The sequence below is a fragment of the Ursus americanus genome, chromosome 3 (assembly GCF_024610735.1).
Source record: "Ursus americanus isolate L20-20 chromosome 3, mUrsAme1.1.p, whole genome shotgun sequence".
Classification (NCBI taxonomy): domain Eukaryota; kingdom Metazoa; phylum Chordata; class Mammalia; order Carnivora; family Ursidae; genus Ursus; species Ursus americanus.
This window is the reverse complement of record NC_142129.1, coordinates 67966736-68255093: the sequence shown is the minus strand read 5'-3', so window position 1 is coordinate 68255093 and position 288358 is coordinate 67966736. Positions and strand designations below refer to the sequence as shown.

The 288358-nt window shown below is 36.0% G+C and overlaps 3 protein-coding genes and 1 pseudogene across 6 annotated transcripts; 2 read left to right on the top strand and 2 right to left on the bottom strand.

Moving 5' to 3' along the window:
* The first annotated feature begins 60855 nt into the window (after positions 1-60855).
* On the top strand, positions 60856-266586 carry GNGT1 (G protein subunit gamma transducin 1). Of its 2 annotated transcripts, XM_087861074.1 has the most exons (8): positions 60856-60941; positions 69572-69717; positions 148920-149019; positions 194821-194914; positions 241349-241392; positions 256969-257074; positions 261021-261230; positions 266471-266586. In XM_087861074.1, the coding sequence occupies exons 4-7, from the start codon at positions 194861-194863 to the stop codon at positions 261147-261149; spliced, it is 333 nt and encodes a 110-aa protein (XP_087717200.1). In that variant the 5' UTR covers positions 60856-60941; positions 69572-69717; positions 148920-149019; positions 194821-194860; the 3' UTR covers positions 261150-261230; positions 266471-266586. The 2 variants fall into 2 exon arrangements, with proteins under 2 accessions (XP_087717200.1, XP_045649200.1); XM_045793244.2 differs by lacking the exons at positions 60856-60941; positions 69572-69717; positions 148920-149019; positions 194821-194914; positions 241349-241392 and adding an exon at positions 244734-244828.
* On the bottom strand, positions 233817-234801 carry LOC123789280 (tubulin polyglutamylase complex subunit 2 pseudogene; annotated as a pseudogene).
* On the bottom strand, positions 241390-245662 carry TFPI2 (tissue factor pathway inhibitor 2). Of its 3 annotated transcripts, none has more exons than XM_045793239.2 (5): positions 245072-245662; positions 244584-244790; positions 243472-243651; positions 242081-242251; positions 241390-241734 (listed from the first exon to the last, which is right to left on the bottom strand). In XM_045793239.2, the coding sequence occupies exons 1-5, from the start codon at positions 245157-245159 to the stop codon at positions 241658-241660; spliced, it is 723 nt and encodes a 240-aa protein (XP_045649195.1). In that variant the 5' UTR covers positions 245160-245662; the 3' UTR covers positions 241390-241657. The 3 variants fall into 3 exon arrangements, with proteins under 3 accessions (XP_045649195.1, XP_045649196.1, XP_045649197.1); XM_045793240.2 differs by having other exon boundaries at positions 244584-244769; positions 245072-245647; XM_045793241.2 differs by lacking the exon at positions 243472-243651 and having other exon boundaries at positions 245072-245356.
* Positions 266587-267172: 586 nt separating the features above from the next.
* GNG11 (G protein subunit gamma 11) lies at positions 267173-271583 on the top strand. The gene is made up of 2 exons (XM_045793243.2): positions 267173-267686; positions 271159-271583. The coding sequence occupies exons 1-2, from the start codon at positions 267591-267593 to the stop codon at positions 271282-271284; spliced, it is 222 nt and encodes a 73-aa protein (XP_045649199.1). The 5' UTR covers positions 267173-267590; the 3' UTR covers positions 271285-271583.
* The last annotated feature ends 16775 nt before the right edge of the window (positions 271584-288358 follow it).

Sequence of the window (288358 nt, the reverse complement as noted above, 5' to 3'; positions counted from 1 at the left end):
AAGTAAAGCTTTTTAATTTCTGAGTAGGATTACATTGTGAGAATATACCACAATTCGTAAACCCATTCACCTGTTGATGGACATTTGAATTATTGACAGTTTGGGGCTATTATACAACCTGTTATGAACAATTGAGTCTTTGTGATGGCATGTATTTTCAATTTTCTTAGGTAAATACTAAAAGAGGAACTTCTGAATTTTATGTTAAGTGTATGTTAACTATTTTCCAAAGTGCCTGCACCATTTTACAATCCCACCAACAATATATGAGACTTCAAGTTCTTTCTTAAAGCTGGCACTTGGTATTGTCAGTCTTTTCAATTCTATTTTATTTTCTTCATGTCTAGTGGTATCTTATTGTGGTTTAATTTGCATTTCCAGGATGAGTAAAGATACTGAGAATCTTTTCCAGTGCTTATTGGCCATTTATATATCTTCTATACTGAATGCTTGTTTAGGGCTTTTTACCCTTTCCATTAGTTTGTTTGCCTTATCATTGAGTTTTAAGAGTTATTTATATATTTTGGATATAAATTGTGTGAGAAAGAATTAATCCAGCAGTGCTGAGTTGTTCAAATCTTACATGTTCCCATGAAGGGCCTATTTTCATAACTGGCCTTTGGCCAGCTCTCAATTGAGTTTAAGAAATGCTCTGACTGGTAAGGATATTTTGTACACTTAGGGCCTTGAGCCATACTATACCAGTTTGTCTACATAGCTTATACAAATAATACGATTTATGTTGCACACTTGCTTTTTGAGGGGGAATTAGATAGAAGTAATTCTTGTACTACATTATGAATATACTAAATGCCACTGAACTATACACTTTAAAATGGTTAATTTTATGTTGTGTGAGTTTTACCTCAATAAAAAAAAATAGCAGTTGTTAAAATGGGCAAAAGATTTAAACAGACATTTCTCCAAAGAAGACATATAAATGACTATTAAGCATATGAAAAAATTCTCAATAGCTACAATAAAAAAGAGATAATGATAACTCTTGGCAAGGGTATAAAGAACTTGTAATTCTCATACATTGCTGATGGGAATGTAAAATGGTACAGTTGCTGTGGAAATCAGTTTGGCAGGCCCTCAAAAAGTTAAAAATAGAGTTACCATATAGTACAGCAATTCTGCTCCTGGATATATACCCAAGAGAAAAACCCATGTCAGTTTGTACACAATGTTTATAATAGCATAATTCATAATAGTCAAAAGTGGAAACAACTGAAATATCAGTTAATTGATGAATGGGTAAATATAATGTATATTCAATGGAATATTATTCTGCAATAGAAAGAAACAAAGTATTGATACATGTGACAACAGATGAATATTTATTATTTTTAAAATTTCAGTATAATTAACAGTGTTATATTACTTTCATGCATACAATATAGTGATTCAACAATTCAACATAGATGAATCTTTACAACAATATTCTTTTTTTTTTTTTAAGATTTTATTTATTTATTTGACAGAGATAGAGACAGCCAGCGAGAGAGGGAACACAAGCAGGGGGAGTGGGAGAGGAAGAAGCAGGCTCATAGCAGAGGAGCCTGATGTGGGGCTCGATCCCATAATGCCGGGATCACGCCCTGAGCCGAAGGCAGACGCTTAACCGCTGTGCCACCCAGGCGCCCCTACAACAATATTCTTAGTAGAGAAAGGCAGTCACAAAAGACTGTGGATTATATATTTATATTTATATGAGATGGACAGGATAGGAAAATTTATAGAGACATAAAATAAAATAGTGTTTGCTCAGGGCTGGTGAAGGTGGGGGAGGGAGATTGGAGAGGAATGAGTATTTACTGTTAATGGGCATGGGATTCCTCTTAGGGAAGATAAAATATTTTAAAGTAGATTGAGATGACCATTGCATAACCTTATGACTATATTAAAAATGTTGAATTGTACACTTTAAATAGGTGAATTGTATGGTATATGAGTTACATCTCAAAGCTGTTTAAAAATCACTCACTATGATGGCTGGTATTGTTCAATTGAGTTATAAACCAAGTGACTAAGCCATGAATATATTTAGCTTATCTCTATTCATACACTGTCAGCACAGCTCACAAACTCTTTTCAAACAAATCTAAATACTTATTACATATACTGAAAAAATAGAAATGGAAATACTGCATTATTTGAACACTATAAGCACCTCTAGAAATTTTTGTGAACTATTCTGAAAATAATGAATAACGAAATAATGACGAATTTGCTTCCACATTCTCAGAAACTTTTCTTCTGAAAGACATTACATTAAACACATGAAATAATTTTCAGTATAATATATTTGATAAAATATGTAGCAGTACCAGTGAATGAGACCTGAAAGAAATAAACCATACTCATAGCTGTTACTACTTTTCTAAGTGTTACCTTCCTCTTTATAAAATGTGTACCATAAAAATACCTACTTCAAAAAATTGTGAAAATTAAATTAGGTAATGCATATAAGTCCTCAAGTATTAGATGTTATGACAATCACTATAATTGTTGCTTTTTAAAATTTTTATATTTTATATATTTAAAATAAAAATATTTAATTGTTATTTTGATGATCATATCTAGCATTGACAATCCCTGATCCTACAGGACTAGTTACTAGTCCATACTTCCTGGGACAGATTCTAAATGATTAGATACTTTCTCTTCTACATTCAGGGTTGGTAGATTGGTCAAGAGATGGGGGAGGTTTGGAAGGAAATAACAAATTATTCTCTATAATGTTCCTATGGTCATTGTGGTCACATTCTGTGAGAGTCACATTTTACCACTGGAATCTTAGAGCTCCACTTTATTTTCAGTGCCTTGAGTCCTAAGATAAGACCCCCAAAGTTCTGAGGTTACACAGAAGACTTTACAAATTAAACAGTGAGCTGGTATGGGGAAATTTGGAAGCTATTTGCTTTTTCCATAACACTTTTTATAATTGTATGCATTGATCAAAATATTGAGCAACTCAATTTTCCCTCACTACTGCAAAGTAAATTTCTCTCCAAATAGAGATTTCCTTATTGTGTGACATTCTTTCCCACAAGTTACTTCTCAATTACTCTTGAGGAGTAAATTGTTCATAGAGTAAAAATGTACAAAGGAACCTACTTAACTTGATAAACTGCTTTCTGTTTTTAAATGAAACTACATAAGAGATTGGATTTTCCTCCTGGTTAACTTCCAGTTACCTGGGAATGAGATAAAATGAAAAATGAGGGGAAAAGAGGCGGAAATATTTTATAGAGTGACTGTGAGATGCTCAAGCAATTCCTTTCTACTAGACTGGGAAGAAAAGAATATGCTCCCTGGATGAGAGTATATACTTACCAAATAGGAAAAGGAGCTATTCCATATTTGTGCCACTGTCAGCTCTGGTTTAAAAGATCATTGTCAGGGCGCCTGGGTGGCTCAGTCATTAAGCGTCTGTCTCCGGCTCAGGGCCTGATCCCAGGGTTCTGGGAATGAGCCCCGCATCGGGCTCCCTGCTCCCCTGGGAGCCTGCTTCTTCCTCTCCCACTCCCCCTGCTTGTGTTCCCTCTCTCGCTGGCTGTCTCTCTCTCTCTGTCAAATAAATAAATAAAATCTTTAAAAATAAAAAAAAATAAAAAAAAATAAAAGATCATTGTCTTTTTAAAAAAAATTTTTAAGTTTCTACTTAAATTCCAGTTAGTTAATATAATAGATAGGTGATGGAGATTAAGGCATGCACTTGTGATGAGCACTGGGTGTTGTATGGAAATGTTGAATGACTATATTGTACACCTGAAACTAATATTATAGTGTATATTAACTGGAATTTAAATTAAAACTTAAAAAAATAGAAAGTGATATAAAAAACCCAAAATGGTCATTGCCTTCTGCGCATTTACTTGTCATTATCTCAGAAGACTGAATATGAAGTGGGTGGCTTTACTGACCCTTATACTTACGGAAGAACACAAGAAAATTATTATCTTCTTTTTGCTGGGTTGTTTTCTTTGGTGCCTTTCTTTTTGCTTGTGCCCTGAGTACCAACTTTGACTCTTGCCCCACTCAGCCTTGCTTCCTGATTGATTGTTTCTTTCCTTCCTCCCTCCCTCCCTCCCTCCCTCCTTCTTTCCTTCCTCCCTCCTTCCTTCCTGCCTCCTTCCTTCCTCCCTTCCATCCTTCTTTCCTTCCTTCCATCCTTCTTTCCTTCCTTCCTTCCTTCCTTCCTTCCTTCCTTCCTTCCTTCCTTCTTCCCTTCCTTCCTTCCTTCCTTCCATCCTTCCTTCCTTCCTTCCTTTTACATGGTTTAATATTTTTTTTCCCTTTAGGGTTTCAACTAATATTAGTTCTGGCTCCTTGAAATACCCACAATTTTATTTTTTCCATATCACAAGTCTTTGAGAGTCTTGTTCTTATTTTCCTTTGTACATGTCTAACCAGTTAATAAGGAGAAAATATTGTCAAACAAAGGGAGTTGGAAGATTCTAGAACAAGGGATATTAGAGGTAAAAGGGACTTGGAAATCAGCTATCAGCTGCTTTAGACTTTTTGCTTTATAGATGAGTAAACTCAGGTCCAAAGGATGAAGTATGTTTTCCAAGATCACACATTACCTAAGTGACATTAAATCTTCTTTCTAAGTTATCACTTATGTCCATGTTAGGCTATCTTCCTTTTTTTGGTTGTCGATAGAGGACATTGATGGAGTTGTTCAAGTAAAAGATAGCAGCTGTGGGTTCAGGCCTTTTTTTCACTGACCGATTTTGTGCACATTTAACTTGCTATTGGGCTAACAGTACTGCTATACATCAGGCAAATTATCAGAGAATGTGCTGGCCTTGGTGGGAAATGTGGTTACTCTCATCTCTTTATACCAGAGTAGAAACAAAGAACACTTTTAAGTTTGCTATTGCTGATAATAGGATGCTTCAATTTTGGCTTTACTGGAATTGCCACCTACCTATGACACAGTGACATCACTCATTGTAGCCTCAGATATGTGTGTCAGGGGCTCCTCTTGGTATGTCTCTCCAGTAGACCTATTGAGTCCTGAATTTCAGTTAGTTTAACAAAATATATTCTGACTTATCTCAAGATAGAGCAATGACACATTATTTTAGAAAAGCACTAATTTTTAATAATATACATTCATGCTGTAAAAAATTAGATAAATTAACAAAGTTTGCTATTTTATTAATAAATCCATAGAAAAAAATGCTACTTTAGACTGATTCATCAAAAGTATGGCTACTTCTCTTTTGAAGCGCTAGTTTGGTTGTCATCTCTACTTAAGAACATATGTTTATTTCATTTTATTTAAGAAAAGACTCATACTGGCTACTAATTAATCCATAATTTATTATGTTAAACCTGTCAATTAAAGTTCCTGACAAATCCAATCAGAAATTGAAGTGTATCTAACAAATTCATATAAAGAGGAAGCACCAAAAGAGAAATTAGTGTTATTATGTTCATCAATATGACGTTTAGCTCTGTATTATCAACAAGAATAGGGACAATGAGACTTCCATATTGTTGTTAATGCTGTCATCACACCTGGAATGAGCAAGACAGGAGATAAAAGGATTTGCATATATTGTTTACTTGTTTTCTGAGAAGTTTTTCCTATTTCATTTGAAGTTTTTGAAAATGTATGACCGTAACGTGGGCACTGGGTAATACAGATTTTAAAGACATTGGTTAATGTGTGTATCAGTCAAGGTTCAAATAAGAAAACAGACACCTCTCCAGGTCTTTCAAAAGGGGAGATTTAAAGCAGGGAACAATTAGTGGAACCTGGTTATCTACTATTTTTTAATAGAGAGATAAACTGAGACACCAAAAAGCAGAAGGTGAAGCTATGTAGAGGTTAACAACAGTAGGATAGCATCATTATCCCCGAGCTGTAGACACAAGATGAAGAGGTGATATTGCCAGAGAAAGATCTAGCTTCTTTCTATAGGAGTTAAAATCATGAGGGCAGGTGGAAGGCTGCTCGAAGGAAGTTGTAGCCAGCAGGGTATGCGACCCCTGCTAGAGATGTCACCAGAAATAGAGAGAGAAGAAGAATAGAAATATTCTGGATTTTATTCTGGTTCTGCCCTCCAGTCTTTTGGTAAGCCTCTCAGTGGCCATACCTGCTTGGAAGTCAGAGTGCAAGGGAAAGACAAATAAATGTAGTTACCTGATATTGTGAACATTAGGAGTGGCAGGTGAAGAAAACTTACACACAATGAGTATTCACTGATATATAAAATTTGAGATATTCAGAAAGACAATATTTATCTTTTAAGCAAAGAAACAAAGGATGACTGGGAATTTCCACCCAACCAATTTGGCAAGAGCCAACTCTAATTACAACAAGAAACATTTGTCACTTGTTTTTGTTTTGTTTTGTTTTTTAATACAAGGAAGTATAATAAAACACCCCCAGCTTTAATTTTGTGTTAAAAGCTTTTTACCCAGATGATTTAGCCTTGCTTTCATTATAGCTCTAATGAATACCAAATATTTGTACAGATAGTAACTATGATCGTATATTCATGTTAATGTTTAAGATATTGACTTTAATCATTACCATGGTATAACCTATGCAGGATACGCCAGCCAAGTGATAGTATTGGCAGCAATTTAATTATAAGTCAACAAAACTCCCCTTATTTTAGCCATAATTATGATGGCTGTTTCCTTTATTTACTTAGGCAAAGATCTAGCCCCAGAGCCTTGGAGATAATAACTTCATTTTCAGTCCATCAGAAACAATTTCCCTAGTTGGCTGTGTGACTACAAATATGTTAAGTATTTTAGGAGAAGTCAGAGAAACAATAGCCCTGGTTTCTGTTCTTAAGTACAGCTACAACAACAAAAAAAGCCCCACTATATTCAAGTCTTACTTGTACTGACCAAAAGAAGGCACAAAATTGAGTGTAGTACAATAGGCTTAAGAACACAGTCTTCATAGTCAGACATTCTTGGCTCTGCTTCTTTCTTGTTGTGCAATATTTTGCAAATTGTTTTTGACCATTAGCTTACTCTATAGGGATGGGGATAATATTACATCTCTCATATTTGCTAGAAGTGACTAAATGGGAAACAGCACATGGTGCAGCATATAAAATGCTTAATAAGTGCTATTAGTAGTAGTTTTAACAATAGTAACAGAAAGAATAGATGGGCACAACTAGAGTTTTGAGGAATCAGAAGAATTTAGATAGGTCAAGGAGAACAGTATTCCAGAATGTACAAATAGCTTTAAGGAAAGCTTCTGTAGAGGGAAAATCATATTTGGGGAGGATATATAGAGCTAGTGGCTTGAAAGAAAGCTAAGCAGAGGAGGAATATTGGATCATAAAGATTTCAAAAGTAAGGCAAAGACAGAGTTCAATCTCTCTTCTAAACCAGGATGTAAGTAAGGAAGGTCTACCTTTTAGGTTTGGGTTTTTTTTTTTTTTTAATTGAGGTATAGCTAATAAGGCACAAAATGCACATCTTTTAACTGCTCAGTTTTAATAATCTATACTCCTGTGTAAACACCAAAGAAAACAAGATATAGGCCATTTCCTGCACACCAGAAATCTCTCATGTACCTTTTCAGTCACCCCCATAACTTTCTAATATGTCACCATTAATTTATCTGGTTTTGGAATTCATTTAAATGGAATTATTGGAGGGGCACCTGGGTGGTGCAGTCGGTTGAGCGTCTGTCTTTGGCTCAGGTCATGATCTCAGGGTCCTGGAATCGAGCCCTACATCGGGCTCCCCCCTGCTCAGCAGAGAGTCTGCTTCTCCCTCTGCCCCTCACCCCTCACCCCTGCTCGTGCTCTCTCTCTCTCTCTCTTGCTTGCTCACTCTACTGTCTCTCAAATAAATAAATGAATAAATACATAAAATCTTTAAAAAATTTTTAAAAAATGGAATTATTGGAAAATATTCTTCCATGCCTGTCTTTTTAAATTAACATGATGTTTTTGAAATACATCCATTTGCTGGATGCTGTGTCTTACTTATCTGCATTTTATTTTATTGTCCACAATGTCTTTATCATTTTAATCTTTTTATTCCTGATAGTAATTTGAATTTTCTCATATTTTTCTTAATCATTCTACCTAGATTAATCTTCTCAGAAAACCAAACTTTCACCTTCTTGATTTTCTCTATTTTTTGTTCATTTTCTATTTCAATGGTTTCCCATCATTTTTAATTTTTTCTCTTACTTTGCATATAATTTATTCTTCTTTTTCTAACTTCTTCAAGTGGAATATTAGCTTTTAGACCTTCATTCTTATTATTTTAAGTAATATGTTTCTTAAATTATATTTTATAGGTATTAAAATTTGTGTAATTTCTATATATTGTAAATATATTTCTAGATATATTTATTGAATTCTCATTTAAAGCTGTTGCAGTCTAAGAATACATCCTGTGAGATTACACTTACATATTTACTGCAGTTTGTTTAAGGCCCACTGTATGGTCTTAGTGAAAGTTCCAGATGCACTTGAATGTATAGTTTGCAGTTGGGAGTAGTAGTCTGTAATTGTCAAATCTGTGTCAGATTGTTTTACAGATTTTGGCAATCTTGTATATTTTAACTGACCTTTTTGTCTACTTATATTAATAGAAAGGGTTGCTGAAATTCTGAACTTTAATTATGGATATATCTATTTCTTCTATTAGTTTTGTCAAATGTGATTAATGTATTTTGGAGCTCTGCTATAATTTGGTGCAGATGTGTTTGGGATTTTATGTTTTCTTATAAATTATTTATTTGTTAAACTAAAATGGCCATTTAGTTTCTGGTAATTTTCTTGTCTTGAAGTCAGCTTTGTCTGAAATTATGAGCTTTCTTATGCCTAATGTTTGCATGAGAGTATTTTTCATACTTTTAGTTTCAACCTGTCTGTGCCGTTATACTTAAAGTTTATTTCTTGTAAACAGCATATAGTGGGGTCTTGTTTTTCTACTCAGTTTAGTAATGTCTGTCACTTAATTGGAATGGTGATTCCATTTACGTTTAATATTATTAGTGTGGTTGGGATAAGTATCCTGTTTGTCTCGTTTGTGCTTTATTTCTCTTTCTCCTTTCTTGCCTTCTTTTGGCAAATAACATTTTTTTACTCACTTTATCTGTCGTATTGACATTTTTAGCTATGTGTGTTTAATTTTTAGTGGTTGCTCTAGGAATTACAAAAAGAATCATCATTCAGTGTAACAGCCTACCTTTAAATAATAATAGTGTATCACATCAGAATATGAATAAGAACCTTATAAAAATTATAATAGTATGATTCCACTTATTTTCCCCATTTTTTTTCTTTTTTGGATAATTATAATTTACTTCGACATATACTGTAACCTCCAAAAATCTTTGTCACTATTTTTGAATAAACATCAAGTCTTTTAAAAATGCATAAATAGGGACACCTGAGTGGCTCAGTTGGTTAAACGTCCAACTCTTGATCTCAGCTCAGGTCTTAATCTCAGGGTCATGAGTTCAAGCTCCACATTGGGCTCCATGCTGGGTGTGGAACCTACTTAAAAAAATGTATAAATATAAAATAAATTTAAGAAAGGTAATTTAAAAAGTGTTTTATGTTTACTTAGCTATTCTTTTGGATACTTTTCATTCCTTCCTGAAGATCTTGCATTTCCTCTGGTATTCTTTTCAACCTAAATCACTTATTTAATTTTTTCTAATATATTTTTTTTCTGTAGAATATGGATTTGCTGGGGACAAATTCTCTTAGTTCTTGGATAACTTGATAACATCTTTACACTGTTTTCATAGTTAAAGCATATTTTAATAGAAGATAGAATTCTAGATTTGATAATTTTATCTTTTTATTTTTTTTCCTTTTAGTACTTTAAAGACATCATTCCATCGTTATCTGACCTTTATCATTTCTGATAAAATGGTAGCCATCATTTATATTCTTTTCTTTTTTTCATAATTGCATCGTTTATTCTCTGGCTACTTTCAAGAATTGTTCTTTATCTTTGATTTTTAGGAATTTTATCATGCTATCTTTCTTTGTATTTATCCTGTTTTCCTCACTGAGAATTTTGGATGAATGAATTGATGTGTGTCACCAGTTTTTGAAAGTTTTCACCATTATCTCAACTGTTTGTATTCTGCCTCATCCTTTCACTTATTTTGGGATCATAATCACACATAATTGTTTTGTTATGTTCCCTTTAAAAAAAGTCTTTTGAGTTTTAGTTGGGTTTCTTTTTATGTAACCTGTGTTCAAGTTTTCTGTTCTTTTCTGCTGTTAAGTCCATTAAATGTTTCATTTTAGACATGATAATTTTCACCGTATTTCCATTTAGTTCTGATTATACCTTTTATCTCTTTGATTAATTTATCCAGCTTTTTACATATCCTGTCCACATTTTTTACTAGATCCCATAGCGCTTTAATCAAAATTATTTTTAAAATCCCTGTCAATTAATTCTGTAATCTTGGAAATTCTGGGTCTGTATTTATTAACTATTTCTTCTCTTGAACATGGGTCTCATTTTCTTTCTTTTTCATGTGCCCTATACTTTTTTATTCTATACTGATAATTTGTGTAAAATATAAGTGGAGATTGAAGTAAGTATTATTTACCTCTAGAACAGGCAATCATTTCTATTGGGCTTCAAGAGATGGCTAAATAATTCAAATCTGTAGATGAGCTTTGTTCTGGCTTTGACTTATTTCAACATTGACTTTAAACATCTGAGGCTAAGATCAGGACATTCTTTTTAGTGAGGTCTGGGATACTAGCACTGGTGACATTCTGGAAATCTGCCTGTTTTACAGTTGAGCTACCAGTTTTTGTAAATGTGGGAAATTTTTCTGCTTTACATCCCAGCTGCTAGGGTTTAGAGCAGCTGTGGAGTTTTTGTTTTGTTTTAGCTTTCTAGTATCACCCCATTTGCTCTCTGGGCCTTGGTAGATCTTATTGAGCCCTGAGTTTTCACCATGGCATGCAGAGAGCAGCTGCTCTCAACACTGTGAAGACCTAGATTGCCCTGGATATATTTCTCTCTTTTCTACTGGTGTGTCCCCAGTCTTTGATACTTGAAAGTCTGAGGTGCCACTGATAATTTTTTTTTTTAAATCTTTCTTTTCCTGACCCCCCACCTGTGAATGTTGCTTCCTTGAATATGCAGGAAGCTCCTCACACCTTAGGGAGGATTTCCCTGAGCTCCCCTTCCCTGTTCCCAGGATTTGGTATTGCATTGGTGAAAATCTGAGGAAAATAATTGGCAGGTGGTAACAGATTCAATCCATTGCTGAGGTTCCTTAGGGTGTTAGTATGTCACATTAGCCTTTTAGCCTGTTAAAAGTTCAGCTGTTTCTCCTTGCCTTTTATATGGCATGTTCTTCTTCCTCTCACTACAATTATAAGAATATGAATGTTCTGTTGCTTTCTGTAGCTTAACTCATTTGTATTTCATTGTGTTTTGAGCTTAGAATGATTTTGAAACTTGTTCAGATTGCTTTGTTTTGGCTTTTCGGGTAAGCATGATGGCTTGTGACTTTGAAAAATCTGAATAAAAAGAAAAACCTAGGAAGCTCTATATTTAAAATTAAAAACATAAAATCTCACAGTAAACATAATGAGAATTAGTGAAATCAGGATGTAAGGATTCAAAAATATTTGTACATATTAAAAGGATTTATATGTACAAGGAAATCTGGAATTATTTTCTGACCTTTATGCAAACTATCCCAAAAGATCATGCTGCTGGATAGAATTGATCGGAAGGGAAGTCTACTGTATAGGATGAGAAATGTTATAATAGGCTTACTGAGTGGAGATAGAATATAGTAAGTTATTGAAATCAAAGAGGCATTAGGAAAAATAAGGCAAGTTGGAGAAAGAGAGAATGCTGTATTTTTAAACAATTTTAAGAATGGAATAAGTCAGAAACAAGGTGGTGTTTTCATCAATAGGAGTATTGATTTCTTCTTCAGGCAAAATGGTGGGCCAAGTGATTATATTGAATCTCTGCTTGAAAACTTCTCAAAATGTTGAATAAAATAAATATAACTATATGTCTTCAAATACATTGAGGGGTAGTAAAAAAATAACCTTTAATGCATATAGTATTAAAAAAAGAATAGCTGAATATTAAAGAACTAAAATCTTCCTCATGATGTTAGAATAATAACTAAAAATTAATAAAGGTAAGGAAATTAGGACAAATTAATAAAACAAATAAACCTGCAATTGAAAAGGTCAACAAGAACAGAAGTTTGATTCCTGGGAAACAAACAAACAAACAAACAAACAAAAAACCTGGGATAACTGATGAAATTCCAGTGACACTGGTAAAAAAGAAGCACAAATATCAGGAATAAAAAAGGTGACATCATTATAAATGATACTGACTTCAAAAAATTGTGACAGTGTTCTATGGAAATCGTTATGCTAATAAATTTATAATTTTAGACAGAGTAGATAAATTCCTAGAAAAATATAAGCTACCATAACCAACTAAGAGGAAATAAAGAACTTGAATTTGAATTAAATAATTGGACTTGCAATCAAAAATTGTTTCACAAAGGGAATCCAAGATTCAGTGATTTCTTGGATGAGTATTGCCAAATTTACAGGGAGGAAAGTATTCCAATTTACACAAAATCTGCCAGATTAATGCGAAAAAACTTCTCAAGTCATTTGTTGCATCTGGTATAATACTGACGCCACCATTACCTGAAAAGGATAGAATGATGATGGAATACTGCAGGCCAATTTCAGTCATGAATGAGGGATACAAAATCCTACACAAAATATTAGCAAAAATACTCCAGAAATATAAAAATAAAAAATTATAGTCACGTCGAATTTATCTAAGGAATCAAAGTTTGGTGTAATATTAGAAAATTTGTGTAATTCACCACATTAAAAGTTTAAAGGATAGTAATTATAGTTTCATTTCAATATTTGCAAAAAAAATCTGATATGAATATAAGATAGAAAACTTACAAACCAGAAAAAGAGCAGTTCCTTAATCTGGTAGAGGTTTTAATGTAAATAAAAATATCAACAGCAATATTATACTTAATAGTACAAAGTTTTGCTTTGAAATTGTCAACAAGACAAGGAAGCTTGCTTTTATTACTTCTATTAAGCATTGTATTAGAAGTTCTAATAAGATAAAAAATAAAAACAAACATAAGGAAAGCAAAGGAAGAAATAAAATCATCACTATTCACTTGATATGATTATACATATAGGCATTTCAAATATATTGATAGATAAATTATTAGAATTAGTAGGTGAGTTGTTCAAAATTGTTGGATATAAATTCAGTACTTAAAAATTTATTTATCAGAGTGATGTCAGCAGAAATGGCAGAGTAAAGGACCTCCAGAAATCCTCTTATCTATAAAAACAATAGAACACTGGCAAAAATTTTCATGATCCACTTTACCAGAAGAACTCTGGAAATTAACTGAAGGATTGCAACAACCTGGAGGGGCATGTATTCAAGAAAAACTGTTGAATCTCAGTAAGAACAATGAATTTTGTGACATTTTAACTTGCCCTATCCCCAATGTAGGTGGACTTCTCTTACTAGATATCAAAATTATTATTTTTAGGAAATAGAACAATGGGCAAAACAAGTAGCTCAGGAAAAAAGTCACACTTAAATGGACACTTGATCTTTGGGAGAGATGGCATAACAAATTAGTGGAAAAATACAGATTTTCAACAAAAGGTGTTGGTGCAATTGAAATCCATATGGAAAAATAAAATAAAATCTGACCACCACCACCTTATATCATATCCCCCCCAAATTCCAGGTGAATGAGTTTAAGATCTTCTTGTTAAAGGCAAAGTTGCTATTTTAAGGAAATTAATATAGAAGAATGTTTTTGTGATTTTTGAAGTAGTGAACAACTGCTTTAAAAAAGTAGAAAAAGCTTGGGGCACCAGGGTGGCTCAGTCAATGGCTGCCTTTGGCTCAGGCCATGATCTCATGGTCCTGGAATTGGTCTCACATTGGAATCGCTGCTCAGTGGGGAGTCTGCTTCTCTCTCTGCCTCTTCCCTCCCTATTTCCCCACTCATGCTCTTCTCTCTCTCTCTCTTAAATGAATAAATAAAATCTTTTTTAAAAAGTAGAAAAAGCATTCACCATAAGTGATAAATTCAATTAATAGAAATGTAATCTTTTAGTCTCCAAAGAATTAGAAGAAGGTGAAGAAAAGCCACTTTGGGAGATGCAAGAAAAGATATGCACAAAATATATAATGGACAATTGACTTGATTTGGGAATATATACATAATACTCCCACATATTTTTAAAAAATGAAGTACACTTGGCCCCCCAAAAAACTATTAAAATGTGTTTAATCGCTTTAATAATCAAGGAGAAGCAAAATAACACTATAATAGCATAACACTACTAATCTTAAAAATTTCCAAAAAATTTAAGTCAGAAAATACCAATTTTGTTAGTTTGAATTATTGGTTCCAATACTTTATTGCCTCATAATACAGTTGCACCTGTGCTTTCTTCCCATGGCTTCTTGATGTATAAAATGTCCCTGTGCCTTGACTCTGAGGTTGTTGTTTAGGATTTGCTTTGATTAATAGAATGTACGTATACAGGACATAAACAGTGGTTTAAATTGGGTTTATACTGTGGAGCTTGCTCCTTAACTCTTTGTAGTTCCCTATAAAATTCATTTACATATACATATAGCATATTGAATTCACAATAATCTATATTTTGATTGAGTTTGCTTTGTCAGTGAACAATCTGTGAATTATGAGGTGTTTCATAACCACAGTATTTTTTTTAAAGATTTTATTTAATTGAGAGAGAGTGAGTGAGCACAGGAACATGGCTTGGGGGAGGGGCAGAGGGAGAAGCAGACTCCCCGCTGAGCAGGGAGCCCCATTCCGGGCTCAATCTGGGACTCCAGGATCATGACCTGAGCCAAAGGCAGAAGCTTAACTGACTTAGCCACCCAGTCGCCTCCATAAACACATTATGTGAACACACACAAACACACACACACATCACACACTTTTTTTTTTTTTTTTCAGTGTTGGGTCTTGATCACTCAGTGGCTATTTTCATGGAAAAATGAAGTCCATTATGTTCATCCTGCCTTTCATCAACAGCCTTTCCTACCTCTTGCCTTTCAAAACACAACCAAATTGGCCCAGAGGCATTTGTTTTGTAGTCTAGAGAATTACTTTTAATCAGAAACTTCAGAAAAGGTGTAATGGCTTCTGCAACTGTCTGTTTGGGGTACAGTATCAGTCCAGTGTCTTTTGTGTGCAAAATACTGTACTCAGAGCTATTTTATTCTTTGCTTTTGTTTCCAATTGCCCTTATTGTAGGTTTGGCCAATTTTGATAAGGTGAAATTTATTCAACCACTATTTATTAAACACCTGCTGTGTTCTATGAATTGAGGATAGAGTGAATGACTAAGTCCCTGCTCTTCTGCAGCTTACATCCTATTGGGGAATATAAAATCTAAAGCTCTAATATCAAATTCTTCAGCTTGTAGGTTTCACTAAAACCTAAAATCATGGAACTCCTTTTTCTAAAGTTCTTGGCCTGCTAATGCTTCCTGCATCAGTCTGCTGCTTCCTGCATCAGTCTGCTTGGGCTGCCATAACAAAATACCACAGGCTGGGTGGCTTAAACAACAGAAATTTATTTTCTCACAATTCTGGAGACTAGAAGTCCAAGATCAATGTGCCAGCAGGGGTGGTGGCTGGTGTGTGCTTTCCTCTTAAGCTGGAGACAACCACCTTCTTGTGCGTGCACAAGTTAAGAGAGAGAGAGAGCGAATGCAAGCACGAATGAGTTCTCATGTCTCTTCTAATAAGAGATAAAACCCAATTGGATCAGTATCCTACCTTGTGACCCCATATAACCTTAATTACTTTCTTACCCCAATACAGCCACACTAGGGATTATGGCTTCGCATATGAATTTTGGGGGAAATATATATTTAGTTTGTAACACTTGCTGATATCCTAGTTCCTCTCTCCTGTCCCAGAGATTTCATTCTTAGAACCCTCACTACTAACTTCAATACTACCTGTAACAATTTTACCTTTGGCTTATTCTGTCTTCAAAGCCTATTATCATCAACTAACACTGATTAATTATCTACTTATTAAATTCCTGTATTTGGGTACCGTGAAGCTTGACCTTATCAGACTGACTGTTAATGAATGCCCAAAATCAAGCCTGTGACTTAATTCCTTCCTACTTCTCTATCTGGTCTTGCTGAGGCTTCTAATCATTTCTACCAATGAAATGATTGTTTTATACCTACAGCCTGATGCTGTTTAGTCCTAACTATACGACAAGTGCCCTGTCATTTCTAGGAATGCTTTGTACCACAGTTATTCCCTTACCAGGCTTTGTGGGGCCACCCATGACCTCACTGGAGCTTGCTCCAATCTCATGCCCTATATTGCAATACATTTGTTAGCGCTAAGGCCACTGGTTGTCTCAGGAATTTTACCAAACTCAGGAAATCAAGTAGATGAATTACTTGCTGTTTATATCTCAATTGTTTCTAAGAAACACACAATTGGGCAGGTTATTCATTTCAAAAAGAAAAAGGTGGGATATAAACCCATTTGGACAAAGAAAGTAAATCATGATGAAAGTGCCCTTATAAAATTGTGGATAATTGTGCCCTAAGGTGGGTCCTCTATTGACAGAGATGAATATTTTTAGAACTGAGTTCTTCAGAACTGGACAGTTGTGTCATAACTATGGCTTATGTTCCCATCACAAGATAAACAAGACCCCATGGGATCTTCTCTGCTTGAATGGAATAAATTATTCAATTGACAGGGGAGATTTAGAATGCTTCATTAGACAAACTAACAGAGACTCATTTTCCTCTCCAGAATAAACCTTTATTAAAAAGTTTTCATAGATAAAGAAAAGAGTCTTACAACAGTGGATACTACCAGAAAAATGTTCTGTTTTTTGAAAGATGGCTCAATATTTCAGTCATGGTATCAGTCATTTTCATAGGATCCTATGTTATTAGGGACATCCTGTATTTCAGTGAAAGTACCCCAGAAGGCACAGAGAAAATAAAAAAAGTAGGTTCTTTCTGTGAATTCATAAAATCATTAGCTTATTACCAGGTCAGTGCAGAGATACTATAGGGATTTGTCACTGATTCTCAGCTAGGGTAATGGAACATGTGTCTTTCAGAAATATATCATTCCATCCTTATATTATTCTAATTGCTCTGGGATCCAAGTGTATTTCTCTCCTAATCCCTAACTTCATGATACTGTGGTAACCAGGGAAGTGCTGAAGTGATCATTCATGCAATTATAATTAATATCGATCATTTACACTTTCTTTTCAAAAATACGTATGGTTGGTAAAGATAAATTTTTATTTACAAGCTCAATAGGGTAAACCTGGCTCCCATAAGATTTGTAAAGTAAAATTCTGGTAGAAAGAATTCATGTATTATAGAAAATCTCCAAGAAAAGTTTTAAAAGTTTAGACTTTAAATTCTCTTTATTTTATTCTTTGTGCTTCCATTGCAGGCTATATATCCCCCTATCATTTCAGCTGCACTAATTTATTACATTGATTAATGTTTCCATTTCTCTGACTTGAATATACTCAACTAAAGACAAGCCTTTTCGTTCTTTGTATAAACAAGCACCTAGTATAGAGCCTGGTACTTATTGTTCATGCCCCATAGTGAATAAGTGAATGACTTACACACAAATGTCCTTTTTCCTTTAAAAAGAATGCTTATATAGGTTTTTCTGTATTATCATGAGTTTAGCAAAAAAGAAATCTGAAACAAAATATTTGTAAACCTATCTTTCATAGATTTATTTAAAAAAAAAACAAAACTGATTTTCCTCTCTATGATACTGTGTAAAATTTTACCTTGTGGACTGAATGGGCCAAAAATTTTCACACAGGATGGTTAATGCTAACTTTGACTTGGCCTGAAGCTCCAGGTATCTGAATTTCTGTATTCTGAGATTAAGGCCAATATGTTAAGAAACATATCTTCATTTTCTTTGTTAGCTTCTACTTGTACCATCAAGTCAATCAAAAGTTTTGTATTCTAGTTATAAGAATTGTAGGAAACCTATGTTCTTGTTTTAGCTCTTCTAAAATATCTCCCAAGAAAATGACATTTTAGCTCTCTGTACCTTTCTATAAAATATGAATAGTAATGATAGTCTTGTCTCTCCAAAAAGGATGATAATGGTTATAAACAAAACGACAGTATGTGGAAGTATTTTGAAAAGTATAAAGTGCCCAACAGTTGGGGAAGTGTTGGTGCCCCAATAGATATGAGAAGGCTATGATGAAAATGCTGGAGTTGATTAATATTTTTCATCCTTGGCTCAGTTTTCAAGGCTCTTAAAAATGTGTCAGTTACGTGGATATTGAATTAGGATGGGTACTGTTTCCTTCCAGGTTTTGGAGCACAGTACTGTGGCTTCCACCTTGCCTGGCTGGTACTTGTATCTTCTGAGCTCTTTCCACTTTGGCCCCAGCCGGTTCATTCAAACTCAGCCACTTCCTACCATTGGGGAAGGTACCACTGCTATTCCTAATGTTTCCTTCCTGTAGATGGAACTCCATCAGTATGAACTAGATCTCTCTCTTCTGCTTTACTCACTCTTCCCTGAAGAAGTAGAAAAATTTATCTGAGTGGCAAAGTTGGGTAGGATAACTAGACAGGCTTGGCTCAGCTCCATATGTCTCTCTCTGGGACCAAGCCTACTTATTACAAGTTCTTCTACTTCTCCACACTGTGAGTACTACTTGGGCAAATCTCCACAATGCAGGGAGACTCTCAGTGACCTAGCATTGCTCACAACTGGGTACCTGTCTGCTAATTCAAGTGTCCAATATTGGCAGTCCTACTTCATTATCCCACCTAAAGATCCTCCTAGGAACTTAGCCACTGGTTAACACAAGTGATAATTTGCCCTCCAGAATTGGTTTATTTCTCAACTTGTTCAAAACCTGGATAGTGAAGAGATGCAATATTTACTGTTTTATCCCTTCCCTTTATCCTAGAGTTCTGCACACATATGATGGCAGTGTCTATCACATGCAATGACCTTCAAGCTCTAGAATTTGTTCACATTCCCTCTTCTTTTTCCACTTTAATATAGCATTCCTTTTTCCTATATTCCTAGTTCTCTTGCCCCCATTTTTGTCTATATCTTGGCATGTGGTAAGCTTTTCATGCCCCCTTTCCCATTATAACACAGCCCAACTGGTCTGGTAGCCCAACTCTGTGTATTTTAACTTTAGGAGAGAAAGTATCCAACCCAGGATTGGCCTTAAGGGATTCCAGATGGTCAGCACACTTGCCCTAATCAATCCGTCTTCCTATTAAGGGATAGTTGGCACATTCTTCAGCAAATGAAGGCTAATAGCCCAAGTTTTTTGCAGCCTTTTCTCTGTTAGCCAAGAGAGTTTCCCAACAATGTTGAGAGCTACTTGCATGCTAGAGGAAATGTTTTGTTTTTCTCCAATCCTGCAGTCTACTCCTTATACTTTCCCTGTGCATGAGGTTGAAATTGCCTGTGACAAGTTTGTGACTACCAAAACTTTTTATTTGGATTCTGAGTTGAATGCAGTGCAGGAGATTATTCAGTGGTGCTCTTCCTTTTTTAATTTACTGTTTTTTTCATTTGTTGGTATTTAGCTTAAATGTCTTGTTTCATGGTCCTGACAGTGCCGTGATATGATATTACTTTGCAACCAGCGTGGTGCCACTATTTCAAAGGTCACTGAGATACTCAGCTTGTGTTTATATTCCATTTCCTACTTGAAACTCTGTGTTTAAAGTCCTGATTGACTTCACCAAGTTTCTGAGGCTTTGGAAGACTTCTTTACTTGAGAAAGCAGAAATTTCAAAAAGAATTAAGAACTGTCTTAGAAATTTGAAATGTACAAGGTAGAAGCAAACTTAGAGGTTCTTTAAATTCTCAGTTAAAAAAAAACCTGATATGACAGAAATTAAGTGATTTACCCAAAAAAATTTATATTAAATATAAATGTGAGGATTGTAACAAAGTTGACATTATGCCCAATTTTAGGCTCTTCCCCACTTCACATCCTCTCTTCTCATTATCAGAAAAATGTGACTCACTTTTTTCTACATAATTGACCGTTGGAAAATTTCATCTTGTTTTGTGTACTTAGATACTGTCCACATAGAACAAAGGCAGTTATTTAATTTTTAAAATTCTTGCTTTTTGAATTGATATCTAAGACTAGTGATTTTGTTGGCTAAAGTCTCGTGGAGATTAAAGACTTCCTGAACCTCGAGGGTATATGCAGGATCTGTGATACTGGTAGCTTTGATCTAAGATTATGAACATGTAACCCGTAAAACCACTGTGGCCTCAGCAGTGACTGGCCCATGCTTTGAACCGTCATTTACTTTCATGAAGAGGTGAGGAAGTTCACTCTTCTCACCTTGAGTCCATGGCAACGGTACAGCTGTCCAATTCTATTGCAGAGAGATAAAGAATTGGGATCAATAAGGCCCATCCTTATTGGAACAGTAAGGCCCATCTCTGCATAAGGCTAGTGTATCCATCCAATGAGAGCAACCCACTTACAGAATTACATTCAAAAAGTCTTTTTCAGGGGGGGGCCTGGGTGGCTCAGTCCTTAAGCATCTGCCTTCGGCTCAGGGCGTGATCCTGGTGTTCTGGAATGAGCCCCGCATCAGGCTCCTCCCTGGGAGCCTGCTTCTTCCTCTCCCACTCCCCCTGTCTGTGTTCCCTCTCTCGCTGGCTGTCTCTCTCTCTGTCAAATAAATAAATAAAATCTTTAAAAAAAAAAAAAAAAGGTCTTTTTCAGGGGTCAGGCCTGGTATAAATTACTGCATCAGACTGGAAGTTAGCAGGGAAGATATAACAAAATCTTAAAGGTTTGTTGAGAATAGTTTAATAAACCAGTTTTTTACAAATATATTGCCAAGTTTAAACAAAACCAATAAAGAATGGCAAAAGACTGAAAAGCTAGCAAAAGCAGAAAGCTGCCATCACCTGTCAGCTTGAAAGGGCAAAGGGAGTATGGGTTTATTGGAAGAGACAACCAGATATAGTCCAGTCATGATTATTGATATTTGTTGAGTAAATGCATTGTTTCTTTACTGAAAAAAAATATCTGAGGCACCTGAGTGGCTCTGCTGGTTAAGCGTCTGCCTGCAGCTCAGGTCATGATCCCAGGGTCCTATGATCAAGCGCAACGTCGCCTCATCGTCTCGTTGAGCTCCCTGCTCAACAGGGAGCCTGCTTGTCCCTCTCCCTCTGCTCCTCCCTCCTGCTTGCTCTCTCTCTCTCTCAAATAAATAAATAAAATCTAAAAAAAAAAAAAAATGAGAGGCATGGAGAGGTTAAGTCAGCAAGGAGTCGGCTTCTCCCTCTCCCTCTGCCCCTCCCCCGGCTCGTGAACACATGTGTGCTCTCTCTCGCTCTCTCTCATGAAAAAATAAAATCTTAAAAAAAAAAAAAATCTCCAAATTTGACCACCCTACTTGCTTCAGAGAAACTTTCACTGGCTTATAATTATTTTCCAGTATTAATGCAGGTTTTCATACTTGTTTTTAATCACCATAAGAATTTTCTCTCTTCCATAACAATCTCAACTCCAAAATTCAGCTCTTAAATTTTCCAGTTAAGAGAGCCAATAAATTATCTTTTTTTTTAATACGAGCTTGAGTTTCTATCTCTCATAGCCAAGAGTCCTGATATGACCCTACTTGCTTTCTTCAGTCACACTTGTCTTCAGTTCCTTAAACATATTCCTATGAATGTTTCAGAAATTAACTGCAGAATAATAAATGGCTAAAATTGAAAGTGCCCTTCTCTAGGCACTTTATGAAAAATAGAGGAGACCAAATAAGCACAAAAGGCAAGGTGACATACTTGCTTGCAGTTTCCTTAACAGAAGGCCAAAGATTATCCTAAGACAGTGATTGCTTTATTTAACTGTTTAAAAACCAACATATTCAGAGTCCTGTCCGTTGTACCCAGAATTGTGGAAAAAAATGCCTAAGTTTTGCAGGACTAAAGAGGATGGTACATGTAGCTACAAAGATTCTTGACTTTAATAAATTTTATTGTAACTAAATCATAATTAGGCTCTGAAGACTTGCTAGGTGGTGGCACATTCCAATCTCTCTCAAGATTCGTTTCACTCACTTACTTAAGGACTCCAAAATAATGATTTTGATAATGCTACTACTAACAATAATAATCAGAGTTACTACTAAAAATAATAATCAGAGTTACTATTTTCGAGGACTTGATCCTGTCCTGTTACTGTAAGGGATTTGAATACATTTCATTTCATCTTCATAGCAATTACTATAAGGCAGATATCAATCCCACACTGTATCTGAAAAACCAGATCTCAGAAATTAAGTAGTTTGCTGCATTATCTCTCTTCTCTCATCATGAGTTTTTTCCATTATTACATTCACCGCACTTATATTTTAGCACATATCAGTATTTACATTAACAATGTAAACATGTTTGCTTAAGGAAGAAATTAAGAGATAAGAGGGAGAAGGAAGTCTTAGTTGTGTGTTTAAACATCTGAAAGCTAATCAATTACATAATCCATGTTAAAATTAGGATTAAGCAAGAAAGTAGGAAGAACAGTGAAAGAAAAATGTATACAATGATCTTTTCTCCATCTGGACATGAAATTAAGGGTGAAGGAATCAACAGACCAAAACAATTTGTAAGAGCTGGGGGTGGTAATAGAACTGATAATAGCTAATAATAAAGAGACCTCATAGTCTCTTTCCTGACATTTTAATGTTATGATGACAGATTTTTAGGGTATAGATAGCCATAATGAAATTGTAATAAGGAAGGAAATAGTAATTGTGGCTTCACATCTGAGGCTAAGGCAATTTTATTGTTGTTTCTCACCTAAAATTGATTACCTAAAAAAGGGTGAAGCTTTGTTATCCACTCGGTTGAGGACTTGATGAGTCAAATACAAAGCAAACCGTGAACCATACAGTATTTTCTTGCGTATTTATTTTTAAAATGCCATGAGGCCCCATACAAATCACTCACTGAGGTATGTATGAAAATAAAATAGAAGAAATACTGAATGAAGGAAATATAATTTAGTCTAAATATAAATGCAGACATTTTGCGTTTATGTAGGGCTTTTGCCCACAGGTGTTTAAAACCTACTAGGAATAGTATCTCACCAGACATTATGATATTGGGAAGCAAGAATGCTTTGCAGTGTTAGTTCTGAATAACTTCTCTAATGGCGTCAGGTAAACTGAGGCCGGCATTCAGGCTCCTGTTTTTGCTCTAGTTCTCAATATTGCCTCCCTAAGGACTGGAACTGAAGTGCAAGAAAGAAAACGACAAAAATTAGGATATTCATAGCAACAGTCAATTTTGATTAAAGTTCAAAAATCTCTAAAACTATCAAGTTTACTGTTAGTAAACTTTGAATATTGGTGGATCTCCTAACTGAAAATGCTAAGTATTGCAGTATAAGCAACTAACTTTTCCAAAGGAATCATGAATGTGCTTGTCCTTTTTAACTGTAAATATTGGATTCCTTTGTCTGCATTTTATTATCCCTATCTTTGACAAATGTACTGCTTGTAAAAGTCACTAAGATTTCTCTATCATAGGTAGTGTGGAATAAACATTTTCGTTTCCAGCAGTGCTTAGCTCCTTTATTGATGGTTCTTATCAATAGACAAGAAATGACACTGAAATGAGAATAAGGTGAACGCTTAAGACTGAGCCATTTTGCATAACTTGATCTCTCCATTGCAAGATTATGTAGATGCTGGAGGGAGGGGGTATAAATAGCTTTAGTACTGCTGGTTTTAACAAATGCATGTTAAATCCATGTCCTCCTGAATATTGCTCAGTGAAAAACCAAGAGACATTTTGTCTCCATTTGAGAACATAAGCACACACACACGCACACACACACTCTTTTATTGACTCTGAGATGATTTAATTTAGAAAAAAATTTTCCTCACTAAGGACTAACCTAAATGTAGAATTAGAGCAAAAGTCACTCTCACTAGAAATGAAACACTGGAAATTATGTATGTTTCTCCATGGTTCTCCACTCTGACTTAGTAACAACCATCTTTACTTTTTAAGACCGTGAATTGAGGGAGAAACATCTACAGTTTTGTGAAAGTATGAGCGTTTTCCCAAGTGAAATTTTATATGAATTAAACATCAATGAACTAGAATTACCCCAATTGCATTTTTGAAACTTTCATGTACATTTTAAATAAAAATAAGGAAAAATTGTCAGATTTTAATATTAATTATAAAATTAATATTAATTGTAAAATTGTGAAATATTAATAAGAATGACCACTTTTACTTAAGTTATGTATTTTTGATATATAACCAAGGTCTAGGAATGGACTGAGAACTGCGAAAGTGTATGGTGGCAGTATAGAATGTGCTACCCAGAAACAAGCTCTGAATGCATTTCCTGAATTCCTTGGGCTTACAATACCTACAGTATTGTAATGAATAATGGTACCCCAGATATGTCCGCAGCTTCATCCCTGGAACCTATGAATATTGCCTTACATAACAAAAGGGAATTTTGCAGATGCAATTAAGAATTTTGAGATTATCATGGATTTTCCAGGTGGACCCATGTAGTCATAAGGGTCCTCATTAGGAGGGTGTAGGAGAAACAGAGTCAGAGAGAAGGCCATGTAACATCAGAAAGGGTTGGATTGATGAACTCTGAAGATAGAGAAGGGGCCACAAGCCAAGGAAAGTAAGTGGCCTTCAGTAGCTGGAAAAAGCAAGGGAATAAATTCTCCCTTAGAGCCTCCAGAAGGAACATAGTCCTGTTGACACCTTTACTTTAGTGCAGTGAAATTGCTTTCAGACTTCTGGCCTCCAGAATTGTAAGAGAATAAATTTGTGTTGTTTTAAGCCACCAAGTTTTCGGTAATTTGTTGCAGTAGTCATGGGAAGCTTAATACAGTACCTTGTCTCTGTGTTTTTAAAATAAACTTTTTTTTTTTTTTTTTTTTTTTTGCTGTTTAACTTTTAAACTGAGCATTTTACCTCTTTGGTGGAAAGTCTGGGAGGAATGTAAGAAAATGGTGTTGGGGAAAGATGTGCTTTAAAATGAACGGAATTTAGGACACATCAACTTAGATGATATTAAACAAGAAGATTGAAATCAGAGCAGGAATCAGAGAATAGTACCTACCACCTATAGAAACCATGAAGTAGGAAAAACATATTAAGCCCAAATAAGCAAATGATCTGAATTTATCTGGTATTAACCATATGCTGTCACCAGCTTGACATTTCTCTATTGTAGAGCATGCACAGATCTTTTTCTAATTATTTTAAGCATAGCATTTATCTTTTTCCAATATAAGGGTTATTTCTTATTGTCTCTTCCCTCAGATTATGTGAACCCTCTTAGAACAGAAACTGTCTTTCTTCTTTGTGTATTGGTATCTAGGATTGGTATTTAGTAAGCGTTCAATAAATATGTTTTGAATGAATAAATTAAAATTCACAAATACAATAGCTGCTTCTCTTATTACCAATTCCACCCCACACTCCCACTCCCAGGTGCTGAGACTGAGAGGAGATTGCAGTCCCAGTTTCGTATGTGAATGCAGAAGTGTTGCCTGAACAATTTCTGGGAGCCATTATAAAGGAAGTAAACACAAAGTTCCTGTGGAGTCTGAAGGGAGCAAGCCCTCACTGGTAGTCACCACCTAATCAGAGACCCCAGCAGTGAAGAGGTGCTGAATTCTCTGAGGAAAGCAGCTCATTCATTGAAACAGATGTGATAAATGCTGGTGTAAAATACTTCAGTCTTTCTGGCATAAAAATTAGCAACCATCAGATTGCTTGTGGGGCTTAGTGGTTTATGAGGCTATAGCATCAGTAGCTTTGGCCCTATTATGCATATCAAAGAATGCAAGAAAGAGAGCTATGGGGGGTGGTGGTGCCTAGGCTTAGTATTTGATCAGATCTGAGCCCACCTGGAAATACATTTCAGAGGGAATTTGAGTGAAGGTGAGAAAATCCTCACATAACATCAGTTTTTACCTGGCATGCTGATGAGAAAGAGTTCTGAGTAAAATCCATGGGAAAGGAAAAAGCAAGGAAGAGCTTTCTGTTTTCATGATGCAACTAAGAACAAGGAACTAATCCACTTACTCTGTTCCTCTTGATCTGTCATGCCTTACACTAATTCAGGGCCACTCGCTCTCTGGAAAACACGAGAACCTTTTCCAGTTGAAAATAATTAGGAACTAGGAAGCGTGAGAAATCAGATTCTATGCAGCCTGTAAATAAAATTTCATATTCAGTTTCTGTGACAGACGTCAGTTACCCAATAGCAATCAGGTAGGCGACTTTATTCACCATATGAAATCTTATATAATGATTCAAAGTATTCCAGTTTAGCCTCCCATGAGTTATTTTTAAGTGAACAAACAAAGGTAATTAAGCTAAGTTCAATGGACTGGCCCAAGGACACATTAATAGCCCTAAAGTAGGGATTATTAGAATGTATTGTTTTCAGTACTTGCTTGTACATTCAACTCTGCTACCTTTCTGTCTAATCATTGCTAAGACCAATTGTTCTGCTGCTGGAGACATCCAGAAATTTAGCCCATGGGATGGTTAACTAAAGGGTTCCCATGTGGGTGAACTTCAAAGCCTGAAATCATTAATGGATTAGGCAGAGCCAAGTTTTCCATTAGGCACAGTGCCTAGGGCCCAAGAAAATATTTTACTTATATAAAGTAAGAAAAAAATGTAATAATGAATGTATAAAAATGAATCCAGCCTGGACTATATTCATCTTATATAACACACCCATAAAGATCATTTTTATTGATTATTACCTCTTTTAATGAAGGAAAGAGTCCATGATCTGAAACTAGGATAGATAGAAGCATTGCATCTGGAGATACGGAAGATAAAACTGAATATTTACTCAAAAATATCTGACTTGCATTTTGGAGAGCATAGCTTAAGATGATTTTGTTCACAGAGTGTTATATAGGAATAATCCAGAAGGAGTTGGCCACCATCTGAATGAAAAAAGAAGTGTTCTATTTAATGCTATCCAAATTTAATTGCACATTTAACTGCAATTGAACGTGGAAAGTATTTGAAGCTAAGAAGCTGGATAACCTTGAGACAGATAACCAGAACCTCCATTCTTCCTGCTATACCTTGGCACACAGGTATGCTGTAAATGGGTTATGACCAGGTTGAGATAATGATCTACTTAGCTTTTAAGTGTCCAGAGATGCTCCGGGCTGCTGTAGCTTCTAGGGAAGGAGATTCTTTGGAGCAGTCTCATTCAATTACCTTAGCATACTACACAAATGTTAATATTTTCAGTTTGTGCAATGATGTGGAAAAGGTGAAAAAATACTGCCTGCTCTAGGCTTGAGTTTCTTTATCTGTCGAATGTAAACATTGGATAAGATTCAACAAACATTTTGAGAGATAATAATAATAATAATAATTTGTTGAATTGAATAATAATTCAAACATTTTGAGAGATCACTAAACTAACTTCTAGGATTCAAAGATTAACAGAATGTGGTTTGTCCGAAGTCACATATTTCAAAGAGTTCATACCCTCACTGGAGAGACAGGCATGAAATCATCTTCCCATAATACAAATCACAGTGTGATAAATTTGAGAATGAATGTTAATCAAAGTCATATTAAAACTCAGAAGGAATGAGTAATTCTAATGGCAGAAAAAAACCATGGAGGACTTCAGAAATGAGGTGACACTTAGCCTGGATATGAATGTCATAGCTCCAGAAAAATTGATTAGGATTCAGTCTCCAAGGCAAGAGGAATAGGGTCAAAGAATTATGGCCTAATATTGGAGACAACTCAGATAAAGAGAAGTTAGATTACTACTTGTTCAAGATCTCACTATGTGTTATTGGTAGAACTGAGAGAGAAACCAGCCACTTCTTCATAGGAACTCCTAGTGTGGCATCAATTGTTCATAATTCCTTATGGAAAAAACTTATAAACTACTTTAAGGTACGATATAACTTCATAGGCAATTCTTAGTTAATGAGAGTAAGAAGGAAACTTGGAAGCAATATGAAAAACATCTTTGTTTCCATTCCCTTGGCATTGGCACAGTGTGTCCAACGACCAAGTCCTCAGTAATCTCGTAGTATATTGAATAAGATTGTTGAAATGTGGAAATGCGTGAAAATCAGGCATTTGGCTCATTTATAATTGAAGAGAGAAATTAAGTTGAAAGTGGCTCTCTGGACTTATTAAGAATGATAAATGACCGAAATAGGAAATATTAGGAAGTTTAAGTCAACATAGTTATTGGTTAAAAATGAACTTGGGCACTTAGGGGTAGGAATAGCATATGCTAATAACACATCAGTCAGAGTGTATAAAATAAGTTGCACAAGAGACCAAAATATTATCACTTACTCTTTTTTTACTTTTTAGTCTGAAAATTTTCAAACGTACAGAAAAGTAAAAGGAATAGTACAGTGGGCCCCCATTGCCCATCACCTATCACCAACAATTATAAATATTCTGCCAAGCCTATTTAAACCTCCTACTCCCAACCTTTGTGGGTTTTTGGCTTTAAAAAAAAAAACAATTTTATTAAAATATTATTTATATACCATAAAATTCACTCATTGTAATGATATAATTCAATATTTTTTAGTGAACTTACAGAGTTGTACACCCCTTACCATGATGCAATTTTAGAATATTTCTATCCCTCCAAAAAGTTTCCTCACGGCTATTTGTAGTTTATCACGGCTCCCACTCCTCACCCCAGGCAACTACTAATCTTTCTGTAGTTTTGCCTTTTCTAGACATTTCATATAAATGGAGTCATATGATGTGTAGTATTTTAAGTACACCTTCTTTCATTTGGTGTAATATTTTTGAGGTTTATCCATGTTGTATATATCAATAATTTGTTTTTACTGATGAATAGTATTCCACTGTAGGGATATACATTTTGTTTCTCCATTCACCAGTTAATGAACACTGGATTGCTTCTCGTTTGGGACTATTATGTATAATGCTGCTACGGGTATTTGTGTGCAAGTCTTTGTTTGGAAATATGCTTACATTTTTCCTGGATAGATACCTAGGAATGGAAATGCTGAATAATAGATGAGTTTATTTTTAACATTTAGAGAAACTTTCAAACTGCTTTTCAAAGAAACTTTTATTTTACATTCCTCCTAGCACTAAATGAAGTTTTTACTTTCTCCTCATCCTTGCCAGATTTTCAACATAGATGATCATGTCATCTGTAAATAAATACCATCTTACTTTTTCTTTTCCAGTCTGGATCCCCTTTATTTCTATTTCCTGGTTGTTGCACTGGCTATAATCTCCAGACAGTGTTGAAAAAAGTGGGAAGAGATAGGCATCCTTGTCTTATTCCTGATCTTGGGATAAAAAGCATCAAGTGTGATACTAGCTGCAAGGTTTTCTTAGGTACCTCTTACTGGATTGAGTAAGTTCCCTTCTATTCCTAGCTGCTGGAGGTTTTTATTATGACTATAAGGTAGATATTTTCCACTGGAATGATCTATGGTTTTTCTCTTTAAGTTAGTTAATATGAATTACATTAACTGATTTTTGAATGTTAAACCAACTCTGCATTCCACAGATAAATGACACTTGGTCTGATGTATTGTTATTTTCATAGGTTATACAACTCAGTTTACTTTTTGTTTAGATTTTGCATCTGTATTCATCAGGTTATTAGTTTATAGCTTTCTTACTTGTGTAATCTCTCTGCTCTCGATTATCAGGGTAAATTTGGCCTCTTAAAATGAGTAGGGAAATATTCTTCTTCCTTGATTTTATCCAAGAGTTTGTGTAGAATGAATATTATTTATTTTTTAAATCTTTGTTAGAATTCACCATCAAAGTCAACTGGGCCTGGATTTTCCTTTAAAAGAAGATTTTAAATTACAAATTCAATTTCTTTTATAGGTAGAGAGCTATTTAGGTTGTTTATTTATTTGTAAGTAAGCTTTGATAGTTTGTATTTTCAAAGTACTTGTCCATTTCATCCGATTTGGTGGATTTATTGACATAAAGTTGTTTTTAGTATTTCCTTTTTAAAAAAAAATCTACAGAATCTGTAAATATCACCTACTTCTTGTGTCTTTTCTATATTTTTCCTAATTAGACTTTATGGGCGTTTGTAAACTTCATTTATATTCTTAATCAGATTTCACTTCCATTTATTACTATAATTTTTATATTTTTATTTTATTGATTTTCATTTTTCTTTTTTTTTTCCTTTCTTTTACTAACTTTGTATTTTATTTGCTCATCTTTTTTCTAATTTTCTATAGTACAAGTTGTGGTCATTATTTTGAAACTTTTCTGTATATTCCCTAAGTACTGTTTTAGTGACATCCCATAAATTGTAATGTGTTTTGTTTTCATTCAGTTCAGAAATACCTTTAAATTTTGATTTCTTATTGACCCATGAGACATTTTTTCAGCTACAAGTATTTGGGGATTTTTCAGTGTTCTTTCTAGTACTAATTTCCAGTTTAATTTCATTGTAGTTATAGGCTAGAGATGAATCCCTAAAAATTTTTAGAACATGTTTTATGGCCCAGAACATGGCCTATTTGCAATATATTTCATGTGCTCTTGAAAATAATGTATCGTAAGCTGTTGTTGGGTGGGGTGTTCTATGTCAAGTAAGTCAAGTTGGGTGATAGAGTTTTTCAAGTCTTTTACATTGTACTGATTTTAGCCACCTCGTTCTACTAGTTATTAGGAAAGGGTTATTGATATCTATAACTGTAATTGTGGATTTGCCTATTTCTCCTTGTAGTTCTATTAGTTTTTGCCTTATTTTGATGCACTTTCATGAGGTGCATAAATGTTTGCAGTCATTATATTTTATTGAGTCAAATCCTTTATCATTATGAAATGACCTCCTCTTCTGTTCCTGGTAATATTCCTTGATCTGTACTTACTTTGCCTGATATTAATATAGCCACCCCTGTTTTGTTTTTATTAATGTTAATATTTTTCCATTGTTTTATTTTTCAACTATTTGTATAGTTGAGCTACTGGTAGGTTTATAATTTTCGTTTGTTGGAATGCCAGGCAATTTGAATTTTACCATGATAGATGCTAGATTCTTTTATATTCCTATCAATATTATTAACATATTTTTCTGGGATGCAATTAACTGATCATTCGGAGTCTTACTTTTAAGATCAAGTAGAAGGGTAGAACTCAGGATATCAGTTGATGTTTTTGAAATTCCTTTCTATCCCGAATCTACATTTTTTTCCTGTTCTGGCAGGTCACTGACAGCTTCGCATAGATAATTTTTGTATTTTATCTTTCTCCTCTAGATGTTTTTGGTAATATCATCACTTTGTCCTAAGCTACTTCATTTACATGTCATAAATGGTGGCAAAAATTAATTTAACGAAGCAGTAAATAATTTTTAAATTAAAATATACTTCCCTTTTATTCTTCAAAGCTTCTGAAGGGTAAATTATGACACAACAGATCTCTGGTCCAACTTCGGACTTCTGGATCTTTGAGTTTCTAAATTCTGGAAGAAGTCATGGTTTAATCAGAAGTGGGCTGGAGGAGAGATTTAAAGTTGACAATAGGTGGTCATCAGGGAAGCAGGAAGACAGATTACCTCAGAAGTGATGAATAATGACAGACAAATACACTGTGAGGTACTATGTTAAGTGCTGGGCATAATGAGTGATGAGCCATAATATTTCCTTAGTCACATTAAAGCAATTTTAGACCAAATTGGTGGTTCATTATAATGAATTAACATAGCACCTTTAGCCGGAAATAAGTAGTCTTCTTCTGTAGCAGATCCATTGGGGTAATAGAAATGAATCTTTTTCCTCCTATTATCCTTCCCCATATTTTTATTTCAAATTAATTGTTTTCCTCATGACACTATGTATAGTAACATGGAATATCTTTTTGTTATACCTTGTCGCAAATGTAATACTCTGAAGGTAGACAGTGTTTCCATTACATCTGGATTGTGGGTGGGTCCCACCTTCTAACTCTGATCAGTTGATATTTGGGTCTAACAGAAAAAAATATCATAATCAATAGGAAATCTGTGCCTTGAATGCAGAAGAGGCATTTATTCTACATATTTATCAATTCAATGTATGTGCTGTTAAATGTATAAAATTTAAATGCTAATACCTCCTGAGATACTATAGAAGAGTTTGTGTTTCAAATGTTAAGACATACTTCAGTATTCACAATTTTGACCAATTGGATAAAGATGAAGTTGAGATGGATACCAATTTTTAATTAGATGTTACAACAGAGTATTTGAAATTTCAAGTAGAACATGGAATTTCAAATAGGTTAGCACATAAAATATTCAGAGTGGAGAAAAGAAAGACAGCATCTGTCACAAAGAGGGTAGTCATTTTCAGTGTAATGGGTCATTAGAAGCCTGCATTTTGGAATGGGAGAAAGTAATACCTTTTTAATAACAAAGTTATAAAGTTTCTATACTGAAAAAGAGCTTGGAAGAAGTGTATAAGCAAAGATTAAAAATTTATTCTAGATGGTAATGATACCTGATAGGAAAAGACAATATCGTAGGACAGACTCAGTAGAGACAAGGAGGAGAATCAATACTGCCTACGTGGAAAGGAATCCTTATTTGCTCAGAAAAGTGACTATGCTCTTAGGTATACTGCTCAAGGGGTTTTACCAGTCCCTGGTGAGGAGAAATTGGAATTTGACATGAAAACATCACTTTATATAAAAATTATGCCTGTGTTGAATGTAGAGAACATTCAACTAGAGAACTAAATATAGTTCTCTCTTCAGAGTGTATGTTCAATGATGATGTGAACTATAAGAGTTCCAGTTAAAGAAATTCTCTAAATCTTATTGTGTAGAGAAATTTCTGACCTTAGAAGATGGACTTTGCCACTGCAGTCAAGATTCAGGTGTTTATATATAAATATATAAATACCAATGTTTAATGAAAGTTTGTATAGATAAACTACATAACAATACTCTAGTTTACAATCATTAACAAGAGCTCAATGTATACTATTCTCTTCTGTTACTATACAGCTAATATATACAGTGAAATTATACATTTGAAAATAATTTATATTTTAAAATGGGCATTGTGGAAAAATAACCTTCAAATCACCTTAAATGGTTATACCATTTAATAAAATAATGCAAAGAAAACATTACTTTACCAAGGAGAACTTACTGACAGGTTATATTACTTTTTCTTCCTAAGGGTGGCAGTGACCGTATTTCTCATCATTGCTACTAGATGTGAATTCATTGTCTTTGTTTCCAGTAACTTTCAAATGTGAACATTCAGAAAGAATAGAAATGGCTGCGTATTGTTGGTCTGTGAATGTGTGTTTGTACATGTGCTTATGTTTGTAGGTCTTTCCGTTTATTACAATGAAAATAGATAAGAAGTTCTTCACATACAAATAAAAATAAAATAAGAATCAGCCAATTCCCTGAAAGAAGTAGTGGGAAAATACAGAAACCTGTAAAAATAGGCATAAGAGTAAAACATGTTAAAAAAATATTGTTCTTCATATATTATGTCATTTTATTTTCTGAGAACTCTGGCAAGAGAAGTGTTATGAGATGAAAAAGGAAAGCTCTGAGAATTTCTAAGGTCAGGCAGCCCCATCCCCCACTATTTTCTCTGAAGATAGAAATTTAGGAAACATTTCTTTTTAACACTGGAGGTACAGGAGAGAAAGAATAAAAGAAAGGAAAAATGTCTTGAAAATAACCAGAATCCTCAAAATTAGAAAACTCAACAATCACGTAAGAGTAAAGTTGTGAAATTGATTATTACTCAAGTGATGGCATAATAGGTGAAAACGAATGTCAGAAACAGAGAAGTTAGAATGTATATCACTGTCCATCGTCACAAAGTCACACATTGTGCACCTGATTTTCTTCTTCTGTCATCAGTGTGAAGAAATCAACTCCCTCTGGATATTCCTCTTACAACCAAGTACCATCCAACACCTGTCACTAATGTGTGCTGAATGATGTGGTTTAGATAATACCAAAGTGCTCAGTGCCATTGGAAGGGGTCATTTGGCAAAGGCAAAAGGGATGGAGACCTCAATTTTCTGGAGCCTTTCCTATGGAGAAAGCCTAAGCAGGTCATGTGGGGTTCCATTTTCTCTGGCAGTTTTGATTTTATTGCCAATGTCCTGAAGCACTTTGGGCATTATAATTTCAGTCTTGTTTTATTGGTCCTCACTGATCCTTCACGAGTAACGTCACTTCCATTCCCTCTGCTTAGTGGGTGAGTGTGTTGGGTATCTTTCCTTGCCTCTCCATATTCATTCTTTGCCAATCTCCAACATGCTCTGCCCTTGTCTTCTAGACTCAGATTGAACACTGGATTTTGCCAGTCCGTAGCACCCGCAAGAGACTGGAAGGAAGGAGGAAAGGCATGGAAGAAAGTGAGGTCAGGATATTTATTTCCCTGGCTCTTTCCTATGGGATTTGGTGGGTCCCTCCATCTAAAGTCTCAGCTTCTGACAGGTGACTCATTTCCTAGCTCTGTCCTTCCAGTTTGAACAAGTGTTCCCTCTCTTCATCTGCCTTCAGGCTTAGGGTGGTAAATTCTTCTCCCCCGCTCAGCCTCAGGGTCCTGCATTATCCATTCTGGCTTCCCTATATCCTGACCATATTTTGTAAAAAAAACAAAAAAACAAACAAACAAACAAAAAACACAAACAAAAACCAAAAAAACTCTTATTAGACTCTCATCAAGTTATTCTAAGTTAGTATAATTCCATTATACCATTTGTTTTCTCTTGGATCCCTAACTGATAAAATGAGCCTAAAAAAATCAGGCAACCAATGCATATTTACCATCACTTACCCTCTTACCACAACTCTGATGCACAGTGCTATGAAGAGCATTAACCTATATGAAGAGTAATTGGTCCTGGCAGGTAGTGTAGTACCACACCTTCCTGAGTTTTCCAGGATAGAGCAGGAGGCTGCAGAGGGACAGACATGTGTGAAGCTGAAGAACATATCTTCTGATAAATTGGTCCAGAGCTCAGTAGTTCCACAAAGCAGACTCAGGACAAGAGTATGCTGGAGTCACATTCGGACCTTGCCCCGAGCCTACTTCAATATCATCTCGGGACAGAGAAAACAATCTAGAAATGATCTTTGGAGTTTTGAGTTTAAGATCTTTTGTTAGAGGAATGTCCCCATTGCCTTTTTAAGGTCCTGAATATCTTCCTAGGGAAGCGCTCTAGGTGCTGCCTCTGTGTGGTAGGTCTACCTGTCGGTCAGCTACCATTATGGCTCTCTCTGCCTTTGGGTCATCCACCACACATTGCCACTTCCAAGGCAGACATATGGACATCAAAATCTAAAACTCAGATCTATAAAGTTCCTTATAGGACTTTTAGCAGGTTTAGCAAAAGGAAAAGTTTGCAAATTGTAGGTGAAGTTTGGAGATTGCATGTGTATTTTGATTATCTTGGCAATTCCTAACTCATTGACAGATTTGGATGTGTAAGATGCCAAATGTCTGTACATTTGTATAAGACGTGGGCATTTGCTTTTCAAAGGGCCAATTATAGTGAAAGAAAGTGGAACTCCTCTTGTAATATTAGGAACAGGATTGTCAAAAAATGACCCCAGGTGCTTAATCTAGATTTCCTGAAAATGAGCTGGCTGGGTGCAGTAAAACATGGGATTTTTGCATTGCACTGGAAACTACAAAGTCCTGTAAAGGTGCTGGGCAGTTAGTATCCCCAGCTCCTGTAAATAGGTGGCATTCTAATCCACATAGCCAGAGCAGGTTGCTTTCATGCTTGCCCTGCAAGAAATGAGAGCAGTGTGCAGGAGACATTTTCTCTCTGCTCTATCTTGGACTTCTGTTGCCTTATACCTGGATCACTTCTCTTGTTTATGACACCTGCTGGGTCTCTGTAGGCCTTTGAGTTTTCAAATTGGAGACAATATAGAGAATAGAGAGAATGAAGAGTATACAACTCCTTAGGGATTGCACAGACCCACAGTTCAATATGAAGGCAAAAGTAACTTGTAAAAAACTTAAACAAAAAGATCTTTCCTTGGAAATCAAGTAGATAGAACTAACAAGTCAGGGTCTGAGTAACTGAACAAGCAGTCTCAAGGTGGGAAGGAAGTGAAGATTGAGCCATCAAGAACAAATGGGTATGTGGATTGGTGGGAGTTTTAGCTGACCAGAGATTGAAACCCAGAGCAAAGACAAATTAAGAGCCTAATTTAATGAGTTAAACTTCATCAGACTGAATGTAATAATGAGATACTGTTTATCAGTTAGATACCTAACTGATTTACTGAGAATACCCCACAATGTAGTAAAGTAGTTTATAAATACGCCATTTCGTTGTGTTAAATAGACGTTGAAGAAAGACCTACTCCAGAAGAAGGAAAAGGGGGCAAGTTTCTGTTACCAAGATCTCGGAGGTGAAAACTCTCATCCTTATTCCTCTGTATGAAAACAGTAGAAAAGTCCTTAGCATTGAAAATATTTGAGAACTTTCTTTTTAGCGGCTACACTGGGATTACTATATGAAAACCTATTATTCTTTTCCTTAAATTTCTGGCTATTTTTATTGCAGAAAATGAGTTGGTAATGAGATCACTGAAGGTTTTTCTAATTGAAACATACTGTGGTCAGTTATTTTGAGATGAGATAGGAAAAAGGACATAAGGGATTGGTGAAATCCAAGTCAGTGCAGTGGTGCTCATTAAGGCCAGTCCTGTGTTGGCATGGCAGCTACGAGGTAATGATGTGACTTCCAGCTTTCCTAAAATTAATGGGGTGATACTCTTCCACAGCTATGTTCAGGTGAATATTAATTTATCATCTTTCTTTCTCTCCATACAAAGAAATGTTCTAAGTTGCCTCCATAATATCTCTATTTCTAATCGAGTTTCAAAGGCTTATATCTTTTTTAACTCCAAAGGAAAATACTGTTTTATAAAAGCTGTCTGTATGAAGTAAAACTTCATATGGCCTTTGAGCTCAAGCTGTATTGCTTTAAGGAGGAAAACTTTATACCTGCTGACAGGGGAAGGCAGAGACACAGCACACTGTCCCCCTCTCTGCCAATTTGAAGAGGATTCAGATTCTCTATAATTTTAAAAGAGCACCTTGTGGAGGCCACAGAATGTTAGAACTCTCTGATTCTACTGATTTCCTAAGAGCACATTAGGAAATGAGTCTCCTGGTTATTTTATTTTTTAAAGGAGGAGAGGGTAGGATGCTATTATCTCTAGAGCACAAATATAGACTTAGATCATATTGGCCATAATGACCTCAAGCTGGTCATGTGAGGGAAATCTCACATTTGTACACTCTGCCTTTTCTGTAACCCCTGATTCTTGCTGCCACATCTGCCACCCTCTGTCCTGTTTTCCTCTCTTTCCCTCATCTCATGTTAAAGAAGTCACCTCTCCTTCTACCAATGACTAATATCGTCACTTGCCCTCTGACTTCCACACCTGCCCTTTCCTTCCCAGGAACCGTAAGCTCTCCAATACCTCTCCTTTCAACTCTACTTTCAGGTAGTCCTACTGTATAGGCTCTTTCTTATGAGTATGAATATGTTCAAGACTTTCTCATCTGAAAAAAAACAAAACAAAACAAAAACCAAACCAAGCCTCCCTGAATCTTCTTCGTCCCTACAATTCTCATCTTCTTGGTGCTCCCCTTTGCCAGTTCCTCACATATCACACAGTCTTCATCTACTCTAATTTAGTTTCCAAACCCAGTTAGCTCCCATTTAAGATTCCCAGTGACCTCTATGTTTATATCTAAACCTTCACCTTAACTTACCTCTTAACTTTTCTTTCTCTTCTGAAACACTGTCTTTTTTGGACCACCATGACACTGTATATTTCTGGTTTTCTTCTGAATTCTTTTTCTCTTCCTTAAATACTTCACCTCTTCTGTAGGCTTTTTCTATCCACCTGACCTGTAATTGTCAGGGATCTCAAGTCTGAATTTTAGGACAATTGCTGATTCTAGTTTCTACTTTCTCTTTGTATAATATCATTTGCACACATATAACTTGAATTACCACTATACATCACTGACTAACAGAGTTGTATCTCTTTGTCAGAGTTCTTCTTTGAGCTTCAGATGTAGGTCTTCTAACTGCATGCTTATTACCACTTGAACACCTCAAATGTATAGCCAACTACACATGCCCCAAACTAAATTCATCTTCCATCCAAGCCTAATCCTTGTGTAATGCTTCTTAACTCAGTGAATGACATCACATGCCCTTGATTCCATAAGCAAAAACCTAGGAAACACCCATAATCTTTCTTTTCTTCACCAATCCGTGTCACATATAATACCTGTTGATTTTCTCTCTTAAATATCTTTCATCTTCCTCCACTTCTTTCTATAATCTGTTTTTGTAATTTCTTACTTGGACTACTCTAATAGCCTCCCATTTGGAGTTCCTGATGCATCCTTACCCTACTTTAATCAGTCTACCAAATGGTGTTTTGGTGGTAATAATCTTTAAAAAAATCTTTTTAATTTTTAAATAATAATATTTAAAAATACAGATCTACTCATGCCATTCCCCTTTTTAACCCCTTCAATGCTTTCAACTTGTTGTTATGATGAAGTCAGAAATATTTAATGTACTCCCAGTGCCCTTAAATGATTTGGCCCTTGCCTGCCTGTCTAGCCATATCTCCCCACATCCTCAATCCATGGTTTTACCCCTGGCCTTGACAGTTCTCTAAATATACTGAGTTCTTCCTGTCCCTAAACCTGCACTCATACTGGCCTCTCTGCCTAGAATATTTTTACTTATTACTAACTCCTACTCCTGTTTAAGTCCTATACATCTTTCGCATCTCAGCATAAACATCACTATCCTAGGGAAGCCCTTTCTGACTCACTAGTTTTAGTCAGGACTCCTGTTAATAGACTTTTCCTTCATATCATTTTAAAAAATATTTTATTTATTTATTTGCCAGAGAGAGAGAGAGCGCACAAGCAGGGGGAGTAGCAGGCAAAGGGGGATCCTGCTGAGCAAGGAGCCCGATGCAGGACTCAATCCCAGGACCCTGGGATCGTGACCTGAGCCAGAGGCAGACACTTAACCAACTGAGCCACCCAGGCATCCCCTTTTCCTTCATAGCATTTAATTCAAATGTAATTTTAAAGTTTAAATATGATAGTTTAATATTTATGTAATGTACTAGACTGTAAATTCCATAAGGACTGTTATGATTTTCTAGGCAGCTCCTTGTAATATAGAAATTCAATAAGCAACATCTTGATATTAGCAGTGGACTGTAGATATGTAGGGTCAGTGGCAATCACTGGTAGACCCAAGACTTTGGCACGTAAAAATACAGACATGGAAGAGAAGAACTGAAAGGAATGGAAGGTATTGGAGGATCAGAGACACAGATAATGAGAGTTTAACTGTCTTTTAAATGAGGGATGCCAACCAGATTTTAGCTCATATATTATCTTTGATCTGTTCTTACCTTCTTTTTTTTTAAGATTTTATTTATTTATTCGACAGAGATAGAGACAGCCAGCAAGAGAGGGAACACAAGCAGGGGGAGTGGGAGAGGAAGAAGCAGACTTATAGCGGAGGAGCCTGATGTGGGGCTCGATCCTATAACGCCGGGATCACGCCCTGAGCGGAAGGCAGACGCTTAACCGCTGTGCCACCCAAGCGCCCCGATCTGTTCTTATCTTCTAGGGGTGATGTATTGAGAGGAATTTTGAGCTTGTCTTAGAACTCAGGAAGAAAAGAAGTGTTGTCATTGATTAATGATGTCTTTCCCAAAGTGGGAGAGTGAAGCGTGGGCATGGGTACTGTAGGTTCAACATGTCTATTAAAAGTAATGCCAAGTAATTATGGTCCAAGTCTCAGTCAACCAATGATACTGGGTAAAAAAAGCTCACTTTAAGAAAATCCACTGAGGAAACACAAATTTACTAAAAACAAGAAATCAAAATAAACAAAAATTTTAAATACCAAACACAAAAACCAAAACTCAAAAGCGGAAGAAAGCTTATGGGTATAACAACTGATTTTACCAAGGAACTTTTACTTGTGCTAAAACATCATAGTCCGTTTTCCCAGTGCAGGTAGCATAATACTATTAACATATTTTTTAGCATATACCATATTCAAGACAATGAGATACAGCTTTACATTTGTTACCTCATTTAATCCTCCCAGTACCCTATGAGATAAATACTATCAATATCCCCATTTTATAGACAAGAAACTAAAATTCAGAGAGATTAAATAACTCACGGAATCACTTAAAACACAATACAAGAATGAGGATTTTAATCTGGATTTCTAAGATTTAAAAAAAAGAGATGTATTCTTGACACATGTTACTAGAAGTTCTGTTTATTTTTTTAAAAGATTTTATTTATTTATTTGAGAGAGAGAGGGAGAGACACAAGAGGAAGGAAGGTCAGAGGGAGAAGCAGATTCCCTGCTGAGTGGGGAGCCTGATGCAGGGCTCAATCGTGGGGCTCTGGGATCATGACCTGAGCAGGAGGTAGACGCTTAACCAACTGAGCCACCCCAGCGCCCCTAGAAGTTCTGTTTATACACAACTTTTTAGAAAGACCTTAAGGCATATAAAAAGATACATTCGTAAATGAAGTAAATTCTGCCCAATAAAGAGCAAACATACTAATATTTTTGTTGAAATACTGAAAGACATAATTTTGCAGCTCTAGAAGTTTAGCTGAAAGGAATAGTTTATCACAAAACTATGAAAATTTTTAATCCAGAGAGTTATTTTTTAGGTAACTGCAAAATGATTAATTGATGGTTTGCTCAATTATTTTCTGAAACATCCAAGTAAAACTAATCAGTATGATATTTCCAGAGTCATCACTTTCCAGTTTTTGGTAAACAGTACCAAGTGTGACTTTTCCAATCTTAAAATCATCCTAGGCTTCGATATTAATTCTTGAAAATGGTAACTTATAGCCACAATAAAATATTTAAATTCTTGAAGTGCCCTTTTATTTGGATTGAGTCAAGATCTCTTAAGGAAATATTTGTGTAATGAGACCTGCCTTGAGAAGTGACTATAGTTGATAAAAGTGTGACATAGCCAGAAAAAGTAAATATTTTTTGAGTCTTTGTAAAAGAAAGCACGTTGATAATAAGAGCTCTATAGCCTCAGCCATGATCAGCTATTTTTCTAAAATAAAAATTGAGCAGCCTTTAGAACTTCCAGTCTTACCTATTCTAAAATGACAAGAGAAAACCACAGGCTTGGTATGATGTTTGTATCTGTCACCTTATTGTACATCAGTGGAAAGAATTTCTTTTTCTGTATCAAGAAGATATTCAGCCATTAACTCTTGTCAATTGTTTTCTGTCTCTCATTAATTTTTTAAAATAAAATAATCTATTACCTCAAGGTGCTTTGTCATGTTGCCTAAACCAATCCACTAAACCAAGGAATGAACTTGAAAGAGAGCAGAGATTCTTTTGTATAATTCTGTTAGTTGTAATTGTGAAACTCTCAGTTGATCATGTGAACTCTGGCTCTTTACACTAGGAGTTGTCAAAGTTTTTCTGTAAAAGATCAGGTAGTAAATATTTTAGACATTTTGGTCTACATCACAACATCTGATGTTGTAAAATGAAAGTGGTCATAGGCAATATAGAAATGAATAAATGTGACTGTGTTCCAATATAACTTTATTTGCAAAGCAGACAGAAGACCGTATATCATCTACAGGTTATAGTTTGCCAACTTCTGCCTTGTACCTTCACTCAGGTCAATACCCACCAGTTCTTCTACCCAAGATTAAGATTGTGCAGGTCGAAATACCACTTGAGCTGCATTTTCCAAACAAGATTAAGTTTTGCAGTGGCACTAAAAAAATTATCACCAGTCTTCTATTTGGGATCTGAAAAAGACCTTTGAAATATCAAACAATGGATGGAATTTTTTTCCTTTTTGCCTGTCCCCTGCCTTCCTTCCTTCCTTCTCCCCTACCCTGCCCACTCCAGTTTCTGTCTCACATCAGCAAATATTTTTTGAAGCCCAAGTGTATGTTAGGTGCTAAAAATACAATGGTGAATAAGACTTAACTTTCTGACTTAGAAATGCTTTCAGTCAATAGGAGAGGCAGCAGAATAAAGAGACCATTTCAATACATTGTTTTAGATATTATAATAGAATGATGAGAACAATATTATGTGAACAAACTGCTTTAGCTTTGGAGGGGCAGTGAAAGTTTAATTGGATGTAGCAGCTAAGCTTAGAGTTGAAAGATGAGTATTATCCAGACCAATGTCAGGGAAAGTTGGTCTGAAAAGTGTCTGTCCCTACAGGCAGGGTTTCACAACGGGTCTGGGGGTGTAAGAAACCATGCGGAGCTCATTAAAGTGCAGGAACAAACAGCACATAGAGTACAAGATGAAATTGATAAAGGATGAAGCTGGAAAGGCAGTAAGGACCAGACCAGGAAGGACCGTTTGGGCACCCTAGTTCAGGTCACCCTTTATCTTACCAGGACAGCTCAAAAGTCTTCCTAGTTTGTTTTCTGATCCCTAACATCACCGTCTTCAATATGTTCATACCATTGCCAGAATGACCGCAGTCTGACATAGTTCATTTTTCCTTACTTAAACTCCTTCCATGGATACTCATTGCTCTCAGAATTATTTCCAACTGCTAAGTAAGACCCCAAAACCATAAAGACAAAGACCTGGTTCTGACTGCATCCCTAGCCTCATCTTTTGTCAGCTCCAACTCCATGCTCTGGTTGCTCTTTTTTTTCTTCTTCTTCTTTTTTTTTTAGGTCTTGAATGTCTTCCAAACCTGTTTTTATAATATTTTTTGTTAGGTTTATTCCTAGGTACCATAGACACATTATTAGCAGACTTTGTTGCTATTGAAAATCATATATTTTGTTTTAATTACATTTTCTAATACCTTGCCATTGGCATAAAAATGTAATTGATTTTTACATATTGATCTTATGTCTAGTCCTCCTGGTAAACTCTACTATTAACTCTAATAGTTCATTTATATATTCTTTTAGGGGTTTCATGTAGGGAATTCATATCAACTACAAATAATTTAGCTTTACTTCCCTTCTATTCCTTATAGCTACCTGACTTCTCCTGTACTTTTGAGCCCTCTAGTAGTTCAGTACAATGTGGGAATGACGTGGAGTTGACTTAAATTATCTTGTTCTGATTTTGAAGGATTACTTTCACATTTATATTGACTATCCTGTTTGTTTTGGGGTTTTTGAAGATAGCCTTTGTTGGTTTAAGGAAATAGATCTTATTCCTACTTTGATAAGGATTTTTAACAGAAACAAATGTTTAACTGAATTAATATTTTCCCATGAATCTATTGAGATGATCAAATAATGTAATATGAGGAATAACATAGATTCTCTAAGGTTGGCTCAAATGTGCATTTCCAGAATAAACACACCTTTTTAAAAACATATTTATGGATTATATTTATTAATATTTTATTTAGATTTCAAATCTATGTTCATAATTGAGATTAGTCTGTAATTTTTTTTATTCTTATAAAGTTATCTGGTTTTGATGGTAAGGTAATGCTAACCTCATAAAATGAGTTGTGAAAAGTACCTTCTTTTACAATCTCGAGACTTTGTATAACAGTGGAAATAACTGCCTTGAATTTTGGTAGAATTTACCTTAAAATCATCTGAACCTAGTGTTTTATTTGTGGGTATATATAACTACTTATTCAATTTTTTAAAATGGTTTAAGGACTCTCCTTTTCTATGCTTTGTTTCAGTGAAGTTATTTTTTTTCCCTAGGAATATATTTTGATCTAAGATTTTAAATGTATTTTATTGTCTTTTGTAAATCTTTGATATAACAATTTATCCTCTTTTTCACTTTAAAAATTTGTACTTGTGGGGTTTTTTGTTTATTTTTCTTCATCAGTATTGCTTGAGATTTATAAATTTCACTGGGTTTTTCATTAACCAAATTTTAGCTTTCTTGATCTTATTCATTTTATGTTTTATTTCTCTATTTCATTAAGTTTTATTGGTTTTATTTATTTCTTCCTTCTACTTTCTTTTGGTTTATTTTGTTATGCTTTTCCTAACTTGTATTGGAAGCTTATTTCATTAACTTTTAGTTCTTTTTTTTTTTCTTGAGATGAACATTTGAGTCTGTAAAATTTCTTCCTTATATTTCTTTGGATGAAATCTTTAATAGTCAGAGAAACGGAATAACAGATGTTAGAAAAGAATTGGTTCACAGGATTATGGAGGTTGAAAAGTCAATCAGAGTTGTCATTCAGACCAAGTCTGAAACCTGAGAACGTTGTGTATATCTGTTGGGGAAGGGGCTGATGGTGTAAGTTCTAATGATCTTGAGTCTGAAAGCCCTAGAACCAGGAGCACCAGATGTCCAAGGGGAGGTTAAAATGGATGACTCAGATCAAGAGGAAATAGTAAATTTGCCTCTCCTCTGCCTTTTTTTTCTCAAGATTTATTTTTATCTTTGAGAGACAGACCATGTTGGAGGGAGGGGACAAGGGAGAGGTGGAGAGAGAATCTCAAGCAGACTCTCAGCTGAGTCTGGAGCTCAGTGAGGGGCTTAATCTCAAAATCCTGAGATCATGACCTAAGCCAAAATAAAAAGTTAGATGCTTAACCTACTGAGCCAGCCAGGTGCCCCTCTTGTCTGCCTTTTTGTTTTATTCAGGCCAGAAATAGATTAGACAATACCCATCCATAGTGGAGAGGGCTATTCAGTTTACCAATGCAAATTTTAATCTCTTCTGGAAAACACCTTCAGAGACACATCCAGATATAATGTTTTTCTAGCTATTTGAACATCCTTTAGCCCAATCAGGATGATATATAAAAGTAACCATCACATATTTTAGATGTGTGAAGATTGAGATTTTCCATTTTCCTCGTTATCTAGCTCTGAGTATTTTTCTAGTTTTTGTAATGAATTTTTTGTCTGTGAATTATCTCTGAAAGTATTAAAATATCCAAATATGTATAGTTTTTAAAGATATATCTGTTTTTTATTTCTATTTCAATTGTATTCTGATAAAAGAAAATAGTCTATTGGATTGAAATTTATTGAGACTTGACTAATGGCCTAAAACTGGGCCATTTTAGTAAATGTTCTAGGTTCAGTTAAAAATGTATATTTTTAAGGAGCATGTACTGGTTCGTTACACATATGGCACATGTTTATAATTTTTGTTAGCCCAAACTTCTAGTTCTGTTGTTTAGTTTTTGTCCTTACTGGGGCTAGTTTTCTTGAGCTATAAATTACTGAGTGTTAAATGGTGGAATTATTTATTTTCCTTATTCTGTTTATTTTTTGTTTGATATTTTTTTAAATTATTCTATTAAATATATACAAGTTTATAATTATATCTTTCTGTTGATCAAAACTTTTCATCAATATGCTAATGTTTCTGTCAGAAGTAGAATGTGGCCCTATTCTAACTGACTGACAAAAGAAAGTTAAATCCCCTTAGGGGGAAAACATCAACAAGCAGATAATCTACAATATTACATGCACAGTGTTCGGTATTCAAATAAAGATGTATGAGGCCAGCCAAGAGACAAAAATGATCAAAAACAAACAAACAAGAAAATCAGTTAATAGAAACAGACTCGAAGGTGAACTAGATTTTAGAAGTATCATAATTCCACATGAACTTTAAAATAATTGTGATTAGTATTCAAGAGAATAAATATCAAGATGGAGAATTCCACAAGAGAACTGGTTTCTCAGCTTTTAGATCTCTTATGAAACATAGGATTTGGAAAATTATCTAGAGAAAAAGCAATGTAGAATGTCAGTCTTATTCTTTATCATTTCTTAAACTCCAGGATCTTGGTCCCTCAAGTTCTTCTTGTCTTTGTAGCATTAAGCTCTATTTGTTTCCCCAGTCTTGTGAGAATGTTGAAGGTTCAAGCTGCTGCTTTCTGCTACATCTCTAGGTTGACAATTACTTTCTGGCAAATATTTCAAGGGGAAATGGAGCAGAAAATATCATGGTCACCTTAGCATGTCTCCGTTCTCTCTAATCTGGACTGCTCAAGCTCTGGGTATCTATGCTGCACGCTGATGTGTTAAAACAGTTGTTTATTCGTTTTTATTATAGCCAGCAATTATTCTCCATGGAAAGGTTGGCTTTTACAAACTAATCTGTCATAAACAAAAGTGAAAATCTGTAATATTTCCCTTTTAGCAGGATAAGTCAATTGATTTTTTATTAGTTTTTGTTACAAATATTCTTAGATGTATTGCTATAATCTTTTTCAGTCCCCTTTTCTCGGTTTACTCTCTTTTGGTTTTTGTCTTTTGCTTATTCAAAGTAGAATGCAGGATACATACACTATATCTAATATTTTTGTGGCTACCTAGAAAATTTTAGTATTCATGTTTTACTTTGTGTAGTCTAAAGTTAATATCTTGTCCCTCTTTTGACGCAAGTCAACAATTTCCCAAAGCAACCTTGAGGAAGAAAGACAAAGCTGGACGTGTCACAATTCTAGACTTCAAGTTACATTACAAAGCTGCAGTGATCAAGACAGTATGGTACTGGTACAAAAACAGGCACATAAATCAATAGAACAGAATAGAAAACCCAGAAATGAACCCTCAAGTATATGGTCAATTAATCTTTGAAAAAGCAGGAAAGAATATCCCATGGGAAAAAGTCTCTTCAACAAATGGTGTTGGGAAAACTGGACAGCGACATGCAGAAGAATGAAACTGGACCACTTTCTTAAGCCAAACATACAAATAAATTCAAAATGAATTAAAGACCTAAATGTGAGACTTGAAACCATAAAAATCCTAGAGGAGAACACAGGCTGTAACCTCTTTGACATTGGCTGTAGCAACTTCTTTCTAGATATGTCTCCTGAGGCAAGGGAAACAAAAGCAAAAATAAACTATTGGGACTACATCAAAATGAAAAGCTTCTGCACAGCAAAGGAAACAATCAACAAAACTAAAAGGCAACTATGGAATGGGAGAAGATATTTGCAAATGACATATTTGATAAAGGTTAGTATCCAAAATATATAAAGAACTTACAAAACTCAACACCCAAAAAACAAATAATCCAATTGAAAATGGGTAAAAGACATGAATAGACATTTTTCCAAAGAAGATATCCAGATGGCCAATAGACACATGAAAAGATGCTTCAACATCACTGATCATCAAAGAAATGCAAATCAAGGGGCGCCTGGGTGGCACAGCGGTTAAGCGTCTGCCTTCGGCTCAGGGCGTGATCCTGGCGTTGTGGGATCGAGCCCCACATCAGGCTTCTCTGCTGTGAGCCTGCTTCTTCCTCTCCCACTCCTCTTGCTTGTGTTCCCTCTCTCGCTGGCTGTCTCTATCTCTGTCAAATAAATAAATAAAGTCTTAAAAAAAAAAAGAAATGCAAATCAAAACTATAATGAGATATCCCCTCACACTGTCAGAATGGCTAAAATCAACAACACAGGAAACAACAGGTGTTGGTGAGGATGTGGAGAAAGGTGAACCCTCTCGCACTGTTGGTGGGAATGCAAACTGGTGCTGCCACACTAAAAAACTTTATGGAGGCTCCTCAAAAAGTTAAAAATAGAACTACTCTATGATCCAGTAATTGAACTACTAGGTGTTTATCCAAAGAATGCAAAAATACTGATTCAAAGGGATACAAGCACCCCGATGTTTATAGCAGCATTATCTACAATAACAAAATTATGGGAACAGGACAAGTGTCCATCAATTGATGAATGGATAAAAAAAAAGATGTGTATATATACACACAGTGGTATATTATTCAGCCATAAAAAAGAATGAAATCTTGCTATTTGCAAATGACATGGATGGATCTAAAGAGTATTATGCTAAATGAAATAAAACAGTCAGAGAAAGACAAATACCATATGATTTCAGTCGTGGAATTTAAGAAATAAAACAAATGAGCAAAGGGAAAAAAAGAAGAGAGAGTGAAACAAACCAAAAAACAGATTCTTAACTGTAGAGAACAGACCAATGATTACCAGAGGGGAGATGGATGGGAGAATGGGTAAAATCGGTGATGGGGATGAAGGGGGGCACTTGCTGTGATGAGCACTGGGTGAAGTATGGAAGTGTTGAATCACTGTATTGTACACCTGAAATGAATATTACACTCAAAAGTAAAATAAGAGAAAAAAAACCCAAATCAACAATTTCAAATATGTTATTTTCATTTGCCTTCTCTCCTGAGTTAAATACTTTTACTTTGCTATGTTGTTCCCTCTTGCTAATTTAATCCCTCAACATACACATGATTATTATTTCATGCTTATTATTTCATATTTATTTTAATTTAACACATGCTTATCATTTTCTTTTTTCATTATTCCTTCTTGCATCTTAAATTCTCCTTCTGATATCATCTGATGTCAGTATTTCCTTCTTTAGGCATAATTTTCTTTAGACTTTTGAGAGAGATGGTATATTGGCAATAAAATTTCTAGGTTTCTGTTTGTCTTAAACAGTGTTTCTCAAAGTATAGACTATAGAGTTCTGGGGATCCTGAGATACTTTCAGAGAAGTCATAAAACTATTTTGAAAAAAATACTATGATGTTACTTGCATTTCCCACCATGTTGACATTTGCATTGATGTTGAAAAGCAAGGTGGGTAAAACTGCCAGCTCCTTAGAAATGTTTTGATGAAGCAGTAAAAATTATTAATTTTGTTACATTTTGACACTGAGTACATATCTTTTTTGTTATTATGTTTCAAGAAAGGGGAAATATGCATAAAGCATATTGTGTACTAAAAAGTACATTGGTTATCCAGAAGAAAAGCATTTGTTTTTGTAAAATAAATGAATTGTAAATAGAATGAACTGCTTTTAAATATTGACTTTTAGACAACCTAACGTTATTCAAATTTAGAGTATTTGACAGAAATTTATCTTCAACAAAATGTAAACCTATCACTTCAAGGAAATAACCAGTGATGTCCTGATAAATATTTAACAACTAGCCCTCTGTGGAAGAAAGAAGATCCCAATTTTCTAGATTGGTAGCCAATTTCTGTGCTGTGAATACTCTCAGCATGGCTGATTTCAAGCTACCAACTTGATGTCACTAAACACAGAGTTGAGAATAGATAATTGGGTTTCACAAACTATTGCAAACTACAGCACAGACCGTAGCACACTGCTGAAATCAGTGCCAATGATAATATTAGAAATTCTAAGTGAGAATTAGAATTTTGGAAAATTTAGGTCTACCAACATGAACTTGACAGTTTCCCAATTCCTAACTATTTTGCTAAAAAGATTATTAGAGATATTAAGAATGTATTTCTTTATATTGTATGATGAAATGTTTCAATATTTAGAAGGTCTGCATAACTCAATGATTCAGTATTTTCCAAATGACAAATGTGTGCCGTTACCGAATCTTGCATGGAAGAGATGTGTGCAAAATTCAAGATAGACAAATCAATTTAATGTGACAGACTACATAATTTATTGATATAGTTTTAGATTCCATATTTTAATTAACCTTCAAGAAACTACCACTTACCAAGTTCTGGTGGGTATCAAATTATCTTTAAAAGACTGCTAAAAGGCTCATCTGGGTGGTGTAGTTAGTTAAGCATCCAACTCTTGGTTTCAGCTCAGGTCATGATCTCAGGATCCTGGGATTGAGCCCCACATCGGGCTCCATGCTCAGCATAGAGTCAGCTTGAGATTCTCTCTTTCTCTCTCTCTGCCCCTTCCACTTATGCTGTCTCTCTCTCTCTCTAAAATAAATATATAAAATCTTAAAAAAAAAAAAGGCTGCTAAAATACTCCTCCATTTTCCAATTACATATTTGTATGAGGCAGATTTTCCTTATTTTTTTTTTAGAATTCTATGTAATTTTTATTTTTATCTTACATTTGAATAAAAAAATATTGCTCTTAAATGTATTTGGTCATTGCATTTTTTTAATCGTTTTTATTTTGTTACATTAGTCACCATACAGTACATCCCCAGTTTTTGATGCAATGTTCCATGATTCATTATTTGCATATAACACCCAGTGCACCATGCAATATGTGCCCTCCTTAATACCCATCGCTGGCATATCCCAATCCCCTACCCCCCTCCCCTCTGAAGCTCTCAGTTTGTTTCCCAGAGTCCACAGTCTCTCATTGTTCATTCCCCCCTTCTGTTTGTCCCCCTTCATTCTTCCCTTCCTTCTCCTACCGATCTTCCTACTTCTTATGTTCCATAAATGAGTGAAGCCATATGATAATTGTCTTTCTCTGCTTGACTTATTTCACTTAGCATAATCTCCTCCAGGCCCATCCATGTTGCTGCAAATGTTATGTAATGGTTCTTTTTGATGGCTGAGTAATATTCCATTGTATATATGGACCACATCTTCTTAATCCAGTCATCTGTTGAAGGGCATCTCGACTCCTTCCACAGTTAAGCTATTGTGGACAATGCTGCTATGAACATTGGGGTGCATATGGCCCTTCTCTTCACTATGTCTGTATCTTTGGGGTAAATACCCAGTAGTGCAATTGCTGGATCATAGGGTAGCTCAATTTTTAACTTTTTAAGGGACCTCCACACTGTTTTCCAGAGTGGCTGTACCAACTTGCATTCCCACCAACAATGTAAGAGGGATCCCCTTTCTCCACATCCTCTCCAACATTTGTTGTTTCCTGCCTTGTCAATTTTTGCCATTGTAACTGGCATAAGGTGGTATCTCAAGGTGATTTTGATTTGAATTTCCCTGACGGCTAATGATTTTGAACATTTTTTCATGTGTCTGTTAGCCATTTGTATGTCTTCATTGGAAAAGTGTCTGTTCATATCTTCTGCCCATTTTTTGATTTGATTATTTGTTTCACGTGTATTGAGTTGGAGAAGTTCTTTGTAGATCTTGGATGCTAGTCTTTTATCTGTAGTGTCATTTGCAAATATCTTCTCCCATTCTGTGGGCTGCCGCTTAGTTTTTTTGTTTGTTTGTTTTGTTTTGTTTATTTATTTATTTATTCGACAGAGAGAGAGACAGCCAGCGAGAGAGGGAACACAAGCAGGGGGAGTGGGCAAGGAAGAAGCAGGCTCCCAGCGGAGGAGCCTGATGTGGGGCTCGATCCCAGAACGCCGGGACCACGCCCTGAGCCAAGGCAGACACTTAACCGCTGTGCTACCCAGGCGCCCCTGCCTCTTAGTTTTTTTGACTTAGTTTTTTTGACTTAGTTTTTTTGACTCCTTGGCTGTGCAGAAGCAAATCAAGTTGTTGCAATGGAAGGAATTCCTTATTTTCAAAATGGAAAATGAAATTCCAAGTCTGGAAGGACTATAGAGAATAGAGAGAGTATCAGAGCAGAGTTACACTCTCCTCACAGTTGCATTGTTGTGACTGGGAGTAGACCCTTGATATTCCTGATGCTCTAGATGCATAGAAAAGTCCTCCCCAATTTGGAATGTGGACAAACCTAAGTGCCTCAGGGAGAGCTACCGGTGTAGCCCTTCACTCTATTGCAAGGAGATGCATTGTACCCTTTCACAGTGCTTGGAGATTATTCTGAGAAGATCAGTTCTCATTTAATTCAGTTTATATTTTGCCTGATAAATACTTCTTATTTAGTTTACATGTTTCATGGACCTTTATGGCTTCATTAGGATAGCCTGTACTTGATTTTAAGTTCCCAAAAGAAAGGGACTAGCATAGACCACAGCCAAATTTGTATGTAATAAACAATTGATGGTGATTAATTTCTTTTTATCTAGAGCCTGGCTTATGGCACAAAGTAGATAACTCTATCTTCCTTACTAATCTAATACAAAGTTTATCCCTAGTGCCTAGAAATTCACAGTAATTAAGAAAACAACACAGATACAAATGTATTTACCTGAAGTTGCTACTAGAATAATGGGTAGGGTTCCAAAAGTTTGATTGTAAATTAGTTGTTCAGAAGTTAGAAGACATTTTTCTTTGGGGGAAAAATATCATACAGGGTATTTGTATCTCTTGGTGAGGCCAAGTCTAAAAATACCCAGATATAGTTTTATATAAATATAACAATAATACAGTGTTTGTATGGGAAACATATTCAAAGTTGTCTATCAAAGAAATGCCCCTCTCTAGTAGACAAATATTTGATCTTTTCCATTAACATACACCATCATAAACATGGAGCTGGATAGGGGATGGGACAAAGTTATACAGTGAGGAGAGGAGATAGTGACTTTGTGATAAGGAAGGGGCTGAGGAAGGAAGGTTGTGAACAGAAATTTCAGGAGTAGAGGGACAAAAGAATTGCAGGCTTGAGTTCTTTACTCAAGGTAGGTGACATTGGCACACTGGATTTTAGGTTGGCTATCCAATCTCCCCATTTTCCCTTAGGCCTAAAGGATACATCTGCTCTCCCATTCCATGGTCATTACCTCTTACGTTTCCCTCCCTTGTGATCCACACATTTTCTCTTCTTGAGCTCTGGATCCTAAACACTAACATTCATCATAAACAGGATTCTTAATACATTTGAGGCACTCCTCAGTGAATAAGGGAGAAGCAGAAAATGGCATGTTGTTCAACTTTTAATAAATCCTCATATTACTTCATCAAACTAAATTTAGAGTTCAACACTTAGGCACTCTGAAAATTACTCAAATTAGAAAATTTGTCATTATAATATTGTGTTTGTTTCTAGAGAAAATTTGCTAACGGAGAGTGGTCTGATGCAGAGTAAAGAAATTATGCACCTGTACATACACTTACATACAAAGTCTATGTTTTAAGTTTTGTTCTATCAGGTCCTCTTATCCCTCATATTTCTGTGACCACAATAACAATATAACCTGGGCTTTTGGGGAAAAAGAGCTGCAAAGGGTTGAGAACAGAATACTAACTGTAGGGAAACAGTTGAGTATGATTTTTATATGTCCACTTTGAAGATTTTTCTTTTGACTAAATTATTTTAGGTATATCTTTCAAGCTGGTTAAGTCTGTGATGGAGTTGCCTGTTTCATTAACACTGGCAACTTTGGGGAGGAATTAACAAAATCCATAACACACCTAAAAGGAAAATATTTCATTTTCTTCTACTGGACAAAAGAAATAGAAACAGATGGGGATAAAGTAGATAATGACCTAGGAAGGGAATCCCTGAGAAGTTTGAAGACTAACATTAGTTATATCAGATATTGTTTATGGGATTGAATCAATCTGACCCCACAATATTACAACCTCATTTCCTAGCCCCTCCAAAATACTCCATATATTATTTGTTAAAGTTCATTTTTTAATTGCCATGCTGATACAAATATGTTCCTGAGAACAATAACTTAGGGCTAGAGAAAATGAGTCACACAATGTATGTGTTTTGCTCCATTTATTCTTAAAGTCTATACTTTTTCACTGTTAATAAAGAAAGCAGCATTCTGTGTTTCATGCTCATTAATCAGCCAGCAGCTTCATTGATTGTTCCTGTTAGACAACTCTATTCAGAAAACTACCAAAATAGCAGATTCTCTTGCTTACAGAACGACCACACAAGTAGCAGCAAAGATTTATCAAAAAGCACATAATTTCTTCTTTTCTACCTCTATCCCTTTGACAGAGTATTTTAGCAACACTGCTATGTACATTGATGTTTTTATAATAGGAAGACAAGAATCCTATTATTTTTCTTTGGTAAGACGAAATGTTAGAATAATAACAAGGGTTAAAGATAGTGAATTTTTCATTCTCTTTTAAGAGGAAGCACTATGTATTAATATGTATTCAATTTTCTGACTCAAGAAGACATTTTCAGGGGGTATTGAAATTTATTTTGAATTTATAAACAAAAAAATTCTATATGTTGCATAGTTCTATGGGGTTTAACAACCTTATGGAGTCATGTAACCACTATCATAATCAAGATACAGAACAGTCTCAGCACAACCCCCCGCCCCTCCAAATGTCCTCGGGTTGCCACTTTATAGTCAGACCTACTTCTTTAACCCTCAGTATGACTGGTCTGTTCTCTATCCCTATAGTTTTACATTTTCCAGAATGTCAAATAAAAGGAACCATATAGTATGTAGACTTTTGAATCTAACTTTTTTCAGCCAGCATAATATATTTGAAATATATGCATGTTGATTTAGGTATCAGTACATCATACATTTTTATTCTTAAGCAGTATTCCTTTAAATAGACTTAACACAACTTGATTAACCGTTCTCCAGATGAGGGACGTGTGGGTAGCTTGTAGTTTTTGGCAAACGAAGTTGCTATATACATTTGTCAGCAGGTTTTTGTATGAACATGCTTTTATTTCATTTGCATAAATGCTCACAAATATATGAGTGGCATTTCTGGGTGCAAAGTAACTGTGTATTTAACTTTATAAGGAACTGCCAAGATATTTTCCTTGATGGCTCTACCATTTTGCGTTTCTACCAGTGATTTATGAGAAACCTAGTTGCTCTACATCCTTGCCAGCATTAGTATTGCCAGGTGTTTTGTTGTTGTTTGTGTTTTTTGGTCATTCTAATAGATGGGGAGTGGATTCTTATTGTGTGTTTAATTCGTATTTCCATAGAGAGTAATCTATGTTGATTATCTTTTCATGTGCTCATTTGCTATCTGTATATTTTCTTTGGTGAGGTAGGTACTTGTTCAAATCTCTTGCTCACTGTTATTGAGTTTTCTTATTGTTGAGTTTTGTGAGCTCTTCATATGTTCTGGATGAATATTTTGTCAGATACATAATTTGAAAGTATTTTCTGAATTTGTGGCTTGTTATTTCATTCCCTGAATGTCTTTCACAGACCAAACATTTAGTTTTAATAAACCAATTAATCATACTTTTCTCTTATGCATTATACATTTAATGTCATGTCTGAGAAATGATTGTCTAGCCCAAGATCTCAAAGATTTTCTTGTAGAGTTTTATATTTTACGTTTATATTGATGATCTATTTTAAGTCATTTTTTGATATAAGGGATGAGTATATGTTAAGGTTTATTCTTTTGAATATGGATGACCAAATGTCCCACTACCATTTGTGAAAGACACTATCCCTATCAAATTGACTTTGTTCTTTTCTCAAAAATTAGTTGTACTTTTGTGTATAGGTCTATATAGGGACTCTCTGTTGTGTTTTATTGATTTATATGTCCATTCTTTTGCCAAAACTACAGTGTTTCAATTACTGTATTTTTTTCTTTTTAAGATTTTATTTATACATTTGAGATGGAGAGATACAGAGAGACAGAGAGAGAGGCATTAGTAGGGGGAGAGTCAGAAGGAGAGGAAGAAGTGGACTCCCCGCTGAGCTGGGAGCCCGATATGGGGCTCAATCCCAGGACCCAGAGATCATGACCTGAGCCAAAGGCAGATGCTCAACCATCGGAGGCACTCAGGGGCCCCTCAATTACTGTAGTCCTACAGTGAATTTTAAATCAAGTACTATGAATCCTCCAACTTTATTTAAAAATTTTTGACCATTCTATTTCCTTTCATTTTCCATAAATATGGTATATATATTTTCATCCTTTTACTTTTAATCTCTATCATTTAAGTTATTTTTATAGGCAGTTTATCACTGAATCTTTTTAAAAATCCAGCCTCATAATCTTTGTCTCTTAATAAGTATGTTTAGACCATTTGTATTAATATAGTGATTTATGTGGTTGGGTTAAGTTGACCATTTTAGTACTTTTCTGTTTTTCTCCCCTGATATTTGTTTCTCTGTTCCCCCTTTCATACCTTCTTTTGGATACTTGAATTTTTTAAAACTATCACATTTTAATTTATGTATTGGAATTTGGATAATATCACTCTTTATTTTTAATGGTTTCTTTATTTTAAAAATATACATACCTAACTTTTCATAGTCTTCTTAGATTTAATCTTACCACTTAATATAAAAAATAGAGGTCTTACACAACTAGTCAGAAGATCAGTAAGGAAAGAAAGGATTTAAACAATACTATAAACCAATTGGACCTAACAGATATAAACAGAAGCACTTCATCTAACAACAGTAGAATACTTTCATTTATTGTTGGTGGGAATGCAAAAAGGTACAGCCACTTTGGAGGACAGTTTGGCAGCTACTTTCAAAATGAAACATATTCTTAGGATATGATCTAGCAATTGCACTCCTTGATATTTACCCAAAGGAGTTAAAAACTTAAGTTCACAAAAAAGGATATTTATAGCAGCTTTAGTCATAATTGCCAAACTTGGAAGAAACCAAGATGTCCTTTAGTAGATGAATGGATAAATAAACTGTGGCACATCCAGACAATGGAATATAATTCAGTGCTAAAAAGAGATAAGCTCTCAAGCCATGAAAAGACATGGAGGAACCTTAAATGCATATTACTAAGTGAACAAAACCAATTTGAGAAGGCTGTATACTGTATGATTCCAACCATGTGACCTTGTAGGAAAAGCAAGACTGTGGGGACAATAAAAAATCAGTAGTTGCCATGGGCAGTTAGCAGGGGAGTTGTGCAATGAAGTGAATAGGCAGAACACAGGATTTTTAGGGCAGTGAAAACACTCTGTATAAGGATGAATATATGTCATTATATATCTGTCCAAACCCACAGAATATACAACACCGAGAGTGAAACCTAAGGTAAACTGTAGACTTTGGGTGATTATGATATGTCCATGTAGATTCATCTTTGGTTAAAAAAAAAAAAAAGTACCATTCTAGCAAATGATGTTGATAATGGAGGAGCCTAGGTATATGTTGGGGCCAGGGGTATATGGGAAATTTCTGTACCTTTCCCTCAACTTGGTTGTAAACCTAAAATGGCTCTAAAAAAATAAAGTCTAAAAAAAAAAAACCCCACAATGAGGTATCACCTCACACCCACTAGGATTGCCACTTTCTTCTTTTTTTTTTTCCAAGATTTTTTTTTATTTATTAGAGAGAGAGAGCACACACAAACAGGGGAGGGGTAGAGGGAGAAGCAGATTCCCTGCTGAGCAGGGAGCCTGACCTGGGGCTCAATCCCAGGACCCCAGGATCATGACCTGAACTGAAGGCAGACCCTTAACCAACTGAGCCACCCAGACTCTCTGGCCACTTTCAAAAGAATAGAAAATAACAAGTGTTAGTGAGGATGCAGAAAAGTTGGAATGCTTGCAAAGTGTTGGTGGGAATTTAAAATGGTGCAGCTGCATGGAAAACAGCATGGAACTTCATCAAGAAATTTAAAGTAGAATTACTGTATGACCTAGCAGTCCCACTTCTGAGCATATATCCAATAGAATTAAAAGCAGGATCTTGAAGAGATATATGCACACCTGTGTTCATCACAGCATTATTCATAATAGCCAAGATATGGAAGCAACCCAAATATCCAGATGAATGGATTAAAAATGTGATACACACGCACACACACACACACACACACACACAGAGAAATATGATGCAGCCTTAAAAAAGAGGAAATCCTGTCACATGCTACTACATGGACAAAACTTTAGTATATTCTGTGAAGAGAAATCAGTCACAAAACACCCTACTCTATGATTCCACTCATATGAAATATCATATGAATGTAGTCAAAATCATAGAAACAGAAAATAGAATGGTAGTTATCAAAGGCAGGTGGGAGTAAGAATTAATGTTCAGTACGTATAGAGTGTTAGTGTTGAAAGATGAAAAAGTTCTATAGATCTGTTGCACAATAATGTGAATATACTTATTAACACATACTGAGCTGTATACTTAAAAATGGTTAAGATGGTAAATTTAATATTATGTGGTTTTTACCATATTTAAAAAATCTTAAGGAAAAAACACTAAAGGGCACCTGGGTAGCTCAGTCGGTTGCGTTTGCCTTCAGCTCAGGTCATGATCCCAGGGTCCTGGATAGAGCCCCAGGTCAGGCTCCCTGCTCAGCAGGGATTCTGCTTCTCCCTCTACCCCTTCCCCCTGCTTGTGTGCTCTCTCTCTCTCTAATAATAAAAAAAAACCTTTCAAAAATTTTAAGAATAAAAAATTTTAAAAAAGAAAGGAAGAAAAAATTAAAAAAATTTAAAAAGAAAGAAAAAACACTAAAGTGATGATAGTCACTCTCCCTTAATAATTAACAAGCAGAATTCTAATGAAATGTTATCCTTATTTTCCCTCTAAATGTAGTCCAATAATTTATAAGAACTGATATTTCAAAGGTTTCTCTTACCTGAATGAATAGTCATAAACTTGCATAATGCTTGATGCTGGAAGAGTGACTTGTAATAATAAAATTATCACAATACAACACACAAACAAACAAAAAATAGAGGGCTTACAACCTTGTAGGGCCCTTAACTCTTCTCCCTTATGTTTTAGCCTTCCAGTGTATTGTATCTACATACATTGAAACTCTCTTCCCAGATGATTTTATAATTTTTTATTATAACTTTGAAACATATTTTAAATAACTAAAGAAAATATGTAATCTATTACATTTTCCAAAATACTCACCATTTCTGTCATTCCTCTTTCATTTCTGAAGTTCCAAGTTCCCTCTGGTATCATCTGCTTCAACCTAAAAAAGTTTCTCTAGCGTTTCTTGTAGGGAAGATCAATGGAGACAAGTTCTCTTAATTATCTTCACCCAAAAAGTGTCTTTATTTGTAGTCATTTTTGATGGATTTTTTTTTTTTTTTGCTATGTATAAAATTCTGGGTTGATAGTTCTTTTTACTAAGCACTTTTTTTTTTTTTTAAATTTTAGTTATTTGTTTGTCACAAAGAGAGCACATAAGCAGGGGAAGCAGTAGGCAGAGGGAGAAGCAGGCTCCCCGCTGAGCAAAGAGCCCCTATGTGGGACTGGAGCTCTGACCTGAGCCAAAGGCAGACGCTTAACTGACTAAGCCACCCAGGCGTCCCTTAAGTACTTTAAAGATGTTATTTTTCTTCGTCTTTAATGATCTCTGATGTGAAATCTGCAGTCGTTCAGGTCATTATTCTACTATATAGAATGTGATGTATCCCCACCCATTCAGGTGCTTTCAAGGTTTTTTTTCTTTGTCTTTAGTTTTCAGCACTCTGAGTATAAAATGTCTAGGTGTGCTTTTCTTTGAATTATCGAGTTGGGTTTTGCCTTGTTTTTTAATCTGCAAACCAACTTATTCCTATAGAGGATTTTCTAGAAACTGTACATATATTAATTCCTTCTATAAGGTGAACTAATGGCTTATAGACTGATACCTGCTGACTGAACCCCCACCAGCTATCAGTAGTTAATCTCAAAACTCCTTTATATTAAGCTTCAGTGAAGCCTCAGAATTGTTTACACCACAGCCAATAACCAATCAGATATTGCACATGTATTCAAACAAATTGCCACCCCATAATCTAGGTATCCTGAAACTTCCCGTATATTAAGAAAGTCCACCAAGAGCTCTGGATGTGGATCATATCATTTTGATTCTATCTGATTCACTTATTTTAAGTGAAGTGAATTTTGATGCTATGTGATTACCTGCAATATAGAGCATTTAATTTAAGACCTTATAGCATTTGTTGCTGGAGCTTGAGTAAAGTTGTCTTCAAAGATGCTGTTTCTTACAGTGCAGGGCTTACTTTCAGTCCATCTGTGGGAGAAATTGATCTCTCTGGTTTCAAAAACTTTTTTAATACTAGGGAAACTGTTGAGCTCCCTCTTTGCTGTATTTTCTCCAGACTTAAACAGATTTGTGGATCCTCTTCAGTGAGTGTGCAGAAGCATTTGGAATGCATCTTGAGCAATGAGCTTCCTTGTAATTAGATCTTATATTTTGTTTTCTTCCTCTTGTCCTGTTTTCCTCATCCTCCTGTTGAAGGTTTTATAGTTTCTGAGTTGATATAATCTACCTAAAGTCTTTCTGGAACAAATAATGGATATAAATAAATAAAATATAGCTTGTTCTTTGATAAAACCACTGAATGGCCTGAAGGGATTGATTCTTCCCCAATAATTTATAGCTTTAATGGAATTATAATCAAAGTGCCATTTTGGAAATAGGCAACATAATTCCAAATTAACATTGTAAGAATAAAGTGATGAAAATACCTGAGGAAATGTTTAAGAGAAAGTTAACTCACCACTGATAATGAGTTAACTTGTCCTATGATATATTGAAACATTTTTAAAAACTATAATCATTAAGAGTTTGGGCTTTATATAATTCTGGCCAGAGAGATTAATAAAAAGACACATGTTAGTATATGGCAAAATAAGTATCACAACTCAATGTGGATGGGATAAATTGTCAAATGGTTTGAGGGAAAATTTTATTTCATATTATACCACAACATAAGTTCCAGATGCATTAAAGTATTAATATTTTTTAAGAATAAAATACAAATCTAAATCAGCTAATCTTTGGGAGAAATTTTTTACATATAAGCAGTGGGAAAACATGCACTCTGCCTGTTCCTGTCAGAAGACACAGAAAACAAAGAATAATAATCACACTAAAGATCTGTATTTATATTGATAACATTAATTTATTATATTAACAAAAGTTAAGTGAGAAGAGATGGTATTGCCAGGGACAGCAAGGAGGAATTGAGAGAATACTTGTAATTTAAAAAACGGTTGGGAATGAAGGACTAAGATGATAACACAAGAAGCTCCTGAAAAAGGGTAAATATGTGCGGTGATGGGTTTGTTAATTAACTCGATGGTGGGAATTCTTTAACAAGATATATGTATATCAAATCATCACATTTGCACTTAAATCTCTTACAATTTTATTTGCAAATTATATCTCAATAGGGGTGAAAAAAATTAAAAATGACGCCCAGGGAAAGTTTTGCTGAGATGGTGACATTTGTAGAAGAACTTTAAGGAGGTAAGAAAGCAATTTGCATAGCTCTCCTGGGGAAGAATACTCCAGGCAAACAGAGGAGCAAAAGCAAATCCTGTGGTGCACTTAGGAACAATAAAGAGGCCAGTGCAGGAGTGGGGGTGGGTGAGCCAGTGAGCAAGGAGAAGAATGGGGGAGTTAAAAGTGAACACAAAGAGCCAGATTACAGAGAGGACTTCGGCTCTTATTCTGGATCAAATGGAAGCAACTGGGAGGTTTTAACAAAATAATTGATTAAATAGTACTTACAAAGAATGTCTCTGGCTATTATGTTGAAAACAGACTGGACAGGCAAATCAGAAGCAGGAAGATCAGATGTGAAACAAACTTTTGAAATAATCCAGGTAAAAGATGATGGCACCTTAAACCAGGGAAGTGGTAAGAAAGTGGAGAGAAGTTGTAAAATTCTGGGTATATATTGACGTTGGAGCCGACAAGAATGCTAACAAAAGTAGTATGTATAATAGTTGCACAAACTCTGGGGCTGGACTCCCAAGCTCAGATTCCAGCTTTAGAATTTGCTGCCCTGGTGCCCTGAACAAGATATTTAGCTTCTGTCTTGGTGTCTACGTCACATAGTGATTTTGAGGATTTAAGGAGATAACCTATATAAAGTGCTTAGAATAGTGCAGACATATGATAATCATTAGATGAGGTATTATTTTCTTAAAAGATTGTATTTATTTATTTGAGAGAGAAGGAGAGCCTGAGAGAGAGCATGGGGGGATGGGGCAGGATGAGAAGCAGACTCCCCCTGAGCAGGGAGCCAGGACTAGGTAGGGCTCCATCCCAGGACCCTGGGATCCTGACCTGAGCTGAAGGCAGGCACTTAAACCTTAACCGACTGAGCCACACAGGCGCCCCTAGATAAAAAGTATTATTATTAGGCTTGGGGTATGAAATATAGAGTTGAATCCATGTTGATGTTGGTAAACAGGTAGGAAAAAAAGTATAAAGTGTTATATGAAAAGTATGAAGTGTTATGTGGTCACAAAAAAAAAATGTACAATCCAAATTATATTTTGAAAGTTATTTACATATATATACAAAAACAATGTAAAAGGAAATACCCTGAAATATTTCTAGTGATTGGTCTAGATTGTGGATAATTTATTTTATTATGTCCCAAACTTTCTACAATAAACATGCATGTCTTTGTATAATCAGAAGAAAGTTATTAAATGTTTTAGAAAACAATTATTTAAAAAGTGAAACAGTCACCCTATTTTATGTCATAAATAAAATGAGGGAAATGAAATAAAGGGTAGGGAGTGAGGAAGGAGAAAGCTCTTTTCTAAGGTAATTGGAAGAGAGTTGGAAGAAAAATGGAAAAGTATATGAATATGTGAGAAAAGTTTACACAAAGTAGAATCAACTGATTTCTAAGTAAAAACATTAAAAAAAAAAGAAGACTCTCTAGAGTGTCTGTAGTTCCCCTCAAGGTTTTGGAACTGGGAGATGGCTAGTGAGAGTTCTCCAGATAGCCACTAGGGGGTTCCTGTGGTCCAGGAAGCCTGGTAGCCCAGAAAAAACCCATGCCTCCTGGAGAGTGAAGGGGCTTGTCCAGAGGGAAGCCGAAGTCTTGTCCGTATTTGTGTGTATATTACTAAACCTTAGAACCAATAAATGTTAGATGGAAGGAACTTAATGGATTTTCCAGCCTAAGTCTCATTTTAAAATTAGGAAAATGAAGCACAGAGAAGTGAGAGGAACTTACTACACATTACGCAGCTGGTGAGACATACAAATTCATAATACTCCAATCTAATCAGTGCTTTCTCTACTAACATTGTTAGAAACTGAGGGATAGTCAGTACAGAAGTGACATCACCACATTGCAACCCCAAAGAGATCCAAGTGTTAAAAGTACTGATCTCCAGTATTATTTTCACAAGCTAATAATAATAGCATATGATCTTTGGAAATAGATCATAAGCCTATTATAGCTACTTTAGGTTTTTTATATAGTGTTTAGCTCAATTCTAATGCTCAGGAACTGTCAAATCAATGCCCATTACCCATAGTTTGATAGTTATCAATAGTTCCTTTTTCTTTCCTGGCTTAGACACCTCCAGGAATTAACTGTCACGCTCAGCTTTATACTGCTAACAAAAACCAAACAAGCAAAAATATCAAAATATGCCACTTTAAATAGACCACATCTTTCAAATTGGTGAAGCTGGGTGTAACTCTGGGTTCTGTTTTCTACCAGCACCTGGCTCTTAATATCCTCATCATTTTCAACTCCTCCTTCAAAGATTCAGTTCAGTTCAGTTATTCCCATGGTCCTCATTGCCCAGTGCCTTCCTCCCTTGTCAAGTATAGCCTCCTTCTTTTCATTCATTTTTTTCATTCATCCATTCAGAAATATTTATTGAATTCCTTCTGGAACAAGTTTTTGCACAAGAAGCTGTGGGGCAATACAAAGGAAAATGAATATTTGTCATGGATTTCAAGGAATCAGTGGTTTAGTAGGAAGGTAAAGATGCCCACAAATAGCTAAAATGCAAGCTGCCTATGGTTTCAGATGAGAGTGGTACAACCAAAACATCAAGGAAGTCTTAGAAATTGATATTGCTTCCAACTAGGAAAATTCGGTACGGTTTTACGGGAAGCTGATGTTTACTTAGGGCTTTGAAAGTGGTGTAGAATATGGCAATAGAGGACCTGGATCCTCTCTCCACCACAATCGAACTTTCCTATGTAAAAATGGATATTAATAAACATTTATCCAGCTTAAACACATCTCTGAATATGTAGTAGCTGCAGATTTATCCTCCCATGCAAGAAAGTTTTGTCAACTTACAAGAAGATGAAGCATTAGTCCTGGACAGTTCAGACAGCGTATCAGCTGGTCTTCCAGCTGAGGCACATTGTCAGAGATGTTCCTTCTCAGCACCAACTCAACTTTATACATCCAAAGGCAAGCTGTAACAACTAGAGATCACTTTGCAAAAGTTGGTCACACTGGAATAGTGGGTGATAATGACCAACAGTGACTCAGGATTGTTTGAATCTATTAGGCAAGGGGACCGGTTAATAGCACTGTTTTGTGTAATATAAACATCAATAAAAGTGGCAGCCAACTGGCAAGGCTAAGCAAGCAGTCCGACAGTGTCAGGCCAGAGAGAGAAAAGTGATCAGAATTTTAAAAGTCTTTGCAATCAGTGTCAATGGAGGTTGAGATGACTTTCTGAAGAGAATCTATTTGGTGAGGGATTAAAAAAATGGAAGAAATGCTTGGCATGCTGTTTCCATTGCAAGGCAAAGACAGAAAATATTAAATCCAAGGCCATATTCCTGAGCTGTTAGCAATGGTTTAGTAAGTTCCAGATAGCAGCTTTCTCTTTTAAGAAATAGCTGACAGCACCTCCTTCTTAGCATCCACTTACACAATCCTGAAGCACTCCCAACCCTCCAGTGCCCCCAGTAAGTCTTAGTGACAAATCAGAGTGGCATAGTACAAGAAGAGAGATAATCACCACTGGATAAGTTCTGCTAGTGTTAGGTTTTTTTTTTTTTAATTCAAGTATTATTACAAGTATTATTCAAGTATTATTACAGTGTTATATTAGTTTCAAATGTAATGATTCCACAATTCTATACATTTCTTCATGCTCATCAAGATAAGTATACTCTTAATTGTGCTAGTGTTAATTTTTAAAAGCACATCCCAAACCACAACGTATACAGCAATAAAATCAGGTAGAGCCAGGTATACCTGAGAGAGCTTGCAAAGTCCTTTAAACATAGGAGAGGAAAAAAGTGATTAAAAAATATGAAAATTCTGAAGAGTGGGGTCCCTGCATACTCATACAGTTGTATGCATTGGGCCCTTCTGTGAGCAGCTATTTCTTTTTCTGGGGACCCCCTCCCAACCACTGCATTTTCAGCCAGGGTAGAACAATTTCCTGCGCTTAGCAGGCCCGTCATGGCCAGTTTCCTGACTCTGAGGCAGTCTGGTGAAAGTTTGGTGCTAATGAGATTTGCATCAAATATACAGTCTTCCCGTGGCCTGTTCTTGTTGTGCCAAGAGTAATTCTGTTCCATAGCTCCAGGCTGAACAAAAGTTCACCTTCAGGCTGCCAATTGAAAGTGTTTGAGTGGGAGGAGGAGAGAAAACATAAAAAGTATAGGATTATTCAGAAGAAAAAAAATCCAAATGCATGAAATTCTGAATACACTAACCAGGAGTTAGTATTGCTATCTCTATGCACCAAGAACAGTAAATGAAAGGCAGCTCTCAGAAGAGAAGTGCTAAATGGGATGATGTTAGAATCCATTAGTCCATCAGACTGTTAATATGTAAAGCCTTACAATACTATCATCCTTGAATTGAGTCCCTTGGGGATTGTTTTAGTTCTCTATTGCTGTGTAACAAACCACTCCAAAGTTTAGTGGCTTAACACAACAAACATTCATTATCTCATAGTTTCTGTGCGTCAGGAATCTTCTGACATGCTTTAACTGGGTCTCTGGCTTTGTGTCTGTCACAAAGCTACAATCAAGGTATCAGCCAGGACTATAGTCATCTCACAGTCCAATTCAAGGAGGATCCATTTCTTCTTCTTCTTTCTTTTTTAGGTTTTTTTTTTTTTAAGATATTTATTTATTTATTTATTTATTTATTTATTTATTTATTTATTTATTTATTGAGAGAGAGAGAGAGAAAGCACAAGCAGACAGAGGGTCAGAGGAAGAGGGAGAAACAGACTCCCCCCTGAGCAGGGAGAGGGCTCGATCCAAGGACCCTGGAATCATGACCTGAGCCAAAGGCAGACACTTAACCTACTGAGCCACTCAGGCACCCCTCACAGAGGATCCACTTCCAAGCTCAGTCACGTGGCTGTTGGCAAACCTGATTCTTGCTGGCTGTTGTCTGAAGATGTCATTTCTTTGCCACATGGATTTCTCTATGGTTCATAACATAGCAAATGGCTTATCTCAGAGAGAGCAAGTCAGGAGAGAGGGCCCCAAACAAGCCACAGACTATTAAAAATCTAATCACAGAACTGATAACCCATTACTTCTGCCATACTTTATCCATCAGAAGTGAGTCAGCAAGTCCGGCTCAAACTCAAGAGTTGGGGATTACATAAGGTCAGTTACATACCAAGAGGTGGGATCATGATAAGTCATCTTAAAGGTTGCCTCCTGCAGAGATGATTGCTAATACTGTAAATATTTAGAGTATGTTGGCAAGTGGCATATGTTTTTCTGCTTTATTTACATCAAGTATATGCTAATAATGAGGCAGTGGGAAATAGTGTACTGTGCTTGAAAGACCAATGTGCTGCCAGAGGATCTGCAATTTTGTTCCAGCTTAATCACTTAAAATAATAGAAATGCAAGCTGCGGGTTGTAGGAAGAATCCCTAGTCCTTATAAATATTATGGTCTACTGAACTTCAAATTTTCTGCTCAAGATATCCTAAAGGAGGGTTAGCATATTTTTTGTCTCTGTACTGTGAGTTGGGGGTATGCATGCAATCTGTCTGCCACAAGGACACGTTTTTCTTTTTTGTAATATCAAGCTAAATCTTGAAAAGTTAGGTGAATTTTATGTTCTGCCTTACAATATACTGTATTTCTTATAATTAAGTATGTTACCATTAAATCAAATGATACTACAGGAAGATGGACCACGTTTATGTTATCACCTTGTTAATACCTTAGCACAGCACATGGTCCACTGTGAATGAGGACCCTTCCAATGGTATGCTGATAAACTGGCTGTCAAAAGACAGGATAGAGGGAAGGAGGGAATAAAAACTCTGGTTTGTAGTGTTTACTGATTTTCCTGGTGTAAATATTTCCATCATGTCCAGCTTAGTTTAGAAATGCTATTTATACTTGGCTCTTGAGAACAGGTTTGAGATGGCTCTTAGACCACTGTCTATCATTTTACCTCCTTGAACTTTTTTTACTCATCTGTAAAACGGGGATAGCATTTTTGGCCCTGCCATTTCAAAATATAACCAGCTAATCATTTTCAGCGAGAAAAATATTTTAGATAACCAAGTTACACAACTCATAACAAAATTAAACTGTAGCTGGGTTAAATATTAAAATGTAGAAAGTGAAAAAAATTAAAATACACAGGAATATGATATAATTGGGTAGGGAAGTATTTCTTAAGTATAATTATAAATTATAAGCTTAAGAGTCTTAAGCTTTATGAAAGCATAAACTCTAAAGGAAAGGATTGAGGCATTGTATGGAATAAAAATAAACTCCATTTTATGGCAAAAAATAGTATAAACATAAAGTACATAAGTATTTCTATGAAAAGTAAGGAAATAATATTAGTAATTATAAATACTATAACATTCCCCATGGTTTCCAGGGTTCTTTTACATGTATGCTTATTATTTAATCCACAAAATAAGTTTTGAGGTAAGCAGTCATCATGATCGTTAGATGTAAAATGCACAATCTGAGTCTCAGAATTGAGTTGCTCTGCTTCTAAGTATTATTTTTAGGAAAAATTATAAATAATTGGTATTTCTGGATTAATGACTCTGTCTAGGCCTATAATGATACACAGCAGTTGCTAAATTGGGCCAATTTCTTCTTTTTTTCTCAATTTGTGTTTTACCGAGAGATCCTAATAACTTGAAAGAGGTTCCATACTGAAGGAGAATTATACTGATGAGGACATTTGTTTGCTGGCCAGGAATCACTCATCAACAGCCAGCAAACATCATTTACAGTCATCACCTTGGTTATTTTATTTTCTGATGTTGAATTATTGTCTTAAATAATTTCACTGTCATGAATTGAATTGTCCAGTAAAGGTATGGAAAAAGGAATTATCAGTATGATACATTGCTGCTATATATTCAAAGGATCTGACATTTCAATATTTGCATTGTTTAGTAATGTTCCTTGCCACATACAGGCATCTAGGGATATTTAATTAATCTACATGTGATAGAATGGCACATTTCCCACAAATTGCAGTAAACAAGCAAGCAAGCAAATAAACAAATTATTCCCCTAATCAGGAAGATGCAATAAAAATGAACTTTATAATATACTTCCCCACTGGGACAAAACAAGAACAAACAAAATTAAAAAAAAAATTCTTTGAGCATAGTAAGGGATCTAACAATATGCAAACAGTGTAGGAGATTTATCCTTGAAATAAAGTTTATGTTTTCTTTTTTAAAGTAACTATCTGGAGTTTATCAGAAAAGAAAGAAAAAACAAGCTGCCAACAGACAGCTCAGTGACTTTTTATTTATTTATTTTTTTACGTCTTCCTCCAGAACTAAAGATTATCCTCTCCCCTCTCAGTAACAGAAATGGTAGAGAAAGAACAAATTCTCGGAAGGAAGCCCAGTTTCATAATGAGTAGGTGGGACATTTTTAGTGACAAGAAGAAATTAAGAGTGAGGCACCAAGGATGGCTAGATCTGCCGGGAACAGCCAGCAATCACTGTACCGACCGATGAAAGATATTCCAAACTTTGCTGTGAAAGAGAGGACAAGGCAAGGGGGTTAACGCTCAGAGACTCTTTGCTCTTCTTTGCTCCTGCTTTTGGTTCTTCGGGATAATCATAAATCTTTATCACTGTTTCGCAAGCAGTGACGTGTGACAGGGGTCTTACGGAACTAGGAGGAGCTGTTTACGGGAAAGATATGATATGCTAATCTGCATGTTCTACTGTCTGCTAAACATAGCCTAGGGGACAATGCATACATCTCTTAGATCCCAGGGCTGGTTGTTTGGGCTAAGAAAGCTTTGGGGAAGGCAACTCCCTGGGGCATTCCTATGGCAGAGTGATCACGCAGGCCTAGGCATTCCAAAGGCCCAGGTCCTTCTCCAAAACCTTCCCTCACCCCCAGGGGCCTCCGTGTTACATTTTAGCAAGCCAGTATTATGGATGATTTCATGCTCTACATTAATCCCAATATAGATCTGGGGAGAAAGGAATAGAGACTGGGCTTGGGCGGCCTATCGTAACCATCAAAGGAATTGATGCAGGAGAGCAAGGTTCTTGTCTCACAGAGTCAAAGAATGAATCTCGAGGACAAAGAAGAGTGAGTAAAGTGATAGAAGTTTATTAAGCAAAGATACAGAAAAGCTCTCAGGAATGAGAGGCGTCCTGATAGGGTTGCCACGGAGGGCTTTTAGGGATGGTCTTTTATAGAAAGCTAACTCGGGAACTTAAATCTTTTTAACATCTCTATTAAGAGTGCCATTGAATAAGGACTATTGATAACACCTTCAATGGCTTGCTTCTTTTTTAGGGTCCAGTAATTCTTGGTTGGTCACAGATAACTGTTGTAACAAGACCCCACCTCTGACGCCTAGGACAGGATGGTCTGAATTGTTCCCTTATCTCTGGTTTCATCTCCCACACTTTGAATTTTGTGAGCCTGATCGCATGGCACCCTACCTATCTCTCCCAACCTAGCCCCACCTGTCTCTTACTCAGAATTATCACATGGGTGTATAAAGAGATGGAGGCCCTGAGACTTCCTGCGAGTGGATGATGAGCCTGGAGGAGTTGTTGAATGTGGGTACCACAATTAACAGTGTGCAAACTTTCACCTTTGCTCTCTGTTTATTTGGATCTCTTACTATGAATTTTATTAATTCTTCCTCAGGGTTCCAGGTGTGGGAGAGAGACAAGTCTTTCGGTTACCTCCATTCACTCACCCATCTCTGATCACAAATTGGCTTCTAGGACCCCTTCAGTAAAAATGATGCGAAGACCAAAAAGCTGTGTTGGCCTCCCACGGCTCACTTTCCAGTAAGTCTGACCACCCTGGCAAGTTTCTCAGCGACAATGTGGTATATTTTATCTCTCAGTATAGCATCCAAATTTGGGAAATTGTTGTCTCTTTGGTTTTATGAAATTATAAATAGATTAGCATTTGGGTTCATTAAATCTTTCCTAAAGCAAACAGGCTCCTTTGGAAAAGTCAGAAGCTGAGATAGAGGGGCAAGAACTTCTAGTTCTGAGGGGAACTAGAAACTGGAGGTGTAGCTCAGTCATGGTGTTTCTCTGTAGTTGGACAATTTTAGCCCTCGACTTTGATTAAAGATTTTTTGGAAAGCAGTCATGTGAAGTGTTGCAAAGTGCCTTTCTCTGTTAGGGTTTGTTTTTTTCTTTTTCTTTCTTTCTCCAAATTTTATTTAAATTCCAGTTAGTTAACATACAATGTAATGCTAGTTTCAGGTGTAGAATTTAGTGGTTCATCACTCACATACAACACCCGGTCTTTGCTAGGGTTTAAAGTTTTTGCTTATGTTGTAGCTTTTCTGGAAATTTGGGGCAAATAAGATTATCTTGTTAAAACAGAAGACCATCACTTTCCTTCACTATATGATCCGTTGCGTGTGTATGTAGCTATTCCTTAGGTGTTCTTATTTACGTCCTGGGAATGAATGCCCCTTCAGCAGCTGAAAATATTGTCATTTACTATAGCAGCAGCTGCTTCTCGCCAGGTGTGAATTGGGCAGGTTAGATATTATTGTCCTGAACAATGCATAAATCAAAAACACTACAAAATACTTTTGAAGAGAGACCTAGAGTACAAATTTAAAAACTTAGCACCTGTTAAAGGAATGCAGATTTTGATTCGGCGAAGTGGAGTTTTTTGTTTCTTCTTCCAGATATTCTTTGAGAATACACTCTCTTCACCTTTGGCAAACATTTCTCTTTTATTAGTATCATATGTCTGACTCCTGGTTTATTCAGAAACACTAGGGACATGGCATAATAATGTTTATCAAATTTAAGCCAGCAACCCAGTCTTACTGCTTTTGAGTAAAATGAATAGTTGAATGGAATATATTGACTTATCTCTCACCAGAATTCAAGAGAAAAAAAAATGCACTTGTTTTGGTAGCAGATTGAGAACATATACGGAATTAGCGAAAATAAGTAACTGAGGAGATTCAAAGCTTGCCCACATTTGGGAAACTCATATTTTTCTAGCAGGGCAGATAAATAGCAGTCTTAGGGTTCCATTACAAGGAATTATGTTTTCAATTTCTGGCTCAGGTGCTGTATTGTGAACTATATTAGTTAGGGTTCTCTGGAGAAATAGTACCAATAGGATGCATATATTTCTATATGTATGTGTCTGTCTATCTATCTGTCTATCTGTCTTTCTATCAAGAGATTTATTTGAAAGAATTGGCCCACATGAGCAAGTCCAAAATCTGGAGGGAAAAGCTGGCAGTCTGGAGACCCAGGGAAGAGTTAATGTTTAGTCTTAAGCCAGAAGACAGTCTAGAGGCAGAATTCATTCTTCCTTAGGGGACTTTAAGGGAATGAAGCCCATCCATATTATAGAAGGTAACCTACTTTGCTCAAAGTCTACTTAATCACATCTAAAAATTACCTTCACAGTGATATCTAGATTGGTGTTTGGCTAAATAATTGCCTGTCATAATCTAGCCAAGTGTATATGTACTTTCAGTTTTGGTTTGTATTATTTTTATTTTTGCACCATTTGTTGAAAAGACTATCCTTTTTTTTTTTCATTGAATTGCCTTTGCACCTTTGTCAGAAATTAGTTGGCAGTATTTTGGAGTCTACTTATGGTCTTCCTTTTCTGTTCATTGATCTGTATATTACATTTTTAGTAATGCCACACTGTCTATGTTACTGTTGCTTACAGAAATCTTGAGATTAGTTAAAATAAGGCCTCCTATATTGTTCTTTTCAAAATTCTTTAGACTATTCTGGTGTCTTTGTTTACCACATAATTTTTAAAAATAGTTAATACCAACAAAAATGCTTGCAAGAATTTCATTGGGATTGTGTTGAATTGAGAAGAATTGACATCTTCACTATATTGACTTTTCAATATACATTTAATCTACATCTATTTTGACATTCTGTGATTTCTTTAATCAGCATCATAGTTCTGCTTGCAGAACTTGTGTATTCTTGGATAGATTTATACCTAATTCGTTTTTGATATTATTATTTTTTTTATTTTAAATTGCTAATATTAGTATCTAGGAAATCAACTGACTTTTGTATACTGATTTTGTTTCCTAAGCCCTTGCTTAACTCACTTATTAGTTCCAGGAAGTTTTTTTATAGATTCTTTGGGGTTTTCCACATAGGCAATCATGCTGTCTGTCAACAAAGTTAGTCTTGTGTCTTCCTCTGTGATAGGTATAACTTTTCTTTCTTTTTTCTACCTTATTGAACTAGCTAAGACTTCCAGTACAATGCTGAATATGAGTGGTAAGAAAGGATATTCATGTCTTGGGTCTGAAAGTGTGAGAGTAAAGCAGTTAGTCTGTTGGCATTAGGTGTGATGATAGGTTTTCTAGATATATATATATATATCCTTTGTTTCTATATATATCCTTTGTTAGGTTGAAGGAGCTGTACTCCAGTTTTTGGGGAGTTTTTATCATGAATGAGTTTTAAAGTTTGTCATATAATTTTTTAATTTATTGATATGATAATACCATTTTTCTTTTTCAGTCTGTTAATATGATGAATTATATTGGTTGATTTATGAATGTTAAACTAGCATTGCATTCCTAGGATGAACCCCATTTGGGCATGATGTATTTATCTATTTATATATTACTTTTATTTCATATATTTTGTTACAGATCATTGCTTCAATATTCATGAGTGATATTGGTCTTTAGTTTTCTTTTGTTGTAATGGTTTATTCTGTTTTGATGTTAGGGTAACTATGACCTCATGAAATAAATTGGAAAGTATTCCCTTTTTCCCTATTTTCTGAAAATTACTGTGTAGAATTGGCATTTTGTTTTCCTTAAATATTTGAACAAATTCACCAGTGAAACCATCTGGGCTTGGTGTTTCATCTTTCTCATTTGTTTTGGAATATTTTTAATTAGTAATTTAATTTCTTTAATAGATATAGGGCTCTTCAGGTTATCTGTTTTTCTTTCAGTGAATTTTGGTAGTTTGTATCTTTCAAAGAATTATTCCATTTCATCTAAATTTTTGAATTTATAATTATAGAATTGTTCTTAACATTTCTTTATTATCATTTTAATGTCTGTGGATAAGTAGTGATAGCCCCTCTTTCATTTTTCACATTGGTAATTTTTGTCTTCTTTTTCTTTTAGCCTAGCTAGAAGTCAGTTTTACTGTTCTTTGCTGATAATAATCAGATTTCAGTTTCATTGATTTTCTGTATTTTCCTGTTTTTAACTTAATTGATTTTTGTTCTCATTTTACTATTTCCTTTCTTCTGCTTGTGTTGTTTAGTTTGCACTTCTTTCTTTAACTTGCATTTTCTTTCCTAGTTGGAAACCTAGAACATTGATTTGTTGGTAGGTCTTTCTTCTTTTAAAATGTATTCATTTTGTGCTATAACTAGCCCTCTCAACACTGCTTTAGCTGCATCCTACAATTTTTGATAAGTGAATTTGCATTATAATTAAGTTCAAAATATTTTAAAAACTTTTCTTGATTTCCTTTTTAACCCATTGGTTGTTTGGAAATGTATTGTTTATCTTCCAAGTATTTGGGCACTTTTTTAGCTTTGTTAGTGATTTTTAGTTTAATTCTGTTATGTATCAGAACATATTTTACATAATTTATATTCTTTTATATTTGTTAAGGTTTATTTTATGTACCAGAATGTGGTCTAACTTGGTGAATATTTCATGTGCACTTGAAAAAAAGTGTGCATTTTGATATAGGTGTTTAGAATGTTTTATAAATATCAATTATACCAAGTTGGTTAATAGTGGTGTTTAAGAGTATATTTATTGTGACTAAATTTTTGCCTTCTTGTTTGTGGTGGTGAAGTCTCCAACTATAAAGATGGACTTACCAATTTCTCCTGTTAGTTCTATCAGTGTTTGTCTCATGCATCTTGATGCTGTACTGTTAGGTGCATACATGTTTAGGATTGTTATGTCCTCTTGGAGAATTGACCCCTCTGTTACAATGTAATGTTCCTTTTTATCCCTGAAAATATTCCTCGTTCTGAAGTTGGCCTAGTCTAAAATTAATAGAGGTATTTCAGCTTTCTTTGATTTGTGTTCTCATGGTATAACTTTTTCTTTCCCTATACTTTAACATATTTTATTGAACTAAATTTCATATAACATAAAATCTAGCATTTCAAAGTGTTCAATAGAGTGGTTTTCAATATATTCAGTGCTATGAGACTATCAGTATTATCTAATTCCAGAATATTTCCATTACCCCAAAATAACTTCCAAGCTGTTGACAGCCAATCCCAATTTTCCACTCCCTCCAATGACTGGCAATTCCTAACTTACTTTCAGTCTCTATCGTTTTGCCCATTCTGGATATTACACATGAATGGAATCGTATACTATGTGGCATTTTGTGTCTAGCTTCTTTCATTTAACATAATGTTTCCTGGGTTTTCCACTTGCAACATATTTCAGTACTCAGTTGCTTTTTATGACTGATAATTAAATATTTCATTATTTGGACATATCACATACTATTTATTCCATTCATCAGTTGCTGAGCGTTAGGATTGTTTCAGTTTTTAGGCTATTATGAATTTTGCTGTTATGAACATTTGTATACAAGTGTTTGGGTGAACATATGCTTTTAATTTTTTTGAATATATACCTATAAGGAATTTCTAGGTCATATAGTACTTCTGTGTTTAACTTTTTGAGGAGTTGCCACACTGTTTTCTATATAACAGCTCTACCCCTTTGCTTTAATCCATATAATTTTATATTTAAAGTGGGTTTCTCGTATGTGACATGGATTCAGGTCTTGCTTTTTTATCCAATCTGAAAATCTCTTTTAACAAAGTGCATCCAGACCATTCACATTTATAGTGATTATCGACTGTTGGATTAGAATCTGTAGTCTTGCTATTTACTGTTTGTTGCATTTGTCTTTCTTTTCTGACTTCTCTCATTTCACTTAAGCGTTGTTTTTGCAATTCCATTTTATCTCATCTATTGACTTATCATTCATACTTCATTTTAAAACTTTTAAATACTTTGGTTGTAAATATAAACCATATGGTTTACAATGTATATTTTCAATTAACCCAACTCTGCCTTCAGATAGTGCTGTACCTTTTCATATGTAGTAACTTAGAATATTTCCAAGTGGTCTCCATTTTCAGTAAAATTAAACTCTTTCAGTAAAAATAAACTCTTCCTACCATTTGGCAAGACAATCATTGATAGAACAACAATGGAGTGTAAGCTCATATAAAGTAGCCTACAAAACTGCTCCTTTAATTAAGTGGCTCATTTTATATAAGTTGCTATTCAGTTTGAAGATAGAGAAAATAGGTTATAAGTAATTATACCATATTTGAAAGCTCGTTTTCATGAGTGACCTCAATTAAGGAAAATATAGCCCAATTTTATCTAATAAATCATAGTGCAAAGAATCAAGATGATCCTATTTGTGTAGTGATGGCTCCTTAACTGTGCCCTACTTAGCTTTGTATTGCCAGTGTACATACAAGTGCCAGTCACCACTGAAATGGGATTTGTTTGTTTGTTTGTTTCTGGTATAAGGAATAAATGAGGTTCGTATCTAGAATTAAACCAAAACAATAAGCATAGGCTAAACCTATCAAAAGTGGTTGCAATATAAAATTGTTTAGTCATATTATAGGAGGGTTTAGCAGTATTCCTTAAAACTGAAAATATGTACACCCCTACAGCCCAGATCTACTACTGCTTCTATTTGTATACAAGGAGATATGTAGAATGATGTTTTGTTATTATAGTGGTATGAAATAAAAAATAGTCTAAGTGTCTATCATCAGACAAATGGGTATGGGTATACGTGATAATCAACATAGAATAGATAAAAGTAGCATGTTCTTATGACATGATACTATATGGCAGTTAAAAGGAATGAACTAGTTCTCTATGTATCAATAGAAATATATCTAAGTCTTTTTTATGAGACTAAGCAAGCTGCGCCTTACGCATCGAGAGAGAAGTAGACAAATGCTAAGAAGAAGACTCATAAAGTTACAACCATTGTTAAACGGTTCCAGAGACAGAGTGGAAGAAAACTGGAATTGTGTTTGATACTCAAATGAAACTTTAATTTTTATTGCAATGTTTTATTTTTTATAAGCTGTATCAGTAAGAAGAGTCTTAAAATATACTGTGACACACACACACACACACACACACACACATACACACACACACCCCAAATACCAGTGGTTTAAAGTAACAAATGTTTATTTCAGACCCATGTTGCTTGTTTATCATGGGTTGGCAGAGGTGACTATTCATTTAATTTTCTTAGGAACCTTGGCTGGTGGAACAGCCACTGTCTCAAAATCTAGAGGATAAAGGAAACTCTATTGGGTTTTGTACTGGCAAATACATGTTTAACCTAGAGGTAGTATCTATCAGTTCTACTCACAACTAATAGGCCAGAAATAATCTTATGGTGCCACTCACCCATAATTGGATGAGGGAATACCATAAGCCAAGGACATGAAGAATCAGAAATATTCAGAGTGGAAAAAAAAATTAATGGCCACCACACAACAGTGTATTATTTACCTATTTTTCCTACACTTGATTATTTAAAAATTGAATGAAATGATAATATAGTTAATGAAAAACAGATGGCAAGTGCAAATGCATAGGCTAATATGACAATTGTGTAAATTTATAGTATGAAAAACTTTTGAGTAATGGGTTAATGTAACTTTTGAAAGAGTGTTCTCACTGATGAAGTACAAAACTTTGTCCCTGGTCCTGAACTTTTCAGCATTTTTTTTTTTAAAGATTTTATTTATTTATATGACAGGGATAGAGACAGCCAGCGAGAGAGGGAACACAAGCAGGGGGAGTGGGAGAGGAAGAAGCAGGCTCATAGCGGAGGAGCCTGATGTGGGGCTCGATCCTGGAATGCCGGGATCACGCCCTGAGCCGAAGGCAGATGCTTAACCGCTGTGCCACCCAGGCGCCCCTTTTCAGCATTTTTATGAGTGAAGTAGGTGAAGATGAATTGTGCAAATGACATTCCCTTAATGGTGAACAATATTAACTTAGAGTCACTAGTAGCAAGAAAGGAGCATAGACCCTTCTGCTTCCAACCAAGATGGAATAACAGAGAACAGATTTAAAAAAAAAAAATTCGTTTGAATGTAGTTGACACACAATGTTACATTAGTTTCAGGAATATAATGTAGTGATTCAGTGTCTCTACATGTTATGCTATGCTCACCACAAATGTAGCTACCTTCCGTGACCATATAGTGCGGTGGCAGTATTAATTGATTAAATCCCCTATGCTGTACTTTTTACTCCTGTGACTTATTCATTCCGTAACTGGAAGCCTATGTCTTCCACTCCCATTCATCCATTTTTCCCAACCTCTCACAGTCTTCCCCTCTGGCAACTATCTGTTTGTTTTCCGTATTTATTGGTCTGATTCTGCTTTTTAGTTTGTTTATTAATTTGCTTTATTTTTTAAATTCCACATATGAATGAAATCATATGGTATTTGTGTTTCTCAATCTGACATATTTCACTTAGCATAATACCCTCTAGGTCCATCCATGTTGTCACAAATGTCAGGATCTCATTCTTTTTTATGGCTGAGTAATATTCCATTGTGTGTATACACACACACACACACACACACACACACACACACACACACACACATATACCTCATCGTATATATATACACACACATACATACCACATCTTCCTGATCCATTTTTCTATTGATGGATACTTAGATTGTTTCCATACCTTTGCTATTGCAAATAATGTTGTGATAAGCATACAGGTGCATATATCTTTTCAAATTAGTGGTTTGTTTTCTTTAGGTAGATACCCAGTAGTGGAATTATTGAATCATGTGGCATTTCTATTTTTAATTTTTTGAGGAACTTCCAACTGTTTTTCCATAGTGGCTGTACCAGTTTGCTTCCCCACCAACAGTGCACGGGGGTTCCTTTTTTCCACATCCTCTCTAACACCTGGTAGTTCTCATTTTCATTTTCACTGTTCTGACAGGTATAAGGTGATATCTCACTTTGGTTTTGATTTGCATTTCCCTGATGACTAGTGTTGTTGAGCATCTTTCCTGTGTCTGTTTGCCATCTGTATGTCTTCTTTGGAAAATTGTCTGTTCAAGTCCTCCTTTTTATAATTGGATTTTTTTTTTTTTTGTAGTGAGTTGTGGAAGTTCTTTATATATTTTGGATATTACCCCTTATCAGATATATCATTTGCAAATATCTACTCCCATTCCATAGGTTGCTTTTTTTGTTTTGTTGATGGTTGCTTTTGTGGTACAGAAGTTTTTATTTTGATGTACTTACAATAGTTTATTTTTGCTCTCATTTCCCTTTTCTTAGCAGACATATCTAAAAAAATGTTGCACAGCTGATATCAGGGTAATTACTGCCTGTGGTCTCTTCTAGGATTTTTATGATTCAGGCCTCACATTTAGGTCTTCAATACATTTTGAATTTATTTTTGTGTATGGTGTAAGAAAGTGGTCCAGTTTCATTATTTTGTATGTAGCTGTTTTCCCAACAACATTAATTGAAGAGACTCTTTTTCCCATTGCATATTTTTGACTGTTTTATCAAACACTAATTTGATTCTGAGCTTTCTGTTCCATTGATCTTTGTGTCTATTTTTGTGCTAGTACCATACTGTTTTGATTCCTACAGTTTTGTAGAATATCTTAGCATCTGGGATTGTGTTACCTCCAGCTTTGTTTTTCCTTCTCAAGATTGCTTTGGCTATTTGAAGTCTTTTGTGGTTCTGTACAATTTCTAGTATTATTTGTTTTATTTCCATAAAAAATGCTATTGTTATTTTGAAAGGAGTTGCACTGAATCTGTAGATTGCTTTGGTAGTATGAATATTTTAATAATATTCATTTGTCCAATCCATGAGCATGGAATATTTTTCCATTTTTGTTTTGTGTTGTCTTTAATTTCCTTCATCAGTGTTTCATAGTTTTCAGAGTATAGGTCTTTCACCTCCTTGGTTAAATTTATTCCTAGGTATTTTATTGGTTTTGGTGCAATTATAAAGGGAATTGTTTTCTTAATTTCTATTTTGTTCATATTGTATAGAAATGCTACTGACTCTAGGTATAAATTTTGTGTCTTGCAACTTTAGTGAGTTCATTTATTAACTGTGGTAGTTTTCGGTGGAGTCTTTTGGGTTTTCTTCCTTTCTTTTTTTTTTTTTTTAAGATTTTATTTATTTGACAGAGAAAGACACTGCGAGAGAGGGAACACAAGCAGAGGGAGTGGGAGATGGAGAAGCAGGCTTCTCACCGAGCAGGGAGCCTGATGTGGGGCTCGATCCCAGGACCCTGGGATCACAACCAGAGCCAAAGGCAGATGCTTAGTGACTGAGCCACCCAGGCACCCCTCTTTTGGGTTTTCTATATATATCATGTCATTTGCAAATAATGACAGTTAAACTTCTTACCGATATGGATGCCTCTTATTCTTTTTTCTTGTGTGATTGCTGTGGCTAGGACTTCCAGTACCATGTTGAATAAAAGTGGCAAGAGTGGACATCCTTGTCTTATTCCTGATCTTAGAGGAAAAGCATCAGTAAACAGATTTACCTTCATATATAAAACAAGTAAAAACCTGTATATAATGAAATAAACAATAATTTTCAAAAGTTTAGAGATATGACTATAAAGAATGATAGCACCTAAGACATGAGAAGTGAATAGGGTGAGTCCTATGATTACCCCAGTCTACCACCTTGAAAATTTACTAAGCTGTGGCTCAAGAAGAGGAAATCCAGGTGGGGCTTAGCAGTCTCATTGATTAAGGAAGAGAATCTCAGAATTTTCAGAGATCAAGGGAACTAGAGTTCATTGGGAAAATACTAGTGAGTAGAAAGTTGACTAGAGAGAGAGATCTGGATATTATTTAGAAGTTTACTGTTGGTAAATATATATAAGGACTCTTCCCAAGACTATGAAAGAACCACTAAAACTTATTAGAGGGAATAGTACCCAGTGACCACTGCAGACAGGAATGGTGCCTTTCTTCATCAGTTGGACTGAGGAGACTCATAAGTCATAGTTCACTGGCTAGAGTACTCAAAAAGATCTTGCGTTAGTAATGGAGAATAATTAGCCCTAAACTAATCTTGATTTCATTTTAAAAGCAATATCTAAAGTAACCAAACTATTTCTAAATAACTACATCCCAGAACAAAGCTCAAGAATAGAAATAGTAATATATTCAGCATCTAATAAGGTAAAATGCATAGTGTTTGACACCCAGTCAAAAACTACCAGGCAAGCCCACAGGCAGGAAAATTCATTCTACAATGAAGAGAAACTTCAATCAGTTGAAACCAACCCAGAACTGACAAATGTCAGATACAGCAGACGACATTAAAGCAGTTATTACAACTGTGTTCCATATGTTCAGAAAGCTAAAGAAAAGATTGAACGTATTAAATACGGACACGCTTTACATGCAAAGACCCAAATTAAACTTCTAGAGGTGAAAAGTACAAAGTCAGATGATAAGTATTGCAGATGAGTTTTAAAGGATGATTATATATTATAAAGGAAAGATTACTGACATAACAGACATTATTTGAAATAAAACATATGGGGGGGGGAATGTCAGAAGACTCAAAATAAATTAACAGAATACCTGTAAGCTACAGGATAACTTTAAGGAGCCTGATACTTATTTAATTAGAGTATCTGAAGAAATGTCAAGTGGAAGCAGGATAGAAAAACATTTTAGAGAAATAATGGTCAGATTTTTTTCAAATGTGATGAAAATTATATATCAACAGGTTGTAAAGACTTAAGAAATCCCAAGGCATATTGTGATTTCTTATCAGAAACAATACAAGCTAGAATACAGTGAAGCAGCACCTCTAAAGTAATGAAAGGGAAGAAAGTCAACCAAAAATTCTATATCCATCAAACACATCTTTTAAAAATAAAAGGAAAATAAGAGAGTTTCTTTTAAAAATAAAAGGAAAATAAGCAAAATAATTCCTCAGCAGCAGATCACACTAGGACAAAGGAGTTCTTTTAGTCAGATGGAAAATAATACCGGATGACCATACGGCTCTACAAAAAGGACCAAAGAACACTGTAAATGGTAACTGTGTGAATATACATAATATTTTTTTTATTATTTTAGTTTATATAAAAAACTATTGATTGTTTAAAGACGAATGATTAAAAATGTAGTGTGGGGTCTGTAACATACAGAAGAAAAGAAATCAGGCCTGATTTACATACAGAGTCTATATGGTAGAGTAGCACCACCTGGAAGTTAAGATTTGCAGCAGTGTAGTGCTCCATGGGTGGCCTAAGGGAGGGTAGGTAAGGGAAATTGCCATAGCTATGATCTTACATTGCCTTTTTCAGATATGACTTGAAGGAGCAAGATTTGAAAATATAAATCAGTTGATCAATAGGTGATAGATGGATAGATAATTATATCTAATAAATGAGTGGACTTCTCAGGATAAACAGAGTGAAGATATTTATATTTCATGTGCATGTACACAAGTCATCCAATTCAGAGGAGGTTCTAAATAATTAGGTGGACATAATGATATCGTTTCTCTGCCCTTCCAGAGGGCAGGTTGCAGGCTAGCTTGTTAGTGGTGACTTTGCTGACCTTTACTGTGCCATCCTTCCAATTTAATGTAAATCTACAATTCCCTTTATTATAATGATTTATACATGGAATGAAGAGAGTGGTTTCTGTTCTGGCGACTAAACTCTGACAGATACAACATACCATAGATAGTAAGCATGAAATATTACATTTAGAGACTTGACTCCAATTGCAGATTTATAGGATAAGAAAGATATGGCTTAGCAGCATGTTTGCGTAACATGACTTTTTCATTAATAAAACTTCAAGTTGCATGAATAGTGCAGTATGTCTATTGGAAATATTTTTACTCCCCTTTATACTTTTTGAGAGCAATACCTAAGGTAAACCATTCTGTTTTAGAGGCTATAATTGAATAGACACACAAGATGTAGGCTAAGAGAATGCAAGCTATGCCATGAACTGAGCTATTGAAAGTCTTTTGAGTTTTAGCCCGGGATAGAGAAGATCAGGTAGAGTGGAAAATGCAGTGGTATGTAGCACATAAGGCTATATATTTGTAGCACTTTCATATGGAAGAAGTTTGGATTTTTAATTACAGTATCATAAAGGCATAGGACTAACACCAACCAAAAATTTTATCATTTTTGAGGCAAGTAACACAAATCTAATATATGAATTTACAAATCAGTGGTGGTCTCAAATAATTTTCTTCCCTTTCATTCCTCCTTTCATTGAACAATCATGTATGTACTAAGTTCTGCATTTCTTCTTCCAAAATACAGCTTTGCTGTGTCTACTTCTTACCACCTCTACATCCTCCACTCTAGCCCAAACCACCATCCTGGAAAATGGCAACAGCCCCTGGCTGGCCTCCTCGTTTCCATTCCCAGTTTCTTATTTATTCTTAACAGAGCAACCAGAAAGATAGTTTAAAATATGAATTTTGGGACACCTGGCTGGCTTAGTTGGAAGAGCATGCAACTTTTGATCTCAGGGTCATGAGTTTGAGCTTGGCATTGAGTGTAGAGATTACTTAAAATAAATAAAATTTAAAAATTAAATAAATAAAAATTTTAAAAATATGAACTGCATCTTTTGATCTTACCACTTTCTCACTGAAAACTTACCAGTAGCTTCCCGTTTCTCCTAGGATAAATTCTACACTCCTTGACAATACATGCAAAAACCTTCTTTTAACCTGTTCTCTGCCTTTTTTTTCCCCTCCACTTTGCACTGATCTTTCCCTCATTCTATATATTCCTGACATGCTGGCCTCCTTTAGTTCTTTAAATGTTCTGAGCTCTCTTCTGCCCCTGTGAACTTCCCATGATGTTTCTTCTTCCTGGAGTAATGCTCTTCCGACCTTTTTTCTCCTTCCTACTTCTTACTTAATATATTTGGTCTCAATTAAAATTAGTGGCTCTCTCCAGCAGTGATTTGGCAGTACCTTGAGACATTTTTGGTTATTACTATGGGATGGTGCTTTTGGAATCTAATAGGTAGAGGCCAGGAAACTGCTAAACATTCTATAATGTAGAGGACAGCTCTCTACAACAAAGAATTGTCCTGTGAAAATGTCAATAATGCTGGACTTGAGAAACTCTGGCTTATTTGTGAATTCCTCAAAGTTTTCACTTAATATAAAATTAATTCACTTTCTTTGTCTCATCTCATGTTCTTTTGCTCAGCAACTCATCTAAATTTTGAATTATGTATTCAGTTCTTCATCTATTTGCTTAATGCCTATTTTTCCTACTGGACTGTGAATTCCATGAGAACAGGAAACCTATCTGTTTTGTTTCCCTATTGTGTAGTCAGTGTGTGGCACAAAATCTGGCATACAGAAGCAATCAATACTAATGCTTCAGTGAATTATTAAGTGAGGTTTATTACTGAATAGGGCAGTATTTTAGAAATTAGGTGTAAAATAGTCATTCAACACACAGTCACTCAAGTCCAGGAAAAATGTAGCAGAGGACTAAAACATACAAATAACCAATTACAGTGCAGAGAAGATTAAAATAACATCCTAAACAGAGTTTAAAATAATGTGCTGGATAAATTCAGAGGAAGAAATGAATAATCCCCATGAATTTGGGTTTAGGGAAGATATTATTATTGTCTTCACCATCATTTTTTGGGTGATAGCCAAGTGACTTCACAGAGTAGGGTTATCTTTTCTGATCTGTTAGGTGACACGTAGCTTAACACATCACACTACCAAATGGTAATTTCTTAGAGTATTAATTTCTTAGAGTAATTAATTAGAGAGTAATTTCTTGCAGCACTAATTTTCCCCACAATTGCAAATGGGAAACTTGAATTTCATGGGCTTAAAATAATAATTCTACCTTGCAATGATCATTTGACTACATTTCCAGAACTAATTATGGTGTTGTGAGAAACCCAAAACTCTATCTTTATCCTGGATCCCAATTCCTAGACACTGACAATCACAGATCATTCTAAATATGGTAAGATTTATAATTGGCTAGTTAATATCCCTTCCAACTTGGAAATTTAAGGTTATATGGGTCAAAATTGAGTTAGGGGTTTATTTTCTGTGTGTGTGTGTGTGTGAGAGAGAGAGAGAGAGAGAGAGATACACACATATGCAGTTGCACGTGCATACATATACACATGCACATAAATACACATGAACATCTCCAACCACAGATACGCACCAGGCCCTGTGTACCTGATGCTCAGTAAAACAGTTTTTTGGCTCTTCAGCATTTTGGGGCTCTGCACTTCTGTTTTCTTTAAGGTAGTAGCTGTTTTGATTTTTGATCCTCAATTTAAACTGGTCCCTTAATATTACCTGGCAATGCATTGTTTCTCTCACTATCTCCGACTCTCTGCACAAGACATTCAAACAACTTTTTACTCTCTTTAAAGCCCTGACAACATTTGTGTGTGTGTGTGTGTGTGTGTGTGTGTGTGTGTGTGTGTGTGTATGCTTTAACTCAGCCTGTATTTTGCAGAAAAAGCAGAAGCCATTGGTTGTGATCCCAGAACCACCCAATCACAATTTCTCACAGGCAAATCTACCAACCTACTTGCACCTTCCTTACGCCTTTCCATCCAACCCAGTAGAGGAATTATTTTTCCTTCTTCCTAAGCCAAATTTCCTGGTATGCTCAGAATCTCCTTCCTTCCCTGTTTGTCACTCTCCTGGTGTTCTTATGCTGCTTCTATATATTCAGAACCTCCCTCTGTACTAGATACTTTTCATCCTCTTTTAAATCTTTGGACCTCATATTCTTCTTTAGTTTGTTTCTCTCGTGCTCACTTCATAGTCAAATTTTTGGCATTCCTACATCTTCATCCCCCATTCACTCAAGTCAGTCCAGTATGACTGCTGCCTCAGACACACCTGTGGAAATGTCCTCCATGTCGCAGGATGTAATGGACACTCCTTCTGGCCTCTCAGTAGCCTTAGACATAGCTAAACACTTATTCTACTTTAAAAGACTTGATTCCCTTGATGCCACACCATTGCTATGGCTTTGTTTCTACCTCGCCACTTTTCTTTTATTAGACTTTTATCTGTATGTGTATTGAGGGTTTCACCCCAGTCCTTCTTTTCTTCTCTCTCTACCTGATCTTACTTAGTGATTTTTACCACTTTGGTGACTTCAATTCCATCTATGTAGTGATTATTCCCAACTTTATCTCTCCAGCTCAAATTTATCTTCTGAGCTCCAAAACAAAATACCAGGCGTTTTATTCTACATCTCCACCCTATGATCCACATGGGTCCTTTAAAACTACCATGCCCCAAGCTGAAGTTTTGATTTGTCCTACCTCCTATGCTCCTTATACTTCAAAATGGCACCCACAACCAACCAAACAGGAATCAATGAATCATTCATGAAGTTTTCTCTATATCAGCTTCCATATATAATCGCACATTGTATTATGAATTCCACCTCTTTAATATCTCCCAAATGCTTCCACTTCCCTTTATTACTTTTATTCTACCTAAATCTGAGCCACATTCATCTCTTGCCTCGACCAATGCATTCTCTTCCCATGACAGTCTTGTTTGCACTCTCATCACTTCTGGTCCATCCTCTGGAGCGGGGCATAGTATCTGGTGCAGGACTTCCTATGAATGGTGAATGGTGAAATGTGAATGGTGCCTCCCTGAGTTGCATACACCATGGCTCTGATCTTAAGTAATCTTCTAAAAATAAAAACCAACCATGATTCTCTTCCACTTATATTTTTCAGTGGCTTTCACTTTCTCTTAAATTTTAAAATACTTAACTTGCCTGTAGATTCCTTTATGATCTGACCCCACTTACTACGCTTCTGCCATACAGAGTTTTTTCAGTCCTTGAATGCCCTGAATTCCCCTTATTTCTAGCCAGAGCCTAGAATGTGCTATTCCTTCTTCCTGGGAATATCTTTCTCTGACTAGTCATCTGGCTACTTTCTACTGAGTTTTCATGTCTTTGCTTAAGGATCATTCTCTATGGAAGCATACCCTGACACCTCATATTAGTTAAGGTTTACTCAATAGAAACTCTGATAGACCCTATTTTTCCTTCTAACCTTTGTTGCAGTCGTGAGCTTCATAGGGTGGTGACTGTCTGCCTCATTTATCTATACATCTCCAGTGGCAAAGCAGTAGTTCTTCAATAAATACTTGTTTAAATGAATGAAATATTTGGACTCTCAATGAAAAATTATTTGTATAAAGCTAAATTATTTATATAAAGAATTTACTTTCTGTCATGAATTGATTTACTGGCTGCTTACATAATCAAAAGTAATCATTTAATCGCAAAACTGTGTTTTATCCTATGCCCTCTTAGCAAACACACTTATCTAAAGATGATTCTAAGTGATATATCAGATGGACTCGTATTAGTTTCAGAAAATGTGGCTGGACAACTTGTTGTATCTCTTAGGTCTTTGTTAAGTGACACCATGGTATAAAAGAATATAGTTAAGGAGATCTCCATAAGAGATTTGCAATTAATCCAACAAACACTTTTGAAATTTTATCTTTATTTTCGGAAAAGTGTATGGCTTAAAAAAATAACATCATCTAGATTGTACACCAGTGCAATTTGATATCCTCATAGTTAGAATTACTGAGTCTTTACCAACTGTGAAAACAAGTAAGACAGTGAGTAATGGGCAAGCAATAAATATATCAGAAGATCTTATTGAACACAGCCTTGGGATTCTGTTTTGCTGGAGGCACAGGAATTTCAGAAGCAGTGAAATGTTTTTGATTTAAGTAATTGTTCTATTGGATTTATCTCATTTATCTCAAAAGTGAAAATGCCAGTTTATAACTTCTCCAAAGAAGTTGCTTGAAGTTAAAAAACAAAACAAAATAAAACCATATAATATGATAGATTATAAATCAGGAATATTGAATTTTTATCCCAGCTCTGACAATTACAGTGATGATAACATAGAATAGCCTAATATCTCAGAGATTTTGTTTTCTGACACATGAAATGGACATATAAATGTAAACCTCACTTAATACACAGTGTTATTATTTTGACTAAATGAAAAACAAAAATTACTTAGCCTGGCATATAATGCTCTTTTCAGCTCTGCTGAAATAGGCTTCTTGCATGTCATCTGCTAGCCTTTTTACCCGCCTCCCTTCTCCCCTAACTGCCCACTGCAGTCACACACACAGATACATCAATCAATTGTACACATATAGCACCAAATTAATCACTACTTCCTGCATTTTGACACACTAAACCCTTTAATACTTATGGAGAAAATGAGAATAATATTTTTGAAATATGTGCATGTGCTTTTCCTTATTTACATTTCATTGTGTGTTACTTTCTCACTATTTTTCAAGAGGCATTAATTTGTCATAAATGGGGCTAGGACTGTTATGTCAAGAAGATAAAGAGAAGGAATTAATGTTGAGCCTCTGATATTCAAAGGAGAATTTTGGAAGTCCGTGGTAACATTAACATCAAGAGCCAGTTCTGGAAATCTTGAACATAGAATTTTACTCTATACCATACAAAGGTCTTAGGTTATGACATAGGGAAAAGGAAGATAAAAAGGAAGAATAGTCTATGCCTTCTGGCCCAGGGTCTTACAGGAAGAAAAGACAAATGTAGTAAGATCTGCCATGTGTTCTTACTTCATTTCTCTGAGGCAAAATCCCAAGAAGAAAGAGGGATTTATTTTCTAAAGATTTTATTCATGTATTTCAGAGAGAGAGAGAGAAAGCACGCACACGAGTCGGGGGGAAGGTGAGAAGGAGAGGGAGAAGGAGACTCCCTGCTGAGCAGGGAGCCCTATGTGGGGCTCCATCCCGGGACCCTGGGATCATGACCTGAGCCAAAGGCAGATGCTTAACTGACTGAGCCACCCAGGTGCCCAGATTCTTTTTTTTTTTTTTTTAAGTTGAAGAAAAAGATCATCTTAAAACCTCTGTGCCAGGTGACTGCATGCTAATATGATAGGGGCAATAGCTGTAGCAGAAAGATGCAGCTCAGTAGGTGACCTGAAGCAGTGTTCCTGGCTCCCAGTGCCATGCATACAACAAAGACAAGACCCTTAAGTTCCTACATGCCTCAAAGACGAATGAAGAACTAAAAACAACAGCAAACATGCATTGGCTTCGTAAATATGCCAGGCACCCTTCTCATCACGTTATATTTATTTACTTGTTTAATCTACACAACCACACACTTAGGAAGGCACTAACATTATCCCTGTATAACAAATGAGAAAGTTGAGGCACATCACATTTAAGTAATTTTACCAAAGAGATACAGTTATTGAATGTTAGAGCTTCTTTGCAAAAGGGCTCACTACAGTGGGGGTTAACTGGCACCATTTTAGCTGAGGGCTTTAGGGTAGGCTGCTTGGTTCAGCAATAGAAAACAGGGAAAGCCAAAATTTAAAGGGTATCCACACTGTCATGAGAAAAAAAAAAATTAGCAGCGAGGACCACTAGGTCCTGATAAAGCCAAGAGAACATACCACAGAGGAAGTGAACTGATGGCTTCTCCTGTCTCCGTTGATAGCAACCATGATGAGAATCCGCCCTGCTGCAGAAACCAGCATAAAGGCCATCCAAGTGTTTTTCCCCCAGTGCCATTCATTTGGACAGCTTCCCCTCTTGATCACCATCTTGTTGGGGAGAGGAGAAATGGTTCTGACATAGAGTTGAGCTTGGAACTGTTGATTATTTATCCATGAGAAGCTGTTTTAAATTTTAAAAAACCGCTTAGATTAGAGAACACTGATTGTATTAATTGGCAGTATTTTTTGGCAACTTCATTGTCCAGTGATGATGATTATCAGCTTTTTATAGAAAATAAAGAAGCTAGATGTTTTTGCATAGCTGTAATGTAGTGTGGGTGAAATTCTGCTCTTTTGGATTTGTTTATCTGTACCTGCTGTGATGTCTGCTGTTAAACTCTTTTCCTTTACCTGCAAAGTCTAACTCATACTTTAAGCCCTAATCCAAGTGTCATCTCCTTTGTGAAAAACCCCCAGGAGACCAGGGAGTTAGTGACTTGGTCCTTGTGCTTCTGAAGAGCATAGTTCATATACTTCCATTATATTGTATGGCACTCATCTATTGGTCTGTCTCTTCCTCTAGACTTTGAATATTTTCATATGGCAGGCCTCAATAACTGTTTATCAGATGAATGAGCAACCAAATGGGAATGTTTGTGGTAATCTCATGGAATTCCTGCAACCATAAAAAAAATATTTTTACACGGAATACATCAATGGCCACAGTGATCCATGAGGATGATAAAGTAGCAGCTGAAATAGGTACAGAATATTTAATTCAAGGCCTTTCCATGCATGAGTTATTTTTACAAGCATAAAGGATGAGTAAAAAAATCAGCAATTTCCTCAGCTCTGTTTCCCCAAACTAAAACTAAATCTGTAAGACCATTGCAAGCCTCTTTTACATTGTTTTGTTAATTTATTTTTATAACTAGTTGCCCTAATTTGGTCAGAACCATCTGAAACGTGGATCTCTCTCCTTAGACCCTGTTAGTCACACAGCTGAGAACACTCAGGAAATATGTGTAAAATAAGTAAATGGATGGATTTTTACTTGGGTCTTGACGTTTCTGCATTAGACAGTCAGTACTCAAATGTTAGAGTTCCTCCAAATCATCCAAAAAGTTTGATAAATGCCAGACTCCCAGGATACTTGCCCAGGGGTTCTGATTCACTAGGTGTGGGTTGAGAGTGAGGAGTCTGCATTTTAATGTGTCCCTTAGGTGACTCTGGTACAGGTCAGATTCAGACTCAGAAATGCTAGCCTAGAGAGTCAGTTTCTTTTTACTTCCTACACTGGCTACATTTCAAGCCATCAAATGAATTTATTCCTACTGTGTATAGAGAGGTAATTTGCCGTTAATGCTTACACAGGACCCAGTTCCATACAGGCATTATTCAGTACTGCTCTTATGAGGCTTTCACATACCATCTAGTTTAAAATTTGCAACGGCCCACCACCCTCCACCACCTTCTCTGCTTTATTTTCCTCTAGTTCATTTATCACACATACATAGATTATATAATTTACTCGTTTATTTTATTTCTTTTCTGTTTTCTTCCAATGAGAGTGTCAATGCCATGAGAAGAGGGAAATTTGTCTGTTTCCTTCACCCACATATCCCCAGTGCCTAGCACAGTGCTAGATTCTTATACAGTAGACAAAATGATTGTTGACTTGAAAAAAATGAATGGCCAATTACTGGAAGCTCTACCTGCAGACATGGAAATCACAGGGAGTACAGCTGGTTTGTGCTCCATTCAGTCTTCCCTTTCAGCTATGTACCAGTTGCTAAATAGAAACAGGAAGCTACCTTTTACTGCCATTTCTTTTAAAACCACTAGTAATACAATTTCTTTGAAAATTGCCTGTAACAACTTCAATAGATTGAGAGAATGCTGTCTCTTCCCAGCCATAATTTCATGAATAGCAGTGCTTCTAGCCAGTTGTCTTTCTGCATAAGTTTTATTGAAATCTGTTTAGTCTGGATCCCTCCTCAGCTCTGTCAAGTTAAAACTTTCACAACTGTGGTACTGCTCTTGAAATAGCCATTTCGCTTATAATGGAGGCCAGTGGCTGGCTATTGACTGAAGGGCAAGGTGGTCCTACTTCACATTCTCATAGAAAGCTGCACAGTGCAAGAGGTCTTTATAGACCGTGGTCCAGGCTGCATTCTAATAGAATTCGATGAGAATTTTTTTTTAATTCCATTTTTAAATGAATGGTGGTTGAAGTGGTATGCTTTTTACTGATTCATTGATGTTACAAATGAAAAAAATTGAGCTTATCTACTTGAGCATTTTAAAATTTATAATTGAGGTATAAACCTGTTTCAAAGGAGATATACCTAGACCTGTATATGATCACTTATTACTAAAAGTAGCTTTTATTTTCTGACTTTTTCCACTTCACGCATGAGTTTAGTATAGAATCCCATGCTGAAATCATCTTGGTACACAAACTTTGAGGCACATTCAGCCATAATGCCCGTAATTCTAAATACTTTGGATCTAACAGATATCGGGTACTAGGAAAAAAATACAAGATCGGATGTTAGGAGCAAAATTTGACATTTTAATGTCCATTCAACATAAAAACTGTCATCTGTTAGGCAGGTGGTAAAGTGCTTTGCAATTTCACATTCTTCTCATTTGTTACTAGTATAACCTACTTAGAGTGACCACAGCATAATGTCCAGGACTATTAATGGTGTTTACTTTAACTCTTTTTTTTTTTTTTTTTAAAGATTTTATTTATTTATTCAACAGATAGAGACAGCCAGTGAGAGAGGGAACACAGCAGGGGGAGTGGGAGAGGAAGAAGCAGGCTCATAGCGGAAGAGCCTGATGTGGGGCTCGATCCCATAACGCTGGGATCATGCCCTGAGCCGAAGGCAGACGCTTAACCACTGTGCCACCCAGGCGCCCCGTTTACTTTAACTCTTAAAAGTATCCCAGCTTGATGATGTATTATATGGTCAGTTTTCTTATAATAGAATCAAGGGAGATTTTATTATTATTTCTGTGTTACATATGAGAACTCAAACTCTCAGATTTTTTTAATTGTTTTTGCTTAATTAGTATTGTTTTCTTTAAATGCCATGGATAAAAATGAAACCAAAACTTTGGTTAAAAAAGGAAACCATGTTTAAAAGAAAAGTTGAAGGTCAAAAAATTAAGCAGAGGCCATGAACGCATTCCCTATTTGCATACAAACAGTCATGTTTTCATATACAAATGAGAAAATATCTGTGAACTATAAAAGTGTTGCTAATTCTGGAAAGTTTCACTTTGTTATTAGGGCATATCATAACATGTAGTTTTTAATCGTGATAACTTTATATACAGTGAAATGTTCAGATTCTAAGTATTTACTTTGATGAGTTTTGATAATACATTCACTCTTATAACCCACAATCCTATCAAGAGGATCTATCGGCCCTTGTACCTCTTTGTGGTCAGTCCTTGATGCCCAAGTCATCAACTCATGACTTTTATGACCACCGATTAATTTTCTCGTTTTGGAACTTAATAGAAATTAAATAATACAATGTGTACTTTTTTGCATGTGGATCTTTTAAATCAAGAAAATAGTTTTGAGAGTCAACAATATTGTTCTATCAGTTCATTCTTTCTTAAATGTGTATTTTATTAAAAAGAGTAAAAGGAAACTCATGGAGGAAAGTGACAAAAGAGAAGAATAAGAGAAAAGAAAGGGGAAGGAGGAATGAATACAACAATTAGATAGAAATCATTCTGGAACACTTGCTATATGCCAGACTCCTCAGTGTTCCATGGGCATCTTCTTTAAGTATCACCACAACTTACCTACTGGGGAGGTACTAGGATCATCATCATTTTGCAGGTGAGAACACTAAAGGAAAAATAGGCAAAATAATTCCCCTAGAATCACACATTTCCTGGCAGTCTGATCTACCATCACCCAATATCATCTCCCAGGAATTATATTCCCACGTGAAGTGAATTGAGTTCATTCTCCTTTAGATAACTTTGTAGATAATTTGTAATTTTCATTTTTATTTCCTTTTTGGTCTGGCCCAGTATTCAAAAAAGGCTGTTTATTTTTAAATTTTAATTATTAATTTTTAATTACTTTATTTATATAATTTTTCAGCTGAAAGAGCTTTCATTGCTTCTTTTTTTCTTTTCAGACCTCCCAAAGAGATACCGTTTGTATGGATTATATGTTTCAATATTTACCATATTAGAAATTAAAACTAATATTTTTAAAAATGAAAAATTATGTGTGCTGATGTTAAAAGAATGAAATAATCACATCTTATAGAGCCCCTGAAAAACTTCACTATATACCCATGAGACAGCATTTTTATGGAAATTGTTTTGTCATTGTAGGTTCTCTAAAGAGGTTCTCAGACCAACTTTTGAAAACTACAGTTACACTAGCTGCTTTGAGGTCCTTGACTAATAACTCTAACATGTGGGTTAACCTGTTTGATTGTATTTTCCCCTTAGAATAGGTCATGTTTTCCTGATCTTTCATATACCAGGTAATTTTGGTTAGCATCCAAGACATGGAAAATACTGTGTATGAAGACTCTGGATTCTGTTATTTTTCAGCTTAAAAATGTTGATGGTTTCATTTTAGTGGATCATAAACTTGATTCAATTGAAACTATAAAATAAAAATTAATTTTAATGACTTTTTTATCTTAGAATGTTTTAGATTTACAGAATAGTTACAAAATGATACAGAGAGTTTGCATATACCTCACCATATTTTTTCCTATTATTAACATCTTATGACTAGTATGGTACATTTGTTGCAATTAATGAACCAACATGATACATTGTTATTAACCAAAGTTCATACTTTATTCAAATTTCCTTAGTTTTTACCTAATGTTCTTTTCTGTTTCAGGATCACATTCAGGGCATCGTATTACATTTAGTCATGTCTTCTTAGGCTCCTCTGGACTGTGATCTTTGAGGGAGAACTTTTGTTTTTCCCATTCAGTATATTAGCTGTGGGCTTTTTACATATGGCTTTCATTATGTTAAGGTAATTTCCCTTTATATTTAGTTCATTGAGAGGTGTTTGTTTTGTTTTGTTTTTTCATCATGAAAACTTGTTGAATCTTGTCAGAAGTATTTTCTGCATCTATTGAGACAATCATGTGATTTGTCAGAAATTAAAATGACTACTCAAGCTTTCTGTCTTAACATGGTATATTCTTCTCCATCCATTTACTTTTGTGGTATATTAGTCTTTTTATGTAAAGTTGATTTTTGTGGAAAACATATAGACGGGTCTTGCCTTTTAACTACTGTGAAATCTGTCTTTTAATATGTGTATTTATGCTATTCACATTAAAAGTGGTTATTGATATAGTTGGATTAGTATCTACTGTGTATTTATCTCTTTTTCATAACATATGTTATGTTTCTTCTTTGTTGTTCCTTTTTTCTACCATCTCTGGGTTTGAGCATTTATATAATACCATTAGATCTGCTCCCTTAATGTATCAGTTATAATTCCTTTTTAGTGGTTGCCCCAGAGTTTATAATATACATTTTTAAATAATATATGCCCACCTTCAGATGACATAATAGTGCTTTGTGTGAAATGTACATGCATGTAAAAAGTGTGTTCTCAGTTTCTCCCTTCCATCCCTATATATTAATTATAGTCATTTTAGATCCCTTGTCTGATAACATCAACATCTGTGTCATCTCTGAATCTGGTTCTGATGATTAGTTTGTCTTTTCACACTGGTTTTCCTTGCTTTTTGGTATGCTTTGTAATTTTGTTTTGTGCAATAGAAATTGAGGTAAAGAGAGCCTTTACTGTGAGGATTTATTTTAATTTGGCTAGGAATTGGGCTCTGCTTAATGTTTGTTGTATATCTAGGTAGCAGATGCTTCTTTTGAATGCTTCAAATTCCTCTGGTTTTTATTTCTCCTTGACTGTAGGCTTCCTGAAGTACTCCTCAGATACAGTTTATATCTTCCAACAAATTCAGCTGTAATTCACTGTTATTGTAATGGAGTCCCAGTGGGGTGGTGCTATGGTATAATATAGGGAGAGTCCTCCAGAATCTGATTAAATTTCATTCTTTGATTGGGGTTGCACCTTGGGGTGTGACATCCATAAGTGTTTCTCCAGTGGTATAGCTTTCTTTCCCTATGCCTTCTATCTCCCTTGTAAATTTTGACATCAACACATGAAATGTGGAGGGGGAGAAGTAGAAGTATAAAGTTTTTGTATGAGACTGAAGTTAAGTTGTTATCAGCTTCAAATAAACTATTATAAGTTGTCTTATTTAAGCCCCATGGTAACCAGAAATAAAATACCTGTAGAAAATACACAAAAGTAAGTGAGAGAGGAATCAAAGTATACTAAAAGGGGGGGGGAATCAATGAAACACAGAGGAAGACAGCAGGAGAGGAAATGATGGACAAAAGAACAAAAGATAGAAAATGATGAATAGAATGACAGTACTGAGTCCTTCTATACGAGTAATTACTTTAAATATAAACTATCTGTCAAAATATAGCCATATTTTGGCTGAATTGATATACAAAATAATTTCCATCTATATGATGTCTGCAAAGGACTCAACTTTAGATTTAAGGACATATGGGCTAGAAGTGAAGTGATGGAAATGATATTCCATGCAAATGGTACCCAGATGAGGGCAGGGGTGGTCATATTTATATCAGAAAAAAAAATGGGCTTAATTCAAAACAGTCACAGGGACAAAAATAACATAAAATGATAAAAGATCAACTTACCAGAAAGCTATAACAATTTTAAATATGTATACACCAAACATTAGAGCATCTATATATATATAAAGCACCATTGGCAGAATTGATAGTAATCAGTAATAATAGGAGATTTTACTACCCCACTTACAATAATGAATAGACAATCCAGACAGAAAATCAATGAGGAAAGAATGAACTTGAACAACAGGCTAGACTAATAGACCTAACAGACATATACAGAATATTCAGCCCAACAACACAGAATACACATTCTTCTCAAGCACAAAGAGAACTTTCTCCAAAATAGATTGCAAGGTAGGTAAAAAACAACAACAACAATTTTTAACAAATTTAAGAAGAACGAGGATCTCCTGGGTGGCTCAGTCAGTTAAGCCTCTGCCTTTGGCTCAGGTCATGATCTCAAGGTCCTGGGATCAAGCCCCACGTTGGGCTTCCTGCTCAGTGGAGAGCTTGCTTCTTCCTCTCCCCCCTGCTCATGCTCTCTTTCATTCTCTCTCTGTCACTCTTTCTCTCTCAAATAAATAAGTAAAGTCTTTAAAAAAAACAAAAACAAATTTAAGAAGATTTAAATCAGACTGGGTGTCTTTTGTTACCACAGTGGAATGAAACTAGTAGGTAACAGCAGAAGAAAAACTGGAAAATTCATCAAATGTATGGAAATTTACAACACACTCCTGGCAACCAGTGGACCAGAAAGGAAATCAAAAGGGAAATTAGAAATTATCTTGACAAAAAATGGTAAATGAAAACATAGCATGTCAAAATTTATGGGAGGGATGCTTGGGTGGCTCAGTTGGTTAAGTTTTGATTTCAGCTCAGGTCATGATCTCAGGGTTGTGAGATCAAGCCCCACATCAAGCTCTGTGCTAGATATGGAGTCTGCTTGAGACTCTCTCCCTCTGCCCCTTCCCCCATGCTGCAGCCCCCCACCGCCTCACCCCCCACCCCCCACCCACACTCTCTATTTAAAAAAAAGTATGGGATACAGCAATGAAATACAGACAGGGATGTTTATAGCAAAAGTGTCCAGAACAGTGGCTGCCTATGAGGACAACAATTGAGCGAAAGGAGACATAAAGTAATTTGCTGCCATTATGGAAATATTTCATCTCTTAGAGTATTCATTGTACAGTATGCCCATTGAATTGTACCTGTAAGATTTGTACATTTCACTGTATGTAAATTTTAACTCAATGAATAAACCTTAGTGGTGGGCTAACTCAGCTCAGCAGAGAGGCTTTTATGCCTTGTCTTGCCTATTCTTCCTGGTAGCCATTATGTAACTTGAGAATGGAAGCCATGAGATAAGAATAGCAGAATAAAAAGGTAAAGCGTAAAAAGTAATAATAATACATAAAAATGGATAAAAAGAAGAAGGACATCAAGTCAACAACCTAACTCTACACCTCAACAATATTGACAAACCATTAGTTAGATTAAATGAGAAAAAGAAAGAAGGCTCAAATAACAAAACCATAAAGAGGAGATACTGCACATGATGCCATGGAAATAGAAGGGGTCATAAGGATCTCCTATGAACAATTATACAGCAACAAATTGATAGCCTACAAAAAAAATGCATTTCTAGAAATATGCAACCTACCAAGACTGAATCATGAAGAAATAGAAAATCTGAACAGACTTATAACTAGTAAGGTGATGGAATAAAAGAAAAGCTCAGGACTAGATGGCTCCGTCTGTGAGTTCTACCAAATATTTAAAGAACGAACACCAATCTTTCTCAAATTCTTCCAAAAAAGTGAAGAGGATGAAATAACTTCCAAACTCATTTTATGAGACTAGCATTGCCCTGATACCACAGCCAAAGAATCTACAAGAAAATTCTAGACCCATCCTTATGAACAGAGACGTAAAAATCCTAGACAAAATACTAGCAAACTGAATTCAACTGCACATTAAAAGGATTATACGCCATGATAAAGTAGGATTTATCCCTGGGATTCACAGATGATTCAGCATACAAAATCAGTAAACGTGATACACCACATTAAAAGAAAAAGGGATAAAAATTAGATGATCATCTCAATAGATGTAGACAAAATCCAATACCCTTTCGTAAGGTTTTAACAAACCAGGGAGGAAATTACCTGAACCCTATAAAGGCCATATGTGACAAGTGCACAGCTAACATCATACTCAATGGTGAAAAAGTGAAAGTTAAAGAATAAGGCAAGGATACCCATTTTCATCCCTTATATTTAACATAGTACTGTAAGTCCTAGTCTGAGCAAATAAATAAAAGGTATACAAATAAGGAAGTAAGAAGTAAAGTTATCTCTGCAGATAACATGATCTTATATGTAGAAGCCCTTAAAGATGCTAAAAATTTTAGAACTAGTAAAATTCAATAAAGTTGCAGTGTACAAAATCAACATACAAAAATCAGTTGTATTTCTATACAGTAACAATGAACTATCCTAAAAGGAAATTAAGAAAATGATAGCTTTTACTATAACAATACAAAGAATAAAATACTTGGGAGTAAACTTAACCAAGGAGGTGAAGGACTTGTACACTGAAAACTACAAAACATTGATGTAAGAAGTTAAAGAAGAAACAAATAAATGAAAAGACATCCCATTCCGTGTTCATGGGTTGAAAGACTTAATATTGTTAAAATGTTGATACTTCCCAAAGTGATCTACATACTCAATGCAATCCCTATCAAAATCCCAATATTTTTTACAGAAATAGAAAAAAAAAAATCCTGAAATTCACATGGAACCACAAAAAGTCATAAATAGCTAATCTTTAGAAATAAGAACAAAGTTGGAAGTATAACACTTCCTAACTTCAAAATTTATTAGAAAGCTATAACAGACCCCTGCATGGCTCAGTTGGTTAAGTGACTGCCTTCGGCTCAGGTTTTGATCCCAGGGTCCAGGGATTGAGTCCCACATTGGGCTCCTTGCTCAGCAGGGAGCCTGCTTCTCCCTCTGCTTGCCACTCCCCCTGCTTGTGTCCTGTCTCTCTCTCTGACAAATAAATGAAATCTTAAAAAAAAAAAAGAGGAAGCTCTAAAATTAGTGTGGTATTGTCATAAAAACAGACATATAGACCAATAGAACAAAATAGACAATGCAGAAATAAGCTCATACATATATGGTCAACTGGTCTTCAACGAAGATGCAATGAATTCACAATGGAGAAAGGATAGTCTCTTCAACAAATGGTACTGGGGAAACTGGAATATCAATCTGCAAAAGAATGAATTTGACCCTTATATTACACCACACCCAAAAATCTACTCAAAATGGATTAAAGGCTTAAATGTAAGACCTGAAACTATAAAACTCCTAAAAGGAAACATAGGGGAAAAGCTTCACAGCATTGATCTTGTCAATGGTTTCTTGGATATGGCACCAAAAGCACAGGAAACAAAAGCAAAAATTAAAACAAGTGGGACTAGATCAAACTAGAAAGCTTCTGCACAGCAAAGGAAACAATAACAGTGAAAAGGCAACCTATGGAATAGAAGAAAATATTTACAAGTCACATATCTACTAAGGGATTAATATTCAAAATATATGAGGAACTTACACAACTCGATAGCAAAAACAAAACAAAATCCTGCTTTAAAAATGGGAAAACAGGGGCGCCTGGGTGGCTCAGTCGTAAAGCATCTGCCTTCAGCTCAGGGTGTGATCCCGGAGTCCTGGGATCGAGCCCCACATCAGGCTCCTCCACTGGGAGCCTGCTTCTTCCTCCCCACTCCCCCTGCCTGTATTCCCTCTCTCACTGGCTGTCTCTCTCTCTGTCAAATAAATAAATAAAATCTTTTAAAAAAATAAAAAAAAATAGGAAAACAAATAGACCCTTCTCCAAAGAAGACATAAAAATAGCAAGCATATAAAAAGACACTCAATATTAGTAATCATCAGGAAAATGCAAATCAAAACCATAATGTATCGCCTCACAACTACTAGCATGGCCACAATAAAAAAAAAAAATCAGAAAATAAACACTGACAAGGATGTGAGTAATTGGAACCCTCATGCACTATTGATAGGAATGTAAAATGGTGTAGCCACTATGGAAAAGAAGATGTGGTACATATTCACAGTGGAATATTACTCAGTCGTCAGAAAGGATAAATACCATTTACATCGACATGGATGGAACTGTTGAAGGGTATTATGCTGAGTGAAATAAGTCAGTCAGAGAAAGACAATTATCATATGGTTTCACTCATGTGGAATATAAGAAACCGTGCAGAGGATCATAGGGGAAAGGAGGGAAAACTGAATGGGAAGATATCAGAGAGGGAGACAAACCATGAGAGACTCTTAACTCTGGGAAACAAACTGAGGGTTGCTGGAGGGGCGGTAGGTGGGGGGATGGGGTAACTGGGTGATGGGCATTAAGGAAGACGTGATGTGATGAGCTCTCTGTGTTAGATGCAACTGATGAATTATTGAACACTACATCTGAAACTAATAATGTACTATATGTTGGCTAATTGAATTTAAATAAGTAAATAAATAAACAACATACACACGAAAACAGTATGGAGATTCCTCAAAAAATAAAAATAGAGGTACCATATGATGAGCAATTCCACTTCTTGGTGTCTGTGTAGAATAATTGAAATCAGGATCTTGAAGAGATATTTGCACTTTCAGGTATGTTGCAACATTCACAGTAGCCAAGAGGGAGAAGCACCTTAATGTCAAGTGTTACATGAAGAGATGGATAAAGAAAACTTGGCTTATATACAATGGAATATTATTCAGCCTTAAAAAAAAGAAGGAAATCCTGCCATATGTGACAATATGAATGAAACTTGAGGACATCATGTTAAATGAAATAAATCACAGAGGGAGAAATACTGCATGATTCCACCTACATGGGGTATTTGAAATAGTCAAACTCAGAAGCGAAGAGTGGAATGATGGTTGGCAGGAGATAGGTGGCAGGAGAGGGAAATAGAAAGTTTGCTATTCAGTGGGTATAAAGTTTCAGTTATGCAAGGTGAATTAAGTTCTAGAGATCTCTTGTACAGCATCAAGTCTATAGTTAATACTGTATCATAAAATTAAAAAATTGAGGATAGATCAAAGACATCATCAAATTCATCCATCAGGCTTTGAAAATACGTGGTGACAGGCTATGAACAAAATATGGAACACACTGATTATTCTATGTCATGATGATTTTCAGTGTTTTAAGGGAAGAATTAACACAAAAAAATTTTTTACATCTTTCTCAGGAAACTAAATTTTTGCAGTAGTCAATGAGAGTATTACAGTTTAGGATCACTTTGCAAAAACTTACCAACAAGTATATTGCTCAGTTTGATGCTTATTGTTGATTAGAGGAAGGAGAAGAGTCAAGAATGGGAAAGATATCAGAGAGGGAACTTTGATGCCAAGTTTTTAAAGGAAAACTTAGGTGATGAATCCAAAGTAATTGTTGTTGCATAAGAGAACGATCACAACATGAACAGAAGCTTCACATTAAACAATGCAGTCTCATTATTAGGAGCTATATAATCATAAGGAGTCCAAACAAATCTTCTATTTTGAGTTTTCACTTGATTTTTAAATCCCATTGCTTCATTTATGCCTTTAGGCACTGTTTTAGAGCTTCCCATGTTTAGAGATTCTAATTGTCAAGAGAAGACTGTCCACCCAGTTGTTGAATTTGCCCATGGATAAATCTCAGGCATTAACTCTTCACTCACTCCTTCACCATCTCACCCTCACTCACTTCCTCCATCACTAAACAACAAAGACTTCCATTTTCTTCCTCTTGCCACCAAATCTCACTCAGGTAACTTTTTCGATATGAATAAACGTGTATTAAATGTTGCCTTGTTTGCTTATTTTATTTTTCAAAGTATATTTGCCTTTATTATGTATTTGATCATATTTTTCATTATTTATTTGCATTGTGATTATTTGTGAGAGAAAGGAGGAAAAGATAATTTGTATATAATGCTGTGCTTTTATCATTGGATATTGAACACAAACATACGTGTCAATCAATTTTTAGTATCAAGTAAGTAAATAATTGTTTTAGATACTTTTTCTTATGCAGGATGCTTGTAATATTGTCATACAATAGAAATATCTGGGGGAATTAGATGTGCTTTGTCAATGAGCTGTAGGTGCATCGTAGTTGTATCTATTTAAACAAACAAACAAGGAAAAACAGGAATCCTATAGGCATAAGCAAATGTTTTAGGACCTATTAGTATGAGAGGTCAGAAAAAATTTTTCACACTTACGATTTTTGTTATTCCTTATTTATGTTCCCAGAGTGATTATAAGTAAACTCTGTAAAATGAAAGGATGTGTGCCTTGCTCAAGGAGGGGAAGTACTTAGAGTAAAAGGGTAATATCACACAGGAACCAATGAATAATTTCTCATGAGAGTACTATGTGAATATAAATTATAAAATATAATTTTTTCTACTTAATTCTGACAATCCTCCAATTAATAGGAAATTTGAAATGAAGGAGAAACAGATTGACTTACTTTAAGTTAGAATTGTTTGTGATTAAAACATTGTCAATATAGGTCATGATTCTCTCTATAAGCCAGTTCACTGAGTTGGCAAACTACAACAAATGGACCAAATTAAGTCCACCAACATTTTTGGAAATAAAGTTTTATTGGAACACAGCCAAACTCATTCATTCAGGAATTATGTATGGCTTCTTCAGTACTCCATAAGCAGAGTTGATTGGTAGTCACAATAGAATCCTTATGACTCACAAACCTAAAATATTTACTATCTAGTTCTTTATAGAAAATGTTTGCCTAGACCTGACTTAGAGAATGGAGATGTTGTTGTATATTATTATTATTTTTTTTTTTTTTTAAAGATTTTATTTATTTATACGACAGAGATAGAGACAGCCAGCGAGGAGGGAACACAAGCAGGGGGAGTGGGAGAGGAAGAAGCAGGCTCATAGCAGAGGAGCCTGATGTGGGGCTCGATCCCATAACGCCGGGATCACGCCCTGAGCCGAAGGCAGACGCTTAACCGCTGTGCCACCCAGGCGCCCCTGTTGTTGTATATTAAATACTTTATCATACTTTAAACTCATCCCGAAATAGAGTAAATTATAAAACCATTATCAAAACTTATGAACTCAGTATATTCCAGACACAAGTTGAATAGCATGTTCAAATTTTAACATGGAGCAGTTTGCCATGCGTAAGTTCAAGAGTATGTAATTTATAAGTCTCTGTTATAGTACTGCTTTCTGTATAATAATGTTTTATGACTTAAAGCTGATGATGTATTGAGGAAAGTTTCAGTATATAGGCTGTTTTCTTTGCATATGCATAATACTTATAATTAACCTAAATTATTGATTATGAGCAAACATAAATCTGAACATGAAAACTCCAGTGATTCAGTAAACTTCTATTTCTACTTGGCTGTGTAAAACACTTTTCTTTTGGGAAGTGCCTCTCCTTTGCAACTCGTGATTCTCTTGGGGCAGTTAATCATATAGCCCTAACTCACTGATGACAAAAGTGAGTTCGTAGCTCAAGCAAGACCCCATCAAAGTTCTTCTCAGGAACTGATAGGGATGTTGGTGCAGACACAAGTGCCTCTTTTCTATGAGATCACAGGTTGTAAGGACATTATAAACCCGGGGATTCCTGTGATTAGTTTTGCCTGAGATTGAAGCTAACCACATAGCAAGCAGAGTAGAGAGGTGAAAGGGACAGAACCCTAATGCTGTCCCGTAAATCTCTGCATACAACCATGTCTAAAGTAACCTTGAACTTTCTACTCACATCACTCAGTCATTTCCATTATTTGAATTAATCTAATTTGACTTGGATTTCTGTCTTTGCAATTGAAAGATAGCTGATTAACTTAGAAACAATTACCAGAGTTCAAGGGAAATTTTCTCATTGTGTATTATTCTTCATAAGTATTATTTTGCAAAATATGACAAATCATACACCTTTACTTTTTCCTTCCAGTGATAAGCAATATCTTTCCATCAGAAAAAAAGAGAATAATTCAATGATATGATGCATATGAAAAGGTTTATCACAATATCTTACATAGCATAGGATCCCAAAACACAAATTTAGACAGATGATTTAAAGATGTGCTCATGACGATAGTTCTAAATGATTTATCTCAGAACTGGAAACATACCTGGAAATTTCAAATGATGTAACGAAAAGGGATGTGATTAGAGTTTCCTGATCTCCACAATATAGCAGAGAATGAGATCTGGATTTGAAGTTGTATTTATTCAATCATGTGGATAATAATTTCAAATACTATTATATTACAATATTTTGAATCTACTTTTACAAGTATGTGAGGGTATTCTTAGTTCTAGGCTTTGTTAAAGGCTCCAAAGAAGTATCTTCAAATATCCTCTGAGCTGAAGAAGTTTAAAATTTAGTTTTGGAGAAAAGATGTTTATATACAATAGGCATGTAAAGTAGGCAAAATGTGAAGTTGTCTACATGACATAATTTTAGTTGCACTTAAGAAAATTTCTGTTTATGGGATGGATAAGTCACAGGGATGAAAGGTACAGCATAGGGAATATAGTCATGGTAGCCACACTTGTGGTGAGCATAGAATAATGTATAGTTGTCAAATTGCTATGTTGTACACCTGAAGCTAATGTAACGTTGTGTATCAACTATACTTCAATTTTAAAAAAGAGGGAAAAAAAAAAAAAGAAAAGAAAATTCCTGCTCCAAACAAAATGCTCACAAACTTGGATACACTTTTTCTTAATAGTTTTATTTGTGCAGAGTTAAGGCTTTAAATGCCAAGTGACTTACGAGAAGGCATGTGGTGACTCACCTGCTCATTGATCACAAGTGATTAGTGAGAAATTCTTCCCTTAATAAAATTTGAAAGGGGCAAAAGCAAAACAAGAGTGATGCTGCAATTAGTTTAAATCACATTTTTTGTCCAAGGAAGACCTAATAACTAAGAATAACACAAGGCTACATGCCAGTCAGATTATAAAATCAGTACTCTACTAGCCATTTGTATTAGAAAAAGAGATCAGAGTATCTAATATATGATGGCAATTCAGGAAAATTTGGTGAAAAATGGACAATGAATAAAACTGCAATATTACTCATTAAGGGAAAAGTAAAAACAATAAAACCAGAAACTGTAACCTCTTTCCCCCAAATCTAATCTCTAAAAGGACCACATTTCTCTGAAAAATAATTAGAAGTCCTTGAAAAATATCCTGAAGATCTAAGGCTCATTGGAGGAATTACAGAGCAGGGTTTTATTGAAGGTTGAGTCTCACCAGTATGTTGATAATGGCAGCTTTGTGGGTTCAACAGGGCACCCTAGCCCAGCAGCGTAAAGCCGACAGCTCCCCTAAGTTCTCTGTCCTCAGAAAACTGCAGTTGCCTCCTTCTACAAGCCTGATAGCTCACTGTCATGTGCAGAGATTCACACTTCCCAGTTAAACTCTGAAAGTTTCACAGGATTCTCAAAAAAAAAATAAAATAAAATTTTAACATTAATTCCAGTGTACTTTTTTTTCTTTTAAAGATTTTATTTATTTGTCAGAGAGAGAGCACAAAGCAGGGAGAGTGGCAGGCAGAGAGGGAGAAGCAGACTCCCCACTGAGCAGGGAGCCCTATGTGACACATTCAATTCCAGGACCCTGGGATCATGACCTGAGCCACAGATGGACGCTTAACTGACTGAGCCACCCAGGCGTCCCGAGGATTCTCAAAATCTTTGATTGTTGGGGTTAGTGTAGAGCATGAAATCATCCATAATACCAGGCTTGCGAAAATGTAACACGGAGGCCACTGTGGGCAGGGAAGGTTCGGAGAAGGGAAGGTTCGGAGAAGGGCGTAGGCCTTTGGAATGCCTAGGCCTGCGTGACCACTCTGCCATAGGAATGCCCCAGGGAATTGCCTTCCCTGAAGCTTTCCTAGCCCAAACAACCAGCCCTGTGATCTAAGAGATGTATGCATTGTCCCCTAGGCTATGTTTAGCAGACAGTAGAACATGCAGATTAGCAAATCATATCTTTCCTATCTTTCCGGTAAACATCTCCTCCTAGTTCTGGTAAGACCCCTTGTCACACATCTCTGCTTGTGAAACAGTGATAAAAGATTTGTGATTATCCTGAAGGACCAATAAAGGCTGGAGCAAAGAAGAGCAAAGGGTCTTTGTCTCTGAGCATTGACCCCCTTGCCTTCTCTCTTTCACAGCAAAGTTTGGAGTAATCTTCCATCTGTTGGTACAGGGATTGGTGGCCATTCCTGTCATTTGATCCCTTTGAAATTCTGTAAGAAGCAAATATGTAACAAAAATATTAACTGCTAGTCTCACTTGGTGTGTATGGGAAAATCAAGGCTTGCCCAAGGTCACATGACAAAAGCTAAAAATACAAACAAACCACTATTAAAAATCTCCCCTGGGTCTCTATAAGAAAATACTCTTTAAATAGACCGTACTAAAAAATGCTTGTGTTTTGGTCTCAAAAGAACTTTCCATCAACTTATTTTCCTGTTTCTTGTAGTTACCATTATGTAGGAAGAGGTATATTTGTACCATGCTGGATTTTTAAGGGTTATATTCTAATAACTTCAAGAAAGAAAAATTGCCAGAAGAAAAATTCCCCAACATATATGTGTAGGTTGTTTTGACCTCTCGTTTTTGAAATGACTGGTGTGTAGTAGATACTAAAATATAAACATAATTTATTAATATATTCCCATCACGTGATATTTAGATGTATTTCTACAGAAATAGAATGTTAATAACAGAGCATTAAAGCTTTAGATAGGCATTGTTAGGGGTATATAAGGAATACTTTCTAGTTAATATTGGGTAATCAATCAAAGAGTGAAGAATAAGAAAGTAAAGAAATAAAATGAACATCAGACAAGTGTGCTAGAAAGTCATACACACACACACATGTCTATTTAGATGAATGTTATTAATTCCAACTATAAATATTCAGTATTAATGACTAATATGATCACTGGGAGAATTTCCACCTACAGATTTCTACTTCTCTGGAATCCATCTCATCTCTCACATTAAGAATTTTATAGTCACTGTTCAAAATTTACCATAAAAAACAAATTCCTGTGACTCCCTTTATAATCAGCCATACTGACTTTTCCATGTGACATTTTTTAATTGTTTGTTTTCTTTCATTACTGCTGAATTTGAAATTATATCTTTCTGATACTATGGAGAATTCCTTGAGCAATTTTAATTCCTTTTTTTTTCCACAATTGCAAAGACCAGATGCTTGTACCAAAAGTAGCTTTGCTTTACAACTGAAATTATTTCAACCAAATGTTAATGCAGAACAACCTTCTAAATGAGACAAGGAATAACTGAGCGATGATTCCCTCTCTTTCCTCATTTCATTCTTCAATGTTCATCAGATAGTCTACCTCACATTTACAAAGCTCATGCTATTATATTAACCCAATGTGATTAAGAACAAAATTACTGCTTGTTTTCCTACAGTAAGTCAAAGTAAACTTAATTCCTGTGGTTTTTTTGTTTACTCACTCATGGCCTCTGGCATATCTGAAATGAAGGTAAATGGCTCTTTTGGTAGGTATGTGTTAACTAGGATTTCTTGAACACTATGCCATGCATTGTGCTAAGAGTTGTTTTATGCAACTTATTTAATTTAAAATCCCAAATATATACCCTGTGTGTTAAGGTTTACTATTATCCCTATTTTACAGATGAAAAAGTCAAGGATTATCCAGAGTACTGGATTCATTTTGTATGTCACTGAGATCTGAGAATTTTCCTTGATCAGAATGGCCCTAAGAACATCTTGCACTATTCCTGCACTCACAAAGACTGGTCTCTTTGTAGTAGATTGTATTATTGGTCCTAATTCATCATTCAGCTGTAAAAGAATGCTTCTTCCACACCTTTGCCCACGACTTCATGATAGGTGGCACATACTTTCTCATTATTTCTATTTGGTTTTGAACATATGATTTGATTTGGCCAGTGGGATGTTAGCAGATACAGAGGTAAGTCTTATACTTTTGTGTTCTGGGGATCTCCCAAGAGAACATGTGCTAGATAGACTTTCTACTTAAGCGTAGGGCCAATTTATGACTCTGGAGCCTGGAGCCAAGTCCAGCTGACTGACATCCTCAAACAAAGGTCCCCAGTGGAGCCCTACCTATATAAGCTACATAGCTTATTGTTTTATTTCATTAGATTTGGAGTGATTTGTTTGGCAGCACTATTGTGACAATAGCTAACTGATACACTGCTGTTGCCATGGGCTGTCACTGCTACCACTATAGGCCAAGAGTTGACTAGAGTGGTTGTTTCACATCCATTCTATAGCTTATGGATACAACATGATAGTGCCTTGCCTCAAGCTCAGAGATTTTTTTATGCTCCCTGTCCTGAGTCTTCCCTTGGAAACTTGCCTTGGAAACTGCTGGGTCTCCCATCTATGCAACACTCCATGAAGATAAACCTTGACCAATGGCAAATACAAGTGTCAAGATAAGATCTGTCCCTTTCTCCTATGGATAGATTGTCTAGGATAGATTGTCTAGCTAGAGTATTAGTATAAGATAGGACTTTTCTGAGAATGTCCTAGGAAATCAATCTATCAACATGCCTGTGGACAGCTCAGTGATGCATTTTGTCTTTTTTTTTTTTTTTTCCCCTCTTAAGGATTCTGGGCTAAAAAAGAAAGATTAAGTTTGCCAGGTTCAGAGAATGTGAGCAAATGATAGTATTCAAAGTCAGGTTTTTTGATTCCAAAGTCCAGGACCTAGTCATTGTGGTATATTGCACTATTTTAAATTGTTTTAACAATTTAAAAAAATATATATTTTCAGGAAATTTGGTTAATTATTATCTAATGAGCAAGTATTGCGTTTAAGGAATTTGAAAGTAAGTCTAGGTAGACAGTTTTCTTCTTTTCATTTAGAATTCATTAGAATACTTCTTTTCATTTAGAATATTAGAGTAAGAGGATTTTGAAGTTAAACAGTAAGTTCAAAGGCTATCCACAGTAGTTACCCCTTATTCTTAAAAAAATAAAATAAATTATAGTTGAACAAATTTGGTACCTTCTTCTGTAGTTAGTAAAGTTCTGCTGTATTTGTTTTCTGAAATTCAGTTAACATACCAAATGACTTCAAAGGAATTCTCTTAGATATGTATTGTACGTGAATATTTGAAATATCGCAGATAATGTCACCACCCCAAGAAGTTCTTGTGGAATGAAATAGATATGAGAAGTAGGAATATGGTGGATGGAGGGAGTGGTAGGTATGTACTGGATGAAAATACTGCTCTTCTTCATGTAGTGGACTTGTTCCTTGGGAAGATACTATTGCAAAAAGGTTGAAGTGAAACCATTATTTTGATCTTGAAATGCAAAGACTAGAACAAGATTTCTTCCCAGAATCTGCTTGTGTGTTAGGGAGAGAAATGGGAAAGGAAGATTTCAATAAGTCACCATAGATCATTCCGTAGTGATTTTAGCCTAATTGATTTTATTCAGTGATTCCCAAGCCTGGCTACAAATCTGGACCATTTGAAAAGCTTTTTAAATACAGATTCCTTGGGCTTACTGCAAACTCTCTGAACTGTGGAAGATAGGATCACACTGAGAGCCTCTCTGTGGGGTGGGAAAATGGGGATTATGGGCTTTTAAAAAGTACCTTCCTGCTTTTATTGAAATTCAGAAAGCCAAAAAACCAATCTTTAGATAAGATGTTTTATGCATATAGTTGTATTTCCTTTCTGGTTCTGCCAAGTTTTGAGCAAATTTTATTTTGGTTTGTTTTTTTGTTTTTAGAGTGTCAACCTCTCAGCTCTACCGAGGGAAACAAGAAAAAGGATTTAGGTCCATAATTTTAAAGATAAATCAGCATATTCCTGGAGAACTAAGCTTGGTAGGATCCGGTCATATTTAATATTTCTTAGAATGAAAGTAAAACAATCTGATATGCATATTAATTGACAGGTACTGTGCTAAGCATTGTGTAAGTGTAAGCTTAACATAAATATTTTGTAGCTCTTTACAGATAAGAATGTTGAGGATCAGCCAGGCTAAGTAATTTACTAAAGATCAAACAACATCTAAGAAAGGAAACTGAGTCTAAACTTAGGTCAGTTTTACATCTCCCAGAAGCTCTTAAATACTAATTGTATTATTTCAGAATGAAAAGCACTCCAAAGGAGAAACATGACAAAACAAAAATATTGGGGATTCTTTCCAGAGTTCATGTATGGTCAAATCACAGCAAGATTTTTTTGTTTTAAACAGGAAAACCAGTGTGCCCTTCTTTAACTGTAAAAGCTATAGAACTGATCCTTGTAACTTAATTACTTTAAAAATAATCTATAATTACTTTATTTATTTATTTATTTATTTATTTATTTATTTATTTATTTATTTTTTAAAGATTTTATTTTATTTATTTGACAGAGACAGCCAGCAAGAGAGGGAACACAAGCAGGGGGAGTGGGAGAGGAAGAAGCAGGCTCCTAGCGGAGGAGCCTGATGTGGGGCTCCATCTCAGAATGCTGAGATCACACCTGAGCCGAAGGCAGAGGCTTAATGACTGCGCCACCCAGGCGCCCCCATAATTTATTTTTTTAAAGTGTTTTGTTACCTTTTTTTTTTTTTTTAAGATTTTATTTATTTATTTGAGAGAGAGAGCATGAGAGAGATGGGCAGGGAGGAGGACCAGAGGGAGAAGCAGGCTCTCCACCGAGCAGGGACTCGTCCCAGGACCCTGGGACCAGGACCCTGGGACCAGGAACCAAGCCGAAGGCAGATGCTTAACCGACTGAACCACCCAGGCACCCCTATAATTACATAATTTAATAATTGCACGATTCACTTATTGAAATATGCCTTCATATTTGCATAATCAAAAGAAACCCTTACATCTTATTTTACTTATAAATTAGTACTTTTTAGGAGTGTATTGCTAATAGTAGTGTAATAGTCCATTTTATTCTTGGACTTTTCATTAGAACATTTTCCGTTCTCTGTCACAGATTATTTGGTGTATGTTACACACAGTGTTCCATTTCACAGTGATTTTTTTGGGGGTGAATATATAAGCTACTTATTAGTTTTATATCACCTTTAGGAAAACAAATGAAAGCTACTCTTACATATATGGTGCCATTTCAGAATTAGATGACAAATGAATAAACTAAAACCTTCAAACCCATTTTCTGCAATAACATTGCATTGAGAGACATTTTGAAATATTGTACAGAATATTTACATAGAATATCAGCAAAAAGAATAGTTGTCTACATTTTGCATCAAATTTAGTCAATATTCTATGGCAGTCAAGAAATTTTCCAAATCACACACTGTCTCTTTCCTGTTCCCTACATAATAAAGCTTTTTTTCAAAGTTTAACTTAATATGATACTTTAATTTTAGTAACTTCATTTAGGAAAGTCACTGTTACTATTTTGAAGTGACATTGATTTCCCAGTGATACGCATATGATTACATTTTTATGAAATATGCCTTGCCATATGTTCTACATAATATTACCTAATTTTCTGATTCATACACTCAAAATGATACTTGTTTTCCTCATGAACCATATACTCAGCAAATTTTTATTGAAATGTACAATTTACAAGAAAAGTGTACAAAATTATATTAAATGTATAGCTTTGTGAATTCTCATCTGGTGAATACATACCATGTGACCAGTGTTCATAGCAAGAAAACAGAACATTACCCATGTCCCAGAAATTCATTTAAGCCATTATTGATCTCTCTGATAACCTTTATCCTGATTTCTAACACTTTAGATTATGTCTTACTGTTTTTGAAATTTATGAGTGGAATTATACATTAAGTACTCTTACTTCTGGCTTTTTTCATTCAACATTATATCTGTGAGTTTCATCCATGCTGCTGTTTGTAGTGATAGCTTTTTCATCTGCATTGTGTAATATTCCATTGGACAAATACATCATTATATTAATCCTTTAATTGATGGGCATTACATTCTTTCCAGTTTTTAGCTGCTATTTAAAATAATGCTATGAAAATTATTGTACATATCCTTTGGTTTACATATGTACTCATTTACATTGTGAATTTGCTGGGTCCCAGGTTTTACATAAATACAGCTGGAGTAGATAACTACCAATCCAATTTCCAAAGCCGTTTTTGTCAATTTCACGACCTTAAGCAGAAATGAGTGTTTCAGTTGTTCCTCATGTTGCCAGCACATGATACTGTCTGTCATTTTCAGGTTAACCATTTTGGTAAAAGTGTATAAATATAAAATTGTGGTTTTATGTTGCACTTCCTTGATAATTAATGACATTGAGTGCCTTGTCATGTGTACTGTAGCTGTTTGCATATTTTTTGTGATGTACCTATTTCGTCTTTTGTCCAATTTTTTACTGGTTTTCCTACCTTTTAAAAATTGTCTTGTAAGAGTTCTTTATATATTCTGGACATAAATTCTTTTTGTAAGTCTTCAAAACTCTTCTCCAGCCTGTGGCCTGCCATTACACTCTCTTAATGGGATCTTTGGATAAAGAGCAGTTTTTACTTTTAATGTAGTGCAGTTTGCCACGTTTTCTCTTTATGGTTACTGTTTTTTGTACTGAAGAAATCTTGGACTATTCCAAGGTTATAAACTCTATATCCATAGTTTTTTTTTTTTTTTAAGTCTTAACAGTTTTACTTTTCACATTTATGTCTAATCCATGTTGTTAATTTTATGTGTAACGTAAAGAATGGGTAATTTTAAAAATAGTTGATTTAGCATCATTTTTGAAAAGACCGTTCGTTCTCTTTCCATCGCACTGACAAGTCAGCTTTACCATATATTATAGGATTGTGAATCCTTTTCCATACTGGTATTTTCATTTTTCTACCTACCAGTTCAATGCCATCTTAAATACTGAAGCATTATAATAGTTCTTGTCTGCTTTTCCTGCTTTTCTATAAGTTTGCCTTGATTATTCTTGGCCTTTGAAATTAAATTTCGTAATTGGCTGTTGATCTTTAAAAAATATATCAGCTGAAATTTTGATTGGGATTACACTGTATCTGTAAACTAATTTAAAGAGACTTGACATGTATCCCTCCATGTAAAGGCCTCTTTAAATTTTGTACTTCTCAATATGAGTGTTATACATATTTTTCCATTGGATTTATTAGTAGGTGTTTGGTGTTTTTGTTTTAAAATTATGAAGGAATTTTAAAAATAAAGTATTAGTATTTTCTATATTAGATTTGCTATGTTCACTTATTATTTCTAATAATTATAGATTCCTTTAGACTTTCTACACACACATTCATGTCCTCTGAAAAGAATGGTAATTTATTTCTTCCATTCCAGTCCTAATGTCTTACAGCACTGGATAGAACTTCTTGTCTAATTTTGAATTAGACGTGATGACAGAGAACATCTTTGTGTTCCTGTCTCAGGGAAAAGTTGTCACCATTCTGTGTGATGTTTGCTGGATGTTCTTTGGCAGATGCTCTTTTTTCAGATTGAAGAAGTTCCTTCCAATTCCTAATTTTCTAAGAATTTCATTGTGAGTGTTAACTGTGTTCTCCACACTTTTCCCAACTCTCCAGCCGATCTTTGCCTTTTCAGCCCACTTGGAAAAAGTGTTCTCTTCAGATGCATTTTATTTTCTTCAAGTCTCACTGCTTCTATAGTTCTCCAATGTCTATGTAAACATGACATTTTAAATTTATCTCACTTTATCCAGTGCAGGAGGATCGTTGGGCAGCTGTAACCTAATCCATCCTGCCCAGAAATGGACTCCATCTTAATATTTCAAAACTTTTGTCATTTTGTTCAATTATTCTCTATTTTAAGTTCCACATGGGCAAATTTTTATTTCTTTACCTTTCACAGTAGCATTTATTCTCTTACTGGGGGAATTTTGAGACAAATACTTTCATGACATTTATTTTTTTATAAATTTTTTTTTTGCTTTCTCTTTTGATGCTGCTTTTTTACTTTTTTAAAAAAAGTCCTTTATTAAGTGAGTTATGTTTTCTTACCTAATACTGAAGGGCAATATAGAATACTGGCTTTCAACCTTTTTCGTCTGCTGTTACACATGTGAAGGATGACATTCATTTGTATATCACATTCCATTAGCATACCTGGAACATCATATAATTCTCATGCCAGAAGTATGAGTCTGGCTCTAATTTTGTATTTCTTATTTCTCTCCTGTTGACACTTCAATTAGTAGAAATTATGGTTAAATTATTGTTATTTCTAGGATTTTTCTGAATTATCATTTTTGTCAGTAGAAGTTATATTTTGATAGAAAGATGAGCTCTCTTGCCATGTCTTAGTGCAAAATTCCATCCCAAGCGCTTACTATACCAAATGAGCTGAAGTCACAGTTTTTCTTATCACAGAAATGAAAACACCAAAATATATTTATGTCAGATGGACTGTCATTATACTCCCAAATAGAAGTGGCTTATAGAAGCATCTGTTGCAAAGACCTTCTGTACTCACTGGAGTCAAGGTGAACAAATTAGAATGATTTATCCATCAAATATACTTATGATAAAATAAATGAAAATTCTATGCTAAATAAATGCATGCTGAATTAAAATGATTCTTACTGATATCTAGGACTTTAGAATATTCCTCAGGGTTTAGTCTATTTTTGCAAAAGTCACTGAAAATGTTAAATATTGGAGCTCAATTTTTCTCTGAGAGTTCTTTTTCAGAAGTTTAATTGTTAAAAAAAAAATGAATGGTATGCTTGATACTGATCTGACTTGAAATTGGCCACATCTCAAAATGATATTTTTCAGATTAATTTTTAAAGTAATGAATTATATAGCCCCGTATATGTAGTGAGGTAACTACAATGGTAATTTCCCTTTAAACTGTATTCTCATCTGTGGCAGGCACAGATGTCTCGTGATTCTTGTACTATTGAAAATGAGAATTTTTTTTGTTCTTGTTAGACCATAATCATATCAAATCATGCCCACAGTCCCTCTTCTAGAATTTTTTCTCTTAGTCATAAAGTATTTATTGAGGCTCTCCTATTTGCCATGTTACATCCTATGAGAATCATATCCAAAGTGTAATGTTTCACCTCTGAATTCAAGAAAATTACAATCTTGTTAAAGCTTGTATACTTATATAAAGTGCAAAATAGGCAATCTGATATAGTGTTTCTCAAAATATAGTTCTTGGAAGATATACATTTATTGGAAATATATATATGGAAAATCTACATATGTACATATATAGGATTATCTGGACAGCTTGCCAAAGATGTTGATTCTGAGGCCCTCTACAGAAAAAAAAAAAAAGATCAGAATATCTGAGTTAGTCCTAGGCATATGCACTTTGTACAGTTTATCATTTATTTTGCTGTATGTAGAAAACTTGAGGACCATTGGTAAGGCAGGAAAAGCTTGGAACCAGACACATCAAATTCAAGAATATCACATCTTAATTAAATGTCTGATCTTCAGAAAGTTATTTAGCCTTTCTCTAGCTCCTTTTCTTATATGTAGAATAGGGATAACACCTACAGATGGGATAATTAGATGTAAGGAATATATACTGACCAATATACACCATGTTAAATAGTAATTGCTCAGTAAATGCTATTACTAATATGCTTTAAAGAAAAATGCTTGAAACTCAGGAGTGGCCCATGGAAGCTTTCCATTGTTGACTAGGATAGTGTAGCTTGTAGCAAACATGTCCCCACCAAACAGCTAGAAAAATCACCAAAGGCATTAGAGAGCTACTGAAACCATTAAGACTAGAGAGTCAAAGATTCTAGAAAGAGAGGTATAGGGGTGAGGTGATTTTTGCAAGTAGTATTTCCAGGGGGACATTGCCAATTCTGAGTGAGGGAACTGGGACATTCATCTACAAACTTTTGCTTTGTCATTGATTAACAGATGAGAGTGTGGGAGCTAGGGGACTTAATTTCTTGACAGTTCTGGACTACCATGTGCAAGGGCAAATACAGCTTTGGAGAATGTCCTGGGACAAGGAGGTGCAGATACCAGCAATGAAAAGAACTAGAGGTCAGCTGGAGTCCACCAAAGTGATTAAGCCAGGGGGAGATGAACCAGATGAACAAGCCTGGTTAAACTCCACACTAATATTCTCATTTACCCATACCCTATGTTAAAATGATCCTGTCTTTTCATTATTTCTCTTAAGTAGTAACCAGTGACAATTTGTGGTGGGACTAATTGTTTCAGAACCCACAACTGATACTGATCATCTCCCTCCTCAACTACTCCTAGACTCCTTTCAACCTAAGCCAGTACTTTTGCTAGCCTGGTGGAGACCTACACCTTCATAACTCAAAGATCTGAGCTCCAGGGGTTATTATGCCCTTTTTAGGCTATGGTTGCTATAAATGCCCATTCCTAGCTATTACTGAACATGGAAGCAAAACAGTCACCCCAGTGAATCTCTCAAGTTTTAGACATACCTGCTTCCATTATGTAGCAGCCACTCTGTTTCCTCATGATAACCAGGGCCAATTAGAGTGGTTAGTACAGTAACTCCTTTCTTTGGTGCTTTCAAGCACATCATATGACTAGGTGATGATTCACAAGTTACTGGATCCTCGGGTGAAACAATCTTTTCTCATCCCAGGCCCCATGCTGACCAAAGAACAAGGACTTCTAGTAAAGCAGAGCCTAAACTTATGTGGATAGAAAAGCAACAAACAAAAAAACCCCAAATGTCTCAAGTTAATCACTTGGAATGATGGTGAGAGCAATCCCTTTTACTTCCATCCTTTGGGTGTGAGAACTCAGTATTCTGCCGACAACAGCACCATAAATATACCCTGACTGCATGTCATCCCCATGCTAGTGTTTGAGCTGGCCCTGTAAATGGCTATAAGAAGTGATACGTTATATGGAAAACCAGTGGATCTCTTGGTATGAAGCAATGCTAGGCAGTATTACACTATAATTAGTCAGACATTCTGTGAGTTCTGGGTCTCAGCTGGCCAAGGCTCTGAGGGTAGAAAAAATAAGCCCATAATTGGAATATGCATCAGTCTTAATAAGGACAAATTGCTGCCTCCTCTAGGGAAGAAGGGTCAGATGTATTCAACATGCCATCAAGAGCTGGGTGGGCTCATAAGGGGTGGTACCACATTGAAGATTTTGTGTCAGTGTTTGCTGCTATTCAGTTAGACACTCAGCAGAAAGGATAGATGATGGTCTTAGTGAAATAGACCGTATGTACTGTTAGGTGTGTGCACTGCCCCCATCCTGGCCACCATAACTATTCCGTTCATGTGCACATCGTGTAACCCTGGGATGACTGAAAAAAGGAGGCCGGCTAATCTCTACCAGATAAGTCATGTTATCCATCTGGCTGCTCATAGCCTCTGCTGTAGTGGGTGTTCTTGGGTGGGCATTGATATGAGATACCAAACATATACTTTTCTTACAGTTGTCTCTAGTAATTAGTTGTGAACTCTGTGAAATGGCAGTTCTGGTGCTTGAAAACTTGAGAAATGAAGTGATACGTAACTTTCAGAGCATACAGTATTAGCAAGGAAAGAAAAGGTAGAGCAAGTAAGAAAATCAAAGAAATTTAATAAACCCTAAAGAAAACCCTGAAGAAATTTAATAAACAGTTAGGTCCTCTCCAGTGCTTTCACAACAGGCACATGAATGGAACAGCCATGGTGGCAAGAATGGAGGCAGTGCATCCATCTAACAGGATGTGTTCTGTTTCACTGATCAGCCAGAGAAGGGCAGAAGACCCTGAGTTTGAGGAATCTTGTGCCAAGAGGTGGTAGAAAATTACAAAAGAAGACGTATGCCTTCACCTCTCTGACAACTTAGCACAGAACGGGGGCTCAATATGAGAAAACTGCGTTAATTCTTCTCACCTAGTCATCCTTCTAATACCATGAGGCCATTTAAGTAGCATGAATGGTACAACACTTTCCTCCATTAAATCAATACCCAAATCACTTAGTGCTTTGTTATGAAATGCCCTTTCAAATGTATTTCCACATATATTTATTTCCATGGCACTGAGGAAATTTGCAAGTTTTGGAGCCAGACAAACCAGGTCCAGATTTTATCTCTGTAATTTGACAAGGTTTTTAAAATTATCTTAGACAACTAATACAGAGCCAGTCACACACCTAAATACTAATGAATATAATTATCAATGTTATTATTTATCAGAGCCTTGAAGAAATTTAATAAATAATTAATTCCAAAATTGCCACTGTATACTCTAGAAAGAAAAAAAAATCCTTCAACATTTACAAGATAAATTTTATTTTATTTTTTTAAAGAAATAGATTAAATGTCACTATTTACATGTTTTGTACTGACATTTCCAAAGGAGGCATATTTGGCCTGAAGGTTCTGAGAAAACAAGACCTTTACATTATTTATTTTATAGTTTTCTATTCCTTCGGTCAAATCAGGTACGTGTATCAGTTGCTGCTACTTCCTCAAGGGTGGTTTATTTATCAGGCCAGCTGGACGGAGCTCAATACTGACTTTTAAAATGAAGAAGGAAAGTTAATGTTCTTTCCAGAGTAATACCTACATCAATATTTCAGTCATTCACCCAGGTCATGTAAAGCTGCAGTTTAAAATTCCCAACACAGCATGGCTTAGACATTTTATGACCCCAAGCATTCAGGGCAGTTGACTTATTAACCAGAAGATAGTGTTTAACCTCTTGTGGTTCTCACCAGGCAAATGCATTCCAGCTTGTCAAATTCAGCTCTTTATGCATTCTTAGAGGCTGAGAAATTATTGAAAAATAAAGTAATTTTCCCAGGCTTTATTATAACTGCTCCACCATTCTGTCAAGGTGAGGCTTGCTTTAGTATTTATACATACATATGAATAATTTCTGCTGAATGCAAACAAAAGCAGCAACAGTTGTTCTTTATGTCATTTGACTGTAATGCTTTTAAGATCATGAAACATAATATATTACATAGTCAAGGCATAAAATATTAGTTAAAATTCTTTGGTCAGGGCTCATTTACAGAGACTATAATGCTCTGGAGCAGGTTTGAACAGAGACAGATTTATAACTGGGTATTTGAAGGCTTATAGAATCTTTGGAGTAGCTGAAGAAATAGTGTTAGTGTAAAATCAATACTTGAGGCTAACTTTTCTGCCATGGACTGTGGACAAGCAGACCAACTGGAAAGATTTCTTTCATTTCTGTCATTCAGGGCCAGCCCTGAGGAACTCTGTTGTGTAGTGGTTATCAACTTTTTGCTGGTGCCAGAATATCATGCAGAAAAAACACTTCTCTTCCTCTGCTAACTATAAAACAGAGCACATTTTTTTCCTCTTTGGTTAACTGGCCATAGGGAACTTTCTGTAAGACCAAATATGTAGTTAAAGCCAAGTAGAAAGAACAGGGACCCTGAGGACTCTTTTTATATAAGTTATTATGCTTTTTGATCTGCTAAGACCCATCCCATGTTCAGTCTTCATTGAATGATGACGTGCTCCATCACATGATTCAGTGGATCAAACAATACTCCATCCATCATGAGCAGTTTGAGTGCTATAATCCCTTGTATTCTGTGGCCCAATATTCAGTCTTTACTGAGGTTCAGTAGTGAGCAAGAAGCTGACTTCAAACCAAAACTGGTCATCATCAGAAGAAGACACGGTCTTACTCCAAACCCTAAAGACATTCTGCACCATGGTTCTTCTCTGGGATTGGCAAGAGGCACCATATGATACTTTTACATGTCACATGCTCATTACCACTGGGACTGCTTTGTTATAAGGCTCAAGTGGTAGGAAAGCTTATGCCATAATTTGGACCTGCTGCAGACCCTTTTTTCTTTGGGCATGACTTATATCTGGCAATCTTTTTTGTTTCCCAGTAAATGGGTAAAATGGTGAACGCAGGTGTGATCTGCATTGCTTCTAAAATCTAAAGAACAGTATGTGCTGCTTTCTTGTACAGTGTAATGTGCAGCAACTTTTCTCTCACTTTAGAGGGAATATTTGACATGCTTCAGACCAATGGACTACTAGATATTTCACTGATGTGCAAGATCCTGAATATTGATGGGATTTATTGTCTGTCCTTTCTCATGCTATGTTTTAGGCATTTGTGATTTCTCCCATTTTATGCTCATCTGATCCATCTAACATAATATCAATATAATGAATGGTGTGATGTTCTGTAGGATATCAAAACTATCTCTTTGGACTCTAAACTAGAGCAAAAGAATTGACATAGCCCTCCTTGCACAATAATCAAAAGATTATTTTTAATTACTGGAGTAAGGAAAAAGCATATTTTAAGTCAATAGCTACATATCAGGTACCAAGAATATATTCATTTGCTACTGGAAAGATAGTTATACTAAGAATTTGAGTACTCCAAAGTATGTGAAATTACTTTGAATTTCTGCATGTGCTATTTTTCTATCAAATTAATCTATTGCCTGATCATTATAAGCCCATGTTAACTGGTAGGTGACATTAGTGTTCTGGAATTCTGGGGGTTAGTGTTAGGTCAGATCTAGTATCTAATTATCTTCAGATTTCTCTTTTCATAGTGCAAATATTGATAGGTACCACTGGGTAAGACTTAGAAAAAGACTCTTGTTGTGGGGTCCCTTTCAGTCAATGAATTCCAAGTCTAGCAACTGGCTTATGTTTTGAGTTTCTGTCCATAGGTCTGGAATTGTTTGCCTTTTATATGTTATTCAACAATAACCATTTATTTTATTCCTACAAACTACATGATTAATTAGATTTCACTGCAACTGTATGTGTGTGTGTAAACCCTGATTACTACTCAGTTTCAGGCTTATTATGGAAACTGACTCACCTATCTCTGACAGTTAAATACTCTCACCTGGTCCCTTGCTTCTCATTCAGGAGAATCCATCTATTTTGATTATGAATAATAGAAAAGAATTTTGGTCATCCTCATCCAAAGACAATAAAGAAATAAAGGAAAAACCAATATAACATTCTGGCAGATGACAAAAACTCACCAGAAATATTGTCAACACTAAACTATATTCTACTAAAATTATTGAAATGTAATTATAAAAGAAGTACTCCTTAAACATTCAGACAAATATACTGAATCTCTTGGAGGCAAAAGAAAACAGTTTCATGTTAGATATCTTCTTATGACAAAATTCTGCATCAGGAAAAAGGTATTCAGGATACATAGGGGGAAGTGTGTGAACCAAAGATATTTTACACCCCTAACCCAGCTGTCTAGTGTAGAGACTATTGATCATTTTGAGTATATAGAAAATTAGGGAATATTGTGTTCATAAGCCCTTCCTGAAGAATCTACTAGAGCACAGTTTTCATCCATACAAACACTTATAAAAAAAATCAGTAAAGAGGGTGGTAATGAATAATGAATATCTTTAATGGTAAAATTTTGACTAAAAAAAAAAAAAACTTGAAATAAAAGTAGTAGAATGGTTTGTAAATGTTAAATGTCCTGACAACATAGAAATGACAGCTAACAAAACTGGCATAATAAGGGGAGAAAAGGTGGAAAGTCAAAGTATATCCTTTAAAGCTGACAAGTAATAGGTTAACCATACATATAAGAGTACAAAGATAAAGAGGTACAAAAGTACAGAGAAAAATAATGTTACTGTGTTACTAAATAAGGTTGCTAGGTAGAAGATATGGAGAAAACAAGTTGCATAGCACATGGTTTTCCATTTCATATGAAGGTAAAAGTATACAGTTAAACCCTTGTTTTATAAATACAAACTAATTACCAGAAAAGCAACAATAAAAAAGGGACAGAAAATAGTCCATATAACATTAGATAAATGTTAGAACAGGAACCAAACTTACTGTCATACCAATAAACATTCTTTTTTTTCTAATTTTTTCTAATTCAATTAGAAGAAAAATATTTTAAGTTGTTTTTCAAGGCAAAATCGAGTTCTATGTTGTATGAAAGAAATGTATCTTAACTGAATTAGAGATATTGAAAAATATAAACATACCAAAGTAAACTAGAAAAAGGGAGATGAAAAATAGCAGATACCTTCCACTCTTCCACAGGATGATGGAAGTTGCTAAAATTTTAATGTATCCACACATCCTTTAACAAAGCACACAAGAAACAAGAAAATAAAATACGTGTCACTCATCTACCATACGTAGAGGATAGCTAGGATAACTAGATGACCAAAATCTACAGTGTTCATGAAAATGAACAATAAATAGCCAAGACCAGAAGAATTCTCCCTAGAACCCACTCCACAGCCAGAGTCAGGTGGGCACTCTACAGAGAAGAGGAGACTGTGCCTGGGACTGCACTGGTGGAAAACAGGTTATGTCAACTGTTGCCACTCTAATTGGGAAATACTGAGCATGAACTTTAAAACTTGTGGCTACTGGGAGTCAAAAGAAGGGGTTTAGAAGTGAATGGGACTAAATATGATAGTCATCTCTGGAGAAGGAGACACCCTACCGAGAGAGGGAGATGTCCTTTGGAGACTGGATGATGATGAAAAAGATGGATGAAGATAAGAAAGGGCCATACTAAAACAAAATATATACCAAAAAATTAGGAGACAGAAAAAAGTACTGTTTATTTAAGACACTCATCTCACTGTCTTAATAGTAGATGGCACAAAGGTATACAATGTGAAAACAAAAATAATGAAGGAATTGTTACCTTGAGAACTGACCAGGCAGAATTTAGACTTTTAGAATAAAAGTACTAAATGAAAAGTAATAGTAATGCTAAAGTTTACTGTTCACAAGAATTATATATAATTATGCATACCTATATTCCAAATAGTATAGCATAACCTTAATAAAGCAGAAAGTATATTTGTAAAGCCCAGCAGACATCAATACACTGGTCATGGAAGGTTTTATTTATTTATTTATTTTATTTTTATTTTTTAAAGATTTTATTTATTTATTCGACAGAGATAGAGACAGCCAGCGAGAGAGGGAACACAAGTAGGGGGAGTGGGAGAGGAAGAAGCAGGCTCATAGCGGAGGAGCCTGATGTGGGGCTCGATCCCAGATCGCCGGGATCACGCCCTGAGCCAAAGGCAGACGCTTAACTGCTGTGCCACCCAGGCGCCCCGGAAGGTTTTAATATATACTTCTCAGTCTAAAGAAAAGTGGATACAAAAATAAATTAGGATATAAAAGACTTAAACAACTTCAAAAATGCTTATCTTATGACTATATAGCAATCTATCATAGGGAATGATATTCTTTTTCATTGAACATTCACAAGTTGATCATATATATAAACATAAAGAGATACAAAATTTAAAAACTAGAAATAAGGGTATTATGCTCTGATCGCAACTTAATGGAAGCAATAATTATTGACAAAACTAAATTAATCAAGCCATATACTTTGATTAATGCAATGTACTGTGGAGTATATTTTGCTTCAAAAAATGTTTTCTAAAAGCTTAAAAAATAGTAAATTCAAAGGGACAAAGGGGAATGTTTGAAGATACTTTCGCTGGCAAAGGTTGGTAGAATTTGATAATTTTTAAAAGTAATAATAATCAGGGCACCTGGGTGGCACAGTTAGTTAAGTCACGGACTCTTTGTTTCGGCTCAGTTCATGATCTCAGGGTCCTGAGCCCCACTTGGGCCAGCAGATGAGGGGGCGTGTCCCTTTCCCTCCCCCACGGCCCCTCCCCTCACTTGTGCTGGCCCTCATGCTTTCTCTCTAAAATAAATAAATAAAAATATTTAAATAAAAAATAAAAGTAATAATAATGAGGGATCTCCACTTCCAGTCATGACAAACTAACTAGTTCTAAACCTATGCTTCTAATGTAAATAATGAGAATATTGAACAGAATATATGAAACAACTGTTTTCAGATATTGGACAACAGGCAGTACAGGACTATTATCCCCAAGAAAAGGTAACAAATGGAGTGATCCCTACAATTGCTCTGACTTTTTACTGGAAGCATAATAGAAAAAGAAGGAACCCAAAAAGAACATGGAAGACCTGCTGATTTGAGAAGATAGAGATGGTCTGACTTTTAGAAACTTGCCCAAAGACATACCACAAGAAAGTGGTGGATTCAACTCTAGGAAGTATTCAGCCCTAGGTGCTCCAGCTTTAGAGTTATGCCCTTTACTGCTACTATATCCTGCATATATTGCACTCTGGTATATAGGATATAATGCTATCAATTACAATCCAAAATTCAAAGCTTTGTTGAATTTTCTCTTGAAACCTGAATAAGATAGTAAATTTAAGACAAGAAAAAAAAATAATGACTTGCTTTGGCAAATTACAATGTTTGCTAACTTTCTCATGGTTATAGACACATTGTTGTCATTAGAAGCCAATTTTGTCCTACTGAACCAGAGTATGCCCTATAGCTGCATCAATAGCATAATTAAAGAGCTTTTATTGAAAGATGGTTTCATGTGTCATGAAGAATTTAGTTAAGCTTCCACAATCTGAGAATAGCATGTTGATCAATCAAGTTTATAGCACAATGGGCTGACAGACCATATAGAGTCGACTAATGCACTTCAGATAGCTTATTTGGAAAGTCAGCTGTGCACTTGTATGCAAGTATTCATGCACTTCTGCTTTCTCAGGAAAAGTTCTAACATCAAACTTGGACAGGGTTCTGATACTGAAGTCGACAAAATGTACAGCAAAATAAAGTGAAACCTGCAATAACAAGCAAGTAAGACATCAGTGAAAATAGTGGAGCAAGGACCTTCAGAAATCCTCTCATCCACGAAAGCAACAAAAACAATGGCAAAACTTACTAGAGTCAATTTTATAAGAACTCTGAGAATTGAACAAAGGCTCGTAGCAATCCGGGGAACATTTATTCAAGAAAAATAGCTGAATCTCCGTAAGAACAGTGATTTTGTGATATTTTAGGTTGCTCTGTTTCCATCTTCTATTCCTTAACTCCACAATAGCCTTAAAAGAGATCAACTTGAGTCACTGTAGAGGGTAGAATGGAGTTGGAGTTTCTCAAAAATCCCAATCCCAGAGAACTGTCATTATTTGACAAGTCTGGTTGGTTCAAAGGAAGATCCCATTTTCAAGCCTTTTTCTTTTTCTTTCTTTCTTTCTTTCTTTCTTTCTTTCTTTCTTTCTTTCTTTCTTTCTTTCTTTCTTCCTTCCTTCCTTCCTTCCTTCCTTCCTTCCTTCCTTCCTTCCTTTCCTTCCTTCCTTCCTTCCTTCCTTCCTTCCTTCCTTCCTTCCTTCCTTCCTTCTTTCTTTCTTTCTTTCTTTCTTTCTTTCTTTCTTTCTTTCTTTCTTTCTTTCTTTCTTTCTTTCTTTTTCCTTCCTTCCTTCCTTCCTTCCTTCCTTCCTTCCTTCCTTCCTTCCTTCCTTCCTTCCTTTCCTTCTTTCCTTCTTTCCTTCTTTCCTTCTTTCTTTCCTGATTCAGAATTGGCCTAGTGCTAAAAGCCTTTTACCTGGGGCTGTTTGTAAAAAATATCAGAGGCAATTAATTAACATCATGAATGCCTGAGGCAGTGGAAAACAGTTGGGGAAACGACAGACTAATAATCAAGGAACTTTAAATGAAAAGCAGGGGGTTTTGAAAAGGTCCTAACACTGTGCGCCTGCCAACAGCTGTATATAGCTTAGTAAAGTACTGAGAAGACCCTAAATTCTCACCTCAGACTTTCACCTCAGGCTCTGTACAAAAAGGAAATAAAGGGTAAAGCAGCATTGTCAGGTGCCTGGCTGAGTGTGAAAGGTGTGCCCAAATACACACAGTCCCTTGGCAAACTGGTAGATCTAGTCATTGTAGGCATTTAAGGAAATTTCTGTCCAGTCTCTAGCAAGTAGAGATTTTAGTGGTCATACATGGCAAAGAATACAGATTTCACAGGATTATTTCAGTAACATCATGAGATAACAACAACATCAAAAACAATAAACCCTCTGGAGGGAGAAGATCTAAGTTCCACTGTCATCATATTAATTATTTAAAATGTCCAGGTTTCAACCGAAAATTATGAAACACGGGAAGTAACAAGAAAGAAAAACCCAAGCACAAGCTAAAAAAAAAAAAAAGGCAATCAATGGAAACTGTCTCCGAGGAAGTCCAGACATTGGGCTTACTAGACAAAGACATCAAATCAGCTGTTTAAAATATCAGAGAACTAAGGAAACCATGTAAAAAGAACTAAGTGATAGAATAAGAACATTATATCACCAAATAGATAATATCAGTAAAGAGAAAAAAAAATATATAAAATAGAACCAAAAAGAATTGTGCAATTGAAAAATATAATGACCAAAATGAAAAATTCACTCAATGCTTAGCAGCAGAATTGAGGCAGAAGAAAGAAGAGTTCAATTGAGATGACCCATTCTGAGGGGCAGAAGGAAAAAAATATAAAAATCAACAGAATTTCAGAGACTTGATGAGATTCTGAGCCAAGAGGCATGAAAAGAGGCTGATGAATCAATTTGAGAGAATTTTTGGAATGAGATGCATTTGGAAAGGAGCTCATGGCCTCACCAGTTTCTACCCAGAAGCCAACCATACTCTAGCATTCTGAGAATCAGCAACCTTGGCATTAATACTGACATCATAGTGAGAAACTATATTGTGGCTACCCTTCCCAAGTGGCTTTACAAGCTGCAGAAAACTAGAGCAACTGGGAGCTTGAGCAGGAGATGCTGACATGTTTTGTAAAGTACCCATGTCTGGGAACCATCAAAAATCATTGTTTATTTATTTATTTATTTATTTATTTATTTATTTATTTATTTATTTCTGGAAATCAATCTGATACGATCTCATGCTGCTGTAATGTACTTAAGAAAGAATTGCCTGTTTAGGACTCACACACCTAGTATGATCTAAAACATGTGGGTTACATTTAGAGAGAATACTTGCACAGAAACTATTTTTAATATCAAGTAAATATTAATCCTGACATTTCAGGGGGAAAAAACTCTATTCAGCCTTTAGTGTTTTCATTATAGCAATTGATTAAGAAGGGAATAGAAATATTTCATGTTTCACAGGTATCTGCTACCTTCTGAATAAAACTTATTTTTCTAGGCAACGTAAAGGAGTACTGGTTTTCTTTAAAGTAATATGTCAGGAGACTTGTCCCTTGTATATATGTGTATGCATGTATATTATGTTTCTTGGAAATCCTTCAGCCATTCACTCTAGTTTTGTTACTACCAGGAACTTTTAAGGAATTTTAGCTTTCATTATTTTTTTTATTACTGGAAATATTCTGCCGAAAAGAATACTTTGCAAACTGCTGCAAAATACTGCCAATTATAGCCCAGAACAACAATGTGTTGTTGTTTTCCATGTTCCACTTGAAACCTGAACTTTAAAATATAGCAGTTACAGGAAACATAGATGGAACCACATTATTTTATGATGTGACTTTAGATGACCCAAGACATCAAGTTACCAAGGGTGATTTCGTGCCTAGATGCTTTATAGCACACATAACAATGTTGAAACTGTTCCCTTGATGGAATAGATTATAGTACTACTACTAACAACAGTAGCAACAAAATGACAGTAGTACTTAACCATTCATCAAGCATGTGCTCTGTGACAAGTTCTTGGCTAAGCACTTTTCCTGAATATTCACATTTAATCCTAATAACAATCCTATAAGGTAGGGATTTATTGTTGCCGTCTTATAAATGTTTTAACCTAGTTATTTAGAAAGCAAAATGGAAACAAATGCTTATATTAACTAACACTCTACTGGGCAATTCAAGCAGGAAAGCAAGAGTCAGTGAAAAGAATAGGGAGGAAAACAGGGAGAATAAATATGAGAGAGTATATGAGTGAATTGGTCATAGTTTCATGACAAAAGTCCTACAGTTCATCTTCAGAGAGGCTGTATGAAGCTGCTCTATCTCTAAACAGTACAAAAGAGAAGAATGTGGGAAGAAATTACATGCCTGATCTTATCTTCCATTGGTCAAAGTTTGGAGCATTAACTCTCCCACACATCTAGGTTTTGCATACTTGGGCACCAGCTAGATTCTGTGATATCTCACATGTAAGAGTCCACTGGAAAGTCCCCACTGGGAAACAAGAGGCATGTGGCATTGGTATAAGGTGAAGCATTGTTGTACATGCCCACAAGTGAAGTTCCCTTGTCTTCAAATGCATACTAGGGATAGATACACTTAGCCACTATTCAAACTCTCACATTAATTCTCTGAAATGTGGTGTAAGGGTGAGTGATAGGAAGGACCAAGTAGAAGATTCTGAAACTGCCTCTCTGCCAGTCAAGATAGCAAATCAGAAGCAATACCAGAGTTAATGGCACCATCAGAGAGCTGAAGGGTGAAAGATGGTTCCCTGTTGTATTCCATTCAATTCATTAGACTGGCCACAGCGGGAAATAAGAATCATGATAGACGACAGTGAACTATAATAACCAGGTGGTAGTCCAATCACAAATACCTTGATATATTTACCAAGATGATCTACATAGACTCTGGCATGTGGTTTGTAGCTATTAATATATTTCTCTTGATTCATATCTATAGGAAAGTTCAAAATCAATTCATTTTTTTGTGGTATCTTTTATTTGTCTTAGATATTCTGAAAACTCATGTAGCTCCCTGATTAACAGTAAACCAATGGTATGGTGTATCAGGGCCCATAGTTATTGGGTGTCCCATATTCCTCTGAATGCCCATGCTGGAAGCAGAGATCTCAGCCAGTGCACTGGCACCTCCTAATCACCACACTCCACACTGAAGGTCAGGAGGGTGAAAATAGACCAAATCATTTTTTCCTCCAGCTGGGCTTAAGCATTCTTACCCCTACTTCCAGCCGAAGAGGCTAGGTGTATTGAGCAAAATGCCTTGAGCAACACAGGATTGCTCTAAAGTTCAAGGGTAGCTGAGGGAGGTATGTCTATCCACTTTACATTGTGATCCTGAGGGAGCACAGGTCTTGATGTGTTGGTATCTTTCCACCATTCTACTCTCATCATATGACATAGAGTCTATAGGAAAGCCATTTGTCTTCCCTTTCCTCCCAATCCCTGCCAAGGGTCATAGGAGCTTTCCCTTCTCTTCCAATGTGCTTCTTCACAACAAAAACCTCATTTTTGCTCCTTAGAAAGATGTGATATCATAGGAGTGAAGAAGGTAATTGTTTTGTGGAGGGAGTAATGAGTAAGCCAAATATTTCTTAGAGGTCAAGTAAGATAAGGGCAAAAAAAAAGTTCTTTTTTTATTTCCAAAAATTTTTTCTTAATATTTATCATAAACTGTGTAGCCATGTCCTTGGTAAGAGCAATTTTAGGGAAGTTTTAGAAAGAGAAGACAGGTGGGAGTGAACTGAGAAGTGATGGTGAAGAAGTAAATACTAAGATCAGCTGTGAAGCAGAGGAAAGAGTTAGGAATTAATGAATTTGGGTCAAAGGAGTATTTTATTTACTAGCAAAAGACTTCAGCACTTTTAAATATTTATGTAATTGTAATAAAAGCAGAGGGGGTGACAAATGCATGAAAGATGAGGGCCCATCAATAGAGTGAATTATTTGCATCCTTCAAATCATCTTTCCAGACTCTGGAGTAGCAAATGATTGCTAGAAGTAAAACTTGGGTCTCACGTTTTAGAAGTTATTCTTTCAAACACATTCTTTGGATATCAATTCATAAAAGAAATCTCCTTCAAATTAATGTTTATAGAAGGTATTTTTTAATGTGTCTATCAAAATCAGGCATTTTATTTGGACCATTCATATATGGATTATCCCCTCAGCAGCTCTGCTTCTACTGCAGTACCCCTTCCCTCTGCCATAGGCGATTGGTCCAGAATGGGCAAATAACTGGAGCTAAACTAATCAGGTTGTCTGTCCTGGAGATTTGGAATTGTGATTCAGAACAGTACAGTATAGGTTGACCTTTGAAGATAGGGAAGTACAAACAGTTCCTATTTATTTATTTATTTATTTGATCAGAGACTTTAACTCATTAACTTAATCCACTAACTGAACCATTACTTGGCCATATGTCACGTCAGGTACTGCAAGTATACGGAGATAAATGGAGAAACTTTGGCCTACAGGGAACTCACATTCCAATGTTGGAGATAAAAAAAGGAAATAAGGCATTTCAAAGATGATAAAATAGGCAAACAACAATAGCAAGCAAACAAGTATATGTAGAGTATAGTGGGAATAATAAGGAGCAATTAACTTTTTTGAAGGACTTCATGTCTGAGTTGATTTTCAAAGGAACAACAAAAAATTTCAGACAGAAAAGCAGATATAGACACTCCTAGCAGAGGAAGTTCTGTGTATGTGGAAAATCACAGGCCAGTGAAGCAACATGATATTTTTGGAGAACCACAGATAGTTTAGCATAAACTAGCATAAGGTGTTGAGGAAGAAGAATGAAAAATGGCTGGATATGTAGACAAAGTCCAAGAAATAAGGACCTTTTCTGTTCCAGAGATTTCTATACAACCAAGTGTCCTTCAATAGGTAAAGGAATGAACAAACTAGTATATCCAAACAATGGAGTATTATACAGCAATAAAAAGAAATGAGCTATTATCAAGCCATGAAAAGACACAGAGAAACCTAAAATGCATATTTCTAAGTGAAAAAAAAGCCAGTCTAAAAAGTCTACATACTATGTGATTCCAATGATCCAAGTAAGATGAGGGAGAAGAGACAAATCTCCCATCTTAAGAATTCCAAGTAATTTATATAGATACTCTGCCCTGATGGGGTTGGAATACAACTCCCTTCAATGTGCATTACTCAGTTACTTCCTTCCAAAGATTACAGTATGGAAAGGGGAGAAAAAGTAATTTTACAGTAGAGAAACGTAATAAAAGCTACCTCAGCCCAGTGATCAAGTTTCACGTCAATCTTAATAAGTAGTGGATACTTTTATCAGTATACCATTGACGTAATGTGGTAAAATGACATTGTACTTCTATGGTCTTCCTCCCCAAAACCCACAACTTCAGTCTAGGCATGAGAAAACATCAGACAAATCCCAACTGAGGAATATTCTACAAAACACCTGACTAGTACTCCTCAAAAGTGTCTGGGTTATCAAAGACATAAACCAGAATTTCTGGCTCATTCTTTACTGCATTACTGTACTTCCAAGAGACCATTTGTTTTCTAAATGAAGAACTGCTCTTAGTCATTCTTCTAGTGTCCATTTACTGACAATGAATCTTTTCATTTTTGCTTTACATAAAAATATTTATTTTTCCTTCATTTTTGAAAGATGTTTTGCTGGGCAGTTCTTTAATCTTCTGTCTTTTATCATGTTGAATATTGGGCTAATCAGTCTCATTTCTAAAATACTGTGTCATTTCCTCTGGCTGCTTCCATGATGTTCTCCTCTTTTTTTCTAACAGTTTTATGATGCATGCCCAAATGAGTTTTTTTTTTTAATTTGTCCTTCCTTAGGTTTATACCAATGTGTGCATCTGTAGTTTGATTTTTTTATTAGTTTAGGAAAATTCTCTGTTAAGTTTTATAATGTTGCTTCTGTTCTATTTTCTCATCCCTCTCCTTCTGGAATTCCAGTAATATATGTTAAACTTATTCACCATGTCCCATGTGTCTATGCTCTTTTCAGTGTTTCCTATATATTTTTCATTTTAATTTTAACTGGCTTAACTTCCAGTTTATTAGTCCTCTTTTTTGCAGTCTAAGATGTTTCAAAACTCCTGTACTGAGTTATTTTTTTCAATTCTTAAATTTTTACTATTTTTCATGTTTCTGTTTTCCAGTGAGATATTCTATGCTTTCTTTTCTTTCCTTTTTAAAAAACATTTTAATCAAGTATCTGTTTATATTATCTGTTTTTTCCCAGGTTTTTATTGACCCTGTTTCTTGTCATGTCTACTAATTTTTTATTGAATCCCAGACACCATGTTTGAAAAATATTGTTGACATTCTCATTAGTGCTATTTTCCTCCAGAGAGGATATAATTTTCTTCTTGTAGGCAAGAGTACAGGCAGATGAACTTGATTCATTCAAAGCTAGCCTATTTCAAGTTTGCCTTAATTCAAAGGACTTACCCTCTCTGGTATCTCAAATAAATCTAAAGAGTCCCTGCTTTTTATGTATATTGATTTCAGTGTTTGTTTTCTCGGGACATTGAGATAAATGAAAACACTACTTCTCTTTTTAGCTCCTTTAAATAAAAAACTGCATGATGATTTTTGTTTGTAGGGATGTCACGTTTCATACACTTGGCCTGGAATTTAGCAAATACTTTAATAGGAGATTATATACAGGATGCTACGTTTAATTGCCTGTAGTTTCCTTTACTCTTGAACATTGGCCTCCCAAGTTACAACTATCTTGGTAACCCTGAAATTCAATTTTGCCTCTTTAGTCCAGTGAGACTTCTCCAGATTCAAGGCTGCTGCTTTCTGTTCAGGCTCCATGGCCTGCAATATGAAATAGTAAATATCCTGAGGAGAAAATAGCTGCAAATATAGGGCCAATTCACTGAGCTTTCTTTCTCTTTGGACTATTAGCCCCTCATGTCCTGGTTGCCTTTATTGCTCACATATTTTTTCAAACATTCATTCTTTTGAATTTTATCTACCTTTTGTAGTTCTTTTCGGTGGGTTATTTAATTTGATACCTGCTTCCCCATCATAGCCAAAAGGTTGACAACAATACTTAACAGAAAGGCAGATGTATTAGTTATTTATATAAAAATTACCAACTTAAATTGAAAAATAAATATTAATAGCCTCAAATTGTTTCTGTGTGTTAGGGATATAGAAGGGGGTTAACTGGATGTTTCTCGTAAGGGTATCATGTGAGTTTATAGTTAAGAGGTCAGATGGGGCTTCAGTAATCTGCAGGCTTGATGATAGCTAAAGGATATATTTCTAAGTGACTCACATGTATGACAAATTGGGGACTGACTATGGACAGGATACTTCACTGCCTTGTCAACTAGTAGTCCACAAAGGGCTTTTTTAGTGTCCTCAAAACATGGCAGCTAGCTTCCCCAAGGCAAGCAAGCAACCCTAGAGAGTAAGGTGGAAACTACAATGTCATAAAAGAGACTTAGTTTCAGGAGTCACACACAACCATTTGTGCAGTAACCCATTGAGTTGACTAAATAGGTCAACCCTACTAAGTGTGGAAGGTACAGCACAATACAAACACCAGAAATCAAGGACCACTGATGACCATCTTAGAGACAGTATGACATAGCGGAAGGAAAGGAGTCATCAAAAGAGGAAGAAGGAGGAAGAGACAGGAATTTAGGGAAAAGCTAAGAAATTAGTACTTCAGAAATAAAAAGGAGGTATTTTTAAAAGAAAAAAAACAGTGTTATAAGCATCAAATGTACAAATAAAACAAGAACTAAGAAGTATGCATTAGATTAGACATTTAGTGCTCAATGGTGAATTTTGCTAGCATAATAATTTCAAGGAAGTGTGAAGAAAGGAGATATATATGGTCCAGGTAATTATAGCATGCTTTGGAACCTGAGAAGAGCAGAGTTCTAGAACTAAAGCTGTGGCATTTACAGATGTTGATGACGTCCAGACTTTGATTAGTGCAAGAAATTAAATAGGAGTAATAGAAGAGAATATTTGATAATCTGATTGAGTAGCTATTACTGGGAGATATTAATGAGAAGTCGCATTAAAGCCAGGCTGAACTAATATGAAATGAATCTCAAAAATAGATCAAAACCTACGTGATATGTAGCATTACCAACAAAAATTTTGGCTCAAGAAAGTCTAATGTGTTAGCAAGTTTCTAATTGCCAAACTAGAACACTAAGGTAGACCTAATATGTTTGGTGTTGTAAGAGAAAAACATAATAAAGGCAAGGATGAATAAGAGCTTGGCAGAATGGTAACAAAGATAAGTAAGTCAACAACCCAGGCACAGGGTACAAAAACAAAGCCTATTTACTAAAATTGTTTTAGTGATACCAGGATTGAAGTCCCAAAAAAATATCATTAGAGAAATGTGTTGGTCAAGAGACATTTCATCCTTATGACTTATAGGCTTATAAGGAGGTTTTCAAGTTGCCCTAGCTGTCTTTCAGGTATGATAATGGATTTTGATCAGGAATGATATTTACTTATATTTCAGTATAAAGTTTTTAAAATTTCACTTGTCAGCAGGTGTTTATTTTTATATATACTCATTCATTTGTACATACATATACACATATGAAGGGGCCAAACAAAAATAGTTGAACTTAATGAAGTTCATTAAGTCAAAAACTTAAAACTTCATTCAAGTCACTACTACAAATAAAGATGCAAAAACATTGTACCATACCCATAAGTCCCAACCCATAAGAGATAGAGGACAACAGAAATAAGTGTATTAATTGTCAACTTTATTCAGTTCCCCCTAAATTTTGACCATTCTGAAACTTCAGCTCTATATTTCTTTTATCCACTATCAGTGTCCATAATCATCTTCTCATCTCCTTTATTGAACTTGCTCCCAGCTATTTTTGCATATATTTGCCCTGTTTTGCATATATTCTCTTTGCACCTCCAAATCCACTCCGCATTCTTTTCTATCCTACATTGTGCCCCAGGAATCTGACCAGTATGGTTTCAATGGTTCTCTTACCTGCTGGCTTCCATTTAAATTTGGCCAAAGGAAATTAACAACAAGAGATCAATGAGTGGGAGGGGAGTGCTTTAGGGTATTTACTCTACTAATACCCTCTCTATTCTATGTCACCGCACATTAAAAGTCACAGTTCCTGTCAGTCAGCCCTCATCAGGTTTTAGAAACTCCTTATTCCCTTTACCATCTCAAGCTCAGAGGGTGGGAACAGCTCATAGTTGGTGCTGGTATGGGAAATTTAATTATCCAGTATAGTTTCTTAAGCCTTCATTCAATTCTGTAAATAAAACTTTATTACATCACCTGGTTTGATCATGCCAACCTTTTCCTTCCAGGATCCTGAAACAGAGTCTATGTTTGTTCGTTCTTCCAGGATATAAATTTATCATCTTTGATTTCTTTAAAAAATCCATATTAAAAATAATGTCCATGACTTTGCTTATGCTGTTGCTTCTGTCTGACCCTCACCATATTTCTATTTCTTCAGCTCCTAGCCATTTTTCAATTCTTAGATGAAATGCTATCTCTTCCTAAGACCCTCCCTCCAAGGTGACTCAAATGCACAATCCTGGTTAATAGCTGTTTTTCTGGTGTAATTTTCCATTGCTTCCACTTTCATTCTTAAAAATGTGTAAGTTCAGATGATAAATTATATAGTCACTGTATCTATGAATCCTTCAACCAGAAGTAATTTCTTCCAATTCTGATCTCTATGTAATTTTATTTGCATTCTTTATACAGAGCATTCTTTTTATTGTTATCATGGTCATTTATGTTTATCTCCAATCCTTTCATGACCTGTATACTCCTTGAGAACAACAACCATGTGTCTCACTGCCCTGCTCCTCTTAGTCCCTAACATACTGGAAACTACATACATAGAATATATAATATACATTTAAATTACATATATGTATATATAAACTATATATTTATTTATATTGCATACATTTAAACTATATGTAGAAGCTATGTATGTGTATGTGTACACATATATACATGTGTGTATATATACAGAGAGAGAAAAAGAATGAATAGCATGGTTCTGCCATGTATCTCCTTCGCAATATAAAACATTTCAATTTAATCATTGTCTTTGAATTAAAGTTAGATGAGATTGAAATTCTAAGAAGGAAAAAAGTGATCAGGCAAATATTTACTTGACTTTGAGTACTGTCACCCTTCTCAGAGAAACCATGACTAGCTGAGTGCTAGGCTCAGGAAGGTAACCAGTAGCATGACAAAACAAATAGGTGAGAACAGTATAAACTGAGGGGTTTTCTCCAAAACAAATGTGTAGCTTGGAAACTCTCCAAAAATTGGGGTACATTGAGGGGGCTAATTTCATACAAATCAGTCACAGTAATCTTTACAAAAATTTAAGCTCTTTTTAGGCTCAGTATTGCAAGGCTGGGAACATATAGGTTACTTTTCTTTAATCTTTCCAATAACATGGCATACTTCTTGATGACAAGGAACATACCTCATTCATCTTTGTTCTTCTAATATCATTTACTCCACTAACAATATATTGCTGAACTAATAATGGTGGCTTCGGATGTAGATCTTTTATCTCAGACTAAAAGTGTAATTGTGTGTGTTTGTGTGTGTATATATATATATATATATATATATATATATATATATACACACACACACATCAATTTAAAATTTGGGTACCCATTCAATTGTAGGAAACACAGTTTAGTGCCAAATTATTATTATAGAAAAGAATGCTATTAAAATATCCATATACTTCACACTATGCTACAGATAATACAAAGCAATTCAAATCAAGCTTGTTCTCTGGCTTTTATGCTTAGGCTGACAACACCCAGCATGAAACTGAAATTTGGAAAATGTTGAAAGAGCCCATCTTTTTCGTCAGTGGCTTGATTTGCTCACCATGCATCTTCAAACATTCACTATACTGAACTGTCCCCCACTTTAAACCAATTTCACATATTATTAAGAAATTAAACATGTACTTGAGGTTTTGTCCAACTCAATTTTAATAATATCCACCAATCTTAGAATTATAAGAGATCAATGCGTTCATCAAGTTCTTCTCTCCACATTGATGGCTCTCAGTGTGGTGACATGAGAGAAACAACTATGGAGCTTTTGATTATGGAGCTTGCCCAGGCTCTACTCCTGAGCTATTATCAACATTTATAGCTTGAACACACTCAAGAATGTATGACTGAAGAGGAACTAAACCAAGAGGATAAACAGCTTTGTTGCTCAATGCCAGGAGGGTGGGGATGTTTTGCTGCATTGGACTGATCTTCCAGCCCTCCTGTTTTATATCATCTCTCCTCTTTTCACTACTTCTTACTATTGGCAGAAAATGTTAGGTTAACCAAAATGACCCCACAATCCTCTCCTCCTCCATACTCTTCACTCTAGGGTGACATATCTTGGAAGGTAGCTATTATTTTAACATATACGTATTCCTATATATGGAGAGATGGGAGGGGGAGTCAGAAAATAAGTAAAAGTAGTATTACAGTAATCTATAGTTACTAATAACAGTTCAGAAATCTGAACAATTCTGTAAACCATGATCCAACAATGCATGTTAGGGATGAAAAGATACAGAATATAATTTCATTTGTCGATACTGGCTGTGGAACTAAGAACATTTTCCCTGATTCACTGTGGAGCTTCCAACTTCAGTTTAAGAGGCATATTTTTCCTGAATAAGTCTGAAAACCACATCATTGCTTAGTACTCTCAATAGTTCTTTTATTTGAAATACCCATGATTTTTTAGACTAGGCAACCTCACAAACACTACAGATTTACAATATAATAAAATATCAAAATCTTTTCTGCCTTGCCAAGTTTTCAGCAATTCTATAGAGAACATAAGATTATATTAAAGCATAGAATCCTGGAGAGAGTGAGCAGTAGGTTCCACTTTACTATTTAAAAAATAAATTCTAACTGTTCTTTTGTAACTGCAATAGCGCAATTTGCTGGCTTATGGATTGAAATGTCATATTTTACATTAGAAGGAATGTTAGGCATCATTTCAAAGAGTGTTCTTCACTGACAACTCATGAACCAAACGATCTGTTTTGGAGGAAAGGTCTGCAATAACTCTACCCTTTAGGTTATCTTTGGCATTAGTAATATATACATATGCATTTTTTCTTTACTTCCTCAAATTCTTTTTAGAAGACTTTAGAATATAAACTATTCAAAGAAATATCATATCCTCTTCTCTCAGAAACAATTATTTCATCATCATGGAAGATTTCAACTGGTCAGCTTTATTAAAATGCTTCTTTTAGCTTCATTCAGGAATATTTGCTTCAAATCTACACCTCTAGTGTGACCAACTTGGGATAGATTTGTTATCTTCTACATGGTCATTTTGAGTAGCAAAATTTGTAATTCAACTACCATTAGGAGCTACTAAAAGCAATGGGATCTAATCTGATTGTATAAGTATGTTTTAGGGAAGTTGTCCCATAAACAGAGATATAGAGGAACACCCTGCTGTGATTGGCATGTAATTAGACCTTCAAATTTGGAAGCTATTAGTAAGAGTTGCTCTTGAAGGATCAAGTCTAACATGAGATTAGCTATTGCAGGTTCAAATGGAAAATGGAAAATAGTTTTGAATTTCACCTCAAGAAGTGTTCAGTCAAGTACTTAATACTGTTTTCTTATGTGCTTGATTTTAGAAACCATCACACCGTGAAGATGCTTGAAAACATCAAAAGCCTCAAGTGATTTAATATTCCTTAGGAATTAATATAAATAATAATATATTAAGTACTTAATATGAACTATGAACTTTACATGGATTATTTCATCCATATTAAGATATTCTTATAAAGAAAAGTAGTACACCATCCCATTTTATGGAAGAATACCAGAGGTTCTTTAAACTCTCTAGGTTCTATAACTTGCTCATGGTCACAGCTACAGTGTGGTAGAGTGAGGATTTGCCTGAGCAGTTTGACTCTATCACCTTACATTCTTACCATAAAACTTTTATCCCAGTACTGTGGTACTGTAATTAAGAACTGTAGAGTTAAATATGGGTTTAACCCTGATTCTTTCGATTTCTAAGGCAGTGATTGAAGGGAAGCTAACCTTTGAGAGTTTCCTCATCTGCAAAATGAGGTAATAATATCTATTTCATAGACTTATTGTAAAGGTTAAAAAAAAAAACATAAAGGGAGCTAGTAAAAGACTTTCTTTTCCATTTGTAGAAAGGTGAGGGGGGAGCTACTTAAATTTCACACATCTCCAGACATCTTTTATTCATTTTTTCCCACACATCTTTTAAAATAAAACTATAGAAATCAAAACAGGGAGCAAATAAAACTATCTATAGCTATTCCTACAGCACAATTGGGAGATATGCGATAATACAATCTTGAAGTTACCTTTAGGTAGGGAAATAAACATCTGAAACTAGCAGAGTTGTCTCAAGATCACATAAAAGCAAAGGGTCAGGTGTAAAATGTATGGAAGACAGAGCAACAGGAGTGATGGGATACAGACAGCGCACTAAGGTTCAAGCCCAGAGGAAGTGATTTCCATCCTGACTCAAGAAATGCTAAAAACAGGTGATCAAAACACTTGGCTACTAGACAGTGATCACTAAGAGGTTGGAAAGTGTGCAGTCCAGTTAGCAACAGTCTTGAGAAGGCATGGTTCTGATGAAGAAAGAGCACCTAGAAAAGAGAGGTATCCCCTGGAGGCATGACGGTAAGAAGAAAAGAAAGAAATGGCAGAAAGAGAGCTCTAAGGAAATAAAATATTTTCAAAAACATTAGCTAAAAACAGGAAAAAAAAAAAACCCATACACCCTTTATTATAGAAAATGCATTTTACTGTGGAACTAGATGAAGCTAGTGAAGTTAGAATTTGGTAAATTTCAGGAGGAAATTTAATAAACCTTGCAAATATCCCTCCATCCCCTTAGGATCACCTGCTATTGTTGTTCAAATTCATCAGACATGCTCATGAATAGAATAAAGAATCCAGAAGCCACTCAAAGACATCATGAGAAGAAAACAGGAAATGAGTGTCAACACTTTTCCTCAAATGAAACACACATACACAGATACTTGAGGCAGAAAATACAATGTAGCACAACATTCCACTATGAATTAAATAATCTAGTTGGAGGTAGGAAGGAACACCATGAATTAAAAATGTTAAACTGAATAGAAATCTTAATAGGGACTTCTAGTTTGGGCCCCCATGTAAGAACTTGGAAGTCATCCCTCCTGTCCTTACAACAAGTAAAAGCTGAACAAACCAAAAATTGGTGATAGTTCTTGGTCTCATTAGAGAACTGTGGTTACAAGGCACACAGCCTCCCCAAAACCTAGGGGGACAGGTGAATCCAGAGTCAGAAATGAGATGAGGAAAGCTAGTCCCTCCAAATATTAAAATACTCTCTACATTAAAACAATACGAATATCCTATTTCTTTTTTTTAAATAAAGATTATTTATTTATTTATTTATTTATTTATTTATTTATTTATTTATGGAAAAGAAAGATCATTGCGAGGGGGTAGAGAGAGGGGGAGAATCTTAAGCAGACTCCACGCTAAGCTCGGAGTCTGGCATGGAGCTCAATCCTATGACCCTGAGATCATGACTGAGCTGAAACCAAGAGCAAATACCAACACTCCTTGGAGCAATGTAACTGAATAGGGGCTCCACAATTAACATTCACAATGTTTTAGATACAATCCAAGTTTATAATCCTTGACATATATGCTAAAAGGAAAAGACGATCAATAGAATGCAAATCTGAGATTACCTCGGTATAGGAATTTTCAGTCGAGAACTTTAAAGTTGCTGTTAATAGCCATGCTCAATGAGGTAAAAGAAAATATTCTTAATGAGTGAGAATATAGGACATTTCAGCAGAAAAATAGAAAGTATAAAAGAGACAAAGGGATATTTTATAAATGTAGCATATATGCTTGAGGTAAGCAATTCATAAAATAAGTTTATTTGGAAGATGGAGATTAAAAAGGCACACTCTTCAAATTTGAATATAGACCAATAAATATTATCCAATCTGAAGTAGAGAGCAAAAATATGGGAAAAAATTAACAGTACTGAGGGACCTATGCAAAAAATCTGTCACACAAATTTGGTGAGTGACATAAATTTACAGATTTAAGAAACTTAGCAAACCCTAAACAGAAAAAAAATAATACAAAGAAAATCATGCCTAACTTCTCAAATTACTGCAAATCAAAGAAAAAGAGACAAAAATGAAAACAGAAGACATGATACAGGGATTTAAGTGACTGCAGATTTCTCGGTAGAAAGTACTGAAGGCAGAAGACAGTGGAACAACATCTTTAAAGTGCTGAGAGAGAAAAAAATGATCATACCAAATTTTGTACCCTTCAACAATGAAGGTGAGGTAGACTTTTCCAGACGAAGGCAACTGAGAAGATTTATTGCAAGTATACCTTCAAGGAAATGATAAAGTAAAATTTTCAGTTTAAAAAGAAATGATATATGCAAAGTCAGATCTTCCAGACATAATGAAGAACATGTGACATGGTAAATATCAAGTAAAATATAGAAGACTTTGTGTTCCTCTTAATTTAAAAAAAATATATATATGTGACTACATAAAACAAAAAACATTTTCAAGTGAGGTTTATAATATATGTAGATACAATGTGGAAACTATCATAAAGGATGATGACAAGGAGGAAGAGGATAAATGAATGAATACATTTACAAAGGTTTTAAATTTTGTATTAAATGCTAACATATTAACTCTGTGTAGATTGTGAAAAGTTAAATATGTGTACTATAATCTGTGCAACTACTAAAAATATCACAGAAATGTGTAGCTAAAAAAAAATAAAGTGGAATTCTAAGAAGTATTTCATAATACAAAAGTGAACAAGATAGGAGAAACCGAGGAAACAACAAAGCAGAGGTGACAAACTGAAAAAATGAACAAAACGGTCATTCTATATCCAACCATATAAATACATTAAAAATTAGTGGATTAAACATTTCAATTAAAGTTATTAGAGTAAAGAAAGATAATTTGGACAATACTAAAAACCACCACGACTTATTCATATTTATAGAGTCGTCTTCTATTCAATAGCAAAATACATCTTCAAGTACATGTAGACAATATGCTGGGCTTTGAAACAAGCCTCAATAAATTTAGAAAGATTAAAATCATAGAGTATGTTCTCTGAAAACATTGGAATTAAATTAGAACTCAATAACAATATGATACCTAAGAAAGCTACAAGTGTTTGAAATTAACAACATATCTTAATAATCTGTGGATAATACCAAGTGACGCTAGAAAATATTTTTAACTGAATGGTAATGAAAATGCAACATACCAAATTGCATAGGATGCAGCTAAAATAGCAAATATATTTGCCAAACATATTTTTAATTTCTGAGAACTGGAAATGTTCAGTTTATAAAATACCAGCAATAGAAGAATAAAGGATAACTCTTGGATTTCATAATAATAGATATTGACTTCTAAATCTATTGTTAAGATATAGGCAGTTACAGGGGCTCCTGGGTGGTTCAGTCGTTAAGCGTCTGCCTTCGGCTCACGTCATGATCCCAGCATTCTGGGATCCAGCCCCGCACATCGAGCTCCCTGCTCAGCGGGAAGCCTGCTTCTCTCTCTCCCACTCCCCCTGCTTGTGTTCCCTTTCTCGCTGCCTTTCTCTCTGTCAAATAAATAAAATCTTTAAAAAAAAAGATATAGGCAGTTACACTGCCAACATTTGAATGAAGACCTCATATAAAGTTTTCTAGCGTTCACACTCCATAAATTTGCTTTTTCCATGTACCCAGGGTCTTTGATCCCCAAAGACTGCTTAAAAAGTAACTGTCATAAATGAGATCCATAGCTACAAAAGATCCTGTGATCAATGAACATGCTTACTCTGCTTTCTGAAGTCTTTAAACAGGCAAATTAAGGAAAAGAGGTTGATATAAATAGAGATGCCACTTTGTTCAATCACTAACAGCCTCCCTGCATTCCTGGTTCTTTTGAACCCTGTGCAAACCATATCATAGTCTGAGTTTTTGTCGTTCTGTTTCCATGGTTGTGGTAATATTCACCTTCTCAATTGAAATACTTCTAGCTTTTTAAATTATCACTCCAAATCTTAACTGCCTCTAATTCTTAAAAATAAACTAGTCATGACCAACTTGGTTAATGACATTACTCCCACTCCATTTTAATACGTGCTATACTAACATGCTATTTTGATACATGCCTTGGGAAAAACTCCTCAAGATTGCAGGAGAAAAGGGATGCTTACTTTCCAATTTAGTAGATCCAAGGGCAATAAGCAGTGAGACAGATGTTTTAATATCAATAGAAAGCAATAAACACTTTCTATTTGACACTTGAAATGAAGGAAAAATTAGGCAGACAGTATTTATATTCTTGCAGAGTTCACTGATCTTCCTCAGTGAAGGAACCCAATGTGAATTCTTCCATGACTTCAGTGGTCTGAATCAAACTTTATTTATGCCACTGAAAAATTATCTTAACCTTTCTTAGCCTTTCTCTATATACTTGATCACAGAACCCAGGGCCTTGCTTACCTATCCATGCTGTTTCTTAATCCCCCTGGACAATTTTTCACTGTGTTCCAGACTTATTTAATAGTTCTCCCTCAACTTAATTTTAATAACTCTTACTTATCCTTCAGATCTGAGCTTAAAGATCACATCTAGGAAACCTTTTCTTCTGTCTCTCATGTGAGCCTGTATGACCATCTACATTGACCATCATAACATATCATTTTTGCTTACTGATTTGTTTGTATCCTGCAACTGTATACCTGTTATGTGTGCAATCTTAATTTTTTCACTTGGCTCCTAGATAGGATGATTGAATGAATAACTGCCTATACCAGAAGACTCTCCTGATTGGTCTTTGCCTCTGACTGTGCTTTTGCCTCCAGAGTATTTCACAAAAGGATAATGATTAGTCAGAATATCCTAGATCAGTACTTCTCAAACCTTTATGTGAACACAAATCTCCTTGGGATTCAGTAGCTCCAGGATGAGGCCTGAGAGTCTGCATTTCTAACAAACCCCTGGGTGATATAAATACTTTGAGTCTGTGGACTCATTTTGAATAATAAAATTCTAGACTGCAGGATTAACAACAACACAACTACACAATGAAATCTTAGTAGTTTAACACAACAAAATTTTCTTCTTATGTGAAGCTTTGGATGTTCTCTAGGACAGTTCTTTATTCAGTAACTCAGGGATCCAGATTGCTTCCATTTTGCGTCTCTTCTATCTCAGTGGAGTTTTCAATATTACCATAACAAAATGAGACAGTCAAGCAGGAGCTTTTTGCTAAGGAAACTCAGAAGTGTCCCGTTTACTATCACTTACAGTCCATAGACCCAAGCTTGTGACTTGAACCCACTTAATACAAGGGAATGGGGAATGCCAAGAAATGAGAATAGAACTGGTATGAGTGAATGTCCCACTAGTGTCACCTAAAGCAGTGGTTCCCATTCCTGGATCTACAAGAGAATTACTCAAGGAGTTATTAAAAACTATCATTCTCCAGGCTCTAACTCTAACCAAATTCTGATTTAATTAGCTTGAGATGGAATCCAAGAATTGCTGTTTTATAAACATTTCCCCGGTGAGTGATTCTAATGTGTAGCCAGGGATTGAAAGCCACTGATTTAGCAGCCTAAGTTCTTCTTCTATAGAATTTCTGCCTGACAAGTACAAACAGAACAAAGGCACAAAATGGGGCAGGAAATTTGGGGTATCTTTCTGAAGAGCCAGGGGTGACTGCAGATATCTACACTTCCTTCAGAACTGGAGCAAGTAGGATATATGCTCTTTCTATTTAATATATGTTCATCCTATTTAAACTTTAGGGTAGCCAGGTCTGGTCAAATTTTTTCATTTAAAAGTAATCCAAAGCATCTTCACGCTTTCAGTTTTTGTGACCTGTATCAGTTGATTAGAGAAACCCACCCTCCTGATATTTTAGGGACAGAAGAAAAATGTTTCTGAATGGATACTTGGTTTTTAGGGAAAAAATCATTACATTTCTTGATTTTTCAGGTATATATATTTTGAGATATTTCTATCAAAGATTCAACATATGTATTATTAGAAATGGAATCAAATTATGTCCTTTTAATGGGAAGTTATAATATTTTCCCAAATAGAGAAAAGCAGAGATATCTACCTAACATTTCTATATAGACATGAGATCAGTTTACATTACTTTGGAGAAGAAATATCAAGAAACTATGAATATCTCACTAACAGAATTGGCATATTATCAGGGACTGCAAATCTCTCTATTAGGAAAATGTTAAATTAATCTAGTCCAAGAGAAAGTTTAGTAATCTAATTCATGGAGCTATGGTATGTCCTTGGTAATTACAATGTTTAGAGCAAATGAATTGCTTTGTTGCCAATTAATTTCCAATTAATAGCCAATTCCTGGCATTATTCTATAATTTCCTGTGAGGGAAGAAATCAAAAAATTAAAAAGTAAGCTCTAATTATGATCTTGGAAATTTTCCAGATCACAGTTAGATTAATCCCTTCAGTGGAGCTGACTAACACTGACCTGAACAGACAGATTTACATGTATTTTGGAGTTCTCCCCCCTTATCAACTTATCAATGCATACAAAATGTATTGGTAAGGACTTACAAAATTCTATTGTTGTAATCCTAAGTGTCCATCAAGAGATAAATGGGGGGAAAATGTGAAAAAAAAACAAACCCATAATGGAATATTATTTAGTCTTAAAAAAAGAATTCTTTGCCATTTGTGACAAAGTGGATGAACCCAGGGGACAGTATGCTAAATGAAATAAGTCAGACTCATAAAGGAAAGTACTGTATGATCTCACTTATATGTGGAACATAAAAAAGTAGAACTCAAAAAGAGAGGACAGTGATGGTTGCCAGAGACTGGAGGGTGGGAAAATGGGAAGATGTTGGTCAAAGCATAAAATTTTAGTTGTGAAGGACGAGTGAGTTCTCAAGATCTAATGGTGATGATAGTTAATAATACTTCATTATATACTTGAAATTTGCTGAGAGTAAATCTTGTGTTCTCACTACACACACACACAAAGGTAACCATGTGAGGAGATGCATATGTTAATTAGCTTGATTGTAGTGATCATTTCACAACGTACAAGTATATCAAAACATACTATACACCTTAAATATATACAATTATTTGGTCAGTTATACCTCATAAAGCTGGAAAACAATTCAATTCTTATATCACTGGCTTCCTATATTTTCTTGAGTAAATATAGGATAATAAATAAAAAATAAAAATAGGATAAAAAATAAAAAACCCCAGCTTTTTAAAAGTGCAATTTATTTAGTAGATCAACCCTTAAAAAGAACGTTTTTAAAGTTAGTTTTGAAGGGCAAGGTGGATTTCACTCAGATATAAATGTATGTTACTTAAACATGCTTATTCTAGAACTTTGAACAGAAAAAGTTCTTCTAAAATCTAATAATTGTTATTGTGTCAACTGATAAAACAAAGACTTGCCTCCAACACTGAACCAGATACAGCATAAAATAGACCCTTAATCCTCTATTGGTGACAGGTCTGACTCTAAAAGACATTCTCCAAGCTTTCTAATTTAAGGGTTTAAAAATTCTCATCTGAAAATATGCCTACAGCTGGAAATTTCATCTAAAATGAGAAGCTAACTTTTTTCTAATTTCATCTTTCCAACCATTGTCTACTGAGAACCTACCATATGTTGGGCTTATGGTGATAGATGCTTAAAACAACAAAACAACAACAACAACAAAAAACAGATGTGGTCTCTGATATCGTATATATGCTATCACAAATTGTTATTAGTATATGAATTTTCAAAACGCAACTGAAGTGCACTTTTTTTTGTATACTTCCCATATTATAGCACAATATGACAAACACATACTTTGCCTCTGACAACTATTCCTTAGAGTATTTTATATAAACTTAGAAGCAATGCTTTCCTAAAGGTTTTAGGTTGTCAGTACTAACAACTTCATGCTGCCACGTATAATAAAGTTGGATTATTGAAGTATAGTAATAATCTCAGATTGAATTTAGGATTTTGCATGTCCACCACTGGGCTCAGGCATTTCTAAGCCTATCTGAAGAAATGGTACAACACCCCAATAGTCAGTGATGTTTATTTGCTTTGGAAAGGTTATCCTGCAGGAAAGAAGTTACCACTGAGGGAGAAGATGATTATGAATGTTGCATAGTGTCTATCACTCAGACTTGTCTTTCGGCCCAGCTTCCTAGTACCTCCATGTATGAGTCTTATGAAGAATAAGGAAGCTATAAATATGACATGAACAGATTCTCCCCCCGACCCAGTTCTGTAAAACATTTAGGGCACAAGCAGAATTCTCCTACCTTGATGAGTTTGATAAAACTACAGCAGAGAGCATGGTACCAATGGTGGCAAGGGGTGGCAATGTGAGAAGTCATGATACCTGAGAAGGATAATATGTCAGAGTACTGTCATAGCCCAGAAATACCCCTCGTGCAGCAATGATCAAGAACAGAGACGAGTGCCTGGAAGAGTAAAACAACCCTTAGTAGAACTATGGAGCCCAGCAAAGCACTGATGATGCATCTTCATAAGCACACATGAGACGTTCTCAGCCAATCATATAAATACAGGGGAACTGGGAGGGAGGCTTTGCAAGAGGCCAAAGTCATTTTATGAATGTGAAAGTAGCCAAACCCAGACTTCCTAAACTCTTTTCTGGTACAAGTTTCCACTCTAGGGCTTATAGGATATGTCATGCATATGAGAAAAGCAAGAAAGTGACATTTGGGTTATCACTTTAAATTTGGATCCATTCTTAGTCACCACCTATCAGAATCCAGGAAATTTTTAGGGCTCTATGCAAAGTTTTCTGCTTTTATAAAAAAAAGGTAAATCTGAAACATATTTAATCACACATAATCATTATTTTGCTACATAATTAAAAATAAATGGTAAGTAGTTCACAGAAATGACAGTAATTAGCATTAATTTTATGCAGACAAACCAATTTTTAGAAAAAATTTCTTTAGTTCATTTTGCCACTTTTCCTGTATGCATAATCAGTATTGACATCAAAACTTTTAATCACTATCATATACTTTGATAGGCAGGCACACATTTACACTGATGCCAGACAAGTTTCTAAACCTTACTGTCAACATCAGCAAGGGTTGTACGCTGTATACTTAGTTGCCAAAGAGTGCTGGTTAGGTAGTCTAACAGTAATCCCAAATGTGACTTTCGTGTGAAGAGTCAGGCACAGGTAATAGGAGAAATTGAGGTGTGTGTTGGCAAGTGGAAGAGAGAGAACAAGATGCAAATGTATCTCTCAACACCTCTGAGATGTAAATAAGGAGGAATGTTAGAACTGAGGGAAAAGAAGAATATATCCAAGACACCTGGTCAAGACTAGACTTCTTGTTATTCTTCAAATCTCCACTAGATACCCTAAAGTAATTCAGTCAGTTGTGAGAGGTTTGAAAAGTTCTTCCATGTGTGAAGATATCTTACGCTTTATTTGCGTAATTAAAATGAAGTCTTTTTGAGTAACAACCTATCAGTATAGATAAGAGTCTACTATCAAGTAATAATTGTGATTTTATTCACAATTATTTCTATGAGTTTGTGCCAGAACCCTGAAATTATATGTGCTAGAAGATCAAATAAATGTGGTTCTACTTGTGGCAATGGCAGATTTTGTCATTTGTAACCAATCCTTCCTGAGGACTGGTCAAATTATTAAAAAGCATCCTATTTGAAGATCTAAAAACGAATAATTAACGGAGCAAATATCAGGGCAAAGAAGGAAATCCCGAGAGGTAAACTTAGCATTGGGAGACACTCTTTCCAAAGGAGCATCAGTTGATTGAAGTAGAAATACAAAGGAGTCAGAGAAGCTGATCAGTACTTTCAATAGGACTTACTAAGGTAGGAAAAATATATGGATTCCAGGGATCACTAAGGAGGAATACTAAACCTCCAGTTTTGGATGGGGACCTTGAATCCTCTAGCCTGGAAATAAGAGTGAAAGCAAATAAAACCTTTCTCTTCAGGTCTAAAACCTAGCTACAAATCATCTCATGTGTAATTGAATTAGGGAATCCCAGGATAGCTAATGTTGGTAAATATCTGCCAAAAACTAACGTATCCGGGAGGAATGTAACATCAAGTTTCAAATTATCTTCAGATTTTTTTCATTTTCATTTTCTGGCACCCAATAAAAACTAACCAACCACATAAGAATGTAATTTTTTAAAAATAAGATAAATAAAGACAAGAGAAACAAAATCAGAAGCGATCCAGATAAGAGTTATTAGACACCATCTAAAGTAACTATGTTTAATATATTAAAGAAATAAAACACAAAATTGAGAATTTATGTATAAAATTGGAAACTAGAAAAGAACCGAATGGCCATCCTAAAACTGAAAAATTGTAAAATTTCACATATAAAATTAAGAACTTGATGGAAATTTAATAGTATATTAGACATAGCTAAGGAGACCATAAAGAAATTATATGGGCAAAGAGAACATCATGTGTAATTGTGTAATTGATTAAAATCTACATTTTTACTAATACTCCTTTACCTGTTTAATCAATAGTCCAGCAATGGTCCCCTCCTCAGTTGAGCAGTGTTGTTCTCAGGGTTACCCTCAAGTGCCTCAGTAATTTTGCATTAGCTTGCATCAGTATTCTGCAGCCATTTCTTCAACCTCTCCTCCTTCAACAATCATTCCTAGAACATTCTTCCTCACTGCCACAGCCACTGTGTCAATACATCTCTAGCCTGCTTTAGTCACTCAGTTACTAGTTCAGTTGTAACTCAAAAAAACAAAATTTGGGGCTGGTGATAATGCTCTAGGTGACATGTAACTTCTCTTTTTGACCCTAAGAATTAACATCAACAACAAAAACAAGTATCTGTTATATGTTCCAGACACTCTTGTAGGTGCTGGGAGATGGATGCAGCAGTGAAAACAAAAGGGAAGCAAGCAAACAAACACCAAAAAGTTAAAAATCTCTGTTCTCTAAGAGAGGTAAGTGTACCATAAGCAAGATATAGATATAATAAGTAAGTAAATATAAGTATTCTAGAATGTGAAATACATGATGGTGAGTACATACTTTTGTTTTTCTTACTGATACTGTAATTGAGCTAAGGTTGAAAAAAACATATATTTTTATTATTTTAGTACTTGAAATCTGTTCAGACTAACCTTATGACACAGCATATGTTGAATTTTTTAAATGCTCTTTTATACTGGGAAAGAATGAGTGTTCTGTGAGGTATTCTTTACATTTGGGTTAGGTGAGTTTTGCTGATGACAATGTTGAAAATTTTTGCTTTTATTAATTTTTTGTTTGCTCAATCCATTACTGACAAAAGTGTGCAAATTTAGACCATAATAGTATGCATTTGTCCATCTTTCTTTTTACTTTTGGTAAATTTTGTTTTATAATTAATAAGGATATGTAAGTTAGGTTCTTGAAAAGTTGGAGTTACTTTATTCCTTGTGAATTAAACCTTTATTTTATTATGACAGGCCTCTCTTTATCTCTGGTTATACTTTATGCCTTAAAGTATTTTTTTTTTTTTTTTGCTTGATGTTTGATGTTTGATATGGAAGCACAAACTTTCTTTGGTTATGTTTGTATTAACTAGTTTCTCTGGAGCATTTCTTAGCGCCAGGTCTCCCATAAGGCTGGGGCTCTTCACAAGGTTCTACTAGGGGAGTAAGCTTCTAAGAGTCCTTATATGGCTTCACAGACTACTGGCCAGAAACATTAGTTCCTTGCCATATGGGTTTTTCCATTAGGGCAGCTTGAAATATGGCATCTGAGCTGTCCTCTTGTGCTCTCTTGCTTGATTGTTCTGAGGAAAGTCACCTGCTATGCTGTGAGCTTTCCCAGAGGACTGAAGCTTTCTAACTGCCACTTGAGTGAGCTTGGAAATTAGCCTTATGATGACTGTCTCCCTGGCCAGCAGCTTGATTGCAGCGTTCTGAGAACCCTGAGCCAGAGGCACCCAGCCAAGCTGTGCCAGGATTCCTGACATAATAATGGTTGTTTGTTTTTTTTTAAAATATTTTTTTCATTATATTATGATAGTCACCATACAGTACATCCCTGGTTTTTGATGTAAAGTTCGATGATTCATTAGTTGCGTATAACACCCAGTGCACAATGCAATACGTGCCCTCCTTACTACCCATCACCGGCCTATCCCATTCCCCCACCCCCCTCCCCTCTGAAGCCCGCAGTTTGTTTCTCAGAGTCCATAATAATGGTTGTTTTTTTTAAGCTGCTAAATTTTAGGGGTAATATGTACCATGCAGAAATAGATAACTAATAAAACTACCAAACGTTAAGAAGATATTCTGGCCTGTAGAAACCACATAAGTTCATTTCTTGTAGGAACAATTTTATTTAAATCAATAACATTTGCTTCCCCCACCCCCAATCTTACTGATACATAACTGGCATTCAATATTGCATAAGTTTAAGGTATACAGCATAGTGACTTGACATATATATATATATTTTGAAATGATTACCACAGTAACTTTAGTTAACATCTGTCACCTCATATAGTTAATTTGTTTTTCTTTGTGGTGATAACTTTTAGGATTTGCTCTCTCTTTTCAAATATACCATAGAACATTGTTGACTATAGTCATATTGTACATTACGTCCTCAGTACTTATTTATCTTTTAACTCTAAGTTTGTACCTTTTCATCACCTTCACCAAATTCCCCCAACCCTGTTTTTTTTTAACTGATTAAAATCAATATGGAAATTTATTATTTGGCTACATGGATATCATACAGATCTCAAGGGCTATACCTGGGGCTAATAAGTGCCTGGAGCAAAAACTAGACTCTTTTATTCGTCAAGATCACCCTTTACATTTTTATGTCATAGTTTTTCTGCTTCTCCCTCTACACAGGTACAGATACTTTTCAGCCTCTCTTGCATTAATATGTGTTTATTTTAGTGTGTATTTGTAGTTCTATGCCAGTTCTAATTTTTGGTATATTTGTAGTTCTATGCCAATACATTTATTAACTTATATTTAAAAGCTAATCCATTTCAGCTGGAATTGTCCTATTTGGCTTGGTTTAAATTTCACATCCAAGTGCTAAGAAAAGACAGTTAGACTTCCTGTGTCCCAGTACAAATTCCCTGGAGGTGGAATCTGTCTGATTGAGTGTGATTATCATTCACCTCTTCTCCCATTTGGAGTTCAACTCAACTGAGAAATAGGGATAAAAGTCAGTATGGGGTAACCGGGTGACAGGTATGAAGGAGGGTATGTGTTGTGATGAGCGCTGGTGTTATACGCAACTGATGAATCATTGAACACTACATCAAAAACTAATGAGGTACTATATGTTGGCTAACTGAACATAATAATTTAAAAAAGCACAATCAAAATGCCCATTTTATTTTTGGTAAAACTAATTTTCATGAGGAGGAACAGCATTTCCTTTTAAGACAGCTGATCCCCCAAGCTTTCCAGTGATATCTAAAGCTGTTAACTGATAGTGACTGTATATGAAATATGAAGTAATTGGAAGTTGCCAAAAACCTATCATTTGCACTGACCAGTAGGAAGCATAGTGGAATGGGAATGTCTACCCTAAAGGCCTTTTGAGAGTTGAAGAATTATCAGTTAGTCTGGCATGGGACTTAAAGATCTGTGTTTTTACAAGTACTGGGTGATTTTGAGGTGGTCCAGGAATCACACTTTAAGAAACAGCCAAAAAAGAAGAGCAACTAAAGAGAAGCAGCAAGGAAATTGCACAGAGGAAGAAAAAGGAAAATAAAATACACAATGTGGGTGTCAGGTAAATTTCTATAGGTGCCAAGAAGTTTGTGTACATTTGATCTCATTTTGAGATATATAACTCTTATGTCTTTCCGGAATTAGTCAAATATTTCAAAATGCTTTCTTATAAAATTGCACAATGTTTTCATGATCAGCAAACTTTCTCTGTTAAGGGCCTGCCTGATAGTAAATATTTTAGACTTTGTGGGCTATACAGTGTCTTTCACAACCACTCAGTCCTGCCATTATGGCACAAAAATAGACATTGATGATATGTAAATGAATTGCATGATTATGTTTCAATAAAACTTTATTTACAAAAACTGGCAATGGGTGGTATTTGGTCCATGAGCCATAGTTTGCCAATCTCTGATGCAGTTGATTAACAAGTATTGTCAGCTATTTGAGGAAGACATAAAAGTTAATTGGATTTCTAAAGATTACATAGAAATTCAACAGGAACATTAAAATCTTGGTTAAATTATAATACAGCTTTTTAAAAAATTACAAATTATAAAGGAAATTTATAAATAAAAATTCTGAATTGGAGTCTGTTTGGTAAGCTATGGAGATCTAATGCACAATAATGTGATTACAGTTAACAGTACCGAATTGTATATTTGAAATTTGCTGAGAGGATAGATCTGAAGTATTTTCACCATAAAGAAAGAGGGAAAAAAAATGGCAACTATATGAGGCGATGAATATGCTAAATAGTTTTATTTTTTAAAGATTTTCTTTCTTTCTTTCTTTCTTTATTAGAGAGAGAGAGTGACCATGCAGAGGGTGGGGGAATATGAGGGAAAGAATCTCAAGCAGGTTAAACGCTAAGCCCAGAGCTCAATGTGGGGGCTCAACCCCATGACCCTGAGATCATGACCTAAGCTGAAACCAGGAGTCAGACGCTGAACCAACTGAGCCACCCAGGTGCCCCTAAATAGTTTGTTTTATAATGTGTATGTATATCAAATCATCAAGTTTTATACCTTAATATATATAATTTTTAATTACCAATTATACCTCAATAAAGCTGGGGGAAAAATCTACTTGACAAGTAGACTCTGCTGAGCAAAGAACAGTTAAAAATAATAAACTACTTATGGTTCTTGAAAGAAAAGATATTTCTTCTGAACAGCTTTATAGTAGTTACTGAGGTTACAACATATGCTAAGGAAATCATAGAAGGAAAATCATATTTTTAACTTGCATCTAAAGAATATTAATAGGAAATCTTAGCATATGGAAAGTGTCTTATTAAAATATGGGGAAGACATCTCCATCCCTTTCATTGACTCTAAAACATAGCTGATGTCTAAGGAAAGGATTTCTGATATTGCAGGTTCAAATACATCATCAGTGCCCAAATGTCAAGGGTTAAGAGATGTTCAATGAAATGTGGTTAGTGAAATGTCATGTGGCAGAATTCCAATCATGAAATGCCACAAAATGAGGGGTCACGGCAACCTGTGGTGTGAAAGAAAATGTCAGTAGTAGAATGGAACAGTAAAAAACACTATTCTGCTTGTTATCTAAATGGACACTTAGCAATTCATTTCATCTTCACTTGATCACTTTGCTTCCTCTGTATGATCTGTGCACATGTGAGTGCCCCCTTTTGCTCGCTCTCTCTCTTCCCAACATACATTTTAAACAGGCACTGTTTAAATACTTTTAAAAGATAAACAAAAATGATATAAAATAGAAAACCCCATTGAGCTCAAAGGTAGCTATTATTTCTCACAATATACTCAAACAAAATATAGTGAGGTTAAGATATTATACTATGATAGAAATGAGTTCCTGAGCCAGTTAGATTTTAGGAAATTACTCATAGTTTTTCAATCTGATAGTCTTATCGAGAGAAAGGCAATCTGAGCTCTGCCTTCCTGTTCTCTATGATTTGTAGCCATTATTTTCATGTTTTCTAGCACATTTTATTTGCAGTGCTATGTAGTATCTCCCACTATGGAATTGTGTAGCACACAAATACTGCAGCCAAAATACAATCAATTTGCCAGGAATTAGGCCAGTTTGTGTGAAGTTAGTAGTAGGTTTGGAAATAGATATTACTCTCGAAGTTGGTAGACTATTACTTTGGTTACCAGCCAACTAACCAGCCACTCTGTACCCTCATTCTTGTGTAGTCTCCCCTATAAATCTGGCTGGCCCTGAAATATGCTTTAACCAATAAAATGCAGCAGGAGTGACATTGTGCCAGTTCTTGGCTGAAGCCTTAGGAAAACCCAGAGGTTTTGCTTTTGTACTTTACATTTTTGCATTTTGGGAAGAGCCAGCTGCCATGTAAGAAGTCCAGCTACCTTGAGAACACTACGTACATGGCCAAGTTGACCTTAGGAAGACCACACATGGTTGAGAAATGAGGTGTCCAGGCAATGGCAAAAACAGAGGCCCTAAGCATATGACCCCAGTGGAACTGATATCACCAGTGCCCCATCACTTGAGCCACACCAGGTGTACTATGTGCTACAAAGATGAGCTGAGCCAACCCACCATCCTCTGTCCAAAGTCCTGTCCCACAGAATTGTAAGCAAATAAAAGGTGGTGTTTTTAAGCCACTGAGCTTTGGGATAGTTATGCAGAACCAATGCGTAACTGAAGTTGAAGAAGAGGGGCAATCACAGGCAAAGCCAGGAAAAAGTAAAGACCCTGGTAACCTAACAATGTTCTTGAGGGAAATCCAGGGAATGTCATTATATACAACCAAACACACTCTGCCATAGGTGCCCTCAGACAAATCATGTACCATGACACCAGGTAGTCTTTTAATAATGAGAGGAGATGATATGGTCTCATCAAACAACAGAGGGACATATATATATACTGTTTAGCTTTTGGGACATAGGTCCTGTCTGGGGGGCAGAGAACAGAAACGTTCCTTCTGCAGGTTACTTTTAATAGAAGGGTCAAGAAAGAGTAGAAGTTGTCAAGGTTTGTATTTCTATATTTGCATCGGTAAACAAAAATTTTTATATAGGCAAGGTGTTTTGACCACCCTGTAGAAACAAAACGGACAGCCATTCAAAATTTGGTTTGGATGTTGAGACTAAAGACACCACAGGTTTTCTGGGGAGAGCAGGTCAAGATTCTCAAGCTGGTTAAAAAATGGCTTGAAAGAGTATAGAAAGGAAGCTTGCTTGGGGTTTTCATGGTGGAGAGGTGGAGTGGGGTAGGAATTAGGGTTACCTTACAGAAAAGGGCATACCTGGTTTGAATTTCTTATCAGTGCTAAAGAAGGGAGAATCTAGGCTGAGACAAAGAAGAAGCAGTGGTGAGGCTCAAAAGCTTTCAGCAATCAGACATCTGAAAATGGAGTCAAACTCTTTGTTACGATCCATCCCTTAATGTTTGCTGACTAAAATGTGCCATGTTCATTTAAATGAATTTGAACTTATTAAAATATGCCATTATGCATTCCATGAAGCCATTGCATGAGACTTGCAAGGGTAAAAACAGGTCCTTGAATGTCTTCCTCAAGAGCCCAGTGTTATAGACTCTGAAAAGTAAAATGAGTGCCTCGGTCACTATCAGTAACATCTGGAACTCTGAAGAGGATAAGAAGTGTCTTGATGAGGCCATGGATTTTAGCTTTAGTGTGTATAGAGACATGTGTGACCTTGATATATATTTTGGTTGTCTATGAGGCAAGAAATTACCAGAGTTCTTAGGGTAGATAACTAAAGGGGCAATAGTGGTTAAGGAATTGTTGTTGCTGCCACTGAGTAGATCAGACATCCAGACCATTTGCAATGGTTCAGGAGACTAAAATTGTGCAGATAGAGCTGATTTTTGGCCAAGGCATCCAGTGCTAAGACACCTGACATCCAGAGTTTCAGTGCCTGAAGTGTGACCAATTGTGCTGATCCTTGTGTCCTGTCCTATATCAGAGACATCCTGGTTAAAGGATAGAAAGCAGCTGCTCTCCAGGGAGTTCCATCATTTGTGATGGTGATAAATAATTTCATCCATAAAGTTCACAAACTCCTTTTGTTGTTCATTCAGTTGATCCCAAGGGGCTTAGGTAGCCAGACAATTGGAGATGGGTTATCTTCTTTCATACTCTGGCATATAGCAGGAGACTAAGGACAGAGGAGGCAACCCCTCCTGCAGGAAGGACATGTCAGAGGGCCCAGGCTTGTTTCTGTCCTGTAGCAAGGCACCTCGGCAGTCGTGCTGAGTTTGAGGGTTGCTACTTCCATGACCCAAGATAGGCAGCTGGGTATGGAATGTCACATGTCCAGTGTGTGGCCAAAAATTGCCAGTATAATGGCATACAGCATTGGGTCAAGGGGGGCAGTTTTTGCATCAGAAGCCTGTAGGCAATTTATGATCATTATAGGTGGTCAGGAGACTCCAAAAGACATGAAAAGAGGTTGCAAAAGCCTCTATGACAAACAAGTCTTTGGAGATACTGATGGGAATGCATATTGTACAAAATCTGAACAGATTCCAGGGAATTTTGTTGTAATCTACAGTAGGAAAATATGTTTGTATGAAGTCGGAAATTTCAAGAATATTGATATGGAAACCTAAATACATGAGACCAAGGTGTCAAGTTTGCAGTTATTTACTGTGTGGTCCTATTTATTCTTTACAGATGCAAGAAGAGGGCAGATTAGACCATTAAATGGAGAAGTGGGAATAATTACCTCTTCTCTAAATAGGACTTTTACAATATAGTTCAGTCCTTGAAGGCCCCAATTCTAATTTAAGCTTTATTAACTATTTTAACTAGAGAGATGGTCCATGTAGTCCTGTTTTGTCAAGCTAATTTGTAAGTGCAGACTTAATTTAATTTTTAATTTACTTTTCATTAGGTCAGGGCAATTATGCTCATTTCATAGGACATTTTTGGGCAATAGGTGCTGTGAATAAGGGGGATTTAGACAAGACGGTAGTTTCGATAGCTAAAATGAGGCATGTGTTCTTTATGTTCAGTAACTCCCCTAAATTATGGGGGGGAGGTACTTTGTTTGAATTTAGTGGGATTTCCCAGTGTAACTGTAATTTGAACCCCCATGTTGATTAAGGCCATAAAGATTTGCCAATTGGTGCATTCCTCTACTTTATGTTCAATAACTGCCCTAAGATTATGGGGGGGGTGTTACTTTGTTTCAATTTTGTGGGATTCCCAAGTATAACTGTAATTTGAGCCCCCATGTTGATTAAGGCCAGAAAGTTTTGCCAATTGGTGCATTGATATGAAAGTTAATTAAGAACCTATACTGTAGAGGCCCCAAAACTAATCAGCACCTTTTTCTTTCCCCTTTTCTCTGTACATTACTATAGTAACTTTTGGATTTCCAATTGGATCAAATTGTGGACCTCTTTTTTCATTTGTTTATTTTGTTTGTTTCCTTCCTCTCTCCCTCCCTCTTTCCTTTCTTTCTTCCTGCTTTCTTGCTTGCTTTGTGTGCTTGTGTGCGTGTGCATGTGTGTGTGTGTGTGTGGCTACTGGATATACTTCAGTGGGTTCCTCTCTACTCTGCTCATATATATTATGTGCTTCTTCCTCCAGAGAGCCTCAAATCAGTATCATCAGGGTTAGGGACCTCACCTTTGGCAATGGTTGAATTAATCCTTGATTGTGCTATAGGAATGCCATGGGTGTTTTTCCCTATATCTCTGATGATAAGTATCTTTTTTGGCAACAGAGATAAAAGTGCAACAGCAGCAGCACCAGCAAAGGCATTTTATAGTGTCCCAGTGAGCCCTCTGTCTTTAATAGGGTAGAATTCAGCAGTTCACACTTTCAAGTAATGACTGCTATTCAGGATAAATAACTGTTCTTCTTCCATTGAGTTACCATCCAATGTGCCCATGTATATTACACAGAATGTAATCTTCCCCTTGAACTCTCTGTGAATGAGGGCATACAGCTGAATGAAACACACCAGGTCACAGTTGATCACAAGGCAAGAGTCATTCTCTGAACCTAGTGTCAGTCACAGTTTTTGCAGGAATCAGGACACCTAATTTAATCTAAGACATACAGATGGGTCCGGGCTGAGACACGTGACTCAGGGCTGTTTTAATAAGGGCCTGAATTATATACTTCTTTCCCTAAAAGCCAATTAATTATTTAAACTTCTAACTTAGGTTGGTTAAACCTATAACAGAGGTTCAGTAGAACTTAGAAGATAGAGCACAAAGCAGCACACCTCAAAATGCAGGCTAGCCAGCAGGCAGCAGCCCAAAGTACGTGCTGCTGTCAGACAGCAGAATCTGTTAGTAAGCCAGAGAAAGAGAAGAAAGACCCCCATGATGGTGGTCATTGTCTAGGGATTCCACTCTCAGAGTCAGCTGTAGCATTCTGCAGAGAGAAGAATCATACACAAACAGAATGGACCTCCACCAAAATTTGTTTTGGCTGTCAAGTCTGCAGACTCCAGGCACACACCAAGAGGGTATGAAAAAGGTTTATTATTTATGTAATGAGGCTTTCAGGGGAGAGGAGAGCGGACTTCCAAACATGGCTTGAGAGAGCAGAGAAAAAAGACTGGTTTGGGTTTTTGTGATTAAGGGATGGTAGGAAGGGGCTTTTGTGGCTTGACCTCCCTTTCAAAGAAAGAAGCACCTAGGCTTTCTTAATCAGCATGCCAAGATGTGGGCAGAAAGGAAAGAAGAGAGGTGAGGTTGTAAAAGCTCTCAGCAGTCAAACATCAAAAATAGAGTCAGACTCTATCACCAAGGAATTTCTGGATATAACCAACCGTTCATAGTGGAGTGAATTGCCAATGACAATTATAGACTGTATGAGATGAGGGGAGTTTAGATGACATGCTGTGGAAGATAGTGGATCACTAGATCACCCCAGAGGACACCTGGGCATTTAGAATACTTTCCAAAGGGAAACAGAAGGATGAGAGCTTTAAAATGACAACTCCCCTGAAAAGCAAGCCTTTTATTTTTCTGATATTGTACAGTTTTAACAAGTCAACTTTAAAAGGTAATAGCTTACATAATCAACATTCACCACTGTATTCCATATGGAGAAGCATGTGTAGCACCTAATACTGCTTATGGCATGGTTGGGGGGGAGGGACTGTGCAAACATTGGCTAAATAAATATATGAATGTTCTGGAGTTTCAGACTTTAAAAACTACTTTCTTACAGTTTATCTTATTTGATATTTAAATGCCTCCTCTGAGAAAGACACTATTATCTACATTTTACAGGCAAGGAAACGGAGGTTCAGAAAAGATAATACCTTTGCTCAAATTCAGGCAGCAAAAGAGCCAAGGTTCAAGCCCAGTTATTTCTAAAGACTTATGTGTTTCTTACCAAAGCACACTGTCCCTTCTAGGGATAGAGATAGGAGATCTCTATTTGGAGATAAATGAGTTTCTCTTTTAAAGTACTTTTTGGTTCTTTCATCTTTCTGATCTTCAAAACTCGACTTCATAGTCTAAAGGCTGTTTCAATGAATGTTGAAAAAAAAATCCATTAGACACATTTCATTCTAATAGCACTTAATTCCAGTGATGCGCAAACTGTTGTTCAAACACTTTGTCTGGAATAATTCTCATTTCTATCACTAACACATACTAAAAGTCTAGATTGAGGTATTCTAAGTGATTCATTTATTATACTTGATATCCTGAAATATTTTGAATTTTTTTTGAAGATCTGAAGAAAAAGAAATAATCAGATCTCACTCCAAAGCAGTACTTCATTTCCTCCTAAATTAATGTAAAATTATGTCCAGGAGATGAGTTCTAATTGACTATAACCCTAAGTGGAATTTGTTTAAAAGTCCTTATCACTCTCATTGTTCAGTCTGTAATCAACTTTCAAGTTCAAAAGCTATATGAGATATGTTCCTTAAATGGGCGGGTCACATGAAAACTCTCACAGCATAACAATTTTTTTTTTTTAAGGGACAAAGCTTATCACAAGTGGTAGAAAGCTGAATTATATTTTGTTGTCAATTTACTCCTCTCAAGGAGACCCTTTTCAAAATAATGCAGTGTAAAATTCCATCTCTACTTTGATTCCTGAAGAATCTAACAATTGAATCCCTGCCATTGTTATTCCATCTATTAATGTCCTAGATATCTAGCTCAGATAACATTCCCAGATGTCTTAAAAGCATTCCTCTCTTGGATGGAAAGCACTGTCATTGACCAAATTTGTTTCTCCTGGTGCCTCTCTTTCCTTAGATTCCTGATAGACTTGTCCATCAGACCACAGTTCATATAAGGGCAGAACTATCTGAATCCTAAGGTAAAAATTATTTAGATTCTCACCCTGAAACCCTGCAAAAAGTCTTGGTGATGAGCTTCCAAATAACATTTAACTTCAAAGAAATACGATTTACCTATTACAAAGGCGTTGCTTTTTGTAGTTACTTGCATGCCTCCTGCTAATTCCTAGAAGGTACATTTCTGAGATCGAAGGAGATGTAATGACATCACCATCTGTGAACCCCCTCTGTTAGTATGTGGTAACAAACACAGGGCATTACCTTTACTTGTTTCTTTGTGTGTGGGGGATAGGGGCGTGATTTTCACAGTACTTACTGTACTTTATCATGGCAATATAATTCCCTGTCTTCTTCCTCAACAAAATAGGATTCATGCATACACTTTAGTTCTTACAGTTCTAGCACTGGACTTCAGTGAATGTTTGTTGAACTAAATTCTAAAATAAAAGTGACTTTTTTCCTCTATTGTATCTTCTCTGTGGAACCTTGAGCAATTCAAAATATACTGGTAGGTATTTTTCCTGTATCAATACCTTCCATTTGAAGGAGGATGGATTTGTGTGGTGGTAAATTGTACTGCGAATTTTTGATCCATATGTTGTTTCTGTAACTGAGTTAATATTAATGTTTCAAAGGAAAAAAATTATTTTTAGACTCACTATTATAGTGTCATTACAACCTGTTTCAGATGCTGAGTGCTTCTATTTAGTACCAGTCCAGTACTCAAATAATGGTTTTTTTTTTGTTTTGTTTTAAGATTTTATTTATTTATTTGAGAGAGAGAGAAAGAGAGCAGAAGTGGGGGGTGAGAAAGGATGAGGGAGAGTGAGAAGCAGACTCCCCACTGAGCAAGGAGCCTGACTCAGGGTTTGATCCCAGGACCCTGGGTTCATGACCTGAGCAGAAGGTAGACACATAACCAACTGAGCTACCCACGCGCCCCTCAAATAATTGTTTAATCATTTTTATTCTTTCTGTTCTATGAGATGGTACTTTGGGAAATAAAATAAACACTCTCAGGTGGGAGTGATAAATACATCGCATATATGGCACAACTAGTTCCTACACCTGCATCATAAGCCTCTCTCTTCTCAGAATTCTGGAACTTTCCCCTAGACATAAATAAGCAGTCTTGTTCTCAAATGATGCTTAAGTCACATTTTGTAAAATCCATTATGAGTTTGGGCAAGTTTTGGTCCTGTAATCCCTCAAGAAAGATTAAGTTTAGCTGAAATCACCCCAGGACTATGATGAGTTCCTAAGTCATTGTAGATCCTCAGTGCTAGCCCCTGTTGCTGGAACAGATTCAGCCGCTCTGTGTCAGTAAGAACAACCTTGTTTCTCACATGAACCAGTGCATCCCTGTGGTTAGTTAGCAAGAGACATGCATTTCTGTATTGGTAGAAATGGAATGTGATTTTCCCAGTTCTTTAAATTCCCTGATGAGTAGGACTTGCTCACACTTTTATCTTTTCTCACCTGGAATTTATTCATTAGCATCCTAAGAGAATCCTTGCTATCATTCCCAACTCTACTCTCCTAAATATTTTAATCACTGAGCATGAATAATATATATAAGAATGTCATTCCTAAGCTTTCAGCTTTCAGCCATTTCCTACAAAGTAAATCAAATCTTTTTAGTAAATAGATGAATTCTATGGCTTTACCCCCTTTCACCACTTACCACCTAACCCTTTAAATGCTAATAATGCCAAAATGCTTCCAGTAACCCTAAGGAATTCCACAATTCAAAGAGCACTATCTTGTGTGCACTTCCCACCTTGCTTCACCTGTCTTTTAGTCCTTCATCTCTGCCAGTATTTCCTTTAGGAAGCCCAGTGTGCAATAGGAACCTTTCCATTTTGTTTCCTGAAAACCTCAACATACTTCTAATCTATCAATCAAAATGTGTGTGTCTATTATAATCCAATTAGGCATTATGATATACTATAGTTCTAAACAGTATCTTTTCTGCAGCTGTTGCCTGGAAATTCGAAGACAGGAGTCATATCTAATGTGCCTTTGGCCTCCCCTATCCATAGTACAAATGGTTCATATAGAGGCTAAGTAATTTTTGGTTAAACTGAAGTGAACCAGAAATTAAAAGAGAAGTCTAAAATTATTTTCCTGAATACCTTATTTAAGAAGGACAAAGTTAATAGTTGTGATTGACATATGGCTCTCTTAGGGGAGGTGGGGAGAGCAAATCAAATAGTCATTGCTAGATTCCTTTAAAAACTCAAAACCAATCCTTGACACAATCAGTGGAGATTGACTCTAATATAAATTTGTATACAACATTATTGAAAGTGATTTTTATTTGGACTTGAGTAACTTTATAGTATACCTTAATTAGAATAAAATTTGGGAGTAGCAATTTCTTACCACAGGTGATTTTCATTAGCAGAACATTAAAAAATAGATCTGTCTTCAGTGTCCTCTTGTTACAATATTTATCAGAGTTAAGTGATACATATTCAGTAAGGTATACAGTCATATATCTTCCTCCAAGTTTCACAGATTATAATTTCCATGCTGGATTCTTTTGAACAACGTGGACCAGAATAAGCCAGAGGTAGAACAAAATTGGCTAAATTAGCAGACCACAGCTAAGCCTGGAGGAAAAAATTAAGGGTCAATTTTGAGGGAGAAGCATTAGATACAAATTTTATTCAGAGTCATGGTGAGCTACAGATACCATCAAAAAGCTCCTTGGACCACTCATTCATACAGAAATGATCCAACACTTTGTAGACACTAAAAGAGTTTTTCTGACAAAGTTGCATGTTGACAGTGAGGTTTTTTGTTTATTTCTTTCTTTTATCCATAACCCTAGGGTTGCCTGTTTGATTCCATTAGATGAAACACTGATTATTAATATAAAGTCATGCATTTAGTAAGCTGAGAAATCAGTCTGGGCTCTCAGTGTCTGTTTTATGTGAGAGCATCACATTTTTTTTTTAATTGACCTGGAAAGCTGGGTATCAACTTTGTCAATATGGTCAAATAAGGAGTGCTCAGACTTGGATTCTTTTAACCAAATTTCACCCAGCCATATCATTGGGTTAACTAATGTCTCTGTAAAATGATCAGATTGATCTTACTGCACTCTGAATTTATAGCTAGTAGGTTATTCTCCCCTAAGTATAAACACATCTGTTCACACCAGGTAAACTGGATGCTTACCAAGAGTCAGGTGTTTTTGCCTCTAAATCTGTTTATGCCAGTTTTCTTTGCCATGGTAGTTTCCAAAGTTAGCTGTCAACATTTTTCCCCTCCCTGCATGAACATGTGGCTCCTCACTCCCAGAAGTGGAGTCTATTTCTGCTCCCCTTGAATCTGGGCTGGCTCTCTGACTTACTTTGACCAATAAAATGTGGCAGATGTGTTGCTGTGGTAGTTCCAGGTTTGAGCTTTTTAAGGGAACTAGCAGCACCTGCTTCCTCTCTCTTTAAAACCAGCTACCCCATAAGAAGTCTGATTACTCCACCACGCCATAAGGAAACCCAAGATAAATAAATAAAACCTTAAAAAAAAAAAATAAAGGAAACCCAAGATAGCCCTGTGGAGAAGCCACATGGAGAGAGATGCCTAGTCACCCCCTAGCTATTTCAGCAATCCTAGCTGTGGCATTAGACATGCCAGTCCTAGAAAATACCACATAAGATGGAAGAACCACCCACCTGAGCCCTGTTCAGACTGCAAAATTATTTTTTAAAAAGTTGAATTGTTGTGTTAAGCCTCTAAGTTTTTTGTTAGACAGCAATAGATAGCTTAAGCACTTGCTATATAGTAATCATATAATCAAGTAAGTAAACCCATGAGGCTTGAATGTGGGATGAATGAGAATTGTTTCTATAAAAAACAAAATGAAAGCTTTGGGAAGTCTCAAAAAAGCTTTCAAAAAATACCTTAGAGAATAGAAATGTTGCTATCAAAATAGGGATTGGGGAAGAAAACAAAATGTTGTAATATTCTACATTCAGATTGCTTTAAAATATCTTGAAGTACATTTTTTTTTATAGTTCTCATTTATTTTGCTTTGTTCTTGCTTATCCTTGAGTGTGAAATGTTCTAGCCAGAATTATCTACAACCACAGTGGGTATGTTAATTGAATCAGCCCCCACCGTCCACTTCACTGCAGTAGAATTATCTTTCTCTGATCCTGATAGCTAAGGAGCAGGTTTAAGAATACAACATACTAACCACTTTTGCACACTTACTAGCTATCCAACTAATAAAACTCCAATGCAGTGTGATGAAATTTGCATCTTTGCTGCCAACCTGTATTTTGTACAGAAGAGAGTATCCGAGGCAATCTCTACTACTTTATCCAGAAGAACACACATAAATGACACATTCTCAAGAGGACATCTGAAAACAAGGCTCCCACCTGTCTGTTTATGGGTTAGCTGAGTTTAAGACTAGTAACCATAACAAAAAGACTTGTAACCGTAAAGAAAATAGAGAGGGAAAGTAGGACATAATTATGACCACCTAATGAAATAATACCTATAAAATAATGAAAAAACTTCTGGTTAGTGAAATCTCATCATCCTTGAGCTGGGGATATATGTGGAAGTTGAGCAAGTATTCCCTCCCAGACCCCTCTGCTGACAAAGAACCTAGGAATACAAAGACTAGTACTTCGCTGCCAAAACCTGTTGATTTTTTTAGTGTTACAAATTTCTTCCAATCTCTAACATATAGCTAAATATTATTCTTAGCCACTAAGTGCCATTGTGTAGTTTTTAGTGTTATAGACATTAAACAGGAAGTTGGAAAGGCACATTCATTTTTATTTGAAAGTCATTTGAATGTGAAAGAATTGTTTCCCAGACACAGCAATGTGATTCTTCTCTTTCTCAACTCTATAGGCATTTTATACCAGCTATTGAATTCAGGCATCTTCTCACTTGGAAAGTGGTAGAGAAATGTGATTATATTATTTATCAACATTATATTTCCCATGTCTGAACATTGTATTTTCCATTATGAAAATATTATCTTCAACTATGTGACAGAAACAGTAATGCTCACCAAGTATCCCATTTGTTCCTCCATATTTCCCAGCCCTCCACAGTTATGGACCCATATAATTAGTTCCAGCCAATGAAAATAAAATATGAGTTAAAGTGTGATAGGTCATTTCTAGGCTGAAGAATTAAAGAGCCATGTATTGGGGCGCCTGGGTGTCTTAGTTGGTTGAGCATCTGACTCTTGATTTCAGCTCAGGTCATGATCTCAGGTCCCGGGATCAAGCCCTGTGTCTGGTTCTGTGCTTGGTCAGGAGTCTGATGGAGATTCTCTCTCTCCCTCTGCCCCTTGCTCTCTCTCTATCTCTCAAATATTAAAAAAGAAAAAAGCCATCTGTGATTGTCTGGTTTCTTACTCATCTGGCAGGGTAACTGAAAAGGCTTTGAGTTACAGATGATTCACCTGTAAGACAGAACCTTAGATCAGCCTAGGTCCCTAATTTAGTAGATGAAACAGAGCTCCTTTCCCACCCATGTAGAATATATACCATGAGCAATTCATAAACTTTTGCTGAACTTACAGAAAATTTTGGAGCTCTTTTGTTACTGCAGCATAACCTAGCCTATCATAATAATGCAATATGGTACAATCACAAAAATAATTAATCAATTAATAAATTCATCCAACATATAGTGGGCATCCACAGGTGCCAAGTACCATTACAAGACACTAGGGTTAGGTTTGTACAAAAAGACAGTCTATGTCCTCAGTGAGCTTATAGTCTAATGAGGAAAATGGAAAAATAAACCTTCAACAAGGAGCATTGGCAAGTACCCAGCATGTGCTACAACTATACCATATGCTGCACTTGGCAGAAATATGTAAGGAATTTTCAGTGTAATACAGTGTAATTCAGTGTAATATACACATGGTAATAGATTATTATAATATGGTAAGTATTTCAAGAAAGTCTGTACAAAATATTTGGACAGTAAAGATAAAAAAGCAAGTAATTACCTGGAGATGTCATGGAAGGCTTCTCAGAGGAGATGACATCTGTTTAGATCTTGAAAAGTGAGTAAGACTTCACCTACTGGAAAGGTTCATGTAGTAGTCATTAGCACTGCTCAACAAAATTACCTCACTTTCATTCTTCCATGATAGGATTACATGTCTAATCCCCTTTCAACTTAGAAATAGCCATGTGTTTTTCTTTGGCCAATAAAATGTGAATAGAATGAGTGATTGACACTTTCAAGCAAAAGATTTAAGAGCCAATGCATTATTTTCCATGGTCCTTTCTCATTTCTGATCATGGAAGCGCAATTGGAGAATAAGTTTCAATTAGCCTTGTGACGGAGTGACTATGATGAGATGAGCCTCAGCAATCCCTATTACATGAGTGAAAATAAATTTTTATGATAAGTGAAGAGTCATTTGTTACTACAGCATTACTAATTCTGACCAATACAGTATATTCCAGGCTAAGAGAATAGCTAGTGCAAAAAGACCTGGAAATGTGAAAGCTTACTGTGCATTTCTGAAGCAGTGCATTCAATGGGGCTTAAGTTCAAGGTATGTGGTGAAAAAAGGGTAAAATAAGATGAGGTAAGACAGGACAAGGTGTGAGTGATCTCCTATTGCTGTTAAAGGACTAGTTTATTCTTGAAGTAAGAAAAAATAATTCTGGAATGGTGATGGTCAAGGTATGAGCACATGTATACCTTCGTGTCCACCTGACCCTCTGCTAAGGAGAATCCTTTGTAAAGAGCCCTCAGAGAAAGATTTTTAGATAAACAGTTGTCCTGTTGAGGCCATTATTAGATATGTTGATGAAGTCACACTGACAACTTTTTGTTTTGTCTCATCTAAAGCAGGATGTTGTGAAAGCCTTGAATCTATTGTCTGTCATTGCCACCATATTTTGTTTGGAGAATGTTAATATCTCCTAAAACGTAAAACTGAAAAAAGAATTTTTTTAGATTTGTTTGAGAGATGGAGTAACATGCCGATTATCTGTGGCAGTGGGGAAATGAAACTGTCACATCAATTACAAAAGCTGCTAAGTTGCCAGCAGGAAAAGCATTGATTCTCCAGTGGGTTCAGATCTGTAATTTCAGATACCTTTGTCATCTTACTGAATGGTAAACTTTGAAAAGAAAATCACTTCTTCCATTCATAACAATACCTATCATTGGAGTCTTTGAAAGGAACTGATAAGATGAAAATTTATTTTTGGTATGCCCTCAGTTGTTAATTTTTATTTCTAATTCAATTTTCATTTTTCCTTTCTTTGAGGTATCAGTTTATCAGCTCACTAGATTCCTAGCAGGACTCAATATGACCATACAGTGGTTTGCAAGTTTATTTAAATATGCGGCTAAATAAGAGTGATTCAGAATTATGTGCTTCCGAATCTCAACAAAAAAGCATTTATTTCTATTAACAGTTTAAATTCTGGGCATAGTTTGTTTCTTCTTTCCTGTTTCCGCTTCTAAATCCATCTGGTCTCTTCAGGAAGTAGAAATCAGGGTATTTAGAAAATTTGGAAAGTCTTTGCTCTCTATGGACTGGATCAAATTGTTCTAAAGTCAGTCCACGGGGACTTTTGGGAGGAATGCCAGGCAGGGATTGACAGCTCTTATTTATCAAACATCTTTATATGCCCTACTTGGTACACTTATCTATCCCCAACATCTCCCCCTCCTACCACCAATAACCAGGTTTGAAGGGTTCTGATGATAGTCTGAAAAGTTTAAGAGTTGCAAATTTTTTGTTTAGGGATTGTGACAGAATCCTCCTCCCCCCCCCCCCCCCCCCCGAACACAGAAGAAGACTGTATTTCTGAGTCTCCCTTGAGGTTAGATTATGGCCACATGACTGGATTCTGGCTAATGAGTTATAGGTATAATTAATCTATTCATTTTGAAGCCTGCCCTAAAAATCTCCTATGTGCTTGCCCACACTCTTCCTTCTGTGGTTACCATGGAGGCCATGTTTTTAAGATGCCATGTTATATGATGGAAGGAGCCTAGATTCCCGAGACATTCTTGAAAGAGAAATAGCTAACTTGTAGCTAATAGCAGTGTGAGAAAGAAATTTTTATCAAGCCACTGAGATTTGGTAGTTGCTTTTCACAATGGTTGGTATTTCTTATTCTAATACAGGATACCTTTGGAAATTAGAAAAGGTAACCTAATATGTTCAAAGTTTATAATAATATGGGAGAAACAAGTAGGTCTTCTAGACTCCAAAATGATACTTAAAAAATATTAATACTGACACCATGACTTACATAAACTATAACTCCCACTTGGGTTGAACCAGTATTTAAGATTACTTCCTAGAGGACTATGGTCATATCACTTTCTTTTTTTTTTTTTTTTTAAGATTTTATTTATTTATTCGACAGAGATAGAGACAGCCAGTGAGAGAGGGAACACAAGCAGGGGGAGTGGGAGAGGAAGAAGCAGGCTCATAGCAGAGGAGCCTGATGTGGGGCTCGATCCCGTAACGCCGGGATCACGCCCTGAGCCGAAGGCAGACGCTTAACCGCTGTGCCACTCAGGCGCCCCTCATATCACTTTCCATCTTAGCTTAGGAACAGTGACAAAGTTGTAACATGTTTATTGTATAAGAGTAGTATACAAATCTAACAAGTAAAAGAATAAGTTATAACAAGTGAAAGGAAAAGTCTGTAAAAGGAATTGTGACTTTTACTGACTTGTACTAAAGAAATATTTTGCAGAGTTGACTTATACAAGCAATGAAATGAAGAAATCAGTTCTGCTTTCAATTTCATTATAACCAAGCAGTGATTTTGCATCACTAAATGTACACTCGTTGAAACAGAAATGGTTTGTAGTATTTTCACTTCTCAGTTTCAAGAGAGATTTTCACGCATTCCCCACATTTCATATATTTACTCACCTAGAAAATCTGTCTTTCAGCCTTTTGTGTATAATTTAGGTGCTCAGGGCTTGACAATTGATTTGAGTAGCATGTTAGTATGACACATTCACAATCTTCAACTGGTGGTATTGGTTTGTTTGTAGCCTTTAGATAGAAAGAAAAACAACCTCCTCATAATGCTATATAGGTTCAATAAGAAATCCCATTAAGCTGCTAAACATCGCTTTTTGACCTTTTTGCTTCTGTAAGCTGTAATTAGAGTTTAAAAAATTTTTTCCTTAAAAGCCAAGTTTTAGCACGCAGACAAATGGTTAGTGATTCATTATTGGAAAATGTAGTATTTTTGGCATTTCATCTCCTAAACTATTTCAAGTCTGGCCCACATGACAGACATATTTTAAAAGCCGTGGGTCTACATATTGGCAAATTGAGTCACTCTTATAGAATGGAAATGAACAGTTTTTAAAATTAAGTTACAAAACTAAGAAAACATCCCTTGTGCCTCATGCATCTTTCAGGCTCAGGTACTCGTAAGTAAGGGTTGTGCAATAGAAAAGGCGTGAGTCTACAAAACTGAAACCTGGATTTTCTTCTGGCTCTCCACTTTGTGTGACCTTGACAAGGTCTTTCATAATAATAAGTAGCATTTGGATGATACCTGAAAAGCCTCAAGTATTTTTGCATATGTCTCATCCCGTATATGAATCAGTTAGAATCACAATTTTAGTTTACTACAGATTCATCAGAACCATCTAATTTTAGAGGAGAGCAGGTGCTATTCCTGTTCATGTAAAATGTCACCGTGAAATTATGTGATAGATCATGTTCCTAAGCTACAATATCTGCCAATAAACAGGACAATAACACCCATAATATAAGGAATATCACCTAGTTATAAAGTCAAAGAATGCTTTTATTAAATTGTGCTACATTCAGTTGTTACGTTAAATGAAAAACATGGCTAATTTCATAATTTCTTCCATCAGGGTTTTTTTTTTTTAATTAATGAATAATTTATTAAGCCAAGCTATGAAACCCAAGCTTGTCTCACAAAAATCTATGGTGATAAATTCAACCCTTGGAAATCTTTGATTACCAAAGAGATGAAATCTGGTCACACCTTTCCTAAAGTTCAGTTTCACAAATAAACTCTAGAGAAATCCACCTCAGATCATTCAGACTTGATTGCCTTATGGTCTTTAGAATGTAATTTCCATAAGAATAAAGACCTTTCTGAGGATGAATACCTACCATTTACATGGACATGGATGGAACTGGAGGGTATTCTGCTGAGTGAAATTAGTCAATCAGAGAAAAACAGTTATATGGTTTCATTCATGTGGAATTTAAGAAACAGCACAGAGGATCATAGGGGAAGGGAAGGAAAACTGGATGGGAAGTCATTCCATGGATGGAACTAAAGCGAAATAAGTCAATCAAGTTATCGTATAATCTCACTCTGTGGAATTTAAGAAACAAAACAGAGGATCATAGGGGAAGAGAGGAAAAAATAAAACAAGACGAAAGCAGAGAGAGAGACATACCATAAAAGACTTTTAATCATAGCAAACAAACTGAGGGTTGCTAGAGGGGAGGAGGTGGGGGGATTGGGGTAACTGGGTGATGGGCATTAAGGAGGGTACATGATATAATGAGCATTGGGTATTATATAAGACTGATGAATCACTGACCTCCACCTCTGAAATCAATAATACATTATATGTTAATTAATTGAATTTAAATTAAAAAAATAAGTAAAATGAAAAAAAAATAAAGACCTTCCTTCCTTTTTTTTTTTTACTACTATATCCCTAGTGCCTAAAATATTATAGATGCTCAATAAATATTTGTCAAGTGAAACAAATAACCTTTCTTCTGTTAGCTTCCAGGAGAAAAAAATCTTTCACTTCTATCACTGATTTCAAAGAAATAGAAAATTGGATGAGTATAGGATGTGAAGGGAAATGAATAAGGAAAATAATTATATTATAGTGCAACATGGAAGAGGAGGGGAACAAGTGACCATGTATCCATGTCTTTCCTCCAGTATTTTGCTTTTAAATGCCTGTCAGTGAAGATGTTAATAGATGAAGCTTAATCTTTCTCACCACGACTTTGATGTAAGTAAAGAACAATTGCAAATCTGAACTATTTACATCCCAATGAAGTGAAGCCGCACTAATAGGATGGGTGGACATTCTGATCCAGTTTTACTGGTTTGCAAAAGAGAAAATTTATTCGAAAATAAACAAAATATCAAAACCTGGAACATTTTGCTTGTCACTATAATGTTATTTCTTTCCTATGATTGGAAGAGGAATTCATTTGAATTTCCTCTCCCTTCTCCCATTGCCTTCTTTCTAGTGAAACCTCTAATCCATAGCATGAAACAACTGATGAAGAAATAATAGAAGGGGTGATTAGGAAGAATTTGAGTTTAGAGATTAAGGGAACAGGCTCAGGAACTCTAGATTTGAATGTTGCCTTTGCCTTATAAGAGCTATAAGATCCGGGGCACCTGGGTGGCTCAGTCCATTAAGCATCTGCCTTCGGCTCAGGTCGTGATCCAAGCCCTGGGATCAAGCCCTGGATCAGCTCCCTGCATCAGCTTCCTGCTCAGCGGGACACCTGCTCCTCCCTCTCCCTCTGTCTGCCACTCCTCCTGCTTGTGCTCTCTCTCTCTCTCTCTCTGTACAATAAATAAATAAAATCTTAAAAAAAAAAAAAAGTTGTAAGATTCTGGGGAAATGAATTCATTTCTGTAAGCCTGAATTTCATCATCTGTAAAAAGTAGATAATAGTGGCCCACAACTCACAGGATTAAATGACATAGGAAAAGAAATGGTTTTAGCACAGCAAGTATAAATAATAGATATCAGTATTTTAACAATAAGCAAAATTCTCAAATCTTGAATTATAAGAGAAGGCTTTAGATTAATTGCAAGGGCTAACTTACTAAAATGCACTCAATACTATCTGTAGTTGAGATGAATCCACTTGGGGTCTGTTTTATACAAATACTCAAGTATCAGCAGAGTAATTAATGTACCTAAAGTAGAAGGATTTAGACCTCTGCACAAACTGTAAAATGATAGGCCAGGAGGTGATGCAACAGTGTGAGGAAGAAGAGCAAGAGTATCTTCACAACCAGTTGAGCAATTAATGTATCGTATGAATGTCAATCTGAGAGCAAATGTTCATGCTGTTGTCCTAGCTGGAGAACAAGAGCAACAGCAGGACATTGAACTAGCAATAGGATGTAGTTCTCATTTAAGTTCAGATGACACATAACAGTTTATTGATTGGCAAAAGCAGATTCCTTTTATCCAAAATACAGTGAGAAATTGAGCCAAAATGGCAATATGTAACTTTTTGAGACTCATAATCCATCTAATCAACTCCAGCTCATAAAGAAGGGACCGAATTCTTCTGTGTGTCTTTATCTTATTATGTCCAAAGAGTAAAATTTCTTCTCTAGAAAATAGTTATATCTTCTTTTGCTGTTATCATCAATACTCCATAAATGCTTTAATATACCTCTACCCTTCACAAATTGTGCTAATTTATTTCTTTAATACTTCAAATAATACCTAAATATCTAAAAAAACAATCCCAAGTGGAGAAATAAGTTTGCAGATAATTTTTAGAAGTCATATGATTCCAATTCTAATTCAGTTTTCATTTTGGCATTGGCTACATCTGTGTTGATTTGGACATTTGTTTTTTCTTTTTGTTTCTTTTTTACTTTTTGCTTTCCAACATCTGATCTCCCTTCATGGATTTGCAAACTCCTCAAATGAAAATTCTCATTATCTACTTTCTCAGAATCTCAGCAGCTGGTAACCTCAACCCACGCCATTGAGGTTGATAATGAGGTAGAAAATAAAATTATCTTCTAAGAACATGCAAGAGAATTGATACAATCTAGACATTTCCTTAACAAGATAGTATGTAAAATATAAATATTATTTGACATGTGTCTACCTATATGTCTCTATTACTTTGAGTCAAATTGAAAATATCATGGTGAAATAATTTATAGGGATTGAATTGGTAATTTTAAAACTTCACTCAAAGAAAAGCCTGGGTGTGCAAGACCTTACTGGTGAATTCTGTTGAACAGTTAAAGAAGAATTTAATACCATTCTTTCATAACTATTCAGAAAAAAATGGGAGAGAAAGGAAAATTTACCAACTCATTCTATGAGGCCAGTATTACCCTGTTACCAAAACCAGATAAGTCAGTATGAAAAGAAAAACTATGAACTAATATCTCCTGTGAGTCTTGATGTAAAAATCATCAACAAATTCAACACATATAAAGGATTATACACCATGTCCAAGTGGGATTTACATATGAAAATCAGTTAATGTAATACACCACATTAATAGAATAAAGGACAGAAACCACATGCTAATAATCTGCAGAAAAATCATGCAGAGAAAGTATTTGGTAAAACTGTCTCATGGTAAAATCACTCAACACACTAGGAATAGAAAGGGTAAGAGAGGGACTGTTCATGAGCATTGGGCTTCTTTTTGGGGTGATGAAAATGTTCTAAAATTAGTCTGTGGTGATGGTTTCACAATTTTGAGACTGTACTGAATTGAGACTGTACAAATTTGAGACTGTATTGAATTATGTACTTAAATGAGTGAATTTTATGGTATATAATATTTCGGTAAAGCTGTTAAAAAATGCATACCTTTCCTGTCTAACTAGCAATCATTAAATAAATATAATGTAATACAAAGATTTCCATGTATGAAAGATGTAAAAATAAGCTGTAGCAAAAATGGACAAAATTTGGGGCGCCTGGGTGGCTCAGTCGGTTAAGTGTCTGTCTTCGGCTCAAGCCCCACATTGGGCTCCCTGCTCAGCAGAGAGGCTGTTTCTCTCTCTCCCTCTGCTGCTCCCCCTGCTTGTGTGCTCTGTCAAATAAATGAATAAAATCTCTAAAAAAAAAAATGGACAAAATTTATATGAAGAAATATTTAAATGGCTACAGAGAGACACAAAAAAGATAATCCTTTTGTGTAATAAAATGCAGTGTTATGAATTTGTTATTTTGCCCAAATTAATCATATTTGAGGCTACCTATAGAAAATGCTAATGTCATATGTAGGGAAGAAGTTAAGTTGATTCTCAAATATATTTTAAAATTAAAAATGTGGTCAAAATATCAGAAAAAAAGTAATGAAACAGAATCAGCCTATCAGAACTCAACTGATATCATAGAACTGTAACAGTTAAAATTACTTATATGGAACATATTAGAGTCCAAATAGCCTCAAAAAGCCTCAAAAGTGTATGGAACTTTGGTTTCTATATTGGTTTACTAAACAAGCTGTAATCAGAATGACAAAGTAGGAGGGAAATTTATTTTTATCCTACTACTGTCTTTAGCTCATTCCATCAGATTTTTTCTTCCACTCCTGAATTAACTCATTCAGCATTTTATAAATATATTTTGAGTCTCTACCATGAGCCAAGCACATTCTTAAGTTCTGGGTTGTAGCACTCAACAAAACAGGCAAAATCTCTCCCCTCCTGGGATTTATATTCTACTTTGGGGAGATAGACACTAAACAAAACAAATAAGAAAATATATATAAGGTTAAATGTGATAAGTATAGTGGAGCAATATAAATGATATGAGTAGGATAGTGAGAGCTAAAATAGAAAGGTTTTAAATACGTGGTCCAAAAAAGGATTTTTTAAAAAGATTTTATTTATTTATTTATTTATTTATTTGAGAGAGAGAGAGCACGATAGAGACACACAAGTGGGGTAGAAGGGCAGAGGGAGAAGCAGACTCCCCACTGAACAGGGAGCCAGACTGAGCCACCCAGGTGCCCTCCCACAAAAGGATATTTAAGCAGAGACTTGAAGAAAACATAAAGATAAGCCCTTTGGGTATCTGGGGAAGGTTTTCCAGGCACAGCAACTAGCAAGTGCAAAGAGCCTGGGTTGAATGTTTGCCTGATGCATTTGAAACCAGAACAAATGGGAGGAAAAAGGAAGTGGTAGGAGATGAGGTCAGAGAAGTAACAATAATTCGCAGAGACATGATAATGGCTCCAGCTCACACAACCCCCCCCCCATCTCCTATATCCTACCATGTACACCACATAGCTGCTGTCTATTTGGGTCACCTGACCCTGACAAATAGATGTTTTTCAAAAGAGCTCTGGCCCAGCTACCTTCTATGGCATTTGCTTGGTTCATGAGAAAACTCGGCACCTTTGCCCCATCAAACTCAGGCAACACAGGCAGCACCTACCATAACTATGTCTCCTACTCTCTCGTCACCACCAGCTGCAGCCAGCTTCTCACATGTAATGTGTTCAAGGCAAGAGTCAAGCACCATTACCTTTCCTCATACTCTCCATAGACTTAGGTCAAAATCTCCTAAGAACCATCTCACCATACTTCATTCTGCTCTCCTCACAGCACAAAGGCCCATGAAATTCTGTAACAGCAAGTAACCAAATAGGTGTAAGGTTTCCATTTCCCTTGATGGCTGACACTCTGCTCTTTATGAGTGGCTCTCTTGCACAAAGAGGGCACTAGAAACACAAATAGTTTTGACAATTCTGTTCAAAGGAACCCTTGTTCAAGAAAGTCCTTGATCAGTCATTACCTTACTCTTATGATCTCAACATAGGTGATGAGCTAAGGGTTGCAGAGCTGGTCTGAGAACAAGTCTTCCAAAGACCTGCATAGATGGCCTAACATAGGTGGCCTTTATTTGAATATGGAGATATGTGTTCTGTACCATTTATGGTTATGATGTCTCAGCTGAGACTAGGTGGAATTTTAGGTAACATCCTATTAACAATTAGAAAAGGCAGCAAATTAAAGCAGTGGTCAAAAGATAGATTATTTGATAAATGGTATAAGGACATACAGCTAGTTATTTCTCTCTCTCTCTCTTTTTAAAGATTGTATTTATTTATTCGAAATAGAGCATGAGCAGGGGAGAGGAGGCAGAGGGAGAAAGAGAAGCAGACCACCCACTGAGCAGGGAGCCCAATGCAGGACTTGATCCCAGGACCCTGAGATCATGACCTGAACCGAAGGCAGATACTTAACTGACTGAGCCACCCTGGTGCCCCTATTTCCCTCTTTTTTCCTCTTCTCTTCCCCACCCCCGACACATACCCGCCCACACACACAGAGTTCTAAGATATCCAAAGATTTACATGTTAAAAAATGAAACAATAAAAGTACTAGAAAATGAATACCTGTTACAACATGGAGGAACCTCAAAAACAGTGTAGTAAGTAAAAGAAACCAACTACAAAATCCCACATACTGCATGATTCCATTTATGTGAAAAATCCAGACAAGGAAAATCTGTGGAGATAGAAAGTTGAGTAGTGGTTTGCAAAACTATAGGGAGTAGTGTCTACAAATAGGCATACGGTTCTTTTTCAGGGTGATACAAGTGTTCCAGAATTAGTTTGTAGCGATAGCTGTACAACTCTGTAAATTTATCAGAAGTCATTGAATTATATACATAAAACAGAGATTTTTTGGCATGTAAACTACAATAAAGCAGCTTTTAAAAAGTATTAGAAAAAACTTGAAGTGTGCCACAAGCACCAGAAGTTATTTTTGAAAGTTATACATTTAACTACACAATAATCTAAATTTTTTTTCTTTGACAAAAATTACTGTCAACTGTCAAAAGATAAATGACAAACTGGGAAAGAGATTGTGCAGCATTGTCTCAATCAGGATTCAGGGCAAGAAACAGACACTATTTGACGAATATTAAGAAGAAAGCAATTTGATGAAGTAAAGGATGTGTTTACAATGCCATGAGAAGGTGGAGGAATGAGCGGAAGGCTGGAATCTCCAGCAATTACCCCAAAACACTGTTGCATTGTCCCACCAGAAGTAGTTTTACCTCCAAAACTGCCACTTGGAACTACCAAGAATGCACAACTGTAGCTGGAACTCAGGCACCAGGGAGATAGAGTCAGGAAGCTGCAAAACTGTCTTTTAAATAGACAGAGCCAGCATATTGACCCTGGAACAAGAAGTTTACCTGTGAATCCCAGCACAAATTCCTCTCACCACCACAGAATTAAGAAACAGGCCTGGGAATATGGAATCCTAGTGCCTCCACCACCAAAACAGCCTCTTTTCATCAAGAAGATGAGGAATAGCCAATGCTGTGCATAAACCTCACATTTCCAAAATTGTACTTAAGAGCAAAAAGCCAGTCAAGATGTCAGGAAAATGAACACAGATTCACTGTTACTGCCTTCACCCAAATCTCATCAAACACACTAACTGTAATACCAATTTATCAGAGAAGCACAGCTATAAGGTAGTCTGGAAACATAGTTATTAGTTTTCTATAGTTGCAGAAGAGAAGGCATCGAGGTAAGTAAACCAGTCCACATTATCAACCATAAACACATACACCAAGCAATGGCTCATCCTGTAGTGTATGAAGAGATCTTATAAATCAATAAGCAAAAGATGGACATAGATAGAAAGTTCTCAAGAAAGCAGTTAAAGATATTTTATAAACATGTAAAACAACACTTAATATCACTCATAATAAATAAGTGCAAATTGAAAATACAGTACTCTACCTTTCAGATTTTAAAATATCAGCATAATTGAATTGAGGAGAGTTTATAGAAAAAGAACAGTATCTCTGGAGGGCAATTTTACAATATCTATTAGAATTCAAAGTGCACTTATACTGTGGTTATCAATTCTAGGAATTTATACTGGATACATATAAGTGCATTTACAAAGAAGTATGTACAAGGCTATTTACTGAAGTACTCTTTGTAATACCAAATACTGAAAACAAACCTAACATCCATAAAATGAGATACAATAAGTACCTAACATGGAATGCCTGCAAAATATATTGTTAAATAAAACAAGAAGCAGAATGGTGTGTAAAGCTGGTCATCATTCACACAGCATACAAAATAGACATAATTTTATATATGCTTTTATATGTATAAAGTATTTTTTAATAACAGTGATTGCCTCTATGTAAAGCAACTGCAAGCTTGTATATCAGGGTTGGGACAGAACTTATTGTATCATCATATTTGAATTTTTCCATGTGAATTTATTATCTTTGTAAAAATACAGAAAATTTAAAATATAAGACACAGGTACTCACAAAATTAGTGCAAAAAAGAAAAGATATAGTACATTATAAATTTCTCATTATATGTTTTCTTAGTGAAGTTCTGTCAGCCAAGCTGGTATAAGACTTGGCAGTTACTTATGCTTACGCCTCCTGGTACTGAAAAGCAGTTTGTAGAGGTATTGTCTGTTAAATAAAGCATTAAGATAAAAGCTTATGTTCTTAGGGCCATTTGGGATCACTTAACAATTTTTTTAAACTACAAAGATAATTTATAGGCTCATTGACTAAAAATTCTAGAGGTAGAGCTAGATTCACCTGAGTCTGATCAGAGTTTTTGTTTCCTTTCTCTGTTGTTTTCTTGGCTCTTCTCTATTCTTCTGTTACCTTCTTTATTATCTTTATTCTCAGTCCCTATTCCTTAAATTAGCTAACAGCCTGCAGCTCCAGGAAATACCATCCAGAAGACAAAAGAATTTGCCTTCCTCAGCTTATAGGCACAAGTCCTGGACTTTAAGATGAGTGGGCTAACATAAGTCATACATCCCTTCTTGAGCCAATTAGCAAAAATATGACATACTACTGATTAACTTTAGCCAATCAATGCTCACCCATAGATTTTCAAAATGGTTTCAACCTAACCAAAGACATGTATCTGTTTTACAATCCAAATCCACAATGGGATTTTTTTTTCTTTTTTCTTTTTTCTTTTTCTTCTTTTTTTGAGGGAAGGCTAGGAAAGGAACCACAATATTCACTAATGTGTTATTTATTGATTAATTTTTATTTTTATTTTTTTATTTTTTTTATTAAAAGATTTTATTTATTTATTTATTTGACAGAGACAGCCAGCGAGAGAGGGAACACAAGCAGGGGGAGTGGGAGAGGAAGAAGCAGGCTCCCAGCAGAGGAGCCCGATGTGGGACTCGATCCCGAAACGCCGGGATCACGCCCTGAGCCGAAGGCAGACGCTTTAACGACTGCGCTACCCAGGCGCCCCCATATTGATTAATTTTTAACATTGCTTCCAATGAAACACTTTTTTTTAATGTAAGATTTTAATACAAATGATGCTCTTATTTTCCATTCTTGGCAATTTATGTAGTTACCTTCTTTATTTCCAACCTAGACCACAACACCAAGTCAAAGACTGAGAGTTAGAGGGGAGAAGGTCTTCTCACCTGGACAATGGTAATGGTAATAATACCTACTTTGTAGAGCTGCTCTAGGAATAAACCAATACATATAAAGTGTTAGACTTGTTCCTAGTATATTACAATTACTGAAAAATAGCTATCAGTATCTTTTTAAACATGATTATGCATCCACAAACATGGCAGAAATGTTAGACTTGTCTGACTTATCTAACAAAGATTTTAAAGGATCCCTGACAAAGATGCTTCAACGAGCAATTACAAACACACTTGAAACAAATGTAAGAAATAGAAAATTTCAGGGGGAAGAAAAGCCTGTAAGATATAAAAAAGACCCAAATAAAAATTTTAGAACTAAAAAAAATACAAAAATTGATGTAAAAAATTAAATGGATGGGCTTAACAGCAGAATGGGTAGGGACAAAAGGAAGAATCAGTTAACTGGAAGACAAAACAATACAAATTAATCAGTCTTAACAACAGACAGACAGTAAATTAAAAAATAAAAGTGAACAGAGCCTCGGGGACCTGTGGGATTATAAGAAAAACTAACATGTCATTAGAGTGGAGGAAGGAGAGAAGAAAGAGGTCAGGATTAAAAGAATACTAGGTGAAATAATGGCTGAAAATTTCCCAAATTCAGCAAGAGAACTAAATCTACGGAATTAAGAATCTGAGAATATTCACAATGAGATAAACTCAAAGAAGTCCATGCCAAGATACATTATAATTATACTTCTGAAAACTAATTAGATAAAGAAAAAATGTTGAAAGCAGCAAGAAAAAGAAACATTTCCTATAGGAGAAAAACAATTTGAGTGGCAGCAAATTTCTCACCAGAAAATCAAAGCTAGAAGAAAGTGGCACAGCATTTTTCAAGTGCTAAAAGAAAAGAACAATCAATTTATAATCCTGTATCCAGTGAAAATATCCTTCAGAAGGGAAGGGAAATCAGGACATCTTTAGATGATTAAAGTAAGAGAATTTGTTCCAAGTAAGTCTATCCTAAATTAATGGCTAAACGAAGTGATCTAAATGGAAAAAGAATAATAAATGGAGGAAGCTTATAAAATCTGAAAGGATGAAAGAAATGATAAGCAATATGAGTAAATGCAGTAGGCTTTTCCTCTCTTGAATTTCTTAAAGTATGTTTGACATGAACCACAATTATAACATTATATGATGTGATTCTAAATGTATGTAAAAGAAAATTTTAAGATCATTATATTATAAATGGGTGAAGGTAAAAGTACAAAAGGTAAGGTTTCTATATTTCAATTAAACTGATAAAATGATAACACCAGTATACTGTGATAAATGATGAATACATAATATAATATCCAGAGCAACCACTAGAATGCCATACAAAGAGATAATTCAAAAACACTATAATCAAAAGGGAATTCTAAAAAATGTTAAAGTAACTCTTAGAAAAGCATTAAAAAGCAGAAAAAATAGAACAAACAGAAGACAAAAATTTAAATGGCAGACTTAAGTCCTAATATGTAAATAAATGCATGGCATTTTAGAAGTCTAAATATAACAGTTAAAAGACAAATTATCAGAGTGGATATATACATTGCTGGTTGGATAGCAAATGGCACTCTGCCAAAATAGTTTGACAGTTTCTTTAAAAACTAAGTATGTAATTTTCAGAAGACCCAGAAAATTCCTGCACATTTATCTCAGAAAATGAAAATCTCTGTTCATACACACACAAATCTGTACGTAAATGCTTATAATAGCTTTATAACACCTCAGAATTGGAAACCATACTAGAAACCATCCAGATGTCCTTCAGTGGGTGAATGGTTAAACAAACTGTGGTACATCCATAATAATGGAATACTGCTCAGCAATTAAAAGGGGAAAAGCTGTTGATACATGCAAAAACTTGGATGAATCTTCAGGAAAAAAAAGGTACATATGGCATGATTTTATACATATAACATTCTTTTTAAAAATTTTTTATTATTAACATATGATGTATTATTTGTTTCAGGGATATAGGTCTGTGATTCATCAGTACAATACACAGCGCTCACCACAGCATATACCCTCCCCAGTGTCCATCACCCAGCCACCCCATCTCTCCCACCCACCTTCTCACCAGCAACCTTCAGTTTGTTTCCTGAGATTAAGAGTCTCTTATGGTTTGTCTCCCTCTCTGGTTTCATCTTGTTTCATTTTTTCCTCTTCCCCTATGATCCTCTGTTTTTTTTTTTTTTAATTCCACATATCAGTGAGATCATATCATAATTGTCTTTCTCTGGTTGACTTATTTTGCTTAGCATAATACCCTCTAGTTCCATCCACATCGTTGCAAATGGCAATATTTCATTTTTATTGACAGCTGCATAATATTCCATTGTATATATATATCACCTCTTCTTTATCCATTTATCTGGGCTCTTTCCATAATTTAGCTTTTGTGGACATTGCTGCTATCAACATTGGGGTGCAAGTGCCGCTTCAGATTCCTACATTTGCATCTTTGGGGTAAATACCCAGTAGTGCAATTGCTGGGTCATAGGGTAGCTCTATTTTCAACTTTTTGAGGAACCTCCATACTGTTTTCCAGAGTGGCTACACCAGCTTGCAGCAGTGTAAGAGGGTTCCCCTTTCTCCGTATCCTCGCCAACATCTGTCATTTCCTGACTTGTGAATTTTAGCCATTCTGACTGGTGTGCGGTGGTATCTCAATGTGGTTTTGATTTGTATTTTCCTGATGACGAGTGATGTTGAGCATATTTTCATGTGTCTGTTGGCCATTTGGATGTCTTCTTTGCAGAAATGTCTATTCATGTCTTCTGCCCATTTCTTGATTGGATTATTTGTTCCTTGGGTGTTGAGTTTGATAAGTTCTTTATAGATTTTGGATACTAGCCCTTTATCTGGTATGTCATTTGCAAATATCTTCTCCCATTCTGTAAGTTGTCTTTTGGTTTTGTTGACTGTTTCCTTGGCTGGGCAAAAGCTTTTATCTTGATGAAGTCCCAATAGTTTATTTTTGCCCTTGCTTCCCTTGCCTTTGGTGATGTGTCTAGGAAGAAGTTGCTGAGGCCGAGGTCAAAGAGGTTGCTACCTGTATTCTCCTCAAGGAAATTGATGGATTTCTGTCTCACATTTTGGTCTTTCATCCATTTTGGGTCTATTTTTGTGTATGGTGAAGGAAATGGTCCAGTTTCATTCTTCTGCATGTGGCTGTCCAATTTTCCCAACACCATTTGTTGAAGAGACTGTCTTTTTTCCATTGGATATTCTTTCCTGCTTTGTCAAAGATTACTTGAGAGTCTATTTCTGAGTTCTCTATTCTGTTCCATTGATCAATGAGTCTGTTTTGGTACCAGTACCATATTGTCTTGATGATTACAGCCTTGTAATAGAGCTTGAAGTCTGGAATTGTAATGCCACCAGCTTTGGTTTTCTTTTTCAATGTTCCTCTGGCTATTTGGGGTCTTTTCTGGTTTCATACAAATTTTAGGATTATTTGTTCTATTTCTGTGAAAAAAGTTGATGGTATTTTGATAGGGATTTCATTGAATGTGTAGATTGCTCTAGGTAGCATAGACATTTTAACAATATTTGTTCTTCCAGTCCATGAATATGGGACATTTTTCCATTTCTTTGTGTCTTCTTCAATTTTTTTCATGAGTATTCTATATTTTTCAGAGTACAGATCCCTTGCCTCTTTGGTTAGATTTATTCCTAGGTATGTTATGGTTTTTGGTGCAATTGTAAAGGGGATTGACTCCTTAATTTCTCTTTCTTCTCTCCTATTGTTGGTGTATAGAAATGTGACTGATTTCTGTGCATTGATTTAATATCCTGCCACTTCACTGAATTTCTGTATGAGTTCTAGCTGTTTTGGGGTGGAGTCTTTTGGGTTTTCCACTTAAAGTATCATATCATCTGCAAAGAGTGAGAGTTTGACTTCTTCTTTGTCGATTGGAATGCCTTTTATTTCTTTTTGTTGTCTGATTGCTGAGGCTAAGACTTCTAGTACTATGTTGAACAGCAGTGGTGATAGTGGACATCCCTGCCATGTTCCTGACCTTAGGGGAAAAGCTCTCAGTTTTTCCCCATTGAGAATAATATTCACTGTGGGTTTTTTGTAGATGGTTTTTATGATATTGAGATATATAACCTCTATCCCTATGCTGTCGAGGGTTTTATTCAAGACAGGATGCTGTACTTTGTCAAATGCTTTTTCTGCATTTATGGAGAGGATCATATGGTTCTTGTCCTTTCTTTTATTAATGTAGTGTATCACATTGATTGATTTGTGGATGTTGAACCAACCTTGCACCCCAGGAATGAATCCCACTTGGTCTTGGTGGATAATCCTTTTAATGTACTGTTGGATCCTATTGGCTAGTATTTTGGTGAGAATTTTTCCATCCATGTTCATCAGGGATATTGGTCTATAATTCTCCTTTTTGGTGGGGTCTGTGTCTGGTTGTGGGATCAAGGTAATCCTGGCCTCATAAAATGAGTTTGGAAGTTTTCCTTACATTTCTACTTTTTGGAGCAGTTTCAGAAGAATAGGTATTAATTCTTCTTTAAATGTTGGGTAGAATTCTCCTGGGAAGCCACCTGGCCATGGACTCTTGTTTGTTGGGAGATTTTTGATGACTGCTTCAACTTCCTTGCTGATTATGGGTTTGTTCAGATTTTCTGTTTCTTCCTGGTTTTGGTAGTTTATATGTCTCTAGGAATGCATCCATCTCTTCCAGATTGTCTCATTTGTTGGCATATAGTTGCTCATAGTATGTTCTTGTAATTGTTTGTACTTCTTTGGTGTTGATCTCTCCTCTTTTATTCATGATTTTATTTATTTGGGTCCTTTCTCTTTTCTTTTTGATAAGTCCGGCCAGGGGTTTATCAATCTTATTAATTCTTTCAGAGAACCAGCTCCTAGTTTCATTGATCTGTTCTACTGTTCTTTTGGTTTCTATTTCATTGATTTCTGCTCTGATCTTTATTATTTTGCTTCTCCTGTGTGCTTTAGGCTTTATTTGCTGTTCTTTCTCCAGCTCCTTTAGGTGTGGGGTTAGGTTGTGTATTTGAGACCTTTCTTTTTTCTTGAGAAAGGCTTGTATCACTATATACTTTCCTCTTAGGACTGCCTTTGCTGCATCTCAAAGATTTTGATCAGTTGTGTTTTCATTTTCATTTGTTTCCATGAATTTCTTAAATTCTTCTTTAATTTCCTGGTTGACCCATTCATTCTTTAGTAGGATGTTCTTTAGCCTCCATGTATCTGAGTTCTTTCCAACTTTCTTCTTGTGGTTAAGTTGGAGTTTCAAAGCATTGTGGTCTGAAAATATGCAGGGAATAATCCCAATTTTTGCTACCAGTTGAGACCTGATTTGTGACCCAGTATGTGATCTATTCTGGGAAATGTTCCATGTGCACTAGAGAAGAATATGTATTCTGCTGCTTTGGGGTGATGGAATGTTCTGAATATATCTGTGAAGTCCATCTGGTCCAATGTGTCATTTAAAGCCCTTATTTCTTTGTTGATCTTTTGCCTAGATGATCTGTCCATTTCAGTGAGGAGGATGTTAATATCCCCTACTATTATTTTATTGTTGTCAGTGTATTTCTTTGATTATGTTATTAACTGACTTATATAATTGGCTGCTCCCATTATAGGGGCATAAATATTTACAATTGTTAAATCTTCTTGTTGAATAGACCCTTTAAGTATGATATAGTGTCCTTCCTCGTCTCTTATAATAGTGTTTGGTTTAAAATCTAATTTGTCTGATATAAGGATTGCCACCTCAGCTTTCTTTTGATGTTCATTAGCATGGTAAATTGTTTTCCACCTTCTCACTTTAAATCTGGAGGAGTCTTTGGGTCTAAAATGACAGTATATCAGTATATCATTGCAGACAGTGTATCAATGGGTCTTTTTTTTTTTTTTTTTTTTTTATCCAATCTGATACCCTGTGTCTCTTGATTGGGGCATTTAGCCCATTTACATTCAGGGTAACTATTGAAAGATATGAATTTAGTGCCATTGTATTGCCTGTAAGGTGACTGTTACTGTATATTGTCTCTGTTCCTTTCTGGTCTAGGTTACTTTTAGGCTCTCTCTTGGCTTAGAGGACCCCTTTCAATATTTCTTGTAGGGCTGGTTTGGTGATCTCAGGTACTTTTTGTTTCTGTTTGTCCTGGAAGCTTTTTATCTCTCCTATTTTTGAATGACTTCCTAGCTGGATAAGGTATTCTAGGCTTCATATTTTTCTCATTTAGTGCCCTGAATATATTATGCCAGTCCTTTCTGGCCTGCCAGGTCTCTGTGTATAGGTATGCTGCCAATCTAATGTTTCTACCATTATAGGTTATAGACCTCTTGTCCTGAGCTGCTCTCAGGATTTTCTCTTTGTCTCTGAGATTTGTAAGTTTTACTATTAGATGTCAAGATGTTGACCTATTTTTATTGATGTTGAGGGGGATTCTCTGTGCCTCCTGGATTTTAATGCCTGTTTCCTTCCCCAAATTAGGGAAGTTCTCCACTATAATTTGCTCCAGTATACCTTCTGCCCTCTCTCTCTTTCTTCTTCTTCTGGGATCCCAATTATTCTAATATTGTTTCCCTTTGTGGTATCACTTATCTCTCAAATTCTCCCCTCGTGATCCAGTAGTTGTTTATCTCTCTTTTTCTCAGCTTCTTTATTCTCCATCATTTGGTCTTCTATATCACTAATTCTCTCTTCTGCCTCATTTATCCTAGCAGTTAGAGTCTCCATTTTTTATTTCACCTCATTAATAGCCTTTTTGATTTCAGCTTGGTTAGATTTTATTTCTCCAGAAAGGGGTTCTCTAGTGTCTTCTATGCTTTTTTCAAGCCCAGCTAGTATCTTCATAATGGTTATTCTGAACTCTAGTTCTGACATCTTACTAACGTCCATATTGATTAGGTCCCTGGCAGTCAGTACTGCCTCTTGTTCTTTTTTTTTTTTTTTTTGAGGTGAGTTTTTTTGTTTGTCATTTTTTCCAGAGAATAGATGAACGAGAGAACAAATGCTAAAAGTGTAATAACAACCCCAGAGAAATATACACTAAGCAAATCAGAAGAATTCAAAATGGCGGGGGGGAGGGGAGAAAAGAAAAAAAAAAAGAATATGGTCAGGCGGGTGAATAGAACAGAGCCATACACTAGATTTTCGGTATATTTTGGTCTGTTAGAAGAAACTGCATCCCAAAATTTTAAAGAAAGAAAAACTTACATATATACAAAAAATAAGGTTGAATACAATGGAGGGATAGAATATGACTTGCAGAAAGTGGTCGCTTTTCTGTTCATAGAGTTGCTGCTGTTCTTTTCTTCAATCTCCTGTTGAGTTCGTAGTTGTTCAGAATGGTTTGATAGCTATCTAGCTGAATTCCTGGGACCAGATGAAATTTAGGTCTCCTACTCCTCTGCCGTCTTGGACCTGTCTCTATACATAAAACATTCTTCAAATGAATAAGATAGAGCAGATTAGTGGTTGCCCATGGTTAAAGGATTAGGGATGGTTCTATAAAAAGACAACATGTAAGATCTTTGTGATGATGGAAATGTCATGTATCTTGATTATGTCAGTATTAGTACCCTGGTTGTGATATAGAATTACAGTTTTATAAGATTTACCACTTCTGGATTTTGCAAATCTGATAGATGAGAAGTAGTATTTCAGAACAGTTTAAATTCATATTTCTCTTATTACATGTGGAGCTGGGAAGTTTATAATATGCCTGACAATTTTGAAAAAAATATTTCTTCTTGAATGCTCTATTCATATTCTTTGCCCATTTTCTTAGAGAGGTGCTGGTCTTTTTCTCCTTTGATTTGTAGACACTTGTGATATATAATATAAACGGAAACATCTTTTTAAAAATTTTTAATTTGTCCTTTGATTTTGCTTTCTTTTTTTGTTATTTTTCACAATGAGAAAATTTTTAATGTAGTCAGAGTTCATAATCATTTCTCATTATATATAGTGAGTAATTATTAGAAAATATTTCTATACTCAAGTTACAAAAGAATTAATCTATACTTCTAGCTTATGTGTGGTTTTCATTTTATTATGTTTAGGACTCTGATCTATGGTGACATTCATCCCAATGTGAAAGGGAGGTCCAAATATGATTTTATCTTTTCTTAAATGGCTAACCAGTTAGACCAACAGCAATTGTAGGCAATCTCAGTTTTCATGGTTCAAATATGCATGGATTTCAGTTACCACAGTTCAGTTAAATAACACAGTTCAAATTTCACTTTATCACATTAGATTAGCTGTGAATAATTACATACAGTACAAACTTTGCTGCTAACTCTTCAGTTTGCAAATGACTACATAAACAACAGATGTACATCATGATCGGTGACAAATCATGCTCCTTCTTTCAAGGGCTGTTGGTAATAAGGTCACTGTACATCTGTTATTCTGTTTATGCACAGACAGTAAAGCATGTAGTTGTGTTACCTTCTTATTTCCCAGTGATAAATCCATGTGGCACTTTACCAAAATAGACAATGGGGAGAGAATTATTTAACAAAGATAAAAGTGTGGTAAAGAAATAAAAATGATAATGCTACAAGTAAGTTTGAATCAAACATAAATGGAATTATAGAAAAGACAGCTGACTGGGAGTGGTGACACTTCTGCTCTCTGAGAGAACGTATATGCAGCCAAACATTCTTGGTTACATAAATGAGGAACGGGGCTGTGATGAAAAAATGAAGATGTCTCTGAGGGAGTCATGCCCGCAAATGGAAAAAAAAATCACATTAGAATTTCAGGGATATCTCATAACATAGAAAGACAAAGGAAAAAATTTTGGAAGCTGATCCAAGCTTAGAAAGGAGTAGGTCAATAATCCAAGGCCTACAAAAGACACAATCTCTGTTTCATAAGTTATATGACAATAAGAAGAAGCTAAACACTGTTAAAACTACTCTTGATAAATTTTTGTAAAGAAATAAGATACTTTCATTCTCAATGTTTCTAATGTTTTAGAGTATGCTAATAAACATTATTTTTATTGTTCTTAAATCTTCCTATACATTTATAATCCACATCAAAGGAAGTTCTGGTGCTTTGACAAAAATGTTAAAAGATCGTAGAACAATTACAGTTACTAATAAGATTGCTTTACATGATGTCAGCTTGCATAGTCATTTTGTTGTTGTTGTTCCTGTAATACCATGCAAAGTGAGAACTGCCTGTAATAAAAAGGGTCCATCTATTCCCCAGCGATTTGGGAACTCCCCTTATATCATACACTACATTTCTGCATGTACTTGGGTCTATTATTGGAATTCCTATGCTATTCCATTTGATCTGTTTCTTCACACATCAACACACATTTTAAATTATAGAAGCAAGCTCACCAGCATTGTTACTTCTTTCTGAAGGTTTTTTTGGCTTTCTTTTATAAACAATCTTGCTTCAGAATATAGAAACATTTTTTTAAAAGAATACAGAAACACTTTTACTTATTGCTTTCAGTCTGCATGTCTTTTAATTCCTCTCCTGGCCTTATTATAATGTCTAGGACTTTCAGTACAATGTTACACCAAATTGTTGAGAGTAAGCATCCTTGTCTTATTTTCAGTATTAGGGGGAAGACATTCCAGTTTATAAAAAGATAGCAAATATCTCAAAGGCAAGTGTAAGAAATAAACCTCCAAAAAATACTAAGGTTAGCGGGAATAAGAGATTGGAGGAGAAATACATTTGTTTTCAGAACAAAAGTGGTTTATGTTCAGATCAGAGATTTGATCTCATAATTCCTACTGAGTTAATAAACCCTAAAAGCCAAGGTCTTGGATAACAATAAAAGTTTATTTTGGCTTCAGTAACCACCCAAGTCATCCTGAGATTCCAGCTGCACCAAATCTCACCCAAGCAGGTTGCCATTCATCCACTTCGATGAAAGGATGTAGAAAAACATATCTCTTCTACATCACATGATAGCAAATGTATAGCAAATACCTTCTGTATTTACCTAAGGTTGCATTATAGTTCCTGTTAACCTGCTGGTGTTCAATTAATTCTTTATAATTTTCAGGTAAGTTTTAGAAATGCTGATTTTGAGAATTGAATTTTTCCCTTATTTTTATGTATGGGCATGGTATTGATTCAACCATAAAATTAATTGCTTTACTTGAGGAAAATAGTATAAGTCTACAAAGTCCTCATAGCCATTTCAGCATGATGGCTTTTGCTCTAAATATTGTACAGCCCAGTTTATCAAATGTGAAAAGAATACTTAAGAACTGAGATATATGGTTATCTTTATGGCCTGGATACTAAAGTCTCTGCCAATTAGAATGAAGATTGATTGGGATGTGACTACTAGATATTTGGAGAGGTCCAAAGAAGTATGCAGGGAAACTCCATTTTGACTTGCTAAGCCATGCAAACCAGGGGAATAGCCCCTCCCAGAGCTGTCATTTCAGGGACCACTTTGCAAATGCAAGAGAGTTTGCCAGACAGCTGTTCCTGAAAGCTAAGTTTTTATTTTACTGTTTCCTATTTTTGTTTTGTGGAAGTATCTCCTAGACAATCAAATATTTGTGCTGGAATTTTTTCTTGTTCTGCCCATGCCAGACACAAAAGCCAAGAAAACATTCTATTTGTTTGCTCCACAGAAGCCATATGTAGATGGCTAAATGGCAGCACTGAACTATATGAAAAAACAAAAAGCAAAAAGTACAATTAGTTTATGAGATAAAGAAAGGAGAGAAAGAAAATGAGAAAGAAAAATAAAATCTATGTCTTATGTAGTTTGACATTATTTAACTTGAAGACAGTATTAAATATTCAAAATTTTATGTATGTATGTATTTATATTTTTTAAAGCTTTTTTTAAATTCCAGGTAGATAACATACAGTGTTATATTAGTTTCAGGTGTACAACATAGTGATTGAAAATTCCGGGGCGCCTGGGTGGCACAGCGGTTAAGCGTCTGCCTTCAGCTCAGGGCGTGATCCTGGCGTTACGGGATCGAGCCCCACATCAGGCTCCTCTGCTATGAGCCTGTTTCTTCCTCTCCCACTCCCCCTGCTTGTGTTCCTCCTCTCGCTGGCTGTCTCTATCTCTGTCAGATAAATAAATAAAATCTTTAAAAAAAAAAAAAAAAGAAAATTCCATCCATCACCCAGTGCTCACCACAAGTGCCCTCCTTAATTCCCATCACCTATTTCACCCATCCCCCTATCCACCTCCCCTCTATATCCATCAGTTTGTTCTCTATAATTAAGACTCTGTTTCTTGATTTGTCTATTTCTCTCTTTTTTCCCTTTGCTTGTTTATTTTGTTTCTTTTTTTTTTCAAACTTTTATTTAAATTCCAGTTAGTTAATGTACAGTGTAATATTAGTTTCAGGAGTAGAATTTAGTGATTCGTCACTTACATACAACACCCAGTGCTTATCACAAGTGCCCTCCTTAATACCTATCACCCATTTAACCTATTCCCCCAACAATCCCCTTCAGCATCCCTCAGTTTGTTCTCTATAGTGAAGAGTCTGTTTTCTGGTTTGCTTCTCTTTTTCCCCCCTATGTTCATCTGTTTTGTTTCTTAAATTCTACATATGAATGAAATCATATGGTATTTGTCTTTCTCTGACTGACTTATTTCGCTTAGCATAACACTCTCTACTTCCATCCATGTCATTGCAAATGGCAAGATTGCATTTTTTTAAATGGCTGAACACTATTAATACTATTCCATTGTGTGTGTGTGTGTGTGTGTGTGTGTGTGTGTGTGTGTGTATACCACATCTTCTTCATCTAGTGATGGACACTTGGCCTGCTCCCATAATTTGGCTATTGTAAATAATGTTGCTATAAACACAGGGGTGCATGTATCCCTTTGAAATAGTGTTTTTATCGACATAGATGGAACTGGAGGATATCATGCTAAGTGAAAGAAGTCTATCAGAGAAAGACAATTATCATACAGTTTCACTCCTATGTGGAATATAAGAAATAGCACAGAAGATCATAGGGGAAGGGAGGGGAAAACTGGGAAAAAATCAGAGAGGGAGACACACCATGAGAGACTCTTGACTCCAGGAAATAAACAGGGTTGTGGAAAGGGAGGTGGGGGTGGAATGGGGTAACTGGGTGATGGGCATTAAGAAGGGCATGTGATGTGATGAGCACTGGGTGTTATATGCAGCTAATGAATCATTGAACACAACATCAAAAACTAATGATGTACAATATGTACTATAGGTTGGCTATTGAATTTAAATTTTAAAAAAAGGAAATAGTGTTTTTGTATTCTTTGGGTAAATACCCAGTGGTGCAATTACTGGATCATAGGGTAGATCTATTTTTACCTTTTTGAGGAACCTCCATACTGTTCTCCAGAGTGGCTGCACCAGTTTGCATTTCTACCAACAGTGCATGAGGGTTCCTTTTTCTCCTCATCCTTGCCAACACCTGTTGTTTCTTGTGTTGTTGATTTTAGTTATTCTGACAGGTGTGAGGAGATATGCCATTGTAGTTTTGATTTGTATTTCCCTGATGATAAGTGAAAATGAACATCTTTTCATGTGTCTGTTGGCCATCTGTATGTCGTCTTTGGAGAAATGGTCTGCTCATGTCTCCTGCCCATTCTTAAATTGGATTGTTTGTTTTTTAGGTGTTGAGTTTTATAAGTTCCTTATATGTTTTAGATACTAACCCTTTATTGGATATCTCATTTGCCAATATCTTCTTCCATTCCTTAGGTTGCCTTTTATTTTTGTTGATTGTTTCCTTCACTGTGCAGAAGCTTTTTATTTTGTTGTAGTGCCAATAGTTTATTTTTGCTTTTGTTTCAGTTGCCTCAGGGGACCTATCTAGAAAGAAGTTGCTATAGCCGAGAGCAAAGAAGTTACTGCCTGTGTTCTCTTCTAGAATTTTTATGGTTTCGGGTCTCACATTTGGATCTTTAATCCATTTTGAATTTTTTTTTGTGTATGGTGTAAGAAAGTGGTCCAGTTTCATTATTTTTGCATGTTGCTTTCCAGTTTTCCCAAGAGAAAGAAATCCAAATATATAACTAAAGAATATCAGTAAACCATGAAAGAAAGGCAAGAAAGGATCAGGGAGAATCTTCAGAAACAACCACAAAACGAATAATAAAATGACAATAAATATATATCTATCGATAATTACTTTGAATGTAAATCGATTAAATGCTCCAATCAAAAGACATGGGGTGTCAGAATGGGTAAAAAATCAAGACCCATCCATGCTTACAGAGTGACTCATTTTAGACCTAAAGATACCTGCAGATTGCAAGTGAGGGGATGGAGAAGCATCTACCTTGCAAATGGATGTCAAAAGAAAGCTGAAGCAGCAATACTTATATCAGACAAAGTAGACTTATTACAAAGACTACAACAAGAGACAAAGAAGGACATTATATAATAATAAAGGGGAAATCCAACAAGAAGATATAACAATTGTAAATATTTTTGCACCCAACACAGGAGCACCCAAATACATAAAACAGTTAATGACAAACATAAAGGAACTTATCAATAATAATACAGTAGTAGAGGACTTAATTTTTTAAAGATTTATTTATTTATATGAGAGAGAATATGAGCAGGAGGAGAGGGGGTACGGAGAGGGATAAGCAGACTCCCCACTGAGTGAGGAGCCCAATGTGGGACTCGATCCCAGGACCCTGAGATCATCACCTGAGCTGAAGTCAGACGCTTAGCCTACTGAGCCACCCAGGCACCCTAGTAGGGGACTTTAATACCCCACTTACATCAGTGGACATATCAGCTAAACAGAAAATCAAGAAGGAAACAATAGCTTTGAACAACACACTGGAACAGATGGATTTAACAGATATTTTCAGAGCATTCCATCCTAAAACAGCATAATACACATTCTTTTCAAGACAGAAAATTCTTCGGTATAAATCACAAAACAAGTCTCAACAAATTCAAGATTGAAGTGATACCATGCCTCTTCTCTGACCAGAACACAATGAAACTAGAAGTAAATCGCAAGAAAAAATCTGGAAAGACTTACAAGTACATGGAGGTTAAATAACATGCTACTGAACAATGAACAAGCCAACCAGGAAATAAAAGAAGAAATAAAAAAGTACATAGAAACAAATATTCAAAATTTTAAAATCTTAATAGGTGGCCACCTTTGCAACAAATATTTTTTTCCTAGTTGTGCTCTTCCTTTTTTCGCATTTTTAAAAATTTTATTTTAGTTCCAGTATGGTTAACATATATTGTGCCCTTCTATAATAAATTAGAAAATATAACTATGTGTTGGTAAAACATATACACACACGCAACAGCAGCAACAAAGAAACAGTCTCTCATATACATAATGCTCAATACTGTTAGATAAATGTTCCAATCTGGGGCTCTAAATATATGGATGCTGTTACCAGCTGGTTTGGATAATTAATGTTTTTCTAAATTATATTATTTCAAGAAGAATACAATTTTGTGTCTACATCATTCTACACTGTTTGGTAGGAAGAAGAATAGTTTGTGTTAGGATTTTTAAAATCTGTATGTCAACTTTGGAGCCTCTCTTCTGAAAGTATCCCTTTAAATAAAATAGAAACCCCTGAGGTCTGGGGAATGACTTATGTGGGCATGAGGAAAGGAGGGTCCTGGGAGTTGCTGATGTGTATTGCTCATCAAGACTATACTCCTAATTTGAAAATTGCCAAAAAGAAATCTGTTGGAAGGACGTCACCCACATGCACAGAATTTTAAAAAAATTTTTTTAAAGATTTATTCATTTGAGAGAGAGAGTGGGCACCTATGAATAGAGGGAGGGGCAGAGGGAAATAATCCAAGCAGACACCCCGCTAAGTGGGGAGCCCCATGCGGGGTTTGATCTCATAACCCATGAGATCATGACCTGAGCTGAAACCAGTCAGAGGCTTAACCCACTGAATCACCCAGGTGCCCCATGTGCTCAGAATTTTAACAGAGGGTTAATGCGAGGAAATGTGAAAGGGGTCATCCAGATGAAATAGAAAATAGAGGAACTCCTTAGGAAAAGGTACCACATATCCTGGAAAGTTCAACAAAAGATGGAACATAAGAGAAATCTCTTCCTTTCTCTACACACCTGTAGGATGACAAAGGAGTTCCATGTAGGATTTCATTTGAGAAAAAGGAATTTCAGCAACTATGATTGGGAAGCCATCAGATTAGATAGCATTCATGGTCTCTTTCAACTATAAAATATGTAAGAGCAGAATGTTTATGGTGTTATTATTTGTTGTAGTGAAAAATATTGTGCCCTGGGCAAAACTTCATGATTATCAGATTAGTGGAAACATATCCATGCTCATCTAGGCTTTTCAAAAAAGTTAGATATACATGTCCTCTTCAGCCGTTCTTGTCAAGCTTCAGTTTCTCTTCCTGGGAAGTGTCTGGTTTTGTCAATGGCCCAGCAGTTTGCCAATGGGAAATTACCCTTTGGGATGAGCTGTTCCTTTATTCATATTATCAAGGCTCTATCAGATCTTGTAGGAACATTGTTTCAGTGGCAAAGAATCTGCAGGAAGATGAGAAATTAGGCAAACAAAGAGTAATAATATTATAATTTTTAAAGCCCACAGAAAAAGAAAAAGACGAACCAAGAAAATATCGTGATGTTTTTCTTCAAGACTAAAGGGAAGTCTGATGTCCTGATCCTCTTAACTCAGGTAAGGCAACAAGTAGTTAATAGTTGTTAATATGAACGGAAAAACTCAGCGACAGTGTTATCTGTTTTAATGGACACCTTCCATTTCCTTTTTTCTCCCAGGCATGGTTCTGTCTCTTGTAGGAACAAAGTTGGTCATCCACAGACTGATACATTATGAAATTCTGCCTGTCAGACTTTCTGTGGAAACAGGGTCTGCCAATCATGCTTCTGGTTTTATGCTTACATAGAACCTTCTGCAGAAACCCACTCTTCTCTCTATTAATGACAAATTCTAACACGTGTTATTTTCCTGTCAAACTTTTTATTCCCCTCATCACTGTTCAACAGATACCTCTAAACTCAAATTTGAAGATTTAAAGTTTATCCTCTATTTTTTCCACCTTCTTGTATCCCTCCTCCATAAGTATTAGATTTCTTTATAAGGTGGGTATTCTGATCCTAGATTTCCATTCTATTGATCCATCTTCTCCTAGACATTTTAAAGTTTCTGTGCTTTCTATCTCCGTGTTCAAAATCTCTTGTTATCCTTTTCTTTTACAACTCTGAATATGATGTCCTAAGTTACATCCTTCTAGTAGTAGTTAATTCTTTATTAAGTATTAATGTCTTCATCTTCCCAGACTCCTTTTGTCCTAGAATATTGACTCTAATTATGTGAGTGATGGGCTCAGAGCATTCAGATGGGAAAATATTTTTAACATATATAACTTTTTAGGGTACCTGGGTGGGTAAGTCAGTTAAATATCTGCCTTCAGCTCAGGTCATGATCTTGGGGTCCTGGGATCGAGCCCTGTGTCAGGCTCCCTGCTGAACAGGGAGTCTGCCTTGCCCTCTCCCTCTGCCCCTTCCCCCTGCTTGTACTCTCTCTCTGTCTCTCTGTCTCTCTCTCCCCCCACAAATAAATAAATAAAATCTTAAAAATAAATAAAATATACAACTCTCAAAAAGTCACTTATTCACCAAAAGCTGTAATGGATCTTACTAAGATTATATTTGAGTTTTATTTACCTATTGGAATCTGTCATGGTGGATTAATCTTTCTTCTAAATTATCTCTAATCATTTGTAGAGTGTCTCTGCAAAAATAAATTAAAGGAGTTATTTGGCAAATATCCAACTTATATAATGACTATAAAATATTGATTTGGGTGAATTCCTTCCCCAAATGGACTCTTGTCCAAAATTATCCAGTTTGGTTGTTCTCATAAATTTTTCATACAAAATACAAGAGTTTTCTTTACCTTAGTATTATAAAAATCTAGTTTTTGTAGTTTTGTTCTATTTTCTCTGGAACTTAGGTGACTATATATTTGGCAAGATTCCATTACAGGAATGACGTCACGAAAAGTAATAAGCCAAGTGAAAGATTTCCAGGTTTCCATAGATAAGATATATTACCTGTGTTTATACACAGGCAGATGGGCTTGGCCTCATCTCCCCAAATCCACGCTAGAAAGGGGTTATTGCATTACTTAGTCTTTATCAATTCTCATTAAAGACTCACTGGTAACAATTGTTGGCATAAAAATCACCCGAAGCAAAAAGTCCACTCTACAAGTGTGACTTCATCAGGGATTTACATATATAACAAAGTCAAAATTTATTTCTTATTATTTACTCACATCCATTAGTTAATTTCATCCAAGTAGTTCAAAGTGATTAAACAGTTAAAAACTTGCCAGAAGTCAAATCTCCTTTAAGAAATTAAGTAGAAATGTAAGTTTGTTGTGTTTGCCAGGGAACTAATTTATAGTATTTACAAGTTAATTCATCTTAAATGTGTTGTGTATGCTATCACTTCAAAGGTAAATTGAGAATAAATAAAACCAAATACCTAACTACTTCAACTATTCATCTTTGGGTAATTTCTTCTCTAGTCTCTGGCTGAAGCATAATTAATTTGCATATTTCCTCTCAGTCTGTTGATTAAGGGACCTAATACTCTCACAAAGTAATTTACTTAACATGAGCAATTATGTACATCTCAAGCATCCCCATTCACAATACATGTTCTGGGACTTCAGAAAAGATGACTTCATTTCATGTTAATTAGATTGAAATTAAAAATCCCACCAGAAACATAAGGTCATGTTCCCAAGACTCACCTCATTTCCTTTCTCAGAGTAAATATATGAGAAGATTTACCGTGCTTCTACATGCAGCAATGAAACTTTTAAACAAACTAATCTTAGTATCTAGTATTTTGTCTGGAAAAATATTAGACTGTTTTGGTGGACTCAGTAAAGTTTTAATCATCTTGGGAGGCCTAATGTGGATATAACAGTTGTGTGTATGTGTGTGTATATGTGTGTGTCTTCGTGTCTTTGTGTCTGTGTGTATACCCAAGGTTATTTCTTCATCAAAAAATACCAAAGATCATTATGTTCCTTTGTAGGAGGTTAGATGGGAAGCAGCTCTGCCAGCATCCTGTGGAGAATAGTGATCTCTTCGGAGGTTTTTATAGTGGACGCCCTTCTGATATTATGTAACAATTTATGTCTCTTATCTTTGGTACCACCATGTCATTTATACTGTAATTATGATTTACAGATTATTTACTGTTTTGGATTGTGTACAATGAGGTTTTTCTATGGTTTTGTTTTGGAGGGGTTTTTTGGTAATTTTTTTTAGGATTTGTAGATGTTGATCTAAGTTGACTCCTATCCTTATCAAAATTCCTTAGGATAGCATAATGACCTCCTTACTGCATTTTGCATTCCTCTTATTTAATTTGGTCAGTGGCCCTTGAGAATAAATGAACACAATGCTTTTAGGTTTTCTCCATTTCTTTGTATTATCCTTAGCCTTGAGTTCATCCCAAATTTTGCATTTGACTTTGTCTTATTTTTTTAAAAAGATTTCTTTATTAATTTGAGAGAGAGAGAGAATGGAGGAGGAGCAGAGGGAGAGGAAGAGAAAGAATCCCAAGCAGACTCCTGCTGAGCATGGAGCCTGATGTGGGGCTTGATCTCATGACCCCGAGATCATGACCTGAGCTGAAACCAAGAGTTGGACGCTTAACCAACTGTGCCACCCAGGTGCCCCGTTGACTTGGTCTTTAAAATATTTTGCGTTTTTGGGTTAGGAACGCTGTGAGGGCTGGATGAGGACCCACTTCTTATATCCCAGGTCACAGAATTCCAGCTGACCTGCACTTTGGTGCACAAAAGGTACATAGCAGGAAGATTTCTAGATCTCCAGATATTTCTTTAAACTCTGAATTAACTCACCATAGCCATCTATAATGAACGCAGCTTAGAATTTTAATTAGCATGCCAAAGCCAATTCTAGTTACTGGATTAAGCACAGAGCCTTTTGGGGGTATGATATAAAGGCGTAACTCTTCGGGTATATCTTAGGGTCATGTTGTAAGCTTACCCGATTTGTCATTATGACCATCACAAAAATCCCAAAGTAAGATCTCTGTGATGAGTTGCCTGTACTCTGAGTGTATTCAAAGGAAAATTATTTACTCTTTTGGGATGTTTCTGGAGACTTGTTTGCACTTTACCATAAGGTAACCACAATAATTATTACAGTTTTGTTGTTTCTTTTCTGCGGCTGCCATACTTTGCTTTTCCAATACTTCCAGAAACAGCGGTTGGACTTTCATTTCTTACCTTTATGAGCTTGGCTTTAAAGCAGATTCAGGGAAGGAAATACAGGAAAAATTTCCTCCTGCCCAGTAAGTCTTTCTCATCCAAGGGGGGGGGGGGGGAAGCTGCTATTATCTCCTTGACACACTGTGTAAATCAACTTTAGGAAATTATATTTTCATCTTACACATGAAGTTATGAAGCAAAAACTGGACCTCTTTTAAGGAAAAGGAACCAATTATATGCAAGGATATGCTTGAAAATAAGCAGCAATCATGGCAAGTTTTTTGTTTGCATGTTGCAATCTCATCCTTCTTGCTTCCAATAAACTTAGAGAGTTTATTGGCATCCACATAATTTACTCTGGAGATAATGATATAACAAGCAAACCATTTTATTTTCTCTAGCTTAGCCAAGAGAATATATTCAACAAAAAGATTTTATGTAACTGTGGAGTCTGAGGATAAGATTTCTTTTTTTTTCCCCAAAGATGTTCAAAATCCAGGGTGTCAAAAGAGAAAACTCCATTACTTCAAATTAGTTATTTCCCCAAAGTTAAATAAGTGGTGATGGTTGATCTAGGAATATACAAGATAGTGTATTCCAAAGATTAATCAATTTTGTCAGCTTTGCTATTTTTAGGTTGGTTTAAATGACGATATCAATATGTTTGTTAGAAATGACTGGCACAATATTAAAAGACCAGTTAATTTTATTAAATCTTATTATAATAATTCTTAATTTCACTAGAGACTTCCAATGGACTTATTAAGAAATTATCTCAAATGTATTATTAAACACCATACTTACTCATCATAAAGTCTCTAAACTTAGGTGTAAATCTACTTTTACTTCCTGTAATATTGGAAGCTTGATTGTATTAACAAGTGAAAAATATACATATTTTATTTCTGAAAAGTAGTCTCTCCTTTGGTATTTCTTTCTTAGTTTCTAGTCAGACTTTTTTTTTTTTTTTTTTTGAGTGAGAGAGAGAAAGAAAGAGGTGGCAAGAAGGAGAGGGAGACAGAGAATCTTAAGCAGACTCCACACCCAGTGTGGAGCCCAACACAGGGCTCTAACTCATAACCCTGAGATCATGACATGAGCTGAAATCAGGAGTCGGACACTTAACCAACTGAGCCACCCAGGTGCCCCTTCTAAGTCAGATGAAATTTGCAGTCAAATGAATTCAAATATTTGAAAATGCTTAAGCATTATATAAGCAAAGCATAATAAAGATAGTATATATACAATAGGCACATGATGTGTTTGTCAGTGGAACCTCTTTAAAGGCTATTAGAAAATATGAATTTTAAAATTGTTAGGAATAAAGGAAAGACTTTCTTTTCTGAGTTTACATGAATTTATATACTGTAGAAGCAGATATGGTGGCCTGATTTTAAAGTCAAACTTACCCTTTACTTACATCTGGGACTGGAACTTTCTAATACTTAACAGCTGCTGTAGCTGTACACTGGCTTCAGTGACTAAAACAGTTTGAATCAATACAGTTAAGTACTATTCACTTTTTCATTTGCTTACCTATCCATATGCTCCTTAATTCATTTAACATACACTTACTGAACATGCACCATATACCATGCACTGTATTAGGCACTGGAGATAGAAAGAAGTCACAGAACTTGCCCTTCTGTAGCTCATAGAGTCACAGAAAAAAGTGACATGTTAATAGTAAAATAAAATCAGTAATGGAAGCTTATATGTAAATCAGTGATTTTATAGGATAGGGGTTGATTTGCTCTATATAGAAAAACCAGTGAATAATTCCTGGAGGAAGCAATACTTGAGTTGGATTTTGAAGCATCATTAAGGGGCATTGAGACCCAACTGGGTCTAAGCAAGATGACCTATTATGAAAAAATACACAGAGTCATGGAAATAAATTGGTTTATTCAGGGAGAGAGGAAAAAAATAAGAAGGAAACAGTGGTAAGAATAAATGCCAGTAAACACGACTATCTCAGGAAAGAGGACACAGCTAAACAGATGGAGAAAGAGAAGTCAGATAGTAGGAAAGCTGGATGGAGCCGTGTTTCCAAATTCATGGGAAGAGAACATTTCAGAAGGAAGTAGACAGCCTGTTGATACTGAGGAAATGGTAAGTAAGATAAAAGCTTAAAAATTGTGTACAGCAATTAGATCAGCGGCGCCTTACCAAGAGCAGTTTCAGGAGAGTGAGAGGGTAAAATTTCTAAGTCTGTTTCCTGTTCTTGAGGAAAACTGAAGATAAAGATAAAACTTGTGCCATTAGAAAGCTCACATCCTACTTAGGGGACATAAAATATACATGTATTTGTAATATGAGTTAGCCCTGTGCTACTGTAGAGTGAGCATGATATGGTAATCATGGAAAGGGTAGGTTTGATGGAGGCTGGAAGAGGAATAAGAAAAGAAATCAAGCATGGGGTTTTCTACAGATAAGGGACCACAAGACTGGGGGAAGTGGGTGGTATCTGAAAACCCACAGGGACTCTGTGGGAATTGTATGACGGAGTAAAGATATAAACTTTATAATTTCACTCAACAGGAATAGAGTATAAGTTCAAGCTTTATAAATGCAAGTACTTGGGACTTACATATTTAGAGAGGGACATCCTCTTACCTCTAAACAGAATCATTTCCTATGAAGGCAGATCCATGAGAGCTGAAACAGCTCACATGACAGGAAGGGGAAAATTTGGGGAAACAACAATGTTGAGGATATTTAGATGCATTTAAATAATCAATATTCTGTGAGATTTACTTTTACCTTAATACCTTAAAAATTAAAAAATTAAATACATTAAACAAAATGTTACCATACAATAATATTTGTGACTCTGTCATGCAATCAATTTTCTTTTCTAGGTATCAGTAGGAATTAGTGACCTTGTTAGTGATATGTCTTTACTTAAACTTCTAAAAACTTTTCTGAGAAGATAGATGTTGTTCTCAAGGAAGCTCGATATTCTCGTATTCTTGTATTCTAATTCTTTTACTTATTGCATCCCCGTTGAGGCGCCTGCATTTTTTGACTTACCCATAAGAAATAAATGTGTGCTTACATGTTATTTTCCATGATTTAAAAGTCCTAACAAAAATTATATATTTATCTTTTGTAAGGCAACACAAGCTATTGTATATCAAATGTGATCTTTGAATTCAAAATGTTTTTTAAAACACAAGTTCATAGGAAGAAAAATAATGGGGGAAAGGGTGCTTCCTTGGTGGGAAGTTTAGGAACAACAGCATTAGGTGCTGTTTAAAATTCATGCCAACAAAAACAAATCAATAGCTAAACAGACTCAAAAGTTCAAACCAACAGGAGAGATGATTTAAGCCACATCTATCTAGAGTTAGGACATTTGGCAATTTAGCATCTGTGTTCCCAATAAAGGTCAATAAAATCCCATTTCCAAACTGAAAAGCAAGATAAGAAAAGAGAATCTTAACTAAACTATGGTCTCAAGCTCATGTTTCCAAGGTATAGGGAATTATGATGATTAAAATTCCTTAAAATCAAATGAAATATATTCGATGGGGGAAAATGCACTGGCTCAAGACTTAACCAGTCTCTTTTCCTGAAATCCGCACATGGAAATGAAATAATATGGTGTATATACAGCAAGAAAAAGTAGGCTGAAATACTTTAAAAAGGTCATAGATTTAACTGCCTTAAGTGTAAAATTTCTCACATTGTTCATCATTATTCCTTGTTCTCCTTCCACTAGCAAATGGGACAGGGAGATACAAATATAACGATATATTAATATGTTCCAACCATTATCAGTGCAAGTAACTAATAAATATCTGTCCTTGGACAAAAATGAGTCTGGTTATACATCAAAGATAAGATTTTTCCAAGAGTGAGTCACTCAATCATTTGTATTCCACCCCACAACGAAGAGTGAGAAATTGTTAAACAGAAATAACTTTGTACAAGCTGAATTGGCTTATTCTTTTGTTCTTCCTTTAACATATTCTGCAAGTTAGGTCACTCACCACTGGAGTGGCATAAGAAGCTGCAAATCAAGCTGAAATGCAAATGAAAACAAAATCGATAGTCAGAAATGGATGTAAGCTGCTCTACTTCCACTTTGTAATACTAGTCATCGTTTCCACCTTTCCCTCATATCATTGGGTCTTCCATCTTGGCTTCAACTCTTCAGCCACTTCCTATAAGAAGGTGAGATAATTTAAAACTGTTTACCTTGCCTCTTATGATACATTCCTTGGAGACACTGCATTGGCTCCTTGCTTGTGGACAATGGGCACCTCAATACTCAAGGACTCAGATGTGAAATTTCCAGCACAAAGAAGACGGTTGACTAGTTGAATTACAGTCCTGTGAGTACCAACCCAGAATAAAGATGGGTTTCATTTATACGAAGCAAATATCAGACTGGCTATAACTCTTCCTTATTCAGTTTCAGGGGCTCACAGGCATCAATCTAAGCCAACTTTGGTCATTTGATAACTAGTTTAGCATGAGCTGCTCAATCTTAAAAGTCTAAAATATTAATATAGCCTCAGAGACCTTTGGGCATATCAAGCAGTCTAGCAGTCAGAGAAGAATGCACATTATATACTGGAAAACAACAATGCAAAAGATGGCTGACTTTTCGTTAGACACAATGTAACTCAGAAAATAAGTAACCACATCTTTAAATTGCCAAAAGAAATCTGTACGCACAGAATTCTGCTCTTCTAAAATGGAAATGAAAAAAGATATTCTCAGAGAGCCAAGAACTGAGGGAATTCATCACCAAAACATTCGCAGTATAATTTAAGTAAAAAGCAGTTCTCTAGGGGTGCCTGGGTGGCACAGCAGTTAAGCGTCTGCCTTCGGCTCAGGGCGTGATCCCGGCGTTATGGGATCGGGCCCCACATCAGGCTCCTCTGCTATGAGCCTGCTTCTTCCTCTCCCACTCCCCCTGCTTGTGTTCCCTCTCTCGCTGGCTGTCTCTATCTCTGTCGAATAAATAAATAAAATCTTAAAAAAAAAAAAAAAACAGTTCTCTAGGCGGAAGGGATCTGTCATCAGATGGAAAAATCAGTTTAACAGAAATGATTGAAGAGAAATTCAGAAATTATAAATACGTGGGTTAGTATAAAAGAGATTTTTTCTTCTCATTTAAAAAATATATAAATTATTGTACAGTTCAGAATATAAATAGATGCAATATATGACAAGAGCATAAAGAATATGAGTTGCATATATGAAAAATATTTTTGCAAGATTCTTATATTTTATATGAAGTAGTACAAAATTAATCCCGAGAAAGCAATAATAAAGTAAGGATACATAAATGTACCCCCTAAAGCAACCACTAGAAAAATAACCTAAGAATAATAGCTATACAAGCTAACAGAAGAATAAAGTGAAATGCTAATGTATTTAGTTAACCCAAAAATAAGCAAGAAAGGAAAAGAAAAAAAATAAAAATAGGCGACAGAAAAATAGCAGAAAGTAGACTTCAGGCCAATCACATCAATAATTGTGTTAAGGTGGAGATTTTAGATTGGATAAAATAGCAAAACCCTATTATATGGATTCTGCAAAAGATGCACATTAAACAAAAAGACACAGATAGATAGAAATAAAAGAATGGGAAAAGATAACTAAAGCAGTCAGTACACATAAGAAAGCTGGAGTGGTTATATTAGTATCAGGCAAAAAATTCAAGGTAAGAGATACTTTTTTACAACAAGAAAGGATTAATTGATCAAGAAGGCAGAGCAATCGGATATTTATATGCATCTAATAGGGGAGTCTCAAAATGGATGAAGCAAAAACAGACAAAGAGAGAAATAGGCAAATCCACAACCATAGTTTTTAGGGGCCTGTCCCACAGTGAAAAACTTCAGTGCCTGTCGTCTCCAGTCATGCTGGCACTATAGCCCTTTACCTGTGATAGATGTGCAATGGAAAGGGATCCGCAGATTACCTGGGTCTAAGTTATTCTTCGAAGACTCATCCCTTCCCCATTTCTGGTCCATTCTGTCTTCCTCCTGGCCAGCAGTGATGTTGAGCATGTTTTATATGTAAGTCCCTATGGATTGTGGACCTGTCAGAGAAAGCTCTGGATCAAGAGGTATGCATCACCCCAGTGGTCAGTCTGAACTGAGAAAAGCATGTCCTCCTCCTCCACCTTGAGGCTCACAAGGGGTCGTTCCTGATAGCCATATCCCTCACACTCACCACTGCTCCCAGGATGATTTTCTATTTGGCATTAGCCTGCTTTGTGTTACAATATACTATTCTATATAAATACCTAAAACTCTCTCACCACTGGGTAACTGTTTTTACCGCTCTCCCACCACACTACTGCTGCATCCAACCAAAAGTGGGACCTGCATCTGTCCTTTGCCTCTGGAGAAGCAGGAGGAAGCTGGCGGGGGGGGGGGGGGGGGGGAGGCTTTCCATTCTCCCTTGCATAGGAAGCATTTGATGATTCCTGTGCTGTCTATGGTTGACTCTCACCCAGGTAGTGGAGCAAAGATTAAAGGCATTTGCTTCCCCTTACATGAGGACACAAGTTGATCCCTTCGCCAGGAACTGGCTGAGAGAAATTAATTCATGTTTATTTACACCCACATGTCATCAGCTTTAGTTGTCCCTGACTCTCAGCCATCACATCTCAAGAAAGCTTCTTCATTTATTTCTAAAGTACGGTCTTTAACAGGAGGACAGCTACCCATACCTATGAAAGTGTTCAATCAACCAACCCAGGACACTGGTGAGTCTTATCTCCAGGGCTTCTTTAACCAGAACTGCTCACTCTGCCTTAAAATGCTCCTTGCTGTGCCCTCTTTTTGTCCTCCTCCCCAGGAGGATGGTACATGGGCCCCCTACCTTCAGCCCTGCCCATCTCAGATTACTGTTTTGCAGCAGAGTAAAGCTACTGCTTCATGATCCTCTTGGCCTTGTAAGCTGAGCAAACTGACCCAAGGTGGTTGGTTATGCCAGCACACCTCGCTTAAATAGTGCACAACTCATTCTCTACAAGATGTGATTTATGGACTAGGGAGTATGAGTCTTAGCACTGAGCAATCCAGATCTCTCTCTCTCTAATTATGCTTCTCATTCCAAAAAAGAAAAAGTTACTTTTTTCCTCCTCTTTTTAACATAAGAAGAAATGTGAAATTATTCTGAGGGAACAAGGTTGATTTTTTTCCCATAACAAATGTAGGTTTGCAATTTCTATAGAAAATCAAAGTATCTATTTGTAATCACCTACTATTCATAGACTAGGAAAAGCTTTAATAAGAAAAGGCAAAAAGTAACCACTATTGCATGCTAATTTGTACTTCTTAACTTCCTCTCTTCTTTACACCTTCATTCTAAAGTAATAGACCTGAAGCCCCATAAAATTTAGACTGATCTGTTCTTTCATTCTATGTGGTTGAAAGGCATGTTGCTTTTCCATGAAGTTAGCATTTCCTGCTCCTGACTTCTCTAAGGAAGAAAAAAATGTTTGCAGTATTTGATTTATAAGTTCCACAGGGAACAAGTGCTGTCTGTACAAGCCTCTGTGATCCAAGTAGTGATTAATCTCCATGTAAGAATGGAAACATGACAGGTAGAGGAAGCCACACTAGTTACTTCTTGCTCAAAATAGATAACTATGGCTATTAAGCAAGAAGCAACACAGTCTGACACAAATTAACTTTTGCTTTTTATTACCAGGGAAGGAACAATTGGCCATTTATATCATCAGATAACTGCCCCCCACCCCCAGTGTGGTTTTAAAGTCCTTTTCAGCGATTCCAACCTGAGGTAGCGGGGACTATAATACAAGCATATGATGAAGCTTTGAAATGTGATTGTTCCCTGGAAATTCATTTATTCATTCATTCAAAGAATAGTTATTGATTGCCAATAATTTACAAGGCATTATGATAAACATTTAAATCTACAGGGGAGAAAAGTGAAACAATAAAAAAGCTTTCACTGAATACATCTGAAATTACTAAAACCCTCAGAAAGGATGGCTGGGCTGTAGAGAATAAAACCTGGGCACTACTGGCCTGACCTTAATGGATTATTTAAGGTCATTCCCATCATTTCTTTCATCATGAAATAGTTAAATGATTTATTTAAGAAAGACCTTCTAGGAATCCATTTTAAAAAAATAGTTTACAGGGGCGCCTGGGTAGCGCAGTCGTTAAGCGTCTGCCTTCAGCTCAGGGCGTGATCCCGGCGTTCCGGGATCGAGTCCCACATCAGGCTCCTCCGCTGGGAGCCTGCTTCTTCCTCTCCCTCTCCTCTGCTGTGTTCCCTCTCTGGCTGGCTGTCTCTCTGTCACATAAATAAATAAAATCTTAAAAAAAAAATAGTTTACAGATTGGTAATCTGTTTAGTGAAGTGACTTGCAGAATATCAAGTATGGACAAAACCGCTGAGCACCTGGACCTGCTGTACTGCTAATGCACATGCAATTTGTTACCAGCTCTTAGAAAACAAATTGCAATTCTCTTGCAAAATTGAACATAAACACACTTTACAACCTAGCTGTAGCAGAACTTAATAACAGAACCACTACAGATTTATGGTCCCTTTCCACAGTGTAGAGTTGTTGTGAAGTTGCTGCCAGCCTGGGACAGGGAGTAGAAGTTCCTAGATTCCTGGTATCTAGTGTAGTCTGTATGCTTAGTTCTGGCCAATAAAATGCGAACAGAATCTGTAAGTGACATTCCCAAACCAAAATGGTGACCCGTTGTCTTCCCCGTAGTCCTTTCTGAGGCCACCATAGGGCCAAGTGTAGAGGATGGCAACAGTACCACTTGCAATCTGCCCAGAAGTAACCAACAATATTCATATGTAACTTGGAGTGAGTGAGAAGTAATGTTTATAGTGTTCAGTTATTAAGATTTTGGAATAGTTTATATCAGCAGCTGATCTACCCTAATGAATATCAAGCAATTCCATTCTTAGATTTGCTTTTGGGAACATCTTACATATGTGCATGAGGAGATATGTCAAGAAAGTTCATAGTAATATCATTTGTAATGGCCAAAATCTGAAAATGATCCAAATACTCTCTGGAAAGAAAATGGATGAGTAATTGCCATATATTCATAAAATAGAATACTATCCAGCAGTGACAATGAATTCAAGTGCATCACCTCAGATGAAACTCAGGAACATAAATGTTGAATGAAAAACTTTACTGAAGAATAGATACAGTATGATTACATTTATGTAAAATTCAAAAACACGAAAAACTAAAAATTTATTTAGGGACACATGTATATGTGGTAAGTTAAAAAGGAAAACAGTAGAATAATGAATTTTGAAGTATTTTGAAAGTAGTTACATCTGAGGGAAGAGGCACACAGGAGACTTCAAAGTTAATGGTAACATTTTCTTATAACTTTCTTTCCAAACAGGTCATAAAAACATAATCCCAGCAAATGAAAATTCACCTAAGCTTTCCCTGGGGTTGTATCTAAGATGCTAGGGGCTCATGTAGTTCCAGAGCATTAAAAGGGGCACTCCTGACTCCCATGTTTATCAACAACTGTGTATGCTCCTTCTGAGACTTCCTTATTCTAATCTAGTCCCCAACCGTCAGCTACACAAATCCCTTTGAATCATCCTTCAGTCCTATCTGTAAGGTGTTGCCAGATTTTGCTCTGTTCCTGACATCTCAGTCCCATTCTTAGATGTACTAGAATCACCATACTGCTCCCATGATATATGAGGCTATCTAAAGCCTTGCATTTCTTCTAAAAGTAGGAAGTCTAACTCTGCTTTACCACATTCTTTTTCTATGTTCTGAGTTATCTCAAGACCAGGCTTTTAATATTACAAAACCTTTTCCTGATTTTCTGTTGTAAACTCCCATTCCTGAGGATGCCACACAATCTAGTTTCTGAGTGGGGAGAAAGGTCAAGATAAAAGAATAGCTTAATATTTCCAAATAGTATCCTATAGAGTTTCTGGATATAGTGCATTATTTTGGTAGTGTGATATATTAATGAGGCCTTTCTCTTTGTGAGGGACAAACACTTACCGAAGCCACATTCTGGAGACAGAGGGTACAGACTATGGGTGTTTATTCTATGAAGACATATCAGTGGTAACTGGAAAGAAAAGATATTCAGGTTTCTAGGGAATTCTGCAGATGGGCTTTTCCCAATCTCTCTCTCTCTCTCTCCCCTGCTCCCTTCCTCCCTCCCTTCCTTCCTCCCTCCTTCCCTCTCTCTCCTCATGATCTTCTTCACTGACTTTTCTTACTGCTGTTTGTAGTTTTGTACAGATAAATCATTCAAAATTTTTGGATAGAGCTAATCTGACTGATTTAGGAAATTTCTTTCACTGAGCAATACCCTTTCTTTTTGAGCAATAAATAGTCATTCAATAGCATATAACTAGACTACTTTTTCTTACATAATATGCCTTGGTCTAACCAGTGCCTACTTCTACACAAAGAATAGCCTAGCACTGCACATTTTCTAAATAAATACTGTAGTTTCAACTACACTAAGGACTGATTATGTCAGATACCATGTCAAGGGAAGTTTGTCAAGAAATGAAGAATAGGGGCACCTGGTGGCTCAGTCCATTAAGTGTCTATCTTCGACTCAGGTCATGATCCCAGGGTCCCACATTGGGATCCCTGCTCAAAGGGGAGTCAGCTTCTCTCTCTTCCTCTGCCTCTTCCCCTGGCTTGTGCGCTCTCTCTCTCTCTCTCTCAGATAAATAAATAAAATCTTTTAAAAAAAGAAAAAAATCAAGAATAGATTAATGAGATTCATAAAATGGCATAGACTCATTTCTCTCTGCTCCTCTCTGGTGAAGGACAAATACAATCCCTGGACTTAACATAAGAGTCAACCAAATGAAAACTCTGAAAGGTGGTGAGAAGGCAAACTGATTTGGGAAGCTAGCACTAGAGGCATGACACAGCAACAAGAAGTCTTATGTCCTTTCCATCAAACAAAAAAAGACAAAGTAGCCTCATTATTCTCTGACCTCTGATCTAGCAAAGAAGGCAGCCCACATAGGCTCATTTCTCTGTGGAATTTAATGGAAATCCCTTTGATATCAGGTGAGCCTGACACCATCAACGAGGAGATTGATCAGTCAATTTTAAGTGGCTTTAGGGAAATTATAGAACTGAAAAATACAATAACACAAAAAGTTCACTGAATGGACTCAGTAGTACAGTGGAAATGATACAATCAGTGAATTTGAGAGAGATTAATAGAATCCACCCAATCTGAAAAACAGAAAATAGAAGAAAGAAAGAAAGAAAGAAAGAAAGAAAGAAAGAGAAAGAAAGAAAGAAAGAATGAACAGAGCCTGAGACCTGTAGGTGTATACCAAAGGATAACAACATTCATCCCAGAAAGACAGGAGGAAGAATGAGGCTGAAAAAGTATTTGAAGAAATAGTAGATGGAAACTTCCCAAATTTGGAAAAAGCACAAAGCTACAAATTCAAAAAGCAAGCCTCAAACAGGATAAATGAAAGAAATCCACACAACCATAATTAAACTTTTGAAAAATAAAGACAAAAAAAATCTTCAATGCAACCAGAAAAAAAAGGACATATTGCCCACAGGGAATATCAATTTGCACGACAAAGGGTTTCTTGTCTGAAATCACGGAGACCAGAAGGTATTGGGATATTTTTCAAGTGCTGAAATAAAATAACTGTCAGCTGCAAATTCTATATCCAGTGAAATTATCATGTAGGAATTAAAGAGAAATAAAGACATGTCAGATGAACACTAAAAGATTTCACTTTTTTTATTTTGTTTTTGTTTGTGTTAGTTTGTTTTTGTTAGCACACCTACCTTTAAAGGCTGGCTAAAGCAAGTTCTTCAGACAGAAAGAAAGTTATAAAAGAATCATAGGTACTGGGAAAAAAGAAGGAATAGTGGAAAGAGAAGAAACAAGAGTACATATAATAGCCTATTCTTTCTTTCATCAGTTTTGTAACTAATATTTGATGATTGAAATAAAAACTATAGTAGTACTACCTGATACTCAAGACAATTACATTTTACAATGGAGAAAGTCAGGTGACTTATTTGGAAATGAACTTTCCACACTTTGTTTGGAGTGGTAAAATGATACCAGTAGACTGCGTATGTTGTAATACTGAAAGCAATCACTATGAAAACTACGCAAAAAGAGATACTAAAAAATACCTTAAGTAAATCAGTGTGGAATCCTAAAAAAATACTGAACTATCCCACAGGAAGGCAAGAAAAGAGAAATAGAGAAAGAAAAATGAGAAACAAAACAGAAAACAAATGATGAATGGCAGATCAGTTATATAGCGTGTTAATAATTATGTTAAATGTCAATGGTGTAAATACACTGAGTAAAAGATAGAGTGGCTTTAAAAAATGACCCAACTGTATACTGTTTACAAGAAATACCAATGATATTGGTAGGTTGATAGTAGAAAATGGAAAAAATATACTACTTAAACATTAATTTTATTTTTAATTTTTTATTTTTTTATTGAAGGGTAGTTGATACACAATGTTACATTAGTTTCCGGTATACAACACAGTGTTTCAACAAGTCTAAATGTTATGCTATGCTCATCACAATTTAGCTCCCATTTGTCACTATAAACATTATTTTTTTTAAGTGTCTGATCACATAGATTTCAGAGAAAAGAACATTGGTAGAAAGAAAGAGGGACATTACATAGTGATAAAAGGATCAATCTACCAGAAACATTTAATGATGCTAAATATGGCACCAAACAAATGAGTCTGAAAATAAATGAAGCAAAAACTGATGGAGTTGAAAAAAGGAAATAGAAAAATTGACAGCCATAGATGGGGAACATTTACCAAGATACCATAACCTGACCCATGAAATGAACATCAATCAACTTAAAATAATTAAAATCATATGTAATTAATTTTAATATAGAAATTCTGGTTCAAAATTGAGTTGGCTTAATGAGTTCTATTATATGTTTTACCAAATGGTCACAAAATATCTATGAAGATATAGGTAAATAAACTCATAATGGTGCTGAAAACTAAAATTGCTAAAAAAAAAAAAAAACCTGTTACCAGGGTCTGAAAGAGATTTGCACTAACTGCAAAACTAAAGGAATTACATTAAAAATGAACTGCTGCCCATTTGTGCAGCCATACCAGAAAAGAGGAAATTTTCCTTTTCTGAATGGAAGATCCTTCATTCTTCCCTTACTCTCTGTTTCTTAGTTTAGAAAAAAAACATTTTTTGGCTAAACCACCACAAAATTCATCAACAATCCATATACTTTGTGAGTGCTAATTTTTGAGACAGGCCAAAATATTTTCCTTCATTCCTATATTAGTTACCTATAGCTTCATAACAAAGTATTTCAAAATTGAGCAGCTTAAAACAACAACTGTTTCTTATCTGTGTAGTTTTTGAGTGTCAAGAATCTAAAAGCAGTTATCTGGGTGATGTTGGCTCAGTATCTCTCATAAGATTACAGTCAAGGTGTCAGCCATGGAACCAGTCATCTCAGTGCTTGACTGGTTCTGGAGAATTCTATTCCTCACCAAATGATTCTCTCCATGGGCAACCTCAGGGTCTGCAAGATGGGAAACTGGCCTCATCCAGAAGTAACCCAGAAAAGAGAAAGAATGCTCAAGATGGAAGCTTTTGGAATCCTAGAAGTTACATCCCATCACTTCTGCTGTATGTTGTTGGTATCCACAAGTCAATCCTGATCCAGTGTAGGAAGGAGCTGCACAAGGGGGAGAATACCAGGAAGCAGGGGAGTCTTAGGGCTATCTTGGAAGCAGGATATCACAATCTCTCATCAGTAACACTCTTTTTACATGTAGCCAATTAGAGATTGTGACTCCCAGAAGGAAATGGAGAAGGGAGGAGAAAAAGGATGACCACAGAACATTGGATCATAGGAATTATGGTTTTCCAAATAAATGCTGTTGGCAAGCCTGGAAGGAGAAGAGCCACAGTATGAGGTTTTCTATTTTGTCTTTATTTCTTCATTCCAGTTCAGAATATCAGGAAGCATCTTGCAATGAGAACATAAGAACACCTTAAATCAATCTAGCAAATCTTTATCGTTTATTATCTGCTAAACTCTGATCACTGCTCTCTGCATTTAGATCCATCTCCAGCTGCTGCTCTGAGGTGGAATCTGGACACGAAGCAGAGTGTCAGTGAATAAAACCAAGGGAAGCCTGTACACACTATTTTAATGGGCTTAAGTGATTTCTTCTCATACCAAACAGCACAAAATGTACAACCAGTGTAGGATCTATGAAACCACACTATAAACTCATGTTAAAGGAACATAGTTTTAAATACTCAAAGAAAACTGCTAAAAATGATTTATGACAGGAAAAATATTTTAGAAAATACAGCTTTTATGAAAAAGAAGAAATCCAAATAGATTGAACAGACTGTGGTAAGTAGAACCTAATTAGAAGAGAAAGGTAAAAGGCAAGATAAGTTAAGATTTAATAAAACTACACAATGGATGTCAGAATTCCAGTGAAAATGGAAGGAGGAAAAGAAAGGGTGGAATTGAAACTGAGAAAAGTAAAATGAATAAAGAAGAGGAAGAACTATGTAAGCTTTTCCTGAGTGCAAAAGAAGAGAAAGAGAGTGGTAAATAGACAAAGCAAGAAGAAAATCGCCATCTTGGAATTATAAGCATGCTTATGACCAAAAGCTTTCCTAAGTACGTGGATGGGAAAGGGTCATAGATTGCTAAAATATGATAGAACCAAGTTACATGTACGCAGAATTCTCTTCTGAGACACTAAATGACAAAAGCATATGCACCCAAGAATACTTTATCCAGCAAGGCTGTCATTCAGAACAGAAAGAGAGATAAGGAGTTTCCCAGACGCACAGAAACTAAAAGAGTTCATGACCAGTAAACCAACCCTGCAAGAAATATTAAACGGGACTCTTTAAGTGGGGGAAAAAGACCAAAATCATCAAAGACTAGAAAGGAACAGAGAACATCAACAGAAATGCCAACTTTACAGATAATACAATGGCACTAGGTTCAGTATCTTTCAGTAATCACTCTGAAGTAAATGGACTAAATGCTCCAATCAAGCATTTAAAGTTCCTCCATGTCTCTTAGTGGTTTGATAGCTCATTTCTTTTTATTACTAATAATATTCCATTCTGCAGAAAGGAACCATAGCTTGTTTATCCATTCCCTTATTGAAGGACATCTTGGTAGCTTCTAATTTTTAGCAAATATAAATAAACCTGCTATAAAGATTTGTGTGTAGGTTTTTGTTTTGACATAAGTTTTAACTCATTGGGTAAACTTCTAGGAGAATGATTGCTGGATCATATTGTAAAACTGCATTTAACTTTGTAGGGCTGGGCCCCCAGGAGTTTTTAACTTCACAAACTAGCTCATGCTCAGTCTTCAGCAATTAGGCAATTTACATTTATGCGTTCCTACCAGTTCCTGGCGTCTGTTGTGAGCTTCTGCTCCTGGGCCTCTGTGCTCCTGGTAAGCTGATTCTCTGTATTCACCTTTCTGTTTATTTTTCGGGGTGGCAGTTTGTTTACCCTGTGACATCAATTACCTAATTGATCTAAGAAGAGTTGTTGGTCTTGGTTTGGTTTTGGTGTTGGGAGGACAGAATGACCACTTTCAAGCTCTTTATAAAAGACTGAAAAGCAGAAGTCTCTTCTATTTTTAAAATATGTATCTTTCACTAGGTGTTCTGTTTTCTTTGCTTTTTATTCCAGTTGTCTGATATTTCTTTGTATTTCTTTTCTACTGGGTACTTTAATAAAATGCCCTCCGTTCCCTCCTTATTTTGTCCTTAACTATCTGTTCCCTACTATGAGCTACAAGAAAATTAACTCATATCTTCTGCCTTCCACTGGTAATTTAATTGCATAATTTTACTCAACAGTATGATCTTAGTCATGTTTATATTTGTGAATATGTTACTATTCCAACTACTTGATTTCTCAGCTGTAAGTGGTATCCTTTGAGTTTTGCTATCCCAGCTGATTCCATTTTCCACCTTCTCTTTCCTTTGTCTCCTGATTTTTGTTAGTTGTTTCATTTCTACATTGATGGAGCGTATAACAAAAGTCATTCCATTCTGTTACCTTTATTCTCGCTTTTCAGTCTTAAATTCTCAGTTAATAACATTCAGAGCTCCAATCAATCCTTTTGCTTATGTTTCTCTTTTATTACTTGCATGGTTGAAGATTCTCCTCTAGGATCAATTTAAGATTTCCGATACATTGGAATAAAAATGGTAGCAAAAGGCTCTTATTATCCTTATAAACTGTATTCATATCTGTACTTATGTCTTGTGACAGTGATTGTTTTTGTCTTGTTTTTTTGTTTTTATTTTTGTTAATCTTGCTAGAAGTTTATCAATTTTATTGATATTTTCAATTAACCAGGGTCTGTTTGGCATTATTTTGTCCATTTACCTTTGTTTCTACACCATTAATCCTTCCCTGGTTTTCCACTTTTTGAGTTTTGGAGATTTGGTTTTGTTTTTAACCTTATTGCATTATTCTGACGGGTGTCTTGGGAGATAAATGATTAAAACAGCAGGTCTGCAATGCATTTGCTCTCCTGGCCAGAGGAGGAGATGTCCTAGAAAAGAAAGAAGGCAAACGCCTTAGTTTAATCTCCTAGTAAACGTTACCAGTGACAGAATTCATAGCGAACAGACAAAATGGTTTTGTAGAAGGAGAGGCCTTTTAGCACAGTGTGCCTGGCCATTTAGAAATTGTTAAAAGAACCTCGAATCTATAGATTTATAGGATATGATTGCCTGAAAAATATCATGTAAGCTATAACTATCTGAGTATAAAGCAGAGATGGTTTATGACCTAAGAAGCTCCTTCAGTATGGGTGTCTGGGTCAGAGAATTTCCAATATAGTTTTTAAAAAAGACCTGAGAATGCCCAGCTAGAAGTGCTAGATTTCTCCACAGATTGACTATGCTTTTTGATTATTTGCACCCTTGATATTATTAATAAAGCTTGATCTCTCATTTGTGTCAGTCTTATTTGATAATCCAAACCTTTTTTTTTAATTATTTTTTATAGAAGTATGGTTTACAATGCTATATTAGTATCAGGTGCGTAACATAGTGATTTGACAACTCCATACATTAAATTATGCTCACCATGATAAGTGCAATCAACATCTGTCACCATACAAAACCATTGGAATATTATTGACTCTGTCTCTTATACTACACCTTTATCCCCATGACTTATCCATTCTATAACTGAAAGCTTGCTTGTCTTAATCCCTTTCATCTATTTCGCCCATCTCCTTAGCTGCCTCCTCTCTGGCAAACACCAGTTCTCTGTGTTTTGTGATCTGTTTCTGTTTTTGTTTGTTCATTTAACTTGCTTTTTAGATTCCACATGTAAGTGAAATCAGATGGCATTTGTCTTTCTCATCTGACTTATTTTGCTTATTAGCACAATACTTCCTAGGTCCCTCTGTATTGTGGCAAATGGCAAGATCTCATTCTTTTTATGGTTGAGTAATATTACATTGTATATGTATACCACATCTTCTTTATCCATTCATCTATTGGTGGACCCTTACATGGCTTTCATATGTTGGATATTATAAATAATGCTGCAATAAACATGGGGGTGCATATATCTTTGTCAAATTAGTGTTTTTATTTTCTTTGGGTAAATATGCAGTAGTGGAATTGTTGGGTCATATGGTATTTTATTTTAATTTTTTGAGGATCCTCTGTACTATTTTTTACAGTGGTTGCACCAGTTTATATTCCCACCAACAGTGTATGAGTGTTCCTTTTTTTCCCACATTCTCATCAACACTTGGTTTTGTTTTTTGTTTTTTGTTTTTTTTTATTTTAGCTGTTCTGACAGGTATGAGGTGATATCTTATTGTGGTTTTGATTTGTATTTCCTGGATGATGAGTGAGTTGAGCATCTTTTCATGTGTTTGTTGGCCATCTGCATTTTTTTCTTTAGAAAAAAGTCTATTCAGGTCCTTTGCCTATTTTTAATTGGATTGTTTCTTTGGCATTGAGTTGTAGAAGTTCTTCATATATTTTGGATATTAGCCCCTTATCACATACATTATTTGCAAATATCTTCTTTCACGCAATAGATTGCCTTTTTGTTTTGTTGATGGTTTCCTTCTCTGTTCAAAAGCTTTTTATTTTGGTATAGTCCCAATAGTTTATTTTTGCTTTTGTTTCCCTTGCCTGAGAAGACATACACAGAAGAATGTTTTTAAGGCTAATGTCCAAGAGATTACTGCCTATGCTTTCTTCAAGGAGTTTTATGGTTTCAAGTCTTACATTTAGGTCCTTAACCCATTTTGAGTTTATTTTTGTGTATAGTTTAAGAAAGAGGTCCAGTTTCATTCTTTTGCATGTGGCTGTCCAGTTTTCCCAGCACCATTTATTGAAGATTGTCTTTTCTGTAGTGTATATTCTTAGTAGATTAATTAACCACATAAGTATGGATTTCTTCTGTGCTCTCTGTCCTGCTCCATTGATCCTGATCCATTGTGCTAGTACCATGCTATTTTGATTACTGTGTCTTTGTAGTATATCTTGAAATCTGGGATTGTGATACCTCCAGCTTTGTTTTTCTTTCTCAAGATTACTTTGACACCAATCCTCAATTCTTAACTTGGATGGTGAACTTATTAAGTTAACCCTTCCATATTTTCTAATATATGCATTCAATACTAACTTTCTTTCCCTAAGTACTTCTTAGTTGCCTTCTACACGTTTTGATAGGTAATATTTTCATCATTATTCATTTCAAAATATTTTCTCATTTACAATGATTTCTTTCTGACCCATGAGTGTTTTTCTAAATTTCCAAACAAAAGTGATATTTTGGTTAACTTTTTATTGTTGACAACGAAGTGAACTGTATGTTTTTCAAAGAATGTTGTTTATATGATATCAATACTTAAAATTGGTTGAGTCGTGCTTTGATTAGGTGGTAATATTCATTGATGTTCCATGTATACTTTAGAACAGGGATCAGTAAACTCTTGCCCATAGGCTGAATCCAGCCGGCCATTTTTCTGTAAATCAAGTTTTATTGGAATACAACCAAGCTCATATATTTATATGTTGTCTATGGTTGTTTTTATAATACAATGGTAGAGTTGAGCAGTTGTGGTAGAAACTGTACATCCTGCAAAACCTAAAATATTTACCATCTGGCCCTTTGTAGAGAAAGTTTGGTGACCCCTATTTTAAAGGGATGTGTATTCTGCAGTTTGGGGGCAGTGTTCCTTATGTCCATCGGATACAAATTGTATTAACTTTGAGTTGTTTACTGCATAGCCTTAGTGATTTCTTTTTTCTGTCTTGATCTAGCAATTATTGAGAGAAGTGTATCAAGATTTCCCCTATGGTGTTGTATTTGTTCATTTATTCTTATAACTCTGTTAAGTTTTTCAGTTTTGCTATAAATAGATATAGATAATCTGTTCTTAGGTGCTCAGAAGTTTAGAATAGTTACATTTTCCTCCTAAATTTATTTTAAAAATTTGAATATTAGATGGAATTCTGGCCTTACATACTAAAAAGATATACTAACTAAAGATATACCTTGTTTGATTGGTATCTGCTTGGCATGTATTTCAGTTCTTTTATAGTCAGTCTTTCTATTTATTTATGTTTAGATTTGTCTCTGCTGAACATCAAAGAGCTAGAATCTATTATTTATTTCAGGAAGATAATCTTTGTCTTTAAAATGTTTTCCAGGTGCATTTAATGTAATCATCATTAAATTTATTTTTATAAGCTTTTATGCTTTTTATTTATCCTGGATTTTGTATCTTTTGACTCTTTTTTTTGCTCTTTTTTTGCCCTCCTTTGAATTATGTTTCTAATTTCATTTTTTTCTCTTTGATAATTTGGAAACCACACACTATATCTTTATTTTTAAGTAATCTTATTTTAACCTGATAAAATCAAGTGTCAGTAAATTACTTTCCTCGAATACTGTCATTGCAGTCAGCTTCTTTTCTACTTATATAAAAATTTTCAATTTAATTCTATTTTAACCCCTCGTATTGGTTTTTTTGCATGAGTTTCTTTGAACTAACCACAGATTTCTGCTTTTTTTCAAATCTTCCATATGAAGCCATTTCAACTAAGAAAAAAAACCTACGTACTTATAAAAACAAGGTGTTGAAATAAATGTGAACCAAAAATTAATTTATTTGGATAGTACAGTGTAATCATTTTTAATTGAAAGTTTGTTCATTTAAAAGTCTATCTAATAAAGTAGGCAAAGCCATAATTAAAGAAAAAATAATGAAATTTACTCTTAAAAATAGATGATATAAAATTTTATGTTAAAAATTTTGAGGGGTGCCTGGGTGGCACAGCGGTTAAGCATCTGCCTTCGGCTCAGGGCGTGATCCCGGCGTTCTGGGATCGAGCCCACATCAGGCTCTTCCGCTATGAGCCTGCTTCTTCCTCTCCCACTCCCCCTGCTTGTGTTCCCTCTCTCGCTGGCTGTCTCTATCTCTGTTGAATAAATAAATAGAATCTTTAAAAAAAATTTTTTTTTTTGAAAGCCTCCATCAATTACTTTACAGGACATTTTGATTACCAAAATCAACCCAAGAAGATACAGAAAGCCTGAATAAATTAAAAGTCATAAATAAAATAGAAAAAGTTAAAGAATTTCCTATGACAGAGTGCTAGGCTCAGACAATTTAAGGTATGAGTTATCAAAATCCTCCAAAAACCAAATAAATAAACCTTATAAAATGATTTAAAAAACCATAACATAGAAAAATGATAGAATATTTTAGAATTTGTGTGTGTGTGTGTGTGTGTGTGTGACATAACATTAATGCCAAAATATGCAGAGCATTAGAGAAAAACAGGATTTAGACTATATTTTATAAAAATTATCAAATTGGGGTGGGTGGGTGGCTCAGTCAATTAAGCGTTTGCCTTAAGCTCAGGTCATGATCCCAGGGTCCTGGGATGGAGCCCCCACGTCGGGCTCCCTGCTCAGTGGGGAGCCTGCTTCCCTCTCTCTTTTTGCCATTCCCCTGCTTGTTCTCTGTCTCTCTTTCTGCCAAATAAATAAATAAAATCTTTTTTAAAAATTATCAAATTGAATTCAGCACTACATTAAAGTTTTAGAATTTATAAATAAGCCTATACTGATATATCTATTAGATAATTTGTCATATCAGAATGTCAAAGGAGAAAAATAATCATATTTACATGCTGAATATCTGCATAACTAGTTCCATGATGTATTAATGTAAGGAAAACCTAGTAAATTAGGAAGATGATTATACTTCATTAATCCAATAAATAATATTAATTTCAAACCTGTAGTAAATGGCATCATTAACCATAAAACACAAAAGGTATATTGATAAAAGTCAGAAATGAACAAAAGTACTTTCCTATTATGTATCACTATTTCAGAAAATTTCAGCCAATGTGACAAGGCAAGTAAAAGAATAAGTTGTTTAGATATTGGCAACAGGAGATATAATTATTATTTGCAAATTTTGTGATTCACTCTGTGGCAAAACTTTAAAACTCATCTGTTATTTCAGTTAAGAAAGATTTAGTATTTTATTAATTGGAAAATAACTAGTCCCCAAATCATAGCTTTTCTATTTGACAGTAACTACCAGTTAGAGTATATGATTTATAAAACATTTCCATGAATACAAACAACAAAACTTTAAAAAATGAAAAATTTTAATTGAAAAGATTTAAATGAATCATGATGTGCTAAGGAATGTTTTTTTCTTTGTTATTCTACTATAATGCCCAACAAGAGAGATCCGTGTATGTTTCACCCCTTTCTTCTTCTTTGAGCTAGTCAAGGTAGCGCTCATCTTTGAAAGAAACAGGACAATATTTAGGATTGTCTTCCCTAAAAGGAAGTGAGATACATGAATTTATAGTAGCTGTCCTTGGAATGTTAGATTACATTGCAGGAAGGAGAGTTTTTTCAGCCTTTTATTTCCATAGAGTGTAGTAAATTATGGAATCCTGAGGTGTTACTGGCACAGGCAAAAGGGCAAGGTTTATACACATACCAATTGAAACATGTCTGATTCCTTTCAGATAACACCTCTAGGGAACACCTTCCAAAGAAGGTGACTGTGAGTGAATCAGTAAGGCCTGGGTGTGGCTGACTGAGGACTATTCCTGACTCCGACATTAGTAAGCAGGATATGGATTCAATGTGTGCCTACTTCCTTTGTAGGACCAGTTGATTTGGGCAAGTGGCTAAGCAGAACAACCCCTTACAGCACAAAGAAGCAAAGCAGAGTGCAAATATTTGCTAACAGTGCATCCTGTTCCGTAAAAGGATAAATAGGCACCATGGACAGAGAGGCAACTTCTCCCTGACTCTAAAGTTGAATGTCTAGAGCTATCATTTGCGGCTGAAGAAGCTTGTCAGCTCCCAATAATCTTAAATTATCCCAAGTTAAGGGAAAGAATTTTCATAGATTGGTACTGGACCTTCCACCTGTCTTGATGGTAGGATCTAGGAAAACATCATAATACAATTTGATAAAATAAACAAGATGGAAATATGATCCTAACTGTATACTTTGTTATATACATATATGCATTATATATATACACATTATATATACTTTATATATACATTTTATATCTATGTAATGTATACATTGTATATATTTACACATATATAATGCAAATCCACTTAGTGGTATGGGTTTATTTTTAAAATGAAAAATTAACAAATGTATCCAAAGAGTGAAGAAATTACTTTTAAAAAGAAATAAAATACTGTGATATTATTATAAAAATTTATACAAATCCTTAGAAAAGAAAGTCAAGAAATAACCATCTGTCTGTTTTTTAAGAAGGCAAATACCTGGCCTTTAGTAGTTTAATGCTTTAATATGTCTTGGGACTATTGACTCAACTTAGAAGTATCCTGATTTTAAAGATAATTGTCTCTTTGCAGTCTAACAGTTAATACTAAGCTAGCCTTGATTATTAGTTATGAGAAGTGACATTTACACACAAAAGGTTGATTTTAAAAAATAACATTTTACCACATTTTATTATAGACAGCAATATTTGTTGAAAAGTAAATAGCTTTGGTTGTTCACTTAAAATTGTAGACTATATTTGAAACAAAAGTTTGTTTTTAGCAGGTAATAATTAAACTGGTGATATACCATCATTCATCTAGCTCTGATAAATTCAAGGAATATAAAAGGACTAGGAATATATTAAAAATGACAGCTGAACAACTCCACTGTTTTTTTATTCTTGTAAAAAAATGTGTTTTACAAGTAAAAGTTATCTAAAAAGATTAACTTTAAAACACAATGCAGAATATCAATTTGTCATGAGAATTATAGTGCTGTGATTCAGATGAAAAATTTCCAGGAGAGGACAGCTAAGAACAAAGGGCAGACCTCTTCAATATCAAGTATCAAAAGAATTCTCTAAGCAAAACATGTAAGATTAATAGAAGATTAACCTCCATTTTAGTCTCAGAGGGGAACTGCTGGCCTCTAATGTGAAACTCTAGTCTAGGACTACATCAATTTATGTCTTTGCTGAAGAGTCTATTAGCATCAAATGCTAAATAAGCTAAAGTTACAATGCATTTGTGGGTTAAGGATCTTAGGCTCTGAAGGTAGTGTCAACATATAATTTATATTCTGTAAGCATTAAGAGATAGGAATATAAAAATCAAAGTAGGTTTAAAAAGAGAATAGGAAAATCTATGGTTTTTAAAACTTAAAATACTATTTTAGTTTTAGCATAATGTTTTGGACTTCAGATTTCCCTAGGATAATTCTGGTTACTTAAATAGTAGTCTATCCACACATCCTCCAAAGACTGTACAAATCCACAAAGAGATCTAGTAAAACCACCTACAACTCACATGCAGAGCAAAACTAAGAGAAAGGGAACACACAAATGTTCATTTACATGTAACTGGGAAAAGACTGTGAAGATGATGCAGGAAAACAGAGTGTAGTAGGGTCCTGTAGTTGGTGAAATATTATAAGGTTACCCCCCCCCAAAAAAAGAGGGCTTTACCTCCATGGGAGTCTGAGGCCCCATAGATCAAAGCCACAGCCCAGCCATCGAAGGAGTTGGGAGAGAGAGGAGATAGGAAGTTGCAGAACCAGAGGTGGCGATCTTGGGAAGGTGGTGCTCAGGGTGGCAGTGTGACAGCCCAAATTAACTCACCTTTGAAGATCTGACAGTGAGTGGAGGAAGGAAGAAAAAGGTGGAAAGCAAGAATCTCATAGAAAGTAAAAGAGTCACAGAAAGTAGAAGGCACACCATCATGCAAAAAGGGCCTCATTTACTGAAGACTTTATACTTCTGAGTACCAACAGAAGAGTATGTTCTTGAACTAAGAAATCTAGTAAGCACCCAAACCCCTCGTAGTTCTCCATAGTGGTGCGGGTTGTTGCTGACTTAGGAAAATCCAAGACATTTAAAAAGAGGTCAGAAAGTCAGACAACATCCTCATTAAGCTATAATAAAAAGAAAGGAAGACCCAATTTTTTCATTTGATGAAAATATTCCTAAAAATGTAGCAGAGGAAAATTATAACCCAGCACTCAAATATAAAGTCCATAATACTAAACTAGGAATGGCAAATAAGAGAACACACCGTAAAAACAAAGACTGAGAAATAAAGAATAAGAAATGACTTGAATAAGAATAAGAAAGAATAGAAATGACAAAATGTAGATAGTTGGAAAAAATAGAATTAGCCAAACTCAGGAAAGAAATGGAAAAAAAATCATTTTAGAAATAAAGACAGTTACAAACTTTTCAACAGAAAATAGCTCCAGGAATAAAATAAGGAACATTTGAATAAGGAATGAAAAGAGCGAAGAGAACATATACAAAATAGGAGAGAGGGAGAAAGAGAAAGGTATTCAAAAGAAAAATTCTAGATAAAATAAGCAAAGCAAGTAACGTGTGTGTATAAATATATGTTGCAAGAAGAAAAACAACTATGAAATTTAAATTTTGGTCAATTATGATACATTATCTGGTAAAATTAATAGGCTCTGAAAAAAAAACCCTCTGGGGCTTCAGGCAAAAAGACTGTCAGAGAGGGGAAAATAATAGCAATATATTTCTTTTTTTTTTTAAGCTTTTACTTTAATTCCAGTTAACTTACAGTGTTATATTAGTTTCAGGTGTACAATACAGTGATTCAACACTTCCATATATCACCCTGTGCTGTGCTCATCACAAGTACACTCCTTAATCCCCATCACCTCTGTAACCCATCCGCCCACCCACCTTTCCTCCATCAGTTTTGTTCTCTGTAATTAAGTCAGTTTTTTTATTTGTCTCTCCCTCTCTCTCTTTTCCCCTTTGTTCATTGTTTTGTTTCTGAAATTCCGCATATTAGTGAAATCGTGTGGTATTTGTCTTTCTCTGACTTACTTTGCTTAGCATTATACTCTCTAGCTCCATCCATGTAGTTGCAAATGGCAAGATTTCATTCTTTTTGATGACTTAATATTATCCCATTGTGTGTGTGTGTGTGTATACAGTGGAATTATATATAGTATATATATAATTATATATATAAATTATAATATATAAATCATATATATATATATATATAAATCTTCTTTATCATCCATTCATCTAGTGATGAACACGGGCTGCTTCCATAATTTGGCTGTTGTAAATAATGCTGCTATAGACATTGAGTGCATATATCCCTTTGAATTAGTTTTCTTGTATTCTTTTGGTAAATACCCAGTGATGCAATTGCTGCATCATAAGGTAGATCTATTTTTACTTTTTTGAGGAATCGCCATACTGTTTTCCAGAGTGGCTGCACCAGTTTGCATTCCCACCAACAGTGCATGAAGGTTCCTTTCTCTCCACATCTTTGCCAACACCTGTTGTTTTTTGTGTTATTGATTTTAGTCATTCTGACAGGTGTGTGGGGGGGTATCTCATTGTAGTTTTGATTTGCATTTCCCTGATGATAAGTGATGATGAATATCTTTTCATGTGTCTGTTGGTCATCCGTGTGTCTCCTTTGGGGAAATGTCTGTTCTGCCCATTTTTAATTGGATTATTTTGGTTTTTGTTGAGGTTTATAAGTTCCTTATGTATTTTAGATACTAACCCTTTATTGGATATGTCATTTGCAAATATCTTCTCCATTCCTTAGGTTGCCTTTTAGTTTTGTTGATTGTTTCCTTCACTGTGCAGAAGCTTTTTATTTTGATGAAGTCCCAATAGTTCATTTTTTATTTTGTTCCCCTTGCCTCAGGAGACCAATCTAGAAGGAAATTCCTACAGCTGCTGTCAAAGAAGTTACTGCCCATGTACTCTTCTAGAATTTTTATGTTTCGTTCTCACATTTAGGTCTTTAATCCATCTTGAATTTTTTTAAAAATTATTTTTGTGTATGGTTTAAGAAAGCGATCTGGTTTCATTCTTTTTGCATGTTGCTGTCCAGTTTTCCCAACACCATTTATTGAAGAGACTATCTTTTTCCCATTGCATATCCTTTCCTGCTTTGCCAAAGATTAATTGACCATGTAATTGTGGGTTTATTTCTGGATTTTCTATTCTGTTCTGTTGATCTGTGTGCCTCTTTTTGTGCTAGTACATACTGTTTTGATAGCTTCATCTTGGTAATATAACTTGAAGTCCAGAATCATGATTCCTCCAGTTTTGCTTTTCTTTTTCAGGGTTTCTTTGGCAATTTGGGGTCTTTCATGGTTCCATGCAAATTTTAGAATTTTTTGTTCTCTGAAAAATGCTGTTGGTATTTTGATGGGGATTGCATTAAATGTGTAGATTGCTTTGGGTAGCATAGACCTTTTAACAATAGTTGTTCTTCTAATCCATCTTCTAATTCCATTTTTCTGAGTTGTCTTCAATTTCTTTCATTAGTGTTCTATAGTTTCAGAATACTGTCTTTCACCTCTTTGGTTAAGTTTATTCCTAGGTATCTTGTTATTTTGGGTGCAGTTGTAAATAGGATTATTTTCTTAATTTCTCTTTCTGCTGTTTCAATATTGGTGTACAGAAATGCAATGGATTTCTGTACATTGATTTTGTATCCTGTGACTTTACTAAATTGGTTTACCTAAAGTTTTAGCAGCTTTTTGATGGAGTCTTTCGGGTTTTCTGTATACAGTATGATGTCATTTGCAAATAGTGAAAGTTTTACTTCTTTCTTACTGATTCGAATGCCTTTTATTTCTTTTTGTTGTTTGATTGCTGTGGCTAGGTCTTCCAGTACCATGTGGAATAAAAGTGGTGAGAGTAGACATCCCTGTCTTTTTCTTGACCTTATGGGAAAATTTCTGAGTTCATTAAGGATGATTTTAGCTTGGGGGGCTGGGGGGGAGGTGTCCACAGATGGTCTTTATTGTGTTGATGTATGTTCCCTCTTAACCTACTTTATTGTGAGTTTTTATCATTAATGGATGTTATGCTTTGTCAAATGCTTTTTCTGCATCTAATTGAAATGATCATATGGTTCTTAACCTTTCTCTTATTAATGTGATATATCACATTGATTGATTTGCAGATAATGAACCACCCTGGCAACCTAGGAATAAATCCCACTTGATTGTGGTGAATGATTTTTTTAATATATTGTTGAATTCGGTTTGCTAGTATTTTGTTGAGAATTTTTGCATCTTTGTTCATCAAAGATATTGACCTGTAGTTCTCTTTTTTAGTGTTGTTTTTATTTGGTTTTGGTATCAAGGTAATGCTGTCCTCAGAATAAATTTGGAAGTTTTTCTTCCTTATTTTTGGAATAGTTTGAGAAGAGTAGGTGTTAACTCTTCTTTAAATGTTTGGTAGAATTAGCCTGTAAAGCCATCTGATCCTAGACTTTTGGTTTTTGGGAGTTTCTTGATTACTGACTCACTTTCTCTGCTGGTTATTGGTTCTGTTCAAATTTTCTATTTCTTGTTTCAATTTTGATAGATTACATGTTTATAGGAATTAACCATTTCTTCTAAGTTGTCCAATTTGTTGGCATATGGTTTTTCTTTTTTTTTTTTTTAAGATTTATTTATTTATTTGAGAGAGAGAGAGAGAATGAGCAGGAGGGGCAGAGGGAGAGGAGGAAAGAAAGAATCTCAAACAGACTCCATGCTGAGCCTGATGCGGGGCTTGATTTCACAACTATGAGATCACAACCTGGGCTGAAACCAAGAGTCAGATGCTCAACTGACTGCACCACTGAAGTGCCCCAGCATATAGTTTTTCATAATAATTTCTTATAATTGAATTTATGTGGTTCTCTCATTTGTGATTTTATTTATTTGAGACCTTTCTTTTTTTCTTGAGAAGTCTGGCTAGAAGTTTATCAATTTCATTGATTTTTTTCCCCCCAAAGAAACAGCTCCTGATTTCATTGATCTGTTCTGTTGGTGGTGGTGGTAATATTGTTTTTTAGTTTCTACATCATCTATTTCTGCTCTAATCCTTATTATTACCTCCCTTCTCAGCAATATATTTCAATAGCAATATACAGTAGACTAAGAGTCTATTGATCCTACCACTTTTCACTCTTTCTCCACTTAATGTTTTCTTTCCTCTCTTCATCTAACTTGAATTTCATAGATAGTAATTATAATCATGCCTTTCCACATATCCTGCATCTGTTCTTCTCTCAGTTCCATAACTCTATCCTGTGAAACTCTCAGTATTCTGCTAACTTCAAAAGAAATCTCAACCCAGTTTAAATTAATCTCTCCTCTTGCTTTATGTCAACCTCACGAGCTGGTAACAACTGCAGAGAAGTTCAAAACCATATTCGTGACCACACACTTCAGGTGAGCCATCAATGCTATCAGACCATCAAAATGTATATCACAAGTCTATTCATCCTCCTCTTCTCCTGAAAGACTATGGAATATCTTTTCTACTTTCCTGAAACCACTTAAACCTCTTCTCCCTTCCTCACTTCCGTGGATGACATGCTTCCTTACTGAGAAAGTTAAGCAATTGGAAGAGAACTTCCATAGTCTCCAACGACCACATTTCCTCACTTACAAGTATCTGCACTCACATTCTTTGCTTTCCTGTGTGTTACCAAAGATCAATTAACCATGAGCCAATCTGAGGCAGATCTCCTCACTTGTGCTCTAGATCCTATCTCCTGTTGCCTACCCAAAAATATAGCTTCAAATTTTCTTTCTTTTCTTATATCGTCTCTTTACTAGACCATTCCCCTCAGCATATAAATATCTGTCATTTCTCCTAATATATAAAAAAAGAAAAATGCTTGATCCCACTTCTAGGTGGCATAACTTTTCCCTCACTCTCCTTTGCATCACAGCTCCTTGAAAAAGATGTCTACAGGAATGTCTCCAAGTGCACCTTTTTCCTTCTCTTTTAAATTTACTCCATTTAGATTGCATTCCCTCTATGTCACCTAAACTGCTTTTTCCAAGGTCATCAATAGTAGCCTCATTGCCAAACTAATATTAAATTCTCATTCCTCACCTTACTTATCAGTGGCATCTGTAAAGTTAATCATGCTCATCTCCTTGATACACTTTATCATTTGGTTTCTAGGACATAACACTCCTCATTAGTTCCTCCTTTCCAGTTGCCATTACCTTGCATTGCATTTCCCTTTTTCCCACTCTTTGACATGATAGTGCACCAGAGATCCATCCTTGATTATATTTGCTATCCTTATTCCTTTGGTGATGGCATCCAGTCTAAAGGCTAAAAATGTCATCTATAGGCCAGTCAACAGTTTGCTCCTAAACTCCAGGCCCCTATTACCAAGTACATGTTGACTTGGAGATCTAATAGGTATCTCAAACTAAGCATGTCCAACACTGAGCTTTCAATCTAACCCATAATATCCACCCATACCTTTCCCTATCTCAGTTAATGATAATGCTATCCTTCCAGATTGTAGGCCAAAAATAAAAAAAAACAAACCAAACAAAAAAACCCTTTGGAATTTTGCAAATCTGACATTTGAATATGTTTTTAGAAATATTTTTTCTTAATGCTTTTTGAAACCAAGTTATAACACATACATTAAGAGCAAAAAGTGATTTTTTACTGATTTATGCCCCTACATAACCACCATCCAGATTGAGATATAGACTATTATCACCACCCCAGAAGCCTACCTCATTTCCTTTTAAGGTCAATACACTTTTCTTCTGGCCTCATCAAAATAAAGAGTAACTATACTTCTGACCTTTATCACAATAGATTAATTTTGCCTATTCTTGACCATGATATAAACGAAATTAGACAATATGTATGTTTTTGCCTCAGTATTGTGTCTGCGAGATTTATCTATGTTGTTGTATTCAGTAGTCGTGTTCCCCCCCCCCCATTACTGGGTATTATTTCATTTATTCACTGTCAAGTTGATGGATAGTTGGAATGTTTCTAGATTTTTACTATTATGAATAAAGGTAAAATGACCATTTTTTACACATCCTTTGATAGACATATGCAATAGTATTTCTGTTGTGCATATACTTAGAAGTATAATTGCTGGGTAATATGGGTACATACACATGATCAGAGAATTGCCCAAAATAGTTTTCAATTTACACTCCTTTCAGCAATGTGTGATAGCCAGAGTTCCTCTACATCCTTGTCAACACTAAATATTGTTAGTTCTTTTAATTTTAGTCAGGCTTGTGGGTGTGTAGTAGTATTTTATTATGGCTTTCAAATGTATTGCTGATGGCTAATTCTGTTGATCACCTTTTCATATGCTTATCTGCAATTTGTACATTCTTTTTTATACAGAGTGTGTTCATATTTCTGTCCCATTATCTTTTTTAATGCCTTTTTCCCTATTGATATGTTAGAAACTTTTTAGACTCTGGATATGAGTTCTTTGTGCAATATATGCACTGAAATAGCTTTTTCTAGTGTTCAATTTCCTTTTTACTTTTAAAATCTCTTTTGATGAATAGAACATCTTAATTTTTATGAAGTTCATCAATTCATCAATTATCTTTTATAGTATGTCTTGGATTCCTGTGTCCTTTAACTTCCCCAAGGTCCTGACAATATTCTTCTACATTTTTTTTTCCTGAGAGCTTTATAGTTTACCTTTCACATTTCAGCGTATGCTCTATTTCCAGTTGATTTTTGTTTCCTGTGTAAGGTAGGGGTTAAGATGCATTTTTTTTTCAAAGAGTATCCAATTGATTTATCACTGTTTATTTAAGTCTTCTTTTATTTCTTTCAGAAATGACTGTAGTTTTCAATGTGTTACATTTATTCCTAGGCATTTAATTTCTTAGAAACTTGTATATGTACATTTATATCTCATTTTCTAATTCCTTGTCCCTGATATGTAGAAATACAATTTATTTCTTATATTGATCTTGTATCCAGTGACCTTGCTAAATTCACTTATAAATTCTAATCATTTGTAGATTCCTTTGTATTTTCTAGATATTCAAATATGTTACTGAAAATTATGATGGTTTTACTTTTTTCTGTCCAATGTTTACAGATTTTATGTTCTTGAATCTGTACAGTGTTTAGGAGTTGCAATAAAATTTGAATAGAACTGATGGCATGGACCAATTTGTCTTACTCCAAACTCATAGGGAAAGTGTTCAATATTTCATTATTAATTACGATGTTAACCATAGGTTTTTGTGGACATAGTTTTTGAGATGAAAGAGGATCTCTTCTATTCCTGTTTGTTGAGATTATTTTTTTTTTTATCATGAATTGGTGTTCAATTTTATCAAATGCCTTTTCTGCCTCTATGAAGATGATTGCATGGTTTTTGTCATTTATTTTGTTAATGTGGTCAGTTATAATTATTGATTTTTCTTGTGTTGGAAACTGTCTTATGCCACTGGAATACACGTCACTTAGTCATGAGGTATTATATATTGCTGGATTTGATTTGGTAATGTTTGTTCAAGTTTTGTGCATCTATTCACAAGAAAGAAACTGGCATGTAATTTTTCTTCCTTGCAATGCCCTTGCCAATTATTACCTTATGAGAAACACACACAAAAAAAGAAGTGTTCCTTTTTAATTATTTGCTGAAAGTGATTTTGCAAATTGGGATTATTTCATGTTAAATCTCTGGAAAGTTGAAAATTGTGGCTTCAGTTTCTTTAATGGATATAGGAACAATCAGAATTTCTATCTATTTTTATCCAGTTTTGGAAGAAAGGCCAACTTCATTGGCATACCGCCTGTGAAGTCACATGCACTTGCAAATGTCTTATACTTAATTTAATGCTTTATTGTCACCATCTTTAAATTTTTTATCAATGTTTGAACATTGATAAATGAAGAAACTCTTCATTTTGCACTGGACCCCTCAAAAAATATAGTTACTCATGTTTTGTCATATGTGGTTTTAAAGGTATTTGCTTATTTTATCTAACTAATCAAATTTACTGGTATTAATTTGTTAATAACCATTAATTCTATTTTCAATATCTTTAGGATTTGTAATATCTGTTTTTTCTACTTAATGATATTGATAATTTATATTCTTCATCATTCTTTTCTTTAATATCTTGCTATTAACAAAATACTTCAGTACTCTTTTTTGAGAAACAATTTTTGCCTGTGTTTATTTTCTTTAAAATTTTGTCTGCTTTTTGGGGTGCCTCGGTGGCTCATTCAGTTAAATGTCTGCCTTTAGCTCAGGTTATGACCCCATGGTCCTGGGATCAAGCCCCACATTTGCATCAGGCTCCCTGCTCAGCAGGAAGTCTGCTTCTCCCTCTCCCTCTGCCTCTCCCCCCTGCTCGCTCTCTCTCTCTCTCTCTCTCTCACTCTCTCTCAAAATAATAAATGAAATATTAAAAAAAAATTATGTCTGCTTTTTGAAATTTTAATTACTGTTATCTTTATTAACTTCTTTCTACTTTTTAAAGAGTATTTAAATATGTTTATGTTAATTTTCTAGTTTCTTGAGATAGTAGATTGGAACATTGATTTTCAACCTTTCTTCTTAATATACTAATTTAGAGCTAAAAATTTCCCTTTGGTCACCATTTTAAATGTATCTCAGAATTTCTGATATGTCAGATTTTTTCATTCAATTTAGAATATAATTCATTGTGATTTCTTCTTTGACACATGTGTATGTGTGTTTAATTTCCAAACACTTAGAGATTTCCCAATAATCATATATTGATTTCTAGTTACTAGAACTAGATTTACTAGATTTACTATTTACTTTACTAGTATATTCAAAGAATATACTCTGTAGGATTCAATTCTTTGGAATGTACCTATGTACATTGCCTACATAGATCAGCAAACGATACATTTGGTAAATATTCCAAATGCACTTAAAAATGTTTATTCTGATTATGTTGGGTGTAATGTTCACTGTGTTGTTTAAATTTCCTGTGTCTTTAATTTTTTTCGTGTTCATTTTCTAAAAAGTTTTAAAATACCAAATTAAAATCATAGATTTGTATTTCTTTTTAGTTCTCTGTTTTTCCTTCAATGTATTAAGCTTCTTAGTAGATGTGTAATCATTTATAAATATTATTTCCTCCTATTGATTAAATTGAACCTTTTATCACTGTGAAATGTTCCTCAAATACTCTGTTAATTCTTGTCACTCTTCTTTCTCTTCTGTTGATAAACTACAATAGCTTTATTTTGATTTTGGATTGCATGGTATGCATTTTCACCTTTTTATGCTTTCAGATATTTGTAACTGTATATAAAGCATGTCTCTTATAAACAGTATTGAGTTAGATTTTGAATTTTTGTGTTTTTGTTTGTTAATCTAACCTGACCATTCTTCCTTTAACTGGAGTGCTTAGTCAATTTACATTTAATATTACTGAGATGGTTGAGTTTAAGTCAACCATCTTGCCATGGTTTCATCTTTCTTTCTTCATTTATCTTTTCTGGCCTTCCTTCGGATTAATCATTGTTCCGTTTTTTATTCATTCTTTCCTCTATGAGCTTTCTCTCTCTCTCTCTCTCTCTATATATATAATATATATATATAATATATATATAATATATATATAATATATATATAATATATATAATATATATATTATATATATATAATATATATATAATATATATATTATATATATAATATATATATTATATATATATAATATATATATAATATATATAATATATATATTATATATATATAATATATATATAATATATATAATATATATATTATATATATAATATATATATAATATATATAATATATATATAATATATATAATATATATTATATATATAATATATATATAATATATATAATATATATTATATATATATAATATATATATAATATATATAATATATATATAATATATATAATATATATTATATATATTATATATATAATATATATAATATATATATTATATATATAATATATATAATATATATAATATATATATTATATATATAATATATATAATATATATAATATATATATAATGTATATAAAATATATATAATGTATATAAAATATATATAACATATAATATATAACATATAATATATAATATATATAATATATATTAAAATATATAATATATATAATATATAAAAATATATATTTATATATAAAAACATATATTTATATATATATTTATTATTTCGTTGATTACTCTTAAAATCACTATATGAATTCTACATGGTAAGTTCTAATACTTCCCAAAGCATACAAGAAACTAAAGTGGTTTAATTTTGTTAACCAAAACACCTTAGGTACCATCAGTTTCATATGTTTTAAATATAAGATTTTATATGCATAAGATATAATAATTCATGGTTTTAAACAGAATGTTCGTTTATAGTTTTGTGGGTTTTTTTTTTTACTGGAAACAACAAACTATAGGAAACCGAAAAAGGAGTAGAGTGAAAATTCCTTATGAAAAATGAAAAGAATACACAATTATATCTTCAAGAATTTTCATGGGACATTATCACTCATCAAATTAAGGTATCCCCTTTCTCTAACAAAAAACAAACTGAGAAAGGGCGGCATGAAAATATTCTAATGTGGTGCTGCCCAACACAACTTCTGTGATGATGGAAATGTTCCATTATCTCTGTGTTGTCTGATACAGAGTCTACTAGCCACATGAATACTCACACATAGCTAATGTAATTGAGGAACTGAATTTTTAATATAGTTTAAATAGCCACATGTGGCTAGTGGTTACCAGTTGAACAGCGCAGTTATAACTCCTCCTGGCTCAAAACCAGTGGTTCCTTTGGGGGACTGCTGAGGGGTATAGAGGGTGCAGGGTGGAAAGAGAGGAAAGTTATTAATGGATCTATTTAGTTACTTTAATCAAGTTCTGAAATTCTCCACAGCTTTCAGAGGCAGGGGCTGAGAAAAGGACTCTAAGGGAGACCTGAATATACCCTTGAACTCCTGGCTAATGCCAAAGGGAGTAAAAGGCCTAGGATTTGGCTCACTCAGATAGGAAGAGGCCTGTTGTGCCACACAAAGAATCTGAGGCCTGGGCCATCTGTGATGTGGAAATCATTGCTGTGAGGCTGGTGGGGAGGTAGGGATGCTTATTTCCGGACTGGGTTTCCAAGGCTAAAAGAGGATTTAGAGGTGGAGGGAGGACCTGAGGGCCTTTTCTGGCCACCTGCAGGCTGGATAAGCCCTTTGTTTTTAGAGAGTAAGGTCTTGTTCTTGCTCTTGAACACTTTGCTGGGATCCAGCTTGTTCACAAAGAAGTTGGTCTCTTCTGCAAGCAGGTTTGGGTTGTAGGTGATAGGATTATATATGTTGAACCATTGCATGGCCTGTGAGCTAATGCCATAGCTGGTGAAGGCATACTACCACTTTGGCAGGCCTAGGTGCATGATGAGAAGGTGATAGTAAATGGTAAAGGTATCTGTGAGAAAGTGCCAGTATAACGCTCTGTCCAGGAACGAGATCTCAGTGTCTTGTGAATGCTGGTTTCCCTCTTTTGTAGACAAGGCAAACTTCCCCATTCATATTGCACGGATCCAGCTCAAATATCACACTGGGAGAATCAAAGTGAGGCTTCTCTGGTTGGTTCTCACTGGCTTCAAGTGCATCAACTTCCAGGTCTGCCAGAGTTGGTGCATTAGGGAGTGAATACACAGCAAACTAGTTGGGTTGAGTCAGTTCTGAGATGCTGTTAATTGCCACACTGTCCAGTGGAATGGTGTGCTCATCCAGCTTTACGCTCCATGTCATGTGGAAGCCATTTGTCATCAGGTAAAAATGCTTCACATTCTCAGGTAGCACACAGTTGTTGTTTTGTTCCCATGAGGAAATCATATGACATTCAGCAGGTGGCTTTTCTATGATAGTGACTTCTTGTCACACCTGGGGAAGATTCTAGGCTGCAGGTGATCCCCAGGGTCAGCTTCTCCTGGTGCAGTTTGCTGCAGCCTGGGGAGAGCACCCCCTCCGTGGCCCACGTCCCCACTCCAGGCTCATTTATAGTTTTCATGTTTACATCTTCAAGTGTTCTCATTCCATTTTGCAGTTATGTGCTTCCATCTGGGATCATTTTCCTTCAGAACTCCCGGTAATGTTTCTTGTAGTGCAGATCTGCTGGCAACAAATTCTCTCAGCTGTGTTTAACCGTAAACATCTTTACTTATCCTTCGATTTTGAAGGATTTTTTTGCTGGATATAGAATATTGGTTTGCAGGGTTTGTTTGTTTTCCTTTAGCACTTAAAAATGTTAATCTTTCGTTTTCTGACTTCCATAGTTCCTGTTGAAATGTCAGTCATTAGTCCTTTTGACGCTCATCTGGAGGTATTATCTCTGCTTTTCTAGGTATGCGAAGATTGTCAGTCTGTTTTTAGCTTTCAGAAATTTGACCGTAATGTGCCTAGTTGTGTTTTGTTTGTTTGGTTTTGTATTTTGTTTCAGGTATATAGAGCTTCTAGAATGTATAGTCATATGTGTTTTAATTAGTTTGGAGAAATTCTTAGCCAGTATTTCTTCCAATATTGCTTTTTATATTCAATATAATATTTCTTATTTTACATAAAACCTTTCTTATCTCTTTGTTCAAAAGTTACTGTGTTTTACTGAGGAAATATCTCCTGATCTACTGGACTTTGGCACAAATATACTTTCTGCTTTCCTGTAATGAGGTCACATAATCAATTTAAGAGTTGAGAAAGTGTTAAGTTAACCCAGCTTTCTGACATTTCATGCAATAATGTAACATCATAATCCAACAGGCAGAGGAAAAACCAAATAACATCAGTTTTTCCACAAATTGGAAGAAGGTATCTGTAAATCATATAACTAACAAGGAATCCTTACCCAGGATGCATAAAAAATATATAAGTTAATAATAAAAGACACAGAGTCAAATGGAAAAATGGGAAAGGAGTAAAAAGAGGCAATTTATAGAAGAATAGCCAATAAAATGTGAAAAAAATAATTTTCAATCCCATTACTAATCAAGAAAATAAAAAATCAAAACAGTAATGAAGTACAACTTCTCACTTATATGAATGGCAATCAAGACTTCAATAATACACAATGTTGTGAAAAACTTAAAGAAATATAATTTTTTATACATTGCTGGCTATAAATATTTGGAGAGCAATTTGGCAAAATATAGTAGGTTCAATGAATATGTCTTTAGCAATTTCACTTATACACACACACACACACATACAATGAGCTATGTATATAAATATTATTATTTGTAATAACCAAAATTTGGGACTAAACTAAATATTCATCAACAGGGAAATGAACACACTGTGCTATATTTATGTAATGGAATACTATAAAATAAATGAAGCAGATCTTCATGAAACAATATGGATTTATAGGGTGTATCCAAAACATAATAGTAAAAATGCATGATGGCAATGGGTACACATGGTGTGACACCATATAAGTAACTTTAAAACACATAGAACAATACTTCATGTTGCTATGGGTTATTATATTTATAATTATATATATTTATAATTATACATTATAATTTATAATTATATTTATAATTTAATTTAATACACATTAAAATATGCACAGAAAGTATACACTCCAACATCAGGACACCAGTTGCCTCTCATGAAAGTGAGGGAAAATAAGAAAGAGAATCATTTTGAGTCTCTATTAAAATAGAAAAAGCACCTGAAACAGATCTGGCAAACTCCTATCATGTTTTTTAAACTGGGTTGATTATCTATAGTTTCCTGTAATTTTCTGTACATTTGAAACCTTTCATGATTAAACTTAAATTGTAAAATTTAAGCTCTATTTCTATGTTAAAAATTTTAAGCTAAGTTTAAAGGGAAGTAGTAAACTTTAATGAAAGAAAATATATAAAGTTTTTAAAGGTTCAACCTTAGTAATAATCCTGGAAATGCCAGTTAAAATAATGATGAGATACCATTTTATTATAACAAAGAGTGATTTGTTTTCTGTTCATTTAAAACCCAATGTGTTGGGCATTTGCATACATTCTTAGATTCTTAGATGGTGATAAACCGATATAACTTTGTAATATAATTGGTCAGAATATACTGAGACCATTAGCATGATTATATCTCTTGACTAAGCTTACTTGCACTTCAAAGAAACAGAAATGTGTTTGATAATCACTTGGTGAAATTCTGGATTTTTATTTTGATCCTTTTATATACTTTTAATTTTTTATACAATATGTATAATACCACATTTTAAAATCAAAATATCTATTAATTTTGCATGAAAAACTTGAACACCCTAACAATAAAACTCCTAAGAAAATAACTAAATGCTGTATTTGTACAATCGGGAAGCTGTACTAGATATAGCCAAGCCCACAGGGCAGGTGATTAAACCTGTTTGAGGTAGCTCAAGGAATGCTGTGCCAACCAGAAGATTTAACTTATCAAGTGGTTAGTAAGAAGGGAAGGATATTCATTTCAAAGGGAAAAAAAAAAAACAAAAACTTAACACTGGCATAAAATAGTGTTCCTCAAAGTGTGACACAAGTGTACCTCCTAATCATCTGGAGTCATTGTAATGTACATCTTTGCCAACTCAAACCCACTAATCAAAATTCCTGGGCATAGGAGCCTGCCATATGCCTGGCTCCCTGGATGGTTCTCATGCACAAAATTTGTTAACTACATTACAAAAAAACAAAGCAATATGACATTCTTTGGAAATAGACCATAATTTAGTGCAACTGAATTGTACCTTACAGGTGATGGTGGAATAGGGGAGATAAATCTGGAGAGGAATGTCACGGTCCACTTGTAAGAAGTCTTAAATGGCACACTAGGAGCTTGGACAGTTAACATGAAGATTCAATAGGAAACCACTGAAGAGTTTTAAGAGGAGTAACCTGATACGATTTTTTTTTTCCCCCAGAAAGAGTATTCTGGCATCAGTGTGGATGGCTGGATAGGGAGCAGACAGGCAGGAAGGAAACTTGGGAGAATGTTTTAATTTTCCTGGAATAAGATAGCAGCATTAGCATAGACTTGAATACATACACTTCATGACCAATTGAATACTGAGTGAAGGGAGAAATAATTTGGGAAGATTCCGATTCCCACATTTGCTTGCCTCCATTCTAAACTTAGAATATCTAGACAAAGATTATCTTAAAACTACAAGCTGTAGTTTTCTACCCTTATTTTTATCACAAGACCTGTATTTTACTGGAAACATGAAGCTTATAAAGATAAGGTTGTGCAGCCACTGTAATACAAGGACAGACACTCCAGAGGACATTCTCTTAACTGAATAATATTGTTAGCTAAATGTCTACAAGACTGTTGGCAGAGATAGCATGTATACTTGGAGATGCTGTGTTCCAAGTAATCTTGAAGGCTCCATTGCAGTTCCTGTGGTTCAACATGTGACCAGTGTGTATGCATAGAGGAGGAATGAGTGGTGGTCCAGAGTAATTTTTTTTCAGTAAAAGACTATTTTATTAAAAGCCAGCCCATTCTTTCTTGTGTCTTTTTGTGTCCCACAATGAGACATTCCTTTTAATCAGTCAGTCTGGTGAAACCACAGCAGTGACTTGTCTTCAGGCTGGTTGTGGCGAGAAGGCATTTCCCATAGACTGCAGGATGACCTATGACAGCTTTATATATTTCCTCATTAAAATAAAATGGCAGACGTCTGGGGTATTAGAAAATTGTTTTCTAAAGGCTCTAATTCCTACCCAGCCTGAACAGAAGAGCTATAGCTATAGGCTGAATGTAGGCTGAGCAGTCTCCTGAGGGCTTTGGCTGCAGGGGAGTTAAAGGCAAATACCAAATCAAACTTCCCTGTAGCACTAGGAACTCCCAGAATTCCCAAAGGCTCGGTCTCACTCACTGGACAATCCCAGAGCACATAAGATCCTTCTGCTGTAATCATTCTTAAAACCACCAAAAGTAGTCCAAATACAGGCCTTACTCAACCAAAAACCTTTTAATGATATGCTGCTTTTTGGTTACATATAATATAAAAGCTATAAAGGCACTCTTCCTCCCACTCCTTTTAAAAATGTCATTGGTTTCTTGGAGAACGTAACGTATCTATCCTATAGAGTGTCCAACATCATGGATTTGGCCAATTGACCTTCCCTGGTTTCTTGTAACTTGCACCTTTATCCCCAATATTGCCTCATGATCTAGCAATATGGTAATGAAATCTAGAGGTTTGATTAACTTCAGGTTCAATTTTTTCTTTTTTCTTTCTGTAAGATTCCTTCGTGGGAAAGAGGTGTGCACTACTTATTGCATTGTATCAAGAAGCAAATAATGTCTTTTGGCACATTTTTATTAATGTTAAAATTATCCATTGATTCAGAGACATAAGCCTAATTCCTCCACCAACCTTTCATGCCATAGTTTCAGCATCCACAGATGATCATTACCCAGATGTATACTTTCAGTAGAGCTGTCTTCTAACATTCTAGTGCATGTGTTAGGTGAGATTCTTCTGCGAATAACTTTCATACACTATTTAGTTTCCTGGTATAATTTTAAGGATAAACAAAAAGGATAAATGCTTTATTCTCTCTGTTAATTTATCATTTTTCAAAGTAATGAGAGAGTGCCCTAGCAACCTCCAAAAGTGACCAAGGAGGTGTGCATGTGTGTGTAATTAATAACTCATTTTGCATTCATTTTTGTATATTTATATATATTGCAGTCATTATTTGTTTTGATGTTCATATTGCCTTCATTTTAGATCACTGAAAGGCCCTTATTGTTACTTTCCTGTTTTTGTGACATGATTCAAATAGCTTCCTTGCTATCTGAAATTAGATGGCCCAGGTTCATCTTATATATTTCTTGTCTCAGACCTGGATTCAGTGATTTCTCCTAAGCGCTCTGGTTCCTTTTAGTGAGAAATCATATTTAGACACCACAGTCTGAATGAGAGGTGTACTTCCAATTGTCATTGCTTCAAGGACTTTTCAATGGGAGGGTGGAAAATACTTTTTTAAAGAGGAAATAAATTTTGATTTCATTCTGATATTTATATTCCAATTTAAAAGTTAAAGATATTTCCTTAATTTCTTAATTTCATACTTTTTCTCTTAACACTGAAAATCTTGACTTCTAAATAAATTCTTATATTTTCTTACAGAATATATAGTATAATGTAGCATTCTATCTAAGTTCAAAATAACAATATCAATATTACTAAAGACTACTAAATGCATTTTCAGATTTCTTCAGAATTTGACCCTTAGATTATATCCCTTAAAAGACAGTCAAAATACAGGCTTTGAAAACCAGAAATAATTACATATTCTTTCTGTATTTAGGCCATTGTCTGATATTCATTTGAGTTCAATTGTTTCGGTTTGTTTCCAGTTGTAGAAGGAATGCTTTTTATTCTTTTTAATTTTGCTTTCTTATTATGCAAAATGTTTACATGATCTAAGATCACAACTATAGAATAAGGTACATTCACGTAAATTTTATGTCCATGCCTGTCCCATCCTGTTCTCTCCTTCCTGCTATAGGTAACTATTTTTAGTATCTTTATGTCCTCTGTGATGTATTTATTCATGTTGTTCTAGACCCTTTTTAAAAATGTATTCTGAGGATCAGATGATATCCATACATAGATATTTTGCTCATTTTTCATCCATTTCTTCAACCCCCTACTGATGATTATCTGGTTTGTTTCCAGTTTTTGATTGTTTCAAATAATAATATATCAATGAATGTCCTCAGGAATATATCATTTTGTATTTTTGTCACAATAACTTTGGGATAGATTTTTAAAAGAGGGATTGCTCAAAGGGCAAATGCACTTATAATTTTGCTAGATTGGGGGCATACTTTTAAACATATTGATCTTTCCATGAAAATGTAGGAATTAAAAAAAAATATTACAGAGGAAAGAAAAAACTGTTTAACTGGAATGATCATATTTATCAAGAATAATTCATTGTAGAATTTAAATTATTAAATTCATGCGTGGTCTGTGGTGTAATTTAAGTAAATGCCTTGAACAGTTCAAAAACGGACAATTTTAGTGGTTTCCCATCTATTATGTCTTAGGAAGTAATGTAAGATCTATATGTATAAACAAATATATACATGTGAGTGGGGATGAATGGGTGGAAAGGTAGATAGAGAATTTTATCCCCAGAAGAAAGCACTTCTGATTTTAATAAATTTACTAACTTTTTACTCAAAAAAGCTATTTTATTATCTTCTAAATGACACAGTAGCTATAGAAGTTAGTCATGTCTACATAATAGCACTTGTAATATTTTCTAAAGTGTTGGTAAATCTGCAAGTTTGTTTCTTTGGACCTAAAATATCCAACTTCTAAATGCAAAATAAAATGTATTTGCTGTTTGATCTTATGTGTTAAGGGAACATGACTATATTGTCTTATGCTTTTCAGTACTATCACCTTCTGAAATCAGGAAGAGCAACTCCAAGAACTGGGTGAGTCATATTTGCTTTTATATCTTATGCACAGCAAGAATTCAACTACATTAAAATATAGGTGAACAGTAAATTAAAAATAATAGGTTCACATTTGAATAGCAGCTAGTTATGTGTAAAAATACACAAAAAAGTAACCTGTAGCAATAAAAACTGGTGTATATATCATTAATGATTCATTTCCCCATATCACAATATTATTCTTCAGATATAACCATAGAGGCGATAGCATCCACAAGATGACACATAGGGAAAAAGGTTAAAATTACTTCTTGTAAGTTTTCAGCCTTCTACCAGGAAAGACCGTCTTCAGCAACTTCATATTCTTTTCCTTCCTCGAACCTAAAGTCAACAAAATAAAAATAAATATCATGTATCTCCAGTCCATAGACTCACTTTAAATTAACATTTCCAATATGCTTGCACACTCACCTCAACGATTTTTAATGATTATAAAGTCAGTTTTCACTATCCACTCAAGTTAATAACTTTCTACCTTTAAGATACAGCTACTGTCCGGAGCTAGGCAGTATAAGCATTTAACAAAACTGATCAGTACTACAGTGCTATTTATGTAGAAGTGGTCTAGAAATGGCAATATGCTATTAGGAAAATAGATACATAAAAATAATTTTGCTTATGAATTATTTATAAAATTAGTTTAAAAATTGTATAAGAAAAAACCTGCCTTTTACACAAACACGTGTGCAGTCCTCCATGTTAAGAAAGTTATTGTCATTCCCTCCACAGCCAGTATAGGTGAAGGTCTCACAGGCTGTGTGTCTTGGATTAAAATAATAGCGAGTCACATTAGCAGAGCATAGTCCCTCATCTTTGGGACTGTAGCAATATGATGGTCCTTGATGAAAAGGAAAACAAAATTAGAAATGCAGTGATACCAAAATTAGTAAACTGTGATGATTACTGAAGTAACTGAAGAAAATCTAATCCCACTGAAGCCTCATCCTGAATGAGAATTTACTCTGAAGCTATGTCCTTGTATCATTTGAATGTCTTAAGAAATTAAACCCAAGAAACAGATATGATCAGGTAGAAATCAGCTGTGTTTCACGGGTTGATACATGACATGCTTTAGTAAACTTTCTTGTGTTGGTAGGTTTATTTTAAATGTTTTTATCAGCTCTCCTTCCATCATTACTCAAGAATACATTTATGTAATTCCCAAGTAGCCACTAGAACATTTACCTTTACACAAAAAATTTAAGGAAACGCAAGCAACAACCATCTTCTCATTAACTCAAGATTTTGCATACAGTATTGCTATAGAGCTTCCTCACATCTCTGCCAAAGCATGTTTTCCTCGTTTGTTAAGATTATATATCTTTGTGTATGTGTGTCTCTGCTGTGCCTATGGAAAATGCCTGTATTGTCTCTCTCTACAAAAATATTGCCCAAGGAACCCATCATTTCAGGGACTGAGAGGGTGGGGATGTAGGTAAGAAATCAGAGCAGAAAAAAGGAGGATAGAGAGGTCTTTGTCCTGCAGTTTGCAATTACTAAAGGATTCAGAAATCTAACCAAACCTGTAGACAGAAATTTTCAAGATTCACCATCTGAGGTCTGTATATATTCCACTATCTCCTATACACAAGCGATTCCATACAAACCTGAGGTCATGGCATTCAGAATACTGTGATTTCCTTTTATTTACTTGAGAGTGAATGAGTGAGTGAGTGAGCGAGCGAGCAAGCGAGAGAGGGTGGAAAGGGTGGAAGGGGCGGAGGGGGTGAAAGGAGCAGAGGGGGTGGAAGGGTGGGAGGGGGGGGGCAGAGAGAGAGAGGGAGAGAGGAAGCAAAAACTTAAATCAGGCGCGGCTTTGTGACTTTCTAGCCCTGACAACTTGGCAAGTCATTAACTTCTGGTAGCCTGTACTCTCATATGTAAACGGGGGAATAATTATACTCCCTCACAGGGCACATATATATAGTAGGACTGATATCCTACTATATGTGAAATCCTCAGAACACAAGGCATGTTAATTACACATCAAATTACTGATTTTTTTCATCCTAAAATCTTAAAGAAATGAAATAGAAACCCCATAAAAATAGTATTTACTTCTCTTTGGTGCACAGAAGCCCATACAAGTATCCTTGTCCGGGAACCTGTTCTTATTGTTGTGACACCCGCCAGATACGAATTTTTCACATGTCATGGAACTTAAATTGAAGAAATACTCTCCTGTGCGCACTCCACACTGCCCCTCACTGACTTCCAACCTGCAAATTTTGGGAACTTCTAGGAAAAGGAAGGCATGAAACAATGCTAGTCAAAAATTAGCTTTCTTAGTATTACTATTACTTACTTTAGCACGTCAGTCTTACTTAGTACTACTTCAAAACTTCACTGTATTTTCAGAAACAACTAGGGAGAAAACAGTATCACTTTTAATACTGGGATAGTAAATCCCCTGAAGATTTTTCGTTAATCCAGTTATTTAGCTCTTTTTCTTAATAGTGGCTCCAGACCTGACTCAGCCAAATTCAGTGGAAATTCTCTCTGTTCTCTCAGGGTGTTCTGATTTTTCTACATATGAAGTTAATCAAACTTATTCACAGGAATACATACACATTTTCCCTTGGCTTAGTTCCTTGAATGGCAAAGTTCCATGTTTTGTTACTGGCCTTAATAAATACAATAAATATGATTTAAATGAAACAGAAACCATGATCATGAATCTCTACTATATCCCTGTACTAACCCAAAACAAGTTTGGGTATCAGGGGGACCAAAGGAAAAGTTACGGTTAGCTAAATCACACTTCAATAATAAAATCCGCTGAAAGTTATTTCAGACTGATGGATAATCGACATAAGGAAATGGTGCTCTCAAGGAGGCATAAAAACTGTGGGTTTAGGACAAATGATAAAGAAAAGTAGTTATGTGGCACCCAATATATCATACCCGTGCATTATTATGCCCTACAGTGAATTCTTGCCCTGAGTCTGCACAGACACTGCATGATGAAAAATGCCACTTAGGAGAGAGATTCGTTAGCCAATGTAAACTTGTGATTACTTTCTGGAAAAATAGTAAGTGAGCCTTACTTAATGTTTGAGAAAATGCAGGTAGAACTTACTGTAGAAAATGGGCTCTGGGAAATTCAGTGACTAGCAGCCCTTCTGTGTAAGGAGCAGCGCAAGAGTTCTGAGCTTGAGCTGGCCACTTACTCTCTATCCTCGAGCAAGCTTCATTGCAGTCCTCCAAAGTATCGAAATTGTTGGCGTTGCCCTCGCAGCCCCCATAGAAGAAAATGCGGCAGCTCTGCGTGTACCTGTCATAGTAGTAACTGGGGATCCGGGCCCGACAGGGCCCCACGTCGGGGGGCAGGAGGCAGATCTCTGCATTGTTTCCTACTGAAGGAGCAGAAGGAGAACCTGAGAGAGAGAAGGAGGTTAGCCACGTCTCCAGGAAGGTAAGAGTCTTCCCGGGGACTTCTGTCCCACAGTTTCCCAGCACAGGGGGTTTTGCAGAGAGAGAAAGTACAAACTTCCGCACGAGTGTCCCTCCCCGCGGCTCCTAGACGCCCTGTGCGACAGGGGTCTGGGGAAAGCGGGGCGGAGAGAGTGGGTGCAGGGGACCCCACAGCCGCAGCGCCCTCGCTGCCTACCCCGGCGGAAGCGCGGCGCGAAGAGGGGGTCCCCAGACCCGCCAATACCTGGCGCCTTCTGAGCTCCGTTGCCCAGCGCGGTCCCCATCAGCAGCAGTGGCAGAAGCAACACCCCAAGGGGGCCAGTAGAGTCCATGCTGTCCAGTTTGAGTGGCCCTCGGGGCAAGGCGTTCCTGGAATGTGCCGGCGGGAAGAGGGTGCACGGAGTCCAGCCTCCAGGAAGCTTGGGTGCCGATGTGATGGGTGCCTGCTTTATGTAGGGTGAGTGTCCTCCCGACCCCGGACGGGGCGGAGCGTGCCTGCGCGGAGCCCGGGAGACTGATTCATGCCCCACAGGCTGTGGCCCGCCCGGCAGCCCTGTGTTGAAAAGTGTGCGGGGGAGAGGAATTCCCCACCAGGTCGAACCGGCCTTCCAAACTTTCTCCTATCTTGGCGGGAGTGACTAGATGCGGCATTGTGTCAGTGATGAGAAGTCGGCAAGCTAGAGGGAAATGACCTGGGGGTGATTGCACAAGGTTCCAACTTGCAGCATCACCCTGAAGCCTGAATCTCCATTACGAAAGCACCAAGTCCAAGTATTTGAAGGGCAGAGAGAAAGTGTGAAATTCAGTGGGCTGAGGGGAGCCTGGCTCGTTGCAATAGATTCCTGTATTAGATTAGAAATTTAAGTATGTGTATTTATTTACATTTATACATACCTACATATTTGAATAGAGATTTAATTTACATTTAATAAAAGGCTCATACTACATCTTCAGTGTACAGCACCATTCCAGTCAAGAATTAGAACATTTGCAGCACCCCAGAACATTCTCTCATATCCTTTCCCAGTCAATCCTTCCAATCCCAGGCAGGGACAACCAGTTCTTATCGCCAGAGGTTGGCTTTGCCTGTTCTTGAATCCCATGCAAATGGAATCATAAAGTGTGTATTGCTTGTATTTCTTTTGCTCCACTACTGTTTTTAAGACACACCATGTTATTCCACAGTTCATTTCTTTTAAATGCTGAGTCCAGTCTTCCAATGTATGAAGGTACTACAAATGTCCTGTTACTGGACATTTGTGTTGTTTCTAGTTTGAGACTGTTATGAATAAAGCTCCTTTTTGCGTACATACAGCTTTTATTACTCTTGGGTAAAATATTCATAAATGTTAAAAACTGCCACTTCTCCAAAATGATTATACCATTTTATACCCCACCCCCCCAATCTGCCGTAAGTATTGTGGTTATGTTTTTTGAGCTGGAACAGGAAAGTCCATAGAAAGGTGGCCACGGGGGATCCCAGAACAACCCCTTCCTGTGCGTTTCCTCATTGTCAGTGCATTAGCGTTCATTGCTCCTCTGACATATTAGCCTGAGTCTTTTTCTTTATACAAAACAAATTATTTATGCTCAGATTTCACATGAAATATAGAAGATATTTTTGAAGAACATTTTAATGAATTCTCTTGATGACTGTGTCTTCCTCCCCTTTTTCCTCTTGTTATATTTAATATTCTCAAGAGAATAATTATTCCTGGCTTCTCCTGAGGATCTGGAAGGAGTTTAGAGGAGTTCCCTTCAAAATTTCTGAGAAACCCTATGCTCACAGTGAGTTAATAGCCTGGGACATTTTGCACACTGTATCCCCTGTGCCAGTTTTCAGTTATCCTGATGTCATGCCATAGAATCCTATTCCTAAGAAAACACGCTTGTCCTGGAAATATTCAGTGTTACTGATGCTGTCAGATTACCAGATATCCATGATTAATAGTCCAAGATGTAAGGACAAATGTTTAACAACCAGCTCTCAGGAGGGAGGAATAAGAGGGGGTATGCTGATTTGCATAGTTTACTGATTTCTGTGGTGTAAGTACTCCCATTATGGCCAATTTCAAGCTACCAGAATTGGAAATCGATAGGTACAATTGGTTCTCCAGAGCCAGCGGGAACCGGCTCTAGCATGCCAAGCACTGAAATAGCCAGCTAGTTTTGGAAAGACGCATACATACATAGGAGACTCGATGAGCCCCTCCCAAACACTAATACGGGAGGGAAGTTTTACCAAACAGCCAGCATCACTTTCAGGAGAAAAATTTAATTCAACTTCAAATTTTCATTCTTCTGAATATGATTAAATATATCTCCCATATGGACTAAAATAAATTCAGGGACTGATTCAGACTTGTCATTCAGCATTGACTACTGTCACTTCTGTTCTTTGTTCTCAGGTGCTGGTACTTTTTGATCATCTTTTGCTTCATATAAAAAGAGGAATCTCTTGAATTAGAGCAGGTTATTTTGGGAACTTGCATGATGCCATGGGATAATGAATTTTATTCCTTGCTCCTTTGGACAGTCACATCAACTCTCTGAGCCTCAGTGTCCCTATCTGTAAAGTGGATATAATGACTATACTTGGGTGTTATGAGGGTTAAAGGACAAGTGCCTTACACACAGGCACAGAATCCAGCCAGATTATCCATGTTTCGATTCCCATTGAGAGCTTTGGCACAAAACTTTAAGATGGAGTGTCAAGCACCATCAGGAACCAGCAACATGGACTGAAGCCTTCGACATTGCTCTCACCAGCTCTCCTCTTTGGCTGAGCTCAGAGGCCACCTCTCTGCCTAGGAAGCTGTCTCACAATCAGATATAACTTTGTGGTGGTTTCTTCTGGGGGAAATGAGCTTAGAGTTCTTTCAGCCAGAGCAGAGTCCTTAGTCCTGCTAAGTACTCAGAATGCTGTGTAACACATGGGGGGGAAGGAGAATCGGGAAAGGGCCAAAATCAGGCTTTTCACCCCTCTGTGAAAGAGTCAGTGGACACAGGGCAAAATTCATGTTCAGAGGTACTCTAGAAATGATAGTTTCCTTCCTTTATTCTATTTCCTATTCCTTTATTCTATGCCATATAGGGTGCATCTTTCACACCTCTGTGACCCCTGAACAGAGACAGGGAAGGAGAATTCAGTAAGTGGGGACAGTTAGAAGTTTGAGATGATCAAGCCAAGTTATCTGGAAGGAAATTACTCCTCTTAATTGCAAACCACTTGAGTATTTTTATATCCATGGAAAGGATATCTTCCAATGTAAGGGGAAATCTAAATTTTCTGGGACTACTTTAAATTACTGAATTTTATCCTTTGGACCATGTGGAAGGAGCCATGTGACCACTGCAATCAGCCTCCATAGGGATGTCACAGTCCTTCTGTATCCTTAAACCAGTATGTAGGCCAGAAGGTTACCACATAGCAAAGGAAAAGAATTCCTTTATCCAAAGTCACCAGGAAGTGTAAGCTTTGAGGGAACTGCAAAAAACAGTCACCCAGACTGATTTGTCATTGTTATACCAACTAATAGCTTTCGTGGCTGTGGCTAAAAATAGACGTTCAAAATTGTTTGGAGTTCTGTGAAATAAGGCATAGAGTTCTTATAATTTGAATGTTGAAGGAACTATAAATATCATCTATTCCACTATTTTCATTTTACAGAATTATACATTGAGACCTGGTCATGTTTACTTACCTTAGCTGTTGGCAGAGCTGAGATTAGAACCCAGGTTCTTGATATTCAGCCTGTATTCTTTACAACATTCCCTACCTGGGCTCTTTCTGCTGTACCGAGACCTTAGAGTAGAACACTAAATACCAGAATGAAAACACACAGAAGCTACAGTGACTTCAGAAACGTTTACCTGTGCATATGTTCGATCCTTGCTTCTGTTCTTTCTTACCAACCCCCTCCCAGCCCCATGGAAAAAAAAAATGGATATGAAGTTGATTTGGAACACATCAGCTCCTAGAATTCCCAGGTGTCGAGTATGATGTTCTATCTTCTGAGACCCATACATGCTTGGACAGTGATCATGAATTTAAGGAGAAGATTGAGGCAGATGGTCTTCCTCTCTGTCAGACACCTTGGAGAGAGGTGGCATGTTTAGCTCAAAAATGAATGAGGAGAATGAACTGAGCCCAGTGATTTGGGGATATATATTATATAAGAGTCACTTAAGGAGTTACAGTGATAACTTCTTAATAAACAAAATTCCTGCTGCCTGTTAGCTTACGCCCTGTCAAAATAAAATCTGAAGTGAGTCCAGCTGGCACGAACAAGAACTTTACACATTTGATAAGAAAGGCAGTTAATCTCTTCTGAGAGATTAGGGATCACGAGGATTTTGTTCAAGTTTAGGCAACTCCTTCACCAACAAGGTAATTTTTCTAGCGGGTTGGGTCACGTAGGACATGTTTACTCTAGTGCGCCCTCTGTCGGATACAGAGTGCATCTGTGAGCATTGTATAATAAGATGGAGCCACATAAGAGGATGAGACATTTCCTATGCCTAATTTTATTATTCTTGTCCTCCTTAGGGGGATCGAGATAATGGGATATTTAATGTGTCTCTTACCGTGGTCATTTTTTCATCCATACATTTTAAAAATAAGCAGAACTATTACTTAATACATGCCAAACCTTGTGCTAGGCGTTTGGAATACAAAGACAAATACATTTAGGGATCTCATAGCATAATAGAGAAAACAGATGAACATCACATAATCCAACTGCTAAATAGTGTTTTTAGTACGATATTAAAGATATGTACTAGGTTTTATGGGATTGTAGAGGAGGAAATAAAATTTTAGCAAGAGCTTAGTTCAAAACAAAAGCCAATCTACACAAACATGTCTAATGTAACTTTTATGCCTATGGGACACAGACTCACTCCTTCAACAGCTGGTTGCTTTGGTCAGTTTTTTTTTAAGGTGGTGTGATTCTAGCAAAGCACTGCCTTCTGCAGGAAGGCAGAATCTTAGAAACCCCCTTTCTCCTCTACCTAGATGTATGTTCATTCAATTATCATGCCTACTTAAGAGGCAGACCATCTTTTCTCTTACTCAGATTGCTGCATACTTAACTATGTAGGGCACCCAAAAGGTTGGGACAAAGTTTGGGCTATTTTATCCAAGAAGTTTCTGGCACAGTATGGCCTCACCACCTGCCTAGAATTCTAGCCTGGGCTACAATCCACCAGAAAGTGGCATGTCAGGAAGGGGGGAAAGACAGAGGAAATTGCCCCTTACTCCTGTATATCATGTGGGAATAGCAATAACTATAATAATATGATACTTATTGAGAGTTTACATTGTACTTTGCATACATTAGCTCATTAAATCTTCCACAATAACCACTGAGGGTGATACTTTATTCTCCCCACTTTGCTAATGAGCGCTGAAATTTTAGGTGAGTATGTGGCTTGGCCAAAGCTATACAGTTAGCTCAGGCAGTCTGAATCCTGATCTGCTGGTCTCACTCACTGTGCAAACTTCTTTTTCTTACACGTTAGTGGGGTCCGAAGTCAGGCTTACGATATATAACACGTGCTCATGACCTTAGTTCAGTACCTGGACAGCTAGCTTACAGACTTCCTTTTCACTCAAACATAAAGTTTATAATTGAGAACAAACAGATCGCTACAATTTAAATACATTGCTATAATACTCTAAGAAAAATATCTGCCAAAGTTAATAATCAGATTAGAGGATTGAGAGAGTTAATCACTAAATCCTTACTTTCAGGGTTATATTTAGCAGAAAGAAATGGACCTTGACCTTTCAAGTATAAAGACACTCTTTTCTTACCAGAATACTGTCATTTTTATACCCTAGCCCAAATCTCATGTTACTTATATATTACTTACTAAAATGTCTGTCATAAACCTTCCATATGTTCATTTGTTCTAGTTTTATGTAGAAAAGCTTTTGTATCTTAAGTCACACAGGAGGGACAACCTACCATTTGGGGGCAGGGAGAGGCCATAGTTGCAGTTTGAAAGGGCAACACATCTCCTAAAACTCTTACTGTTTCCCTGTTTGTTTGTTTTTTTTTTTCCTCTCCTGACTATTAGCCAAGGAAACAAACTGAGTCAAACTAAAAGGTCTGTGTAGGAAGAGAGTTGACTGCACTAGCATGAACTAGGTATACTGCATGAGCCAGAAAGTGTAAGCTGTTCCTACTGGTCAGTGAGTGGGATCTCCAGCACTCTCTTCCCTTCCCTTACAATAGAAGTCATGCCCTGGTCCAACCAGACACCAACCCCGTAGCTACTGCGCTGGGTCTTTTCACCTCCTGTCTTCTCGAGGACTTCACTCCTTTCACTCCTCGGCAACATCAGTTCTTTCAGTAGTTTCCATTTCGAGTGGTCTATCTCTGGGATAGATGTTTTCCATCCCGGACTTAAAGTTCATATTTGACTTTCCATCCCTTTCCTGTGAGAGCCTTCTTTCATTGCTCCCTTTTCCAGCAAAACTTATCAGAAATGTTATCTTTACTATCTGCCTCCACTTCCTCATCTCCCTTACCATCCCCCACCCCATATTGCACTCCAGTTCAACTTCCACAATGGGAAGAGGAAGCAAAGGAAGTGCTCCCGTCAAGGGCACCTCATCATGTTGCCACATCTTACTGGACCTTTCAATTCATATGACACCCAAAGCAGCTGCCGCTGAGGTCACCAAGGACCACATTTTTCCATCTCAGCAATATTTAACGGTTTCAAATTCTTCCTCATTCTTGAAATGCTTTTCTTTTAGTTTTCACTTTACCACCTTCTTCTGGTTTTCCCCTACTTAGACTATTCCTTCTCAATCTGTCCTTTTCCTCTGCCTGGTCATTAAAGGTGGGGTGACTCAAAGCTCAACCTTGAGAACTCTTTTCTAACTGTACTTTCTTCTTATGTGATTTCAAGTATACACACACACACACACACACACACACACACACACACTTGTGTGTAGTTTTGACCTCACCTCTGAATTCCAAAAGCTTACATCTACTTAATATCTCTACTTGGATATCTAATAGACATCTCAAATATTATATGTCTTAAACTGAAGTCTTGGCCATATACCCCAATCTTCCTTCTTTCTGTCAATTACACTTCTACTTAGACTTTCAAGCCCCAAACTATGGAATCACTCTTGACATCTCCCATCTTTTCATCACGCAATCCATCAGTCGTCTTGTCAATTCTACCTCCAAATCACAGTTTTAATCTGCCCATATTTTTCTATATCCATGGCCACCAATATTGTTCAAATCTATCTGTTCTTAATAAAGGACTATTATGTTAGGTTCTTACCTAAAATCCCAGTTTCCACTTTTGTTCCCCTTCAACCCACACAACAGAGTATTTTTTTTTAACACATCAGACCATGTCACAACACCTCACTTCTTCAAAATAAAATCAGAACCCTTCATTAGCTCCTTACTTTATTCCTCACCATTCCTCTGAGGGACTTAATGTGATTTGACTGCTGTCTCCCTTACTGACCTCACCCCGTCACTCTCCCACTATCTTACTCTACCCACTACACTGTGTTTTCCATTCTCCTAGTACAACAAATTTGTTCCCACTTCCAGTTCTTTGCATAAGCTGTTCCCTCTGCTTAGCCTTTTTCCTTGCATGAAATGCTCATCTCCTGACCTTCACTGTCTCCTTGACAGTCTTGATTCCACTGGCACTACCTCTAATCAGTCTATATGATGTTGCTTCACATCTAGGTCATTCCTTATAAACTATAGCATTTATCAGTTGAAATCACTGTTATTTGTTTTGTTTTATTTGTCTGATCCTCTCACTATTATGGAAGCTCTGTGACAGTAGGGAATTTACCTGTTGTAGTCACCATTGTTTCCCCATGCTAAGAGCAAGCCTTATGGAAAGTAGGATCTTATAAGTGTTGTGGGATAAACAAATTACTTACTATACCTCCCCTAGCACTTATCACAATATAATATATGGTACATTTTATCTTGTTTATTGTTTTTCTCCCTCATTAGAATGTATGTTCCTCATGGGCAACATTTTCTGTATTTTTTCTGCTCTACCCTCAGCATCTAGAATAGTGTCTGGCACATAATAGCACTTAGTAAATATTTGTTGAATGAATGAATAAAATGTTAGCTATTTTTATAGTCCTAAGTATAATGTCAGGATGAAAAAGAATAGTACAAGTTAAGAAAATTTATAGCCATATGATTGCAGATTTATTGTACATAATATAGTGGATTTGTTTCTGAAAAACAAAGTGTCATGGAATGTTTATAAATCAAAATATTTAAAGTGTGTTAGCAACATTTCTATTTCAAAGAATGTGCGATTGATCCTCTGTATAAAACCAGGGGACTTCTAAAAATAATTTTAATAATTTCCACTAATATAGCCCTTATAAGTTAAATATTTTGTCAAGTTGCCTTACTTCAAAATATGCTTATCTATAATGTATAAAAACAAACAGAAAACAGGTAGCTTTTGAACTTTATACTAGCCCACTTTAATTCTACAATAGATTAGCAAGAAAGCTAATGGAAGATATTACTGAGACACTTAAGCTACTCTACATAGTTCTATCTCCCTACATCCCTTACTCATATCCACAAAACTCCGGAAAACCCATAAACAACCTGACATATTTTCAAAAGGCCCTGGGGGGGGGCAGTATTGTCCCCCACAGAGAACCACTGCTCCATGAATGGGGTACAACTCTGAGGTACTTTCTCCCCCTCCTCTTCTCTTTGCTATATTGGACCGTACCTCCCCTGATAGTAGTGCAAGATGGAAGAAGAAGTAAAAGGGCAAATATCTTCTACTTAAAGGGGTATGTTTCCCCCCCGAGTTAGCTGTAATTGCTACTTAGCTTGTTGGTCTGAGTCTTGAGTCCTCCTCTTTTATATTCTGGTGGAAGTGGGGTGAGGATGCCTGGTAGTAGTGCCAGCAATATGATCTAGACCCTTTTAGAACTTCCTGCTGAGAGGTGGCCCAACTTGGAAGCTTTGAGCTGCCCAGGTATGGGGGAAAAATATGAGAGTGGCTTAGTGCCCTTTGTTTTCAATTCTGTGCTTTCTTTCTATGTAATTCTACAGTATGACAAAACGAATCTATTCTTTTACACTAATTTGAGAGGGGTAACAGAGAAAAGTATGCTGGAGCTGAAAACATCCCAGACCAAAAGCCAAACACCTGTGTTATAGCTCCAGCTCTGTTGCCACCCATTTTATGATTTGGGTCACTTCAATTCTCTGGACCACCTCTACTTCATCTGTAAAATGGGATTAAGAATGATTAGATGATGCCATATCTGAATTAATTTAAACCCTTCAGTGCAACTCCGAGCCCTTGGACTCCATGCAGGCAATAAACACTGCCCTGCTCTGTGTGTCTGGCTATCTTTGAGGGAGGTTAGAGTTTTGATCCTTACTCTTTGAATTTTCTCATACAAGTCCCATGGCATCAAGTTTGGCAAGCATTCGCTCATCTTCTAAGATTCACCTCCACCAAATGAAATGTGTTTTACTTAAAATATTATTAAATTTTAGAGTTCAGAAATCATTTGTTAATAAAGTTAGATACTTTGTACTTTTTTCTATGGCTAGGTGAATATTTATGATATAGGTTGCAAGTGACTTTACACTTTGTGATTCTCTTTTATATATTGAACAATAGGCAGGAGTAAGGACATAAAAGCTATGAAAGATATAGATGCTCTTATAAAGGTCCTTATAGCCCATCATGTCTTAGATTTGTTAGAATCAGCATCTAAGACAGGGATCCTTGTCCAAGTGATTTATCAAGGATGAACTCTTACGAGAAATCTCTGTAGGAAGGTAGAAAGCAAGATGAAGCAGAAGTTAAGCAAAGGTGTAGTTTTAGATATCTAGCTTATTCTGACCCCATGGGGAGCTCTGGAAGGTTCTCAATTACAGGAGGCACCTGGTCTGATCTATTGGAACTTCAGCCAGCCCCGTGCTACAGGTCACCCACAGGGGTCAGTTGAAAGCATAATCTCCCAGACATCACCAGTTGAAGTGTTTCCCATCAGCCAAGAACAAAACTATGCAGAAAGTTTGCCCTTGGCAGTCAACAAGTGCACCTGCTGGGGAAATGAGCACCTCACCCTGGAAAGGGGGATCTAGGAAAGGCAACAACAGCATCTGCTATGCATGATATTAAAGGAGCCAAATCATGTCCACATGATATCCCTTAAGAGCACTTATAAAGCCACCTATCAGCGAGTGCCATGTAAGACAGCATACTTTGAAAGTCTAGAGGTGCAGAATAAGTGGGTAACCCAGCTAACATGTGCTGAGCACTTGCTCTGTGGCACATATCATCATGCAATCTTGATTCCCCTCAAGAAATCTATAATGTCGGTAATCCTATTGCTCCGATTTCCTAGTAATCTGAGGCACAGAGAAGTTAAGTAACTTGATCAGGGCCACACCCCTAGCAAGAGCCTATGAGTGATCATTTCATTGGCAATAACATAGTAGGGATTCTCTAAAACAGAGAAAATGAAATTCTAAGACCTATTCCAAATCAAAACCTCTTAGATTGGGCTCATATTTTTAACAAGTTCCTAAAGTAATTTTTACACACACTGAAGTGTCAGAGCCATTGCCAAGTGGAACTAGTTTTCCAAGATGGATAAAAATTGTACAAAGGACAATGTCAACAGCTCAAAATGATCAGAGGTAGATACGCTTGTGAATGGTTACACATAGTGTGAAGGCAGTGAGAAGGAAGGGGGCAATGGACTTGAGCATGGGTTCTCGAATACCAAATAATAATTACACAGGAAGGAACAACCTTTTTGTTGTCATATTGTTTCTTAAAATAAGAACAGAAGAGCAAAAAAAAAAAAAAAAAAAAAAGGATGGGAAACATTGACTTTGAGTACTCATAGAAGTGTTCTTTTCTGTATCTGTGCTGGCATATTTAGGCATTTGCCCCTAAAAATATGCTAAAATGTCTATTTCCCAGAGAAGAGTCTATTATAAGACTGAGAAGGGAAATAGTATTTCCTCAAAGGTTTTGGAAATGATAACACTATATCAGCACAAGGAAATAAGTTAATTGCTGATAAATTATTAGCAGAGTATTTTTATGTAGATGTGCAATGTGAAGTTGTTCACTGAAATACCATGTGACCTAAATATGTCTACTTGCATAAAAATATGTCAGTATAAAAATTGGACCAGGGGGACAACAGAGAAAAAGAGAAGACCAAAGGAGAGATTATAAGTGTGATGCCACTTGGCTATAGTGAAATATTTACCAGATAATTGCATATGGGTACCACCAGCTACTGAACCATCTTCCCCCATTGCCCATTGATCTAATTAAGGAGAAGAGATTGCTGAGAGTGCAGAAGATGCTTCTTCTATGATGCCCATCAGTAGACCAGACTCACTATGTCACCTTTAACCTGCTATGTTTGGTCATCATTGTTTTCCAATGCATTGAGAGAGTTATACAGAACTTCCTGGTATTGTTTAGAAACACATTCTAAGTAATATGCTAGTTTATTTCTGATTAATGAGGTTGTTTGCTATATCTCCACTCTATTGGTTCATATTTCAACCTATAATTTATAGAGAACTTATAATAGTTTTTGTATCGTTCTCTGTTAATACCAGATTAAATACTCTAGCGATTTAGGGGATTAATAGGCAGTCCTCAGAATGACCTCAAACTAACTTAAATGGCATATATCATATGATGGAGGGCCTTGGTGTTGGAGATGAAGGTTGAAAGCCCAAACTTTTACACCACACCAAAAAAACAAAAAACAAATAACAGGGAAAAGGAGAGGCTTTGGATGTCTAAGACCATATACTGATTAAACTGACCTCTCCCCATATCCCCACAAACCTACTAGCAGGTGGTTAGAGTCAAATGCTTGGTTTAATCATATTAGTGAAGATTATAAAGAAGCTTTAAAATTGCAAAGCTGGTGTGTGGTGCTGGAATTGTGCAGAGAACATTCATAAGAAATCAGTTATCATAGAAAGCTAAAACAAAGAAACCGTTTACTTAGTAAGTTAAGAGCTGAGGGACGGGTTGGCTAATATTGACCTGAAACATGTCCAGCAATTTGGGTGTATGAACTGTCTATTTTTTCAGCAGGCAAAAGATGCCAGTGATCAATATTGAAGACTTGACAGAAAAGGACAAATTGAAGATGGAAGTTGACCAGCTCAAGAAAGAAGTGACCCTGGAAAGAATGCTGGTAAACTGTTGCACTCTTTTGAACTTTATTTTTAACTATAGATATGGTAGGACTACCAGGTCAGAAACTGTTGCAGGGGAGCAGAATTTGCCACCCCAAACAAAATATACCTCCTTGACATAAGTATTATTTTAGGCTAGTTATTTTTAAGAAACAGCAGAGAGTGGAGAATACCTGGAAACCGAGTAAAAGTTGTCCTTTTGTAAGAGACATTTACTGTTATAAGTTATTCCTTCTCTGTACCAGGAAGAGAAGGATGACTCTAAAACTCTTATTAGTAGAGAAGGCAAGGACTTAAATGCACTTGATTTAAGTGGGCTTTTGGTGACTGCCCTTCTTGTAAACCTTCCATAACTGGCCTTTCCCCCATTAACCCCCCAACATCTTTTGTCTTCAGCTGGAGATGGTATTTAAGGGGGTGTCTTGGCCATTTCAGGGAGTTACTTGGTTTTCTTGGGTCTCTCCCATGTATAAAGGAGGTATACATGCTATTAAATTTCTGTGTGTTTTTCTCCTGTTAATCAGCCTCTTTTATTAATAGAAGTGTTTCAACCAAGAACCTAAAAGAGTAGAGGGAAAATGATTTGTCCTCCCCCACACTATTCACTGGAGAGGCTCAATGTAGTTAAAAATGAATTGTTCAGGTAAAAATTCATCAGAGATTAAGGAAATTAATAATCATAATTATCTCTTGATTTAGACTCTAAATCAAAGATTTGGCAAACTATTTTCCATGGGCCAAATCCAGTCCTTAGCCTGTCTTTGTATGACCACTAAACTAAAAACATTTTTCCATTTTTATATAGTTGTTTTAAAAAAAAGAAAGAGAGAGAAAGAAAAAGGAAACAAAGAATATGAGACAGAGACCATATTTTAGCTAAGCAGTAAAATGAAGCAATATATATAGGCATTTTGTTTTTGCTTTTCTAAATTGATAAGCTTCTCTTTATTTAATGCAATACTTTGATGTTTAAATACTTTTAGCCAAGACCTCATTTCCTCCAGCACTGTCATGGCTAGTAATGAATGAGTACATTCTATTCCTTCTTTGCAAACAAAAATGAGTTCAAGCACAAGAATTCACTTGTTCCTCCTAAAAACATCTGACGGATCTTGGAAATGGTTACCAAGAATTCTCTGCCATTAAAAAGAGAAATGGCAAAGGAATAAAGTTTCCTCCAAACAGTGACTGAAGCTTGGAAAATGTAGATATGTATTTTAGATCTCTCCATTTTAGGAAAGTAAGTAGAACAAAACTCCTCCATGAGTGATAAGAGTATATTTTATTTTTTTTCCCAAAACTCATTTTATCAAGCCAAAGCAGAAAAGGGGTTTGTATTATCTTCATACTTTGCTCAGGACTCTTTTTCCCAATAAAAATTGGAATTTTGGCTTCTTTTACATTTATAATTGTCTCAAACTTCCCTGTTGCCCTTTCCATACAGGCAAAACATATTTTGCTGTAAAAATTAAATATATATACAGCACAAAAAGCTTGGAACAAATAACAAAAAGTTAAAATCTTTATCTTTATAATTTGGGAAAAATAAACTTTTGGGGAAAAAAAAGGAGTTATTTTTTCTTCTTGAAACATCCAAATGCTGTTTCATTATTTATTTATTCAGGATTGCTGTTTTGGAAGGCAATTTGGTCATATTTGTGTTTATTATTCATTTGTGGCAAGCTCACCGGGGAATTTTTATTTTGGGTAACCATCATACATCACCGTCTATCAGGTTTGGGGGTTCCTTTTCCCTGCTACTCAACATCTCCTTGCTTTTGGAAGTCAAACTAATTTAATACCGGACCGCCAAAACTACACATACACACACACACAACACACACACACTCTCTCTCTCACAAAAATTTTAGGTCCTGAACCTATAGTTTTGACATAGGATGGCATAGCGTCTTTCTAGCTAGGTCCAGTGTATAGACACTGGACCCTATCCCTGGTTCAGATTTGGGCTCCACAACTTTCTCCCTGTGAAACACTCACCTGAGATATCTTCTGTTAAATTGGAATAGTAACAGCATCTAATTCAGAGGGCAATTGGGAGGCGTAATTGGGTTAATATATCCAAAGCTCTGAGACCCATACCCAGGACGTAGCAAGTGCTTTCTAATATTTTTATTACTTTTTAAATTATTATTGATATCTGTGAACCAGGCTGGTTCATAATATGCTTCAACCCATTTTGCTATCAAGGCACTAGTATTGTCAGAAGACACAACTTTTTGCATCCAGTTTTTAAAGCTGACAGATTTGCAATGACTGTATGTCAGTGCAATAGGCAAAGACGAAAGATAATCTTTGTAGTAATAGCCAAAAATAGCCGCCATTTGATTGAGCATTTGTTGTATGCTAGGCACTTAATGCAACCAGTGTTGCTCTTCCTTTTTCATAGATAAAGTAACTAAACCTTAGATGAACTCTCTCAACTAATGATATACAGCAGGTAAGTGGGCAGAGCCAAGATTCAAAATTGGGGTGGCCTGAATCCAGTGTCCATGCTTTCCACCATGCCATGTAATCCTATATTAAACTATATATACCTAATAAGCCTCACTGAAGTAATTTTTGAACACACACACTCACATAGGATTTTAGGTAATTTATTGCTCCTTATAGCCTCAGATCCCCAATAGACATTGTCAAAACCAACCCTTCACTAACTCTAGAATTAGGACAGCAATAAACCTCTATTCCTGACACCTGGTTGGGTCAAAATAGCTGGTGTTTGGAGGAGTGGGAAAAAAAATGAACCTAAATCTTAATTTTGAATTTTGAGAAGGAAAAAATGTGAATTGTATATAAACTACGAGTATCATCATATGAAGGAGCCACCTGACCAATGCCTTGCCCCAGTTAGAAATGATGTTTCCTAATGTGTAAATAATGAATTTGCAGAGTTATAAAGTAATCTTAAGTCTTGTATTAAATGTTGCTGGAAATTTGCATACAAAAATTATATAAATATTTTATTTAAAAAACACAGCAGATTAGTTAGATAGCCTATGGAATGGCCACCTATTGGATTGCCAGAAATGAAGTAGTTTCATGTTAGTGTCGTGACTAGTAATTAAGTGAAAAGGAAACAAGTTGAACGTTAAAAGAAATGAATAATTTGAGCTTGTGTGTATATGCATGTGTATACACACACGCACATATTTGTATTTATATATGTAATAGAACATTGACTCTTTCTAAAAGGTGTGTCAAGTTGTACATGGACCATTTAAGCTCTGGCTGAGTCCATTAAAATGCTAATGCGTGATTTTTCATGAAATCATTACTATAATGGTGCAGATGAGTGAAGAGCAAGCTCATAAACAAAAATAATGATTTAGTTCAATAAATACATGTTTACTGAGCACCAGCCAAATGCAGTCTCTGTTCTAGATGCCTGGGATACATGTGAACAAGTCAGCCAAAGGTCCTTGACCCTCTGGAGCTCACCCTCTAGTGCACTGTCATGATTAATCATTGTAAATGAGTTTAAAATAAAATTATATGTGTATACTTCTGAGAATTCAGGAGTGGTGATAAGCCTGGAATTTAAAAAGTATTCATTCCCTTCCACCTTTACAGGTCACATTTCTGGAATGAGGAAAAAGATGTAATCGATGTTTACTCTGGTGACACTGTTGACCTCTCTGGCCAGCTGTTTTCTGATCCCTGTTCTGATCTCCTTTAGAGAAGCTGGAGGCAGTGCCTCCTAAGAACACTTAGCTGGAGTGTGGCCAGATGGATCTCCTTTGCCTGAAGATATCCAGGAGGACAGGAAAAAGAGCAGTTATTTCTTCTTCTCTCCTAGAAAAGACATATGCACTGGTAGAAAGCAGAACCACATTAAAAAGAACACAGAAATTAGAATACATTCTTGGATTCTGCAGTATTCTGTATTAAAACCAAATGTGTCATTTCTTTCTCCTTTCCTTTAAGGTCTCCAAATGTTGTGAAGAAGTAAGGGATTATGTTGAAGAAAGATCTGGGGAAGATCCACTGGTAAAGGGTATCCCAGAGGACAAAAATCCCTTCAAGGAGCTCAAAGGAGGCTGTGTGATTTCATAAGAAAAAAGAAATTCGTCGGAATAGCTTGAGCTTTAATGACAGTACTAATTTTTGGTCATCTATAATAATACTATTAAGCATGTACGTAACCTTTTAATTTATGAACATAAACTTTTAATAAAAATTGGGATGTGATAATGCATAAATCTATGGTTTCTTAAAGTATTTAGCACAGGGTTTAGCACATAATTGACAGTAAATATTGATTGACCCCTTTCTTTAACAATAACTACTATGGGGTGGCTGGGTGGCTCAGTCAGTTAAGTGACTGACTCTTGATTTTGGTTCAGGTCATGATCTCAGGGTGGTGAGACTGAGCCCTGAGTTGGGCTCCATTCTGGGCATGAAACCTGCTTAGGATTCTCTCTCTCTCCTTCTCCCCCTTCCCATTCACACTCTCTCACTCTCTCAAAACAAACAACAAAAAACAATACTGTGTTTTATGAATGAGTCTATATTATCCTGGTTGCCAACATATATTTAATGTTTTATGTTTCTTAACTTCTCTTTCAACACTACTAATATTCCAGCAGGAAGTTTCACGGTTAGCCTTATATTTGTTGCAACCTTTCTCTTGCTTTATAGAGTTAGGAGCTCTATTATTTTGATGCATGGAAGACCTATCTTGACAAAATGTGTGCTCTGAAGATTTTCATTGTGGATGTTTTGTTTCCTTTGCTGTCTCAACCTGAAGTCAGCAGTGATGGTTTTAACATAACCTTTTCCTACAATCTTAACATTTTTACTTGTTACCAGTGATGTAACTTTTTACCGGAATACCAGCTGGATTAAGAGGTGGTCTGTGGTCATGGAGCACTGTGGATTTAACCAGCACCAGAGTAAAGGTTATAAGAAGCCAGAGAGTTTTGGCTCTGGCACTTTACTGCCTAACTGACTTTAGATAAATTACTTATTCTTTCTCAATCTCAGTTTCTTCTACTGTAGAATAGGAAAAATAATGGTCCTGTCCCCTTTTTCATGGGGAGCTATATATTACACTAGGGTGATTATGGCACTTAGAATACTGCCTGGCACATAGTAAGACCCAATAACTATTAACTAGTATTGTTACTGAAAAACTGCACAAATATCCAGAATCCTTTGAGATCCATGCTATTCCATCCCATCCCTAAGAAGACTCTCACTAGTATAGTCCTTTTTCCTATAGCTGTGTAAGAACAAGATGATAGAAAAATAGCTATCTTCTGCATCATCTTGCTAATCAGTTTCCTCCTGGCATCTTACTGAGTTGACATAAGCCAAATTTCAGTACCTTTGTGCTAATGTCTAAGAGATAATTTGCCTCTACTTCTGTAACAAATGATGAGTGCTGATTATCACAATGCGGAAATGACTTTTGTTGTTAGTGTTTCCTTATTGCTATCTCACATTTACAGTGCTATTTCTGGATACGTCAGTGATCAGAATACAAGGAAATGCTCATTGATTTTCATCCTTTTTAAAAACAAGAAGTATCTATTATTTGGTCTGGAAGGGAATCTCACGGTGGTCCCAAGTTTGGCGCCTAGCACAGTCCTTTTCCACTCTGGCCGTAGTAGATGCTCAACAAAGATCTGCTGACCCTTGCCCAACCCCTACGTTTTGAAATGGAGGAAGTCTAGGCTCAGAGAAGTGAGTTGGCAAGTTTCTCAGATCCAGACTGTGGATCTCAGGCTGAATGGTTAACACCACACTCTACCACATATCAAATAGGCTCTGGGTATTAAGAGATTCCAGGATAAACTATTGGAGTTTATCTTTTTCCTCAGGAGACGCTCTTTTCCCTGTTTAAAATTACAAAACTCCTCCCCAAACTCCCCCCACACACCTTCCTATCTCCCTGTTCCACTCTTGTTTTCCACAGCACCCATCACCATCTAGCATACTATACATTTTACTTGAGCTGTCTCAAAGGTATTTCTATGTGCAACTTAGTGTTTATTAAGTGTGCCATTTATCTTTTTTCCCCTGATTAAAAAAATATAGAGTCTTGGCTATGGCATTTAGTAACATGTATGGTCATAACCAAAATCTCTAGCTTTTATCTAACATTGGAAATAGTTTTGGGAGGCAGATGATTCTAAGTTAAAACCCTGGCTTGTCCACTTTCTACTTCAGCTCTTTGAACATCAGTTTTTTTTTTTTTTTTCACAGATAAAATGGGAGGATAGAATGGATTCTAATATGAAAATTTAAAATCACTTAGAACAGATATAGATAAAAACCTGATAAATATCCTCTATTATAATAAACCCTGAAGACTTCCTATAGTCAACAAACTTAAGTATTAAATAATCCCTGACATGTCACTCCACTTCCCCACTTTCTGCAGTTTAGTCAGACTGATCTCTCCACCTGAGATGTCCCTCCACTCTAACTCATTTCAGCCTTTTGAAATCCTACTCCTAGAGTATTCTGTAAATCTTCTAACTCATTTAACATTGCTTTGCTTTCTTTTATTATAGTCTGTGTGGTTGTCTTACTCTCAATTCTGTATTGTATATTTCCCAAGCCAGAAGCTCTGTTCGTCTTTGAAACTGCCATACGAACTCATAAATTGTCTCTACAATTTAATTGGCTTAATAAGTGTTCAACTAAAAGCAGGAAAGGACAGTACTTTTTATTTTGGAGAATTCAGAATTTTTATTAGCTCAACTAAGGAATAAATGAACAGTAGGGTAACATTCCTGTTGCTTAAAAATACAGACTGTCTGCAGGAGTTGGAATAAGATAAAAATCATAGAAAGGAAGTAGAGAGAAAGATGGTCTAGAAAGAAGGATGTGAGATCATGACTAACCCACAGGCTACACAGCTACAACAGTGAGTGATTTTTCCCCCCCAGTTATTTCAGGGCCATGGATTACCAGGTTAAAGGAATGAGGTAAGACTAGAGGGAAACAAAAAATATTCTAGGCATAGCCTTAACATTTGGCTCACCCACAAACTTCCTGGTACCAGTAATGAGAATGGATTAAGTATATACACTTACTGTAATATATCATTTGAGATACTTGCACCTTGAGGGTATTTTGTACACATAGGTGAGTATAAGTTTTAGCAAGGAAAAACAAAAACTTACACTATTATTTTAATTTGAATTGATTTGATTTTAGCCAGATTTCAAAACAAGGCTAATATCAAACTTCCTAAATTCCTAAAAGAATGTATTAACATGAGGAAAAGAGGAAACTGAGTAATGAGAATGACCAATTACAATGGAAATTAAAGTCTTGTAAAAGTAAAATTGATCAAATAAATCATCTTGATATGAATTGTAAATAGTTGTTAAGATGATCAGAGCATCAGACATAGGTCATCCTGTAACTTCACATTATTTCCACCTAGAAAAGGAAGCTTATGCACATAGTTACATGAAATGGGTGAGTTTATGAAATGTTCCATGTGATTGTTATAATAAATTGAACTAAAAGTGAACTGAGTGCATCAAACATGTGTTAAATATGTTCCTTAAACACCATCATTTTAATGGCCTAAACAGTCACCATTAACTTTATAAATTCTAGAAGAGCAGAATTTGGGAAATAACCTAATGTATTTCCACCAACAAAACAAAGGCAGAGAGTATCTATGTCTTGCAAAAAATCACAAAATAAAGTAAGACCAGAACTCTGGTCTTTTTGAGTTCAACCTAGCATTAAATCAACTCCAATATAACTCCCCTTGATATTTTCTTACACAGTTTCCTTTATATGGATTTTTTAACAACACACTTAATACATCGGAAAAATAGCCAAAGAATTATTTTTTTCCTTTTTTTGCATGTCAAGGTAAAAATGTCATTGTCTTTGCTCTTTCATACTTTAAAAGTAGAAGTAACCACATGGCTAATTTTCTTAAGCAGATTTCTTTAAAACATTTGTCAAAAGACAGTGGGGTAATAAACGTTATGTTCTGATTATACCTGTTATTTTCATTGCAGAATGGTTTGTACACGTACTATTTTGTAAAACAACTTTTATTAAAGGTAATATGTAAAATATAAGTAAAAAGCTAACATGACGTTTGGATGTAACTCGTGGATTTTAAACTTTGTTTATCCAAAAAGTTTTGTTGATAGAACATTTCTGTGAGAATATACAAGAAATTGTTTACCATGGTTGCTCTCTGAGAGGTAAATTCCATGCTTACGGATGGGGGCTACATGCTCTTCTAAAAAGAAAAGTGTTCCCATCATTTGACCATTTAAAACCAAACAGCAAAAGACATTTTTCAGAATGCTGTGTGATCCTGGGATTTCAGCATTTCCCAATTCACTTTAATCAGTTTACTTAATATGATATTAGCACCATGCATTATTTTATAAGAGTAAAAACTAAAAAAAAAGACTAATATGTATTTCATCTCCAATTTAAGTCTCATAGTACTGGGGAAGAAGTTAAATAACCTGTATGGATTTGTAACTATTTATCACTGCATGCAACTAGATGATTTCCTACAGAAGACATTTCCAAGCCAAAATAATTCTATTTTTATGATTTAGAACAGACATACATTAAGTTACTTAACCAGCTTATTTAATTTGGGCGCTGAGCTTATTTAATTTGGGCCATGTTAACTACTTTCACTAACTTATTTAAGTTATTTTTAACCAACCTTTTAAATTTGAGCAATGGGGAATCAAAAAATATGAATTGCTTTTGGAGACAGATAATGAGTTTTTTGTCGCGGCTCACCGCATACTAACGGGAAAACTCTGGCAGCTGATTTAACTTCTTTGAGCCTGGGAGATCCTGGAATGTGTGGTATTTCAAATACAAAAAAGTTCCTAAACCGTTTTCTTTGTGAAAGTGATTTATCAGATGTGGATACATAAATGCAATTAGAAACAAAACATACCTTAGCTAATTCACCGTTCCCCTTCCCCATGACCTATTTTATAAATTAGAAAACCAAAAACCAGAAAAAAATAAGAGACTTTTCCAGTGCTAGCCAGTGGCAGAGCTGGGACTAGACCCAGAGTACTCACCAAGTAGCTCACGGTTCTTCTCCTTCCAATATATTCATTGAGGATAAGCAGGTGCAACCTAGAGAGAAATTAGGAACAAAAACCTTTGCTTATAAAATAGGGAGTGGCCTGCAGTGTCTAAAGCCAGGTATTCTGAAATTCTCAGTTCAGGCCACCACCCTTAACTTGAATTTGACTCTGTAGGCAGGAGGTCATCTCCAAAGAGAGAAATATCCGACTGCTTGGGAAGGTTTCTTACGTTCAGGCTTTATTTTTCTTCTAATCTATTGAGCATCATTAACAAACAAAACATAAGGTTTTAGTTTATAGTCAAAGGGAAACTTTATATTGCAGGTAAACGTGTCACAACCCACACCTTTCCTGGCTTTACCAAAACGGCAACAAGATGAATACTGCTTCCCAGATGGTGGAGAAACCGAGGCTGAGTGAATCCACTGCCTACATCCAGGAAGTTGCAGATGCCAGGAATTCATAACCCTTGGTGTCAACAGTCACCCAAACCTTGGCTGATGGGGAATAGAGAAACACTTTCTGGTAAGAACTTTAAAGATTCCTGCTTCTGTCTTCCCTAGTATCATTCGTGTATCCTCCAAATCATTAGAAAACATTCCTCTGAAGAAAGAATAAGAACTCTGCTGTGGAGGATGCAGAAAATTTATTCATGTCAGAAAATGGCCCTGCAAATTGAAACAATATTCACATCCCCATGCCCCCTTGACCCCCAAATGTGTCAATATGTTTCAGGCATTTAACAGACTGGATGGATATACATCACCAGACCTAGTGGGTGTCTCTGAGATTACAGCTCAGTTTCATTTTCCTCTTGGGCCTTTTTTTTTTTAAGCGTTCACATTTCCCACAATACATATGTAACTGGGGAAAAGTAACATGCTGTATATTTTTGAAACTTGGAGAGGTGAAGGGCCGTTATTTCCTGCCGGGTAGTGTCCTCCTTTTCTTGCTCACAAACAAAACCCGGATGTGACTTGGGAACGGAAAAAAAAAAAAAAGGAACAAAAAGTAAAACTTTGGTTGTTTCTCCAGGAAAGTGGGCTAGCGCAACCCCAGCTGTCGGGCCCGCAGCCCTGGCTGGTCCCCCGAGGGCGTGGCAGGCTCGGGAGCCGGCAGGGGGCCAGCATCCCACCCGGAGCTCCGGCAGCGCCCAGCTTCTCAGGCTCCCTCTCCACTCAACCCTCCCGGGCTCGCTGGGGCAGGCCTCCCGCGGTCGTGGGGGCCCAAGAAAGATCCTAGGACGCAGGGCAGGCGTGACGGGACGCCCCGGAGGCAGCTGAGCTCTTGGGGCTCTGGGTAGCACGCGGGAGGCGGTGTCGTCCGCGCTGGCCGGCGGGCGGGGTGCGCGGGCACTGCTGTTATTTCGGGACGCGCCCTGGTGTGCTGCGCTTCCAGCCTCTCCACTTCCAGAGCTGTCCCCGGGCCCGGTTCGGGGGCGAAAATGCCGGCTCTTCACATCGAAGATTTGCCAGAAAAGGAAAAGCTGAAGATGGAAGTTGAGCAACTTCGCAAAGAAGTGAAGTTGCAGAGGCAACAGGTAAATTGTCCCAGAATATTTCCTTCTCTGAAATGAACCAAGGTCCGTTTTTCCTGGTTCATTACAGTAAAACAGTACCGCTTTTCTGGTTTTTGGTCCCCCCCCCCCCAGCTTCTCTTGAAGTAGGGCCTTGGTGGTACCTAGGAACTGCCAGTGGATGTGGGGAAATCAAAGGGGTAAACGAGAGCAAGGATCCTCTGAGTAATTTAAAGCCAAATGTCAGAACATCTGAACCTAGGATTGGGGAAATGGACAAAAAATTCTGCCTGCTGTTACTTAGTTTTAAAAACTCAAATTGTAGGGAAAAGGCAGATGTCTACTTCGTTCCTTCATCTTTTTCATTATGGGAAAGAATGCTATTTTAGTGTGTTTTATCACTATGTAATTCATCACAATTTAGGTAATTTGAATTACATAATTTTGAATTTCACCAGGCGTCTCCAGCGGTATGCAATGAACAGCTTACCGGGGCTTAGGAACAAAACATTGCAATTTCTATTTTTATTTATTTGTAACTCTCATCCCTTTATACTTCCACTTTGTTTTATAAGTATGCACAGTGAAATAATACAGTAGTGTCTGCATTTATTTATAAATAATTATACATATACTGAGGTGCAGATGAAAATTCTTTTTAGTGATCATGATTAAAAATTTTAAGAGACCACTGAAATGGATTACAAATTCAGTGAGAATGTATCTTCAGTGTTCAGAAGTCTCGAATGAAACATGTTGGAGATTTTGTACTTTTGACTTCTTACTGGTAACTTGAGTAGGCCCTTTTCTTCCTTTTTTCCTCAATCAGGCAACCTATAGTCTGGGAATAGTTTTTTGGATAGATATTTTTAAAAGGAAATTATCTACTCCTTTCTCCACAGCAAGAAAAATGTAAACTGATTTCATTTCCCTATGGTTTAATACTAGAAAAAAAAATTTTTTTAAAAAGGACAACAATAGAAATTAAGCAGGTATAGTAAGTAAGCTCCCTTAATTTCCTGCTCTAGATATGGCAAATGTATTCATGACAGAGTCCTGTACTCAGAATGAACATTTTGAGTGATATTTGGAAGACGCAGGTGTTTTTGAGTTTTACTCTTCACACATTTCTTTTCTGAAATTTGATCTTTCAATTCCAAATCCCTATTCTTCCTAGATTTTGGAGTGTAAAGTTGTTTCTATCCATGTTAGAAGTTTTCATGGCTTCAAAAATACTGCTCTGTTTAAAGGAATAAATAAAGTTACGGGACCCGAAGAATAGGGTAGTTTCTTGAAACCTTAAGGGACCCATTCGTGGATGGCAAAGTGCAGTCTGTGTTGGCCACTTAGATTTTTTCATGCAATGCATCTGAGAGGTTACATATTAAACAGAGTTGCATATACTGAAGTGTAGCATTGTACAAAGTTGGAATATCCTAATACCAGAGTGTGCAGAACTTAGAGGAGAAAAGAGAGACAAGTGTCTTCTAGGTATTTTAAGCTTCAAATTAGAAATTGGGCAGGGACCTGGATACAGCTGACTGTGTAGAAATTGAAGGTATCATTCATGAACCATTCCTCCCTGCCAGCTCCCCACCTCCACTCCTTAGGACACACCCTGCTCGATCAGTTTTCCAACTCCAAGTGTATGCAAAAGGGAGAGAAAACTTCAGAGATAGCCTTAGGGGATACAAGGAGAGGCATCTAAATCCTAATAATAATATTCAAACATATATTATCACACATTTCAATTTATAGAGTATTAGTGCTCTCCAACCATTATGTCTCTTAGAGATCATTCATTGTTCTCACTTTTAAGGATAAAAAACTTGAATCCACAGGAGGCTAAGTAACCTCCTTATTTAAGACCTCAGAGATAATGATAGGGCATGTACTAAAACACATGTGTTCTGATGCCCAGTTCACTATTCTGTCAATAAATTGTTCATGTCTGAGCGGTGTGCTCTGCTCAGGCCAAGGACACAGAATTCACAGGAGGAATCCTGGCTCCAGCTAATTGTTGTTCAAACATATCTTCTTGATCATGGAAGGAAATGCTCAGAGGAGTAATTATTCACTTTTGGAGATTACAGATTTCTTTGGAAACCTAATGAAGAAGCCTCTATAAGAACAGATACAATCTGGGGGAACTCTACTCTTATCCACACATATCTCTGAGGAGACAGACCCAAGGTTGTGGTTACTTGCATCTGTACTTCTGACAAGTCACATCAAAGCATGGCTATAAATGTCAGGAACATTTAAGAGCAATTGTTACCCAAGAGAATGCTACTTGAAAATATTTTTATTTTACCACATTTTAAGTCATATGACTACACCCACTAGTTTTAAATTTTAGAACAGTGGTCTTCACATTGTGTGCAAAAAGTGTTTGGGGTATGGGAGTAAAATATTAAAAGTTCTATTTTAGGTTGATTTAAATCTCATCTTTTGACAGTTTCCAGTTTATGTTTTATAATTATGCATTAAGCATAACACAGTAGCCTCTGTACTTATTTATAAGTGAATAATTACATATTATTACATAATTATGTACATTTGGGGATACATATGCAAACATTTTTAGTGATCACCATTAAAACAATTTGAAGATTACTAACTTAGATTACAAATTCAATGGGAACAGTTTCCTAGGGGTAAGAGGTCTCTATTAGAATTTGCTGGAGCTTCTGTAATTTTTACTTCTAATTTCTTCTTAGCAATGCAGGCCTTCACTAAGATACTAATCCTTTTTTTCCTTTTTTATTCCTTTTTCTTTTTTAAATTCACTCTTACAATCTGTCTCTGAAGGATAGAGTTTTTGAAAAAAACTATTCAATCCTTTCTCCATTGCATAAAAAGTTTCAACTAATTACATAAAGACAAGAATCTCGGATACATCTAATAAACCTCAGATAAATCTTTTGTTATGATCATTGCCCTCGAGCAATGGGAAGGAATCCTGAATAGAGACACAAATGGTATGATTGGGCAACCTCAACCTCTCCAGCATCAGACTTTCTCCAATGTTTCTATCATTTTGTAAAATTGCAGGACATGGCACACACCCATAATAAGTGAGAATTTTGCAGGACACAGCCCAAAACATTTGGGGATTATCTATTACTGCACCTGTTCATTAGCATGAGAAATTAAAAGTATGGTATGTTTTAGTTTGTAAAATATTATGGATACATCATAATTGTATTTTAGCAGAGGAAGGAAATCATATGAGGCACAGTGGATAGGAATTGCTGGGGATGATCTATTTAATACAGTGACTGTCAAGCTTTTTGACCCTCACCATAGTGAGATATATTTTATGTAGATTGTGTCATTCATATGTAGTATGTATATTATACATGCTTTGTGCTAATATTTTTATACTATTTCATTTTTTAAATGCTAGCTGTACTCAATTATATTAATTTCACGAAAGGGTGGTAATGAAGTGTAGGCATTCCTGACCTAATTCATTCTTTTTTTTTTTCTTAAGGTGTCTAAATGTTCTGAAGAAATAAAGAACTACATTGAAGAACGTTCTGGAGAGGATCCTCTGGTGAAGGGAATTCCAGAAGACAAGAATCCTTTTAAAGAGAAAGGCAGCTGTATTATTTCATAAATAACTCTGGAGAGAAATTTCATCCTCAGTAGAAGAACTAGTTTGTTTTGGTTTTCTGAAATAAAACCAAAATTCCTTTCAAAGAAGGAAAACGAAATTTAAAGACTTTCTTAAACACTTATATTGATATGGTTAAGTATAAAAGCTGTGTGCTTCTCATCTTTGCTCGCTACACCCCCTTGTTAAGAGGGCAGAGAGTATCAAATGTACAATTATGGAAATAAGGACGTTACTTGTGCATGACTCACCTCTTTCAGTATATTGCTTGATGCCTTAAATAAAGTTTTATCTCTGGAAAATGAGTGTTGGCAACTTTAAAAGGAATCTTTTTTTTTTTTTTTGCATTAACTTTTATAATTTTCCTCATAACCTTTCCCATGTTTGGGACGTGTATCAAAGGATTCAGGGTTTTGATCAGTTCTCCAATCCAGCTCTCTACTTCAAATCCTAGTTGGTTTACAATGCTGAGTTCTGACTTCTGGAATGTTTCTGATCTAATTTTAACTATTAGGGAACTGAGTGAGTAGAATTCCTAACATTGACAGGAGCCGGAGTATCTGAGTTAGGAACCACATTAGCCCTTGAGCACCACATTACCGCTCACCATACAGATCTTGGTCAAAGTGTTGCTGCAACAGTGATCTTGGAGAAGGACCATGTTTGGGGCCCGGGGGAAGCCCCCAGGAGGTTAGCCCCAGTATGTCCACCTTTGGGGATCTGCACCTCCCACAGGATCTGCAGGTCTTGGGCATGGTGACCCTCTGGCTCTGTGGCATTGGCAGACACTTGGCTCTGATCTACTCCTACCAGCCTTTTCCAGCAAGCTCAGGCCAACCATACTGCCTTACCTTCTCCTCCAAAGGGACCAGTTAATCTTTTGCCCATTTCTAAAATTAGCTTGTTTTATTCTCCCCCTCATTGATTTGTAGGCATTCTTCATATATTTTGGTTATTATCAGTGATAGGTGTTGCAAATACCTTATCCAGTCCATGGCTTAATGTTTCATGGCAGGATGGTAGCTGCCACAGCTTTAGCCCCTGGGTGCAACGTGCAAGGTACACGGCCACTCAAATTCTTTATGAAGGCACCTATTGCAGCGACCTCAAAGAAAATGGCCTTTCTTCTCCTCTTGAAGCATTTCTCCCCCTTTCCCTCTGTCTTTTGAATGACAGTTCAATGTTTGAGCCAAAAGAAAGACAAGCAAAACCTTTCCAGATCAAATGGGCTTATTCACTAATGTGCCCTGCAATTTTAAATGTGACACCAGAAGCCCAGGTTTGTCCTTGACTAGGTTTTTTCTCCTGTTTAGACCCAAAAGTGTAACTTATCAAGCCAGAGAGGTGCCCGTGACTTCTAGCAGCTTCCTAAAGCGTATCAGCCTCCTCACTCTGAAATTACTTTCCTTTCCCACTCTGAGAAGGAACAGGATGCCCCAAGCTTTTGAAAGAGCAGGTTACAGCAAACCAAGAGGGGGACTATTTCCTTCAGTTTCCTGCCATTTTCCAAGTGTTGACGTCAATTGGGATTACTGAGAGCCCAGGGATAATTTTAGCCCAAAGCATGCTCTACTCCAAGGTGAAATTTAAGAAAAGTGAAGGCATAATTTTTCCAACTGCCATAGAACAATTTGTATTGGGATGTGTTGCTACTATTAGTCATTTCATATTTAAGGTGGCCTGGGATTTTAATACTTTGGAGCTTGTGACTTTGACTTTAACGGACTATTTCATGTCTCTCAAGTCATGGAGTTTTCTTGTATTGCATGAGGAAGCAAGCATCTATTCTCATTCTTGATAAGGCAGATCAGATCACCTGCTTTCTTCATGGGGGGCCAAGTCAACACATTTATCCTGGAGCTGCTTTGGAGTTATGGCTTAGAAGGCTGTGCCCTGAGTTTCTGTTGGCCACATTCAGCTATCCGTTCCTGTACACCTCCAAGTCCTAGCCTTTGCTTTTCATGTACTTTCAGCCAGATCACAACTTAGCCCGTTTCTGTCTGCTTTTTCCTTAATAAATTCCCAATCTTATAGATGTTTCTACTAAATCTAATTCTGTTCTTTTTTTCTTACTGTTTCATCATAGTAATTTGGCAAATATGCAGAAGTGTAATAAAATCCTCTTGATTTTCAAGTGTTCAACTGCTAAAACCTTATTAGTTTACATTAGGAAGAAAATGAAAAATACAGTAACTATGTGTTTGGGTGTATTATAAAAGTAACCTTTAGTAAGTGGGGATTTGTTAAGTAGAATTTAAATAGTGCATTCAATTTCTTCCAAGTAAATAGTTGTGTTAATCATTTGGTATCTGATTAAATAGTTGCTATGTTTTGTGTATTGAGACTCAGGTTCTATGAACTCATTAAATTAGCAAAATTGGCTTTCCTAATTGTAGGCAGAATCTACATTACAAGCTCCCTTGTACTTGGTATTTTAAGAGTTTATTTTACAGGTTGGATGCAAACTGGTATCTCATTATTTTCTAAATTTGTGTTTCCTTGATTTCCCATATATTTATAGCCAGATTTCATGTGTCTTTTGACCACCTTCACCCATTTCAATCCTCGCAACCCCCACCTCTGACAACTACCCTTTGTATCTATAAGCTTGGTTTGTTTGGGTGTTGTTGTTGTTGTTGTTTTTAGATTCCATAAAAAGGTAAGATTATATACAGTGTTTGTCTTTCTCTATCTGACTTAGTTCACTTAGTATAATGCCCTCAACATCTACCCATGTTGTTGCAAATGACCAAGATTTCCTTCTTTTGTTAAGGCTGAATGATTTTCCATTTTGTATATATATTCCATCTAATTACAATGTATTCTTTATCCATTCATCCATCAGTGGGCACGTAGGTTGTTTCCATATCTTGGCTATTGTAAGTAATTGTTGGATATATGGTAGTTCTATTTTTAGTTTTTTTGAGGAAACTCCATACCTTTTTCCACAGTCGCTGCCCCAGTTTGCATTCCTACCCTTTTCTTCACATCCTCACCAACACTGGTTATTTCCTGTCTTTTTCATAAAAGCCACTTTAACAGGTAGGAAATGATATCTCATTATAGTTTTGATTTGTATTTCCTTGATGAGTAGTGATGTTGAGCACCTTTTCGTGTACTTATTTTTATCTGCTTTTATTTGTTTAGAGGAACATTGGAAGGGTATAGAGGACACCAATAATAATTGCTACCTATTAGGGTCAATGCTGGGTACAACCAGGTAGGAAAGGGTGAGATTGAGACTTCTCAAAGAATATTCTTTTTATAAAGTTTTGATTTTGGTACCTGTAAATGTATTATCTAGTTTAGAAAGTAAAATTAATTTAAAAATAAAAAATAGAACAAGTTTTATATTACTGTTTAGGCTTTCGAGAGCAAGTGTATTATGGTATCAATGCCCTATGAATCAGAAATAAGTCTGTATCGTCAACATGATCTGATTAATAGTATATTTGGATCTCTTCAGCTTATCCCACCAAGTAAGACAGAAATATTAAGTCAGTAATAGTTACAGTCCACTGTTATCCCCTCTAACTGAGGTTTAGAAGGATGATAAACAATGAAGAATAAGCCCCTATTTCTAGTATTATAATCTAGGAGAGTAGGGACTAATCAGAAGATATCTTTGATTTAATAGAGGAGTGGAACGGTCATAGAAAGAAAATGCTGTGGGATCTCTCTTGTAAGAATAAACCCTGATACCCTACTCTGTACGTCTGCTGTCCTAACCAGGGAAGACCAGGGCATCATCAGCACCTTTTCCACCTGGGTTACCTTCATTCTGAGGGGATGAATCCACAGACCATTAAAAACCATCCACTGACACTAGGAGAATGTAGAGACACATTGATGCCATTTCTTCCTCTTTCTTTTGGTTTGCACACACCTTAAATGATGACCTTTTTTTTTTTAAACCTGATACTAAAGAGTACATAATTTCATTGAATATGAAAATGAGCAGGAAGGATTAAAATAGGTGGATTATAAATTTCAGAAATTGACCTCAAAGTTATTGTATAAAAGTTACACTTGAAAGGAGAAAAAACAAAATGAAGGGAAAAGGTCCTTGTAAAATAAACAGTCATGAAAAATAATTCACAGTGGCTTATATAAAAATGTATGTATTTATTTATTCAAAACTAACAATATTTGGAGCTCTATGCACTAGGCACTGGTTTAGGCCCAAGGAATATAGTGGTGAGTTAGACAAAGTCCTTAACATCATGAAATTTACAGAAATTGTAATTAATCAGATATAGGTAGAAATTACAGCATGTATTATAATATATAGGTTAGGATAAATAGAAAAGTGGTTTTTCTACTTTTTAATGATAACACTGATGATGGCATGATGATGATGATGACGATGGCAATAGTTTACACATATGAAATGCTTAATATTCGTTGGGCGCTGGAATAGGCCTTTTTACATAGATTATGTCTTTTAATTCTCACGAGTACCTTATATATCAGGTAAATAATTTACACAAATTCATATAGCTACTTAACTGGCAACACAGGGACTGTACCCTAAACAATATGCGGTACCGTGTCTCTTGTAGAAGCCAATATATATGCAGAGTGAAAGGAACTATCAGCTCAATAATTTTCTGAAGTGGTTTTTGGCACACATATAGTCAGCTACGACAGCCTCAGAAATGTTTAGCCCTGGTGTATGACGTAGCATTTTACAGTAGCTTATTTCAGTTGTTTCTACTGGTTGGTTGGTTGGTTTTCTGTAATCGCAGCCTGATATAAAAATTTTAACCTATACCAAGGGGGTGAATTTTGCTTTCTTAGTAAAAAACATATCACGACCTAAATTTTTGTAGCAGTGATAACCTCTAATTATATATCAAGTAGCACTTGCTCATTTGCTGAATAATATAGTATCTTAGTTTAGTACCAAAACTTATCTGATAGAAGCTACATGAATTATGGTAGAGTGTCTAGAAGAAATAAATCAGACTCTGTAAGGACTTTCTTTATCAAAATTATTAAATCATAGTTAGCCTAGAGAATTATGTATAGGTACCAATGAATCTTTCCTAAGAAGGGATTGAACTCATTCTCTGCAAAAACTTGTATGTTTTCCTTAATAAAGTTAGCCATAGGCTTTAGCTGATGTTGTCTCAGCCTCTTCTTACAGCCAGCTTGAGACACAATTTGAATGACCTACTTTCCAGAGTTGGTTTGGGAATTATTGAGCCTGCTTCTCTAGGCTATGAGTAGAGCTCTTTAAATACATAAAAGGTCCTCATGTTTTGCCACAGATCAGTATTTATCAGTAAATACCTTCAAATTCCTTTTGGAAGTAATCAGATTAAATATAAATATATAAAATATATATTTATTCTGCAGAATTAGTGTATTCTTTTTTTTTTTTTTAAGATTTTATTTACTTATTTGACAGAGAGAGATAGACAGCGAGCGAGAGAGGGAACACAAGCAGGGGGAGTGGGAGAGGAAGAAGCAGGCTCCCAGCGGAGGAGCCTGATGTGGGGCTCGATCCCAGGACTCCGGGATCACGCCCTGAGCTGAAGGCAGACACTTAATGACTGAGCCACACAGGCACCCCAGAATTAGTGTATTCATTCAAACTTTCACAGCTCTGTTTGGTGCAGCATAGGGAAGGAAAGAAAGGGAGTTGGTCTCCCCTTATTGAGTGCTTTGAAATATTATTGACACCTGTACGTGTCTTAATCTAAGAAGGAAAAATGAAGAGGAGAGAAACATTTCAATCTGTATTAAATAATTGGAAAACATAATCTAAAAACTCTGATAAATATTAACATTGTTCACTGATTACTTAAGAACAGTTCAAAGGCCATTGTTGCTAAAAGTTTCATCTTTATAACTGAAGTTATGTGTTAGCAAGGAACACCACAATATGGATGTGGGTGCTCTTTAATTACTAATACCGAGACTGGCATTTTCTTCTTTTTTGATTTTAATTCATCTTTGAAAGATCGCACGCAATTGGATTTTCAGCTGATTCTTATTTACATGCATTAATATAAAAGTAGATATACGGTAGAATAAATTTTTATTAACATTTGGATTTTTCAATCTGGGGCAGGGAATAATTTAGACATTTAAAAATAATTTGTTATAATTTGATTCAACAAATGGATTAAGGACCTGTAAACATGACACTCTTAGACAAGTTCAGCCAATATTTTTCTTGCATTCTAGGAATTGGCAGTCGAAACAAATGGTAGTGACATTTATCAAGTTCAATTAATTAAATCAATTTATGTACAAAATGTAAGTGGATTAAGTGCTTGAGAAAAGGGGGATAATAAGTGAATATTAGTAAAGTAAGACCAGGACATTTTCTACCTTTTAGTGGAACATTTCATGGAAGGAGACACAATAGCTTCGATGAAGAAAAAGGATTTGTAAAGTATGAGACTAAGAGGAAGAAATTTCACCTATTGAGTGCAGCTTAGCAGACTAAGAAAGCATTTACCAAAGGTATAGAACAAGAGCAGAAGGAACCTATAGCTAATTGGATCCACGGTCTTTGGTTAAAAAAAAAAAAAAAGTCTTTGAAATGCTTTCTCAGTTATTGTGGGAAAAAATTATGCCAAATTCAATGACTTAAACAATACATTTATTATTGCTTATGAGTCTACCAGTCAGTGTATCTGGACCTCGCTCTGTTGATCGTGCCTGGTGTCATTGATTCACTGTGCAGTCGGTGGATGCGTCAACTGGTTAGCTGGGTGTTGGCTGGGAGTCGACTAGGGCAAAGTTGATGACTGGGTTATATGTCTTTCATCCTTTAACAGACTTGCCTGGGCTTGTTCTTATAGCATGGCAGAGTTCTAAGAAGAGTAGAAGCATAAAACGTGTCTTAGGGCCTAGAAAAAGAGCTGGCACATCATCACTTCCACGGCACTAAGTTGTGCAAAGGAAGACACACAAGACCAACCCAGATTCAAAGAGCAGGAAAACAGATGCCCCCTCTTGAGTGCAGGAGTGGCAAAGTCATTGGGCAAAGGCACAGATACAAGGAAGGCATAGATATAAGGAAGGGTAAAGTTAGGGACCGCTTACAATCTATCCACCATGTTGGGTGAGGATCTTGGCTCTAACCTTGGGCAGCGGGAAGCCAAGAGGAGTAACCTAGGGGTGCATGGGCAAAGATGCTTGGTTAGGATAAAAGCCAGAAGGTTCTGATGACGAAGGAAAACATGGGGGATGGTCAGGGCACACACTTATTAATTCAAAAAGTTAGGAAGGGATGGGTTAGAAATCTGTTGTGAGAGGAGAAGCATGACAATGAATTTGAGACTTGACCAATCCTCACAGCTACTGTGGCAAATCCAAATTACATGTAGGAGAAAATGAGCAGCCTCTCAAAAGTAATTTTACTAACTCAATTTATAAAAACATCAATTTCTAGAAAGCAAAAGACTGAAGGTTCTGATTATGCCTTTTTTCTCTTATGTTACAGAATGGAAAAGACTCCTGCAACTTGATGACCACTTTGTGCAGAGAGACTCGTTTCCAATAGAGCCAACCTCCAAGAAGTCACAGGATTTGTTCCCAGCACTGGCCAACCAATCTGGTGAGGGTAAAGGCTATAATAAGCCAATCCTGCCAATATTTCAGAAACTGATGATAACGTGCCACTCCTAGCTCACCCTCTGGCAGCCTGCGTTTGTTTCTAGTCTTTTCTGAATATTCACTTAGATGGCTGCAATGAGAGAGATGTCCAGAGAATTCGGTTTGCTCTTCAATTTACAGGTCACCTCCCAAATTTGCTCTTGTCTTAATTCTTCTGAACACTTAGTTTGAATCTGGACTTGAGAGAGACTTCTAGTGACCCCCCCCTTTTTTTTGCATAATACTTCTCTTACTAAAGTAGAATTCCTTCTCTTTAATCCTGATCAATGTTTTCTGAGGCTTCCGCTTTCTTTTATTATGCCAGAAGTTTCTTATAATTCCTCATACTTTGTTCTAGTTGGAAGAGTGCAGTTTATCTGGAAGGGAAGGAGTTTGCAAATACTTTTTGGTTGATACGAGTAACACAATCAGAAGTTTGAGGGCACACAAATCATGAGCTTCAAGTATTGGTCTTGGTGCATCCAGTGCCTGGAAATAAGTTCTTTTATCCTTTTTAGAAGGACATTTCCTAAAGCAATGCTAGAGACTCTCCTTCACAAAACTTACTTGGGTACCTGTAATCTAAACTTTGTGTTGTCATCATGCCTTTGTATAAACTAAAAACTGGGCATGAGGTTATGCATTTGTCGTATATGAGAAGGGCTATAAGGCAATATTATAAATGTATTTTCCTGAGGTCATGATTCATACTGGTACACTAGAGCAGAGGTTGTCAAACTTTTTCTCTAGGGGCCAGATAGTAACTATTTTAGCCTTTGCAAGCCATACTGCCTCTGTGGCAGCTACTCCAATATGGAGGCAGCCACACGCAATAAGTAGATAACCAAATGGGTGTGGCTATGTTCCCGTAAAACCATTTTTATACGAATAGGCAGTGGGCTGGATTTGGCCCACAGGGCCCTGCTCTAGATCAATGTTTCACTTAGTGATCAATTTAGTGGAATGTTACCAATAATTTAATAAAATAAAATATCAGCATACATTCCATATTGTAAAAGGGTACGTATTTATCTTTTAAAACACAGGTGTTCAAGTCAACATGCAAAAATTCATCTCTTTTTGTAGGTTCCAGTTAGTGAAAGTCTGAAAACTGTTAGTCCAGAGTGTTAGAGCTGAAGTCCAGCTTTTGATAGTATGTAGTAAAGACTTCAGCCTTGCCCAAAGAGAAGCTTGGCTTTTTTCCTACCTCCATCCCTACCCCCCCCCCCCCCCCCCCCGCCCACCACCACCACCAGCTGCTCTCTAAACCCTTTGAGTGTCTTGCCTGATAAGAGTGTCTTTGTCTACCTGGGGACTTTGGACCAAGCCAGGAAGAATAACAGTGTGACTTCTGGTGTGTCTTTGAATCTTGTGGTATCAGAGTGATCTCTGGAGAGGCTGGAGATTGAGACCAAGCATGTGGGTAGTTGACTATGGAGCCCCAATAAAGACTCTGGATACCAAGGCTTTGGTGAATTTCCCTGCTTGGCAATGCCCTATCCGTATTGTCACACATGGTTTCTGAGAGAAAGAGGAACATGTTGTCCATAATTCCACTGGGAGAGGGCAACTGGAAACTCCATCCTTGGAACTTTCCTGGACTCAGCTCCATGCATCACTTCCCTTGTCTGATTTTAACCTGTCTCCTTCAGCTGCAATGAACTGCAACTGAATATAACAGCTTTCAGTGAGTTCTGTGAGTTCTTCTAGCAAATTATTGACTCTAAGAGTGGTCTTACGTACCCCTGAACTTGTAATTGGCATCACAAGTGAAGGGACTACTGTGGACTATGGCCTTTGAGTTTCTAAGATGTGGGAGCCGTGGGTCAGTGACATTTATAAAGGTCATGCAGCAAATTAGTGCAGTAAAACCACAACGAGAGTATCTGGTCTGTAGTCTCCTTATTTAGAGGCTTCTTCCTATCCCTGTGCCTATTCCTGATGCCTGTTGACATTTGTTGAGTTCATCTGACTTTGTCCCTGGGGCCTTGTACATACTAACCTATTTTATCCTCAGAAGGACCCTATAAGATTCATACTAGTGATGCAGGCTGGCCAGGTCCAAGGTCCCAGAGGCAGTTCTGCAGGACCAACCAAGAGTATCCTTGGCTTCATGCAGGATAGAAATCAAACGTGAGCTGAGAGGAAGTGGGAACAGAGTTTACTGAAATTTATTGAGGAGAGAGAGCAGAGATAGACCACGTGAGAGTCTCAGAGAGGAAAGGAAAGAGAGTCTCATCTTTGCTTGGGGGTCTGGGGTTTCTATAGGATAGTGGTCTGCTGTGTGTGTCCTCTCAAGCATCCAGGAACTGGTCAAAACAAGGATGAATGCTCAGGTGGCCTCCATAAGTCACTTATGCCCTACAGCCGGGGGTTTTGGCATCAAGGTGTCTGAGTAGTCTTGGAATACATACATGATGTCCCCATCTGGTCACTCCTTAGATGTTATCAATTGTGCTGAAAGACTCCAAAGAAATCATTAACTTGACCTTTACAAGGAAGACATTATCGGTACTCTAAACCGTGTATAGGGTCAGGGTGCAGGTCCTAGCAAGAACAGAAGCAGGAAAAGGAAAAAAAAAAAAAAAAAGCAGGTTCTTTTTTTCATGGGGTCCCTCAATTTCCCTATCTCAGTAGGATTATACCCATTTTATAGCAACAAAACTGAGGTTTGGAGAGCTTAGGTAAATTTCCCAGGATCATACAGGGTTTAAATGGTGAAACCAGGGTTCAAAGCCAGAGACTCTGTTTCCACCAGAATCTTATACTCTCATTGCTTAATATCGTTTCCTTGGATGTTGTACATTCCACTCTCTAGAGAAGCTGATTTTAATTTACTTCACATGAAACCATCAGGTTATCTTGGGCATATGTACATAACAAAGACCTGCATCATACACGTCTTCTGTATTCCCCTTAGTACCTGGCATAGTTAACCCTTAACAAATAGAGGGTGACAAAAATGAATGAGGATAAAAGATAAAGGGCATCAGGTTTGAATCACATGTGTCTTCTTGGTTTTCCACATTGTTGTTGACATACTGGTTTTCTTTCTCTGCATCTTTTTCTTCTTTCGCTCCTCTCTCTCCCCCACTTTCCTCCCCCCTTTCCCTTGTGTCCTCTAATTCTTGCCCCATCTCTATTATTTTTATTATTATTGGCAAAATCTGATTAGACTAATCTAAATGTCTTAATTGCTTGAAAAACTGAGTTAAGCCAAAATTGCAGCTGACTGGAGTATTTGGTTGGACTTTGCTTAAATAGTTTTTTGCTATAATACTTTCTTTAACAGTGTTTTCCTGCTATTTACTACACAATGGAACCCAAATTTTCCCTTAACCCCCTCTCAGGCATTTAGGGTAAGGATACCCAGAAAAGGATATCTGAGAACAAGCAATGGAAAAATAGGCACTGTATAATTCCTGCCCATATAATTTATAATGCTCTGAAATCTAAAGTCAAAAAGACTGTTCTAACCATCTAATTCATAATTTAGGCCGCTTAAAGAATCCAAAGGAAATCTCCCTTTTGAAATGTATTTAATTTAATTTCTTTTTCCAATCCTAATTCCAGAGTAGGAATGAGGAAATTCACCCATTAACTCACCAGTGGGAGGAAAAAGATGTTTTCCTGCTCCTCATGTATTCGATATTCTAGGAAAAGCTAGATTCTTGGGATGAATAAACCAACAAGTAATAAATAAGCGTAACACTAACAGTGACTTCTATCTGTCTCTGTGGTCTTTTGATACTTTCTGGGCACCATCACATTATTTCATTTGATCCTGAGGGGGAGATAGTGGAAGTATTAAACCCCACGGGATATTGTTATTTGTAAGTAAATATATATATCTGGTCTTCCTCCGGTTTCTGGCAACAGAGCTGCTAAAACCCTTGGCAACTCCTATGTGATGAGAGCAACAAAGGTGTCTGTTGCTATGTTAATGAGGTGACTTTTGGAAAACACCTAAGGATGGGGGCTGGTTGGAAGAACCAACCATGTGAGTGAGTAGAAGATTGGTACTTTCAGTCCCCCACCTGACCTGGGGCATGGGAGAAAAGAGGCACTAGAGGTTGAATCAATGCCCAAGGGCCCATGATTCAGTCGTGCCTATATAATGAAGCCTCCTTAAAACAGCAAAAGGACAGGAGTACCTGGGTGGTTCGGTAAGTTGAGCATCTGCCTTCAGCTCAGAGCCCCGGGCTTCCTGCCCAGCAGAAGTCTGCTTCTCCCCCTCTGGCGTGCTCTCTCTCTAATAAATAATATCTTTAAAAAATAAATCAGAAGGATAGGGTTTGGAGAGCTTCTGGTTGGTGTGTAAGTGGAGATTAGGGAATGAGTGCCAGAAGAGAATGGAAGCCCCGCGGCCTTTGCTCCTGCCTTGCTGTGTGCATCTCTTCCTCCTGGCTGGACCTGAGTTAGATCCTTATCTAGTAAGTCGTGTTTCTCTGAGTTCTGTGAGCCTCTGTAGCAAAATAATCAAACCCAACGAGGAGGGCATGGGAACCTCTGATTTATAGCCAGTCTGTCAGAAGTGTAGGTAACAATCTGGACTTGAGCTGGTATCTGAAGTGGGAGGTGGGGGGGCCAGTCTTGTAGCACTGAACCCTTAACCTGTGGGATCTGATGCTATCTCAGGTGGACAGTATCAGAATTGAGTCAAATTCCGACACATGCAGCTGATGTCCAAGAATTGCTTGGTGTCTTGTAGGAACCGACCCCTCCCACACACACATGCACCCCTCCAACACTGAAATGCCTCAGAACACCTAAAGACCTTATGACTTATTTTCATCCTAGAGATGACAAGATTTACCCCCCTGCCCCCACCCAGGTCAAGGAATTTCTGAAGGTCATATGTCTAAGTCAGGACTTCTGACTTTCCTTTGTTTAAATAAATATCCTCAGTTGGTGAGCTCTTTCTTCAAACACACTTTTTTTTTTTTTTTTTTAAACCCAGAGCTGTAAACCTGTAGTATGCATGAATATATGTGAATGAGTTTCAGGAGTCAGCTAACCTTCTGAAATTCAGTTTAACATGCATATACGCTCACCACCCTCCCCCATGGTCAGTCTATTTTATTTTATTTTTTTAAAGATTTTATTATTTATTTGGGAAGAGAGGGAGAGTATAGAGGGAGAGGGAAGAAGCAGACTTCCTCCTGAACAGAGAGTCTGACATGGAGCTCGATCCAAGGACCCTGGGATCATGACCTGAGCCGAAGGCAGATGCTTAAGCAACTGAACCACCCAGGCACCCCAAGACAGTCTATTTTAATCTTAAAAGTGTCAAGAGTATTTACCTTAAGAAGGAGATTGCCTACATAACCCATATGAGAGAGGTTGTGTTGGGCCTTTAGTCTAGACCAGGTACTGTCTCACTATATTGAGGACTTCCAGGAGACTTAGAGCGCAAGCCCCATGTACCTTCCTCTGTGCCCTGTCTCCCTTCCATTCCACAGTAACCAAACTGACCCATATTCCCAATTATCTTCTTCCTATTATCCCAGTCAGTCCAAAAGACTGCTCCTTCTTTCACACGTTTTCCTTCATGAGTTGCCAGATCCTGACCACTAAGTGATTGCCTTCACTTAATGTTTGAAATTCAGGCTGTTGATTTTGCCCTCCTCTCAAACGCAATTAGTTACCTGCCACCCTTGCTTCTTCCTTGATGACATCAGAGACCTCGACTCCACCTGCCAGCTTCTAAGACGATGACCCTCTTAACACTTTAAACTTGGAATTTCTCATCTCCTTTACCCAAGTGATTACAATGCTGGTTTTGCACATCCCACTCTTCCATTATACTGTGCTACTTTAATGCATTAAAGTACTAGTATTTTTGTTGGCATAACACCCATCTGAGATATTAATAATTTCTAGCTAGAGCTATCCCAGAGAGTATTAAAAATGTGAACAAAATGACGGTGAACTTTTTACTTTTTTATTTTTGTGTTGTTGTTTTGATTTGTGGTTCTTTAATGATGAGCAAGTTGCGTATCTTTTCTTCTCTTTTCTGCTTTTTGGCAGTGAGTTTTTTAATGTAAAACTAACCTAAGTAACCTATGGGGTAAGAAGTCAAGATTGGGGTTGCTCTTAGGTGTATAGTGTGACTGCAGGCAAGCAGGAGGGGAGTTTCTGGGAGGCTGGTAATGTTTTTGGTGTTGGGTGAGTGAGGTCCTCCATTACACACTTTGTGAAATATTTCTTTGTGCTGTATTCTCTGATGAGATATGCACTGTTTGTGATCACAGAAAATATTCTGAGGTCCTTTCTCCCCTTTGAAGCTATCTAAAAGATAATGTTCTTGTTTTAATTTGGACTCCCCAGGTTACCAGTGAATTCGAATTTTATGTTTTAATCATTTGTAGTTCTCCCAAAGCCAGTTTGTCCTGCACTTTCTGGGATCCATAACAGGATCTTAAAAATCATGGGTAGGGAAAGGGACAACAGGGAGATTAGGAGGGTGTGCGGTAGGGGCTGTGGGGGTAGAAGAGAGCAATGGAGGGTGGGAGGTCACTACCTCGTCCAATCCCAGGCTGGCCCTGTAGGCTGATTACTGATGCACTTCACTCTCCTCCTCTTCTTATTTGAAGCCCGGTAAATTGTCAGGGGCCTGACCCCTGGTGCTCTTAGATGATTTATTTAAACAAGGATTTTTTTCATCAATCATCTGAGCCAGAAGGTCAAAGGCACCTCAGGCCTGGACCCTGACCCTCTTTCAGGGAGAGCAGCACCTCGGGTGGAATATAGAATCTGATGACAACCACATCCTGCTTTGTGATAAATCACCAACTTAAATATCAAAATACCAGCATTGTCTTCGTGCCTCCATGTTGCAGGGACCACTCTGTTTCTATTCCCTTCTCTTCCCCTTTATCTTTGCCAGCACGGGTTTACCTGAAAACGCGTTCATCTTCAGTCCCCAACTGGTGAGTTTTCGGGGACTTTGTCTCTCCCTCTTCTTTATAGAAGCCCAGAGATTTGTCCACATCCTCCTTTCGTAGTCCCTTTACTTTCCCCTGTTTCCCCCACAGTCTGAGTTTTGTTGCTTCTGTCCAACCTGGCCCAGCCAGCCAGCCATTTTCACACCATTCTTCTATCACTCCAGTGTCAGATGATTTCACACCATCCTTCAAGAGTTTGACAGAACTCACTCAGCTCTTCCGTGGCAAGTCTGCTGGAAGCCAAGGCCCACGGATGTGAATTCCTGAGGCTTACTTTCTCAAGGTCACTCTGGTTCTGAATCCTACCCAACTCATCCTCCTGCTACTGTGCTCTGCTCTGAGTCTTTTCTTCACCTCCCCACAACTGTTCTCAGACGGTAGTTTTGTGTGTAGCAGATATCACTGACCACTTAAGTGAAGAGGAAGTTACAAGATAAAAGAGGAAACAACCTTAAGTTGAATGTCTGCTGTCTCTGGTACCCTCTTCCTGCCATCCTTCTTGGCAGGCCTCACTATCCAGTCCTCCTTCTGCGTGTGTCCTCTGTACCCCCTATTTTCTTCTCTATCTCACTTCCAAATTCCAGTTAATTTGTAGTGAAAATCCATCTGTCCACTATCATCGTCTGAGGCTTCTTTTGCTTTCAGGCTGCCAAGTAGGTATGGAGAAAACCTGGCTAACCTTGGTGAGGCCCTTTGCTGACTGGGATTCTGTTATTTTCATTTGAATTCTCCACCGTATCAGTCACCAACTCTCTTCCTTCTCTTCAAAAGTCCAGCCTTCCTTCAGGCTGCCATCTTGCCAGCAGCTGTCCTACCCTCTTACTCAGGAGAAAAGTTGGGGAGCATCATGCATATACTCTCCTACTTCTCCTCCTTCCTGTAGGAGAAGGTCTCAAACGTTCATCTTTCTTGGTCCCTCTCTTTTCTGATGGACAAGCAAGCATTTTCCTTTTTGTTGCTAAGCCTATCTTTTCGAGCTCTTGTATCCGTGGATCTTCTGGGACTTAAGTCTATAAATTATGCTGTCTCCCTTAGATTTTCTAATTCTTACCCTCCATGGGCTTCCTCTTTTTGCCTAAAAATGTAACTTGCCCCCTCCACCAAATCGATAATAACCACGACAATTATAATAATAAAATAAATGGAGAAACTTTCCCTTGTTCTGGTTCCTGTGTGCACAATACCTTCCATGCTTTTATTCAGTTTCCACTGTTGAGAGCATCGCCTGTATCTTTTGCCTGACTCTGTCCCTTACTAATTGCTCATTCTTCTGAAATCTTGCAACCCTACTTCCATTGTCACTACTGACGTTCTCCATATACCTCTCTGTCAAATCCAGTGAAATTCTCATTCACTGGTGACCTTCTCTATCGCTGGAAGCGGCTCTTCACTCAAAGCCCTTTGCTTCTTTGACTCCAGAACTTCATCCACCATGCTTCTCCGCCTGCTTCTACCTCTTGGAGCTTTTCCACCCTGTATGATAAGCCATTTTTTCCAGGCTCTTATATGAAGACATGCCATGACCTCTGCCCTTCACACTTTTCTCTTTACCCCCTTCATGAAGAATCTCATCAGCAATCCTGTAATAGACTTCTTTCAGAAACCTCTCCTGGCCTTATTTTGCCTGCTTGAGATGTAGGTACAAACAAGTCAGCTTGACTTCAAAGTTCCACACCAAACATTTTGAATCTACTATTGTCCTCCTGTTGTTCTTATGCATACCTATCCAAGGGACTGCTAGATGATGGCTAAGTAAGCCGTAAGCTTTTCTGCATCCCAGTTTTTGCAGATGCCATTTACTCAGTCTGAAAACCACCTCGCCCCCTGTCCATGTGGCATCAACGTCAGCATGCACGCTCAGCAAGGGAGCTACAACTAGTTCTGGGTTATTCCAATAAGAAGCTTGCTTAGCTACTAGCCTGTCTTAATATATTATTCTTAAACAACAAGTTGACTTTTTCTCTGCTCTCTTAAATAATGTTCTACTTTCAGAAGAGAAAGAAATATAAATTCTATTCTATTTATGGAAGTGTTACATGATATAAGAAAGCAAGTCTATTCCTTTTTTTGAAGTAAGAATCCAAATATGACTACTGAATTTTCTTTTGGTAAGAAAGGTAAAATAATATTAGAATGAAGTTCCTCATTTTTTGTTTTATTTGGTTTTCTAACTTTTCAAGTTGTACATTTTGCTGGGTGCTAAAGCACTGGACTCTGTATTATAGGGTGGCTGTGGGTGGTATTATAGTTCACGACTGTCAGTGAAAGCGTGATCATACTGTTGACTGGTTTGGCTTAGACAGTAGGAAACATCTGGTAGTTTCCTGATATTTATCAAGACAGAGCTGTGTTTCCTTTAAAAACAGCTTCACATGAACAATGCAATACATAATAGCAGAGGAATTTTATAACACAAGTATAGGAACAAGAATGCAACTATTAAATATAGAAATTAGTTTCAACAATGTTAATCAAAAAATTAATTATACTCAATAAATATATCAGTATTTATATTC

Bases quoted from the DNA above. Each gene is read 5' to 3' on its own strand.
- TFPI2 (XM_045793239.2), bottom strand. From the start codon at position 245,159: ATGGACTCTACTGGCCCCCTTGGGGTGTTGCTTCTGCCACTGCTGCTG. The intron at 243,652-244,583 runs GTAAGTGGCCAG...TCCTTTTCCTAG, and splicing joins AGCTTGCTCGAGGATAGAGA to AAGTTCCCAAAATTTGCAGG. The intron at 241,735-242,080 runs GCAGGTTTTTTC...TGTTGACTTTAG, and splicing joins CACACGTGTTTGTGTAAAAG to GTTCGAGGAAGGAAAAGAAT.
- GNGT1 (XM_087861074.1), top strand. From the start codon at position 194,861: ATGTTTTTCTTCAAGACTAAAGGGAAGTCTGATGTCCTGATCCTCTTA. The intron at 194,915-241,348 runs GTAAGGCAACAA...TATGCTTTTCAG, and splicing joins TCCTGATCCTCTTAACTCAG to TACTATCACCTTCTGAAATC. The intron at 241,393-256,968 runs GTGAGTCATATT...CTATTTTTTCAG, and splicing joins AGAGCAACTCCAAGAACTGG to CAGGCAAAAGATGCCAGTGA.
- GNG11 (XM_045793243.2), top strand. From the start codon at position 267,591: ATGCCGGCTCTTCACATCGAAGATTTGCCAGAAAAGGAAAAGCTGAAG. The intron at 267,687-271,158 runs GTAAATTGTCCC...TTTTTTCTTAAG, and splicing joins TGAAGTTGCAGAGGCAACAG to GTGTCTAAATGTTCTGAAGA.